At 29.0% G+C, this 288358-nt stretch overlaps 1 protein-coding gene across 1 annotated transcript; it reads left to right on the top strand.

Moving 5' to 3' along the window:
- The first annotated feature begins 74184 nt into the window (after positions 1–74184).
- On the top strand, positions 74185–208582 carry LOC123301199 (inaD-like protein). The gene is made up of 21 exons (XM_044883935.1): positions 74185–74331; positions 78504–78638; positions 102229–102387; positions 110332–110508; positions 110573–110801; positions 111390–111691; positions 113390–113692; positions 123563–123895; positions 125250–125492; positions 125552–125791; positions 133176–133374; positions 133534–133930; positions 135302–135901; positions 177434–177614; positions 181321–181410; positions 184207–184332; positions 184398–184559; positions 184923–185174; positions 188686–188715; positions 194255–194345; positions 208560–208582. Exons 1-21 carry the CDS (start codon positions 74185–74187, stop codon positions 208580–208582), a joined length of 4419 nt encoding a protein of 1472 aa, XP_044739870.1.
- Positions 208583–288358: the final 79776 nt, after the last annotated feature.

Raw genomic sequence — 288358 nt, 5'->3', positions numbered from 1 at the left:
CTACATTTTCTATCTTAGACTTGTAGGCACTGACATCAAATTTCCGTTTCATTGGGTACAAAATGACCCGTTAATGAATCGAATTCCTTATTTGAAGTATGGTATCTTTGCAGCAGTATGTCGGTTCTTGGGTACCGTTGGAAAAATATGACATAATGCTTTTCCGGATTGGCGGAAGTGATTAGTTGAAAGAAAGTTAGCCTGTTGCAAATAAAGTTACCATCATTTACATTTCCATTTATTGACGGATTCCCGTATGGTAGCAAATAGTCCGGAAACTTTTTTATATGAGTATCCAAGTCTATTTCTTTTTATTTTCATATAACAAAATATAGATAAAATTGAAGGAGATTCTTAAATGTATTTTCATTTAAACTGTGTAAATCTTCTGAAAAATTTGGGTAATTTGGGTTATATCTTCACTAGATTAGAAATAAACATCTAAAAATTTGCAAGTCAAAAGCTTCGTTTTTGCTTCAAATTTTACCCTATTGTTTTGAATTTTTAGAATATTGCATAAAAAGGCGCTATTTTATCTTCACTAGATAAAACGAAAAAAAATTTGCAAGTCAAAAGCTTCATTTTTGCTTTAAATATTACCCTATTGCTTTGAGTTTTTAGAATATTTCATAAAATTTTTATAACAAATTTGGATCATTTTTTTCGTCTAGTGAAACGTAATTTTTTTTCACAAAATGAAATTCTTATTTTCATTCTAGCGTTGTTTATCACTCGTAAAAAATTATCTAAACTTAATGTTAGAACATTTTCCTTATAAATAAGAAAGTAAGCTCCTTTTCGGGAAAATCACAATATACCCAGTATACTGTAATTATGTTAATATATACTATGTATGAAATATCAGGTTATGTTAAGTTTAGTCCCAAATTTGTAGCGCTTAGAAATGTTTATGCTACAATCAAAATTTGGCATAGGTCTGTTTATTCCTGAAAATGATAACTCAAGAACGAAAATAATTATTGAGCTGAAATTAGAGCGTGTTCAGCACATAAACATTTACTTTAAGTTTATAAACAAGCTATACACTATGCCAATTAGGTTAATGGACCTTAGAATTTATCTCTTAAACAGTAACAAATAGAAAAAAAAATACAATTTCAAAATATATTTCTTATCTAAAAATTAACAACTTTTGTTTGAAACATTTTTACGTAAATATCTTTGTTTTCTTATGTAGGTAGCTGGAAATAGAGAGTCTATTTATTTCAATTTTATATTAAAGCTATCCGATAATATTGAGGGCGTCGTTTAAATATTCATTTCAAGTATATGGACACCAGAAAACGAAAGAAAGAAAAATTCTAGAAAAATTTTCGGCATGTTCGCGAAAAAATAATTGCCAGTATATTTTACATATATCTTTTTGGTTTTTTAAACTTATTTATAAAAATATCTAATACAAGCACTGATATTAAACACTGCCCACTGATTTACAATTAACTCAGTCAATTGCTTCTAATTTTTACTTGTTTATTTAAAAGCCTAGGTTATTATCTGCATCCAATCATTTTGTGGATTTATATACAGATCTAAATGGTATTTTCACATAAAAAAAATGTAAATTACATAATATGACAGTAAAGTATGCAAATTAAATACTCGACAAATGTGCGAATTTACAATACCTTTATTAAATGATTTACCTACCAATGAACGTACCCATAAAAAACTGAATATGTCATCAAATAATGTAATGACATCATTAAAATATACGACAGACAATATCCTCGACACCTGGAAACAAACCTTATTCTCAAACAATCTAAATCATTTAGATTTATTCGAGAAACAGATGCTGCGCATACTTTATACACATTGATTGCCTTTTATGGTGGTGTTTTAAAATTGCCTACACATTTTTCATCGATTGTCACATATAGAAGATGATACGTGCTGTGTTTAGGTTGCCATTTCATAATGTATGAAATTTACATGCCAGAGCAATGCCATTCAAATTGTGTAAATTTATTTTCATAACTCTGAGCCTTTAATTATCGCGCGCACGTAGCGGGTAACTGGTTATTTGTCATACGGATAATTATACAGAACGAGAAAAGTAATCCGGCATTCGTAAAAAAGAAATGGTCGTAAAAATACGTGTGACTAGACCGTTTGATTCGGAAAATGTGCAAGAAGCGTTTTCAGTCCATAAAATTGCAAAAGTTATAAAACAAAAAGGTATTTCGTTTTTCGCCTTAAAATATTTATATTTAAGAAATTAAAAAAAAATATTCTTAAACAGAAGGAATTTCCAATGAAAGCTCCCACTCCCGAAAGTCTATCTCCACTCTATAATTTAAATTAACGCTGAAAATTTCTTTTTGCGGCATTTTTAGATTATTGTAATATGGTCAAAAACGAGTATCTCACACTAAATAATTTTTTAAGGTATTAAATATCAATTTAAAAATTTGAAGAAATTATGGTGGATTCTAAGCCCCCTAAATAATTTTTTAACATGGAAATTACTGGTGCAGTTATTGTTTATTACTTCTGTGAGCTGATATTTGCAATCATATCAAGCGCAAATGCTGAAATAGGGAATACTCATGAAATTTAAATTTGGTTCAAATATTTTTCTTCCGTAACTTTAATAACTGGACATTTCAACTAAACCTATATTTTAGTAATTAATATCTTTTTAATTACTTAAAATTAATTTATAAAAGAACAAATTTAGTAAGGGCATTTAAAAATTTCTAAAACGGAAATTCAAATTTTTATACGGACGTGACATCATAGTACGGGCTTGTCAAATTTGTTGACATACTGTATGTTATTAATTACTTACATTTTATATTGTATTTGATTAAATCATACTATTCTACGGCTTTTTATTAGAAAACTTTATAATAACGAGTGTATTTTCTAATTCTGTGTTGTAAATTCATTTTTTTAAAGTGTAAATTTTTGGTGAACTGTCACCAATTGACAGATCACGTACTTATACGTCATCAACAGAGAGCGCATTAAAAAAACTGCATTTAAATATCTCAAAATTATAATGAATTTTAAATATTTTTTTACACTTGAATACAGCATTTTTAAGCAGTATTTATATTTTTTACTTTATTATAACGGTGTAAACAATTAAAAATATAAAAATATAAAAAAAATACATGAATATTCCCTATTGAGGATTGTTCTGCACTGATTCTTTACTATACTTACTATATTGAAATTGAGTAGTAATTAGTAAAGTAGATCCTTCATACCATAAACGGCACAATATTATTAAAAATTCGTAAAAATTTTCCAGCGATAAGTAGTTTTAACTTTATAATTTATGCTACAGAACTTTATCGGTCTAGGAATGCTGCATGTTTAGTAGTGTTTACATTAAAAAAAAAATTTGGTTCATGTTTAAATCATACTAAAAATATGCATTTTTTCACACGAAAAATTATAGTCACAGTACTTGGACACGAATGCTTTTTAAAGAATTTTTACCATTAAAACAAAAAATTTCTTGACATTGACGTTCGCTCCGCGTAAAATATCACCCTCAGTTTAATGTAAAGAAGCCATAAGAGAATGAAAAGAAGCCGAATATTTGCAAGCTCTCACTTTTATAAAAATTTGAAATTTTTTACAAAAATATAATATATTATTTTATGCTTAAAGTTCAAATAAATAATTTTTTTCAAATGAAAAAAAAATCTTGGTATATAAAAAAAATTTATGCGGTTGTTTCATTATTTCATTTGTGTTTTTCTTTTCGAAAAAAATTATTCAATTTACTCAAAAAAAAAAAAAAAAAAACGGCGAACATAAAGCTTATAAATTGAATTATTAAAGTGAGTGAATTTAATTATTTTTATCGAGATTTGTTTTAAAATAATTTTTATTCTTTAACCTTTTCGTTTTCACGCGTTTAACACTATTCTCAAATGGCTTACCTTTTATTTTTGAAAATACATGATTGCTACAATGTTACCCTATGGTAGACAAAAATACATCCAGTGATACATACATCCAAAAATACACTTTAGATGGTATTTGAACGACTTTCTGTTATTCATGTGTTCCTTTACTAATTGCGGTACACATTTTTCACAAAGTTGAATTAAAGTATTTATATTTTATTAATAAGAGGAATCATTGCAATTCGAACCGTGTGTAAGTTTTATTGGTGAGGCGTTTGCATGGTAACGATACACCACTTTAATTATAGAATTGTATGGATGCATATATAATTGTATGGATTGCATTTATGACTCAAATAGAAAATTTAATATTACTGTCTCACAAATTTAAATTAATAATTATGATACTTTACATTTGAACAAGTGAAAACAAACAATTGATTGAGTTAACTGTTAAAATACCATGTATAGACAGTGTTTATTACTCTATCACATTACACATACATGCATGTCACACATATATAACTGATATAGCCATGACATAAATACTATACAATTGGCGCTCTCACGGGTAAACAATGATGTTTACGAAAAAATGTTTCAAGCAAAAGTTGTTTATTTTTTTATAAGGAATATTTTTTAAATTTAAACTTTTGTTCTATCTATAACGGTTTACAAGATGGGCCTCTTGGATCCAAGACCCAATTGACCTATGTTGCTTATTTACGAACTTGACCTCATTTTATACGTCCTCAGCACGCTATAAAAATTTCAGCTTGATATCTTTTTGCCTTTTTGAGCTATCGTGATGACAGACAGACGACAGACAGACGACAGACAGACAGACAGACAGACAACCGGAAATGGACTAAATAGGTGATTCTATGAACACCTATACCAAAATTTTTTTCTTAGCATCAATATTTTTAAGCGTTACAAACTTGGGACTAAACTTAGTATACCTTGGCATATTTCATCTACATGGTATAAAAATAATATTTGTGCAATTTGATTTCTTCACTTCACAATTTTTAATGCATTAAGTTTAATTAATTAGTGTTTTTCAATAATTTTAATTTGACATTTTAACATTAACATGTAAAGAATTGCAAATTAGCCATAACAGCCTCCTTTATAGCCAAAATTTTTCACTGGAAGCGTTGGCTTCGATTTTATTGTCCCTACCATGACTACGCACACAACGAATAAGTCAGATTTGGTCAATAACCTTTTTTTATAAAATAATAAATGATAGTCCATCTCTGTTCAATAATTTCTGTTATATAGATATTTTCAGCTGTTCTAGGAAAGCAATTCTAAAAACGAGTGGCTTATAATTTGCCTACTACTACGTCTAAAAATATTCTTATTCCAAAATTGTTTGAGTTGTTTTTGTTTTTACGCGTATTTACTCATCCACTGGTCTTCAAAAGGGAATAAAAGTCTTCAAGCTTTAAAATACCTCAGCGATTAAGTTGCAAATATATATATTTGGTTGGTTACATACTCAGGTCTTCAATTTGTATAAATTATTGTGGTGAGTCGATGACATTTATGGCTTTCCTGCTCATAAAATCTTAAATTTTTGATATCCGGGATGAAAACAATGGTTTACCTCCAGAAAGTTAAAAAATTAAAAATCTTTTTAAACTTTATACTATTGTTATTATATTATTGTATTTTAATTGTTTCAGTTGCTCCGGCTTGAAACAATGTCCTGAGGGAACACTTACCTAACATGGTGGTAAGTAAATTTCATTTAATGTAAGATAGGAATTGTATGAAATAAAATTATTTTAGTTATAACTACTAACATAAATTGTGTGATTTATGTTCCATGTTTCTGTCTTTGCTACATTTACTACGTTTTAAATTAAATTCAAGTTTAAACATTTAAAACATAGCTGTTTGATAATTTGGGCTTTATTTGATTAATTTTACTTTCACAATTTAGTTTTATTGTATATAGTTTAGTTGACAATGTGCCGTATACCTCGATTTGCGCTATCTGAATTTTTGCGAATTCAATGACACAATTTCTAAATCTGTAATGTATTTAGGGGAGGTGAGGAATAAACGTCATTGAAAATCAATGTGCATTATATATAATGCCAAAAACAAATTGAAAAGAACGGGATAAGTTGAAATACGTTCTCTGCTAGTATCAGATAATTTTAGTCACATATATGAAAATCGTTCTATTTATATTAAAGTATACGGAAGATAGTACCCACAAAATTAAGTAAAAAATGCTTCGTAATTTATTTTCGATTTCGTGATTCTTTCATAGTACCTGGTTATTATAGTATTCGATTCCAAAACTTGTAAATGGCTGCCATTTGGAAGTTTGTCTCGGTTTGAAAAAAACAATATTTGAGTTTAATTTTATGTTTAGAAATTTACACAATCTACAAGTACACAAGTGGCTTTCTAATTTTCATAATAATCAACTGAAGGATTTGACAAGTGAAATTTACAAAATTTAAAAAACCCTCGGCAAATTTTTCGGATACGAAATCCTAAACTCACATTTGAAAGACATCTAAGAACAATCTTCATTAAATTGCCTTTCAAACAAAACCCAAAAAATCAAAATTGGTTCATCCGTTTAGGTGCTACGATGCCACAGACAGACGGGCACACACACAGCGGTCAAACTTATAACACCATTTTTTTAGTTCGGGGGTTAAAAACTATAACGCTCATTCTAAAAAAAAAAAAAAAACAAAGAACACATTACGAGTAAACAAACCCGAAATCGATGAAAAATTCTAAATTTTTTGTTTATTTGAACAATTCTGTTCTGTAAAGATCACTACGTATTTAGATGAGTACAATTCTATTTTGCCTCGCTCGTTAAGTATTTTATATGTAACAGTCTGTATCAGCAACCCCTACGTATTCTTGTAACACCTTGTATTTTAGATGATTTTAACCAGATTGACAATTACATAATATCAATTTTCTATTTGATTGAAATTAATAACATTTCTGTTTGTTTAATTTATTGTATTGTATTTTGCATGTTGGTAAAACAGTTTTGTATGTTAGTAAAATAGTTAAATGGAGTGTTAGAAAAGCGGATGTAGTGGCAATATACGAAAAATTGGTAATACTATATGTAAATATAAGAATATGCAATTTAACATAAGTTATTTATTTTAAAGGGAATGTTATTATTTATTTAAAAAAATGCCATGCTACGTTCAAAGAACAAAAACGCTCCGATTGCGCTTTTTTTTGAAACATCATATGAATGCGCGGTGAAATTTTTGTGTGTGGTTATTATGGAATAGTAACATTAAAAATAGTTATGGTGGGCGAGTCTCAATGCAGTATGGGCGTCAGAACTACACAAATTCGCGATACGCACAATACTTCTGGTGAAAAGCCCTTTTTAATACTATAATATTACTCTATACCATACCAGCATTGTAGAAAACGCCATGCATTTCATACCGTGTAATTTGTCAAATACGAATTAAAAATAAGCACAAAGCATTAGAGGTTATCGTTTCAATCAAGGATTGTTTGGTTCTCATTTCTAGCATTTATACAAGATGTTAATACCAGACCTCCCTGAATTTTAGAAAGTAATGACTGAAAAAAAAATTCAGACAAAAGTAGTAAGATTTCGCTCCTAAATCTAATGGTGGCCTCGATTTGTTCTTAATCATTTTATTGATTGCTTTTAGTTCTTTATTATAAGAATTCTCACAAAATTTTGCATGGAATTCATTAAAATGCTCCACAACAAAAGTTCGATGTGAATTGCGACGTGGAAACGTCTGACTGTTAAATGTATTTAGATTTTTTGTGTGTGTTTTATTTTAGTTCTTTTATAGTGAATTCTTTATATCATTTAACAATCCCATTTAAGAAAATTGATTTGCCCTTTAGTGACCTTCATAGTTAAGCTCATGAGCGAAATCTTACAGCTTCTGTTTTGTTTATTTAGTAATTATTTCTAGAATTCAGTGGGAGTCGCACTTTTTGAACATGGTGTATATAACATAATCGAAAGATTTAGACTTTTCTTTACCATTCATAAATTTTTCATCAACTCAATCAAATTGAATTTTTTTTAGATACTACTTTAGATTTTTTTCATAAACTTTAATATTACACGATTCTTACTAGAAGTGTGCCATGAAACAACAGAAAAAGTAACGCACACAATAATTTCTAATGGGTTATTTATCTTTATTACGGACAACGTTACTTAAAAGAATAATTGGTTTATTACCGAAGGTCAGCTACCTTTGCGGTCGGAAATTATATCGAATTATTAAAAAGTTTGTTCAATTCACAACACGAAACTGAATGAAATTAATAACTTTTCACAGATAATGACAAGTTAATAATAAAGTTAAATTAAGTTATAGTTTTAGTTTAAATTAATTATACCGGGCGCTTCAATAAATACCTTTCATGTTAAGTGCATTTTTATGAGCTTGAAATATGTGTTCCATCATAAATATCAAAAAAATATGGTTGAAACAAAATATTTTTTTGGTAAAAGAGAGTGTAGAAAATTAATCACATCAACTTATGACCCGTCCAGTGTTCTAAGTTCTTGTTTAAAGGTTTTCTTTTTCAATAAAATTAAGTTTTTAAATTATAGAAATTCCACCCGAGCAACAATACATAGAGCGCACGTTAAATAAAAATTTTTAATAAAAAGCGTGAAACTGGAGATCTCTTTGGTCTTTGCAACTGGTCTCTTTCTTCCCAACTGGTCTTTCCAAAATTAGTTTATTACACATCTAGAGAGCAAAAGTAAAGAATGTCTCAGATCTCGTGTACACTGTCGCTCGAAGCGAAGTCGATGGTGATAAACATGAGATCTGAAACATCATTTACTTGCATCCGGGGTGTGTATAGTATTTTTAACTTCGTTTAGCACAACAGGACGAAAGTTTGGTATTTGTTGTAGATTAAATTAGATTGTCGTAAACGGAGATGTTTCTATCATTTCTTTCGACGCATTGGCATCATAAACATTTGTGAATAAAAACAATTTGAAGCGAATATAAAAAATATTTTTACGTGTGGATTCATTTTTTTATTGTGATAATGTAATGCTTTTGTGAAACCGTTTTTATTTTTTTTACAATGAAGTAGATATTTTACCGACTAACAATTTTTTAAGCGACTTCAAACCAAAAAGACAGAGGTTCTCAATTCGACTGTATTTTTTTTTATGTTTGTTACCTCAGAACTTTTGACTGGGTGAACCGATTTTGATATCTCTTTATTTATTTGAAAGCTCGTGCTTTCCGTGTGGTTCCATTTCAATTTATTTTAGTTGTGACAATGGTATGCATGTGAAAACCATATTAGTCTTAAATTTGCATTAAGTATGTGCGCGACAAATGGACGAATAACTAAGTATCATGCCAACCGATTTCGATGATTCTTTTTTTAGTGACAAATTAGTTAGTGTACTTCAGATTCACTAAAAATCATTTAATAAAAAAACTTTAAATAAAATAAAAACAAACTTCAAAAAATACAATTCAAATACAAATTAAAATGTAAATTATTTTTTACTAAAAGTAAAAAATAATGAAAATATAATGTAGTTACAATTATTGTTATTTTTGGAGTGGTTTTTCATTATTTTTTACTAAAAGTAAAAAATAATGAAAATATAATATAGTTACACTTGTTATTTTTGTAGTCGGTGTCAGCCAAGTTCATGTAGTAAACTGTTCTATCATAGTTGTTTCCTTGGCTGACACCGACTCCAAAAATAACAATAATTTTAAGTATATGTAAGTCTTTTTTTTTTTTTTGTCAAAAGTTTTTTTATTTAACCGCGTTTTTCTGAAAGTATAAAAAATGAATATAGTCTCTGCACATAAAAAGCAAATGGTTATACTATTCGATCAAACTATAATCAACTAGTAGCCAAATCATTAAATTGTTGAAACCTTTTATAGTTTATAGAACAACATACTCGTACAACAAAATAATTAGTTTTTGATATAACATAAAATGTTTATATCAGTAAACAAACAATATAAAATAACTTATAATGATTATAAAAAATTAAATAAATAAAATAAATTGCAGGAATCATCATTAACTTTTTGCGTTTTCATGTGTTTTTATGTTTTTACTCTATTTTATCTCCATATTCATTCGTATTTTTATGTTGTGTGGAAATTATTAGCTACTAGCTGTACCCTTTCACGCTTCGCTGTGGCACATTATGATTGCATGAAAATAGATGAGAAGTTTAACAGCTTGTAAATTTTATAAAATTTAACAACCTCCCGATAAAAGAGTTCAAATTGTTCATCCCCACTTCTATTCCACTCCCATATCCCCTTTTATCGGGGGTTATAGTTATGTAGGTAATGTACACGTCATGCTCTTTTATTCGATACCTTACTTGGGTATATTTGAAAATAATTGATTGTTCATCCCCATTTCCCCCTCCATAACCCACTTGCGCCGAGGGTAAAAATAGATAAAAACCATCCTCTAAGCGGGTTGTATGTCGTGTAAAAATTTGAACTCAATCGTTTCCATAACAATCGAAGCGTGCACAAACCAACATAACATTTATATATATATAGATATTTCTAAATGGTCCTCTGTAAAAAAATATCTTAAGGCATCTCAATTGTTAAATTGCTTTTCTAAGGAATTCAATAAAATTGAAATATTAAATAATTTAAAAGTCAGTATTTAATAAAAAACGTAGAACATTTTTCCATCGTTTGTAGAAAAGTGATATTGACAATCAAATTTAACATGTTGGAGGTATACCGAGTATCAAAAATGGTTCTTACTATTTTTTCCAAAACAACGCATTAAACAAACATGGAACACATTTCGGATTGTTTTACGTTATTATGAGAGCAAAATAAAAGTTGATATTATCTTTGTTTATAAATTTTCCAAGTACGTATAGAGGTCGTGTGGCGTCTAAAGTTGTTTTTTTTGTTCTATTTTTCTATAATTATTTATTGTTGTTCTTATAATATAATTAATATAGAATATAAATGGTTTTTGAAAGCAAACAAAAAAATATTATAATAGATGTATTTAAGTCTAGTTTTTTCTTCTTTTGTTTATATTTTTATTTATAAAAATAAGATCAATTAAAAATTGTATAGGATGATTGTACCGGATGTTTATAAAATTCTGATACATTAAGAACTTATTCATATAATTTAAAAATCATACTTAGAAAGTATAAGACCGTAGGATTAATGAAAGGTGATTCATTACCTGACCTACCTTGATAAAAACTGAGAAAGATATAATTTTTTACAATAATAAGAAAAAATTTGCTGAAAAAAATTAGGCATAAGAATTAGTATTTATGACAAAGATAGAATAAAGTGATGTTTTTCGAAGTAAACGTGGCAATTACTTTAGAAATGTTGCTGCAATAAAAGTATGAAAGTGGGTACCGTAAGGCACACAAATTAAGAGAAAATATTTGTCAATGATCAAGTGATATTAAGAATCTATAAAAGTGAAAACACCTTTTTGGATTTTTAATTCACGAGTCTTACGTTTTTCGAGAAATCTAATCCTTAATAGATTTTTTCAGTCAATGTTCAGTTTTGTTATTTATATTCGTCAGTGAGAAATCTATCACCGAAATGTGTGTTTTTAACACGCTTTTATTAGCTTCATACGTATGTTAGTATGCTTGTATGTTAGTACGATTATATGTTGGAATGTAACGGAAACTTTGAACATGATTTTGAACCCCTTAAAAACGTCAGACTAATCGGAAAGGTGGCATACTTATCACGGACCGATGACAATACAATAATTTAATAAGTTTATTCAATTATCCTGATTAGAATTTTCAGGAATAACGATTTCCATATCTGAAAATATATACATTTATTTGCGCTCCCACCATCTTTATACTTTTAGAACTAGCTTTATAACTAAAAGATAGAAAATGTCTTCTCTAAATTCAAAAAAATCATTTTATCGTAAAAAAGCGTGGGATGTTTTTTAAGATATTTTATACAATAATTGAAATTTAGCACCCCACGCTTTTTTAACGATAAAATGATTTTTTTGAATTTATAGAAACTATTTTCTACCTTTTAGTTCAGCTAGTCACAAAACTCTTAATTTTTCAGTATAGTAAAACTCATATTACTTTCACAAAGTAATAAAAAAGTAAATGACTATGGAAGCTTTAAGAGGATATAGTTACCGTTATATTTTTTATGAAATGAGAAAAATATTATAGAAATAACCTCATGCGACTTCTGTATACTAGAAAAAATGTCAGAGTAAAACACGGAAATTCAATTTCATACAAAGATTTTAATTTAATTGTTGAATACAATAAAACAAAGGCTAAACCAGCCAAGTGTAAACATGCGCTCAGCCAATGAAGAGATTGTAGATTACAAATTATATTTAGCGGGGTGCTTTATTTATTAGACTCTAAGTGGATTGACTTGTTGTACGGATAACACTGTTTTCTGCTGTTGCAAAACTAGCCAATTTTTGACCATCATCAAATAAGTATTTCTCTTTCACTGCGTTATAGAGTACGGCTTCAAAAATAAATAGTGATGAGGTTTAAAATATTCCACAATTACCTCCTCTATCACATCTTTGTTATGGGTTTGAGAGGCCTGTAACCCTTGAATCCGCGTTGTTGCGACGATCTCTCGAAATCAAATTTCTTCTAATGACGTCCAATTTCTTCTGCTTTTCTTGCTCATATCGAAATGGTGCAAAGAGTTACGCTCCTTGTAGGGATTCTTTTTTAGATATCCCAATATCTGTCTTATGACAGATAAACTTTACTTAGCCTTAACTCCTGTTATGTTACTCCAAGTCATTTTTGAGTATATAAAGATTTGTACTTTTGTAATTTCGACTTATTTGAAATCATTACCCATAGGTAGCCAACAAAATCAAAAACTCTTCACACAATCTCAAAAAAATTGCTAAAAAGTATCAAAAGCTGTAAAAAAGAAAGAATTTCAACTATATCAATAGTCGTTTTTAAAGAAAATACTTAGATATGTATTCTATGCATGGACGTAAATCTTATGTCTATGGTAGCGTAAATCCCACGCAAATAATTTTTATTTATAAAAGTCATTTTAGTGTACAAAACGCATTTGATAATAATAATAATCTTCATTTTATTTTCTCTTTTGCAAAGACAACAAAAGCATTTTGATCAACATGGTAGAGTAATAGTAAAAAATAATTAATTATTTTCCATTGTTCTATTCTACTTTTTTTTCCCAATATCGTTTTGTATTGGTGATTTTTTCTATATGTGCATTGAAATGATATTAAATTTAATATTTCTTCTGTTACACAAAAAATCAATTGTATTTATGTGAAATATTGATAATAAAAAAAGCCACACAGACTTCATATACGGGATGAACTAATTTAATTATAAACATAGAAATACGCACAAGTCTGTTGGCACAAAAGATTCTCTAAATAAATAAAGCTTCGAGAGCTTTATAAGCTTATAACAACATGCGATAGCATTACCCGCTCATTACGCTAGACGATTTCCAGCACTACTACTGCATGGATTTTAATGAAACTTTATCCTATAATTTAAGACACTAGCAGTTACCCACTCACTTCGCTGGACAATTTTGTAAACTACTGAATAGTAATTTTAATTAATATTAATGAACATTTACTTTATAAAGATAACAGTTACCCACCCGCTTCGCAGGACAAAAAGTAACATATATATCGAGTGTTATCCATGGGGAGAGAATACTCAAATGTATCATAGATCACGAATGCTATCAAAGACAACTTTCAGTGCTCTATCCAAACTAATTTCCTTCTTCCAGTTTTTAGTAATCCAGTTACTAAAAGCGAATAGCGATAAAAGCCAATTTTATCAGCTTTCGAAATATCTACGAATGAACATTAGTATTAATTATGCCACACTATCTTCCAGTATACGATCCATTTCTTGAATTGACCTTAGATAACAAGAGTAAGATTTGGTATTCAAAAACTTTGTGTTTTAAACTTTTGTTCCTAAATTAGGACCTAAAATGCAGTAAATGCAAAAAAGGTATAATATTCAACCAAACATAAAGCTTAAATAGAGGCAGGGCCCTATTTCTTGTTAATGGGGTATTATGTAACTTAAGTTTTCCAATTTTATACGACCAAATACATTTTAGAACTAGCCAAAAATATTGAATAAAAACAAAGGAGTGAATTTGAATAAGTTTGTGCGGAGATGCGTTTTAGAACCAACTAGAACTTGGTCCTTTTTTACAATTATGTAAAAGTTAATATTTAAGTTTTAAAGAGAGTTGTTAGTTTAGTTAGTGATTCATACCTAAACCATACGTTCTCTGTTAAATTATATTTGTTACTTTTAATAACATATTTTAATCAAAGTTTTCAAATCAAAACGAACCGGATAACCTTAAATGAACAAACCTTTATCTTCCTAGTCATTAATAATAGAAATAACCATGATATTTTTCGATATTGCTGAATATTCGGTAGTGTTTGTGAGAAATTTAGAATTGATGTTTTTGGTTCATCTAAATTCATATCCGTGTTTGTCATCAATATGATTTGTTTTAGTCAACAAAATTTTAGAAACTTGACAATTGTGAATTTTTTTAAATCGAGATTTATGAATAACTAAGAAGGGACTTTTGGAAAATCAACCTCTAAGGGGTTAAAATGAGAGTTGAAAGTTGTTGCTAAAGTTGGTCAATTTTGAAGTAAAGAAATGCAACTAAAAAATGATATGTTCAAAACAAAAGTTTACTGTATGATGACTGATTAAAAAAAATTCAATCAAGCCGTAAATAAGGATTAAAGGTTACATGAAACTTTGTCATTTTTGAAAATCGAAATGTAAAAATTGATATATGTACTCATGGTTTGAGATAAAAGTTTACTGTATCATTTTTTAATGGAAATTCAATCTTTAAGAGGGTTAATAAAGGATAAAAATTTTTTATGAAACTCCGTCATTTTTGAAGTTTAAAAACAGCGATGCAGTATACTATTAATTCAAACATTTTATTTTTATCCTATGCAGTCAAAAATGAAGAAGTTTCATACAAAGCATTCATCCCCCATTCTATTCATCCCCTATAAAGAATGAATTTTTATAAAAAAATGATGTAATAAACTATTTTCTCTAACCAAGTAAATAGAGATTAATTGGTTGTATTCTCTAGGATGTCTGACACCGCCTCCGTGAGGACGAAGTCGCAGACGGCCGTTTGTTAACAATAAGAGCATGGATACACAATGAATACTGGTTTGAGTCAACGATCTCCTAAGAAGGAGAAAGTTTTAAGAAAATAAGTATTTAACTGCTGAAAAATGTAATTATGGCAGCTAAATGTTTTCTCGAACCAACAAAATATTTTACAACTTAACGACTTGACTGAAACTTAAAGATCACTTAACGGCTTGGGTTAACGGAATTATTTTAAACAAAATGATGGTTTAAGCGGTGATTGCTGGAGCGTAATTGAGAAAACAATTAGAAGAATGTTTAGAAGACGTTATTTTATTTGTTTCATGTTGATTTTTTGTTAACTAACGGTCACAAACCAGCAGCGACCATCATTATCCTTTCTATAATTATATAATTCAATACTAAATAATTTTGCGTTAATGCCTCTATGTCTATTATAATGAATTAAATGATTTTTGTATTTGATATGTCAAAACAATGTATATTATGTCCAAAAGTAAATAACATATCCATCCAAGTGATATAAGAACTGTTGAACTTCTGTTATCTTTGATTGAAATTATTAGTTTTTGCTAGTTGGTAACGTAATTTTTAGAATCTAAAATATTTTCTGCACCTTTGCAGAACGTAAAATGCTATGATAGTAGAATGAATAGAGTAAATTACACCAATTGATATGCTTTAGATAAGAGCAACCACAGCATCATACATGGATACTATCAGAATAAAAAATGTTGATCTCTTGACAGTTTATACCAAGTTCACTGTGTAGTTTATGGTTAGAACAGTAGTAGTAATAGTACTAGAGAGGAGGCAGATGTTTCGTTAGTAAGTTTTTCTAGGTCCTTTTCCTTTTTTTTCAAATTAAGGTCCTTAACTTCATATACTTCTTACAATAGTTTAGATTAGGTTAGTGGCTGTCCACGAGAGACACACTAAGGTCATGGGTCCTCATTGTAATACCATATATATGTGTTTTACCACCTTTTCCACTAATAATTTCATTCATCAGCTCCTCAATTATTTTGAGAGGCTGAGTGCACCTCCTTCATGTATACACCATGCACTACCCCAGCCTATTACTACCATTAATTAAATTAATTTTATGGTGTGACGGCGGAAATCAAACCTGCAGTCCCAGGCATACGGCGTACGGAATTGGTTACGATTCAACCAACTGAGTTACTAGAGTTGGCTACTCCTTACCATACCTGATTCATTTTTTCTTACCCTATGACCACTGCTGGTTTATCATGATTAATTGTTTTATCCCTCCTTAATTCGCCTAGAATGAAAGATGCCTGTTGAGGCTGCCGAGCCCTTAATCCAGGACTTTTTTTTTTAAATTTGGCAATTAGCTTGACCTTCCGGCATTACATACAAGTACAGTTTGATGGGCTTGCCTGTGGTCCTGTTTTTAGAGTTTCTTCGTACAGCCGCTAAAGGTCTATCTTCTGGTAATTAATAGATGTGGTTCGAGTCGTTGACTCAGGTATACGACTTCTAAGTAAGCTTAGAATAAGAATTGTGCTGCAATTTTATTTAAAACTACTTTTGGCCCACGAAATTTGATAGGAACTGAGTACAATCAGCTTAAATCAATCGTTTGGAACAACATACACCATTTCTGATCGGGATAGTACGTGTATGAATATACTTTTAAAACAATACTTTTTTCTCCTATGTGAATATAAAAATATTATTTGAAACATAAATAACAAAATAACAAGCGTGATTTGAATTTAATATTTAATTAAAAAAGTTTTTTTTTATTTTTGTTTTTTAATATTTCGCACATGATTTCAAATATGATGGAATTTAAATATATATACCTATCCCACAACATATGAAAAAGTTCGAAAAAAAGTATCACTTCAAATTATCATAATCCAAGAATTTTTTATTCCGGCTGTGAAACGTGTTTTAAATTTGTATATGGAAATTATTTCCTATATTTGTTTCATTTTTTCTCTCATTCCTACGAATTAATGTATCTATAAAGAGAAAATTTATGCCTGCATTAATATATAAGGATAACACGCCTTTATTGGAATACGCACTGAAAAGTACAAAATAATTTTTAAATTTAATCTAAAGTTAAATATTTTTTTAAAATTATCAGTGTAAAATTTCAGATTACGGACACAGCAAAAATGTGTTTAGGCAAAACTTTTTTGCTTTAAATCATTTTTTTCAATCTTAAGGGGCTATATCCAGTTTTAAACTTTTCAAAGAATTGATTTTTTGCTTTTTCAGAATGTACATATATTTGAGTATATTCTCTGAATTTTAAGTTGACTTCATAAATATTTACGAAGATAAACGCATCAAAAAAATAAAAAAATAAAAAATTAATTGAGTGTAACTAAAAACTCATGAAACTTAAAACACGTTTTTCTCAAAACAACATTTTCAAAGTCGGTGAGCAAGATTTCTCTAAAACGGCTGGACCGATCGGTTTCGAGTTTTTTCACAATCTACTTAGATATTTCGAACAGGTATTGATCAAAGGAATAAGATTTCTGAAAATTATTTCGACATTTTAGACCTCTTTAAAGAATTATTTTTTAGAAGATGCCAACAATCATAATTTTGACAATTATTTCGATAAATACTTGTATTCGTCTATCGAATCAAGCAATTTTCTATGTATTTTTTAATTTGGATAATCCAAACCAGGGATATGATGCTCACCACCTGACACCTTTTTTGGAGAACCTCCAGGCGACCGCCTTCACGAGCAGTACCATATAATTTTTTGAAATTGGACAACAAGATCTTAAAATTAAAGAAAAGCTAAATAAATGGTCTTCCCAAAAAGAAAAAAATTCTGTGTTTTTGCGCTTGCTGGACATAACCTCTTAAGAATGATGTTCTTCTTGCTTGCCATATGAGCAAACATTTGTAAATATATAAATTTTGGCCAGGATATTCGTACATCGACAATTATCATTTTTCCCCCCTTGACCTAATTTCTTTTACATAATGTTGATCCAATCCATCCAGTTGCACACTGTAGATACATCCTGTGAAAAGATAGATAACCTGTCTTCATTTTCTGGTGTGTTAAAACTATTTGAACATTGAGAAAAACATATCAATAAAATCAGTTGTGTAAATAATAAAAAGAAAAATCCAATTGTACCCAATTGCATTGCTCTCAATTCTCGAAGTCTATAAACATATTTCTCACTTTACCTACATGTAATCATCGTCTATATATTTCCCAACAATCGTAGTAGTACTCGTATAGTATAGTAAACGAAAAGTAAATGATATTCACTAGAAAATAAGTCAACCATTTGCTTTCTACGTGCTACATATATGAAATTTCCCAAAAGACTAAAAACACTACTTACTTCTGTAACAATTTTTCGCAAAATATTTGTCAGTTGTATTCGTGCAAATCGATGTAAAATTTTAAGATACAGATACGTACCAATGATGGGTAAAAAGTGAATTTATTTTAAAAGGAAAAAAAATATTTTTTTTATTATTACTTTCACTTTTTGTTTACTTTTAATCATGTATACGATATTTATTTACATCATGGCCTCTCGATTATAATTGATGATTTTTTAATATGACACATACGCAGCGTAAATTAAATATTGACAAATATCTTGTCTAGTAATCTTAATTAAAGAGAATTGAAAAAACATTTTTATTACGATGATTCTGTTAACACAGTCGAATCTGAGTAAGCGAGAGATCAAGATATTTTTTTCGATTATGAGAACCATGTTTCTAGCAGGATGACAGAAACAAATTAACAAGAGTTACTGGTGTGAGGAGAGGATGACGATTTGTCTTAGTTCAAATCTCTAAATATTTTGAAACCACCAAAGATTTTAAAAGAGATTGGAAAAATATTTGTGGAAATTATAACATACAATTTTAATTGAAATCTGTATATTTGGAAATTCATCCCTGCTTCCAGATACCGTAAATTGATTGTTTTGAATATATTAATAACAAATCATAGTGTTATTTGCTAAATTCGATAACATATAATACCATAAAATAAATAATATACAAACATTCGCCATTTGTAAAATAATATACATATGTTATTTGATAGCGCCTTCTTTACATGGGAAGTTGTGCTTCTTTGTTCCGTATTCGAACCACATTGAAATTTAAAAAAAGTAGTACTTTTTACAAGCTATACTGTTGGAAAAGTGGATAATTTTCATATTTTTTTTAATATAATTTTCATATTTTTTTTAACACTGAATGAATTTAGTAATTTTTTACATAAATGAAAATTTTAGTAGCAAAATATTTTTCTAAAAATATTTATATTTATTTTAAAATTTATTCCCTTTTAAAACACAACCTACTTTTTAAAATATCAAAAAAACATAATTAGTTTTTGTATTTCACCATTTTTGTAGTTCAGTCATAATTCAAAGACAAGCATTATTTTATTTTCATGTTCCCAGCCATTTATTATATAATAAACTTTCCATGCAAATTGATATCGACATTTGATTTAAAAAGTTAAAAATATCCTGAAGTTAATGTCTTTCGGCCCTTGTAAAGCATGTAAATAGAATATTAAAATTGTACACGAAATGAGATTTTCTAAGTTAAATTAAGGACGTAAAATATATCCTGTCAAAACTCTGACCTTTTTAGGATATAGTTGCTATTTAATCTGGTTATTATAGTATTCAAACGAAAAACTTTCAAAAAGTAACATCATCAATTAAATGATCCTTCCATCTGATACATAGTGTATATATTATATGACCCAGTTAGTAATCCCCTTAACATGGTTCACGTTAAATCATGGCGTTTTTGAAAGTGTGAGACTTCATAAAAGGAATGTCAACAATTAAATGATCGTTCCATCTGATACACATTGTAGGTATTATGTGGCCCTGTTAGTATGTAACTCAAATGGAATAGACAGGTGACGTAAAATCTATATTGAATAAAATTTATTATAGTGCACCAAGTAAATAGCAATAGCAGCCAGCTACTATAATTTAGCTACATGTTATGAAACCTATAGATTACAATACAGTTGTTATAAATGAAATATAAATAATATTTGTCAAATGAAATGAATAGCCAGATAGATATATCTTCAAAAAATATATGTACAATGCGAATCTACAACAAAGTTATATCGAGGAAAACTTGGCAAAAAAAAATCTAAATTGGAGTACTTTTAAATATAATTTGCAAAATATACTATATTCATAACATTTAGTAAAACACAAAACCAAAAGGTTTCTGAGTCGTGGTTACAGAAAGTACGTTAAATCTTTATGATTCGCTTCCCAAAAAGAATAATTCAATAAATTAAAGACGCCACATTGAAATTCAATAATAAGACAGATATACAGGCAAGAGTATGCTAAGAAAATAAAACGCTTCCTCGATTCTTGTTAGGTAGTCATTAAGTGACGGCTAATTATAGCCTAGCGTTCAAAACAGCTCTTGATAAATTGTTTTCATGAAAAATGGTGATTTTTAAGGAAATTGTAAGATTTTGCCCCAATCCTTACAAAATTGGGAGCCAAAGAATTGACTCGAACTTTAAATAAATTTAATCAATATTTCATATGCAATATCTTGTAGATCTCATTTCATGGAAAATAAAACTTATAATTTATTATTTTTGGAGTGGAAAAATCCTCAATCCAAGCCTGGAGATAGAATCGTTTGACCTAAATTCTGCAATTTGGACTACTCTAAATAATTTTCTATAAAAGGTGATAAAAAATTTAAAAATATAAAGTGGTTTAAATTATATAAATTGGGATTTAGATTATTTTGCTTAGTATGAAACAAATGTTGGATATATTGTATCATATGTTAGTTATTTTAAAAATCATATGTGAGCAACCATTCATGACTTCCTTGTACCCTTATAAACTAGTCAAAATAAATTCCAAGATTTAATTAGACTAGTCAAAGACTAGTAGTTTTAGACTAGTTCGTGATTTCGTTACTTTATTTTGCAAACGGTATTTTTGAAAGGCAACACAATCAAGTTGACTGCCATGGTATTGGCATTGGTATTTTCGTTACAGTATACAGTATGGTGTTGACACTGATACTGATATGAGATCCACAAAAACTTTCTTACCGTGTAGATTACGCTGGCTAGTTAGCCAGCTAATATCACGAAAAACATAATTTGGTGTGTTTTAATTCATTAAAAAACAAGTGAGAACCAACAATTGACTGAGTTATTATTGAAATATCATGTATAGACAGTGTTGATGGCGCAATCGTTTGTTTTTTGACTACACGTAAGTTAAGAAAGATATTCACTTTTAGATAGCCATATTCATAACTGATATTTTCATATAAAACATACTTTAAAATTTGCATCTAATTTGCGCCCTCGTGGGTAAACAGTGATGTTAACAAAAAAATGTTTCAAACAAAAGTTGTTTATTTTTTTATAAGGAACATTTTTTACATTTAAAGTTTTGTTCTATCATTTACGAACATCAACCTCACTTTTCACGTCTTTTTTCGTTTTTGAGCTATCGTGATGACAGACAGATAGACAGACAACCAGAAATGGACTATACTTAGGTGATTTTATGAACACCTATACCAAAACTTTGTTGGTAGCAGCAATATTTTTTAGCGTTACAAACTTGGGACTAAACTTCGTATACCTTGATATATTTCATATACATGGTATAAAAACACATTTACAAGGAAGTGAAAATATGTGGTACCATGAATCATTTTAGGTAGAAAATACTACTTTTATTTTATATATATTTAATACATGTAGCTTTAGTTATGTATATAGATGGTGTTAGAGCAAAATGTGAGTCATTAATCAAATGTTGAGCTTCTTTTTATATATTTATGTCATATAAATTTCTTGTCGATGTATATGTATGTATACCTATTTGAAAAGGTATTCTTTGAAATAGGTTTTTTTTTTTTTTTATTTGGAGAAAATCACTTTTCTTTAAAAATTCAGTTTTAGTGAGCATTAAATAAATATTTATCGTAAAATATCTAGAGCAGGTGTATTTTTCATTAACTAGTGCATTCAATAAACTTCAAAAAATGTGTTACAATCTTTATGAGAAACGATCAATCTTCATTTGATTACTTGATCACTTGCTGTGAGAAATGTAATTTAGTGAACAGTAAACTTTTTAGGCAAAGTGTAAAGTAATCTATTTCTATGCAACTGTCGAATAATTTTTTGCCTAAGTATTCTTTAGTAAGCCATTATCCCGTATATTTTTTTACTAAATAATCTAACAACACTGATTCAGGACTATACCTATTTAGAGAGCTTCTTAATTTTTGAATCCGATAAATTTTTAACTGCCCCGCAAGTAAAAAATTGATGAGTATCTACTTTAGTTTATAGTTTATTAAGAGAGGTAATTGTCTCACCAATACTGAAAATTGGCTGACACAAAACAAAGCGGAATGTCCGTAGGAAATTTTAAATTTCATAGTATCGAAATACGAATATGCCCCTTCGTTGAGTAACGGATAAAAGTATGTAAAGTATGTAAAATATAAATATTCATCAATTTTGATTTGGCGGGGCAATTAAAAATTTGACAGGCACAGAAATAAGTTCAAAAAAATGTTCGGCATACTTTCCAAATAAGTCCAAAAAAATGTACAGCATTTTTATACTCATCAAGAAATTAAGGAAAATTTAAAACGAAGAGAAAATTGGTCATTCCTATACTCTATAAAATAATTTCATTGTTTATATATTTGCTTTATTTGAAGGTTATTTGAATTCCAGTAGATATATTTTTGTAGATCATCAGTCCTGTTGTCGAAAATTAATTGTAATTTATATACGACTCTTGGAGAATTTGGTTCAAATTTTCAAAATTTATTAAACTTTTTTTGATATGATATAATCATACTTCCGTATAAAAACTATGACAAAACAAGGTTGACCTTCTCGAAATACTTTCTCAACTTTAGCATTGGAAAACATTTTATGACATCATATTTATAAGCTGAATAAAGCTTTTTACAAAAGCTTTATGTGTAAAATAGGTATTACCATACAACAGAAAGTTTTTATTTGTAACATTTTTAAGCCCCATATGTATTACAATAATCCGAGTTTTCCCTGGAGAAGATATTGTTCGTCTCATTTTTTTTCTCTAAATAATTAATGTACAAAAAGTTTACAAAAGTATGTTTTTCTTTATTTATTATTTATTTTATATTTTATTCTTTTAAGCCTCTAGTATTATTCTTCAAGTATGTTACACACGATTTAAAAATTATACAGAACTGCTATAACGAAATTGAATGTGGATTGACCCTTCAAGGTTATTGCGAAGAGCCTGATGAAGAATTAAATAAATTTGAAACGTTGCGAATTAGTAAATAACTTGTTTTTATATTCTATGTTCTGCTACCAAGCCTAGGCGTTCAGCATGCCTGTCTTCCAACCAGTGTCCTGTAATAGCCGCAACAACTTTGCGAACAGAGGCCCTTCGAAGTGATATAAGATCTTCGGAACGCTTGCGATTGTACTCAGATCATATCTGTCTTGTAGTACCACAAGTACGTTCCTACCTTCATCTAAGATTGGCCCTTTTTAAGATATCCTCTTTGAGGAGCAACTTGCAGTCCGCAAATGTCCCTGTGTCCCGGTACCCATACCAGGTTTACATTCATTTGTTCCGCCAGCTCATTTAAGGACGTACGGCAGTCCTGTGATACCTTTGACTTTTCCTGATGAGAATATCAATCATTTTCGATCGTTGTGTAATTATATGAAAAAGTCAGCTGTAGCATAAAAACTATATTCACATGAGTGTCAGTGTAAGACATTGAATACATTCATGACAATATTATAATAAATATTTACACGTTAATAACTTAACAGATATTCATTTTAATGCAATATCGAATGTTTTTAACTACGTTTTCGCCTTCCATTTGGTTAAAATTGTGTAAATGTATAAGTATATGAATATTATCTTTCTCAGAACTTTTTTATGAAATATTCTTGAGTGTCATACATTTTAGAGTAGCTCTAGTTACAACAATTTACTTATATAAATTTAGAATAGATATGGAACTAGTTTACAGTTAGCATTAAATGATAAATGTTCGAAATGAAATTTTATACTACTATAAACTATTTTATTATTCGTCTAGAAACAGAAATTATTCAAATGGTAAAGTTGATGGTAACCATCAGCTCAGATTTGAATTTAATAAATTTTTCAACTTCAATTCACCCAAAATTTTGAGAATAATAAGATACAAACATGCAGTTATGCAATATTTTCAAATTTTATTGAAAATCATTTCATAAATTAGGTAATTTTGACCCAAACATTACGAAAATTGGATCACTTTAAGGTAATTTTCATTGGATTTGGCTTGCTCATTGGATTTTAAATATGTGTCATCTGAAATTGATTCTTAACTCAGAGATACATATTTTGAATTTAAAATGTAAATACTGCGAAGCTAATCTACCGAGAGCCATAATTTGAAATGTATTTTATCCGGTACTGTGGTTTTCACCAACATAATCGTACATTTCGCAATTATTTATGATGTACCTTGTTTAAAAAAATTTTCATAAGTTTTCTATAAGAACAAGCTTTTTTCAACTTTTTGAGAACGTTTAAAAAGCCATAATTCAGATTATACTCTAAAAAATATCACTTGTTGGCTTAAATTTTTATAATTCCTTTTTATTTTTATACAATTTTATACCAAAAAAAATACTTGTTTATTTTCCTTAAAATTCAATCAAATAAATACAAACATGATTTTAATTATAATATCTTTATCTTTTTCTTCTCTTTTTTAATTACGTAATAAAATGTATTGTGTGGTCTCACTCAATGTTTGATTACATTTTAATAATGTATTTTTGTTGTTTGTTTTGTATAATGCGAGAATGGGTTTTTCACAGAATCATCTTTAATTATTGCTGTTAATCAAATATTTACGTATCCACTCAAATTTTTCTCTTTTTTTTCATACGGTTACCTTATAAAAAAAAATCATTAATGTACGCAAGCATTCATGTACGTAAAGGGTTGGAAGAAAGTTATGAATTCCCAGAATTAGCTAAGCGAATTTCCCCGGAGATTGGAAAAATAACACATTCTTAAAATCAAATATTCGCATTTTTAGTTTTCCAAGAATTTCTATTTCGAAAACTAAGCATCTACTTTGTACTTTGCGAAAATAGCCTCCCCCTCTCCTGTTTATTTGTCGATTTTGCACATTTTGCTTATTTTTGACATCTATGAGGTAGGATTGATGAGCATTCAAAGAAATTTTTTCAAAATTTCATCATCAGTACAAGCAAAAGCTCCATTTTGTTTTAATTAAGAAAAATTAAGATTATGCTTTCAGCAGATCGTACAGGTTGGTCCTGATTTCTTAAGCTTTATCTACGTATCAAATAGGGAATATTCTAAAAAAAAAAATTTCGCATTTCTTAACAAAATATGAAAAGACTGTAGATGACAAAAAGTGAAATTGAAATTAGAATTAGTCAAGAAATACAGATGATATAAGCATTTTAAGCTACTAATTAGACAGATATTAGAAAAGTTTGTGAATAATCCATATTCCCGCCAATTGACAATCGAACGCCAATATTAGTTCCTACAAGAACCGAGTGTCACAAGTTGAAAGGCCGCACCGAGTCACCCTTAAAATAACTTCAATAGAGGAATATTAAGTTCAAAACAGAAACGAAAAAGTAAATTGTTTCAAACAGCAATTGTAGTCTATTCCGATAATTTTGAAAAAGTTGATATGAATGGCGTCCAAATCAGAGCTCCGATTATTAAGTTATTTTTTACCCCCAAACTAAAAAAAAAGGGTGTTATAAATTTGGCCGCTATGTGTGTGTGTCTGTGTGTTTGTCTGTCTGTGGCATCTTAGCACCTAAAAAGATGAACTGATCTTATTTTTTTTGGTTTCCTTTGAAAGGTAATTTAACGGCGAGTGTTATTAGCTATCTTTCATATGCGAGCGACAGTTCCATACGCGGAAAAACTAAAACATTGGTGATTATCTTCAAAATCGATTCAGTTTGGAAAAGCCATGACATATAATTTTAACATATAAGTAATTACTATGGAAATAAATGGTCAAATAAACATGGCTCAATTCATTTCGAAAAGTGAAATGGTAAAATAATTAGATAATTCAAAACAAAAATTCAAAAGAACAAAGTCAACTCAAATATTTCAATTTTAGTTAAAATATTTCCAAATATTGGTCCCAAAAAATGATAGCCCTCACTTTGATATTTATTTAAGAAAGAGTGCTATTGTTGTTATCTGTATTTCTATATATTTCTCAGTAGCATCGTAGCCTCTAAACGGTCGAACCGACTTGATTGAGAACATTTTATAGCTAAGTTTTCAAAAGTCAGTTTTCAAGAATTAAATCGCATTTTATCGGTGGTTTTTAAAATTTTGTAAATTTCACTTATTGTCCGTGCTACAGAGTTATTGAACCCAATTTTCCTAATAGATTCCATAACACTAACTATCCATTTTTTATTGTTTTCTGTAAACAACTAAGATATATATTTTAATTAAATGTTCAAAATTTTCCAATTTAAGTAAAATATTATGTCAAAAGTTTTTGTTTTTATTATTATAACGTTACATTCATGTGTGTAAATATTATAATAGGTTACTTTTTGAAACTATTTTAACAAATAATAATCAAAACTTATAAAAAACAAAGTTTCTACTTTTTATATATAGTATCAGATGGTAAATGCGTTATTTCGACTTCTATGTACAGTTTACGTTCATCGAATGTTTTAAATACGCGTCCATAAAAAAACAGCATCAAACCACTCGTTATTTCTATTAACATAAAAAATATATAACACAAATAGCTTCTAGGGTTTTGTTTTGTATCCGTAGCCAAAGGGTTTATAAATAAATTATGAAATTAATTCACCAAAATCTTTTAACAATGATTTAATGATCAATAAAGTTAGGGTTCTAATACGTTAATTGTTTAAATACTTTTTAATCTGATAAAGAGAGATTCCAACGCATCCTGGTAGATTTTGTTACTTTTCTCTCATCTATTCTGATAAAATAAAAAGAAAATATATCAGTAAAGAAGTCACCAATGATATTCCGTATGTTCGAACATCGTAAATTAAAAGTGGATCAATTGGATCTTGAGTCCGTAGGATCCATCTTGTAAAGCGTTAGAGATAGAACAAATGTTTACATATAAAAAGTGTTTCTTATAAAAAATAAACTTTTTTTGTTTGAATTATTTGTTCGTAGGTAAACGTCACTGTTTATCCGCAAGAGCGCAAATGAGGACAAAACTTAAGTGTCCATTTTCTCCAGAACTATAAGTGATAGAGAGTAAAGATTTGTAGGTGACTGCAACTAGTGGTCTTGTGAAATATTCTAGTAAATCAAAACAAAATTCTACAAAATACTTTCGAAAATTTTCGAAATTTTCGATAACCAAATAAATGGCAGCCGAAGGGCCTTCATAATTGTGTTGGTCTTTTAAACTCTTCTAAAAATAAAACAAAATGCATGTACTAATTTTCAACACTTTCTATACAAGGTATTTCAACCATTAACTCAATTGTTTTCACGCAAATTTTTGTTTAATTATACACCTTATTTTAAAAATGCGAATTATGTTAAAACTTCACTATCCAAAAGTAAGCAGAAAATAAAGCAATTTTTTTCGCCATGTAACTGTGTTTCATTTCAATTTCAATTCTCAATATTTCAAAACCTTATCAAATTTTAAAATTTCCTTTTCATTTAATTTTGTCGAAATGTATGGCCGCTAAAAAAAAATCTGCTCTCTGCATAGAAGATGTGTGGCATTCTTGTAAAATAGATTTGTTTGTGAGTGTGTGTAAAAATGGTGTTTTCATTAGTGTTCAAAACAACATGGTCGTTTATTTGTGTTTGTTTGTTTGAAAATATTTTATTTATGAGTTCAGTGTTGCTCCTTTTACAAGGGAATGGTTGTTCTATTGTTCTTTTACCTTCATTTTCTCGTTTTATGTATGAAACTTTTGTTCTTTCGTCCGATACTTAAATTGCGAAAAAAAAGAAAAAAAAATTGAAAAATTATTTTTCAAAGGTAAAACATTGTAACTTTCTTATGCATTTATTCATGCATTTTAAGGTAGGTTTTATAAAAAATAAATTTGGTCTTCTCTTCAAGAAGTTATAGCGTGAATAAAATAAACGTGATAAAAGTAAAAATACGAATTAAGGTAGTACGAGCGCCAAGGCAAGTTTAGACTAATGGTTGAAATAATTTGTACCTTATTTTCAACTTTGATGATGAATTTTGTGATAACTTCATGAATGTAGACAAAATATAAAAATAAAATTTCTCTGCCTTGGTTTTCGAAACATCGAAAGCTAAAAAATTAAACATAATTTGCAATTTTCGATTTTTTTCGTCTTATATTGTCAAGTTATAACATAAATTCACGATCAAAATTGAAAATACCTATACATTTTTTTAAATTTTTGACCCCACTACCGTGCTCATACAATCTTAATTAGTCTGAAATAACGGGTTTTTTGTTTTCAATAATTGATTAAGGTTTTAACTTTGATTTAAATAGTTTTTTTTTTTTTTTAATTTCCACGGACTAGTTTTGGAGAAATGTATGAAAACATATCATCCATCCAACGTTTACCCCTAAGACCAATGTTAAATATGCCTACTTTTGAAGTCATTTATTTATTTAAATAATCGGGCAACCGACCCTCCCCCTTAAATGTTTAGAATTGATTTAGAATTAGTTCAATTTCATTTAATTCAATTTGGTGCTCGTACATCCTTAAGATGTAAAAAATGATTTTAAGCAAATAATTTTCCTATCATAATTTTTGCTGCGTCCATAATTCTAAAATTCACATAAATAATTTAAAAATAAAGTATCTAGCTTTAGATTAAATTTAAAAATTATTTTGTGTTTTTCGTGTTATTCTTAAATTTTTATGCATGCATAAATTTTGTCCTTATAGATATAATAATTCGAAATTAGGTTTTCTTTTAATTTCCACCGACTAGTTTTGGAAAAATCTATGAAAACATATCATCCATCTTACGTTTTCTTAGAAGACCAATGTTAAATATGCCTACTTTTGAAGTCATCTATTTATTTAGATAATCAGATAACCGTAATTCATATCCAACTTTATATAAAAAAATCCAACTTCATATAAAAAAAAAAAAAATCAAGCCTTTTATCCAAAATAGACCTGCCGCTCGTACATCCAAAATAATTATAATCCAATAAACATTTTCTTTAATGCTTTACTGAAAGACATTTTTTGAGACAGTGACGATATGTATAGAATTCAAAATATTGTCAATCGACATTACGGATTATTCACACATGTTCTTGTAGCTGGAGACACTTTGAATTTCGTAAGGAAATATTTATGGCAAAATTTTTTTCGCAAAACAAATATATTTAACAGGAGCTAGTCTGAATTAAATAATTTTGTTCTTACATACGATTTCTACACATTTATTTTTCGACAAAATGTTTCAAATAAAAATTTTTAGTTATTTTATAAGGAAAAATTATCTTCTCTTTCTGTTCTTCTCTCTATCCCTCTCCAATTACGAGAACAAGTCTGAATCAGCTCATTCTGGGTGATATCGAGAGTTTTAAACAGGAGTTCAAGTGAGTGACTTAAAAGAGATTTCAAGTTCCACATTTAATGGAATATTTTGTATTTTAGACAAAGGGGGTGGCCTGAGAAACATGGCATATACATATAATTTATTAAATAAAATAATTATATAATACATATATCTGGGAAAAAAGCACAAAACAAAACAAGAAATAATTTCTGGAAAATAAATGAACATAATATAAATAATTAATATCCAGCTAATTTTCTATGATAATTATGTCTTGGCTCATTAATAACACACAGTTACACCACCTCTCTGGTATTGACAGCCTTCACAAACAAGAGGTCATATAATATTAATAATTCTTGTAATTTATACAGTTAATATATTATTTTGTATTAAATATATGAAATACATTTACGTAATTCTGAAATTAATGACGTAGGTGTTTATATATTAAACGAGGCAGAAAATTTATTGAAAATTACAATATGTCCTTTCTAATACGGTTCTCTTAGCCTGACCTGTAAGATGACAGTCACAAAATACAGGCACATCTCTATATATTATAAATGCGAAAGTAAGCAGATTGCATAACACTTTTACATTCCTGAAAATACAACGATTAATTATTCTACACTACGGCAGTAAATAGATTCTTTCCCCTCAAGCTTTCAAATAGTACAAGAGACGGTATAATGCTGAACTTCACCCATTTGATATCCAATTGAGGCATATTTTTTATGAAATTTTATTGATTTTTAAACATGTCTATCATATTTTTTCTATCGAAAACCATTATTTTCAGTATAATATTATCTTTCTTCTGATATGAATTTCAATTGGCTAACAGATCGGTGTAGTTACTTATATTGACTTATCTGTTCCTACTTGAGGAGGTAACTACACCAATCTGTTAGCTAAATGAAATGGATATCAGCAGAGAGATAATTTAATTACGAAATTAATGGTATATGCTTGCTTGAAAAAAAAAACCGTTCATGGGAAAAAATTATTAAATTAAAAATAGCCATGAACACTGATCGATAGAAAAACTTTGATAAAAATGTTTAAAAATCAATAAAATTTCATAAAAAATATGTCTTAACTGGTTATCAGAAAGCATATCTAGATTATAGCCTTTTGTATACATCAAATGCCAACGATCGCAGTAACCATTACTCACCTGATAGTGAACATTATTATACCACTATCCTAGAGATGATTGATTAGTTATTATATTCCATTTTAGTAATTACCAATATCCAATTTTGGATACAAACACACAATATTGTACCAATTGCTAATCATTTGATGTGTATACTCAGTCTCTGGAACAAAGTAACTGAATCAGGTAGGTAATATTAATTTATAGCATGTCAAGTTCAAGATTTAATCTACATGCAATACACTATCCACCTAGTCAGTAAGTAAACACTATGCAAACGAGACAAATACACAACGAGCTTTCATGAATATGACTATTAGGAGTCAGATAAATTACAGCAAATATTATAGGCTGCAGTTCAGAGAGGGATAATACTCTTACGAAACTTGGTGAATGGCTTCATTTCAGTGTAACCTACAACGTTAACATTTATGAAAACTTTGAAATTGGGGCGTTTTCATTGTGGTAGACGGGAAACATGTCAATTAAACGACCTACTGAAGAAATATGAACAACCATTTGCTTTTTTCTTGAATGCAAGATGCACTCCAAACATGTCGGAAAAACGAGGGTATCAATAGGTCGTTTAATTGACATGTTATCCGTCCTCCACATTGAAATTGCCCCAATTTCTAAGTTTTCGTAAATGTAAACGTTGTAGGTTACACTGAAATGAAGCCACTAAGTTTGATAAGAGTGTTATTCACGAAACCAAACCATTATGAGCACATATAGATTCACACAAGCATACATTAGTACTCCCACACGTGAAGATATACATAACGTTTTTGTTTTGATTTTTGGAACGAAAACAATAGCCTTCTTTCAGAATTTCATGTACCTTCCTATCAGTTGTGTTATTAATGTTGTAACAACATTGATAACATTTCAATCAAATGGACATTATATAGAGAGTGGAATCAAATTATGGAATGTTAATACAAAATATTTGAACTCATTCTTTGTTTGGCTAAACAAAATCTGAAAAGAACAGTTCTTTTGAGAATGTTACAATTCCAGCTCCGATTCAGAGTCTTGCATACATATAGCTTTGTTTTTGGCAATTGTTTTGTATCATGTTTATTAATTTTTAGCCCCGGATCTAAAAAAGGGGTGTTATAAGTTTGAACGCTTTGTGAGTGTGTCTGTCTGTCTGTGATTTTGATTTTTTCTGTTTCGTTTGAAAGATTATTAAATGGAGAATGTTCTTAGTTATGTTTCAAGTGCGAGTTTAGGCTTCCGTACCCGAAAAAAATTAAAACATTGTGCGATGATATTCAAAATCGGTAAGGTTTGGAAAGGCTTTAAGGAAAAAGGTAATTTAATAGAGAGTGTTCTTAGATATGTTTCAATTGCGAATTTAGGGTTCCGTACCCGAAAGATATTTTAGTAAATTTTGTAAATTTTACTTGTCTTATAATGTATACAAACACAGTTATTCTAAGTTATTCTAACCTGAGCTTGATTCCATTAGAATTCAATTCTTTTAACAACTAATAGTAATAAAATATCTTTCTGCTATTTCAGCTACAATTCTTCGAGATTTGAAATAATATCTTTAAAATTTTTGTATGATTTGATACCCAGATTTAATTTCTTTGTTTCTGTACATAGGTTCAAATCGTGAATGCCTGTATAATTTGATAAAATTTATTTCGAAGGTAAAATGATATTGAGGTAATGCATTTTCAAGTTTTGAATGATATTACATATTAAAATAATATTTGACGGGTGAAATTGGATTATTTGCCGCTTATATTACCTCACCCAAAACACAATTATCTAGTTTTTATTGCCTGTAAGAATATTTGGATTGTACTATTTCCTTCCTTATTTAGTAATATATAACAAACTTGTATAAACTCGTATTAAACATGTATCAAAGTGGTTTGGCTACATATATCTTTATTTCCAAGCAGAAAATTCAAAGTTAATTTTAAATTTCGAATACTATCTCTGTATTATATCTTCTATAAAGATATAATATCATGTATTTGTTTCGGAAAATCTTATATATTCAATTTCTAAGAGAAACTTGAGAAAATCGCAAAACAGCATACTAAGAGAATGTATCACTATTTTAAAAAATATGGATATGTGTTTTAGTGCAGCTTTTATATAAAATATACGATATTGTCACATAGATGCACGGTCGTATATTAGAAAAAGAGTTAGTAACAACTATATCTCTCTTGGAAAATTTTCTCGAAATGAGTTTCGAAATATTTTTTATCCAATTTTTTTTTATATTAAAAGAAGGATACAGTTATTTATATATTAGTTACTATATCTTCTCTGCTAAATCTAGTGTAGGATAAGTCATGCTGTATATTTAAAGAACTGAAACAAAGGAGGTTTAAATTTTTTAATATTGAGAAACTATTGTCCTCTATCTAAACGTGAGTAACGTGACACGCAAAGTTTTGTTAATAAAATTGAAGCTGTTCGAACTTTATTGGTTTCACTTGGCATTTTGAAAAAATGGAAGAACAACATCTTAGTCAACGTTTCGTGAAACCGGACATGACACACTCACACTCATTGATGAAAGCTCACATTTTTTAGTAGAAACTACGCTGACAACCAAGAGGTACGCTCCTGATCGTACGTAACATTCCCATAAAGTGAATATGTAGTGTATTATTATTGAATCAAAAGGTATTGTATATCTAATATACAACAGATAGAGGAAATTCATTCAATTGCAAAACTTTGTGAAAATTGAGATCAAAAAGTTTTTCTGTGAATAGTCAAATAATATCTACTACCCATTCACTACACCTACATAGACCAGGCGTTAGATAGAGTTGAGAGTGCAAAATTTGATAACAACATTTTGTCAATTGATTCTTGTTCACAAAAGCTTATAGATTAATATTCCGGATGTTGCCAGAGACCCTATTGGTCCAATTTTATATATCCCTCTCTCTCCCCAGAAGTGGTTACGTTTTGGGTAATTTTACGTCAAAAAGGTGCTTTGTGATTTTTTTCTAAAATTCGTCGTTTTTGAGTTATAAACAGTTTAATGTTTCGAAAAAATCCAGAAAGGTTATTTGAAAACTGAAAATTAATGCTAATATATTAAATTTTTGAGCTTTTCAAAATCTTAAAATTATCTTTTATTAATGATCTTTTATTCAAAATCTTAAAATCATCTTTTATCCTAAAATTATTATTTAGGTTTTTCAATAGGTTTTTTGGCAGAACCCGGAATGTTATACCCTAAGAGCTGAGTGGATTTTTTGAATACAAATTTGAAGCAGATTGAAAATATTAAAGTTGATAACTTGCAAATGTTTTGTAACTGACAACCTGCCTGGAAGATTGGGAGCCTCAAGAATAAAAAATGTTTTTGAGGCACTTCGAAACTTACAACATTTTAAACTCTTATTATTCAATTATTCGTGTATATTACAATATACATTTATATCACCTGCCAGGCTACTTAAGCCCCCTCCAAATCATGCTAAGAGAAGATAATTCGTATAATTGAATATAATACTTTAAAATGTTGTAAGTTTCAAAGTGCCTCAAGATATTTTTAGAATAGAAAAATTGCAAATTAAATAATGTATAGATCACAAATACCCCTTAATCTTACAGCCAGGTTACCAATTTCACCATTCATACATTTGCAAGTTATCAATTTTAATATTTTCAATCTGCTTCAAATATGTACTCAAAAAAGCCACTGAGCTCTCCGGCTATTAGTCTATAAGCTTTTATGAACAAGAATCAATTGACAAAATGCTGTCCTCGAATTTTGCACACCCAACTCTACTTAGCGCCTGCTTCAACATATGCATCTGTCTACATGATATATAATCTCCCAGCTAGTTAAAGTTTCGATGTTCATTAAATACAACGGTCTAGAATTGAATGCTATTCTAAATTATAATGACATAATAAATTTACATGCTTAAAATAATTCACAGGTCAAAAACTAACAAACTGCACGAGATTTTGAACTGCTTCTGGTAGATGTTTATTCACTGAACCTTGCATTATCTTGCAAAACTCATTTGAAATAGAATTTAGGATAATAGGAGAGATGCTGACTTCTCGTAGTCTTGGAAACTGTGAGTTGATCTTATACTTAAAAGATTAACTATATCTGATTGGTTTGTGATAAACCCATGCGAAAATGCAAAGCGAAAGCAAGCGTCAAGAAAAAAAAGAAAATGTTTCAAAAGGAAACAAATTAAACTTGTTTTCCAGACCAAATAGGTACAATTCAGGGGCAAGTATTGTCTCTTGTATCATCCAATTCAATTTCAGTGGCTAGCATTATCCCTACTAACTCCTTCAATTAATCTAATTTCCGATTTTTGACTTTATTATAGAGGTTTTGCAAGACAGCTCACGTGATAGAAGGAAATGAATATTTTTGGTTTCAACATTCTAATAAACGTATAATTTACCAAAAATATCCTATGAAGCTGAAAAAAAAATTGCCTGTAACATTTTTATTAATTTTACATTTTCGAATGTAAGATTAGTAAAACAAGAGAGAATGAAATTTAAGTTGTTTTCGATTTCAGTGTTTGGCCATTGTACTCAACTTCATAAAAACATGCTCAATACACATGGATTATTACTTGCGACACCAGTCATGTCACTGTACGTAATACTTAGACCTAGAGATACACGCACTACACATTTATAAGTTATTATTTTTATCTTTTATCAAATCAGAGAAAACATTTTTTCTTAATTTTCCTTATTCTATGTTTTATTTAATATAAGTTTTTTTACAGCATTCCTAACTTTATTAGCGCTTTAAATATCTCCTTTCAAAATCGCTTGAAAAATTTTTATTTCATCAAATTCTTAAGAAAAGTGAGCTCACGACCAAGGAACCTTAAAGGATAGTAAACTTCTTGAATAAGATATTTTTGTCTCTGTATTCGGTAATTGAATTAATTAAAATTTAAAAATAAAATATTTTTAAACTTTGCTTCAAGTAGTAACAAATTAAATACAAGTGGTGTTTAATATATGAAATCAATAAGATGGTATGAATATATTGAGTATGAATAATACATTACTTTAATTAATATATTGAAAACCTTCGTTTCAACCACCTCAAAGCAAGCGTTGTTGAATTGTATGTCAAAACTTTCCAATTATGATAAATGAAACTGTATTTAGCATTGATCATCTCCATAGTGGAAAATTGTCTTCATAACTTTGAAGTTAAACCTCGTAAGCCATACGTTTTCAATGTCTAAGAGTTGAGACAGTGAAAAGTTTTCCGAATATATTTCACAAAATTAATTTATTGGATCAATTTTCTCATGTTTCTATTTGACAGTGTCATCATGTGTTTTATCTATCGTATAGTAATCTTATATGATTTTGATGTTAGACCGAGAACACAATCAATTCTTGTATATTGTCATATTGTATATTTTAGAAATTACATGTTTTCGTTAGTAAAAGATTATTCTAGAAATATTACATGTTTCTTTTCAACTAGAATTAGAAGACATAATAATACATGGCCAGATTACAATTGGATAAACCAGCATATTTCTATGCAAGGAACAGAGGAACAGTCAACCAATCATACATAATCGATGAGGTATGAAATCAGATGCGGATTAAGAAATTTTACGTTAACACTCATATTATCTTTTAAAACCACTTGATAAAATGTGAATAAGTAAGGAAAACATATTTAGTTTTTCCAGTAAAAACAATTTGGTTCAAAAATCGTATTTATTTGAACTGATATGCGGTTCTCAGTTCATTTCAAATAGTCCGAAAATATTGCATGCAAACTAAGGAGGTATTGTGGGTTACCCGTTAGGAACTATATTTCTTTCGTATCTTGGTACATTAAAAATGTATCACTTATTTTTTTTATTTACAAGATATTTTTCTGAAAATTTATGGTATCATTTTAGAAGTCAATTACTCAAACAAGTATTGTTAAGTGCTTTAAAGAATTTAATTTTATAGCTACATTTATTTTTTAATATATGAATATTACTACTCTATGAATATTAGTTTAAAAAAGACACATTTCTGATTTCGTAGTCAACCCAATATGTGCGTTCATTACGTTTGGTTTGATCAGGATATTGATTTATTATGACATAACATAACAATTTACGTATACTTACTTTCTGATAACTTTCATAACTCAATTTTTTTAAATGATAAAACATGAATTTTTGGTAAAAAATACAAATTGACTAATTATAAAAATATTTTTAAATTAAATATTTTTAAAATTTTCTCAAAATTCATGGAAAGCTGAATCGATTGAAAAAATAAATTGCAAAAATAAATAATTTTAATAAATAATAGTTTATATAAATATAAACATTAGGTATATAGAAATTTATTTTACGAGAAATCAATGATAGAGAGGAGTCCTCTCAACCGTTATATCATAACTACTTTCCTCGAATTTCATGTAATCAATTTAAATAATCATACCGTGTGCTATACATTTCACAAAATGTGTTTCATTTTCATACAAATAAATGATACCCATCCGGAAAAATAAAAGGTCATAATTTAGATGTAAACAAAGTACTAAAATAGGTCATATTTTTGGAATGTTATATTTTATGTAATTGCTTGTGTGTGTTTTTGTGTGTAACACAAATTTATATACCTTTTTTGGCATATATGTGCCAAGCATAGTTAGCCCTCACTGACAGTTAATATTATAGTAATTTTTACACCATTTATATATAAAATTTATAAAGATATACTAAGTTTACTCCCAAGTTAATAACACTTAAAAATTTTGATGCTAGGAACTAAATTTTGGTATTCATAACAAAATCACCTAATTAGTTCATTTTCGGTTGTCTGTCTGACAACACGATAACTCAAAAACGAAAAAAGGTATAAAGCTGAAATAAGGACGTAAGAAGAGTTCGTAAACGAGCAACATAGGTCAATTGGATCCTGTGATAAATTGGGTAATATTGTAAGCCGTTAGGGATAGAACAATAGTTTAAATGCGAGCTTGCTGAGGACTCTCTGCTCCTCCTGCTTGACAGCAAGCCGAATACACGATTTGAGGAAAAAAGAGTAAACTGAAAAAAGAATCAAAGAGTTATCATGGAGTGATTACTATGATCAGTTTCCTAATAATATGAAAATATTGTGGATGAAATAATTGAAGTTACCTTGTTACTATATTGCCACCTTGAACATCTCTTCTACTGCAGTCACAATAACAACAACATCGTACAGCTAGTCCTCGTCATTTGACGTACAATTTATGAAGTTTAATACATTGTGTGCTATAATTTATGTTCATAACAATAAAATATGTTGTTTGTATCTATTTTAGAGGTAGAAAAAATACAACCTATTTTCTAAATTATATTTTCATGTTGGATCGTCGACATGATAGCAAATACTTTTTAGTCTGACAGCTATATGTGTCAGTTTAAAGATTGTCTTTTGGTATAGACTGTTTTGTTATCTCCTGAAAATTAAAACTGTGTGATTAATTACCTCTACCCTTTGTAGAATGTAGAAATTATGGAAAGTCTGGCGCTAAAGCAATTTAGGCTTAAACAGTGATTTGAGTGTTCAATATAAAGTCATTCATAACACAGTTCTCAGGAAGTACGCATGTATCGAAAGGTTTTGAACAGAAAAGGATTGAGTATGTTTGATTTGCGACCCTTTTGACACTTGCAAACTTTTTATCATGCTCTGTTATGCATTGTATTGTCAATGGAATTGTTTTTACAGATACGACAGACGTCGAAATATCCACAAAAGCTCTAAACAAGCATAAAGCCTCAATTTTCTTATACCAATATAACTACTCAATACCAATCTTACCAATATAACTTAATCCATGAAAAAAAGAATCACGTAATCACAGCGAAGAAAAACGAGTAAACATTCTTGGTACCTCCACCAAATATTAGCCCTAAATAGGGTGGGGGTACTCCCGTAGGGCAGGCGATCAGATAAGTAAAAAATAGATTGCGACAGTTGAATTAATTCGAGCGTCCACATTAAGATACATTTTATTAACTTGAAAAATTTTGATCGCGCTCAAGTTATTACCGGTAACGCTACTTTGCAAGCTTCTCATTTTCTTGCATCACGCTTTAAACATCAGATTATTGAAATACTAAATCAATTGAAAAATCAGTTGAAATACTATGAAAAGACCGTGTTGATCACGCAATCGTTTGTTTTTTTATTATTTTTATAATCGTTTGTCATATAATTAATGAAAGATAGCCAAACATACATACATATATACATAGTTAAATGACATTATCATATAATACAAACCATATAATTTGCGCCTAGTTTACACCCTCGTGGGTAAACAGAGGAACATTTTTACTCTATTTCTAACGGTTTACAAAATGGGTCCTACGGACCGAAGACCCAATTGACTTATGTTGCTCATTTACGAACTCGACCTCACTTTTCATGCCCTAAGCACGCTATAAAAATTTCAGCTTGATATCTTTTTTCGTTTTTGAGCTATCGTGTTGACAAATAAACGGACAGACGGACTGACAATTGAATACCAAAATTTTGTTCGTAAAGTCAATATTTTTAAGTGTTACAAACTTGGGACTAAACTTAGTACACCTAGATATCTTCATATACATGGTATAATAATTTCTGATTTTTTTTTTTTGCAGTATTTCCATCATTTTTTTATTTCAACTTTTAAACAGTTTTCCATTCAACTGTATGATTAGTACATTTCAACAAGAGTCTCTCAACCTCCTTGGCTATTTGTTAAAAAGGAACATCTGATAATAGTTTTGTTATGCGGTTTGTACATACATGGTACTACAGTTCTTGAATTATAATGAATTTTGTGTTTTTTTTTCTTCAACATCATAAAATAATTTTATAGTTATTTTGTGGTAGATTTGTAGACTCGTAGTATCTATGCTACGTTTCCATAAATGATCACCTTAGTAACGATCCCTTTAAAAAATACAGAACGTAGATTATATTTTATGTTTGTTTTTCTACGTGGATAAATAATTATTTGATTTCTTTCATACTTGATTTGTGGTCAGAAAAACAGTAAATAAAAAAATTTTTTGTTTTCAAAACAATGTATTTTATGAAGTAATCATATTGACGTGAAGGTAAACAAGTGAAAAGAAACAATTGACTGAGTTAATTGTTGAAATACCATTCATAGACAGTGTTGATGATTCTATCACATTACAAACACATACATAACTAATATTCCCATAGTTACATACTATACAATTTGTGCCCTCACGGGTAAAAGGTGATATTTACGAAAAAATGTTTCAAACAAAAGTTGGTTATTTTTTTATAAAAAATATTTTTTACATTTAAACTATTGATCTATCTCTAACGGTTCATAAGATGGGTCCTACGGACCCAAGATCCAATTGACCTACGTTGCTGATTTACGAACTCGACCTCACTTTTTACGTCCTAAACATGATACAAATTTCAGCTTGATATCTTTTTTCGTTTTTGGGTAATCGTGATGACAGACGGAGAGACAGACGAAAGACGAAAGACGACAGACGACAGACGACAGACAGACAACCGGAAGTGGACTAATTGCGGGATTTAATGAACACCTATACCAAAATTTTTTGCTTAGCATCAATATTTTTAAGCGCTACAAACTTGGGACTAAACTTAGTATACCTTGCATATTACATATATGCATGGTATAAAAAAATGTGTTGTTTGCAAAAAACTTTAATTTATCAATGACTTTTCTTATGTTCTTATGAAATTTCTATGTTCCTACGAAGGATGTAAAAATATTATTGTTTTCCTGCTGCTGATACTATAAATATTATGAAAATTTTTATCGCTTGATGTTTCGGTGATATAAAAAAAATTAATTTTATTTTTCTCGGGTAATTTTCTTGTAGTTATAGAAACCTTTGTTTGATAAGAAGAGCTACAGTATAAAAAGCGTTTCAAAATTAGCTAAAATAAATGCTTTGACTTCATTACAAATATTTCCTTTACTATTACACTTTGTTCAATTATTTTCTCTCAGAGATTCTGCCGTCTTCTTCGGATTCTCGTGATTTCCAAGCTACTGAATTTTGTTGTGAAGTGTAAGCCTCGAACAACAAAAACATAAGTTAGTAATTTGAATAATAGGTGTGTAAAGGTGTCAAATGGTTGACAGAAGGGGAATTTTAGTGACATATTTTAATCCGGCACTGCAAGGGGAATCGTCAATCAAAATTGAATTTGACTTAATAAGGTTAATATATATTGTAACTGTAAATAATCAGAGGAATACTTGAAATGAGAAAAATATTTTCATTTTCAGATAATAACAAGAGAAACAAATTTAAATTTAGACGAAGAAACGAAGGAATAATGACGAATTTCTTTTCTCCAGGAGGCGACGAGGATACCGTTGCATCAGGTACCTCTGAAACCAATTCTGAGATCAAAAACTTCCGTGTAATTAGTTTTGACTGATTATATGACGAATTTCTCGAAAACTCATGGAGGCGACTAGGCAACGAGGACACTGTTGCTCCAGGCACCTCTGAGACCAATTCTGTCACGATATTCGTTTCAGCGACCCGAAAACCCCCGTGTAACAAGTTTGAAATAATTTTCATCACTATTAACCGAATTGTGAATTTAATTTTAAGGGTCAATTTAAAATGCAATTATAATAATAATGCATATTAATTATATAATAATGCATATTAATTATGCTAATTGCATATTTTTAATATCTTATAAATCAAACTAGGTCTCACCAAATTTCCGTTCTAATTAATCGAATGCAGAAAAGCGCATTCAAATTCGACTTATTGGTTAAATTTTTCGAACTTTTTTGTGCTTTGTTTCTTCGTTTAATTGTTTTTAGCCCCCGCTTAAAAAGCGAGTGTTATTAGGTTAACGTGTCTGTGAATTTGTATATGATCCTGTGATATCGTAGCTCCTAAACGAATGAACCAATTTAGATTTGAAGGTACTTAATTTGATCGAGATTGTTCATAATTATGTTTCAAGTCTGAATTTGAATTTCCGTACCCGAAAAGAGGCAATGATCTCCAAACGGCTGAGTACATTTTTTTGAAACAAAGCAAAGAATAATCTCGGTCAAATAACTTTTCAACCAAAATAATCAAGATGGATTCATCCGTTTAGGAAATACGATACCAGAAAAATCGTTTAAAAGATTTTTTATCAAGGGTTTCTTTAAATTTTTAAATTAATATTATTATAAGAAAATTTACTTCAGAGATATTTTTATCGTAAACCGTCAAATACATGTACTGAAAATTTATTGCCTTGAAATTCTGTCGAATTTATACGGTTTTCGAAAATATGTTAAGCACAAAAATTATTTTCTTCTTCATATTAAAAACTTTCTAGTGTATCTTTATCTCTTATGCACATGAGTTGATTTTCAACGACAAAAACAAATAAAGGCCACCTTGAGAGGCTTATCTTTTATACCCATAAACTTTCACTGGTCATTTTGTCTACTTCTCATCAAGTGATAGGTTTGAGTGAGACATCTTTTTTAAAATAGTAAAAAGTATCTAGCATTATTTGCATAAGCAAGGGTCTAGGTATGTATGGAAAATTATCAACATATGAGATATGTAGAGATTGTATGTATTATACAACGTATGGTAGTAATAAATCAAAAGTAAATCGTAAAAAGTTTGTCTCGTCATATTATTTTTCTCATTAGAATAAAACTTACAATGGAATTGTAGAGTATATTTATTTAACCTAATTTTCAGTTTTTTTTTACATTTCCTACATAAAATGGTGATATTAATTTATTAAAAAGATGCATATTATACTGTGGAGGTAAGTAGGTTGAATACATTGGTCATTGATAATGTAATCGACATTGTACAATCCTTTTTTTTTTATAAAGTTTTATAATAGTTTAAAATAAAATTATAAAGAATGAAAAAAAGTATATGGATGGAAGACAGGCCAACGAAGCTACATTTTTTATTTGAAGAAATATTGAAAGTTAATAATAATTATAACCGTAACCTATTTAGCGCCAAGCACTAATATTTAAAAAAAAAAAATTGCTCCTGAAATTGGCGTTAACTCAGCTACGGTATAAATGTAGGAATGTTCAATTTGTTTTGTATAATATAATTTGTCCTTCATTCCAGGGTTTCAAAATCAGAAACGATCCTAGCAAGTTTTAAAAGTATTCCAAGTTTTAAAGCAGATAAATTATGACCTTGTTTCCTTATATGGAATGACTTATTAAATGATTAAAACAAAAAAAAATATAAGATGAATTTTTACAAATGATCTCTTGGCACAATTATTGGAATGAATTTTTCATTAGATATTAAGTTGTATAAAGGGTTTTATGTTTCATTAATGCCGAATATTAATGCTCGCTGTATATTTGAATAGCAACGAGTTTAGTAAAACTAAAAAGCATCTTGTGAACACTTTTAAATCTTGTGAAATCAAAATGTTGCATCTTTGATATTTCAATGAAAACTAACCGATGAAAGTTGCTTTATTATTTAAAAATTAAGCCAAAAATGCCCCTTCAAACATAAAATGTGTGTTAGGAGAATTATTTTAAAGTATAAAGTTACAAAAACGAAACTGTTTTTCAAAATAAAGAGGTATAGTGGAGTTCATAATATATTTTCTTATATAATCGATAAAATATAACAAAAAGGAAAAAAATGAACACATATATCATTTTTCAATGAGGATATATATTCATAAAAGGTAAAATGTAAATATTATTCAAATCTTTAGTTACATTTTTTGTATCGGATACATCTACCTTTTCTTGTAAAAATAAATAGTAATTTTATTGATATGAATTTAATGATTTTAATTGAGTGTTTTTATTTAACTTGTATAATGAAAAAAAAGTCCCGATCATCAGAGATCCATCACTAAAGTCATATTGATCCCTTATTATATACTTTTTATTAAAATAGGCTTTTCATTGAGTTTCAAGTTTTTGAAAATATGCCATATCTACCTAAAATAGCAGTAAGAAGAGCTGGAAAGTTGACAACTCCAGAATTACATATTTGACATTCCCACAGCTTAGGAGCATTCCGATTTTCTCAATATGTAGAGGCTGTACAGATGTACAAAGCCAATAAAAACCGAGAGAAAACTATAAATATACAGTTTTTCGATAATATTCCGACGCAAAAAAAGGAAAAAGGACTGAAAAGTTATTTTCTTGATAAAATCAATCCCGTGGAACAAGAAATTGTGTAAAACTGTTCTCACAATTGAAAGATTACAATAATTCGAAAAAAAAATTCTGATGATATATATGGTAATTGGTGTAGTATTAACTCTAGCAGAGGCCAGCAGAGGCTAGGAGTTATGACATCAGAATCGTCATAAGCGCCCTTAAAAGCCCTCGAGTATACTTGTCTGGTCCATTTCGTTGAATATTTACAGAAAATTGCTATTTTGGTTCAGTGGAGCGAATTACTCTAGAAGGGCTAAAGTATATCGAAATTCTGACTTCGGAATAGTGATCAGTGAACCCGAAAGCCCCCAAGTATACGTCTCTGGCTCATTTTGTTAAATATTTTTAAAGTTTTGAAATTTTCAAAAATCACCTCCAAAATGAATTCTAGCGGCATCAACTTAGGTATAGATTCTGGTGTATACACCTTCCTGAAAAAAAAAATTGGCTCTATTGGTAGCAGTACAAAAAAATTATCTTTGAAATACTAAAATGACGCGACTATATTAATGGCAGCTTTTTGTATAAAAAAAAGTATGGTGTTTTTGTGTCTGCATTTAAGAATGAATTTAAAAAGGAAAAAAAAAAACAATAGTAACATTGCATAGCAACGATAAATCACCTGAGAAGGAAAATATTTTCTTACCTTCCTATAATATTTTTTCTAATTTAACAAAAGGTCGGAACAAAATTTAAAGTGAAATGTTTCCGTTTCACATAACTTCTTTCCAGTTTATTTTTTTACGTTTTTTTTTTTTTTTTTCATTTCAATATTCACAGAATATTTTTCATCAAAAAAAGTTTTATCACCCAATATTGTGGAGCAAAATTGAATTTTAAATGACCTTCTAGAACCTAATGCAAAAAACCGCATCTCGATCCATCTTACTTTAGAAATTTTCGCGGAGATATGTTATATTTCCTCGTCTATATGTTTATGTTTAGAATAAGCTTAGAAATTATAATTTAATTTCTTTGCATTTGGTATGTACATTCCAACACATACATAAATGATATATTTTACGTTACATAAAGGACGTAAAAAATAATATTATTTAAACACTATCCGTTACCAGCAAGCATCGCTCCTTATCCGCCTTCAATTTCTAAAGCCCCCATAGAAACTCTTGTCTCTGTTTGTCCCATTAGCTTCATAGCTTGCATCGCTCGTACAAGTTTATTTTTCCTTTACATTCCTCGGATTATGGATGGCGTGATCTGCGGAGGGAAAGGCCCCTTATAACTTCATATTCCTAGAAAAATTTTTATTATAGAGGGTGCCTTTATTAACGTGGCATTTGCAAAGAATTTCGTGTTTAATAAAAACTTCTTCACTTTCTACGAATTTTTTTAAAAAACATCTGTTCTCGCATTAGAAATCAATAAAAATATCTGTTAGTTATTACTTTGAAAAATATGCATTAAAAAAATGTTTTTCAAATTATATGAAAAACATGAAAGTTATATGAAATAGGTCAAGGTATACTAAGTTTATTCCCAAGTTTGTAAAGCCTAAAACCATTTATGCGACAAACAAAATTTTTGTATAGGTGTTTTTCCGGTTGTCCATTGTAAACATGATAATTCAAGAACGAAAAGAAATATAAAGCTGAAAATAATAATAAATAATAATTAATAACGTCCTCGAAACGTAAAAAGTGACGTCTAATTTGAGGAGTGAAATGAGCGACATAAGTCAATTTTGAAGTGAACAAAATTTTAAAAATGTTTCTTTTAAGAAAGTAAACAACTTTTGTTTGAAACATTTTGTCGTAAACATCACTGTTTACCCGAGTGGTAGCAAATTAGGTGCAAATTATATAGAACGTGTTATATGGGAATATCACGCATGTGAGTGTAACATGTATGTATGTGTGGCTATGCAAGAGTAAATATCTTTCCCTACTTATATGACGTAAAAAAACAAACAATTGCGTAATCAACACTGGCTATAGATGGTATTTCACCAATTAACTCGGTCAATTGCTTTTTTTTACTTGTTTCCTCTCCTCCCCTCTTTTTTAGTTATTACAATTTTGAAGTTAAAAAATACACTCTGTATAGTACTTACACGATAAACTTATTTCTAATATCTTCAATGGCAAAGACAGCTTTCTCGCGGCCCCATTGTTTTTACCACTACTCACGGATATCATAGTCTATTGTTACCCGTGAGACTAAAACGAAATCTCATTCATCGGTCCATTTGTGCTAGAGATTACATCCCGCATACAAATACAAAAGTAAGCAAACAGCTTTCATCTGTTTATATTATTAGTGTACTGTTTATAATAATTTACGTTACATGAAAACATTTTAAGTACCTAAACAATTTGCATACAAGTCCCAAGTGGAAATGTTATTCAAAAGCGTTGGGAATACAATTTTGTGACAAAATAGTAATGTGTTCTTATATTTATATATATGTCGGTCATTCCACGTTAACTGTACATGTCAAAAACTAGACTAGACCGGAATATGGTAGAAATGTAGACCTTCATGAATTTGTTGAAGATTGGTGGGATATATTCTGACTTGAGGTAAACAAAATCCGGAATGCAATTATGAATAATATTTTAAAATTGAGAACTTTTTAAGCAAATAAAGTGAAATCCATACAGAAGGCTATCCCTGTTTAGGTTGTAATTTCTTTCTTATCAAGAGCGCATCATAAACAATTATTTAGGAAATTACTTGGGGCTCATAATTATGAATAAAGTTTCGAGAACAAAAAGTCTATGCTTCATGTAAGTAAAACTAAATTTTAATCGAAGATCGAAAGGAACAATTTTATTAAAAAACAAGTGAAACAAACAATTGACTGAGTTAATTGTTGAAATACCATGTAAAGACAGTGTTGATTACTCTATCACATTACACATACATACATGTCACACATCAATATTTTTAAGCGTTACAAACTTGGGACTAAACTTAGTATACTATGTATATTTCGTATATACATGGTATAATAAATTGTAGGTATGTTTATTTGAATCATTGAAAGGGTATCGTGGAATTTTAAGTTTTCTAGAATGCTTTAAATAATCTTTATTAATTTTTAAATAAAACACTCACTGCATGATAACTACTTAAACAGTGTGTTTCACAAAAATTGATATACAGAGTCAACCATTTTAATCTATACAAATAAATTAGTAAACTTAATAAGCCGGAAAATGTGGAAAAATGGTGTAACAGGTTTGATTTCAAAAATTATTGTTTGTACGCGTCGTTAGACCCTCAGGAACATTCAGCCTAAATATTGAAGATTTGTGAAATTTTAAATTTTACCTCAAAAAATGTCTCCTGGGGTTTTTTGAGACCGCTTATCACGAATACTAGGTCAAAAAGTAACTGAAGATGGTTGCAACACCATTGGAAATCATCTCTTGGAGGTTTTCGGAGTCCCTATTCATAAATTCTAGGTCAAAAGGCAACTAAAAGTGATTTGCAACACCTCTAGAAGTGACAAAAAATCCAGTTTTTTAACACGATAACTCAAAAACAAAAAGAGATTTCAAGATGAAATTTTTATAGCGTTCTCAGGACGTAAAAATTAAGGTCTAGTTCGTAAATGAGCAACATAGATCAAATGGGTCTTGGATCCGTTGGTATCTTGTAAACTGTTAGAGATAGAACAAAATTTTAAATGTAATGTAAATTTTAATGTAAATGTCAAAAATGTTCCTTATAACAAAATAAACAACTTTTGTTCGAAACAATTTTTTGTAAACATCACTGTTGTTTACCCACGAGGGCGCTAATTAGGTGCAAATTTTATAGTATGTATTAAAATGGAAATATCAGTTATATGTGAATGGCTATTTAAAAGTGGATATCTTTTTTTATTTACGTGACATAAAAAAGCAATCCATTGCGTCATCAACACTGTCTGTACATGGTATTTCAACAATTAACTCAGTCCATTGTTTTTTTTCACTCTCTTTAATTAAAGAATATTTGACAGGATTTTGCCTTTTATGTTTACGCCATTGTATCAAAAATAAACATAACTATAACCGAAAGGCTTTGGCGTTAAAAAAAAACCATTTTATAGGTACAAGTCGCCAGTAAACAAAACATAAATAATAAATAAAGCTTCATGTTTTTAATAGAATGGTGTTTTTTGCCCAATATGTTAGGAATTCAAGCAGTCAATATGGCCATCATAAGGGCTTAAATCTTAAAAACTACAACAGTAGTCTATGAAATTGAATGGAAGTGGTAATGTTGTAAATTACTAGAGTTTCAAGAGAGACATATTTATTTATTAACTCAACACATGTCAAGACCCAGCTTAATTCTGCTAGAAAAGTTCTATTTAAAGAAAACCGGTTGTCTCCTGGCAACCAGAACTTTTTTTATAATAAGTTTTTGATTTACTGTAAGTGGTATTTAAAATTTTATACGGTACATTCTGTGCAAAGAACATGATGTAGAATACATTTCTTCGTAAATTATCTTTCACAAACACCATTTTGTATGTACTGTGCAGTATATAAAGGACAACTTGACTGTTTGGGTTAAAAGCAGTATGATGCATTTTTTATTTGACCCCGATTAATGCAAAGGATAATTATTCAAGAAGAAAATGTTGTTGAACATTCTATTAAAGAATATTATTTCTTTAAAGTGCATTTTTTGGGGGATGTTCTTGTCTGGGTTTGCAAAAAACATATTTTAGGTTCATTTTCGGTTGTCCTTCTATCCGTCTATCCATTTGAATACTCAAAAACGAAAAGAGATATTAACCTGAAACGTGTTAGGTATGTAAAAAGTGAGGTCGAGTTGGTAAATGAGCAACATAAGTCAATTGGGTTTCGGGTCCGTAGGATCCAGCTTGTAAACCGTTAGAGATAGAACAAAAGTTTCTTATAAAAAAATAAACAACTTTTGTATGAAACATTTTTTCGTAAACATCCCTGTTTACCCGCGAGGGCACAAATACGTTTAGAACATTATACAGTATGTATTATATGGGAATATCAGTTATTTGTGTGTGACACCACATTTGTGTTTCGAATACACGACTGTGGCTATCTAAGATTGACTATATTTCTTTACTTAAATAGAGTATAAAAAATAAACTATTGCGTAATCAACAGTGTTCATACATGGTATTTCAACAGTTAACTCAGCCAATTGTTTGTTTTCACCTGGTTTTAATTTCATTTTAAGTTCCATAAATAATTTAAATCAAAATAAATTACAATTGCCAGAAACGGCAACGGCTGTTTTAATTATCATTCTGAAGAAAATTTTTAAAATAATTTTTGTGTGGCTGTTATTTTATTATGATTTAGATAATTTAAGGACGAAATTTTACTTTACTACAAACAGAAAATCGATTACTAGCGCGCGTTCCCCGTTAATTAACGCACTCGGGTGCAAGACGTAGTTCAACCACATCTTAGTTCCATCAATATAGAAATATTCGAAATTCAGTCGTCTAAACATAAGTTCTCGAAAACTTTGCTAGCTCTCATACCATACAGAAAAAGCATCGTTTATCGAAATTTTTGATTAAAATGTACCCAATCTTTTAATTCAATTAAATTTTGCAATAAATTAACTTAAATAATTCATTTACAATAGGAAGTTAATAATTATACTCATTCAAAAATAAGACTAATATTTTGTAAATTTATTATTAATTAAATTTTAACAAAATTCTCTTTCATTGTTTTATTTAAATTAAATAATTATAATTATAACATATTCATTTTGATTATATTTGTTAATTATAACGAAATTATTTAATGCATAAAGAATTAATTAATGTATAAATTATTTTATATTTGAGTACACAGCTTTGAAGATTTTTATTAAAAAATTAATGTGTAATACGTTCCTTGAAAACAAAATATAAAATAATTTTCTTTCTTTTCTTCAAAATTTTATTCAGTTTACTCATTTTAAAGCACTGTTTATTTTATAAAAGTATTTCGTAGGGGGGAATATGAATTGTTCATAAGTATTTTTGAGTGACAAATAATTTTATACTTCGTGTGACAAATAATTTTATATCGTGTCCATAATTTTATATTTTTAATATTATTTTCTTTTATGGTAAAATTGAACTGAATTCAATTATTAAGTCCAATTTAATAACAAATTTCAATTAGGACTGTTCAATAAAAAAAAAAAATTATATCAGTTAATCACCATTAACTTTGTGTTTCGAGCTCTTGTTGCCTTGTTACAATAGTAATTTTAAAATTAAAAAAAAAAAAAACTGGACAAATATTTCGGCATCCTAAAATCGTACTTGAAACATAGCTAAGAACATTCTCCTTTAAATTAGCCCTCTATAAACTGAATTTTGAAGATCATCGCCTCTTTTTTCGGGTACAAAACTTTAAACAAGCACTTAAAACATAACTTAAACTCTCCGTTAAATTACATTTAAACAAAAAATTAAAATTCATCCGTTTCGCAGCTACGATAACTCAGAAAGACACCCATAGCGCTCAAACTTATAACACCCCTCTTTTTGGTACGGGGATAAAAAAAGACATCAATCTGGTTCATTTTGCTATTGAAGGACAAGTTTTTGAACTATTGACTAAAATTTATCCTAAAAACGATTTAAAGGCGTCTACACAACCAATGTCAAAGAAGAGCCATTCTTGTTTTTTTTTTTTTTTTTTTTTTTTTTTTTTAAATCGGAGAAAAGAAAATTTTTGATTTGTTTGAAATTTTCTTAAGGGATTCGTTCGTTTATACCTGCTTACTCCTGAAAAATTAGCAAATCACAAACTAATTTTTATTTCCTTTGCGAAAGGGTTTTCTTTTGGTACGTTTCCTGAGTTATTTAAAATGTACTGATATAATACTTAAGTAAAGGTTGGTATTTATTTATTTAATGCTATGAAAATTGTAGAGATTTTGATGTAAACCAAAATCGCAAAGATTTCGTTGTTGCTATGAAAAGAAGAGTTTTCCGCTTAAGATAAACAACAAATTGTTATCTACAAAACCCTTTTAATGTATTAGTTTCAAGATAAATATTGTGTAGGGCATATTGGAGGATTCTATAAGATTCTTATCTATCGATTTATTCCATGTAAGTTTTTAGTAGAAAAAATTTTTAAATTAATAAAAAAAAACTTTTTTTAAATCTAAAAGTAGTTAAACTAAATTTTGTTATCTAGTTTTCCTACAATAAACGTTTTACTATTTATTTCTATGCTTCAAACTATTTATTTTTTTGGTTGTTTGTTTCATGAAAAAATAAAACACAGAAACAAAAATTAATAAAAAATTGGTATACATTTTTATGATAACTTTTTAGTAAATAAACCACAAAAGCCGTAAACATTTTTTACTATTAACTCTCTGTATAAAGTAGTGTTACAAACAAAATCATTTTGTTCAAACACTTTGTCAAAATAGAAAAATATTGTTTCATGATTTAAATATATATCTTATTATAATATCTGAGGCCTAGGGAACATATTGCATGAAGTGCCTACAGGCGACGTCCGAAATGAGAAAATGATGGAGCTAAATTGAAAAGATTTTTTTGTAGCGCTGTAAAATAAAAACCCATCAATTTTTCTCAATTACTTTTACTCTCTTAAAGTACATAACAGTTACTTTTTAAGTATATTTTTAACTAATAAATAAATAAAATAAATTAAGCATTTATTGCTGAATTTTACAAAAATTAATTTTTATAGTTGTGGCTAACGATCTACAACTATTTCTTGAGTTAATGATTTTTTAAACGACCACTAATGCTCTAATTAGATCAAATGTAGGTATTGTGTATTTGTTCGTTTAGATTATTTGTTTTACATTGAAAGTTCTTTTTTGGTGTAATTTGATAACCACTCCATGACAAACAGGTTATTTGAGTAACTTCTACCTTGTTTTTCGCCTGTTTTGTCAATCGAAACCAATTTGGTCTTACGGATGCATGTTATTATTGATGTCACCCTCGATTTACCTTTTTATTCAATTTATGTTTACTGTGTTTGTTAGTGCAATTGAGTAAATATTCATATTGGATATTGGAGACGAAAGTTTGTGCTTTATTTATAAGTATTTAATTTTAATGTTTCTATTAATATAATTAAGTTTTTGTGATTCATATTTGCTATTAAAAAATGCAAAGTTTAATTATTTAATATGTTTATCTTACGAGAACTTTAGCCTTTTATTTTAAGACTAAGATAAGGATAAATTAAGATAGCTTGAGGCAAAAGTAAAAAAAAAAAAAGAAGGAAGAAATTTTCCAGTAGAAATTTGTAACTTATAACAGAACCACGTTACGTGGAAACAAAAGCAAGCATAGATAAAACAAAAAGTGGCTCAGAAGCAAAAAAAAATCAAATAATTGGATTTGAAACAAATCTGAAGAAGACGTATATGGCAAAAAAATTATTGTAAAGTAAAAGGTATTTTCGCATCTGAATAGTCTTTTGAATCAATTTTAAGCATAAAAATTCCTTCATTATATTTTGACCAGAAATTTGATATAAATACTCCACTGTGCATAGTGTAGATCGAGCCTATTTATTCTGTTTACTATTAATTAACACAATATACTATGTAATCATTACAAAGTAATCATTTCATTCAACTAATTAATATGTCAAGTTGATAATGCTTACGGACTTTGACCATAAAGCATATGCTCCATATATAGAAATATAATATGTCTATAAACCTTTCAGCACTCACTCGAATATAAAGAAAAAGTAATTTCCCTATAGGCCATTTTCTCATTATTAACATGTAAACTGTATAATATATTCTTTGATCAAAAAACATTGGTGTGTGTCTGTGATGTAAATATAAAATGGGTCCTTTTTGAACCGACTTCAAATTCAAAAAAGGAGGAGGTTCTCAATTCGACTATATATATTTTTTTTGATGTTTGCTACCTCAGAACTTTTGACTGGGTAAACCGATTTTCATGATTCTGTTTCTACATGAAAGCTGATGCTTCCTCTGTAGCCCCATTTCATTTCGATCCAGTTCTGACATTGGCATTCATGAGAAAACCATATAAGTCTTAAATTTGCTAAAAGTATGTGCGCAACAAATGGAGGAATAACTCAATATCACTCCAACCGATTTCGATGATTATTTTTTAGTGCCAAATTAGTAAGTGTACTTCAGTGTCACTAAAAATCACAAAATAAAAAAAAACTTTTAACAAGAAGAAAACCGACTTCAAAAAAAAAAACTATTCCAAAACAAATGAATATGCACTAAAAGTAAAAAAATAATATAATGTAGTTACAATTATTGTTATTTTTGAAGTCGGTTTTCTTTTTTTGATAAAAGTTTTTTTATTAAATGTCTCTTCATGAAGAAGATTATTCCATATTACAAATAATATACATTTATTTGATGATATAAAATCGTACTGATATTGAAAATATTTTATTAAAAGTTTTTTCTGAACTCAAACTTATCTATCATTAAATTATATTATGGTGCTTATTTTAATAGCGAAGCCTGGAGGAAGTAAAGGATATCAAAGCGTAGATGCCTTTCACATCAGCCGACACGTAAACAACAAAGGTATCTTTATAGATATTGCCTATATATATCAGAACTTACTAGTGAAGTGAAAATTCTATGATTCTCTTTATCAGAACCTTTTGAGATTTATCAATTAAGGACAATTATAGGAAAAGACGTTTAAACAGAACATTAAAAATTCCGGTATTCACTAATCTGAATAAGCCATGTGTTGTTTTTTGACGATTTGAATAAAATTTGGTATCCAGAAGGGTTTTGGTATTTGAAAGGTCAAGTTCGTTAATGAGAAAAAGCGACAGGTAAACATGTGGGGAGCGGTTATGCGAAAAGTACAAAATTTTGAATTTTTTCAATATAAAAATATTTTTGTATTTTTTTAGCAAAAAAGTACACCTGTGATTTTTTCTCAACACTCTTTTTTTTCGAAATAAAAATTCTTGGAAAACTAAAAATGCAATATTTAATTATGCTATTTATAGAAGTCTTTTTTAGTTTTGAGTACATAAAATTGTTTTTAAGTTTTTTAAACTTTTATTTATTAATATCATGGAATAGAATGCGTCAGTTGTGAAGATTCTGATCAGTATAATCGTACAAACAGATAGTTTTTGTTCTTTCAAATATGGAATAAAAATTTAAGCACCGAAATTTGTCACTAAGCATACAGGAACATAATTCAGACCCCTTCTCTATAAAAAAATGCTTCAATTAAACCAACAGATTTAGTTACGTCAAATTTGAACTAGATTGATGATTCTTTAATAACTCTCTGATGGTTGTGATTTTTGAATTATACGATTATGATAGACATCTAACCAAGCCATTGTATATTTGAAAATTAAAATTATTCATGTCATCAACTTATAATTTGCATACGATACTACAAAATGAATATTCAATTGTAATTTATATGCATAATTTCTTGAGAAATAGACATATAGCCTATACCTTCCATAAAGAGTGATCCACATTTCGTTTCGTTTTTTATTTAATGGTTATTTCGCTAATTGAACCTCTTCGGACGTCTTTAAAGTGGTAGAAATTCAATATTAAATATTTCTGGTGAATAAATTAATAACTTGTTATTGAAACTGTTGAAATGTTCGACGCTAACACTAGATTTATCAAAATTTTTAATGCCGATAATTATTCTAGGATAACACGTTAAATAATCCATGAACCCCAACTTTCAGCAGCGTGGTGAATAAGATCCCGTTTACCAAATAAGCTCCCTAATGATCGCACAAACGTTATATGCTGCTAGCTGCCTTCCCTTACCGATTAATATCAATCAAACCATGTTACCTTTTATCGTGCGTTTGGGCTGCGAGAGAGGGAGGAAATGTCTGCCAGCAGTATGTAACGTTTGTGTAATTAGGATTATTTGGTAAGCGGCAGAAATTTTTCTTGATTCATGGATTTTTTACGTGCTATATCGTAGTAAAAATCAATCTGTTGAACTAACCATTTATTAATCTCCGAGGAAAAAATGTTATGCTGTAGAGACAGTTAAGACTTTTAAGGACGCAATTATTGCGGCTAAGTGAAATTGAGGCTAATATCAAGAAGTGAACTGAATAAGGTTGTTAGAATGGGTACTACAGTTAAAGCCGAAGTAGTTATTTAATAGAATAAAATTTCATTTGTACAAAGAAGGTTTTTTACTCTTGAAAATGAACAACTTGTCAAAATACATGTTGTTATTTAGTATACATATTAATAGCGAGTTAAAATGTGGCTCACCCTATATGTAGGGCGTTTACAACATATTTTTTGATAGGGTCAACAATATTTTAAGATTTTTTATTTTAATTGGAAATCGAACTGTAATTGTATTTGAAGAGGTTATTCAATATTTTCTGCTTTTTTTATGCAACAAATATTCATTGACAATTCAATCAGAGCTATGTTTTTATTCTATTATAATTCATAGGTAGTTTTATATTATTTTTTTATCATTATTAGAATATGGAAAAAAACTTTTATAAAAAGCCTTAAATAAAAAGAATTGATATTTGTAAATGGAAAATATTCAAGCTTTTCATAAAATCAGTATTATATTTGTTTTTACTTCCATTATTCCTATTATCTCTTACGAATAGCTTTGGGTCAAAGCTCTGTCTTCATAAATAAGGTAACCAAGCTTACCTTTCTCTTTATCTTTTTAGTTTATAAAGCAGTCTATAGATATAATAATTGATAAAATACAAAAATAAAATCGTGTCGTTCGGATTCTTTTGAATATTTCGGGCCCCTAAAACATAGAGCTCCACATCAATTTAAGATCTGATGAGTATTTTTAGTAATAATTACAGAAGCACTCCGAATTAAAAGCTTTCTGTATATTATTTAATTTTTTTTTTTAAATGGCTTCTTCAAATATTACAAAAGATCCGGAAAATTTGTTTCTTCTGTTGATGATCAAAAACTGGCTTCGTTTGACGGCTGTAAGAGTAGTTTCTGAGATATCGATTTCATTGTATAAGAAGAATGAAAAGATAATCCGGAGCCAAAAATTCAGTCGTTTCTCAGAAAATTTTTGTTCAATGGCCAAATCACACAGATCTTCTTGAATTATGATTATTTTTCATAATAAAGACCCCAAAATCGAGTTCGTTTAACGACTAGGTGAGTACTGTTTGGAACATTCCGAGAATTGTTTACAAATAAAAGGTTTCTGTGTAAGGTCTTAGGGAATTTCTCAAAAATCAACTTATCATGCAATGAACCTGATATTTATAATTTTTAGGTCAAGATTACATGTTATACCAAGCTTTATGAAATTAAGAATAAAAATTTTTATTTTTAGAAATACCTACCCCCTTAAGTAAAATACCAGACATGAAGAAAATATTTTTCCGTTCGATTTGGCTGATAATAATTTCTAAGGAAATTTTCACCTAAAATCAAACAAATTGAGACCTTCAACGATTGTAAGCGTAGGTTTTGAGATATCGACTAAAATTGAATACGAGGGGTGATATCCTCAGAATTACCCCGAAATATATGCTTTCTACACAGATTTTAAGCGATACCTCAAGAAAATTTTATCACATCAACCAATTTTTGTGAATTTTATTGATTTTTAAGAGATACACCTTAAGAAAATGACAAGAAATCAGGAAAAATTTGTAGTCTCCGCTTGACTTATAAAAATAATTATTTTCTTCTTTTTAATACTTGTACTTAAAAAAGTCTTTTACAGTACTTTATTTAGGTACTTTAAGTATTTTTGATTTGAATTTTTAATTGAAATTTATTCTGAAAAATGTTATGCATTTCAAATAAGGGGGACGCAATAGGAAAATCATGTCATGCTTATCATAAAAATGCATACGATTTACAAATATTATACGTTTTCTTCTCAGCAAACCCTTTTATTTGGTACATAAAAAATAACTGGTCTACCACCAAGGGTGATCCGCCATATTGGATTTATAATCACGTCATTTAGCTAACCATATATGTAAAATTTCAGCTCAATCGGTTGAAGATAAGTGCTTTAAAAATTAGTTGCAAGATTTAACCGAAAACACTTACACACATACATAGAAACATACATACGTATATCATGCTTATAATAAATAAAAGCTTTTAAAATAAAATTTGGTACCTTTTGTCATTTATGTGAAATTTGTCATACGGTGTTAATTTATATTATGAAATAAAGTTCCTAATTTGATTTTTCATTAAAAACTACAAAAGAATTTCTACAACTTTTCATTTTGTGTATTTTTGAACATTTTCTTTTTTCCATTTTTTTTTTTTTTTTGCAATGCTTGACACATTTATTAGAATTACATTAAAAATACATTAAGAACAACCCGTATACAATTCAGTAGAAAGCAGCTTGCAGATATCACATATATGTTCAAAAATACTGATAACCTTTTCAAAGTTAGTTAAATATACATGGTGATCCATATTTTGGTTCGTTTCTGATCTAGTGACTATTTAACCTCTCAAAGTAGTAGTATTGGGAAACACAGAAAACTTGTTATTGAATTGTTCAATATTTCCATCATAAAAGTTGTATTTTTAAAATGAAGTTCAAACACTAAAACCCCAGCGATTACAAAACCAAGCTCTTAAAAGTATACATTGCCTATTACCAGCGGACGATCAAGACGATTTTCAACGATACCTAATTTGTCAAATTATGATAAGTAGTTCAGAGGGAACAGATGAATGAGGAAACAGATGAACATACACATCGGTGAATACATAGTCCTCGCCGTCGTATTATCGGCGTAATAAAAAATTTGAAATATTGATATTGAAAATTAATTATCTGTTGGAAAATTAATTTTAAGTTATCCACCAAGAACAAATGTTAAGCTAATTATCTAAAGAAAATTATGAATATGAGAGACGCAATTAAAGTGACTTAAAATAGAAGCTTCAACCGATAAAAATGTCTGAAAATTGGGTTGTACTGCATATCTTGCCGAAGTAATCGAATGAAATAAAATATAAAATACATGCTACATTATTAATATTAACCTTATACCTTATATTAATTAATAAAACCTTAAAATGAATCGCCCAATATATCTACAGTTCTCTATAGTTTGTATGATATAAAAACCTTTTTAAGGTGGTTTGACCATAAACCTACTTTTCTTAAGAATTTGATGCAATGAAAATATAGTGTTTATCAAAGTGTATTTAATTTTTCAAGCACTAACACAAAATTAAGAAATTTTTCAGCCGATTATGAAGATATTTTTTATATCTAAGGTGTACATAATTCACAACGGGGATAAAGTATACATAAAAAGATATTGATTCGTGTATATCTTAAAAATTGTTTCTCGGAATGCTCTTAAAAGCTAATATTTAATAAAACAAAGCATTTGGAAAATTTAAAAAAACAAATATTTGGGAAATTAAAAATATTTTTTTTTGTTGAAAAAATATTTAAAAAATTTATAAATATAGAGTTGTGTGCGTGTAGTTAATGTATGCATATGCACTTTGTCTTCGTATTATATACAGTAACATGACTATTGTCACAAATAGTGCACGTTTATATGATTCTTTAAATTGATTTCTTCAAACTTGACTATAATGGCCAAACCATCTTCAGTTATATTTTGATTTTCTGTATGCTAGCCTTAAAAATAATGTTTTAATCAATAATTTATTGCCTTTCAATAATAAATTATCGTTTCGTGAATCTAAAGAACTTTTGTAGAATATTCTTTCGAAAGTGTTCCTTCATGTATTTATCGATATAATTACGAAAATTTATTTTTATAAAAATAAAATCTATTTACACAAAACCAAATAGTGAATTAATTTTTTGTCGTTGCATTTTATTTCGGATATTCATTGGTCGACTTTTTAGCTGGTATATTTGTTAAATTATTCATATAGGTCCACAAATGGTACACAAATTATTGTCGGTGTCATAGAACCTTTCATGTTACACGAAAATGTTTCTTTATTGATTTTCAATTATATCTTAACCTCTTATCATTCCTAGTATTTTGTCCCACAGCACATGTTATGTTAAAATGTAGAAACATCTCGGTTAATAGAATGTGCTTGTGCTTGAAAAGAACAAATAAACTATTTCACTTTAGGTGAAAATGAGAATAAATTTTCGAATGAATTTGCTATCGAAAATTGGGATAGAAAACTGCGTGAATAAATTATTTGACTATTCAAAAATCACTTTCAATTTGCAGAATATTTCAAAAACACTTCATTCAATAAAGTTCATTAATGATAAAACCTCGAATTTATCAGGCAGATTAAACAATATCGAACAATGTTTCGATATCAAGATAGAAAATGCATTTTTTAATAAATAAATTATGTGGAAACCCAAAAAATCTTTCGTCACACTATCTACAACTGAACTCGGATGCAATATGTTCTTGAAAATTCATTTTTTCTACCTTGCTTTTAAAAATTATAGGGAAAGTGGAGAAAGTTTACATTCAGATATTTCTGTGATGAAACGGAGATATACGAGGCTTGAAGAGATCCCTATAATGCAGGGACTCTCTTATGGCTACTTAGAAGAATAAAGCACAAAAATAGTGATCTTATGAGCCACCAGTTGATTTTTGGTTTATCCAACCACCTGATAAGTGTTTGGGAAATACTAGAGCCATTGAAAATTTTTCCTTGTTATATTCGTTTTTCTTACCAGAAAGATAGTCCAATTTTGTTTTTGTGGAACTGTGTTATACAAGTTATTTATAGTACAGGTAATATAGAAGCTAGTGACTCTTGTTCATAATGCACTAAATTACAGGAGTCATTTTATTATTTAAATAGGTTCAGTATCACGTACTGAATGTATATCGCCCGTCATATAGCCCATGAGCAAATCGTCATAGTCGTATGAGTCATAATCGGTTAGTGATACAAAAAAAAAAAAGAAGCGTTTACAAACAAGGTAGGTAATTTAATTATCTACAATTACGGTAATTACCACTTTTGGTCTCAAATGCGCGGTTATAAAGATATATTCTAAAATGGTTTTCTTAAAATGGAGGCACTTCCCGCGCCTATTTTTGTAAGGATTTTGTGCATTTTTATTCAGTACGCGACATTGAACCTATTTAAATAATAAAATAACTCCTGTAATTTGAATATTGTAGATATTTATATCATTTTTTTTTAAATTATTGTATTTATTTTATTCCTAAATTTATTGTATTTCTATATTTTATATTTTAATTATTTTTATTTATGTACATACTAATTATACTTGTAAAGGGTTAGCTGCCCGTTTATAATAAATAAATAAATTTAATGCAGAAAAAATTTTTCTGTAGTCTGAGGAATCATTATTTTTAACAGATGATAACTACTTAAAATAAGGGATGAAATGATGGAAGTAGAATGGTACTATTTCAAAACATTTTTATATGTTTTATAAAAGAAAAAAACATTGAAAATAATACGAGAGTTGAAAACGTCCTCCACCTCGGTTGAGAAAATAAAAACCCTTCAATATTTTTATTTATATAAAAGACATATTGAAATATTTCAAATAATTCATACGTTTTTTTTTTCTCTCGTGATAGTGTGTAGGAAATAATATTCGTATTGTTACGAAAAATATATATCACGATTTTTGTATTTGATGATATATTTTTCATTGTTTATTTAAAAAAAAAAATAGAGAAAAAAATTTTTCTCGCTAACAATTTAAAAAGAAAATAATACGAGATGAATTTACAAGATTGGTTGTCCTACTTTTACGTACTCGTATAAGCCATAAATTTCATTTGGCCATTTGAAATCCCGTTGTGAAATTAAACGTAAGTAAAAATTAATCCATAATAGACGGGTGAAAAAAGAATCAGTTTTTACATTGCATCAATTTCTAGGTCAAAATATTTTGTAGTAGTCCAGGGCATTTACGGAAATCGAAGAGGGGTGACGCAAAACTTTGTGACACCAGATTTTTTTTCCATAGGGGGTTGTTTGGAGAACTTAAATCAGATTTCGCGTTTTCGTGACCCTTATACCGTCATCTTGGAAAATGAATTTTTCTGCGTTTTGGTCTATATCTTGCGTTTTATTCATTACAATTTGATAATTTTGGTGTCTTTGAACTTGTATGCGTTTTATCTTCAAATATCAAAGGACACGTTACGATTGATAGAAAAAAGTTATTCGTGTTCAAAGTAAAAAATTTTTTCGTGAATTTTTTTTTGGTTTTTTTTTTTTTTTTTTGCAAATAGTTTTTTAATAGTGCACATCAGCACTATATAGATATTAAGCTGAAATTTTACTCACTGAAGTGTCTTATTCGTTGTGTGCGTGGCCATGGTAGGGACAATAAAAACGATACCAGCTCTTCCAGTGAAAAATTTGGACGATAAAGGAGGTTTTTATTACTAATTTGCAGTTCTTTACATGTCAATGTTATAGAAAATGTCAAATTAAAATTATTAAAAAACATTAATTAATTAAACTTAATGCATTAAAAATTGTGAAAATAAGAAATCAAATTGCACAAATATTAATTTTCAAATGTAAATTATCATAATTATTTATTTAAATTTGTGAGACAATAATATTAAATTTTCAATGTAATTGTGTGTACCATAATTAAAGTAGTGTAACGTTACCATGGAAACGTCCCCAATAAACTCACGCGCGGTGCGAATAGTGTGCTGTCTATCTAAAACGCAAACAATACCGTCTTCTTTTAAGTTCGAGACCAAATACAGATAGAACGCAAAAAGTCCTAAGAGTTCTTTTACACAGATTTCGTCAAACAAGTTTTCCTCAATGATGGCGATGCAGTTTTAGCTTGGGGGCTGGGAAAATGGTTAATGACGCCACAAATTTATAATTCATAAATCCTTTGCGGTCAATATTAAAATATGAGGATTGTTGAATATCAAACCTATAGTATCCTCTGCTGACACTCGTATTTTTTGGATGTCGGAATTGAACAAAGTGGTTCTTTCCGAAAAATGATATTTGCGATATTTCTTTTTAATATTATTCTCGTCGGATGTTTGTCACTTAAGCTTGTGCAGGCATTAAAGTTTTCAGGGCCACTTAAAAGATAAGTTATTTATTGTGTAATTTTTAGAAGGAGAAATTGTTACAAAATGAGTCCTTATTATTAGCCTCTCAAATTTCTGCCCTTGTCAAATTAAATTGTCAAAATGTTCCCAGGCCCTATTTATTCGACTAATATTATTTTTTGAAACACTTTAAATCCCATTGCAACTGTACTATATTTACAAGTTGAATGGATGTTATTTTCTTCCTATTTCGTTTTCATATTGATTCCAATTTTTCATATATAAAAAGCTTTTTTTTTATTAGACTCTACTTCCGAAATATCAATTTTCTATTTTCTATATTGGAATAGTTTTCTATAAATAATTTTAATGAAAAATCTGATCATTTTAAATTTATCTTTCAAATCAATTCGGTGTCAGGTTTAAAGAGCTAAGTCAAAAATTATCATTTTGATCGCCAAGAGTTGATTGGTTGAAATTTTGAAAAAAAAAAACACGAGTAAAATTGACTTCCCATTCTCGAAATTGCAGACTTAACGCCTTTATTAATTACAAATTATTGACGAGTGTCTAAAAAATATTATTTTTTGTGGATTGATTTTCTTTGCAAGATTAACAAAAACACAAATATCTTTCCAGTTGAAGTTTATTCGCTTAATTTTTTTGTGTGAAATAACTAAAGATAATTAAACCAAACAATAATTTCAAGAAAAAAATTTATCGATGGCATCAAATTATTATGGTTTTTCCTTGAAATTTTTCGCAAACTGAACCCATTTTCTTGAACATCGGTAAACGGTAATCGGAGACTAACTAAGAACAATCTCCATTAAATAATAATAATAATAATAATGCGGTTTATCCGCCGTTACTCAGACCACATCTATAACAAAGGGCACCCTCATCATTGTTTTTAATCTTTATTTATTTCTTTAAGCTACATCCGAATATAAAATTAATTTTATGATGTGAGTGGAGTCAGTTACTTAGTTCATATCCAAGCAACGACAGTGTGACCAATTCACCGCCCCATTAAAATTTTTGTTCCCAATGCCGCCTGAATTCGTACCCGCAACGTCCCAGCCAGTAGTCAAAGCAAGACGGATTAACAAGCTCGGCTACTAGCCGGTTAAATTACCTTTCAAACAAGAAAACAAAAATCAAAATCGGATCATCCGTTCAAGATTTACGATGACACAGACATAGAGACAGACACACATAGCGGTCAAACTTATAACATTCCTTTTTTGCACCGCGGGGGTTAAAAATAAAACCCCTTTTCTATCCAAATAGAATATAGAGACAGAGATAATGAAGTAAATTTTTATCTAAAAATTCACTAAAAAACCTAAAAACTTGAGTGAGGAAAAAAATAAACCATATCTTATTTTGAATGATAATTTTATTTAAAAATACAACAATTTTTCAAATATCTGTATCTGGGGATGTTATTTTAAAAATATGAAGGAGATTGAAAAGTACCAATATTACTGTAATTCCCATGGATACCATTGTTAAATAAGCAGATATCATTTGCCATCTTAAAGCAAACTTATGAGAAATTTGCAAATAAAAAAAAATACCCTCAGCTGAAGAATTGAATTTGAAGCATTCTTCACATTTATAATTTTGTAGAATACAGTTTATTCACTAATGATTTGTATCTACAGGTACAGATCATAAAGCTAAAAATTGATAGAAAGCTAAAAATTGATGTAAAATTACAAGAATATATCAAAAATATATCAGATGGTTAGAAAAAAATGAATGAAAAATTTGAAGAAGACAAAAAGTTTGCCATTTAGTATATTCGAAGTTTAAACTTAATCAATTTGTGGATACCATATTAAAAATTTTTTTTATTTATTTGAAAGATGATTTTATTGCAATATATGATTTAACAGCCAAATACCAATTGGAGTTCTGGGGATATCACGATGTAATTAATATTCGAAAAATAATCATGTAATAGTACATGCAACTTTGAACTACGGATACAAGTTTTGAATTTTAAAAGTAACAGCATACAATGTTATCGATGATATCGAACCGAATTTATGCGTTCGAATAATAGGAAATTTTATACATTGCATACCAAATATCGAAGCTACAAGTTTTTGATTGGTATCATATATCACACATTTATTTTCTAACAAATTAATAATGTATTTGTATGAGATATGGACATAAGGATGTACGAGCGCTAAGGCAACTTTGGATAAAAAGCTTGATATTTTGATGAGAAGGTTGCGTATACAGACACGAATGCCAATATGATATTTGGGTACTATAAATACTTCAGTATTTACAACAGCATCAGTACTACATGTTATTACGATATTATAACACAGAGCAGAGTGGCGAAGCTTAGGCGTGCTAAGCCCAAAACTCAGAAGCCCGTAGATCGAAGCTACGCTCCGCTAACAAAATTTTAAAAAAATTATTGAGGTGACTAATATTTATGATTCTTTTTTAACTTTGTCAGTAATGGGAGCTTTCTCCTCTATCTTATACTCTTTGGATTGAGCATCGAAAAACTTGGACACTCTTAATGGAAAACCATTTATAACATTTCGTTCAAGAATGTAGGTGAATTCTTTTTTTGTTTCTTATTCATGGTGATCATCATCAATCGCCACCAATATATTTTATCAATGTCGGTTGGTAGGTTGGTAGGTGCTCTTGTAAAAGTATTGTTAAACAATTTGTTGCCATGATATATGTTTTAAACATTTATTTCATCAAATGATCATTATCCTAGTGATTTAAGTACTTAATAAAATTGAAATTGTACAATTTGTAACTGTTTTTTCTCATTTAATCAAAAATGAAAATTAATGAGTTTTAGCTGTGTGTTTATATACATATAACAAATGTATGGAGTGTACCAAAAAAGAAGCTATTGAGAGGAAAATAGTAGTTTGTGTTTTTAGTAGGAAATACACAAATACATGAGTACGGGAGTGTGTTTTTCCTATGCAATGCACAAGATATTTTTTCTGATATCCTCTTAATAAGCTACACTCTTAGGTAACTTAACAAATTAATAATCAAATATGGTGAAACGGTACGGGAAAATACTTTTCTGGTTTAAGACGGGAAATTAAATTTCTCCATACTGTTATTGATTTCATTGCCCTTTATAACCATTTAAAATACCAGAAAAACAAGTTCAGGTCAAAACGCTGCCTGAAAATCGCTATGGTTTAACAATCTCAGAAAAAAGTCATTTTTAATTTTACAATTATAGGTATCGCCTGTACATGGTGTAAAACAAAGTCGTCATCCACGTGTATCTGTCTGTTTATGCGCAAGCTCCTTCTAATTCACCTAACGGATTTTGAAACGCATTTCACTTTTATCATTTAGATAACTTTTTTCCGGAAAGCTTATATGTATATCCTTATTAAAATTTGGCTCACTAGTTCTATTTAAAATCTTTCTTATAAAATTTAATGATGCCATAATCAGATTCACAAACAGACAATCACGCCTTCGCTCTTTTTAGTCAAATAACGCCTCTTTTTTACCGGATGTAATAAATTTGTTTAAACCCTACCTACTTGAATATGAATTAAAAACTATATTTTTGAAAGTCATAAACTATGAATATTTCTCTTCTCCCTTCTGAATGATTTTAAAGCCAGTTATTGACAAGAAATTTCAATAATATGTGTGGACATAAACTTTTTTCCCAGCTCAGAATGCAACCTTACCAGATACGTAGTGGAAAATAAACACCTCCTGTGAAGTAATAATATTTGAAGTAAATTTATTGTCACAGAGGAATTTTAACATCTGAAGAAGAAACATGATTTTGTTAAAGATTGAGTAAAGGATAAAAAAATATACCATAATAAATTTTCAAAAATTTCACTAGTGAGAACAATCTTCGGTTTTAGGAAATACCAGAGTGGTTCTAGATCCAGGTTATATTCTAATTTCCCCATTACCATGATTTAGATATTCCACTAACCATTTTACTAACAGATTTCAAAAGAAAAATGCCGGTTTTAAGAAATAACCTCTTGGTTATAGTTCATATGCAATACTTTTAGATTGTTTGAACCATTTCACTTCAGTTTGTTTGAAAAATTGTCGCTGTCGCCCATGTACATAATGGAATCTGTGAGTAGGGTGGTTCAAATTGTAATAGATAAGCAAAATATTTTCTAATTTATGTAAGTTGACCATAGAAAAAGTAAAATAAATAAATGTTGAATTGAAATGAATTTGTGGGAGTAATTTAATGAGAGCAGTTTACATTTTTTTTATTGTTGGTATAGCAGTCGTAAATTGATAAATATTTGTTTTGTTTTGATAATAAAAATGTCATTTTACATTAGAATTAATGATGTACAGTAATTCCAGAATACATAGCTCTATTTGTATTGTTCGAATGCAGCTCTCTTTTATTTTTCTGAAAGTTTCTATTGACCGAGTAGGTACGTAGTTGATGTATTATACGTTTTAACCCGAAACACTTTACACCAAATTATAATTTTGTGCAATTATCAATAATTATAATCATTAATAATATTTTTTGATTTATGTTTCATTGTTTTTTACCTGCCACAGCGAAAATAATGTAGAATTGATTAATCACTTGATGAATGCAGAACAGACCTAGCACTAGAGGTACCAAACTTACAAACTTTAACTGACTGACTTACTGACTGACATTTCGCAGAGCTCATCGGGCTAAGAACGTAAAAATTTGTTTGACACTGTAACAATAAGGAAGAATTTTTGGAAATTAAATTCCTATGGTGGAGAAAAATGGGATGCAAGTTTGTAAAAAAATTTGTCGTTTTTGAATTCATTATGCCTTAACTATTGTCATGGTAACCATTGCTATTGTTTAAAACTACATTATCAGTGGCAAGTTCTGTATTTTACTTTCAAAAAATTAGATTCAAAAGATTAAATTGAGATTGATGAGAACAAAGTGAGAAATCTTCCAAGATAGCAGGCGTGTAACTGCTGGTCGTTACGCAAATTATAAAATTATTTAGTGCAATGAAAGATGTAGCAAAAATCTGCTGATGAATGAAAATGAAATAATCCGTTCACTTTTCACTAAATCTGGTGGAATGTGTTTCTTAGGTATCAACCATCTTTAGTAAACTATGAGTTGTTTGCGCAAACGTTTCTATTTACAACAAAAACAATAAATTGTTAATGAAAAGAAACGCCCATATAGAATTAAAAAATTAATTAATAGGCAACTTATATTACGTATATGTTATACGTAACAAATACTTAATACAACGTTATATATAGGACAAAATTTTAAATGTAAAAATATTTCTTATAAAATAAACCACTTTGGTTTGAAACATTTTTTCGTAATCATCACTGTTTACCCTTGAGGGCGCAAATTAGGACATAGAAATAAAAAGATATGAGACCGATAATTTGTAAAAGTAGCTTTAACTCGTTGTCAGGAGAAAGATTCTCGAAAAACGAACATTATTGAAAACAGACGCCACCAAAGAATATTTGTTTCGAAGAATACGAAGATTATTTTAACTTTTCTGATTTATTAAAAATAATGCAAACACTGACATTCAACGCTTTCTATATAGAATATTTCATCAATTAACTCAGACAATCGTTCGCTTTCACTACATTCAAAGACTACATTCAAAAACTTGCCTTGCTGTTTTAAATTAATCTTAAATGAATAAGAGATATGTTAGTATATAAAGAGTTTCACATTCTGCAACGCTAATAACTACATAGAAAAGAACGAAAGAAAGAAAGTTGCTTGATAATCGTATCTTGAATTATCATAGAATTTAATAAAAATGTATAACTCATTCAATAGACGGATTAGTTCTTCAATCTTCTATTTTAAGTCGAACTATATAGGTAAAAATGTGTGGGATAAAGTTAATGCCTTTGTGACTTTTTATGATAGAACAGTAATGGGTAGCGGCGGGCGTGCTGATGTGTATTGAAAGAAGTATTTATTTCGAGTCTCTTTCTGCTACGTACATTGGATATTGATTGAATAAATAATAAATTCGTATAATGTCTAGGTCTGTTAAGCTGGCAAGCTGTTAAGCATATTTTGTATCTGTTTGTTGTTACGGATTAAATAATTGCGGCTATTGCGATTAAAAGTTCCTGAGGTACATCTTCCCTATGAAAGATAAAAAATTCAAAATTAAACTGCATTTTCCTGATTTGCAATGCTCTCGCATCTATTCTCTTTAAAGTAAATTGCAAAAAAAAATCTAGATTTTCGTTTCTTTCGGTTTCGGTTATTCAGGATTATCAGTGCCTTCGAATGTGAAATTTTTGAAATTTGCTATCATTGATTATTTCACCCATCTGATAACCAGATGAGACATAATTTTTAGGAAATATTATTGATTTTTAAATAATCGTATCAGAGTTTTTTTTAAATATTCCTATCGGAAAGTGTTCACACTTATTAAATTAATGTAATTTATTTTTTTCCATGAACGGTTCTTATCAGACAAGCTTACATCATTATTTTCGCAATTAAATGATCTTTCTTCTGATACCAATTCGATTGGTTTACAGATCGGTGTACGTCAATATAGATAACTACACAGATCTGTTAACCAATCGAAAATGTTATCAGAAGAAAGATAACTGAATTACGAAAAAAATGGGATATGCTTTCCTGCAAAAAACTGATCATGGAAAAAAAATGATTAAAATTAATTAAATTAAAAAAAGCCATAACATTTTTCGATAGAAAAACTATGATAAGCATGTTTAAAAATCTATAAAATTTCATAAAAAATATGTTTCATCTGGTTATCAAATGGGTGAAACCGACCTTATACCGTCTCATGTACTACTAAAAAGAGAACCAGAAAATAAGAAACTTTTTTGTATGTTCATGTCGAAAAACAAAAACGTTTAAAGTTACGCTTCAATTTTAGTTACTTGCACGAAATGAGAAATAAATTTGTTTAAGTAGTCCTTAATTAATTAAGTTTTAATAACAAAAGTATAAATTGAAAAGCTTCGTTAATTGAAAAAATTCAGATGATATTTGATAGTAATAAAATAATTAATGATCTTAAATAAAAGATCGGGTTATTTTAACAGAAAAAATTGAATGGTAGAAATTCGTAAAATACAGTCTGTCCCATGCGATTGTAGGTATCATCAAAAGAACGTTGTTTGGAAGGTATTTTATATAAAGAATAAAGTTGTTTTTTCCTTTTTATCTTCTTGTTTTTAGCATCCTGCGCTATGTTACACCTACAAGCGCATTAAATCTTGGGTAAAACATAAGGACTATTCCTCAATTTTGAGTATTCAGGAGTACGTCTTCTTATACTACCCGAGAAAATATAGTGCATTCCCTTGCCGATAGCCATAGCTTGCAAAGGATTTCGAAGTTTTAAGTTTAAATTAATAATAAACTAATAAACTAATAATGTTTCGTAATAGTTTAATGAAAGTGGTTGCCTGCATGCTAGGCCTATATGCTGACAGGATTATACAAACTCAAAAAAGAATACAATCTGATTTGTTTGTTATCGATATAATTTTTCAACATCGAGCTACATTCACCGAAACGTATGATTTACTGGCAACAGCCAGAGTATTTGGCTGTAGCACAGAGACTTTCGTTGGCTGTAGCACAGAGACTTAACCGTCCACAACGACTATCTATGTACCACCACCGAATGTTCAATTTGATCCTTTTAGCACACGAAAGAAAAGTACAATAGCTTTAAGCATTGAGCTACTGTTGAGAAAATTTTATCAGCAGAAAAACCAACGACTGCAGTTTTTCCAATTATCTTTTTGCGACAATCATTAAAATATGTTCAAAATCAAAGGTTACCCTGTCAAAGTTTTCTCATTTTTATGTATTACTTGTTCAACAACATTAAGAAACTCCTGTAAGTACGTACCCTGCCCTTTACCTACTCTAATTACTCAGCCTGGATACGACCTTGGCTGATTGTTTTCTGTCATTTCACTTTTTCTGTTAAATTTCCCTAATCTATAATCATGAATGAAAACTACAAAGCATCTTCTCATTATCTTACAGCGTTGTCTCACATCAATCATAAAATACAGTGAAAACATTTGCCTTTTATAGCTTAATAGATGGATGTATTTAGAAAATGGTAATAAAATTACATAATAAAACCATAAAAATTGATGCCACATTTTTCTCTATTATGTGGTGAAATAAAACTTTATGAAACATTGAATTTTATTCGGAGTATACTTAAGAGTTTTATGTATACAAGTTGAACAAAAATGCATAAATGTGGTAGCTTGATACTCAAAATTCAAGCAGTAAAATTATTGTAAGGTTAAGTATTTTTATCACACCATTAAAAATATTTTTCATTTAAATACATTTAAATACCGATTAGAATGATGCTTTATTATTAATGAAGCCCTTTAGAATAAGTCCACATGATGTAAACTTTGATTGAGACCCAAGTATGTACCTTTTGTAATAACTTCGCGCAGATAAATTATCTTCTTCCATTAGTTTTAACTTTCATTCGATTTACGTCATTTCTCAATAGCTATGATGGGCTGGTGTAGTGCATGTTATATGCATGAAGAAGGTTTTCTCGAAATAATTTAGGAGCTAGCATAAAAGGTGGTCAAACACATATAAAGTATCACAATGGGTCCCTATTGCCTAAGTGTATCCTTCGTAGGCAATCAATATAACCTAACCTATTTCATTTTTCTAAATCTGTATTAAAAATTGCAAAGCGAAAAACTTGACAAAAACTTACAACATTTTCCCTTAAAAACAAATAGTCCACTCTTTTATTGGTGTAACTATTCAATATACCACTGCGGTTTTTTTTTAAAGATTTATAGCCAGGCTTAGACTGTCGTATTTATTGTCTATTTGAGTGTGTTGTCGGGAGAAATAAAAATTACGAAATTGATGAGTGGCATAATGATGGGCCATTTTGCAGAATTCATATGACTTTTTATTACTTTGAAGTGGGTAAGATATTTTTTTCCATAGGCTAACCCATGCATTCTAAGCTATAATAAAGGACAATTTAATTATAAAATATATTCCCCACCCGTAATCATTGATCAGAAGTTCATTTCATTATTTTGATCCTATGTATACGACGATCCGTTTTTTCAAACTTTACCTCCTCAACATTTTATGTAATGTATAATACTGGAATATGGAATAAGTAAATAACATTCCATAAGCAGAAATTTAGATTGGATGTGATTTTAAACACAAAACTTAAGAATCAGCTCCTAAATAAATAAACAGTCAAACCAATTTTGCAATTTAATAATTGCATTTTACATGAAAACAAAATTCTATGGAAAAGTATTATCTCGTTTGTTGGCCTACTGGTAAGTTAACTTTCCTTACGTATAGGTTGCAATATCTTCCAAGGAAATGAACCATTCTCCAAGATGCAACATGCTATTCTATATGGAATATTGGCTTAAATTTTCGACTTACCAAAATTGACCTATCTCTGAGTAATTAAGAATTAGTTAAACTTATACTTAACTGAAAATTAGTTGACTTTCAGAAATTTATTCTATCAGAGAATTCAAGAATTCAGGAATCCTAGGGAATGATTTTTATTTGGATTAGATACCAAAATGGATCAAGAAAGTATTAACTTGCTTTACTTTAATTTTCAAATACTTACTTAAACAGTCAAATACTTATTTCTTGAGGTCCTTAACAGAAACAATATTTATTTGTTATAACGTAAACATCAAAGTAAAAACGTTTACTAAAATCTATTTATTTTTGTATTGTGTTTTTTATGTCATTTCAATCTTTGAATTAGCGTTTGATTTATTAAACAAGGATTTATCGAAAAATGTATTTAGAAGTTCGAAATGTTACAGCATTTGTACATAGAAATAGTATTTTTATATAAATTGAAAAAAATAACACATAAATTTCCATTCGTACCATCATTGTACATGTAACAAGATTAGTATACGTTGTCATTTATCTTTTTCGATGTCATTAGGTCAAAGATTTTATATGACCCTTTCATGCCTTGAAAAAGGTTTTATTTATGTCATTTCATATTAGAGTAATTTTGTTTTCTACAATAACTATCGTGAATACTGAAAGCTATATACCGAATGTAAAAGTTTAAGAGTTCAAAAGAGTTATACCAGGTATTCATCTTGACCATGACTTTAAATATTTTCTAGGTTAATTTATACCTAACTTGAGTATGGCTTAATTCCAACGTTAAATTGCAGGGATTCTGATAAATATTCCAGAAATCGACCCATTTGACTGAGAATTACACTATTTAGCACCAAAACGGCAAATTTAAGTTTTTATCGTCTACACTGTGCTCTGGGGGATATTTCCATATCAGATCAGATTAAAGAAACTAAAAAAAACTTTTCTGAACATAGTCTCTAGAAACTTCTAAGATCTGGATATTATTGTGTAAACGTAAAATGGTATTTCCAACGTCAATAGGTAATATTTTTTTGTTCTAAAAACCTATTGTGTGTGTATTTTGTTGAGACGTTTTTGTGCCAAAAAAGTGAAATTTTTGGGAAAAAATGGCACGATTTTCGGGAGAATCGAGACGTGGCAGAATCAGTGCTATTTGACATCGGATTCAGGGACCAAAAATACCTACTAAATGACAATTTTAAGCCAAAGGAAGCCTCTCTTAAATAGGCTAAGTTGGCTGAATGGCTGAGTCCTATAAACACGTTACAAAAAGTTTCATTAAAATTGATGCTGCTTTTCAAATTTTACACTATCGACACTTTTTTCCAGGTTATTTATTGTATTAAAAGGTATATTTCAATGTCATCAATTAGTATACAATAATTTTGATTTTAAGATAGTTTTGTATTTGTAAAGAATTGTACTATCTGATGATTTTGAAATACATCTCAAATTCGATTTTTGATGCCCTTGAAGTCGATTTTAAGACCTTTAAAATTAATGTTACATTCGGACATGTATACAAGTTTCAATGTTTCGATTCATTTTCGTTTTCAAAAACGGGTATTTTCATTTAATATTAAAGTGGAAATCGAAGGCTATCACCTAGTATAACTGTTTGAACTTCTCAACATTAGTATTCAACTTATTATTATATATCAACTTATCTAAACTTATTATTATATGATTAATTTTGAGGTACCGATGTTTTGTTACACCCTGTATAATTTTTCAGTATAGAAAGATCCTGTTTATTTGATGTTTTTCTAGAAAACATTCACATCTAATGATGTAAATAAGTGAAAGTATTTTACTTAAGATTCTATTGATCGATTGCCCGCATATAAAGATACAAATGTATTTTCGATAAAAAGCGGTGTTCGTTATTTTTTAAATGAAATCTCGCCGATATAAAGGAATGGTTTATGAGCCATGACTGAAAACTATTCAAGCATTAAATTCTTAGAGGCAATCAAATATTTCTTTGATTGTGTTTGTACAAATTTTTCATAGTAGCATAGCGATTTTTTTTCTGTGTCGCTGCTTAGTTCCATTTAAACCTAGTGTCGCCTCTTATTTTTTTTAAAATCTGAAAGACAAAAACTTTCTAGCAATGATGAAATGAAATATTTTAATGTAAATATTGGAAAAATCCGATAAAATATGATACATTCTAATTGGCGAATTAAGAAAATTCCATTATGCAAGTTTTAAACGAAATATTAACAACTTTGTGCTTTGATCCTCCCCTAAATCATCTAATTCGATTTGTACAAAATTTTGCTAAAAATTCAGGGTTCACTATATTCAAAATTTTTACATTCTACGGCTACGAAAATCTAAACGTACATGTGTACATGCAAACGTCGCTTCTGTAGGATCGTCAAACCGAAATTAGTCAAATATGAATCACAAGTGGTCAACAGAACAGAAATATTTCTTTTTAAATTTACCCTTTACTACTAGAAGAAATGCTACAAGACGTGTCAACGTTTTCGTGTGTTCATTTTTAGAAAGCTCAGTTTCGGATAGATATTTATTTAGGTATACGTGCATGAAAGTGGTAAAGTAACAGTAATGCAACCGAAACAGCTAGTAAAGCAATCAAATGTATGCCGAGGACTTGAAATTAAATTATTTAGCTATACAGGGTGTTGCATTTATGATGCACACAGCCCCATATTTTCGTTATTTAGAGGAATACCGACTTAAATGTTTGCACAGTCAAACAAGCTTATGGTTCACATTTTTTAAGGTACTTAACCGAAATCTCAACTAAAATTCATGTTTCGGTTAAGTATCTTTAAAAAAATTACGCATCTCACTGTAAAAGTGTGCAAACATTTAAATTTATATTCCTTTTAAAACGAAAATATCTTCATCTTCATCTTCATCTTCGTAAATGTGACATACTGTAAAACTAAATCATATCCAAATTTCAATTAACCGCTCTAAAATGATTCGAAAACACTTGTTTCAACTTATTACAATAGCATTGGCACAGTAAGAATTACTAGTGACAAAACTGTCTGGTAATTATAAATTTGTAAAAAGGAATGTCATTTCTATGCTAAGCCCGTGTTTTCAACCACTGTGTATTAAATATATAGCTGATCAAAATACAAAAAAAAATTTATTCAAATTTCAAAAAAATATATATAAATTTATTAAAAATAAATTTTCAAATATATTTGAATCAATTTATTTCTGTGAATAAACAAGTCATTAAAAAAGATTTACTTTTTACGACATTTTAAGTGTTGAATATATCAAATTTTCTGAGAGTTTCTCAAAACTTCGAATTATAATTAAACTGGAATATACAGTTTATCTCCCTTGCAAAAAGTTTTTCTCTCAATTTTATTAAAAAACTTTTCATAAAAATATGAAGAATATATAATAATATGTTTAAATATAAATCTGTTCATAAAATTGATAAAATGACATAATTTATTGGTTTCTTTCTCGAAGAAACTTTAGTTTCATTTTGAAGGTCAGCTTGGCTAGGAATCAATATATCTAGAAGTAATATTTTACAGGTCCATTCATCAGTTTAAGATTAAATATGATGTTTTACTCTTAGAGTATGTATAAATGAAAAGAACTTTGTGTATTTTTTGCAAATACACAAAGTTAACATAAAAATTCACTTATCCACCTAAGCAAATCGGTGGATATAAGTTTATAAAATAGCTACGTACATAAATAGAAAAGCATAATGTAACATTAGAATGCAAACTTGGGAATACAAACTGGCAGACTAAACTATTGCTTATCCTATGTATACAAATTGTAAAAACCCATGTTTTCATTCAGTAGATAATGTTTATATTTTCCGTAGTAAAAGTTACTATAGTTTGCTTTTGACAGTCAGGTCAAGATTTTAGTTTTTGTTAACTTATAAAATAAGTCAGAAACAGATGCAGTCCAGCTTTATAAGTGGTATATAAAACTCTATTATAATTATATCTAATATTTATTCAATTATTATTATACGGTAAAACCTCTACTTACTAAAACTTTATGAAAAAAAAGACCTTGAATGAATCAAAATTTTCTATAACTAATAGAGAACCCTCACTTCTTTCGTTAAAATCGTTAAAATCTAAGAATATACTTCACTTGAAGTTTGAATCCCACTTAAGCGATATATCCATTAAAGAATTTCAAAAAAAGTTGATTATTCACGACTTCAAGATCATTTGCCTTTAACTATAGTGAAAGTCACTGTCTTGGTGGTTCAAAAGGGTTAAATTGTATCTGGTACAAACAAACAAAAAAACGTAGAACATATAACCTTCTTTGTACCATTTACAACTGCAGTTCATAAGTCTATACCAGTAGAAATTCACTTTCATTTTATTAGTTTACTTGATGACCCAGTACTACCTCAATACTTATCAAATACCTGTTCACAATTCAAGATGAATTTGGTGGGAGCGCAAATAAATACATAAGCATATAGCAAGGCTACGTAATGTAATATTTATATGCGGTTCCACCATTTATTGCCTTTAAAATTTGTTCTTAAATTTTTTAATGTTCTGTCTAACTTTTTTAATTTTTTAAGAGGTAAGGTCAGTATTTTGGAGTCCTAAATATCCGGAAGAAATCACTGTAAGATTTTACCTCCTTTTAATTTTTGGATTTACCATATCGATGTTTGAAAACAAGAAATAAAAGAATAAGAAAATGGTGTTGGATGATGAATTAGCTGGTCTTATTATCAAATGACTTTGACCCTTATTTACCACTCGTTTTCGAAGTTTTAATCGATGGCAGGTGGCAGAGTCACCATTTACATTGGTAAAAGTTCTCACATTCTCCTTACTGCTTTTTACTAAATTTTAATTGGTGTATTTTATCTTATCTAGGTTTTTGTTGACAGAATTTTGGTGCGCCTAGTTCTCAATACTGCTAAGTTGAAGATAAAAATAACATTTTGAGTTCTGATGTCGTTTGCCTCTTGGAAATTCAGCCATATGTATAAGAAAATCTAAAGACTCATACAGCTTGCGAGCCTCAACTTGAGGAGATTCTACTGTATCAAATAGATTTTATGCGCATAGAAGTCATTTTAAAAATTTTTGTATAAAAATTCTTCTTTCATTTATGTTTTCTAAAGTCAGTTCTATTTTTCTCTTTTTGTGTCTCATGTAAAGTTACGTGTAACAACGTAAGCTTAATACATTAGTTCATGTCACAAGAAGTAAATGAATGTATAATGCGAAAAATAGCTATGAACAATACTGCGCCTTAAAAATGAAAACTATATTTAATTTTCATTACTCATATCTACTTTTATAATCATGTAACTCGGAAAAATACATACAATAAATATTATAGGATTAGTGTGAAATGAAAAAAGTTTTTTTTTTTTGTTCCTGGCTATTATCATCGATCGTAAATATTATTTTTAGTATGAATATTAAAACTTTTTGTATCATGGATGTGACACTCATATTTTATAAGCGAATGCAAAGTTATCTATGAATAATAATTTTTTTTGTACTTTTACTGAAGATATTTAATTATCATTTTCGATTTTTATTTTTTTTTTACAATAGAAAGAAAAATTATTAACATTGGATTATAATTTAATTTGGGTATGTCGATCTTAATAACTGCATTGGCCAAATCTAGACATTCATTTCTACCAAAAAATGCTGCGGAATTTAGCGTTTCGTGATATTCAGCATTGAAATACGATACTTGACATAAACGTACAAGTTTTCCTTCGGATCTGACCCATTCAAATATGATCTATTCGTAGCTAAAGTACTAAATTAAATACATAGCGCAGGAGCTGCGTTAGCTAAGCGAATTCCCTCGGAGATTGAAAACATAACACATTAAAAAAAATCGAATACTGCATTTTTGTTTTTCAAGAATTCTTATTTCGAAAACTAAGCGTTTAGAGAAAAAATAACAAGGGTATTTTTTTGCTTAAAACTGATACAATACAAACATATTTTATTTGGAAAAATTTCTAAATTTTGTATTTCTAAATTACTTTAATAATTTAAAACCTGAGAAGCTTTAAATTATTAAATAACCTATATTCTGAATTACTTAATTACTTATTTTATAAGTGTAATTTTTACATTGTTTTCATAATGCTATTGGCACATTCAATTTTACAGTCTACGAAATAATTTTTAGTGGCTGTAAAAAAACTTTTAGCTAAGAGATATGCCGGTTTTTCAACACAAGCTTAAATCGCACTCAAAAATTAACAAGGGAGTCTAACGAACTGTAAGGTGATTTCATAATAGGACTTTTCTAGGGTTATTGTCCTCCCAAAAAGTAATTGATGAAGAAATGCAAAAATGGAAGGGGGTTTAAAGTAGAAAAATTTAAAATTCAATTAACCGTTTGCCCGTTTGTGGGATATGGACCCCCTTTCATCAAATTTCCTTACCTTTTTTATATTTCTAACGTTTTAAATAAAGGATATTTCACTGCTGAACTCTTGATTGTCATAAAGAAAATAGGGGTCCCAATATGGTTTCCGTTCGGCTTTTTGGCCGATCGGTCAACATTTTAGAGGACCCATTCAATATTCGCTCATAACCGTAGTTGGAGAAATACCGCAGTACCATATTTGATTACTACCTCTGAATCAAAACTATAACTTAAGAAGATACCTGCGGTATAAAAATAAAATTTTCGTTTGTATTAGTAGTATAATGATTCAAAAATTTTCCTCACCGCATATACTTCATACTTAAAACTTCAAAACACGATGCTTAATTTGAGCAACTTTCTTTTGAACAATTAAAGACCTGGAATAATTTTTTGAATAATTGTATAATATCTGAAAATACTATCTGAACAGCTTTAATCAAATATTTAATAAATACTTTGTATTTTATTTTAAAATAGAAACAGTTTTTTAAATACATTTTATGTATATGTTTGTTTTAGCTTAATACAGAATGGGCACAAGTGGAAGTAATAGACTTGATCAACGATGGTTCTGGACTGGCATTTGGTATTATCGGGGGACGTAGCACCGGAGTCGTTGTTAAAACGATACTTCCCGGTGGTGTTGCTGACAGAGTGAGTTATATATTTCTTTATTTACATTGTAGATTGTTAGATATGTTACTGGCAATGTGGGTTATACAGGAATATTTTTTTATACTATTCTATAAAATACTTACTTAAATTTATTTAATCATAATTTTTTGAAAATCAATGCAATTCACAAACCAAAACAAATACCTAGACTACTTATTAATACAAAACTTACTTTATTTAGTTTAATAGAAAGTACGTGCTTAATCAACATTGTTTGTCAAGTTGGCCTTGTCTGATAACTCGCATTAAATGTAACATTTGCTCGGTCGTTATGGAAGTTATTTGGCACTCGGCAGAAATTTTTTTCAGTTTTCACTTACTTTTTACTGTTTTACAGCAGTTTTCGGGAATTCTCCCACGCTTGATTTCAAATTATCTTCATACTACTAGTCGGCGATGTTTGCCATCATTTTTCGATAAACAGGACACGTTAACAAGAAAATTTTGTCTACCAATATTTTTTCCCGGTTTATAAAAAGTGAATGCTTTAACTAACTGTTACTTCCAGACGGTTAGAGTTAACTTTCATTCCCAGATTTCTACATCCCCCTCTATCTCGAAAATAGTTGTTCTGACAAATATATTTCCTATAAGAGAAAACGCTCCACATCTACTCAGGAGCTCATTTACCACACGGCCGAAAAATAGGATTAATGGATTTTTTGACGCTCCATATTCTTTATTGAGTCAAGATTAACAAGTTTATATTTACTACTATTCAGTGTAGTATTTTGATTCCAGAATACCGGTTTGGTATTTTAAATGTTTACCGAACAAGAAAACAAATGGTTTCTCCAGATTTGATTATTAACTTGCTATATTTATCCGAAGTTGGTCATTAGAATATAATTTTTTCAGAAAAATATCGTACTTAGTCCAACTTCATATAAAAAAATTCAAGCCTGTTATCCAAAATTGCCCTGTTGCTCGTACATCCTTAAGCGTTTTTATAAAACATTCTAAGGATTCTATGGAATAGCAAGTTATATCCTTTGCCAAGAACAAATATATTAACGTACGTAAACGACAACGGATACAAGGGATATACTTTAATATACCTTTTCTTTCTGCTTTGCTTCAACTAACTACTCATTTTGTTAAATATTTTAGTATAGTGTATTCATGAAAAAGTGATTTTTAATAGGTCAAACACGCTTTTATGACTCTTAAAGGTATAATTTTTGTGTCCATCAGAGACATTATTCAGTTATTCAAGGTTAGTTGACTGTAGTTACATTTCACTGAAGGATTTTATGAAGATAAATAAAAAGATATTGTAGCCATAATTTAAGAGAGTGAACGATGCTGGTACGCGGCATTTATATTGTTCGTTGCTATATATCAAAAGAGATCATTACGGATATAGCCACGCTTAGTTCGTTTATTATCTCATACCTTCTTTAATAGTCATGAGTGTTCTACGGGCGGAATATATAAAATACCAATCCTACCTTAGCATATTTAATTTTTATGAGACTTGTTTCCATCAATTCGTTAACTGTTTTACTCGAAAAATTACATTTTTATGACTAGTTGAATCGAAAAATAATAGTAGGTAGTATCTGTTTTTATATCTTGTTACATATATATCAGGGTATATTAAGTTAAGTCCGTACGCGAGTTTAGTCCTTAAGTCCAATAGTAGTTTTATAACTATTAAAAATAATAATGCTATGAACAAAATTTTAGTATAGATGTTCATAAAATCACCTAACTAGTTCATTTCTGGTTGTTCGTCTGGGCTAACAAGTTGAAATTTTTATAGCGTGCTCAGGACGTAAAAAGGGAGATTATGTTCGTAAATAGGCCAACATAGGCCAACGTCTTGGATCCGTAAGATCCATCTTGTTAGAGTTTGCTTTTTGTTTGAAATACAAAAGTTTGATTTTTTAAACTCTTATAATTTATAAAAAAATAACTGAGTCAGTTGTTTTTTTTCTTCACTTGTTCATATCTATTTTTTTTTTAATTGGCATATATTCCTATTCTTGGATTGAAGCTTTCGTTTTACCAACGGTTTATACTATCTGATCACTAATTTCTTCAAATTATTGTAGAAAGAGTACACAAAATTATAAAAAAGAAAGAATAAATCGAAAATAACTAGTTTTAAATCGCCAAATGCTACTATGCACTTATAGTAGCATTTGGCGATATAGAATCGAAATTTATATTTCTATGTTATTATAGCCATTTTTAAGACTTAACAACGGAAATTATCTCAGTTTATAGCACTTTAATTCTTCAACACTTTGTATTTTTTAAGAAAATTATCGATAAAATTTGTAAACCATGGACACATGAAGTGCGTTGAAACGCACATTGATATTGATTCTCTACGTTGCTTGTCTTCTAGTAACTAAACATTATCTTCTAATAATTGATATCTCATAGACAGTGATAGCGGCCGAGAAAATAAGAGAGGGAACCGATGGTACTATATCTTACCCTACTTCTAAAACTTCCAATAATAATTTGTAGGAAACTTTTTTAGCGTTAATTTATTCATAACATTTAACGATAAATTTCTAATGAATTTTCACCACCATTTTTACTACTTTCAGGGAATAAAACTTCAATAATAATTCAATCATTTTGAAAACCACAGTCGTTTCCATTTGAGTTCTTCTTCATTGAACTTGAAACTCATTAAATGCGAATAATTTATATCCAATCACGATCATGATATGGTTTTTAACTTTTGTTTGCATATTTATGAAATATACAATGAAGAAAACTTTTTAAATTTCTGTTTTTACACTTCATTAAGTAAATTTTCTTTTTCACAAGGGATACAAATCAATCTATGGCATACCAATTGACATTTTGTTTTCTTAGTTTTTTCTTATGCTGAGACGAATATTTTTAATGGTTAAAAAAATATCATTGTACTGTAAATTTTCAAATAAAGTAAAAAATTCTAAGAAAATATCTGACGTTCTTTTCCAAACGTTGTATCCCAAAATGCATTTCAAGTATTGACTGTCGCCAAAAGTCTAGAAAATTTCTTCTATTAGATATTAATAGATTTACTACCGATAGGCTTGCTATAAGCTCGGCTAAGTAATTCCAATCATCTTAGGGTTTCACCTCGAAATCTAATGGAATAAGCTGGTTTTTTGTACAAACCTTTATTTTGATAGTACAAATGTTGATAGTATAAACTGATTTTCGATACCTTTGACCTTATGTGACTTTCGAGACAACATTTATACTTTTTGTTGGTTTGTACAAAAATTCAGCTTAATTCGTTAGATTCCGTTATATCGGGTTATCTGGATTATATTTTCTCAAATCGGAACCGCAATTCGTTTTAACATCCAGTTCAAACTTTCTACAATACTTCCGAATCTAAACAAATCCTGTTTTCAATCCTTTTGAGTTTTTAACTTACTCCGTACTCCGTTAATCTCAGTTCTGAGTCAAAAAATGAAATGTGTAAAACTATTATTTTAAAGAATAATCGAAAAGGGTATTTTTAATTAATCTCATTGGTATACTGCTTTCCCAGGAAAGAGTAAAATATATGAAAAATAAAATTTTTTTCGAATTGATGAATGTATTTTAGACATGCAAGTAACACATTAATATTATTTGAATTTTTTGAAAAATATACGAAACATATTTTTATCACCTTTGTCGAAAAAACTATACAATACCTTTTTTTTCAATTTTATAAGAATCAATAATATTAATGGTGTAAACGTGTCCTAGCAACACATGTGACCATATCGTCTGCTTAGTCAAGAAGATATAACCAAGTTACAGCATCACAAATACATTACACAATAGTGAGGTGACGAATATGCGCATTCGCAAATATTCGTATATTTTTTAACATCCGTATTTGTATACGAATATGTAATGAAAAAACAACAAAACCGGCTCAGTAGCCGAGTGAGTTAAGGCGTCTTTACTTTCTTTGACTACTAGCTAAAAGGTTGCACCCACATCATAAAATTGTATAATCGGATGTTATTTAACAAATAAATAAAGATTAAAATAATGATATGGGTGGCCTCTGTAATAGACGTGGTCTGAAAATAAATAATTAACAAATTCAAAAATACTAAATAATTAATGCTCTTTCTTAGATAATAACATTGTTTTTCAATCATAGTTAGATTTGAGCAATTATAGCAAAGTAACCTCGAATCAAAAAAAACTGAAGTTTGCCATTAATTTTGTTTTCTTCCTACAAAAATGTAAAATGTCCTTAAAGTCTCTTTCAAAGAATGGCCATAACTACAGTGTGTTCAATTAACAATGAACTCACTAAAGGAATGCAATTTTTTATAGAAATTACTAAATGGTATTTTTCAAAAATATCAAGAAAATAACATTACCATACAACAAACCTTGAGTACACCCACAAATACCTGTTTGTCGATAATATAACACTATTATATTTAACTTTTTTTTTAACCCAACGACAGCGAAGGTTATGTGTTTGAGCGGTATGTATGTTTGTTCATGTGTTTCCCTATACCTTTTTAACTAGTTATCACAATTAGACAATTTAGGTATCGTTGAAAGCGTCTTGATCGCTCGCTTATTGCCTACGTGCAAAAAGTTAAGTTGACCAAAGCAAGAAAATTTTTTCATCTGAAATTCTAATGACAAGTAAAAAAAATAATTTAGTTTTTGAACTTTATTTTATCTCATCCATTATTAATCTGAGTACCTTTTAAATGGTACGCAAAGGCTTAGATCAATATGATTGTTTCTATTAGATTTCATCTTTTGAACTGAAAAGTTATTTTTGAAGCCAATTGTATTTTTTTGAAGTAGGGGAGACCGGGTACAAAAGTAACATTTTGTACTTTCACCTTGGTTTCTGGTTAGATGTTAGTATTTTAACGAAATTATTATATATATATAAATTTCATGCATGCTCTTTACAATAGTATCTTCATTTTATATTTATATATTTTGTTTGAATAACAGAGTTTTAAAAAAAATCTTAAGTTGTTATTTTCGACCACGTTGGCAGTTCGAAAGTAACAGGACAAAGGGGTTTGAATTAAATATGCTTTGATAAATTAAATCCATAAATGACTTATTAGAAAAGTTTATATGAATAAGAAAAATAAACATTTTCATTCAAAAATTATATATTTAATGAAAAAAATTAATATTATTAACTCCTAGAAAGAAATTTTCTTAGTTTAAGTAATGAGATCTATTATATGATAATCATATATTCTAATCAGATTATTCTAATCAGTCTAAGTAACATTTTACTTGTGTGCTTTTGCACCCACTTGTATAAGTAACATGTTATTGGTGCACCCACAGAGCTATGTTACTTTTGTACCCTACCAAATTTTTGATAAAACAATAAAGATAACCTTAAAACGGGTGGTGGTAGGCAAAAACGAATTAAAACACTGTAAAATTAATCTAATCAAGAAATAATATGCAAACATTCAGATTAATAACAGTCTATTAATACGACGGAAATATGAAATAAGCAAACTTCAAAAATCTTACTTTTAATTTGTAAAATTATGTATTGTCTTCTCAGAATTGTTGAGAATAAAGAAGGATTCTATCCTTAAAATTCTAGACCAAATTTTTTATTTTCATTCACACTAGCAAGGTTCTGGAGGGATTTATAATCAATTATGTTTGAAATTTTGCCTATTATTTCCCGAAAAACTGTTTTTTAAGGACTTTCGATATGATTTCTGAGCAGTATATAAGCAAATTGAGGTTGTCTTTTGGAGGTGAAAGTTAAAATTTGTTTTCTTGCTCTTGACTCGATTACAATAATTTATTATTTGGTTTATTTGCAAAAAATGTATAATAAAGTAAAAACAATCTTTACCACATTATTTTTCCATGTAAATTTTTATAAAAGAATGAATATATATAACATCATAAAATTTTAATATTAAAAATGAAAATGAACTAAAAAAAACTCTATAATATGAAAAATGCAACAATATGTTTGTATTATATATGTCACCGGACTATTATAAGAATCGTTAGTTTATAATAAATCTAGTCAGATTGTGAACCGTCGATTGATTAAGTAATGTTTTTGTTTAAAGAAGTATAAACTAATAATAGCTAACGCTCAGTTTACAATATAACGATTTTGAGCCGTTTATAAACATGAATGGTATCCGTCCAATCACTGTTTAGCCGTATTTATACGTGACAAGCGTGTGAGTTTGTTAAATAAAAAGTCAAAATGAATAGTTTGACACTCTGTCAACGAAATGTACGAATTAATTAAAATAGAAACAGCATGTAAATTGGAAATAATTTTAAATTAATAGAAAATTGAAAATTTTATTGAAATCCTGTTAAAAGTTTATTAATTAATTAACTGGTAAAAAATTCAAGTATAGTTATCGATGTCGTTTTTAAGAATATATCTATTTTCCATTTAGTCCCATAATTATTTTAATATTTTTTAATTTCACTAAATATTTTTGTAGCTCTATGGTAAATTGTAGCTTTTCAAGGTAGCTATGGTTAATTATGACCCCTCGTCTCGCTGTAAACACAGGCTCCGTTTCTCTCATTGGCAAAAAATTTAACAAAAATTAAATCATAATAATTTGTAGTTTATAAATATTTATAATTTTGAAAATTATTTAAATACCAAAGCTACAGTAAAAAAACGTTCACAAACATGCATTTTGTCTTACGCTAAATTTCGACTTGATTGGCAAACATTGTTTGTTTATAAACTGGTGAAAATATAGGCGTTAAATTGTGAATCATATTATTTGTTCACAATCTATCAGTAAGTTTACAATTTTCCCAGATTTATTATAAAGTAACAATTCTTATAAATCCGGTGACATGTATAATATACATATAAATTTTATATATCATAAAGAATAAACTATACAGCACTATAATATTACATAAAGTATTTAACTATTTTAACATCAAACGAACAATTTATGAAAATTCTGTAAAATATTATATCACAGAGTGTAGGTACATTACATTTAAAAAAGACTGAACCAATTTTTGAATGGTTAGTTCCAAGTTGTAACCAAAATCCGGTTTATTGATGTCCAAAATCCAAATTTTACAAAGTTAAAGTTTTATAATATAAAGTTAATCGTAAATTTAATTATTTATTTGATTGAAGTTAATAAAAATTTACAAAAACTCTAAATAAGCATAATTTGTAGGTATGTTTTCAGCAACTTTGTACTGGTACGAATTCAGAAACTTGGCACAAGTTAAATAGAAATGAAGGCAACCTTTATTACTATTTTAAAATATTATATGAAATTGATATTATCAGAAACGTTAAATAAAAATAGCAAAATATTTTAACAAACTTGCCTATCTGATTCTCTAATCTCTTTATATTGCATTTTTGTTTTTTGTTTTTAACTGACGCAGATGTTGCACATACTTAATCGCCATAAAGGACTGCAATTTGTCAAAATTACATATTTGTCATTTAGTTTGTGTGAGAAAACTTTGGGGTATGACCTATATTTTATGCCTAAAATCCTTCATGTAGAAAAATGTCTGTGAAAGTATCAAATTCCCTAAGTTGTGCGCAAAAGTATTAAATTTTGGTATGAGCTTTTTAGGTAGAAAACAGAATTGGCAATATCGTAATTATAATTTTAGAGCCTTTTTATTACAATAATTTTATCCAAATTCTCTTATTTTGAGCTGTACTTCACGTGGCAACCTGATTTTTAAAGAAATTTTCAGAAACCCTTTCACAAATTTTTGCATTAGGATTTCTTTTTTTGAACAAGATGGTATTGGCATGAAAATTTAAACAAAACAAAGTTATTATTATAATGTCGACGAGAAGAATTTTAATTAAGAATATTAAAATGATAATTATTTATGTAATTATTTTAAAAATGATAATTTTCACAAATACCACACTCAAATGTATCTAGTTTTTGTATAGGTACGATAAAAATTTTTATTTAGTTTGAGACTTAAATTCAATTAAAGAGTATAGACACTGGAAAACTATGGCAAGAGTTTGAAAGCGATGTTTACATATATACTATACTATGCATGTATAAACATATTTTTTTATCAGAAATGACGGAAAAGAATAGCACATGCTTATTAAAGACGCTTGGCGCATGTGTTGGAAGTTCTTAAATTAGTAGTTCTCTAATTGTTCATGTTCATTTAACATCATTAAAAAAATATTATGAGCAGACTCGAGATTTGCTAGCTTTGGGAGCTTACTACTCCTTTCTTTTCAATTTTAATGGACCCTCTGAGATTCGGGGGCTCGGTGCACCATCTATCTCAATGATGGTTATTCCAATGGTTTTATCTTAACAAGTAACCAATGGGAAATTAAATTTAATAAAATATTATTTATTGATTTAACTACTCAATTATTTAGTTAGTTTAAAAACATAAATAAGAGTGGATAGGTATATGATTGAAAACACTTTTATTCAGATTTATATATTATACTTCAGTTTTATAGTTAACTAAGTGCTTTAAAATAAAATTAATGATAATTTACGCAATAAAATTGACTACTGTAAATAGACGCAGTGCGTCAGAGGCATCAATCTTATAAACTAATTGTTTGTCAAATATGAATTTTTCGATATTCAAATTCCATGATGTCTTCGTTTTTACTTTTGTATATACTTAGGATTATTCAATTGTAATATAATAAGTTTCCAGATTCCTTCATGCAATATGTATATATATATATATATATATATATATATATATATATATATATATATATATATATATACTAGCGGCCCCGACGGACGTTGTCCCGTAAAAACGTAACTCCAATTCATGAATACCTATACTACGTTTAGCCTGTCCGCTAAACCCATCCCTCTAAACCCCAATTTAACTCCTATTTATTGGATTGGCCTGACCTTCGACCTTTGGCCTGACCTTTGATAGTAGAGCTCGCTGCGCTCGCATATGGCTCTAATAAATGCCTATTGACAATACCTGAATACTATTAAAAATACATAGTACACATAGTATACATAATGTGATATGATTTATATGCGCTCCCACCATTTAATGAAATTTCATTTTTTTGGTACGGAGCCCTCAAAAACAGTTGTACTGGACCAAATTGTAAATCTAAACCATTCTCGAATCTCCACGAACACACACAAAAAATTTCATCAAAATCGGTCCAGCCGTCTAGGAGGAGTTCAATTACATACACACGCACACAAGAAATATATATATTAAGATATACATATTGCATCAGTCTTAGATAAAAGTTCCATCCATTTTTGGAGGCTTTATAAAACTCTCGTACATTCATATATTACAAGCTATCGTTATTTTCGAGCTGTCGCTGTTCGCTTTTGATTTCCAGGCAATATCTCAGAAATTGTCCATCCAATCACAAAATAGCCTGGATATATGTATGTTCTTTATATCAAAAGAGTTTATACAGTGAACTTTTTAGAAATGAACCCGGCACTTTTGTGATTTATCCAATTTTCGATTAAGAATTGTAAAAATTGTAAAAAAATTATTTATAATTTACGAAAATTAAACTGCTACTCGCTAAATGAACTAGGGTTTTATGTTTTTTGAGTCCTATAACCTATAAGAGTTCAAAAGCTGAGAGAAATGAAACAATAATATATTTATCCTCTTTTACATTTATTCGGTATCTGTTACAGAAAGATTTCGGATTGGACAAAGAAAGCTCGATATTCTTGTGTTGTTTTATACAGTTTCATTTGAAAATATTGTTATAGTTCGTAATTTTCTAAATGTTACTTAAATATTAAAAAAATTTCAGTGGTATAGTATGAATTTTTTATTATTTGAATACTGGTTTAATTTCTTTGTACGTAAAACCACGAGGGGTGGTATTTTGGTCTGACTCTCGCAGTACAAACTTTCTGGTTTTTATTTTATAAATATATTTTTCTGTTTAATATCCCAAACGCCAAGATACAGTATTTGTTTTTTAAATTTTGCTGCATACTTTTTTGCTTGTTCATATATGTATTTATATTATATTTTTCTACATTTTTATTAAAATAAGAGTCAATAAATTCTTGTGTATTTGCTAGGAAATAGCATAAAATAATATGTTTTGTAATAACTTATAATTTTACTGCTTCAGGGAAACCAATATTATTATTATTCGAACATCGGTTTAATCCCAAAATAATTTGTAATATTTATTTTATGAGTAAAAAATATTGTATTTGTTTCGTACAAGTTGTACGATGATCCGAAAACATATTTCTGCTCTAAAAATATATTTATATATGTTTTTGACATAGACTTCTTTTTTATTGGTTTTATCGTATAAATTTTATGAATTCAATAATAAAAGAAAGCTCATTTTGTCGACATTTTTGTTAAATTTATTTTTCATGCAAAATGAAATTTCTTACTATCTGTATAGGCCTATGTCTAGGCAAATCATGCAAATCAAATGACGTAAATAAACTATGAATTATTCACTTTCGGATGGATTACACATCAAGAATGTTTTGGATTTATCAGAAATTCCAAAATCGGATTAGGCTATTGATTATGTCTTGTAGAAAGCTACTAAGACGTTCGCGGGTTTTTGATGCAGAAATCGCATTTCATACCACGTTCGCCTTTTATTGTAAAAAGTATTTGTTTAATGAAAAAAGGTATTTTTAATTTAATATACTTTCTTTTATCTGCGATGTCTTTATCTATCTCTGCCAAAAAGCAGATTCAGGCGAAAAAGCAAAAAACCACAGAGAATCGATATTTTGTCTTATTTTTCTGTTTGTTTCAACTGTTTATGTATGAAATTTATTATTTCTATTTTTGAAAAAATATTAATCCGATGGAAATTTTGATTATCTTTTATTTTATTTAACAATAAAATTTCTCTTAACTTTGTTTAGTCTACGAGATATTTTAAAAAAACAGGAGGGGTGCTTTTTCACCAATAATTTAGTTTCCACTCTCTAAATTACTAGCACTCCGCGGTTTTATCTTCCTTATTAACCATTGAACGACTACTGCCATAAAAACCCTTGAATGCCTAATTTTTTTTTTACCTGTTTTTTAAGATAATCTATAGCAAACATAATCAATAGACATAATTAATACAGTAACCTTGTCGTTTTGAAAGTTCGAGGTAGTCTGCATCAAATCCAGTAGTTTCGATTTTTTGCAGATTGGTTTATGATGTTGGTTTAATAAGTAATCCAAGTTTGTGACCGCAAGCGCTGAACGCAAATTTGTCAAAAATCGAAAATTTTAGATTTTAGCGGTTATAATCCTTAAGGACTAGTTTTTTTGATAACGACTTTTCAGAACGTTTTAACGAACTAAATTTGCTACAATATGAGAATGGTCTATGTATACCCAATACTTTCCGAGATAAAGCCTTTCAAAATTTATCGACAATCTAGTAGTTCTGATTTTTAGCGACTTGTTTAAGATGTTGCTCCGATGAGTAAACCAAGTTTGTGATCTGGAGCGTCGAACACAACTTTGTCGAATCGAAAAAACCCATGAAAATTTCGTTTTTTTTTCTGATTTTAATGATTAAAACCTAAAACGGGTAGTTTTTGAAGTATTTTTTCAGAATCATCTCTATAGACCCAATAGTTTCCGAAATAAATCTTTTCAAAATATATCATTTTTTCTAACTTAATTTTTCGAAATATTATGTCGTTTTGAATGAATTTGACCCTGAACAACACTGGCACACTCTGCCGGAGGTAAGTGGAACTCTCGCTAGAGTAGTTCGAGTGACGTCTTGAACATTGCCAAATATTGCGAAGTTAAAAAAAATTATGAATTTTGAACAGCATTTCTCGGAAACTATTGGGTCGTATTGAGTACCTTTTTTGATTTTGAAATATTGGCATAAACCTAAATTTCGTAGCCTCTGTTATGGACTTTTTTTCATATCCATTAATGAATAAAATCGCAATGGAAAATTTTTTATTTCAAATTTTTTCAGAAGTAGGCTCATTTGTTGACTATTTTACTACTTTCATATGTGGTATAAATTACCAATAAATTATAAGTATATTAACTATCAGCCACCATATGTGTTTTGTATATTTGCATGTTTTAATATTGACCAAACATGTTATGTATACGTGTATTATATAATACAATATAGAAACTTTTAATGGAAATATATATTGTTTTCATTATATGAAGTGTTTTCAGGCTGCTGCTAATAGCATAAAACATGCTAATTTAAATAATTAACCAAACTTTTGTATATTAATTATTGTATCTATTAGGCTCCAAGACCGAAATCACCCAGTGAGCGTTCTGAAACAATCATTTCTTCTTTAAAACATGCTTGAGTTTTTTATTTCCCAAACAGTTTTTCAGTGTTTTCACAGCAATCTTTTAATGAAATACATTAAATGTATTTTATATAGTCCGTAATAGATATTGTGTTTATGTTCCAAAAGTATTTCAGGTAGAAGACAGTGGCCATTCAATTAAATTTCGATTTCTACAATTTCCTAGACCAATTGAGTATTATTTAAATATGTATTTCGACTATCATGTGATCATCATCAGTTTGAATTAGCTAATCCCTGTATATTATAAAGTAAGATTGTTTGTTTGTTTGCTTTTTGTGTTCGCAAAAGCATAAATGAAAGAATTATGTAAAAATGGTAAACTTTAGTGAAAAATATAATTCATGGCCATCTGTTCTGATATACTAAATGAATTATGACTGTTTTACATTTAAAAAAATTGAAAACTGTAAATATTCTTTACCTGTGTAAAACACTCTCTACCTTTATTTCAAGTGTTATGGAAGGGGGATAAGTGAGAACAAGGCATGCGGGCTATAACGGGCTGGTCTTTACGAGTATTTAATTTTAAACCCGTTGCCGATTTGGTGACGGAAAAATACACACTGGTACTTTGGTGTGTGCACAAGTTATACTTTTCAAGTTTCTAACAAATAGTGCTGTCGGTCAATCAACTTTAATTAGGTGATTCGTGATTGATCAATGAGCGTGGATCACATCATCGCTTTTAGGCCAATGATATTTAAGTATTTTATCACCTGATTTTGACACTAGAAGTAAAATTAAAATTACAAACCAAAAATAAATTACCAAACAAAATTATTTTTCAATATCAAAATCGATTTCTATTTATTATATAATTTCAATTTTTACTTCGAAATTTTTATTAAATAGGAATTTGTAAAAGGTCGTTTATCCAAGTTCATTGCTTCATGGCACAGTTTTTGAGTACTGAAATGAGACATTGAACGATTTATTTTTTCCCCCATTTTCCACAACATTTTCAGAATTATGCCCGTTTTGGAGAATTTTGTAACATAGTTCAATGATTTTATTTAAATAAATTTTTGTATACTTATATTAAATAAGTTAGTAATTTTTGTGTTAAAAATATATATTTCTAAAACATTTCAATAAAGTTATTTATCGATTAATTCAATACTATTATTTTTTAAATGAATATTCAAAACCAAACTTATAACATTCGAAACTATTCGAAATAGAATTTTGTATTATAAATATATGTGGTTACTAGTCAACATTTATCTATCTAGCATAGAGTTATATAAAATTTTCATCTATAGTGACACCATCTATAGTTTTAAGAGCTGATGGTCCAAGGTTTGTTCTGCCGAATTCATTTACGAGTTTCGCTTTGATCCCGAAGGAGCATGAGTCTCGTAACTTTCATATCTTCTGTAGCTACCTATCATACTTCTACGGAAGACCTACGGAAATATATGCCGTGTAAATTAAGCAGTGCTAATATATGTATAAAAGCAATATTTGTTTGGTCAACCTTTTAAGTATACATACCTTTTGAGCTATTCATGATTGAAAATAAAATTTTTCCCCACTAGCTTTTGAACGGTACCAGCAAATCTTTCAAGTTTTAAAATAAATTAAATTGACCTTTACGGAATCGTCAATTTTGTTTTTAATTTGATTCTAGTGATGAGGGGTAGACAAAAAAGGATGAATGTGAAAAACATGTGAAATGTCGTCAGGCCGAAATCTATCCACGTCTGTATATTTTTTGCAGTTTGCAAAGAACATAGCTTCTACCGGATGTTCCACGAGACTGCTTATGCTTTTTTATAAATATTATTTTTTTAATCAAATTATAATAGGTCTCAGGTCTGTATTTAGATAGAAGTAAGTCCATTTATGGACTTACGTCGTTCGTGCTATGGTTAGAATTTTATTTTGTTAAATAAAACTGTAACATGCGTTGAAATTGTCAACCGCCAGAGACACTCTAGTTGTTAATCCTAGTATGATCGAAGCCTTAACTTACCTCAAATCTAAAATTATGTGCCTAAAATATGTATATTTGAAATATTTCACTTTTGAGATTTCACTACCCATGCTAACTCAATATAAACGCCTACTTAGTGGAAAACCTTTGGTTTTACATATCATTAATTTTTCAACTGAATTCATTTAGTATGCATAACAATAAACATGTTAACCTTTCACATTCATACGAACATAAATAAATTAATAATTTACATTATTTATTTATTATGATCGTTGAGTTAGGCAAGAATACGGCTTGTATGTTGTTCTCTATATTATCTACAATATTATAAATCCGTTGCCTGTTAATCTGTTTGTATGTTTGTTCAATCATCTCACAACTCACCAATTTTAATTAAATTTATGCAAAAGTTGGTGATTGAACCTGGTATAATATATGCTGAGCTAATTTATATTTTATCTTGCTGCAACATCGGGACCTGAAAATGTAACGATAAAATATTATTTTGTAACGATTCATACTTATTCGAAACTAAGAATAAATTTCGACTTCTTCTGAAGTCAGGCGAGAGAGCGCATGGGAATGGAGGTAAAGCAGTTTTCAAGGTGAGGGTTCAATTGGTGAAGAATATTATGTGGTGGTACTTAAAAGCATTTTTAAAGCTGAATATACGCCCAATAAATGCACTGTGAAAGAAAAGCATGCTTTATTGTCCAAAAAAAGAAGATTGAGAGTCCAGAAGATGACTTAAAGGACTTAAATACGGATGAAGAAATTGTTTAAGCTTTTGTACAGCGCTTAAACTAGCAAATTTTACATTTTCTTTAAAAAAAGCGTTATTAAATCGATAAATTTAATCACGATAAGTATCGATATTCTAGGACCACCAGCTCAAAATTTCCTAAATTGTATTAAATACACCATTTTGTAGTTGTCATTTTTTCTTTTTCACTTCCCTGTATAACTTCCCTGTTCGAAATTTTCATCGTAACTTTACGTTTCATGGTCAGGAAAAGGTATTAACACCAATTTGGAGAAGAACCATGCATGTGTGTGTACGTACGTACGTACGTTCGTGGACATTTTTTTTCTAATCGATACCTTGCGTACAAAAAATCATATCGACTTCGTTGAGGTGTTAATCGAAGCGTATTAATGGCAATATGACCCGTAAAGAATTTCATAGCATTCGGTGGTTTAAGAACTATTTATGAAGCAGGGAAGTTATTCGTGTAGATCCTAAGTACCTACTTCACCAGAACCTACCCACGGCTTGCTAATTTTCTTTTAAGACTAAACCACACACATTCTTGGAACTACTATGATACCATGATTTTGTGATTACGGTGCTCACATGGTATATCATCAAAACGCTACTTGAAACTCACTATTGTTCAAAATTTCAGTAAAAATAATTTCCTAATTACTTTTAGTAATATTTATTATAAGGTAAAACTGTCTGGTAACGATAATTTTGTTATCAAATCAAAGAATAACACATCAAGCATTAGTAAGCGCGACCACTCTCAGGTGCAAGATGAACCTAATATTTAATAAGGAAACAAATGTCGAAATTTAGTTGTCTGAAAATAAACACTCGTAGACGTTGCCAGTTCACGAATATAAAAATAGAAAAAATTAGGTTAAAAACATTCGCCAATGTCTTCCGAGACTAATGGTCTTGCTCTTGATATTGTACTATAGAATTAGTCTTGGTCTCGCAAGCTTTGCGATTTCAAAAACCCTGATTTTTTATTAACCCCTGAACTAAAAAAAAAGAGGTGTTGTAAGTTTGACCGCTATGTGTGTATGTCTGTCTGTGTGTCGGTCTATCTGTCTGTCTGTGGTATCGCAAAATCCACTCTACTTGGAAAAGACTTTAAGGAAAAAGATAATTTAATGAAGAGTGTTCTTGGATATGTTTCAAGTGCAAGCTTCAAGCTGCAATAATTCCGTATTCGAAAAATTTGTCGGGGTTTTTTAAATTTTGGAAATTTCACTCGTGTATCTTTGTATTCGACCGAGACGGACGCGTACTAACTAGTGAAGGTATACAATGATATTAATAAACTATCAAATATCACAACTACATAATGCCTACTAACATATAACTGTCATCCTACTCATGTAGTGTAGAATTCTAACTTCCTATTTGTTCATTATGCAATACAACACTCGTAATATATTATATTTTATTAGTTTTATCACTAATATCATCATAGAGCGCCTTTGATATATTAATTAATTATTTGTATAGGTTTCTGTATTTACAGGGTGTAAAGGAAACACACTTCGTAAAATTCTAGGCCTGAAGAAAGGATTTCAAGTAAATTAGGTTTGACTAATTTTTTTGAATTTTAAATTCTGTTTGCTGTTGATGAATTGGAGAGTCTCTTCTGGCAGAAAGTGGACTTTTATAGATAAAGTGATAAAACGAGGTGTCTTATAATAACTCGTAAACGGATGAACCAATCTTTTTTTTTTCTTTTTTGAAAGGTTTTGTTCGCCGCTGTGTTTGCAGTTCGAGTTTAGATTTCCGTATCCGATAACAATTTATAAAGGGATGGTTATCTTCAAACGGCTGAGCAGTTGTTCTTAGAATATAGTTAAGAACACTATCGATCAAATTACCTAAATCCCAAGAATACATCGGTAGGTTGACCACTTCATTTGAATAAGATAATCGGGTTATTAGACATTGTATTATTACTGGAAGAAGTTTTTAAAAGAGTTTTCGAAATACCACCAATCATTAATCTTACAAAACTTATATCAAACTTTAATGTTTAACCTGAAAACAAATCTCCTGATTTTTATTTCTCTCATAAATTATATAGTTTTAAAAAATTCGTTCTGTTTATCAACTTGTTAAAAATTTTCGTTTAACATCAAAGCAAATAAATAACGCTAGAGAAATCAAACGTTAATGTATGTATGTATGTACATTCATTTTTGGAAATGTGACAATTTTGTATAATGGTTTATTCATCTATCATTCTATCGTACAATAATATTAAAAGTCGCACTTAGACACACTAATTACCGAAGCCATATGCAGTAGCTTTATATTTGAAATCACGTGCCATTATTTTTGTGCTACTAGACAATTCTTCAAAAGTAGAAATCCTACGTAATTCAAAAAGTAGAGAGCAAAACAGAGTTTGAAAAACATAGTTAAGTAAAGACGCTTGAGAATGATAATCCAGTGTAGAAAGACCCGTTAGGAAAAACGTTTATAAAGCTTTGTAGGATTGAGTTTTCAGGGCTTGTTAATATCTCAGATAAGCCCATTATTATTTGACATAAGAAAGTGTAAATGATTTGTATATGTCGCAACTAACTAGTTAAATTACCCGTTCATTCAACAGCCAAGCCTTTTTACTATACAGTGAGTGCTGTTCAACCAGCGATCTGAACGATATTCAGCCATTCAAACAGCTAGGCAAATGACTTGGATCGCTAACACTTAACTACTCACCTACGGTCAATATGACTTCGATAAGTATCGATATTGTTGGTGTTTCTAACGGTTTGATTGCGTTGACGCAAAAAAGTACAACGGAAGTGTATAATGACAAAAGTTGGAACCAAATATTGTAAAATTAAAAACTGGTTTTTACGACAAGAGTTCCAGTATTCAGATACAAACTATATATGACGATGAAATTTCTGAGAGTTTAATTTCTTTGAGAATATCTGTGGCAAGTCAGTCACCTTTTGGTGGCCAGGGATTCCAAAAATGTAATTTTAAGGCTATTGTTAATCAGCTTTGCGATATGAAATACATGTGCTTGTTATAAAAAAGGTCTTTGTGGATCTAAAGATTTTAACAACTTTGAATTTTAATAACTTATATGTATACTTGGTTATTGAGTTAAGTTATTTGATTCTATGATTACCAAATAACAATATGTTAGATAGTAGATATGTCGAATTTTTATCACCCTGTTGTATGAATTGACTCAGCCAATTCATTAAATATTGTATTAGACGTTATGGCTGAATATCACTTAGGCGGCTAGTGAACGGTGCTTTTATGTAAAAAGGTTAGACTGTTGACCGAACGACCATTTAAAACCGCTGGGTGGAATATATTTGTTTATTATGGTGATGAGCACTTTTTTCACATTATGTTGAGAATTCTATTAACCGATTTACTAAACAGATTTTGTTTAATTTATATTTGCTATTCTAATCTAGAATGATCTTGATGACAATAAAAATAAAATTGCCAAACGATTTTAAAATGCAGATTAAACTGTATAGACAGTGAACAATTTTCCAATATGGTCTGAATTACTTGGCCGTCGGTGTATGTATTAAATACAAACCAATAAAATTTAAATTTTATGATACCACATTTTAAAAATAAAAACATTGCTAATTGACTTTAATGTTAGGCTATTAAAAATAATACATATTTTATTCACTATAAAGGCTGTTCTATCCGGCACACCAGATCTAAATCATATGCTATTTTTATTAATGGGGAAAAAGATATATTTATATATTTTTATATTAGTTAGTTCCTTGTTAACGTCAAAACCTAACAAGTTATCCAAGAGAAGAGTCGGAAATACTTAACACTACCTAGGTACTGACTTAATTTTACCTCCTGAAAATTTATGCAGTCATAATTCCTTCGGAGAAATTTTCATTAAAGTATAAATCTGTTCGAGTACTATAAACAATGCAAGTATAGGATAGATTAATTACAGTTTATAAATCGTGATATAAACAAGTGAAAACAATTAATTGACTGAGTTAATTGTTGAAATACCATGTATTATGCAATCGTTTGTTTTTTTTCGTCACATAAGTAAAGGAAGATATATATCTTATTCTTTCTTAGATAGCCACACACACATCGTTGATATTTCTTAATATACTATAAAATTTCCTAAACCTCGCGGGAAATAGTAATGTTTACAAAAAAATGTCTCAAACAAAAGTTTATTTTTTTATAAAGAACATTTTTTACATTTAAACTGTTCTATCTTTAAGAGTTTACAAGATTCGGGCCCAAAATCCAATTGACCTATGTTACTCATTTACGAACTCGGCCTAATTTTCGTAAGTCCTAATATATTTCACGCTATATATATTTCAGCTTGATATCCCTTTTCGTTTTTGAGTTATCATGTCCACTGACAGATATTCAGACGGACGGACGGACAACCGAAAATGAACTAACTAGTTGATTTTATGAACATTTGTACCAAAATTTTGTTCGCACCATTAATATTTTTAAGCGTTGCAAACTTGGGACTAAACTTAATATACCTTGATACATTTCATAATTACATGGTACAATAATAACAGGAAAATTTTATAAACACACCAATTGTTAATTTCCATGCATTTAAATTTCAATTATTTTTTAAATAAAATGAACTATGTGATTAGTTTGATACTTCCAATTATTTCAATTATTGAAATTGCCTATTACAAATTCATTATTAAAAGTATTATTGATTACAAAAAAAATTAAATAAATATTTGTTTCAGTATCATTTTTGAATTCTGGCTTTTATTACGTTACCGAACTTCGAACTGTTTTCGTACATACCTACTTGTATTCATATTTTTATATTTATTTTATTTAAGTTAATAAATATTGGACAAAGAAATTAGGTATTTATCAAAAACGTTACAAAACATTACAAATAAGATTCATCATAAATATACAATCAATAAAAATTCAGATGAGATTATTTCACAAAAAACTGAAAATTAATACTAAAATAACAACAGAGAGATTTCTTGTTTTTTAATTTAATTTTTTTTATTTTGAAAGTTTCCTAAAAATTACTAAGAAAAAAAAAAAAAAAAACTTTTTTTTTAAAATTGATTTTTCAATTCAAAATGGCTTTTCTAAACTATAAATTCAAAAGTAAAGTCAACATATCGTTTTAGCAACGCCACCGCACGGAGAAATGATAAAATGACATGCAGAATGATAAAAAGTTTGTTTCTAAACCTGCTTTCATTATATTATAAGGTAATTTACCATAGACACAAGCTGAGAAATGTGAATTTAGAAAATATCAGTAGATCGACTTATTGGAAGAATCGGTCAAAATACTCAAATAATGATCGCAAAGATTAGAAAATTGCTATTTTTAAGAACACCCGATCCCGTTTTTATTGAATATTGGACAAAATAATTTTTCCACATATTATCCGATCTCTCTGTAAGAATAATAATAAGAAGTAAGAATAATGTGGGTGTGGGTGCCTGGATTTGAACCCGCACCCTACGTCTCTGTAGTTGAACAGGTAATGCTGACGGCGCCTTTACTAGCTCGGCCACTTAGCCGATCTGTTAGAATAATAAATATTGATTAGTCAATTTGAAAATTGGGTGCTTAATAATAAATTTTTCGTGTCCCATGAAAGACGACCACCCACTAGCAAGGACTTTCTTGAGTATAAAGGACAAAAAAATCATATACAACGTCTAATTGCTGATGTAATTATTAAGTTTTTTTGGCGTGCTCTAACCAGTGTTGTCAACTTAGTAGTTTTACCACTAAAACTAGTGGTTTTTTTCTACTATTTTTCTACCTTTAGTGGTAAAATAATTTAAATAATTTAATATTTTAATATCATTTCTGGCAATATTATTGCTCTCTTGTTGTTTTTTAGTGGTTTTCTATCGCCTGTTTAGTGGGACGTAGAGTTGAAAGTTGGCAACACTGGCTCTAACGGTCTCATATATGAGTTATCAAAACGAACTTTAATACCAAATTCCAGGATTGTTTTTTGTTTCATGAAATTCTCACGAATACAAACTTTTTATATTCTGGACATAATATATTCTGGACACAATCGGACTCCTTAACAAAGAAAATTCGAATTTCTTATCGATGTAAAGGAATCGAAGTAAAATGATTTGTCATTTTCGTTGATAAAAATGTAGGAGAATAAAGCAGCTACAATCGAAATAAAATTTTATACAAATAAAATCTATTACAGGAAACTTAAAATATAATATATTGGGAAAAATATTATCATTTGCAGAGGCAAAGAAAATTCGCTAGTCATATACTATTTAAATTATTGATTATTAATATAATTTGAAACCCACTTGCTTCCCACAATTATATTTATATCAAATAAAATAATATGTAAAAAAAAAGTGTTAAGCCATTTTACATTTATAATAGAAATACATTTACTTTTTTGCCTATTATTGCTAATGGAAAAATAATTGAGTAAGTTATTAAATTCATTCATTCGTCATTAAATATACATTGACATTATAATATTCTATGTATCAAATTAAACATACAGTGTGTTTACAAAAAAAAAAGGTAAATGTTAATATCGTAACACGATGACGGAACCACTAAAATCATTATTGGCAAAGTATAAGCCTTTAAAAAAACCTGCAAACCTAATCTAAATGTAAAGCATAATTTTTTGGAACAAAATTTCTTAACGTTGCTTGCCATGGTGAATAAATTGGCAGACACCGTCACGTAACAAAGTGAGATATGCTTTGTGAGTGTGTGTATGACATATTCATGGCAATCATTATTAATAATTATTATAGGATCCAAAGTAATATATACGATACCAAAGTAATATATACGATATGGTAACCATGGATTTCCTTGATCTTGCATACGATCAATAAGAAATAAGAATCACCAACTCGTTATAATATATCACACAAACTGTTGACTTTATTGTTCGGCCATTCTTATTGGAAAACCCATTATGCCCTCAGTTTTTCTTAGAGACCGTGGGCAAGGCATGAATAACGATTACTGTAATAATTTTAACTAACTTTTTCCCTACACCCGGTAATCTAATTTCAGATTTTTAAGTTGTAATTTTATGTTCACAACAAGCAGAATTTATTTTATAAAACTTAACTTCCAACCCTTAAAGCATTGCCTAGAATTGTTTTTAGATTTACGAATCTTCGAAAGTCGATTATTTATTGAGCATGTGTTAATTGTGCCTTATTTTAAAAATTAACATTTTCAGCGAAAGTACCTCTTTAATTTAATAAAATAAGTATTTGACTTCTTAAAAACTAAATAATATGTAGCAAGAAAATACTGTCTTAAATTAGAGTATTTATTCGCTGCCTTAAGAACAAATTTTCCTGCTATAGTACTTTTTTTTCTTTTTGTTATCTTGAAATTTTTTTCAAGATAACAACATGTATATTTTAATGGAAACAGAAATCTGAATATATGACTGAATATATATATATATATATATATATATATATATATATATATATATATATATATATATATATATAATACCAGTTACCGATTCGATGGAGTGAAAAAAAACTGAAAATTAGTTTTTCGAAATATTCAGATTTCTGTTTCCATTAAAATATACATGTTCTTATCTTGAAAAAAATTGTAAGAATAATGTTTTCACAAAAATTTACTAGTAAAGTATAATCGAAACTTCACTATACCATAGATAAAGACTTAAACTATTATAAAAAAATTATTTTTCCTTGTAATCTAATATTTTTTTATCATGTTTGCATAACTTTCAGAGAAAAAACTTCACACAAAGAATCCCATTAGAAATGATCTTGAAACTTTATATATCAATGTTTTTCCTTACACTCACAAGCTTTTCCATTTTATTTTACTAAAAATCAATTGAGCTCGATAAATATATTATAATGAATTCATAATTTTTATAGTAATCCTTTTAAATTACAGGAATTCATTCATTCAACTTATAATATGAAATAAACAAATTATTCAGTCAATGAAAGGTTAAATTATTTTTTCATCACAACAATAACGTAAAAATTACTTTTATATAATATAATAGATTTAATTATTTTTAAATTTATTATATAAATTGAAAAATTCTATCTACCTACATTGTATAAAAATAAAATACAAAAAGGGATTATCACCAGTATTTTTTTCTCTGTTCATTATAGGATGGCCGCTTACAAAGTGGTGATCATATCCTGCAAATTGGTGATGTAAACCTTCGTGGCTTAGGATCTGAACAGGTTGCATCCATTTTATTTTACTAAAAATCAATTGAGCTCGATAAATATATTATAATGAATTCATAATTTTTATAGTAATCCTTTTAAATTACAGGAATTCATTCATTCAACTTATAATATGAAATAAACAAATTATTCAGTCAATGAAAGGTTAAATTATTTTTTCATCACAACAATAACGTAAAAATTACTTTTATATAATATAATAGATTTAATTATTTTTAAATTTATTATATAAATTGAAAAATTCTATCTACCTACATTGTATAAAAATAAAATACAAAAAGGGATTATCACCAGTATTTTTTTCTCTGTTCATTATAGGATGGCCGCTTACAAAGTGGTGATCATATCCTGCAAATTGGTGATGTAAACCTTCGTGGCTTAGGATCTGAACAGGTTGCATCCGTTCTTCGTCAATGTGGTGTACATGTGAGAATGGTTGTAGCAAGGCCAGTCGAACCAACATCATCGGATTATCAGGTAATTCTCTTACGTTCGTGTTAGATGTTATTGTTTTTAATACAGTTTTAGTTTTTCTCCCTCTTTGTAGAGGAGAGTTGACTATATTGTACCACCATTTAAATCGTACCATTTCTAAAGTTTTTACAAAACAATTTATTTTTTCAACACTGATTATTTTATAAATAAAGTTCAAAAACTAAAACCCCTAAGATTAAAGAGTATACCACAGGACAGAGAAGAGGTCCCCCCGACTGTTATGACAATTTTACTTATCCTACAATTTCAAATGAAAATATTTTCTTGTTTTCATACTTTAAAGAGAACGATTTTGCCAGGGCGTCGGAGTTTTAGTTTTTGAACTTTATTTTAATTAAACTGTTTTGCGGTTATAGTTTTGTGATAAAGTATAACAAAATATATGTTTGAAAAGTGCTAATTACGCCCCTTCATTTGATACCTAACATGGTATCATTAAATTAAAATATGTTTTTGTTCATGTCTAAATGTCCTCTAGAGGGTGTCTTATGCAATTTAATGTGACGTCACATAGAAGTCAGCGGATGATCAAGTTGTTTTTAATGGTATCTCATTTGTCAAGTTATGGCAAGCAGTTTAGAAGCAAGGAGGGAACAAATGAAAATGCATATATTTTAAACTACTTTGTAGTTATTATTTCGTGATTAAGTATTACAATATGTATATTTTTGAAAATTCGTAATTACTCTTTGCATTTTACACCTAACACGCTGTCGTTAAATCGGAATTTGTTTTTCGATCATAACTTTATGTCCTCTAGTGGCACCATATTCAATTAAATGTGACGCCTATAACCAGTAAACGAACTTATAGCCTATAATCAGTGGACGATCAAAACGCTTTTAACGATATCTCATATGTCAAATTATGATAATTAGTTTAGAAGATACGAGGGAACAGACATACATACAAACTGGTTAACACGTAACCCATGCCATAGTATAGTCGAGGTAAAAAGATGCCATTTAAAAATTAAAGGTAGTCTAAAGTACTATTAGTGCATTATTTAGATTTTATAGAGTAGATTATTTAGAGGAAAATGGTAAGATTAGAATGGAAAGTGGTAAGATTAGAATGGCGATAATTTTCCCTTATATGCTTCTATTACCGTATGTATGTAATAAACGAAGTATGAATCTACGGAGCATGTTTGTTTTTCCTAGTACTAAAATGTACCATTTTAAGTTTATTAGAAAAACCAGTTCCGTATTTTCAATTATTTAAAATTTGTTAGTTTTCCCAGATCATTCGAAGTCATTTTTGTTTCTAGTCTAAGAAAGTAGTGCATTTTAAATATTCATTATTTCTATTATTTTGACTTTAGTTTTTAACATTAAAAGAACATTTTCTTTGATCGTTTTGCATTCACTTAATGACAAAAAGTTCGTATTTATGCAACGTCAATACAAAGGATGTATGTGTAATGAACCTTTTCCATTAACGGGATACAAAGGATTCTTACGTCATTCGCAGTATAACGTAAACCTGTAACTTCTTTCTTTAATTCTATATGTGTTAACTTATTTCATTGTTCAAACACAAAAATTATTTTTTATTTCATATGAAATGGTATATAAATGCTACGTAGAGGTATATATCGAGTTTTTTTTTGCGATATTCCCAGGGATTACCTATACTTCCTGTGTAATGTTGTAAATGATTTTTTATGTTTTTTATTAGGTAGATTTTTTTTGTTTAACTTGCAAATTGTAAGTAGTATAGACACAGGCTCAAAAAATTGTTTGTTATACCTGTTTACATAAAATATATCAAGGTATATTATATTTAGTCCCAAGTTTTTAAAGGTATTAAAGAAACGATCAAAATATTTAAGAGGTTAAGTTATGAAATTACTTTATGAGCCCATTTCCGTTTTTCCATCCATTTGTGAAAATGATAACTTCCGTGAAAACGAAAAATTAAATTAAGCTGAAATTTTTATAGCTTGTTCAGAACGTAAAAACTGACTTGATTTTGAGTTCGTAAACGAGCACTGCGGGTCAATTTGGTCATAGGTCATCTTCTAAACCGTAACAGAAAAAAAATGTTTCTTATGGAAAAAGTTAAAATTAAAAAAAAAAAACACTTTTGTTTGAAACATTTTTCGTAATCTTTAACTCTCCAAACTTTAGTTCCTCCAAACCTAAAGAATATATAAAGTTGAAAATTTGTGGGTAGCTTCAACTAGTGAGTCTATTGATACTAATGTCATATCAAACCCATCGGTTAATATTAAAAGAGGAAGAAAAATTTGCGAACACTGCCTGTGCAGGCTATTTCAACAATTAACTCAGTCAGTTGATTATTTTTTCTTTTTAAAAGTTTATTCTACATCCTCGATACAATTTTACATAAGTGCTTTTTACGTTCCAAACATAATAAAATGTTTATAAAAATATATAATTAACTATTTCTTTCTGAAAGCATAAAATTAAATTTTTGAAATTAATTGCATAAAGAGCGTTTTTAGCGGTTCACAACTTTAAATTAAAATTTTAAAAAATTTTCAATATCAATGAAACTGGAATTTTATTGGAAAGATAGTTTTACGCCATTACTGTTTGAAAATGATCCATTATTTTGATAAAATAATTTCAGCAATTTACAAGCGTTGTTGTGGCGTGGGTATGTTAAATATAAAATAAAAGTGAAATTTACAAAATACCGCCGAACAATTTTTTGGCTAACCCCTAACTTGCATTTGAAACATATCTAACAACACACTTCAGTAAATTGCCATTTTCCTTTTCCAAGCTGAACCAATTTTAATCGCCAATTTTTTTTTCGGGTACGGAACCCTAAATTCGCACTTGAAACATAGCTTAGACTACTCTCCATTAAATTATCTTTCTAAAAAATCAAAATCAGTTCATCCGTTTAGTCGTTGCGATGCCACAACGAGACAGACATACACACATAGCGGTCAAACTTATAACACACCTATTTTTTTTCGGGGGTAAATAAAACCAAACTAAACACAAACCAACTATCTACTGTCAAATCGGTTATCAAAAAAGCCGTGGGTAGAGTCTGATGCAACCCTTGATGTCAACACGAATAACTTCCCAACAAAATAAAAAATTTAAAAAAATAAAAACTTGACCGACTCGAAACGACTCGACCGAATGTTATGAAAGGCTTCATATTGCTGTTAATATCCTTCGATCGGTATGATTTCGACCCTTAAAGCAACAAAGAAATAACCATATTGTACGTCATTTTATCGACTTATTACAAATTTAGCATGTACAACCAGCTCGAATGCAAATTTCCACTGTATTACTATATTTGTTATAGAGAAAAAAAAAGAAAATTTTCAGTTTTGAAAGTAAATAAGCACAAGCTTTTCAGTCTTACTCTCAACTATAACATTTCATTAAAACATATAATATTAAAAAGATTGCATAAAGTTTCTTCCTTTCATGTTTATTTTTCATCTACATACAGACTAATTATTATTAAAAAAGTTTGTTTCAAGTTTTTTGTTAAATTTTTTTTCTGCATCTTCTTAGTTAACGCTAGAACATCCGAGGAAACATCAAATAGTATTTTGACTTTACTGATAGAAAGTTGTTTTTGATATTTTCACTATTATCACTCGATTCGTATATTTAACGAGCAATAATATCTTTGCGTTACTTGAAGGTTACAAAAGAAATTTTTATACCACGTATATATATGAAATATATCATAGTATATTAAGTTCAGTTCCAAGTTTGTAACGGTTAAAAATATTGATGCTACGAAAAACATTTTGGTATAGGTATCTATGAACACCTAATCATCTAAAATTTTTACAGCACACTAAGGACGTAAAAAATGAGATCGAGTTCGTAAATGAGCAACATAGGTCAATTGGGTCTTTGGTCCGTAGGGCCCATCTTGTAAACCGTTAGAGATAGGACAAAAAATAAATAACTTTTGTTTAAAACATTTTTTCGTAAACATCACTGTTTACCCAAGAGAGCGCAAATTATGCGCAAATTGTATAGTATGTATTATATGGGCATAACAGTTATACATGTGTGACATGTATAGGTATATGTATAATGTGATAGAGTAATCAACACTGTCTTTACATGGTATTTCAACAATTAACTCAGCCAATTGTTTGTTTTCACTTGTTTTAAAAATATTTCATGCAATATGTGTGTGAGTAATATATCTCATTAATTCAAAATTAAAACTAATGTAAGGACTTAATTTTAACTGGAATCCATTAAATTCGTAGTCTAATTGAAGCGTAGTAAATTAGAGCATAACATTAGAGCAAATGTAACATATAATTTATATGTATATGTATATATTATACATATGTATCTATACATTTATGTGTCTGTATCCTCTCTAGCGGTCACAATTTAAGTCCTCTGAATAAAATTTGGTATCAAGAAGGGTTTTGCTATTTGAGAGGACAAGTTTGTTAGCGAGAAAAATCAACAGATAAACAAGGTGCGGGGAGAAGAGTTTATGTGCAAAAGTTTTAACAAAAATGTACTTTTTCGGTTTTTTTACGCTTAGTTTTCGAAATAACAATTCTTGGAAAACCAAAAACGCAATATTCGTTTTTAAGAAAAATGTGTAATTTTGTCAATCCCTAAGGGGATTCGCTTAGCTAACGCAGAACTTTTGTTTTTGTTATCAATAATTTTTTTAAGGTTTTAGCTTTAATTTAAATGTTTTTTATTTTATTTCCACTGACAAGTTATGGAGAAATCTATGAAAACATATCATCCATCTACCGTCATCATCTACATTATTAAATGAATAAGCATAGTATATTTCTCATAAATATTATAAATTGAATTTAATCTACTTCAAAAGACAGGCCGAAAGTTTGTCAATCCCTAAGGGGATTCGCTTAGCTAACGCAGAACTTTTGTTTTTGTTATCAATAATTTTTTTAAGGTTTTAGCTTTAATTTAAATGTTTTTTATTTTATTTCCACTGACAAGTTATGGAGAAATCTATGAAAACATATCATCCATCTACCGTTTTCCCATAAGACCAATATTAATTATGCGTACTTTTGAAGTCATTTACTTATTTAAATAATCGGAACCAACCCCCCCCCCCAAATTTATTCCAACTTTATATAAAAAAAATCAAGCCTTTTATCTAAAATTACCCTGCCGATCGTACATCCTTAATCCAATGTATATAATTGGTATTAAGATATGGAACTAACTTTATTTCGTTTACTACGTGAGCTAATTATTAGATAGGAGATCTATACATATTTTGTATTTTGCTCTATGAATAGGAATAACATTTATTTTGTGCAAATTATCTGAAACTAAATTCTAACATTTATTATACATTATTAAATGAATAAGCATAGTATATTTCTCATAAATATTATAAATTGAATTTAGTCTACTTCAAAAGACAGGCCGAAAGTTTCAATAGTGTGGGAGTGTTAACGAAACCATTTTACATATTCGTTGGTTTTGTTATAAATATTATCGAAGATAATAAATGAGAACTCTCGGATATTTCGAAATAAATTTCGACTTTTGCCCCAATTTCCTAGATCAGTTTTTTGTATTTTATAAATACGTATTTCAACTTTCAAGTAGTCATCATCAGTAAGAATTAGCTAGTCGTGATTACTCTTATTATGAATGTTACTCTTTGCTCATTTGGTGGCGGACTGCACGTGCAATTCGAAAAATTCGATCAGACTAGATTCTTTAGCATCGTAACTCCTAAGCGGATGAACCGATTTTGATTTATTTTTTGTTTTTAAAGGTTATTAACTTCCCAGTGGGATAATTATTGTATTGGGTCCGATTTTGCAAATTGAAAATTTAGACATATCTCCACGTTTCAAGGCTTTAAGAGTTGAATAGTGTAGTTTTACATCAAAGTTTTGTCTTAATTTTCGCCCACGCGGACAAAAACTCATGATTTTGAGTTATCGTGTTCATAGACAGACAGGCAGGCAGAAAACCGGAAATGGACTCTTAAAGTGATTTTATGAACACCTTTACCAAATTTTTATTCGTAGCATCAATATTTTTAAGCGTTACACAAAAATTACAAACAAAAAAAGTTTAAATTACCTAAATTGGTATCTGTTAAAAAAAATCTAACAACATTAATTAAAATTTAAAAATTACCTAGACGATAATTTATCTTTTTTATGCTTTACTATCTATGTTGTTAAAATCATTATTAACTACATGTACCCATTTTATATTAATTAAATTTGATATATATATATTTTTTTTCATTTTACAGCTTTAAGGGTTCTGTATAGTAATACACTTTAAACAGTTTCTAAGGTAATTTTACAAAAAAAAGTATCGGAAGCTCTAACGCACAACCGAGAATAATATACAAGCCTAGTTTACGATTTTAGTAAATATTTGCGATGGGGCTTCCAATTTTTTGTCACATTTCTATAAAGATATTGTAATTTTCCTAATAAATTTTCTAAATCCAAAATGTATTTATCCATTTACAATTACTAATCGAATATTTAAAGAGTTGAGCGATTATTGAGTACCTTTTTTTGCTTAATATTTTATTTTATGTATCACTGTTGTATGAATGGCACTACCGGGTGCGATATATTAGTATTTCTTGCATTTGATAGTGCTTTTGGTGATTTACGATTGTAATATTTTAACTTCTGTCAACTATCATTTCTTCCACTCCTAACGTTAATAGAATCAATGATAGGTTAATGTTTAATTCAAAAGCACTTACTTATACTTTATCAAGGCAGGTGCTAGGCTTTCAATTTTTAATAGGATCCCTTTCTTGCTTTACCTATCTTGAATACCTATCTTTACCTATAGGAATCATTTTGAAATATAAAGTACGTGTTTATATTTCAAAATCGAAGATTTTTAAGCTGTTTAGAATCAGGCAAATAAAAAAATTAGAAAGAAACAAGAGCAATTTACCTAGGACAAAGATAAAAAAAGTTTTACGGTGTTGATTTTCTAAAAAATACTTTGTCGGAAACTTTTAAAAAATAAAATAAAATAAATAAATAAAGCGTTTTTGAACATATATTTTAAGTCGCGCTTTTGACGATTTTTTTAGGTACTTTTGACACAGGCAATTTAAAATATTTCATTTTGTTCAACACATAACGCAACACAAAATTGTTAGAAGAAAATGTGAAAAAAATTCTACTAGCTCTGTTACTATCTTTATTTGTAAAATTTTGCGTATTGTACAAAACAACACACACTTGTTCGAATTTTTTTATAAAATAATATTAATTAAAAATATAATATAAAATACTCACTCGTAAAGTTAGAAAATATAAAAGAGAAAATTAATCCATCATGATTTAATATCAATAATTTTTAATTTTCGTGTGAATTACAACGACATGTTTATGACATAGTACGTTTCAAGAAATTAATTAACTGAATTTAATTTATAAAAAATAAAAAAACATTATTATTATTCTTTTATCATCAAAGCATAATAAAGGATAATTTTTATAAAATTATGAATATCCCTAATTACTTAAATATTTTGGTCCAGAATTTTTTACCTGATATTTTCCCCAAGCACATTTACATCTTTCAACTTACATAATGTAGGGTTAGTATATTAGACATATGTTCAAACCGCTTTCAAGATTAAAAAGAAAACTATTTTTCAACCAATTGTATCCCGTGTTTTAATAATTGTCTCTCAAAAGTGATGGATGATTAGCAACCGATTGGAACATTCAATCTTAGTCAATTGGTCTGGTTTTGAAGATTTTACTACCTTAATATACTTCCAATTTCGTACTCAACCCAAGTTTGGTTGAATTTTGAATTTACTAATTTTTGGCTCTATATCTGATCCATAATTTTGTATCAGTTTATTATTTTTTTACTTTTGTTTAATTCGGATATAGTTTGTAACTAAAATTCTATTTTTTGAGTTAAGTAATGGTTAAATTTTTTTCAGGCCCTTGGGAGTCATGCACCTATTGTGCCAACAAAACTGTTAGGTGATCCAGAAGAACTTGATCGTCATTTAATTGAACATGGCTATACAGAAACCTTCTCACATGCACTTACCCAACCAAATTTTCCCGATGATACGTATATCTATTCCAGGACGTCATCTGAATTGGATATACATGTAAATATTCACATATTTTTTTGTTTCCGACGGAATATTTATTATAAATTATTTCCTATTTTAGCCTTTATCCGGCATTGTGGATGTGGTTAAAGATCCTTTACCAATTGGACCGATTCCTATAATCCCTACAGCACCAAGTCGTACACCGAGTGCTAGTACTGTGGAGTTGTTACCATTGGATATGGCGTTACGAGGCCAACCTTTACCTGAAACTGAAACTTTTGATGTACAATTGCATAAGGATGACTATGGTTTAGGTATAACTGTTGCTGGATATGTTTGTGAAAAAGGTATGTTTAAGAAATTTTTCCATTGCTCGGATAATATTTTGGAAGGTAATTCCGCACTTAATCGAAGATAATTAAATTTGCAACCATTCGATTTTTTAATAAATTTATCAGCCAGTCCTTACAAACAGTAATTCGAAAAGGGTGCTAGTAAATTTAAATTTAAGCAGTGATTATTGAGATAAAAAGTATTTAACTCACTTTGAGCGATGGAAATTTTAGTATTAATTTTCCTTTAAGGGATTTTCTTTTAAGAGTATTTAGTAGTAATTTTTATGAAAGTACAAAATAATAATTGCATATTAAAATTTTAAAAACGTGAATCGGGCTATATATCAGATGTATCTATTTGAAGAAAATCCGTACACAAGAGGAAAAACCACAAAGAATGTTTTCCGTAAAGTTGCGAGTAGCTTCAGTTAGACTTTAATTATGTCTTGCGTAATAGTAATAATATATAACAAAACGTTGAATTAACTTGTTGCAAATTTGTATTGTCAAATATTATACAGATTCTTAGGAGCTGATTTCAATGAGCTGCAATTGCTCGCGGAGTTTCCTTTTTGTTTACAAAAGCTTTTTTGTTTACAGAAGAGCTGTCAGGAATTTTCATTAAAAGTATTAGCGCTGGAAGTGCTGCAGCTTTATGTCGAAAAATTCAAGTGAACGATCGTATTGTACAAGTTGGTAATCAATCGTTACAAGGTTTCACAAATCACCAAGCAGTTGAATTGCTACGCCACACGGGTCCAATTGTTAAATTACGTTTAGAACGTTATTTACGTGGTCCAAAATATGAACAATTACAGCAGGCAATTCGTGCAAATCAATTAAAACCACCATCTCCACCTTCACCATCAGTTAGTTCATTACCCAAATTTAGTGTCATTACGGTAAGTTCGAACAAGTATTATATAATTTTTGACAAAAAATTGGATAAAATAATAAAAATTAATTCAGCAACATTTCGTAACAATCGCAGAAAATTGGTATAAAACTTATTTTAATCAGGGTGTCATGAATGCAATGTGTGACCATGGTTAAACTTATCCAGAAGTCAAATTTGAAGATGCTACGATGCAATTATCAATCGCGATGTTACATCGTGTGTTATTTCAGTGAATCCTAAGACGTAAAACTTTCTTTGCTATGTTATCTGATTTCTTCTATAACTCAGTATATTGCTTTACTGGAAAACCTGTTAACTTTTTTGGTCATTGTTATCATATTCATTTGAGCATAACACATCCAACTTTAGAAAAATATAATATACAATTGTTTTAAGAAAACTTTTTACGAAGAAAATAACATAATAATCGAGTTTTTAATTCTTTGAATCGTTTAATTCACGTACAATAAAATTGAAATAATTGCTTCTGGTTATTTCCTCTAAAGAGAGTTAAGAACCTTCCCCTACTTAAAAAAAAAAACGAAATACACTCGATAACATAAAATATGAAGAATTAAGAAAAGTTAAAATTTTCGAAAAAAAACGTTTCCATACAAGATTTCTATAAAAGTTTGAATATTGAAACCTGTAATTTTACGGAAGATTAAATTAAATTATTTATGCTTGAATTAAGAAAAAAAAAATTCGGCCAACCTTTATGAGGTACAACTAAAAGTTATATTCAACAGGCAATAGGTTTTAAGGAAATTTGTACATTTTACTGACAATCAAACTAGCAATTAATTTTAACTTATTACAAACTTCGAATATTTAGTGTTTTATTTGTTTGAGCGTGGACAGTCTTTTGGATTTAATAGCTTCTATTTCCTCTAAGGCTATGGTTTATAGAATAAATGAATACAAATAATCCAAGGGCCATCTTTCATTTCAAAATTTTCGAAATACATTCGATGGCATAAAACGAACGTCAGGTGTTGTGGGGCACAAGGTAAAAAATATGTTCCTTTCGTTATAAGTTAAATTACCAAAGATGAGAATAATTTTGTTTCAATTACTATTCATTGTAATCAAAACAAAATATCCTTTTCAAATTTGAATAGTCATCTATGATCTGTAATCTGAAGTTACCAAAAATCAGAATTAGATGTTATTAAACAAAATAGAGTTAAAAAAGTATATATTCAAGTGAATGAGTTTCAACTTGACAACTTTCCTCATGGGAAGCGAGCAACGTAGTAACTACAAGAACAATGCCTTATCGAGAATTCTGTAAATATTAAAGATTAATAAATTATAAAAAACTGTCGGCTGGACACCTTTTTTTTTTGTCTAACCTTTTGTCTCAAAATATAAGTTTAAAATCTATAATTTCCCAAAAAAAAAAAGAAAGGAAAGAAAACGAAAATCACTTATTATTGCTTGATTTAAAAGAAAATGAGTGCTTTCTTTGGGCCAACCTATACAAGTGATACTCTTTGCACTAGCAGTATTTTGTGAAAATCCATTTATCTTACCGACAATCCAACAAGCTAAGTAATCTAATGTGACTACAAATTTCTTCTTGAATAGAATTAATTGAGTTTATTCCGATGCTTTTCAATTTGATAATATTGTACTCTAAATGATTATTGAAAATAATTGAATATAGCCAATATAAGTATTGCTGCTTTATATATTACAGGATGGTTATTCAGTAACTGAAATTGAATTAGAAGGTGAATCACATACAACAATTACATCGAGTGTATTTATTGATAACAACCAACAACAACAATATAATAATTCAACAATATTAGCAACACAATTACATCAACGACAACATACAAATCTTATTGACGATGAGAATATTGAAATAGTTTTAGATGAACCATCAAATCATTTTCATACAAATAATACTGTGATAAAACCTATAAATATATCACCTATGGATAAGAAATTACAAGAGAAATGGCGTGAAATACTTGGTAGAGATATGGATATTATTGTAAGTATACTTTTTATTAACTTAATACATATCTAATATTGATCTTTATTTACTAAATTTTGTATATACAATTTTAAAAGTCCATGTCTTTCAATTATAATTAACGTTTTTATATCATGCAATAGCGTAAACTATAAAGATAAATTGCTTGCACACATACTGAGATCTGAATCCGGCTCTCTTGGATTGATTCATTCAAATTATGCATTAATATAGAGCACATATGGCCTAGTTGATTAAGGCACTTGGCATGAATCCAGGTTGATCTTATTATTTATTTGATAAAATTGCATAAAAACTGAATTAAGACTCAAAATAAACGTAATTTTTATGTTTAGCATAGTCTAAAATTATTTATCAGTAGCTGCGCTTCGCAATGTCACCCGCGACTAAAAGAGAGTGGTATCATCCTCGATTAAAAATATTTTGAGAGTTTATATCGTTACTGTGTTAATAAGACCTTTTTGAGAAAAATGCGTTAAAAATCTAATTCGCGAACTTTTAAAAAAAAAACTAACTTTAAAAAACATGGTTCCTGTATGCTATCCCATAGGAACCGTGCATTTTTTCGGGATAAAATTAGCCAAAGTCATTTTCTTTCTCTTAAACAACCACTACTTATGCAAAAAGTCATGTCGATCCTTTGATCTATGAAAAATTAACACAAGCCTATCCCACGGGAGGCATACATTTTACCGGGATAAATATTAGCCTATGTGCTATTCCAGACTATAAGTTATCTCTGTGCCAAATTTCATTGAAATCCATTCGGTAGATTTGAGTGAAAGAGTAGCAAATCTATCCATCCAATCATTCAAGATTATAATATATATCAGATTTATTTTTTAATCAGTATAGTTTTCCTAACAGCAATATAAAAATGTCATTATATTATAAATATTTTATTTGATTGATTAACGCCTTTATTTTTTACATGACTGCCATATAAAGCTGCAACTTTTCGTCTATAGATAGCCGATTTATCAGTTAAATTGATCGTTGGATTTTGCATAAAAACCACCCATTATGAGAAAACCGTCTGGAACTAATTAAACACCAGTATACAGCAGGCTACTCTCCTCTGGTACTAAACTTGATAAGATGACTTCGTTAGTAAAAATTTTTTCTTTTCGTAACAAAACTGTCGGATTCCTATCGGATAGCAAATTTTTACTTTTTTCTATAAAGGAATCCGTACAAATCTGGATTGGGTTTCGGTCAAATTTGCTCATATGGCTAAATTTTGAATGTGCACTGCATACATACACACAGTTAAGAAATACTCACCCTAACACTCCAACACAAAATTTGTTTTTAAAATTACCTATTATTGACATTTACAGTTATGGGCGTTCCCATAACTCAGATCGTTTGCATTTGGATGGTCGTGGCTATTGAAAATTTTGCTAAGGATGCTCAAGAGTTTTCGATTAGGATGGTGTACAAAATTTCGTAATATGAGTAAATTTTACCGAAATCCAAGCCTCATAATATATGTGCGGGATCCTTAATCCTCTATATTTCATTGCTCTTTTAGCATAGTAGTTTCAACATACAGCGTGTAATATAGGCTAGTTTTTTAATATAATACAAACTTGTGTAATAATATATTTATATAATTAAATTTTAAAACTGTTTTAAAAAAGTTTAATATTGTTTTCATAGAGCAGTAACTTTTCTATTAAATGCAAGCACAAACTAAACAGCATAGTAATTCACAATAAAATTATGACCCATATTTTAAACTTTACACAATACTTATCTTATTATACAGAGCAACGGTATTTAAACATACTTATGCCATTAAAATTGAAGACGATAAATGTAAGGGAGAAGTGGAATGAAAGAGCCAGTTTTAAAAAAGTGGGTAAAAAAACACAATAGGGAATAAGTAAAAAATAAAAATAGTATCATAAGTAGTGGTTAATTCCTTTATCTAAATAATGTCGTGAAAATTTTTGAAAAATAAGGAATATTCTTGGACTTCTAACCATTTCAAAAAACACATAGGCATTAAAAGAGCCGACCAAAGTTTTAAGAGCCAAGTTCTTATAACAGGACTAGAATCGTTAATATACAAAAATATTTATTATTATATTAGAAATCAATTTGACGACGTGAGTTTCACTTGAACTTTCAGAGACCTTCCATCTATTGGAATAAACAGAATTCGCTTCTGCATAATCAAATGCAAGTTTTTTGGTTTACTGCCTTGTAAGTCCGTGGCACATTTTTTATGCAGTTTTAAAATAATCTGCTAGCATACCCTCTTGTTCCACAGTAAAAACCCGCCTATTACCTATATTAGTATTATGATTGTAGGATGGGTCATCAGAAGATTTTACCTTTCTGTTTATCCTAGCTAAGGTAGCACTGGAAATATTAAATGAAAGGGCAGTTTTATTTAGAGACAATTCTGTCTCTATTATAGATGCTAAAGGTTTTTTCTTTTCTTTGATTTTTCTGTTTCAGTTTCCATGTTTATCTTATGTAAGAAAACGGTCTGGTTTAATGAAATATCGAATTCTAGTAGTTTTTTTCTCTACTTTCAATGCTAAGATATGGATTTTTTCTTGAAACTTATAAAATATCTATACAAAAAAAATTATAAAATTCACTTGTATTGAGAATCTACTTAGTTTGAAGTCGGTTGAAAAAAATAATTTAAATGTCTTATTTAATATAATAAAAAATAAGTTTTGAAAAAGCTGGCTCTTTCATCACACCGAAGCCTAGCTCATTCAAAACATATTCTCCTAAGTAACATTACTTCGAAAATTAGTCCAATATCGAAGCTTTTACTGCAATATGTATATGGTATTGTAAGGTCTAATATATCCATAAACTTATAGTATAGTCATATTTCTGTTAGCTTTGTACGTATAGACGTCAGAAAAGAAATAAAACGACCATAAAACTTACTTTGAAACGATAAAATCTTTAATACGCTGCCGAAGCGCTGTATGTTTTTGGTGAACAGTCAAAAGTTTCTGATTGAAAGTTAAGCAATGTTGCTAACTAAAAATTATAATTCCTTCAACATTCGTTAAAAAACAACCACATAAATCAAAATGGCTCTTTCAAAGTTTGGCTCTGTTATGACACTTTCCCCCTATATAATATGTGTAATGCATGTAATAAAGTGTATCAAATAATTGATGTTAATTTTTTATGTTAAAAAGTGGCACTTTATTCACTTGGCTTGAATAATAATCACTCTAAAATGTATTTATAGCATATTTTATAGGTTCGGGAAATTATCGAAAATTGCGAACATTTTCATTGTAACAAAACAAAAATTGTAAGAGATTGGATATTAACTCAATTTGTTCGTTCCATGATGCAAATCAAATAATAATAAGTTCGTTTATTCTATTATCTTTCGTCTATTCTATTCTTTATACACCGGTAATCAAACATGATATTTATAATTGTAATTATTGACAATTTCCGTGTGGATCTTTTATCCCCGGAATATGAAATTTCATTATTTATAAATTTTTTATAAAATAACGTTTACATTGAAGATTTTTATACCTGGGTTATAAAATATCCAAATAAATCAGATTTTTTAATCAAGATTACCGTAATTATTTTTATTATAATTGAAGATTTCCATTCATGTGATAAATTCATATTAAAAAGATAAAATCTAGTAAATTTCGTATTACCGCGAAATTATTAAGCACTAAATGAGAGTTTTAGATAAAGACCGTTAGACCCCACCAGAATATCTTAAAAATTTCCAAAACATCTCCAGCATTATATGAAACTTTTAAATAAAGACACCACGTTTTTTTAAAAGATGAATACATACTTGAAACTTCGTGGACGGCTTTCTTTTGACGAGTCTACCAAACTTTCCTCAAATATTTTTTTCAAAAATGCTGCATTTCAAATGAGCATGGTGACGTTATATTTGAGTTACCTGTCTTAAAAAAACGCAGCAGGAAATTTGTCTGACACTATGACCACTTGATAATACTAATAATTATTAAAGGATAAAATATTCTTTCCGACAATAATACTACAGTGATGAGCTTATCTACCACCTCAAACGTGCCGTACTAAAGTATTTTTGTTTTCCAATATATACATAATTCATTTTTGCTGAATTTTTTAATAAATATTAATGTTCGCAAGTGGTTATAGAGCCCGACAAATTCCCTGCTGCGTTTCTTCAGAATGATGACTCAAATATGGCATCATCATGATCATTTGAAAACGCAGCATTATCGAAAAAAATCGTAGAGGAAAGTTTGGTAAGCTCGTCAAAAGAAAATCACTCACGAAGTTTCAAGTATATATTTATCATTTAAAAAAACATGTTGACTATATTTAAAAGTTTCATTTAATTCTTATTCTCCAGATTCCATGAAAACTATCTGGTCTTATCTTTGAAATTAGTCCAAATACGATTTCGATCAATTGTTGTGATATTAGCTTCACAGGGCTCAAATTGAAATTCCAATGTGCGTCACATCTTCAAATAGAAGGCAAATTGGATCTGTAACATTGTATCTTAAAAAAGACAAAAAGTACAACGTAGATTCAGTTCGTAAGATGTCGTGTGGGCAAAAGGTTTTCTTTATTCACCACCGATACTTTACGTCAGTCTTTGGTTGATATTCACTGTCTTCATTTTTCATATACAGTTGAAAAATTTAAACGATTCGAAAATTATTATTCTCTTTTGTCAAATGTCTTGAAAACTCTGATATAATAATACTTTCTAAGAGCAATCTCATTATTTTTTAATGTCTAACAATAATATATTCCATTGAATTGTAAAGTACCAATAATATGTATGTCGCAGATGGATTGCCAAATCAATTGTTTTTCAAAACGGTTCCGTTATGCATATCTGTTGAATAACGTTCAGCTTGATTGCTATTGTATTACTTTTAATAAAACCGCTACTCCAGTGTAGGCGTAGTACAGAATGGTGTAAGATGACCGCGATGAAATAAAAAAAACTATTTACTGTTACATCCCTCAAAAAGAACATGAAAAATCAGATTTTTAATATGTATAAAATCTTTATTTGTAGAGTATAGCTTGCACAAACAACATTCCACAAAAATTTTTGGCATAATTGAATTTTAAGTTCTTGATTGTTAATTGAGAGCGCGCGAAAAATCATTCAACAATAACGATTTTCTGTTCTATACATGTCAGAACGATGGGATTTTCATTAATCGACTCAAAATAAAGTCAAGTTAACAGAAAATTTCGACAGATTTCATTTTCAACAACCCTCCGGAAAATGAAATGTTTCAAACTTTTCTGTTAATTTGTCTTTATTTCGAGTTGATTGCTGTAAATCTCATCCTTCTAGCATATATAGAAAATAAAATAGTTATTTTTGGGTAACTTTCGCATTTTCTTTTAACGATTAACAATCAAGCACTTAAAATGTAACTTGGCCGAAAATTTTTTCGGGGTGTTGTATGTTAAAAATTTTTCCGAAGCAATTCAGTCAATATTACTTATTTGTTACAAAAAAAAATATTTAAACAATATCCTACAGGGTTACCCACAGGCAAGCTGCACTTTTACGTTCAGGAGAATGTTTTGTACAGGATTCTGCAAAAATTTTCCATTCGAAAAAAATCATGCTCAACAATGAGGGAAGTCCAAACGATTATGTAAACCGGTTGAATTGGCAATCCTTCTACGACATGTATATAAGAATTATTTTTTAGATTGTTTTTATATACTTACTTATAAACTTTATTTGGTTGGCACTTTTCCAAAATAGATAAAAGAAAATGCTCAGTTTAAGTTTTTAGTGAATGCATTCAAATTTAGTATGGTGATGAAATTACACTATCTTCAATTTCTTCTATATAATTATTTTTCAATAATGAAAAGGTCATGATCACCAGATTAAAGTTTATAATGTTTTAACCCTTGCTATTTATATGGTACGGCTTAACGTTTGTCTTCTTTTTTCCTGTTTTTAAGATGGTTCAGTTATGAAACCAAAGAGAAAGGATTTATCAGAACGAAAATAAATAGTAGAATTGCTATAACTTAGGTACTATCGCGTTGCGGTAAAGCATAACAAGAAATGAAATAATCAAGTTATTTTTAGCCTGAATAGATTTTATACCTTTTTTAGAGCGAACGGTTTAGACCATCGTCTTTTATTCTAAAAATAGAAGAATAATTAAAAATTTACTATCACGTCGTGGCAAAGCACACCATAAAATGAATTTGCCATGTAATTTTTGTCCTTCATATATTGGGTTGTCGAGTTGGTTTATTTTTTATTTATAGAGACTATGTACACTTTATAGTGTCCATCTAAAAGGCTTTAATATATACAGATATTGCCCAACGGGCACTTCAAATCGGACATTACATTAAGTCCAAAAACGGAAAAAGCTATTTCAAAATTTAGAACAATGCTGAATTCAAAGCGTAGATACTACTTCCATCTTGTAAGCGATGGAACTGGTGCTGTGGAACTTTTTGTTCCTTAGATGTTATTCTAGAACTTCGAATAAAAAAAAAAAAACAAATTTTTGATTGCAAATTTTTGCGAAAAAATGCGAAAAAAATGCCGAGATAAATTTGATTGGTTTTTTTATTCATTCGAAGTTCTAGAAAAACATCTAAGGAACAAAAAGTTTTCAGTAACATTATCCTAAAGTGCACCATTTATGAGTTACATCGCTTTCAAGAAAGCAAAAAAATTTATTTTTCCGAATTTGTTTAATAACTTTAGTCCCCTGGTTCCGGACGAACGGGCTCGGCAGATCCATTATGTGAGTACCCCCTTCCATAGATTAAAACCACTTCAAAACACTATAGCTCGGAAATGAATACTTTCCAATTTTGATAAATTTAAACTTATTGCAGACGATTCATATTAATTTTCAAATGAAAATCTTGGAAAGTAATGAGGACTACAGACCGTATTTTATAATTAAGGTTTCTTGAAAGGAGGCTTCATTAATTCCTCCCATTGAAACAATTTATCTAAATTCTAATTATAAAAACTCATCATGTTTAAAAATTACTTTAAACTTTTCAGTCGGTTATTACAATGACAGCTTAATCCTGAAAGCTTCACTTTTTTCTACGTAAAAGTCAAACAATCCTGACTTTACAGCAGTAAAATTTGGTGTTATGTAAGTGACTTTTATATAATACACTTTGTATACCTGCATAATGCATATCTCAGCGAAAAAGCATTTCTAGTTGTACATAATTATTACCCATGTATGTACATTAAATTTATAAATTTTTTCATTTTAATTTTTATAAATTGTTATTCTATTTTATTTACCTGTGAATTGAAATAATAAAATTTCATTTAGAATGTTTATGTTTTTATAAAAAAATTTTCTTTTATTCAAAATGTAAAACGTTTTGACTGTCTCTTCTATTCTCTATATAATTTATTTTATTATACAAGAGCGTATTCAGAGCTTTTCTTACAAAATTTAGGCGATGTCTTCAAAACTGCTCACGCAATGGTTGCATGATGCTGATTTTGTTTTTTTTTTTTTTGGGTATTAACGAACGTGGGAAGATTTTCGTCAAATTTCGAAACAAATAATATTTGTTAATTTTTCGAAGAAAATGGCAAAAATTAGGGAAAATATAAATACCATCTTTTAAAGTAAATTTGAACCAAAAATACCAAATTCAGATTCCTTTCTCCATTAAACGGGTAGAGTCTGAGATATTCACTTAAAACGTAAATGAGCAGTGTTATAAATTAACAATTTACCTTGCCGATACCTGAGGAACTTGTCATTTAAGTGCAAAGCTAATCCAGATTTTAATATCTAAAAGTATCATAAGCACAGAAATATTTTTGAAGATGAAATGAGTTTTATTACCGATCACTCCAAAATAAAAACTTCGTAAACGGTTTAAGGCAATATCTCAAAAACCATTCACACAAAAGTTAAACAATTTTCGTATACTTCCAAAAGTAGCCCATAAACTAGATTTCATGCAAATCTAAAGCAAATAATTTTTTATAATTTTCTCAATTTTTTCAAACGGGTCAAAATTTTTGTCTCTAGCTTGGATAATTATCATCTTCTATATTGTGTCCCCTTATCAATTGGAATAGTATTCTGAGATATCGACTAAAATATTAAACGAAGGTTGGTATCTTCCAAAAGGAATACAAGTCCAGCTCATTTAACGAGTGGATAAGCATTTTTCGAATAATACAGAATTTCTCCAAAATAAAAGGTTTTCTATCAGGATCTCAGGCAATCTTGAAATCTGCTTTAAAAAGGGCTTAAATTTTCATTAAAAGACAGTTTTGTACAGATAAGTCTGGATCCGCGCTTGTATTCTAATTTTGTTTTGTTCTTGTCTTATTTCAATAAGAAAAAAATATATAAAAGTAGTTTCAATTTACCTAAATGTTTTTAAATTAGGTTAATTTATTTTTCTTTTATTTCTTTTATGTGTGTTTATCTTTTACATTCGTTCTGTACAAAACGACAAAGTGACTGACTCTCTGATATAATTAAATTTAAAAAAGAAATGTACCTTTAAGATACGAACTAGAAACTATACGAATTTACACCAAGTGATCTTATACATTATCCATGTGAAATATTCCATGCAATTAAATTAATGTATAATGGAGAGAAAGAAACATTACACATTTTTTTATTTCTCTTAGTATAAAGCAAGCAATGTCAAGTTAGTTTCAAGACGGCTAGATTTTGAATATTCTTATTTAAATTAGATAGGAATGAACTAAGTCTGTCACTAGATTGCGTTTACTAGCGCATTCTCCACAATCGCTGCGAGAATTTTTAATCGTTTTAAGACCTTTTTTGAAATAATTTTTCCATGTCCTTTATGCAAAATAAATTGTAATTGCCAGGCAGTTTTGCCGTTGCTAATATTATGCTAATACCGCACCAGATATTAAGTGAATTTGAAGTAATTTTAGTATGGCTGCAATTAAATGTGAGTTAATTTTTTGATAAAAGAATGTAATTTTAATTTGCAATGCGTACTATCAAATCCATGCAAATCCAGTGTTAGATAATGTAACAGTTCTGAGGGCCAAGCGTACTTCATCCCTACGTTAGTTCCATAAGAAAAGAAGTAAGCGAAATTTAGTCCTCTTAAAATATACTCTCTAAAATGTTAGCAGTTCTCCAACCACAAAAGTTCACCAACGACGCGGAACGTAACGTTAATTAAAAGAATTTTGAACATAACTAGCTGTGAATTGCCTACTGCGCTGAGCAACTTCAATTTTAAATACAAAAATTATTGTGTTATAACCTTCACTTCATATGCCGTCGCTTATCCTCCTTTTATTCACAACTTCATCGATTTTATTGTTTTGGTGCGGAGCCCTAATTTTTTTGAAAACAGCCCATACAACTCGCTGATAATGAAGCTTTTCAAACGTGAAATAATTTTTCTAATCGGTTAAGTACCTAGAACCTACGTCTATAAATGCATATTTCTTGAAAGATGTGGCCTAGTTCATAGCCTCTCTTGCTTTCACCTATCTAAATGAACACCTATTTTGCGTTATTGCGTTAATTTCAGTTTCAGATTTTGTAATGACTACGTATTTTTGTCATCACACAAAAACTTCCTTCCCTATTTTTATTTCCTGTTATTTATATCTAATCAAAAACCTAAATAAATTACTTTTATGTTTTTAGCTTTAAAAATGACGTAACTTATATAAAAAGGGTTCTATGTTTTTTCTAACAATGTTCTTTCTCAGGCTCTAGAATATCCAAGTTTCATTTAAATTGGTTTTATAGTTTAGGCTTGATGGCGTAACATACAGACAGAGAAGCAGAGTTATTTTCGCATTTATAATATTAAGTTGGGCTAATAAAATTCCTTTATTTACAGGTAGCACATTTAACAAAAGATAGTAAAGGTGGCCTTGGGATTAGCTTAGAGGGGACAGTGGATGTTGAAGATGGTCGAGAAGTGCGTCCACATCATTATATACGTTCAATATTGCCAGATGGTCCTGTTGGAATGAATGGTTTACTGGAATCTGGTGATGAATTGCTAGAAGTGAATGGTACACTTCTATTAGGCTTAAATCATTTAGAAGTTGTAAGATGTTTAAAAAATTTACCACAAAATGTAATATTAGTATGTGCTCGACATTCTGAACACTCGGCACCACATCGAATTATTAATACATCACAAGATAGGGCGGCTTTTGCAACAAGGGTAAGATTTGATTATTTACGTTAAATTTTCAATGATTTTTTATGTTGTGGATGCAAACGATACGCTGATCTCTATATAAGCGCATTTGTCATAATTTTCACCGATAAATCCCTATCTCTTATTTCTTGAAGAATTTAAACCCACGACTTAGTATTGCTGTTATAGGTTTCACGTGCCTGTGTATTTGTGTGTCTGTCTGTGGTAACGTAAGTTCTTAACAGATAAATAACTTTCAAACACACAAAATAAAATAAAAATCGGCTCATCCGTTTAGAAGCTGCGAAGCTACAAGCGAATCGGTCAGACCTGTTTACAGATTGTTTTTGCATTTTTCCAGCAATGGTTATTTTTTGAAATAGAAACGCATTTTCGTTATTTTCTCAATTTTACGATATACATACTTGCCAAACATCTGCATACATCTGTAATATTTTTTTATAGTAATTTTATCTATTCAATGAAACAAAAATATTGGCTTTTATGTATTTTAGTAATAAACAAAATCCCATTGATATAAAAGTCAGTGTTTGAAACCGAACCTGTGATAACAAATCGAAAACAGCAATTGCTTAATGGAAAATCAGAAAGCTAACAGTAGGCTCTGATAACATTATTGCTGAAAATGAGCTAGCGGCAACTTGCAACATGGCTACGTGAGCTCAAAAGGGTCAGAATAAGCCGGCTATAAATATTTATTTATTTTAATACGGCTGCTTTTTAAACCAATTAAAATTGCTTATTGTTATTAAAATTAAAGTCGATTTCATTTAAAATTCAATTCTGATGAATATAAAAAAAAAAATTTTTTTTTAATAGAAAACTTTTTGAAAGAGAAACGAAAACACCCTTTTGTATTTTAACATTTCTACATCAGGAATATGGCACATTATGCCTAAATAACGTTTGTAATCGGTGAATTATTTGGTATATTTTATTCATTTTTAAAAAAGCTTTCTTGTCGAAGTTCAATATTATTATTGCTAAAGAATTGAAATAAAATACAAAAATTGATTGGTACTTTTTTATTCAACAACCCAAGTTAGTTAAAGTAAATTAAAATACAATGGACAGCTAATTTGTTCAAGAATATGAAAGAAATTATCCAAAGTAATATTATTTAATATATTTTTACAAGAGAATTAAAAATAATTTTAATGAAAATTGCTACAATTATGTATTTTTAAACAAATAATTCTTTCAGTTAACGATTTATCAATCTGTGTTCATCTGAATTCATTCAAAATGTACAATTCTCAGATTACTTTTATCGTAAAATAATTTTTGATAATAGATAAATAAATTTAGTAGTTAAGTAATCAATAAATCAATCTAATGATAACATATTTTGTTACAGAGTATATTAGGTGGAAGTTTACAAAATTTAATTGCATCAACAGAAATATCACGATTAGTAAAAGCAAAATCGGATAGTTCACTTACATCCTCAGTTACAGCTGGTGAATTAAGTGGAAGCCGTAGCAAAAGTCGATCATTAGAACCTGTAACTGGATTGGCAGCATGGTCGGATGAACCCCATGTAATTGAATTACAGAAAGGCGAACGTGGTGGTCTTGGATTCTCCATACTAGATTATCAAGTATTTATATCGTTAAAAATGTTTGTGATTTATATTAATAATGATAAAATTTTATTTAGGATCCAGTAAATCCTGCTGAAACTGTAATTGTGATACGTTCATTAGTTCCTGGTGGCGTTGCTCAAACTGATGGGCGTTTAATTCCTGGTGATAGATTGTTAGCTGTAAATAATACACCATTGGCTCGTGCATCCTTAGATAAAGCTGTTCAAGTATTAAAGTGTGCACCTAAAGGGCCTGTACAAATTGCAATTGCTAAACCCTTACCATGTCATGATACTGTTTCCCAAAGTAGTCAGGTTAGTATCATTTTGCGTAGTTGACCGTTGTTGAATCAAAATTAAGATTACCTATTTATTACAATTAATGTGAATCCTGTTCTTCAATTCTTACAGAAAATAAAAGTAAAAAGCATACGCCATCTTTTTACAATGAACATACATAGTTACACTATAGAAGTCATTCTCGTTAGCAAAATGTCTATATTGAACCATTTTCATACTCGATACGTTTATTTTCGAATGGTTATTATTACCTACTACATCATCAGTTTCCTTGATAATATTTCGAATGATCTTCTAAATATATAACATTCAAGCCCTTATGGTATGAAAATTGATCTACCTCGATCCAAAAATTTGAGTTTTTTTATATTATTGAAAAATTTCCCAATTTTAATTTGATCTTTAAAAAAAAATTGGTATTTAGTAAACTTAATTGTATGATTAATAATTTATTTTAACTTGTTGTCATATATAAATGGTTTTTTCTCCTGATGTAATTTAAAATTGGTTCTTTTTAGCGATCGCTTTCAGGTGATATTTTGACTGACCTAATTTAATAAATATCTTGTAAACAGTTGATTTTATAGCAATGATTTACAAGAATTTCTTCAATTAAAACATAAATTTTTTGTTCAAAGTCAATAGTTGTGATAAACAAGCGCTTTTATTTTCAGTTTTTGTGATAACATTCATTTTTTTCAAAAAATTAAAAAAATGAGTTATTTAATAAAATAAAAAATGTTAAATCCGATATCTTACTACAATAAAGAACCGAGGTATTTTGTTTATGGATAAAAATTGAGATGACTAACTTCTGAAATTTTAGGATTATTTAATGTCATCATAATGTTACCTTGTTTATATACAATTTTTCCAGATGAGTTAAAAAACATTTTACGAGTTTCCCAACTTTAAACAATTTAACCGAAAATCATAATCTTTCAAAACTTGCTTAGTAATTTACACTCGATCTATACTATTCTGCTTCTGAATTTGGCAAAATATTCTTCGATCCTACACATTAAAGAAATTTGTATTTATCGATATTTATCCGTATAAAGATGCACTGGCTTAGTATATTAGTTTCTTTTTGATACAAAATCGAACCATAAGAAAATTTAACCGTTCTTAGAAAAAATATATAATCATTCATCTATTAAATCCTTTATGCATAGACAAGAGTATTAAATAATCGGGTGGCAAATTAAATTTCAACAGACGTTGATTGAATATAACGTCGCGTCAGCTGAAATCATTACTGTATTTCACGTTCCCGTGTGCTCAACTTTAATCGACTATAATTAAACACGAGAGCAATTAATTTTTAAAAAACGTGTACACATTGGTGGAATATAATTAAAGATGAATATTTATTTAAATATTTTGTTAAAAATCTCACAGAAGGACATTTTGTGCGCAGACAAAAAATTTGAAACCGGTAAGCATTTTAGTTTGTTTTAATATTGATATATACAATATATTATAAATATATCTAAAAAGTTTACCGGGGAATAAATTATTATATTTCATTGAAAAACTTTAGAAAACTTAAAAAATTATTTAAAAAATTTATTTTTGAATTTAAAATTTAAATGAATATTCTTTTTAATTTATTCCCCGAGTGTACAGAAATATAAATAATATATATTAGTTTTTATTATGAAAAATTAATTTTTATAAACTATTTTTTTTCAGATTTAAACGAAGAAAAATCACTCCTATCGATGTTATCGGATTTCTTAAAGATAATTGTATACTTTCTCTACTAACACAATAATAAACAAAAATAAAAATATTAATCGCCGAATTTATTACCTATAAATGTTGAAACTAAAATTACTAAAAAAAATTGCACTGTATTTATGATTTTGTTATAATAGTCCGGACAAATTAACATTTTGGTTCGTTAAATTCTGAAACGAGCAATTTCTCAACGTAAAGCTTTATGTTTTTAATTTTTAAAAAGGATATTATGAGCCCGTTCTCTCACGCCATATGAAATTATGGAATTTGATATAAATATTTAGTTATAAGATATATTAAAAGATTCTTCAACTTTTAGAAACATTAGTCATAAGGTGAAATAAGGATTTCATTAAAATCTTATTTATGGTTAAAATAATACTGGGACTACCTTTTTGTATTCGATATTTTAGTTACAAACATCAAAATAATAAAAAATCAGCGAAAGTCAAATATAGTATTTATAAAAAATTTTAGTAAAATCATCTATAGTATAGTTTTGAAGTCGTTATTACAGCTTTTGTAGGTTTCTAGAAATTTGAGAGACTTTTAACATTTTCTTGAACTACATATTTTGCATCACATTTACGTTGAAATACTCCTCGTTTCTGGATTTAACGAAAATCAATTAATAATAAATAATTTGCCCGGTCTATAAGAAATTCAATTAATTTTGTTTACTAAATCAATGGCACATAAAAGTGAAATTTTTTTGGTATGGAAACGAAGTAATTATTTTAGTTTTGTTTTCGTAATCGGATTTTTTCAAATATGTAATATTTTACCAATAAAAAATAAAATTTTGTTTCAAAAGGTGTGAAATTCCATTGGAGTAGTTTTTTGAAACAGAACTTAGATAATAACGAATAAAACTAATATGAGAATTGTTTCACGAATGGGTTCCGTCTTTAGAAATAGCATTCGTAAAGGATAAGTAACATCTCTCAGTAATTCTGATATGCATCTCTAAAAAGGTTTTGTTTTTCTCTGTTATACAGTAGACTCTCTACTATAGAGTCAAAAGTATAATAAAAACCTATTTGGAATTACACCCTTTCAAATGTAAAAAGTACCCTGGGCTCTTGTTCGCCCTTGTCACTGCTGTGAGTTTTTTCATTTAAATACTGGACTATTAATTATTTGAAAAAATTTCCTTCCTACCTAGAGAGTAGTGAATTACCATATAATGTCCAGACTTATGATGGTCTGGTAGTATCAATTAAGTAATAGTTCCTTATTAAAAAATGGAAGTTTTTCCCAAAAACACGGTTGTTACAAAAAAAAAAAAAGATCCGAAGAACGGTTTTTCCTGAAGAAATTTCGCTTTTATCATATAATAGATATTAGAACACAAGCAGATTTCGAAATCTTAGTCATATTATTTTGTTTTAATTAAGTGTAATCAAAATTTTGATTTGAAATTTCCAGCTTCCACCTGAAGAATAAGCATTATATGTTAATTTATATTTACAATGAGCCTGTTCATAAATTTTTTTACCATTTTCGTTTAGAAATATGTAAATAGTTCGAAAAACCTTCCAGAAATCCTAAAAATAAAGTTTTGTTGACAGGCTCATTCCTATAACGGTTAGAGATGTGTGAATTTGTTCCTAAGAAAAAATATGGGTAATTCTTCTAACAATTTGGTTTTCCACTAAACGGGCAGACAAAAACAAAACTGAAACTCGTGTCGAAAAAACAAAACTGCAACTTTTTACAAACTTTTTGAAGACTGGCAATGTAATGGCCATTACAGTTTCTGTTTTGTTTTTGGTTTTCAACAAAAACTCAACTGTTCAGTGGAAAACCGGCATAATAAGTCAATACCAGGCACGAATACTTTAATATCTTATACTAGAATATTTCACTCTAATATCTACGTGTGTCTTTAGAATTTAAAAAAATAGGATTAAATATTAATTTAAAAATAATTTATTTTAGGTATAGGCGAAAAACGATCGGAGACAATTTTTCCTCATTTCCTGAACGAGTATTCCCATTGTAAATGATGAAAGTCTTATGTGTAAGCATTCTAGATTTATTTTCTATGCCAAACACTGTAGCTATTTGAAGTATTAAATTTGGCTCTGATCGTTTTTCTGTACCTTCAAATGCAAAAACAAATACCGTCCTCATCGTGGACATGCAGGGTTTTTTAAACGTGTATATATTTATATTTATACTGGCTGGTTTTGACTAAACAATTTTTTTTATCGCATAATTTCACAAAATTCTACATACAATTTTGTGCCATATTTGTTATACTTTTAAAACATTTAATTATATAATATAACATCGAATGTAGCAAACCATATGTCATAATTTAATATATTCTTTGATATTTGATTTACTATCCAATTTAGAATGACTAAAATCGTATGATTGATGAATAAAATATACCAAAAAGCATCAACTAAAACAGCAATCAATTAATTACATTGAGTTTTACAAATAAAATTAGCTCAGTTTAAGAATGACTAAAATATACGTCTACATTTACGGGCGGAAAAGATAGGTATTTTTATTATCGCGATACCTACTAATCAGGTACCAAAGCAGATTTTTCAAACATTTAAAATCCATTGTATTTTCTGCCAAGGATTGAAAATCTTGAAAAAACTTCTAAATAGTCTGTATGAAATATAAATAATTAAAAAAAAAATTTTAAGAAATCTCCGACACAAAATCTGTTATTATATAAATATGTATTTTAATAATTTCATAATAATAACCTTTTAATATAGTCCATATACCACTTCCACAGTTCTGATTGATTCTCCTGTGACGAAGGAACCAGTTTTGATATCTTTTTGTCTGAAAAGTAATTTGATAGAGATTGTTCTTAGCTATGTTTCAAGAAAAGTTGCACAAAAAATCATCACGTCTTTTCTCAGTAGAAATTGTTTACAGTTCTTCAGTAACAACTAAAAAATAAGTAATGATCTCTAAACACCTGAAACATAGCTAAGAACACTCTCGATCGAATTACCTTTCAAACAAAACAAAAAGCAACGTATCAAAGACAGACACACAGATAAACAAAGACGTAAAACTTCTAACAACCCTCTCTGTTGGTCGAGGGTTAAAAAAATTTTACTAAATGCTCCATGCAAAAGAATTCCTAGAAAAAAAAAATTACGTTCTTCTTCATTTTCAAAAAAACCTTAAATGTTACAGGAAGGAGTGACTTGTATAGAGATAGAAACAAATACATATCTGCTTTCAAATTGTAGAAATTTATGAAGAGTGTTTTCAAAATATGGGATCTTTCAATGAGATTGATAATTTTTGAAATTTGAATACAAATGCAGTTTGACGGTTTAAAGTAAATTATGCTTTATTTTATAGCTTAGTGCACAAAATATCATTCAAATAATCAAAACATCTTTTTTGCCGGGCTGATTATGAATGAAGTTTTTCAATTATACCAATTTGATAACTTGAATTATACGTTGAATGTTGGTTTTTAGCTCTTCATTGGTTTGTAAATTATTCGCAATATATTCCTTTTTCAGATAAATTCAAAAAAAAAATCCATTGCAAAGAAAATAAAATAAAATTCAAAGAAAAAAAGTCAAATTAGTTCAATTTTTGCTTTCATTTTGAAGATATAGTATTCACAGCAAAACTTTAATGCCCAAGATTCAAAATAAAACGTAATTTATTTTGGTTAATTGAGATGCTTTTTTAATATGATTTAAATAATTGTTCATATTACCCGTTACGGTGATATTTTTTCTTTAAATTAAGAAAGGTTGTTTTACAAATTTGCCCCTGAAATTGTTAATCCGGCCTTGAAGAACATTCATTTTGGTATTTTATAGACTCTATAGTAATACAATAACACATCTTAAGAGCAAATAATACTTTTTTTAATAAATACAAGAATTGCTACATTCGATGCGGGAGCTACTATCGTACAATATACAAATAATACCTAATACTTTGCTCAAATTAGGGAAATACTATTTTTAAATTATTATGAAATTTTCTATGCAATTATTTTAATTATAGTGGATCATATACTTTTTGAACAATAGATGAGTGATTAATCATTTCTTTAGCAAGACTAATTCTTTTTTTTAAATTAATCTTCTCTACAAAAAAACCTAATCAAATGTCATAAATATATTTTTGTAATTCGATGTTTTTGTCATGAGATACGAAATGTTGTGTATATGATTCCTATGGTTATTAATATAGTTTTAATTCTCTTAAACAATGTAACTTCTTGCACTCAATATGTTGTCAATTATAAGCTTCGATGTGATAAATGTGATCTCAAATAAGTAAAAAAACTACAAATGTTTTATTTAATATCATATTGTTTGAAAACAGATGTATTTAAATTTTAAATAAATAATAAAATTATAAAAAATGATGCATTTTTATTCAAAATTTCTTAATGGCCATCCACATAACTTCTTCGACTAATTTAACCCAATAATTTAAGTAACCGTTATGCCTTAAGATTGAATTTAACTATAAAATTTATTATTTGTCATTATTTTTGTTTTATTTGAAATAAGTCCAATATTATTGTTCGTATCTTAATTACAGTAGGAGTCGTGATAATCGTAAACGTCTAAAAATTATATTGTTTGTTTGTATAATCTAATATGAGCCATTGTTATGATTCTAAAAACATAATAGCATCAAAATAAAGCGTGTTTAATGTTGTGTGTACAGTCTCGTTTAAGTGCATACGTTCCAATATTGTTTTTGAAATGCTTTATTTTATAGTAAATTTTTCCACACAATCCCATTAATTGGAACAACTCTGAATTTTATTTAGTTCCGATTCTGGAGAATCTACTGTATTTTTATGGGATATAACTATAGGTGATACCCGATATTACGAAAAGTGTATTTAAACGAAGAGTATTTATACTCTTTTTCGTTAATACTAAGCACTATAAAATATATATACTCTCAGTAGATTCAAGGTAAAAAAGAATATAATATACAAACCTTGAAATATTGCGGCCTTCAATCGCTAAATGAACATTTTTTTATATTATTTGGATTAAAATTTCTCTGGAAAATGAATTTTCCTTATAGGATTTAAAAAATATTTCTAATTTTCTGTAGGGGTTTGTACAGTAATTAAAATCCCCTATAATAAGCTTCTATTTTAAAGTTAGCCTGGAGATAGCTCGAAAAGTCTTCATCCAATGGTCAAATGAACTGCTTTTATAGATTTAGATTTTAATTATTATGAATAGTCCAAAGGTTTATTTAGAATAAACAATTTGGTTTATTTCGTGATTGAACGATAAGTTTCTGAAAGATTTAGTGAAGAGGTTGCTCCGGCATATAACCACCCATGTGCAATTTTAGTTGTCATCCTAGAAACTTATCGGCAAAGGGACTCTTTTTATATTTTCTTTGGAAGTGTTGAAATAGTACCTTTGAAAAAGTAACAAAAAGTTTTTTGGCTCGGAATTTTGTAAAGCTTGGCAAATATATAATTTCATGAATTTTCTCAACATTTTCTCTTTTTAGTTAAATTTGAGGCATAAACCACTGCCTATATTGTCTCTTGGATTGTAGTTAGCTTTTGAACAGACCAGATTTTGTACAAATCGTAAAAAATTAGCACATTTTGATGTCAAAAAATGCACTAATTCCTACTTTTCTTTCATATAATTTTTAGATTTCATCATTATCTTTTCAAGAATGTATAGAAGCTGATGATACAGAAGATCATACATGCTTGGATGATTATCAAGAATGTTTAGAAGAATATCAAGAAGGTCTAGAAGTCGTTCAAATATGTGTGGATGAAAAAAACGGAGAAAACTCATTAGCAACACCACATAGTACATCAATCAATTCACTAATATCATCCACCAGTTCGGAGCATCGAATTCATAATAAAATTACATCACCATCGTCAACATCATCCACAAAACAAATTTCATCAAATAACAGTTCCAAAAAAATGGTAAAAAATAATAAAAATCATGTGGAACCAATCTCTTCACCCACAACAACAACAACTACTGCAACAGATCTTGAAACAAAGTACAAAATAGAATTAAGTCAATGTTTACGTGTTCGTGAATCCTCGGATGAGAAAGATGGATATGAAACATGTTTAGAGGATATCGATTCATCGGATATTAGTATTACAAATGATGTTTCTAACGAACCAAATCAAATTAGTAATAATAATAATAATAATAAAAGTAATAGTGATTTAAAATTGGATTTATTAAGTAATAGTAACGAACATTTAAGTGAAACGAAATTATATTCAAAAAAAGATCATGTGTGTTTAAATTTAAATTCACCAAAATCTGATAGTGATTACGGTGATCAATTAAAATCATATGATGAGCAAAGTGATTCATTTGGGAGTGATCAATTTTTTTTAGTACAATATATTGATGATGAAGAACCAGATAGGTAAGTCGTATAGCTGAAGAGATAATAGTTGTAATATTATTTAGAAACTAGAGCCATTATTATTATAACATTCAAATTAGTTTTCGCTTTTCTAACTAGCTGAACAAAAAAGTGGAAAATAATAAGTTATGACAAAAGATTCAGAATGATTCAGAAAAAAAAAAACATAAAAAAGCGTGGCGTACTTTTTAAGATATTTTTAATGACTTTAATTTTACCAATATGTGTCGATACAATATTTGCAATAATAGTACCCCACGTATTTTTACGATAAAATAATTTTTAGCATAATCACTAAATTTTTATACCCTCTATATATGAAATATATTATCAAGGTATAATAATTTCAGTCCCAAGTTTGTAGCGCTTAAAAATATTGATGATATGAACAAAATTTTGCTATAGGTGTGCATAAAATCACTGTCCTTCCGTCATCACGATAACTCAAAAACGAAAAGAGATATAGAACAAAAGTTGAAATGTAAAAAAATGTTCCTTATAACTTTTGTTTGAAACATTTTTTCGTAAATAACACTGTTTATCCGTGAGGGCGCAATTTAGGACACAATTTTGGTGTCCATTATCTCCAAATAAATAAAATATTAAGCAGTTGAAAATTTGCAGGTAACTTTCACTAGCCATCTTATGAAAAACGAAAAATACTTTCAAAAATTTTCGAAAATAAAAACAAATGAAGTTCGAAAGGCCGCCAATGTTATGTTGGTTTTAAAACTTTTCTAATTTATAATTCAACACTTTCTTACTCAATACAGGCTATTTCAATAATGAACTGACTCAATTCTTATATTCGCTTTTTTTTGAACATATAGAAGTTCAGCTAGTTACGAAACCGTGTTTTTCAGTTTTTAAACTATATTATATCTATTTAATCTATAATACAGAAATATCTTTTGAGCTGTATGAAGTTATGATCAAGTTATATAGCTGTTTCATTCATTAGAACATTTTTATGTCCTTGTGCAAAAGATTTACTTTCAAATTAAAATGCACTGGATCTATAAAATTGGTATAGCATAGCTACATTATCCAACCAGAAAAAGCGCTCTTGCCTTTGTTCCAATAGTATATGACTTAAGCAGGAGCGTAAATCTGGTACTATAATTAAAATAACATTCTCTCCAAGGACATTCGGTTAACTCCAGGAGTGGCTTTTTGGATGCAAAATATTCACTTTATACCAGTTTTAAAGGCGATAATATTTTACAAGATTACCTGGACCTTCTTGCTCGGATGTGTAGAAAGCAAGATAAAAATTCTCTAGTCAAATAAGATATTCAAACATGTGTCATGTCTCGCTGCTACAAGGTCAGGAGTTGATAATCATATTAAGACAAATAATAAATTTTTCAGATCACTTGGAACAGAACGCTTAGAGCAAATTGAAGAAGAAGAGACAACTCTAACAAACAGACATCATCAGAGTTCAACAATCGGCGAACAACCCCATAATACAAAAAAGCAACCAGCCTCAACAGACATCGCTGAAGTACAACCTCGAGCAACTCCACGTCGCTACGTACGCTGTTTATCCGAATACTATAATGATTATGAAGAAGTATTAGAAGAATGTCGAGCCTTACAACAAAACAATGAACAAATAACCGACAATCAACAAACAACTAACGAACAACCAGAACAATCAACACCACTAAAAGAAGAAGAATCACAGCAACCAGATGAAGTAGTTTATTTCATAAGTGATGATATTGATGATACGGTTGTATGTTCAAGAGATTACTCAACAGATGATTTTAGTGAAAGTGTAAATTTAAATTCATTATCACAGCCACCACGTTCGATTTCAGCACCCGATTTATTAAATTTAACATCGATTAAATATTTAAATACACGTGATGTAAATAGTGCTTGTGGTGATTGGTGTAGTGATTCAAAATATCGACGTAAATCAGCAGTTCCAACAACAACCGCAACAAATTATTGTTATGAAATGTAAGTGGTTTTTCTTTTGTTTTTTCTTGATTGCCATTGCCATCTAACGAACATGTGCATGTATTAGGAAAATGGTTTGTTACCATGTTAATTTTCTATTTATACCGTGTCTTTGTTGTTTTTCATATTTTAATTCTCATACTTCACGTAAATTCTATAAATATATAATTGATTCTTTTGCACGAAAATAAAATAATTCTTTCCTAGTCTTTGAAAAATAATTCATAAAATAGAATTTCGAGGGTTAAAAGAAGAAAGACTTTATTTGAACTAATCGAAAGAAACGAAAAAATTACACAGAGCCTGGAACTCGAACCCAGGTCCGGAGTCCTGAATGTCTGAGTATATACAGAACACAAAAACGTTTCGCACTACTAAAGTACAAAAACAATTGGAAATAATTGTAAAAGTTTAGTTTTATAATAAAAATATGTAATTTGTATCACTTTTATGGTTGTGATTGTGATTGTGGTTGTTGTTTATACAAATAGAATAAAGACACAACGAGGCTACATTTAATTTGAGTCACTCACATAGAACAGGAGAGACGGAGTTCCTCGAGTCCCGGCTTCTGTACACATGCATAATTAACCGACTTAGCACAAAAATAATATATTTATTTCCTATTTCTGAAAAATAATCCCAAAAAAAGGAATTTTGGTTGGGGAGCATGATGGGTGTATAAAAAAAACAGGGCAAAATAATGATTGATTGATTTAAAAAACCTTTCGACGGTTTAAAAAGCAAAATCTTTTTTTCTTTTTTGAACATTTTCTGCTTTGATGATGAATTTTTATTTAGAACATACTTTTAGCCAACTATTCCCATTTATTTGTTTATTCACAAGGATAATCATAATACATGCTTATACAATATTTAGACCACCAAAATTTTCTGGGAATATAATCCTCGATTGAAGGAGGAGATGGGTGTTGGTAGGAATGTCGTGAGACTGACATAGAATTTGTTATATCTAATCCAAATTTCTGAAAATTATCTTGCTTAAATTTTGAATCTTTACTCTCTTGCTTCAATTTTATCATCTAAATTTTTCCTTGCACCTGAATATATAATATATATCTTCATCCAAATCTTGCCTTTTCACTGGTCGCATACTTTAAAATTTTGAAGAAAGATTAATTTGAATTCTTATTGTTTCACACAGTTTTTTCAGTAGCAGCTCCATTTTAGCTTTTTAGCTTCGATTTTTTTATCATTTTTTGTATTAAATTTTGCAGATAATAATTTTTCAGTCAAAATTGAGTCGGCCAGTTTACGTATACTACAGTTTGTATGTTTCTCCCGCTTTGCCTGATCCCCTCAATCAATATTTTCCAGACCCTTACCCGTTTTTCATTCGTCTACAGTATAATATACCATTCGCCCACTATAGCGCCTACACTAATCGAGAGGGTAGACAGAGAAATGAGCGATTTTCAAAACGCTGTAAAAATAAATTCCATTTTTCAAATTATCTTTTTACCGCCTTAAACCTCTGAAAAAAGCATTTAATAATTTGAGTACTAAAGGAAATTAATTGTGTTTTTAAGCTAATTATATTGTGTTTTTAAATTAATTCAGTGAATTATGTAAATTATATTGAAAATCAGTAGGATATGTTTTCCTCTGTCACACTTTTCTAGCCATTCAATCAGTCACAGTGGTGCAGTGGATACACTAGTATTTCGCAATGAAAGTGTTTTATCCGATATTAAAGTAATATTAAAACACTGAAAGAGCCAATTCGAAAAGAAGTGATTCATGTCCCACTGGTATGTATCTATGTGATGCAGAACATTATATTTTCATACCATGTATATGAAGTATATCATGGTATACTAAGCTTGGTCCCAAGTTTGTAACGCTTAAAAATATTGATGCTATGAACAAAATTTTGGTATAGGTAAAATCTCCTAATTAGTCCATTTCCGATTATTCGCCTGTCTATCTGCCTGTCCGTCAAATGGGTCTTGTAGGATCCATCTCCTTCCGTAGAACCCATCTTGTAAGCCGTTAGAGATAGAACAAAAGTTTAAGCGAAAGAAATGTTCCTTATAAAAAAAATAAACATCTTTTGTTTGAAACATTTTTCGAAAACATCACTATTTACCTGCGAGGGCACAAATTAGGTTCGAATATTTTATAGTATGTACTATATGGGAATATCAGTCATGTGTGAATGACATGTATGTATGGCTGGCTATCTCTATTTTCTCACATGACCGGAAAAAGCAAACGATTCCGTAATCAACACTGTCCTCACATGGTGTCTCAACAACGAACTTAATCAATTGTTCGTTTTCACTTGTTTGAATGAAGTTTTAGGTTGTAAACAAATAATTTGTACAAATTCATGGGTTTTCTTTTTATAGCATTTTCAAAATCGCAAACTTCTCTGCCCCATCCTTTATTTATATACATATTTAAATCAAGGTAATTTTTCTTAGTAATTCGCTAATACATAAATAAATATTTATGTAAAAAAAAAAAACACATTAAAAATAATTGAATACAGGTATTTCTTTCTTAAATAAATAATAATAAATGCAGAAACCATATAAATATTTGTTTATTGAACACAACAAAATATTTGTATTCCTGTATTTAATCTTATTAGATACGTATACAATGATAACAATTACATGAAAAGGTGGTGGCCTAGCTGACTGGCTGTTCTGTATGGTAGAACTGAAGAATAGAGTTTACCTTATACCTAATAATAAAATAGTCCGGACAAATTAGGAAAATTTGGTTCGTTAAATTCTGAAACCGAGACTGTTTACCCGAACTCTAACAGTACTGGGAAAATTATATATGTAATTATATTTATTTTCGCTGATTTTTCATGATTTTGATATTTATAAGTTACATATGGAAGATAAATAAAATTTCAAATTTTTTGGATCATTTTAATTTTTTTGTTATCGAAATGCCTTAAAAAAATATTTGATCTGCATATTTTCCATAAATTTATTTTTGTACTTGATATAAATTTAAGATATAAACATTACAATTACAAGCTGTGAAAATTTGACAATCCATTAAAAAATTTGAAAACCTACAGATTAACGTTGTGAAACTACTTGTTTCAGATCTATTTAACGAATATCAACTGATAACTAATTCTTAATTAGCTCGGACTATAAATAAAGTAGGTAATATTTACTTCATATCATATTCCGTACGCGGTTAGCGGTTTTTCTCCTAGGGTAGCGGTTTCGATTCCCACGTCACAAAGAAATTAACGGTTGTAATGGGCTGGTGTAATGCATGGTAAATGCATGAAGGAGGTGTACTCAGCCTCAAGGGTGATGATACACATATATGGGATCACAATGTGTGCTATGGCTTAAGTGTGTCTCTCGTGAACAGCTAATATAACCTAACCAAACCTATCTTATTATGGAGAGTTATTCTAAAGTAATTTCATATTTGAGGTGCTTTCAACAAAAAACGGTTTTCCGGAACCTGAGTGATTCGATGGCTACGTACTCTTTTCATTGTTCATATAGGGTGGTTTACTATAGCGATTCACTCTGGCTAAAACGGATGAGTAAATTTTATTTTCTTTTCAATACTCCCTGTTCTTCCCAAATCGAAATCTAAACATTCAAAATATGTTAAAAATCGAATTTCAAGACTCTCACATCACTCTATATGAAATTCAATGACTTTCTCATATTTAATAGTATTTTCTAGTAGACAAAAGGAAGTCAAATCCTATTTACGATTATCTTCTTGAACAGAGCATTTAAAAAATTTACAGTTTTAATACTCTTTTCTTTTTTAATTTTTTTTTTAAAGTAATAAACTATATGCAGCAAAAGATCTTTTGATTAGGAATTCACAGGTGGTGATTTTTGTCTAATAAATCTGGTCATAACGATTTATTCTCGATCTAATATAAATTTTTTCTTGAAAAATAAGTTTCAATCTCATTTTTTATACAAAATGTTTTGGTATCGATATTTTCTTGTATTCGAAACCGATAATCAAGAATGTCAGACTTAGAATAAGCCCTCCAAGAAACTTTAATAACTGTTTGTAAAAAATTTAGAGATATAATGTGGGTCTCAAAAATATATGATAGATCGATTAAATTTTTTATGAAAAGCAAACTAATGAAGCTACTTCAGGCAAAAATTAAAGTAGCCCAAAAATTAGTTTTTATTAAACTAAAATATTATAGATTGGTTGTATATATCGAATTGAAAGAAATAAATAGACGAATCGAATAAGCGTTGTTTAAAAATTATAGGTTTCACTAAAAAGAATATCTACAGGAAGAAACTTTTGGATCATCTCTTAAATAGTTGTATCTCAAGTTGGGTGTTTTTATATTTGTATTGTCCACAGGTAAAAATATAATAACCAAATCATAAATAATAATTTTTTCTGTAAAGACAGATTAATGATTCACATTACTCGTCTTTATATTCGTACGAAATTATAACTAAAACACTAAAATGAAACACAAACATTAGATTATAACGGTATAGTGATTTGTTCTCATTATTATTCCTTTTAAGGTATTTCCAGCATATGTATCTTATTAGTAAATTTTTTTTTCGACAGACTTTTACGAGAAATTAAATTTAAGAACTTAATAGGACTTATTATTAAATTCCACAGTTTAAGCAATTTTGACCGTTTAAAATACGAGATAATTATGCCTACGTTCCCAATTTTGAACAATTTACGACAAAATTAATAGCTCGAAAACAAAACGGCGTGGTGCTTTTTTTTTTTAATTTTATTCTAAAAACATTCATTTCAACTCTCTTGTTTTTTCAATCCTTTCGAGATAATTTTTTAGTAACTTGAATGAGGAAATCGCGATCTTAACAGCTGATTATCTCGCGACCTAAACGACCAAAAATTTTCGGGAACTTCGGGATCTCACAGGTAACATTATTCTGAGTCTGTGACAACTAAAAAGCCAAATCTATCGAGAAGTCCAATCATGCTGGAAATAACTTTATCCGAAACAAAGAGTAAGCAATGTCATTCAAAGCATCAGTCCTTTAGGTTTGTAGAATTTGAAGCTGGTGGAAGCATTGAGCAAAATGAAAGTTTTAAATCTTTACGCCAAATGTTGCTGGTTTTTACGTGGGAAGGAAGGAATAATAACAGAGCTACTCTTTTTTTATATCTATGTCTTCACAAAAGCAAACCAAGGGACTCTTGATAGAATTTGCTACGAACTCTGCGCTGGCTTTATACGACAATCAAGGCGGGAAGGTTATATTAACACATGCCAACAAATACAACTCTTTAATTGTGCTTTGAGAAATACACAAATTTGTTCAATTTGCGTATTTCGCAAAAAACTTTTCTGTTATTTGAGTTTATGAAAACTGAACGTCGAGTTGAAACTTAATGATTTGTGTAATTAAAACTCCAATTATACAGTTGCTTTGTTCGTGTTACTTCAATTACTACTATGGAATAAAATTCCTCAAAAAAACTTTCTTTCAATACATGAATTGAAATAAAATACTATTGACGAATGAATTTACCTACATAGACATTATTAATTATTACTAATTAATGGAAGGAAGGAATATGAAATATACATATCATATTCAGATATCAAATACGTTACCCTGAATAGCGTTTGGAAATATATATACACATGTATATGTTGCAGTTCGATTTCCGAACCAGTTATTTTTCAAAACAGTTCTGTTATCCTTAACCGCTTAACCTACTACTCAAGCTAAGACGTAATACAGAATGGCTTAGCTGCAATCGCAAAAAGCGTTTGGTGTGGGATGACGAAAAAATTAAAAAAGAGTAAATAATAACTGCTAGAAACAAATATATTTAACTATAAAAAAATATATTAAACGCTAATATTATGATAATAAAAAACAGGATTATAAATTATAAATAAATTATAAATTAAGGTTTTTCGATACCGAAAAAATGAAAATAATCCAAAAAGTTTGAAATTTTATTTATCAATTATACGTCATATATCTTTTGTGAAAAATTCATATCGATTCTCTAAAGAGTTTATGAGAAATTGACTATCAATTCAGTGTTTTTACTAAAAAAAGGGCACATTTCTCATAAACTGTACACTTAATCGATATCAATTTTTCACTTATACAAGGGGAAAACCTATACAAAGGTGATTAATTGATAAATAAATAAAACTAGATTTTTGTTATCATTTTCATTTCAACTCTTTAAGATATTCCGATAACGTTAATTGAAAATGTTACCAAACATTTGAAATTCTATTTATCAATTAATCATCTTTGCATATACGTCTTTTGTGAAAATTTCATATCGATTCTCTGAACGGTTTAGCAGAAATTTACTATCAAGGTCAGTGTTTTTACCAAAAAAAGTTTTTCACTTTTATGCACAGTTCTTAATTTTGGTATGATTTTAAAGTTTAAAACTTGAGGACTATATTTACAGGAGTTTTTTTTTATGTAAATGGTAACATTTTTAAAAGAACTGATTGACTAAAAAACTAACATATGGCGGCTTCTTCATATACCACAATGTTAAAAGCGCTGTTTTTTTAATAATTAATTTATCATCATTCATACGAGGAATCGATTTGAAATTTAAACAGAAGGTGTTTTCAATACAGTTTCATTTTGGTATCGAATCGCCTCAAAATAAAACTCGTTGCTTGGACTTTTAAAGTGGCTTTTAAAGTTTCCGCACTATCTGAAAACTTTGATCACTTTTTATGAAAAGTTTTTATTTAATTTAATTTTGAGAAGCTTTTTTTGACATTCCATTTCACGTTCTTTTGCAAAACGTTTAGTTTATGCAATTTTGCGTCTTATATTTCAGTAACTATGAAAAATAGCTGATTCGGAAATCCATCTACGACACATATACTGGTAAATACTGACATAATGAAATCAGATAATACTTTATAAAGGTTTTAACCAAGCACGTATCAACCAAATATACAGGTATTCCGGTTATAACGAGTTTTCTTTGCTGTTGATGATCTTATAAGAAGGGCATATTTCTTGAGTCAACGATCTAAATACTTAAATCAAAAGTCTTTGCCTACTTGAAAATAAAAGTGCAGTAAGAAAACATTTACTTGTTTTATACATGTTAAGAACATATTTTCTTTCCTAACATGTATTTTTTCATACAAAGCAAGCTTTTTATCTAAAAAGTACACTAAAAAAAATTTAAAATAAAAACAACCCCATTCCGAAGATGGCCGTCTCATATGGAAATAATGTAAAAATACTTTCAAAAAATTTCGTAATTATTGGAACAAGAACAACTTAATATTTGTATTTACAATAGAATTTAATTGAATATAAAAAATGAGTTCATTGATACAAAATCACTGAAGTTAAATAAACAAAATCATTTCTTCTATGAAACAGATTGAGTTTATTTTAAGGTCATGCATTTTATTAATGGAAAATAAAATTGTACTTGTTGGAATGTCTATCATGTCTAGTCCATATGTGATTGTGTCAACTACATGAATATTGTAGTTACTTACTTACAGAAAGCGGTAGACTTAGAACACTAAAAACAATTGTAAATTAAATATATTTTGAATGCATCTTTTCACAGAAAATGAAAATACATTTCCGTAACTGTCTGAGACATTAACAATCATTTAACTATAGCAAAATATGTGTAGCTTAGTTCTGTACATGAGTCAAATATTTCGAGCATTAAATATTATTTAGCTTTATAAATCATAAACTCTACATAGCCTTATATAAATTTTTAATGCAGTAGAGCTGATTAATAATGGTTTGATTACGTGAAAATTGAATGATGTTTAAGAGTGAAAATATTAGAGCAGGTAAATAATCTAAATAAATTAATTCATTTTAAATAATTTCACCATATTTCTATCACATTTTTGATTTACTGAGTACGACTCATATTTAACAAAGTCCAGGTACAGGCCCGAAAATTTCCGTTAAGGTAACACTTTTTTGCTTCCAATTTTACTCTCATGAAGAGAGAAATTCTCACAATTACTGAAGGCCTTGAAGATAAAATTATATGAAGATAGAAAAAGATTTATTTAACCACATTTATCGTCTGAAAAATAAAAGTAATTTATGTTTTAAATTCAGCGTGAGCAAAATGCTCATAACGCGAGTGCTGACGGGTTAAAAGAATAATTTTAAGTTTAATCTCCCCAATTTTTTTTGTATTTCAAATCCAAGATAATTAATTATCATGTGTCATTCACGAAAAATCGAGAACGAAATAGCGTTTAAGAACGAATAAATACCTTTTGGATTATCGAACCAATTAAAATAATGTCCTTATGCTGGAAATTAACAAAATTGAACTTTAGTTTTCTCAGGGAGGCTTCTTCATAATAATTTCTCCTACTTTTAGGAGGAGAGCCAATCTGTTGAAATGAATCACTATTTCCAGTGCCTTGTGAAAATTGTTCACGTTCAATATAAGACTAAAATATTTTCATTCAAATCATAAATTTAGAAAAATAAAAATGAAATTATAAAGAATTACATTGTTTATTACCCTCCATAAAGAAATTGTAACTACGTGTCTGCAAGAGCTACTAGTATCTACCTATAGAGTAATATTATTTGATTACGTGAGTGAATGTTTGTTAGATATGTTTATTGTATGTGTTATGATGGTCCACCAAAGGAAAAGCACCTGTCACAGTTGACCTGGAATAATCAGATTATACTTTCATTCAATGCTATATGAATGCATATAGAATAGAAACAAACTGTAAACATAGATTTCCTACTATTCGCTCCGAGCGTGAATTTCGTTTCCATGACAACGATACACTACTTTAATTATAGAATTAATGGATGCATATATAATTGTGTGGATTGCATTGAAAACTTACATTTAAAATTTAATATTCTTGTTTCACAAATTTAAATAAATAATTACGATAATTAACATTTGAAAAATAATATTTGTACAATTTGATTTCTTATTTTCACAATTTTTAATGCATTAAGTTTAATTAATTAGTGTTTTTCAATCATTTTAATTTGACAGTTTCTATATCATTAACATGTAAATAATTGCAAATTAGTCATAACAGCCCACTTTATCTCCAAAATTTTTCACTTAAAGCGCTGGCATCGATTTTATTATCCCTACCATGACTACGCACACAACGAATACTTATATATTATATATATATACATGTATAGGCATTATATTATAAAGCTCTAATCGGTAATATGTTATTGGAAGTCAGGACCTCATTCAGATTATTATTTCAATTTGTTATTCGGTGCCTATCCTGAAAAAAGATCAGTACACTGATCTGCTGGATACTAATTGCATCAACAGGCTTTTGTCCACTAACAATTAATTGGTTGGATAAAACTTTGCAATGATTAATCATGATATGTAGATAATAAAACACAAAATTAATTTTTATAAAATATAAGGATTATTATTATATTTTTAAATAAATTCTTAAAACAGTCAAATGTACTTTGAAGGTACTACGTCACGCCATATTAAAGGCTGTGTAAGCTTACAAATACAAAAACATGAACGAATTTTTTTAACACGGCTTGTCATGGTGAGAAAACTGACTGAATGCATCACGTAACAGTGTGAGATATGCTTTGTGTGTGTGCCATATCCATGGCAATCACGATATATTCACCTACTTTATATTATTTTTATTTTATTATAGTACACAAATTTTGCAATTTTTGCACTATTTACATCCAAAACTAGTTATGTGACTATACATATGCATATCCATAACTAGTTTTGGATCTTAATATTACAAAACAGCAAAATTCGTGCACTATAATTATGTGCGTCTCGGAATACTGCCTATTTACTAACCAAATTCATAACTTTTCTGTTAGATGTCAAACGAACATAAATTTCTAAATTTTAATTATTTGATAAATTATTATAACTAATTAGTTTATGTCTTTATTTAGGTGAGCAATCAAAAATGTTATTTAAATAATACAGATTTACAAAAGTAAGTTACTAAAATACCATATAAGTATTTATTTAGCGTTTACATTTATTTTTGAACAGGTTTCGTAAAGAAATTTGTTCCTAACGGAGGTTCTACTTACGCAATCTTTTTTTATGGACACTTTCTAAGGATACTAAGGTTTTTAAGACGAATTCAACGATACCTTATCTGTCGAAATCTATCCAGCCGTTTGGAAGATACGAAGTAATAAAGAAATTACCAAATAAGTATACCTACATACAAACAAGATACGCGCGAAAACATAACTACCCTTTGACAGTCGGGTGAAAAACAGTAAATGAAGTTAATAAAAAATTATATAAAATATTAATTAAAGCACCAGTACTTTTTCCTTAAAGAGGAAATTCGTTGAACTTAAAAGCAAGTACTTGCTATAATTTATACGCAAGTTAAAGAACTGCAAAAATTAATAAATTACAGTGAAACAAGTTTCATAAAACTAGCCGATATTTATATGTTTAACATTGTATAAATATTTCAAACTTATACTAATTTATAATAAAAACTTTTTTAATAAAAACGTTCAAGTAATACTTTATTAATGTATGTTATCGAATATGATTTATGGAAAACGAAAAACAGTTAAGTATGAATCAAAATGCTGACGATACTTAAAACAATTCGTACAAATTGTAAGTTCATGACGACATATTCAACTATAGGTACTTTTTGGAAGTGTTGACATGAGGAGTTGTTATTTGATATCGACTAAAATAGTAAACGCGGTTTTATACCGGAAAATTGTAATTGATTACTTTAAAACTTGTCGTTCAAATTAAAAATTATTCAGAAATATTTCCGAAATGACGCCGAAATAAAAGCATTTCATACAGGGTTGTTGGAAACAAAAACGGATCTTTTAATGAAGGTTGGGCGAGGAGTTCCGGAGATATGGAATAAAATATTTGTATATAAAAAGTCATTTCCAGGAGCAAGTACTTCTATTGCCTTATACTTTTATTTTATCGTTTAACTATTCCTAATTTTTTTCGGTAAAAGCTTCAATTATAATTAAATTTAGAATTAGTCCGTTTAATAAAACACGAAAATACTATTTAAGAATATTATTCTTCCCATAAACTTTTAGACAGATGCTAGATTTATTGACAATAAAGTAATTTGCTGCTGAAATTCCCTTTTCTTATATTAAATAAAATATGTAACGGGCTTCAAAATGGTACATATATATTTTCAACCGACAAAAAAAGAGGAGGTTCAGAGTATTTTGATTTCGAGAACTGTTTTTTTTTTTTTGTTGGATAGAGTATATTTCTAAGTTGCTACCAAATAAATTTGAAATAGAAATCTCCCCTAACGTTTGAAAAATAGGAAATGATTGATTGTTCACCCACGCTAACCTATTTCTCTGACAATTGTGGACCTTTGAAAACTATATTCTCTTCAAATGGCCCCGTAAATGTTTCATCAAAATCATGACAGTAGTTTCTAAGAGAAAGAATAATACGTTTGACTGACTTTGTTTAGGACGTACGATCGAAGAAGATTCATCCAAGCTCACTATAAAGTACTAAAAAAAATGTTTTTACAACAAAAGTAAGCAATAATTTTAAAGTACCGACTAATGCTAATTACTCACAAGAAAATTATTGATTGGGACTTAAAAATAATTTTCGTCTTTTTTGAGTATTTTTCGTCGGTTCTATTTTTTTACAAAAAAAGTTTTATTATGTACGTTTTTTGGCAACAGGCCAAACTTGAAACTACCAACAATGTTGAAGCACATATTTCTGAGAGTTAAATCTTTAAATGAAAATAAATAATATTTGCAAGAGGTATATCGATTTTATTTTAGTTTATGGCACTTTTATATACAATTTTTATTATAAGTGCTTCTGTTTCGTTTTTTTTACTTGATTATAAGTATTTAGTAGGTATACAGGCTGAACATAATATGAGTGAACATTAAAAAATTTCTGCAAGTTAATTTTTGTGTGCAAGTTCGTTAAAAACTCATTTATTTAATATCTGCCAAAAAGTTTTAGTAGGAAAAATTTGTGGCTGTAACCAATCTCCTGTTTATGTATCTATCTGTGGCGGGTTTAGGCGATCTAATGTGTAGCATGGTTACACGGAAACGGTGCAGCCTATAATTCAATTTGGTAAGCAAAATAATTTGCTGTTTTCGAATGAACCTCGAATAAAAGTTTAAATAATACTTCTGTTTCTGGTTTGGAATGAAAGGTAAATGATAGCTGATATATATTTAAACGGAATTTAAAAATTTTATTTTCAAAACAATTTAATTTTTTCCTCCCAGCTCCCTACAGATCCCTGGAAGCAAGACTCATAAAAATATCCTGTAAAAAATAAAAATATCTTGGCATTTACCTCTGAAAAAAATATATAGATTTGTTGGACCATCACGGGTTCATTTTTTTTGATACCTTGCATTTAAAATTCAATTAACTGAATTTACGATTGGAAAACATTATTTTTCGCAGAAAACCGAAAATGAATACGTTATAGTTAGCCTTAAGGGTTCCCAAACTGCAAAACTATAATGTTGATCTAATTCCAAAGTGTATTTACTTATTTTTATAAGAGAGCAAGTTTATTATTGTTAAGTCTGTTACGGGGTTACAAAAAAGAACCCTGATAAAAAAAACTTCGGCATCCCAGTGCAAAAACCTACACTAATAGTGAGGTTATTATATTTTTATTTTGTTGTTACTGAATATATGTATTCGATTTTATTGTTTTATACATGTATACGGAAGTAATGTGGCCATCACACCAAATTTTTATACCATGTATATATGTAATAAATCAAAGTATACTAAGTGTAGTCACAAGTTTGTAACGCTTAAAAATATTGATGCTACCAACAAAATTTTGGTATAGGTGTTCATAAATTCATCTAAATAGTCCATTTCCGGTTGCCCATCTGTGATCACGATAACTCAAAGACGAAAAGAGATATCGAGTTGAAATAGCGTGCTTAGATCGAAAAAAGTGGAGTCGAGTATGTAAATGAGCAACATCTAGGTCTTGGGTCCGTGTAAACCGTTAGAGATAGAACAAAACTTTAAATACAATGTTCCTTATAAAAAAATAAACAACTTTTGTTTGAAATATTTTTCGTAAACATCACTGTTTACACGTCAGGGTGCAAATTAGGCGCAAATTGTATAGTACGTATTATATGGGAATATCAGTTAGGTATGTGTGAAATGTTTGTATGTGTTATGTGACAGTGTAAGCAACACTGTCTATACATGGTATTTCAGCAATTAACTCAGTCAATTGTTTGTTTTAACTTATTTAATTTACATTGTAAACGATGTATTTTTTATTGTAAAATCAATACCACTTTTTATTGTTGCTGTTACGTTTGTATCTTCCGGTGTTTAAGATTAAAATTTATAGAACATGCGTGAATTGTAAATGAAAAAAAAATTTCTCTAGTAAATAAACTTTATTTTTACAAACATTTAATGGCTATAAATTTCTAGAATGTCAGTTACAGAATAATTTTATTGAAACTAGACAATGATTACACGAATATGGCTAAGCAGTTGTATATTTGAAAAGTTCTGCCGTTATAATATTTTCTAAATATTCGAATTACTAAGATGTATTGGGGTGGTGAATGAACTCTGCTCACTGCTTAAACAATTTATTTTGCATATTTTAGAAATACTGTATTTCCGTTTCACTTCTAAAATGTTTAAAATAAATGGAGGGTAGAATAACAGGTTTAAAAGAAATTGAGGGTAGAATAACATAACATGTTGTATGTTAATACTCTAACTGCGAAAATATGTCTATTTATATATGACAAATATAATATCCTTTTTAAATTAATTTTCCTGAAGATCAGATGTGACCTTTCTATCTTCAATAAATTCAATTAAAATTTTGCATGTCTTAACGAAGCTTTCAATAGAATGATTCAATTTCTATTAATTTTTTTCAAGTCTTGTAATCAGAATGGATCTCAAAAATGCAATGAAATTGAAATACATACAGATACTTAAAGATAGTCTAGTCAGCCTTTCGTTTGCAAAAACATGGACTACTGAGAATGAGTGCAGGTCAGGGCATTTAACGTAATGTATTTATAAGAAATCTCAAATCCCATTAATTATTTGTTTCAAAACTGAGGGACTGATTTTAATGTGCCGTTTTTATTTGAAAGATAGCATAAGAGGATTGGTTCATACCTGATATGATGATTGATCAGCCGATTAACGAATATACACTTAGCATTGAAATCTCACTCATTCAAAGAATATTTCCTTGTATCATAAGTCTAAAAGTAGCACAGGACTATGGCACGTCCTTAAATGAGCTGGTGGAACAAATGAATGTAAACTTAGTATGGGTGCCTGGGCACAGGAACATTCCAGGACATTGTGAAACCGGCGAGATTGCTAGAAATGGCACAATTCTGCCGGACACAAGCATCAATAAATATCCGGGAGTTCCATTTGCGAACTGCAAGTTGGTACTGAAAGAGAATATCTTAAAAAAGGCCAATCCTAGACGGAGAGAAGAACGTACTTATGGTACTGCAAGAAAGATATGGTTTAAGTACAATCGTAGGCGTTCCGAAGTCTTATATCACTTCCAAGGACCTCTCTTAGCAAAGTTGTTGCGGCTATTACAGGACACTGGTTGGGCGGCAAGTATACTGAACGCTTGGGCCTGGCAGTGTTTCATAACTACTGCAGTAGCTGTCACAGTGGTGAGGACGAAGAGACAATGTCTCATCTTCTCTGTCACTGTCCAGCTCTCTTGCAATGAGGAGATGGACTTACATGAGCCAACCTCTCTTTGATAACCTCTCCGACCCAAAGTCCGTCGACGTCAAAGCACTCCTCATGTTCTTAAACAACTCCAAATGGTTCATGGAGTAGTGGCCACGAATGGGCCAACCCATTTTCGGTATCACTTCGGACCCTATAGTGTAAGTGTGTCCCACCCCAGGACAGCCACTCTAACCTTGCCGAACCCATCACAAGTACATTCGACGTCAGGACGTCATTACCAATGTCATTAACGAGGACGTCATTACCAAGTAAACAGTTCCATTGATTCTTCAACAGGCATTTTTTCTCATAAACATATTATACTGTAATTATACATTTATATATGTTTTGTTTTATTTAAAACAGACTTTTTTTTATAATTGGCTTGATTTGTAAGGCAGCCAAATGAATGCAAAGTAATATGTGTTTTATCTATATAACAAAATTAACTTTAATTTTTATAATGTTATTAACAACATTTTTTTAAATACACTGGTAGTATATTCTTGTTATTAAATGTATTTATGTACTTCAACGTGGCTATGAAATGTATATGTTATCGGTAAAGTATGTAATGCAAGCATTTTATAGCATTCCTGATCATACTATACCTATATCTTTTGCGGTGTTCTACTGGGTAAAATAGTTTTAAAAGTTCATTTTTCATTCTGTTCATTCTGTTCATTTTTACTTTTTCATTATCGTTTGATTTTTTCAAGAAAAAACAAAAGCTCTGAGAAAAAATATCGGACCACATAAATAACTGTATTTAAATGATAACTAATATAGTTTATCCGAATACTAGACAATTTATAGAAACTTTTACTTATACAGGATGATCTTTAATGGATAGTAGAGATTTACGCTACACAATTAAACTTATCAAGATGAACAAAAAAGGGTTTTACTAAATTTTAATTTCATCTTTACTTTCCGAGATGATTTTAAAAATCAGTAATTCTATCCAATTACAGAGCACTTGGATATAGGGAATACATCGTATATAACATACAAAGTAGAGGGAGGAATGACTTTAACTCAACTCAAATTTACTGCCAAAAAATTGTAAAATAAATTAATTGTTTGCTTAAAACAGTTTGCTGTCCTTATCGATGCATTTAATTATTAAATTATTTCACTGTCTTGAATTAATTGTTAATGTAAATTGTCACAATTTGGAGAATCCAGAGACTAGCTTTTACTATAAATAAACCATCACCTTTAATAGAGCAGGAGCTGAAGGTTTTTCAGGTAAAATGTGAAGATCGCATTTTGTCAATTGATTCTTGTTCAGAAAAGCCTGTAGATTAATATCTCGGATGTTGGCAGAAACTGTATTGCTCCAATTTTTTTATACCTCGCCACTCCACAGAAACAAATAAAATGATAATCTTTTGAATCAAGTAAAACCAATCTAACTTTGGGCTATTGCTCCAATTTTTTTATACCTCGCCACTCCACAGAAACAAATAAAATGCCAATCTTTTGAATCAAGTAAAACCAATCTAGCTTAATTTAATTAATTCTAAAGTCTCCATTTTTAATTCTTCAAAAGATGTTATAAATTCCGGGAATAAATAACGGGAAATTTAAAAAAGAATATTAATACTTTTGTGAATATTGACAAAATACTAGATTAAAAAAATAGAAATGTTGGGACATTGTGTACCAAATTTATAATTTTTTAGGCAGTCATTTTAAAAATATTCAAAATAATATCCTCTTTGCAAAAATTTCAATACTGAGTGTCTCTCTACTGGCTTTGTTTTGAGCAATCTTCAGTATGTTAATGTTTTCTACCATTTGATGGAATCCTGCTTTTAAATTTGAACTGCCAGAAAAAATATCTTATTGATACCCTTTGGTTTTAATGAAAATCATTTAATAAGGTACGTATGATCCAAAAATTTAAAAAAACGAATTAATTTTGAGTGTATTATTCGTATAATTTCAAGGCAATTAAATACTAAAATCAACTCCTGTAAAGGGAACTTCGAGGGGCTTTCATTTGTTGAAATTTTATTTAGCAGACACCTTATAAATATTATATTTAAGAGACTATTTATAATTCCATCGAAAAAACACACATATGTTCATTACATGAATCTACGACAAAGGAAAGTGTATCAAGTGCAACTTATGAATAAACTTAAAGCTTTTAAAAATATGATTGAACACGTCCTTTTTTCTTATATATAATTAACCTTGAATATTCTTACAATAAAAAGGGTTTGACCGTTTTATAGGGCATTTTGGTTCGAAAGGAATCTCTAATGTTATAAATTATACAGGATATTTCACCATAGCTAGTTTAAGGTGTTTTTTCAAGGAGGAGTCTTTAGATTACATAGAACTAAATTTTTAATAATATATTTACATTGGAATGTGTAAAAAACAAATTTTGTAATTACAAGCTCATTATTTTTGTCAATAAAATCATTGTATTGATATTATGCCCATAAAAGATATTATCTATCCCCTCTCTAATCTTTTTGTTCGGTAGTAAATTTATAAAATGAATTAAAGAGAATTGAAAAAAATACACTCGAACCAGGACTCGAACCCGGACTTCTTGGATTCATGATGGATCCTGGTTCGAGTGTATTTTTTTCAATTCTCTTTAATTAAGATTACTAGACAATTATTTGTCAAATTAGTTTACGATTGAATGTAACATATTATATATCAAAATTAGTCAAACAGACCATGATGTAAATATTGTGTGCATAATTAAATGTGAACAACAATAATAAGTAATTTATAAAATGATTTTATTAACAACAAAATAATGAGCTTGTATAAATATGAAATTTGTTTTGTACACATCCCAATGTAAACATATATAAAAAAAATCGCCTTAGACTTGCTATGCTGAAAAACCCTGTATAACTTATCCATTAGGTTTCATTGTCTGTTTAATCTGAATTGACTTTGATACTGTGAAATTGTCATAAATTCAGCACATTTATTACGTTTGCCGAACCATTTTTTACGCAAAATGTCTTGTATTTTGTATTTTTCTATATAGCCCATAAAAAAGTGATATGGTGGTTATTAACCACTAAAAAGTATGACATAATACTGTTTGTGACTGACTGTTCTAAAATGTTTTATTAAAAAAAATCTGTTAAAAAGCCTGCTCTTTGTAAAAAGTCTGTAAAACATGATTTTAATAAAAAAAGAATATTAACGTATTCTAAATATGGCAGACTATAAATCCCAGTGTGAAAGAGACTATAAATCTCTTAGAAAATAAAAGTTGTTTAGGTTAATTCGATTAATAGACGATTCCGTTAATCGTTGAACTATAACAATTTACATATTTATTGGGGAAACCCTGTATAGAAGTAAAACTAAATTCAGTTTAAACTTTGTGTAACAAATTGATTGACAATATAATTAATTATTACTAATTTTTTCATTAATTTTTTTAAATTAGTATTAAGATTTCAACAACATAATTTTTAATGCTGTCAATCACTATAATTATTATTATTATAGGTCTAGAATCGTTTGTAGAAATTTACAGTCTTTGCAGAAGGCTACTAATAAATTTGTTTCTAGCCACTTTTCCTTTACGAAAAAAAATTCTAAAGGACGATATATCCAAATAAAACATAATGAATAAAAAATACAACAATTGTTTTGTCTTTCACTTAAGAAAACTGGCGGCTAAACGATCGAAACCTTGAAAATTACAATTTTACCGTAAACGGATATCTCGACTTTTGCGTTTTGGGCCAATCAAACTATCTTCTAGTTGAATATTGCTCACAGTGGATATTCATCAATTTTAAGATTCGTTTTTCTATGAGAACTTTTGTATAGAAAATAATTTTTAGACTCGACCTAGAAACCCCTCTCTCAAATTACCAGTTGTTCTCAAATACTTCAATGGCCCTATTATAATTTTATAATTACATAAATATAATTCTTTAAGTTAACCGATACAATTTTGTCTAAATCATAACAGAATTATTATGTAAACGATTGAGATGACCTCGAAATAAACGCACTATCATTCAATTAGTTACAATTATTTATTACTCGTGCTCAGCTTCGCTCCATTTATTATATTCTCTCAGCTATTCAATTATGTTTTATTGGTTTATTACTCTCTATTCTAATAATAAACTTTTGTTAGTGCATTAGACAAAAAATAAGTTACGTAAAACCTGCGTGGTCTGAGTTAGGACTAAATGAATTCTATGAACGATAATCGTTTGTTTTTAATAATGCAAATTGAATCGCAAATTATAAAAAAATATGAAAATTAAATTATCTTTTGTCTTCATGCTTTAATAATAGTTTTTATTGGAAAAATCAAAGTTTATTGTATTATATTAATCAGGTTTAAATGTATTCTTTCGCGAAATATGATTTTTTCGTTATTTGTTAGCAATTGCGTATGTTGGCATGTAAGAAACACTATTTGTCCAGCTTTTTCATTCCATAGCACACTTGTTATAAAAGTTAATTTTTTTAATTTATAACTAGTGTGCTATGGAATGTAAAAACTGGAAAAATTGATAATTTATTAGTGTTATATATTCAAATATTTCAATAAACTTGTAATAATTATGAATGTGGACCAAAATAATGATAATATTAAAAATGCGAATTTTGTCATGATCGAAGCAACTTTTTCTAATAACTTTTTTCGATTTCTCCTACCATCTCTGACGCTAGAAAATATTAAGAAGCCCCCATCACCCTGCATGACTGTGCAAAATTTCAAATCGATATTGCTATAAATAACGAAAGTATGAGGATGTCTTCACCTAAAATGCTACCCACTGAATATTTTGAAAATATTTAAGAAGAACCTTTTTCGCAGGCTTCTTTAAACTATGTTTATATAAAAACAAAATTTACGTGACCCCTATTGACTATGTTTCATCCCACACTTGACTTTTTATCAATATTTTAATTATTACCTATATCCATATTGGAAAAAAAAATACATCGAATCGTGATTGATCGGCTAACAAAAATAGTTTTCGTGTATATGTATAATAAAATATTAACAAAAAAATCTAATAATATATAATCTTTTACTAAAATTTTTAGTTAGAAAAATTCTTGTTATCAGTTAAGAGTGCAACTATTACAACAGAGTACTAGTGAATGTGCATAGATACTGAAATAGTAAAGAATAGGTCTATTTAGTTTATTTAGCCAGTGGAAGAAATAGTTACTAGTGCCGTGCATTTACTAAATGTATGAGACCGTGAGTCCATAACAAAGCCAAATTTCTATGTTTCTTTTTGTCTGCCCGTGGAGGAAAAAATTAAGTTTGTGATAAAATTGAACTTCTAACCGTGGCTCAATTATCGTTTTAATACAGTTCGAGATTTTCGATTTTCTACGATTAGTTTTTATATGTTAAAAGATTGTTATTGACAAAAAAATGGTAGGCTTTTATCAAATGTTTTGATTTTACAATGAATCATTTTCCTGAAGTTTGAAACTAAATGTGTGATAAAAATAATTAAATTGTACATATTTGTACAGATATTGAAAGTGATAACACCTAGCTTGCCAACATTAACACCAAATCGAGTTATTCAATTTATGTTGGGAAATGGTGTGGAGATTTGAATTAAACAATTAATTCTTATTTAATTGAAATTATTCTTAATTTCACTTTAAAATATATTATTTAATTTTAATTTAATTCAAAACGGGATATCAAGGTTTATAAATAGGCCGTGGAACACCGCGAGTTTTTGTAAATGATAAATAACAACTTGAAACTTGGTGAGTGGCTTCTTTTTGACGACCAAATTTTTTTTATGATATTTTTCGAAAAGGTTGCATTTTCAAATGAGCATGATGACGACATATTTGAGTTATCATTCTGTAAAAACTCAGCAGGTATAAGGCAGTACGAGCGCCAAGGCAAGTTTAGACTAGTGGTTGAAATTATTTGTACCTTATTTTCAACTTCGATGATGAATTTTCTTATAACTTCATGAATGTAGACGAAAAATAATAATAAATTTTTTCGAAACCTGCCTTGGTTTTCGAAATATCAAAAGCTAAATAATTAAACAAAATTTTTTTGAATTTGTGCCCCCACTACCGTGCTCATACATCCTCACAACGGTTTTTGAATATTTAAAATTTAACTTATCTTCAACTCAATCCTTCAAATGACATGAAAAAAAAAGAATCATAGAAACATCTTCATTATGAGCTCACGATCTTTATGTTTCGAGTTTTAGTTAGTGAGTAGGGATACTTTTTTCTTTCTACAAATTAAATCAATCAATTGTGTATGTACTATGTGTATACAGTAACTAAACTTCGACCAATTATTTATTATTATAACACATATGTTATAGTCTCATCATTTCTCTCCCCGAACAAAACAAACATTCTAAAGTTTTATTTATTTTTTTTATTGTTGGTTTTTTCAATTGTTGCATTCATTTAAAAAAAAAAAATGTTCTTATTATTATTCTATTGTTATCTAACAATACCTATAAATTTGATTGTTGTTTAATGATAAAATAGTGTTTTAAATTGAAAAATAATTTTTATCTCACTCTTTCTCTCTCGTATTTGAAAATAAACAAAACAAGACAGTGTTTGTTTTTGTTGTTTATTATTTATTATTTATAATAAGTCTATTGTTGTGTTATTATTATTATTATTATTTATAAATAAACTGTTTATGGTTTTGTTATTGTTGATTTAAATTATTAATATTTATTATAATAATTTATTCTGTTCTGTTGTTATTGTTATTTGTTTATTAATACAAAACGTGGAAATGCCATTTTAATTCTGTAAGTTTTGTGTTTCACTTAATTCTTCTTATTTCAATTAAAGTAGTATGTTTTAGTTATTTGTGTAGGTAGATTTTTAATATACAGAATGTTTCAAAGTTAACGAACGAATAGTTGTAGAATTTTGTATACATAGAGTCGATCGTGATGATAAACTAAAATGAACAACCATCCAAGGGTAGTTTTGTTTACTTTTAATTGAACTGAAGATATAAAAATATATGGTGCGAGAAAACATTGTGATCGGGTTGCTCGTAAAAAATGGTTAAAAATCTTTACGACATAGACCCTAGTATCTTTATTGACATTAATAAGATTGTGTTACAAAATGTTAAAATTCAGAGATATAGAAAAGATATTGATATAGAAAATTTATATTTTACAATGTTCTAAATTCTGAGAAACCACATTGCCTGGAAAAACAACTAAATTGAAATTTTAAAGGTCTTTATTAATTTTAATATTTATATACTAACTTGTAGCCTTAAATGTTAGATAACGGCGTATATTTTAAAGGATTAGCTCCTCACATGTTTTTTTTTAAAGTGCAGCCAGTATCTTCTAGCCAATAATATTTTAAATACACCCCACCACTCTAAATTATAAACATAAAGCTTGGGTTTAAGATAGGGTAGTATCCGTATAGTGAAAATTTATGACAAACAAGTGAAAAGAAACAATTAGCTGAGTTAATTGTTGAAATATCCTGTAAATAAAGTGTTGAATATCAGTGTTTGAATTTTGTTTTATAAATTAGAAAAGTTTTAAAAACCAACATTGATTAAGAAAATTTTCAAAAGTATTTACTAGAATTTTTTTTTCGATTTTCGAGAATGTTATAATATATAAGTTAAGAGAGAAAGAACCTGCAAACTTTCAACTCCCTGAATATTATCGGATGGGCTACTCTTTTCCAAGTTTTGCTTCAATTTGGACCTTTACGGGGAAATAAAGATATTTATGAAAAAATGTTTCAAAGAACTTTACTTTTTAAAAGAAACAGTTTTTACATTTAAAGTTTCACTCTATCTCTTACTGTTGGCAAGAATGATCCTACGGATGCAAGATCCAATAGACTTAAGTTACTTATTTATGAACTAAATCTCATTTTTTGGATCCTGGGTACGCTATTAAAATTTCAGCTTGATATGTCTTTTCGTTTTTTAGCTATAGTAATAATATAGCTAATAGTAACAGCCGGGCGAACATACAAACAGAAATGGTCTAATTAGAATATTTTATGAACACTCTAAACTTGTTTGTAGCATAAATATTTCTAAGCGTTACAAACTTGGGACTTAATACTAATCGTTCAGTTTACACCTAGGCATAGACGTACCACGAGGATGATCGAGTACATGCGTTAAGCAATGCATCTTAGTAAGGGGTATTATAAATGTTATATGAAATTACAAAAGTATGTCCTACAACTCCAAGCATCTTACAACTAAACGCGTCATCAACGCGTTTCGAAGCTTCAACATATGTCTATAACACCTCTTTCTTAGATGCTTAACGCAAGTATTCTGTCATACTCGTGGTAGGCTTATGTCTAAATGTGAACTGAACACTAGGTATACTCTGATATATGTCAAGTATAGGATATCAAAATGATGGTTAATTTTTTTGACAATGATGGGGAGGGGGGCTGTTAAAACACAGAAAAGTATGCAGTTATCAGATTTTTCAGACAATTTTCACTTTTTTCCAAAGTAGTTTTCCATGTCAATTTTTACTTATTCTGGAGTAGATAATTATCCTTTAGTTTATTTAAAATTACTTTTAAATACTGAATATGTCAGTAGGGCTAAAAGTCGATTCTGTTTTGTACTCCTCGGCAGCTTTTTTTAATGGCTAGTAAAATGAATTATTGTTGGAAAATCAAATGGCTTTAATAGACATTTTTCACCTTATTATGATTACAACAGATTACAAAATTTAATCACCCATCACATTTAATTCTTAATGAGAGACCATAAAAAGATTTTCATTGCTACTAAAATAAATTTATTTAAATAGTTATAATATTTGCAAATTATGAATAATTAAGTTTAGAACTCCGGCGCTGCTATATTGAAATTATTTAATAATTGTTCATGTACGTGTTTACGCTTTTTAACGTTTAATATACCAATAAAATTATATGATTAATTACAAACAATTTATACAGCATGGCTGTACCACATGATTTAAACAGTGGCATGTTACGAACAAATTATTTACATTCAAAACTAGCTATAACAACATCGGTTTTATCATATCGGTTAAAACGACAAAATGTCCCGATGAAATCCCTATATAAACATATATGTGAACATATTGGCTGTATCAACATAGGTTAAATGACATATAGGTATTCGTTGTGTGCGTAGTCATGATAGGGACAATAAAATCGATGCCAGCGCTTCCAGTGAAAAATTTTGGCAATAAAGGAGGTTGTTATGACTAATTTGCCATTCTTTACATGTTAATGTTATAGAAAATGTCAATTTAAAATTATTGAAACACACTAATTAAATAAACTTTATGGATAAAAAATTGTGAAAATAAGAAATCAAATTGCACAAATATTATTTTTCAAATGTAAATTATCATAATTATTTATTTAAATTTGTGAGACAATAATATTAAATTTTCAATGTAAGTCATAAATGCAATCCATACAATTATATATGCACACATACAATTCTATAATGAAAGTATTGTATCGTTACCATGGAAACGCCTCCAATAAAACTCACGCACGGTGCGAATAGCGCCCAGTATGCATTGGGATTATAATCCGATGTATCGACTATAATGACCAACGAATGAACAAATACACTTTTGTTTCAAGCACATACTTTCAAGCACATACGGAGTGATAAAAGATTTTCCCACGTAGATAAATAGATATAAAATGTACATGTCGCTTATTACGAGTATCGGTTACAACGATCAAAATTTCATTATTTCTTTATATAATTTGAGTTTGCCAGGCGGAAATTGAAATGAACTATTTTTCCCACGCATGCTGAGTGAGAAAAATAATTTTTTCCCACGTAGATAAATATAAAATGTACATATCGCTTATAACGGGTATCGCTTAAACCAAAATTGTTGGTCTCCTTCATTTCTTTATAACAACCGATTTCGAATGTACCTATATTGATATAATAAAAAGTTAAAAAAATTACGACTCTTCGCTTTGTTTGCGATGGTATCATTCTCTAAATGCTTTTATAAAGCACAGGCAACTTATACAGCTAAAAATTACTTATTTTGTATTACTGTTTGTATTACTTTTTCCGGCGCTTACACATTTTCATAAAAAATTAACTAAAAATGGTTATTGTAAAAGATGGATCAAGACTCCTGGCGCTGCTCATGCAAGTCCCAAAAAATCAAAGCGGAAAATTGTCAAATAAAACTGACTTACAGTCTAAAACAAATACTATTATTTACTATTAGTTCATAGTTTTCAATTAGGAAAAAGTCTTGTAATATAAGTAAATTATGATTTGTGTAATTGAAAACAAATTGAATGGACCTAGAATGTTCATTTTAAGCACATTTGCTAATTGTGTACAAAATGCAAATAGAAATCTAATTTAAAAAAAATTATCTAATTCTACTTTATGTTGTATACGCCACTGTTCAATTGCAAAATAGCTATTTCCATTTTTTTTATTACGTATTTCATATAATACTTAAAATGCTGTTAAATGATTTTATGAGCAAGAAATATGCAAATAAACGTTATTTAAAAATTTGACTTTGAAGTTTAAATTTTTATGCATAGTATATAAATTCTTATTTTGTCTTATTCCGCATATACCTACAGTATTTTTTTGTTATAGACACACGTTGTATGTAGTATTGGCGTAGAAAGCTTCACAATGTCGTGAAAAGCTCACAAAGATTTTTAAAATGTATTTTAATCTCCGGAACGTGAATTGTTTAGTTAAACTTTGCAAATATCCACGAAATTTGTGATGATCGACCAGACTCAGTTATACCGGCATGTTCCGGTTCAAATAATTTATAAATCATTAGATTGCTTTTTAAATTAAGTTTCTACAATTTCAATCAAATATGACCCTACTTTTGTCTTATATCATCGCAAATTGATGGGCTTCGATAAGAGACTTAAACTGTTTTTCTGTAGACGTTGAATGAACAGATGAATACAAAAAACCATAGTAATTTACAATAATACAATGTACTGAAAAATATCTCACACTTTAATGAGCGGGTTATAGCTGCTGTTTCCTTTAAAGTTTCAACTTGCTTATATCTTCCATATTGACTGCTTGGTATCCTAAGTGATTTTTCAGTGAAAACGAGCTGACCTTTGATGAAAATCAACATTGCGTTCAATCACAGCATTCTTATTATAGTTACTCTTAAAGCATATACTTTTACATAACGCCCTCTTTACCAATAATTACAATGATATTTCTATATATTTCTGTTTCACTTATATTTTGTTTAACATTTTAATCTATTATGGAAATAGTTCGTCTTGAAGTTAACGAATAGAAAAATAATTTGAACAAAAATTGCAGAGTTTGATGGGGGACAAATCACGTTATGCCATCAGATTGTATTGAAAGTCAATTCAGATCCTAAAAGTGAGAGATGAAATAACACTTTAAATTAAAAATCTGATCCTCATAAAGAAACTAACATTTTTCGAAAACCGTTAGCTTTCGGAGGAACTACAGAAAAATGTTTTAGTCAAGAATTGTCAAGGACAATAGAAGACATTCACCAGTGTGAATGACTTGGAACTAAAGTTCTAGTTTCAAGGTCATTTGATCTTCAAATGATCTTGATAATTTCCCTGAACTTAATAGTTAGTAAAACAGACGCATGGACTTTATTGTCCTTCATAACTTTATCTAAAATTTTTTTTCTGAAGCGTGTTTTCTTTCGATTAAATGCAATAATGACATATTTTTATGTCGCATTACCTCCGAAAACTAACAATTTTTGAAAAATTGTTTTAATAAAAAGTGTTTGGTTTTTTTAGGATATCAACTAAAAGATTATCAATATTCTAAATATCTCTTACCATTTAGGATATAAATTGACTATGAAAGCAACCCTCATGTCAGAACATGATGACCAATATCAAACTCTGCAACTTTTGTTTAAGTTATTTTTTGATTTGTTAACTACAAAACAGGCTTTTAATCATAATAGATCAAAATAATCCTAAACTATTCCCTAAATTTGTATGCACATGATTGCAAAAGTCACGTATTTCTGAATCTTTCCAAAGTGTAATTGCACGAAACTATTTGCTATCACTAAGAACAATAATGAAATAAACAAGCACAACGTTTATCTAGACACCGTTCTTCAATTGGCAAGAGAATCGGTAATGTTTTCGATTTGTAGGCAGCTAAATTTTGGATATTTGTTTCCTAATATTGAAATATGGTAGGAATAAAGTACTTGCACTAGAGGCGAACAAATAAAGCAATCTGTGTCTGGCAAATTCAAGTTACTTTCTTTAATTATAAAAAAATGATTTAAAAAAAATGTCTTCAAATGATTTTAAATCGACAATTTTCGCCGTTTCTTCCCAGTAAAGCAGTAAACCAACAAATCTCAGGTGCAAACGTACCTACTTTATGTCTACCTAATTTCAAAAAGAAAATATATTTTCAATATCTAGTCGTTTTGAAATCAACTTTTAACACCTAGTTGCTCTTATACTCTTATAAATAGTCAATTTTTGAAGTTTATTTGTTCTACTTTAATTATGTACTTCCGTATTCAAATTTTACCCAAGAGACAAAAATAAAAGCTTTAACACAAGCAGTTTTCACTTTCAATAACTGAGACAAAAAAACTTTTCCTTTTCCCGTTTCTAGTTAAAAATATGCACTATTGTTTGAAAAGAATAAGACTAGTATCTTTCGTGACTTATTTTATAAAACATATAATATAAAACTAGGTCAAACTATTCGAGATCTAGAACGTTGGAAGACAATTAAAGGGGTGAGAGACTGTATTAAATAAGAATTTTATAAGTGAACAATATAACGTATTCATTGTCTACAAAATTTTCGAGTACGTATCTCATTATAATCAATATTTAACCAATTTCATCAAAAACTTTTCTATACATAATGTCAATATTAGTTGGAAAATGAGAATCGAACTAAAAATGGTAAACATGATGTATTGAATTACATAAACAATAGGGAGATCGCTTGTAAAGTAATATTTCTATACATAGAAAAATTACTTTGTTCATAATATAAAGTGATTGATTCTATATACTTTGGGGGAGTGCTTTTTCAACTAATTTTATAACGATTTGCATTTTGTTTCAGTCAATAGTGAATTTTGCTTTTAGCTTTTATCTGCTACAGTCTCCAAACAATCCACAAAATTAGAATAAACAAGTGAAAACAAACAATTGACTGAGTTAATTGTTGAAATACCATGCATAGACATTGTTGATTACTCTATCACATTACACACACATACATAACTGATTCCCATATTATACATACTATACAATTTACGCCCGATTTGCACCTTCACGGGTAAACGATGTTTACGAAAAAATGTTTCAAACAAAAGTTGGTTATTTTTTTTATAAAGAATATTTTTTATTTTTAAACTTTTGTTCTACCTCTAACGGTTTACAAGATGGGTCCTACGGACCCAAGACCCAATTGACTTATGTTGCTCATTTACGAACTCGACCTCTCTTTTTACGTCCTGAGTACGCTGTAAAAATTTCAGCTTGATATCTTTTTGCGTTTTTTAGTTATCGTGTTCAGACAGACGGCCAGGCGGAAGTGGACTAATTAGGTGATTTTATAAGCACCTATACCAAAATTTTGTTCATAGCATCAATATTTTTAAGCGTTACAAATTTGAGACTAAACTTAGTATACCTTGCATATTACATATATGCAGGGTATACAAATCTAAAACTATTAAAAACGGAAACTATCCTAATAAATCTGGAAATGTGAGTAATATGTTGGTGATGTTTTAAAAACAGAAAAAACATACAAATCCTTCAAAAAATTCAAAATTTTTTGTAAGAAAATCCATCTGATGAAAGTATTTCTAACGATATGCGAATGAATTTCATCTTCATTTTTGAGTTATCGTGATGGACTAATTAGGTGATTTTATGAACACCTATGCCAAAATTTTGTTCAAAGCATCAATATTTTCATGAAATATACCAACGTATACTAATTTTAGTCCCAAGTTTGTAACGCTCAAAAATATTGATTTTATGAACAAAATTTTGGTATAGATGTTCATACAATCAAATAATTAGTCCATTTCCGGTTGTGTGTTTGTCTGTCGTCTGCCCGTCTGTCATCACGATTACTCAAAAACGAAAAAAGATATCAAGCTGAAATAACAGCGTGGTTAGGACGTAAAAAGTGAGGTGGAGTTCGTAAATGCAACAAAGGTCAATTGGGTCTTGGGTCCGTAAGATCCATTTTGTAAACCGTTAGAGATAGAACAAAAGTTTAAATTTAAAAAATATTAATTACAAAAAAATAAACAACTTTCATTTTTTCGTAAACATCACTATTAACCCGTGAGAGCGCAAATTATGCGAAAATAATGTAGTATGTATTATATGGGAATATCAGTTATTTATGTGTGACATATATGTATGTATAATGTGACAGAGTAATCAACACTGTCTATACATGGTATTTCAACAATTAACTCAGTCAATTGTTTGTTTTCACTTGTTTTAAGCAAAATGAAAAAGAATTATTTAATTCTTGGATGATTATTTAAAACCAAATTTAATTCATCAAATCCAATTAATTATTGCTATAATTTTTGATACTTAACAATTTTCGGACAATGCAGTCTCTATTCCCCAGAAACAGAATATCCTTGAACAAATAGAGATTCTGGTATCCTTTAAATGAGTATATCCTTTTACAATATTTGTTCTCCTTTATTCAAAAAAACACGAAACTGGCAGTTCATTATACTTATTACAACTTACAAAAACTTCTTACAAAAACATTCTTACAATAATTCTTTTTGTTGTAAAATATCTTAGGTAAGGGAATGTTTTTTATTGAACCAACCCACGCACTGTTTTGATTATAGTGTTATTAGAAAAGAAATCAAACTAATCAACATCGAATCATGTATCTTTACAAAACGAAGTTCTTTTAATGTCATCAGTTCGCAATCTCCAAGTAGATAATTCAGACGAAAGAAAATGTTTTCTTTAAAATGAAAAAGAAAAAACACTTTTATGTTTTGATTTAGAAGAAAAAAATAAATTTTTAACATTTAAAAAATATTATCTATTTTTATTGAAGTTATTGAAAAAATATAAAGTTAAACATTGGATGACATATGTAGAGAAAAATAAAATACTTCTTTTTCCTATCTACAGTAGGTATCCATATATTTATAAACACCATTTACTAAATATTTACATTTTCTTTTGCGACGCAAAACATGATTAGTTAAAGGAGAATGTACATACTGTGATTTGCATATAAGCATATATGCAGGTATGATCAGACATCGTGCCTGATGTCTGATTCAATGACCCCAAAACCCCCGAGTAACAAGTTTGAAATCATTTATATTAACCAAATTGTGAATTTAGTTTATTTACGGCAAATTTAAAATCTATATATATAAAAAGAGAGTGTTTGTTTGTATGTCCCCGATTTTCCCTAAAACTAACCATTGACCTTCGGTAGGGGATTATGTCATTGGGTAGCCCTTAGGCTCCCATTGTGAATAAGGGAGTTTGGTGGGGGTGCATTGTGAATAAGGGAGTTTGGTGGGGGTGGAATTAAAAATGATCTAGGAATTCATAGAAAATAGATTAAAAAAATAGTTCTAATAATAATGGCGCCACTGTCAATAGTACAATTTTCACTAGATGGCGCTACTGGCGCAAATGTCTTTCGATTTTTAGTTCTAATAATTTTCAATAGATGGCGCCTCTGTCAATAGTACAATTTTCACTAGATGGCGCTACTGGCGCAAATGTCTATCGAATTTTCTAGAACTTTCTCGAATATTCTCGAATGTTGTATGGATTTTTATTGAATTTTATCAAACTTTCTCGAACAATCTGGAATGTTCCATGGGTTTCTGTCGAATTTTCTAGAATTTTCTCGAACATTCTGGAATGTTCTATGGATTTCTATCGAATTTTCTAGAATTTTCTCGAACATTCTGGAATGTTCTATGGATTTCTATCGAATTTTCTAAAACTTTCTCGAATATTCTGGAATGTTCCATGGGTTTCTATCGATCTTTCCCTTACTTTTCCGTACACACAGAGAGTGTAGACATAATATTGGGATCGGCCAAAAAAATCTTACTGTTCCGTACACACAGAGAGAATTAAAAAAAAAGTCTTTCATTTAACAATTTTGATATTTAAATGTGCAAAAATAACCCAGCGAAGCGGGTTTAACAGCTAGTTCAATTATAAAATGCAGATTGTTTATACAAATTGCATATTTTTAATTTCTTAAAAATCAATTTAAGTCACCAAATTTCCTTAAGCTCCATCGAATCGATTGCGAAAACCCCATTCAAATTCGTCTTACTGTTCAAATTTTAGAACTTCAATACTTCGTTTCTGAGCTTACAAATAAAATGAATTTTCTGCAGTAGATACTTATCTATTTTAATTGTTGCCCTAATAGCTCAGTTAGTTAAGGCGTAACAAATTCTATCCGCGGTATGCATCGGTAGCGGGTTCGATTCCCGCCGTCGCAACAAAATTAATTTAATTAATAGTTGTGATGGGCTGGTGTAGTGCATGGTATATGCCTGAAGGAGGTGAACTCAGCCTCTGAAATTGAGGAGATAATAAATGAAATTATCAACGGAAATGTGCTAAATCACATATATGGTATGACAATGGGCTCTATAACCTATGGCTGTCCTTCGTGGACAGCCAATATAGCTTAACCTATCTATTTTAATTACCTTTTACGTAGGTTAACGTAGTAAAAAAAGAATTTGAAAAAATAAGCGGGAATAATTTTCACAATCCCAACCTATATATGTTTTACCTTTACTGTACAATGTATATATGTTATTGAATTTATTTTTTCATTTTCATGTAATGTCTTCTTTTGACCTCTATTTACTTTATTTGAATATAAATGGCTTACTTAAAGTATATAAATATTGGATTCTGTATAAGTATCACAGTGCTTTAGTTGATAGTTTTTCAATAAAAATGTCTGCACATTCATTCAGTTAATCTCTTATCATATTCATATTGCTGCAGTATCTAGTTGATTTATATCCTTAAATCACTTTATTATGATTGTAGTGATCATTCGCTTTTATAAAAAAAAAAAAAAAAAAAAAAAAGTGAAAACAAACAATTTACTCAGTTAATTGTTGAAATACCATGTCTAGACAGTGCTGATTAATTAAGCTATCGTTTGTTTTTTTACGTCATGTAAGTAAAGACAGATGGCTATCTCTTACAGACCAATTAATAAAAACTTCCTCAGTGGATAGAGTAATAAACAAACAAACACATGGGCAAACGTGGCTTAAAAAAGTCCCTCATACTTCTGTATCTAAAATACGAGTAAGAGAGTGACAACCTAATCAGTGACAACCAAAAATACGAATAAGACAGAGAGAGAGAGCATTTTTTTCTACCTATCTTATTACTATAAGAGAAACTGAGATAGGTAGAAGAGTCGTATTCCCGTCTCGCTTCCACCTCTATGAGCAATGCGCTTGGATAAAGAGTCACACAATAAAGTTTATGGCACACAATAAAGTTATAACAATGGTGACTTCGCCTTAAAATAATTCGCCCATGCCTGATATATATAGAGTATAAATTAAAATATATACAATAGGTACCTGTATATACACTGTGTGTAGCTAAGGGTGTCCACAAATTGAAAAAGTTCGATAAGAATGTTAATGGTCGTTTAGAAATGTATACCATTTTGAACAGATAATAAGAGAAAAGGTTCAAGAAGTCACTCCCGAGATATGTAAGAGTATATTTAAATGATTTTGCAAAAGAACAATTACATGTATAGAACACGAAGGTGGATCCGTTGAGGCAAAAACTAACATTATAAAATCCTTAGCGAGATAATCGTAGTCTTTTCAAATAAATGTCCTTGTGTTTAGAGGATGAAGTGAACGAAATGGATAGCTCGTAAAACTATTTCTGTGAATTTACAGCATGAATTCGAAATAAGCTCTTAATCCAAGAATAAATTTTGGTATATTAAGAATTTACATTAATATTTTCTCGATCAAAGCCTCTCTTTTCTACCTTCATCAAGAATATTGAAAGCAATGAGGATTACGCCAAATATTCGCTCGTATATATACAATTGAAGAATATTAAATTTAGGATGAGAATTGCCTTAAATTTTTTTTAACTCTTTAATAGAAATATATTTTAGGTAAATTACAGAGATAATTTTCTAAATTCAGTGCTTCGTTTCTGCTACTAAATATAATTTTGTTTGTTTTTTTCATTGTCTCTCACAATACTGTTTGCATATTTGTGTATTGGCAATTCTGAAAATTTAAATTATTAATTTAAGAAGTCAACTACTTGTTTTGTTGATAAAAGAATTAAATATTATAGCTACTTTAATTCTATACTTCATGAATTAACTGTAATGTTGGTTTCAAAAAGACATACTTCTGATTTAATGTCAATCCAATATGTGCGTACATTACCTTCATTTGATCAAGATATTTCTTATGACGTAACATAGAATTTCTTTGTATTGACTTTCAATTATCTTCATTATCTTTAACTTCTGATAACTCACAACTAATTTTTTTTGAATGAAAAAACATAAATTTCGGACAAAAAGTACAAATTGATAGATTGTAAAATATTTTTACATATTCTCAAAATTCATTTTTAACTGAATCGATTAAAAAAGTTTTCTATCTGAATCGATTAAAAAAGTAACCTTCATTGGAGTCGTTTTTCTTTGTTGCACTTTTTTTTGGTTTTACCTCCCAACCAGCAAACAAATTAAAACGTGCGATAAGGAACTGAGTTCCAAAACAACGAGAATAAAATACATTGTATGCAATCAATTCCTGGAGGTATACTAGAAGTATACTGTTCTTGGATAGTTTATTAAAACTATAGAGCATGATGTAATTATAAAATCTAATCTAATTTTTTTTTCTTCAATTTGATGGAAATTATTAATTAATTGAATTATTATATATAACTAACATATTCTAATTTCTCACTTAATTTAAACATCTTATGACATGGAAGTATCAGATGCATTTTTTACATATATAGAAGGCATAAGCGTGTTTTCATCATACTTCGTTTTATGCATGGTAGGAAAATTAGGGTATGGTTTTGTACCAAATGTATCGATGATTAAAATACGCAATTATATCAGGGACTCTCAAAACGTGTATTTCCGTTGAAACCCCGATATCGATTTTTTTGAATGATCATATTAAGGGGGCCTTTTAGCCTCCTTTGTAAATTTTTGTGAAAAATATGTTAAAAAATGTTAACATTTGTTAAGAGTCTTATGAGAAAGTAACACAATTTTTTTAAGCAACTTATCTTGAATTATACTACTAGTTATTAATTAGATGGAGTGAAAAATAGTTTTTCAGAATATCCAGTACCAGTTTTTGCCCTAAAACAAATAGGTATGGAATCAACAGGAAAATTTTTTCTTAAGGCAGGAAGTAAATATTTTCATTTAAGACTATATTTTCTTGCTATACTTTAATTTTTGAGAAATCAAGTACTTATTTTATTGAAGTTCTTTCTTCGCCAATGTTAATTTTTTTTTTAAATGAATAATTTTTTTCCAGCCATTGCACAATTAATTTCCCTCAAGTGAAAGAACCTCGAGGTCCTTTCGAAAGGAAGATGCGCAACTTCAATTTACTCTCAGATTCAAGTATTATATAGGCAATCGAAAATTTAAGACCATTAGTAAAAGGAAAAAAGGTTCAATTTTTTACCTTATTCATGACAGACTCTTATTATCATAGAAGAGTCCTGCTCTTCCTCTCCAATTTTATGTGCGTGCAGCTCAAGTTCACTTCTTGGCCAATTAGAATGAGTCCTGGTAGAGTCCATATAACAAAGTAATATACCTCCGAATATTGTTCTACTTCATCCCAAAATATTCGATATGAATGTATAAAAAGGTGATAGGTATAGTTGTTAGGAACATCGATAAATTCGAAGTCATTAAGTGGTAGGAAATAGGTATACGTTAAATGATCTACTCAATTTATAGGGTGATGATACTATTGTATACATAGATTACCCTTACATTACATTAAATCTTTATTTTAGAGATTTCCTACATTTATTTGTCATACTTTGTACATAATTATCCACGCTGTCTCTCTTTTACTCGTTGCACTGTTTATTATTTAAGCTGAAGGTGTTTTCGCCTTGGCTTAAACAAAATTCTAAGGACAATCTAAGAGTATCCAAAAGTGTATTTCTACTTTTGATCAATTTTAAATGGTCTTGAGCATGTACAGCCCGATTTTTAACCCGATATGAAAGAGAGAAGTGTTATAAGTTTTACATTATTGTGTATGTGTCTGCCTGTGGCATCGCAGCTCCTAAACAGATGAACCGATATTGATTTTTTTGAATGTGACCTAATCGAGAGTGTTATACCATGTATTTATGAAATATATCAAGGTATAGGAAGTGTAGCCCCAAGTTGGTAGCGCTTAAAAATATCGATGCTAGGAACAAAATTTTTATATAGGTGTTCATAAAATCATCTAAAGAGTCCATTTCCGTTGTTCAGTCTGTTTGTCTGTCTGTCTGCCTGGAAGCACGATAAAGAGGGCGTAAATAAGGATAAAACTTTGGTGTCCATTTTCTCTAAAAGTATAAAAGATAGAGAGTTGAAAATTTGCAGATAGCTTCAACTAGTAGTTCTATTTCTTAGCACCCGATTCGGTAATAGATACTCTTAAAATAGTTTTTTTTTCCAAAATTCCAACATGCTGTATCTAGAAAATATGGTTCAACTATATGTGCACTGTCAGTTGTCACTAATTTAACTTTACCTACCATTTTAAGTCTGGAACAGCAAATGGTATGGATAATTTGGAACATCCTCTATCTTGGACCTGTTTGATCACAAAATTCATTATATTGGATCCATCTATTTAACATAAAACTAAATACGCGTTATACGAGACTTATTTGTATATAACTCAACTAACACGTATGCAATATAAATTGCACTAGTTGTCACACAGAGTATGAGAATATAATTAGACATAAATCTTCTGTTGATTTGGTTTCATTTGATATGAAAATCTTCGGAACAATCTTCAGTTTATTATAAATGGTCGTTCAATAGCTTATTTGAGCTCGAACGTATGTGTATGTTAAAATTAATGATGTAACATACAAACATTGTATTTTAATCCATAATCACACCAAATTTAGTTTGAGTTACGGGTGACTTTAAATGCACCGGTGAAATTGGAAGAATTACTGATAATTGGAAGTGTTCATTGGCTCTAACAAAACTTGAATCTTTTACAGTTTTAACATCATATTTCACTGTTTATTAACCCGTCAGCACTCACTCAGCGTCAATTGTTCGGTAATCTTAAGTCGCGTGATAGGAAATTTGTTCACGCGTTCTGCACATTCGTCAAATCTTTCTGCGTTAAATATTATTTAACTTTGCAAATCATAACCTCTACCTATAATTTTATATAAATTTATTTTTTAATGGCTAATTAAAAATAGTTTGATTAAGTAATTATTGAATGATGTTTTAGTGTAAAAAATATAGTAGGGCTGAGAAATTAAATAAATAATTAAATTCTTTTTAACTAATTTCTATCTATATAAGTTTTTTTAAATTTGTTGAGTATTACTTATATTAAACTAACGAACCGACACGAACAGATCTGAAAATTTCCAAAGTTAATATTTTTTTGATTACACCTTTACTCTTTTAATTTAATAGAATATAAAAAAAAATAACAAGTAAGTATACCAGAAATTAAACCCGAGTCTCTGGGATACATGCCAAGTGCCTTGCCATCAGGGCCATATATGCTTATAGCGTACAATCAACACATCGAATTTATATTTTTGTTTATTAGTGAACTCTAACTTATTTATTTATTATTTTTGTTCTTTACTAAACTTTGTTTTTCTTCAAAAAATCAAAAAAAAATAATAAACTTTACTGTAAATAAACTTAAACTGTATTTCGTATTCGGTATGTATATAACTTGCGCAAAACGCCAATCCACTCGAACGGTAAAAGCTTTCTTCATTAACTTTTAAGGTTGCTTTCATAGAAAATTGACAATTTTTCGCACATGATGTTGTAAATTACAATTATTTATAAAAGACACAGCCATGTGTTTTGACCCTTATAGTACCTACATAAAGATGGTCTTTCATATGAAATTACTTAGATTAGATTATCCTAGTTTGTGTAGGATATAATTACAAAATGAACAATCCATGATAGATTGTCGCAAGCTATACCAATGGTTTTCTGGTTAAATTGGATAATTTCTAGAAAACTTGATTAACTAAGGAATATAACTTATATTTTAAAATAATAAATCCTATATATTTTGTACTTTGTTCTTTCCAATCCAGCATCAATCAAAACAAAGAACCGCAATATTTTTCCGAGTTATCAGAGGTCAAATATTTAATCACTGACTGACATCACAAAGAGTGTTAATCATTGGCAACATCTTAACACACCAAAAAACTATTATACAGGCTGTCCTTTTAAAGCAGATTGACATACGCTTTATGCTCGATAAATTAATGTAATCGAGGAAAAAGCTTCAAACGAAAAATACTAGTTTCAAAGGCAAACATCTTATACCGACATCGAATTCGTTTTCAGGGTCAATTAAAACCTCACTCTGATTCATAACTGACAAACATTAGATGAACACTTTAAATTGCAAAGTTGTTCTTTTTAAAAACGCAAACATTTTTTGTTTGGAAGTTAGTTAGTTCATTCAATTTGGTCTTTATAGAAAATCAAATCACTTTGATGGCTTTTATTGGAATAATTTTTTCACAGGCCGTCTACATTTCGCAAAAATAACAATGATCATACAAAAAAAAATTTTGGGTCAAAATTTTCAGTCCGTTTTTGCATAAACTGTACGGTTTGCGGAAAAATGTTTCGAGCAAAAAATGTAAATTTTTAATCAATAACAACTTTCTAATTTAAAGTGCTCATCGATTATCAGTTATGGAGAAGAGCTGTTTAGTAAGCTTGCAACTTCAAGTTTAATGTCAAGATGTGCGCCTGCGCACCCAAAAAATTTTGCTTGAAGTATTTTTGTCAATAAAATTTATTCTTCAAGTTTCGAGCTTATGTCAACTTAAAGTTTATTTATATAACAAATTATTCAAGCTTATTTATATAACAAAAATTAAGAATAGAGCTCTTATGGCAAACATAGTGTGCTGCCAAATGCTATATCCGATCCCTCGGTGTAATATCTGTCTCATAAGTAGTTTAAAAATTGTATATTGTACGCATTTCTTGGCCAATTTGAATTTTAGTTTCACTTTTAGTTATTTTTTTTTTACGATTTTTCATATTTTGTAATCATATTTTGCGAAAAACAAATTATCGATATTTCCTATTAAATGATATGCAATTGACGGTAGTTTTCAATTGAATAGTACTCTTCCTATGTTCTGCAAGAAACTCACTGTACCGTTTTCCATGAGTTAAAAGCTAAAAAAAATTAAGTAGAATTTTAATAAAATTATAAAAGGTTCATGTTATATCAAAATATTACCTATAGGTACCTATTACATAATACAATTTGTTAAATTAAGAAGGACAGACAGAAAAACTATTCAATACCCTTTCATGTTGTAAAATTAATGAAAAAAAAAATATTATGCAAGCAATCTTGGTGTATCAATCAATGTTTTGTTGTACATTAGGGAATTTTATATCTATTTTAATAATGAAGCACAATCATATACAAACAGAGGCGTAGTAATCTATAAGCTACTGTACGCCCAGCCATATTATTAGCAAAAATTGGATATACTGGAAAGAACTATTTTTATTGAAGAACTTCGTTTAGCTCAATATGAACCTTTTTAAAAATAAACCATCCGATCTGATTTATGGTTCTCGCGATGTCAGCAACGTAAGAGCCTTAATATATAATTTTCCTGAAATTAGAAATAAGAATTTACTTCAGTTTTCCTAAATAGTTTTATTTTATAAGATTACTCTTAATAAAAGCGTAAAAATTGGCAGTACATAGTCGGTGTGGTACTGAAATCGTGTGAATGCGACCCCTATAGTCCACAGGACTAAGTTCCCAGAGGGGGAAAAACATTAAAGAAATGACTTGTTAGCCTTCATAGATTATTCTTCGAACATGTACTGCAGCTTATGCTGGAACGATCATTATCTCCATAGATAAATTATGTGTTTTATCCACTTTTCAGATTCTGTTTATTCTTTTTTTAAGTTTTATTGCCATTAAAAAACGGCTCAACTAATTCTGCTGAAAATTCTTTCGAGGCGAAAAAATCCGAACGAACATACGCACATACGTACACACACAGGCATCACATTGAAAAGGCTTGATTCGGATATTGCAGCCATGAAACCGTGGAAATATGTAAAACTGGAGATTTTCAAAATCGTCCCCATTACATTAACTTCCTTTGGGAAGTTTAAAAAATGTTCACCCATTTTCACGAAAGCTTTAAACTTCCACATAATGAGAAGAATCAGAAATTTTGATTTCCCAAATCATTTAGAAAAATACATGTTCTACTCTGTTCCATTACTTCTAGGTTATATTGGTTGTCCACGAGAGATAGTCTTAGGTCACAGGGCCCATTGTGATACCATGTATGTGTTTTACCACCTTTTCCGCTAATAATTTCATTCAGCTACTCGATTATTTTGAAAGGCTGAGTGCACCTCCTCCATGTCTATGCTATAAACTGCACCAGCACATCAAAGCCATTTATTAAATTAATTTTTTGTTCTGATGGAAAAAATTTTTTTTGTCAAATATACAGAAAAATTTTTACAATTATTGCTTTCATCAAAATTTGACTGTAAATGAGTTATTCGCTCCTGTAATTTACTATTGCTTTGCTTTTCATCTCCACTTTGCTCTTAAGACATTATATACCTTAATTATTTATAAAAATTCATTTGACCACTCTTTACGAACAAAATTGATAAATTTTAGTTAAAGTATATTTAATGAATATGCTCATTATAATCTTTTTCCTAAAGCAAACAATTCTATAATAAATATTGTTAAAGAATTTATTATAAATAAAATATATTCTATTATATTCTTATAGTCCCTGAATAATCTTAAAGATAGTCGTTAATATTCTATGTTGACATCACTCGAATTTAAACTCTTGAAAGTTGTAATTACTATTTAAATTTGTATAATCAAATCCAAACTGTAGAGAAGCATTATTTAAAATAATACTTTGTAAACTAAAAAGTTTTCCTTTTTTTAGAATTATAACTTCAAACATAAAAAGTTCACGATAGTGCAAAATCAACGTTGTAATTTTATTTCCTATATTATTTCGAAAGTTTTTTTACTGAGAATTTGTACCTACCTAAAAACACATAAAAAGTCTTCAATTTTATATCTTCGTACGAAAATTATTTCTTAACTACTTTCTTTATGTGAAATAAACAAAAAGGTTTTTGATTTTGTTTAATACTTTCATTAAAAGTTTATATCTCGGTTAGTAATGCCGCAAGGAACGAAAAAAAACGGCCATGAATTTGGAGATAGACGGTACACTTAATCTCTATAGATTTTCCCCTCCCTCCTTCTTAAAATGGAATGCTTCTTTTACAATACCAAATCTTTCCGGTGGTAAAGATTTTATTCAATGGTGAAGTCTGAAAAATATTTATTGATTGTATTTTTTCGAATTTAAACGTAAAACGGTATAAAAAACTTAACATGACATAAAAAACGTAACATGCTACTCTCGTCTTGCGGCATCACTAGTTTTGATAGCTAAAATACTAGTATAAATGGAGTAGTTTTTAAATATAGAAGAGCACTTTATTTATATAAATGCGAGGAATATGTTTTACGTTAAGCTTGTTAATATTTGTGCCCTTGACATAAAAAAGAAGCCTTATACTGTACTTTTTAAAGCTGTTGTAAAAAATCAAGCATCCTTAATATTCAAATAGGTCTACTATTCTACGTCCATCACAATTAAATTTGCGTAAAGCAAATTTAAAAAAGTGATTTTAGTAAACAAACCTTATCTTTATTGCATTTACAACAATAATTAATTATTTCCCGTGAGTCACTGATGGGTGACTAGATTGATATTTAAACTGCTAATATTTAGATTCATGGATGCAAACATTATATTCTTCCTTTCATTTTCTTCCAAATGAACATTTTCATAGTTTTCTCCACATTATTTTTGGAAGATAGTGAGGAGTTCAGGACGAATCCAAGGTACTTTATTCCATTTGAAGTACCTTCCTCTTCAACCATAAAACATACTTTCTGGTTCCTTTTTATGAGATTTGTTTGACCAGCGCAAAAATCACAATTTTACCAAATAATGACAAAACTTTGCTTTAAATGAGAATTACTACATCATACCATCATCATTTTTTTAAGTGTATTTATCTAGGGAGTAGGTAGGTTACTCCCTAAAAGGCTAGGGAATAACTCCCATATGTAATAGAATTTGGAGTAACCTGAAGTTAATGTTCAGGGAAGTCATTCTTATTTTTACTCCCTTTCTTTTAACTCGTAGTGTCGGCCCTTCTTGTCTAACGAAGAAACTTGATTGATTTTAAACCAACTTTGATACTACCCTAATTGAAAATGAATGAAATTATTTAATAAATTTTGAAAGCCAATTATTTAATAAATTTTTTATTTTGTCTTTTTGCTAATTTAATATTTTCTTCTATTCCAGAGATGACTCCTCATTATCCATGACTGTCACACGTAGTGTTATTGATACGGGTGGAGGACATACAACAGGTGATACTGCTACAGAAATCATGGCAGATAGTCACTGGGGTCCACAACGGCTTGTACAAGTTATTCGACCTCCTACTGGTGGAAGCTTAGGCATCAGTATAGTCGGAGGAAAAGTAAGTCATTTTTAATTGTTATGGTTCTGTTCATCTGTTCTATGAAAATTGAAGATACATTAGAGTAATGTTAAAGTAAAATCTCATTTCCTTAGCAAATAAAGAATGTTCAAAATATATTTCGAAATACCTACTACGATAGACTTATCTACCTACTACTTATTTAATTTGATCAGTAATTTTCCTGGCATTGGTAACTCATTTATTATCAACTATTATCAAAGATGATAAATGAGATCTATATGATATTTCAAAATCAATTTCGATTTTTCCTAGATCAATTTTTGTATTATATAAGTATTTCGACTTCCAAGTAGACATCATCAGTATGAATTTTCTAATCGTAATTACTCTTATTGTGTAAGTTATTCGTTGCTAATTTGGTGACGGTCTGCACATTGATCGTTTCATGTGTCAACCAACAATTTATACTGTTCTATCAAGTTGTGACTTCAGCCAATCAGTTTCAAACAGATGACTAGTGCTTCTCTAATGAGCATGTTCTTATGGGCAAAAAATATTCGAGTATTTTATTATCTGATTTTGACATATAAAATAAAAATTACAAATCAAAACTAAATCATGAAAGTAAATGATTTTTCACTTTCCAAATTTATTAATAAACCTAGAAATTTAACCTTGACTTTGCAATTTTTTTAAATCCGAATTTGGAATAGGTCCTTTATCCAAGTTCATGGTTTCATTACCCAGTTTTTTGAATGTAAATGCTTTCATAAGCATTTAATTCGCTATGGGTAGATACAATTTTAAAAGTTTGGAATTCGATTTGTCGATTTTATGATTGGTTTTTGATAACGGTGAGTAGCTACATGATATTTCGATTCTACCATATTCTAAGTGTTCTTTAAGTATATTATATATTCTAAGTTCTTTAAATTTTATAAAATTGGTTTTCTGCATTGGCCCAAATATTTCTTCGAACAATTTTGGTATCCAATGCAATATATTCCCGACTGTTATTCGTTGTTGACTTTATCTTTTGGATTCCAATGAAATTGGTTGTCGAAATACGTATTTATATAATCCAAAAATTGAACAATGCGGACACTTAAGGAGTAAAAAGGCTGATGTAACGAAATTTTATCCCGCCTACAATTTTTTACAGCTTTTTTAAATCTTTGGTTACTTGAATCAATCATAACCGCGTAAGAAGAAAAATTCATGATATGTCTTTGCTTTTTATGAATTGTACAGAATTTGGAATTTAAAGCGAATATATCGAAAAGAAATAACGAATTAAAATTTTTCTCAGATGTCTCGTTCATTTCAATTATTTTTAATAATCTCCATTTGATTAGGTCTTTGTAGCACGTACACATTTTTACATCACTCTGATCTTGACCATAAATAAAAATTTTAATTGATTTTAGGAATTAAAAATTATTATTAAAATAACTTCGTTCCCATTTACAAACATTTTTTAATAACATAGATAACTATTTAATTGCTAGAAAAAATGTTTAACAATAAATTTTTAGACACAGACAATGCCAGACGACATATTATTTTTGATCTATATCATATAGGTATTATTATTTATTTACCTGTATACAGGGTTGAACAATATAGGATCCAAAAATTGGGATAGTCGGGAATTGTAATGGAAATATAAGAAGATTCAGAAATTTTTCGAAATGATCCTCCAATGAAATAAATATGATGATAATATGCTTTATTTTTATGGGTTTTAATTATCATAGTCAATAAGTTTTATCCAAACCACAAACATTCTTCTTCTGTTTTTCGATTGTACCGTTATCTGATTGTACCGTTAAATTTTGTCGGTACATTTAAACTTGATACCAAAAAACTCGACCAATCGTTCCAAATTTGACCAATTTGTTATTTTTTCAAAGGGATACTTACCCTCAAGTCTTGGATCGATTTAAGATAATTTCTTAGAAAATACTTACCTAATCATGTCAACTGATTTAATAATGATATTCAAGAAAAAAATAAAGTTTACCTGATATGTTTAGCTCAAATTTTCTTATTTGTAAAAGCATACAAATTTTTAGAAGCACATGAGACTACGAAAATAAAGAACTGGAGATGGATATTTTTTATCCAGCCCTGTACTTTGTACACCATGAATGACACGCGATAGCCATTGGCTAAAAAAAAAGAAAAGTGGATTGAATAGAATGATACCTTACGTGGTAAAGCGTTGTTACTTATTTTTTGTTTAGATATAAATTCTTTTCGTACAAAAAAAGAGTTATTATGATAATTAAATATAAATAAAAATTATTGATGATTATTTAATAATACGTAATTAAAAATGTTTATATTTACAATTATAAGGAAACTAAATGAAATAAAAGCAACGGATAGGTGAATAAAAGTTATCTTATATCACCAAACAATGAATGTTTTATGTGAACAAAAAAAAAAATACAGAATGTATCAGTTGTAGTGCTGCTATTCTCAAACAAGGTTTCTTATATGAAATGATAAAACTTAAATTAAATGGCTATAAGGGCTGCATAGCAATGAAGAGGACCCAATATTGAAGTTAAGGCAAAGATTGAAAGACTCGTAGAATTTCTATCATTATTAAACCCAAATTCAACGCAAAGACCAAAAATCCTCTAGGTCCGTGCTAGCCCAATCCTATTAAAAGCATGATCAAGCCGTAGAGCACCAATTTAGTTTTTCCATCAAAGCATTAACACAAGGACCATAATATATAGAATATATTTTTGGTGATTGGTAGACAGCGTTGCGGAAACTGCAGGCGGTTGAAAAGTGTCCCGATTTCTTTGCTTTTTCGATTAACGATTGTTCCGACTATCGAGACTCTACTTTACATACGCCCTATCAAAAATTTCTCTTTTCCCTAATAATTCTACAAATATACCTTAACGATACACTGACGAGAAAAAATGTCCATTTTCTATGTGGATGATTTTTTCGTGTAAATAAATAATATCAACAAAAAGAATAATTTATGTTACATAATTTTAAAATATACCTCTTCAGGGCACACCATTAAACACTTCTAATATCATAACTAATTGACTATTATACTACGTAGACCGTAAGATGATGTCAAGTCAAAGTATACCATCTATACTTAAGAAAATATGGTAGAAATTTTTTTGAAGTCGAAAGTATAAATGTGAGACTCAAATATTGTTACAATCTCTTAAAATGAAATCTTAATTTTTCGATAGAGTAACTTCGAAATTTTCTCGGAAAGTACCCTTCAGAATCCTTATAGGAAAAAAAAACGCTTAATTTTCTGAGCGTTTTCGAAACGAAATATTAGTCCTTGCAACGGCCACAAAGCTCAGAACTTCTTAATATGCGAAATATTTTACATAGAAAATTTCTCGTAGGAATAAACTTAAAAACTTTTGAGTTTGGATTTTGCGAGGAGGTTTCCTCTTCTAATTTTAGTGAACATTGAAATACTTGCCATCTTCGGGTATATATCCTACGGTCTAATACATCCACTCATAAAATGATTAATTACAAATGATAATTTACATAAAACACCATATACTTTATAAACTTTTATAAAAATGATATATATAATATTTTTGTCCATTAAGTTAGTTGTTTGACGAGTTTAATGCATAAGACCTTGATAATAAAGCAACAAATATACTTTAATATAATAATACTACAAAAATAATAATAAAAAAAATGTATAATTTTTTATTTTTTATTTTCATATCAGGTGGACCTCTATAATGCTGAATCAGTACTTGGAATATTTGTTAAGAACGTTGTACCACAAAGTCCTGCTGGATTAACTGGCGAACTTAAGGTATGTCTCCTATAAAATAAATTGATTTATTTAAGGTGTTGATGTAAAACAGTAACCGTGAAGTGTAATTAGGTGGGTTTTTTTCATAATTAAGTTCTAAATTCCATTCTGCTTTCAAGAAAGTATTAATCACTTAAAATACTATTTAAAAATTTACACTTTAAAATTTATAATATGATTAATTAAAAAATTCGTCACTTGTAAAATTTTAGATGCCTATTTGGCAAGCTTTACCAAATGCAATTTTGATTTTTGGAAATATAAACACGATTATTTCGATTAAAATGTTTTAATCACTGTGACAATCTGTGATTTTTTTAACGCAGAAAGATAATTAACTAATTAATCAAACTATGCCAGAATTTGGTTTAGTATTTAAATATTATACTAATTAATTTTGGAAAAATCTTCTCTTTCCAACAACCTTAAAAAGTGTTTTTTTTTTTTGCGAGTGTATTTTTTATTTAAAATACTTTAAAAGTAAGTGAAGTAAAATTTTGAGTGTTTCTTTATGTAAATAAAAACGGTGTTAATATATGGAATAAGTATTGTGTTTAGGGTCAAAGTTTAAATTAAATGTGTTTCAAAAACTGAATTATTTAAACAATAAATACAAATTGTGTTTAAAATATTATGTGAATATAATTTTTTCGATAATGTTAAATAAAAAAAATTTAACGTCGGTTCCAAAATTGGTTATTATTAATTTTGTTACATTTGAAAAAATTCAGGTTTGTGATTTCATTGTATTGCGGCTACAAAAAAAAAAAAAAAAAATAACTTGAAGCTTATTAACTTGCAAATAATTAAAATTAACATTAAACAATATTAATAATCCGGGGAATCCGATTTGGTTAATTTCGCGATAAACGCGTAATTATTTAAATTCCACACAGCAAAATAGAAATTGCTTTAGAGCATAAGAAGCTTTATTTTCGAAATAGAACTTAATATAGTGACTAAAAAACAATTGTCACGCATAATAAATAGTAGCGTACTAACTATTTCCCGTTAGGAAGTGATATGGAAATTATATGTCTTTAGTTTTACAATGTTTTATAGTATTATTTATTACCTCTAGTTTGCTTCTAAGTAGATTGTAATACATATTTGGAAAATCTCAACATATTCAGGATTCAGAGAATTATTTTCTGCATTAAATTAGAGGATTTATTTTTTTATTTAAGTAGGTTCAGCCGGTGGAAATTTAAAAAAAAAAAAGTTATTTAAATTAAAGTTAAAACCTTCATGAATTATTGACAAAAAAACCGTTGTGCTCGACTAATTAAGGATGTCAGAGCACGGTAGTTGGGACACAAATTAAAAAAAAAAAATATTTTAAATTATGTTATAACTTGACAATATGAGACAAAAAGTAAGAATACAATTTTTCGGTATCTGGAGTAATTTTCCATTGAAATTTGACTTGAAACTTTTGTTTAATCATTTTGCTTCGATATTTCGAAAACCAATGCGGATATTGAAAAATTAACTGCCTATTTTCGCCTACATTTATGAAGCTATAAGAAAACTCATCATCAAAGTTGAAAATAAGGTACAAATAATTTCAGCCACAATTCTAAACTTGCCTTCACGCTCGTACTACCTTAATGAAAAAAAATTAATCTTCTATATGTAAAAATTCACCGGAAATAAATTTATGATGGACAAAGGCATACACAAAAAATATTCATGGTATAATTTGTTTCAATTATCAAAAAAACACAAACAATAGAAGTTTGAGAATACTTATAGTCATTAGGCTGGCCTTCAAGGCGCGACAATAATTTTTTCAAAAAAATAATTTAATTAAAATATATTTTTAACTTCTTACCATTTATTTATTAATATATTAATAATTGAACTCTTTCCTGAAATTAGTTATAAAAGTACTGGTGTAACTTTTATAATTTCTTTTTGAATTTGAATCAATATAGTTATAAAGCTAGCGTATGTTTTCTAGACTAATTTGGGTCAAAAATTTTGTGAATGTAGTCTTTAGGTAGTCTAGCCACACTGAGCGATATTGAGAGAGACGATATTGAGAGACGATATTTATATTCTGGGCCAGGTAAATTTTCAATACAGAAAATTAAAATTTTTAGTTTCAAATTGAAGGAGAACAGATGTCAAAGTCAACAGTGTCGGAGAGTGGAAAATCTTTTTAAAATTTAAAACCCTCGGCAAATTTTTGGGGTTTCGGAACCGTAAACTAGCACTTGAAACATCTCTCCATTAAAACACTTTTTCCTTAGAGGTTTCTCCAAACTGAACCGTTTTTGCCTATTTGTTAGTTGTTCCGGGAACGGAACCCTAAATTCGCACTTGAAACGTAGCAAAACACCTTCCATTAAATTACCTTTCAACAGAAACAAAACAAACCAAAATCGGTTCATCCGTTTAGGCAGACGAAGAGGCAGACACACACACGTAGCGGTCAAACTTATAACACTCATTTTTTGGTTCGGGGGTTAAAAACAAATAAGTAAACGTGGCCATTAAAAATCTGTACAGCCCTACACTTAACTGTTCCCTAGTCCTCTCAACATAACTTTTACTTTGTTTTGTTAGACTACCCAAGAACTAATCCTATGAAAGTTTTTGAATTGTTGCAAATACGAAAAATATATGCCACATTTATTCCTAATACTTTAATAAAGTTTTTACTGTACTGAAAAGTAAAAAATAATAAAAGTATTCTCTCATCGAGAGTTTCTAAGAAAATAAGGAGACAATTAAGATTTATGGGATATTAAGGATATAAAATAAAATTTCTATTATTTTTCTACTTTATAGACGGGCGACCGGATACTAGAAGTTGACGGTGTCAATTTGAGAAATGCCAGTCACGAAAAAGCTGTAGAAGCCATACGTTCTGCAGGAAATCCTGTGAGCTTCTTAGTACAGTCCTTAGTTCCATGGGTAAATAATTTGATTAAAATTTAATATTTTGAATACCATTGTAAGTTCAATTATTTTAATTGCAGGGTGAGACAGATTCACAAAGCTTACCAAATAATATAGAAAATGATCTAATAGGCTTACCAACATCACCAACACCAAGTATTGCCTCAAGAAAATTAGATTATTCTCGAACGCCTACACCTCATATTAATGTATCTAAAACACCAGATCCAGGAAAAACACAGGTTTCTTCATTTGTTAATTAGGCTTGCATGATTTTCAATTTTTTTGATCAACAGCTACAAGAGTCGTTGAATGTACACGTTGGTGCCACCTGTATTACATTCAGGGGGGTGCATATGCATCTTGGGTGGGTAAAAACAATTGACTATTTTTCTTTACTTTCGAAACCGAAAAAAAGGTTGCTATACATCTATTGAAAATCGGATTTTTCTTGCCTAACTCCCGTCCGCAGAATGCCCGAAAAGGAACATAATTCCATAATATTTTTTTCTTGTTAGTATAAGAAAATCATGCAATTTAAATGGAACTTTTGCACAAATATTGTATATTTTAGCACTTATAAAATAGATATTTCTTTTTAATAGGATGGAACAGTACCTGAAATAAGATGTTCATCAGCTGCAGCGGAATTACCAACTGAACCGGTACCTGACAGTCCAATATCTAGGCCAAATTCAGCACGTAGTATGCGCCCAGAAGATCCAGAAGTTATTGATGATCAGCCAGCGACTACGAGCAAGCCTAAATCAAAATACTCAGATAGTGAAGAAGAAAGTAGTGATGAAGAAGATACACGCGATCAAGAAGGTAGAATGTATACTGCAAAAGGTCAAGAAGTAAGTGGTTTCTTTTATCGTTTTAAATTTATTTATATTTACATAATTATTTACAAATTTAAGTTTGTTCTATCAAGGAGAAGTTTTATATCATATTTAAATTCATATGAAACACTTTTTGCTGAAATATATTATGAATTTCATTCAATATTTTTGTCGTCTTCAGATCTGATGTTAAAAAATAAATTTATTGAAAGGGCTTTCCATAAACACGTTGAGGCGGTCTTGACAGAATTTAAAATTTATAAAATTTTAGAATTTTAACCTACTGTTAACTATTTTTATGCACAGAATTTCAAGAACAGCATAAGAATTGAGAAATGTATATTTTCAATAGTTAATTAAACTGAATATCATAGTTTTTTTCAAAAAATTTTATTCTACAAGCAAATTTGTAAAATATCAATACTCGTTGTAATGGTGGATTTTTGGTCCAATTCCGCGTTGTCATCACGTTACAAACTTCGAGTGTGGCTTCGTTTTGATGAGTCAGCCATATTTTATAATGTGACGATTCTCTGCAATGCTTTGTAATCGAGCTTGACACCTCTAAACAAGTCAATTTGACCGTTTATTGATTATTTACGAGCACATACTCCTTATAATACTTATTGTAAATGAATGATTATGTGGTCTAAATATTATGATAAATTTTGTCCGACAAAGGTAATGCAGTGATTTTTGACTGACATTACCCTGTTAAACTTACGTGTACTGATAAAACAGATACTACGTTACATTCGTGAGACTTATATTTACAATAATTAAGTAGTAGGTGGCAAGCGAATCTGCATTTCTGAGAATCTTCACAATGGAAATCACGGTCGACTCGTTAAAACGAAACTTTAAGATTAGAACGTATGACAATAATTAAATAATAGTTTTAAAAAACTAAAAAAACACCCTTCTGTAACTAGCTGAAATAAAAAGTAGAAAGTAATTTCTATAAGTTCAAGCAAAAATTAGAATGATTAAGAAAAAAATCAGTTTATCGTAGAAAAGTGTGTTAGATTTCAAATATTGTTAAGACAGATATTGACACATATATTGACAGATATTGATATTAAAAGTCATTGGAAAATATCTTAAAAAGCTTACCATGCTTGTTTACGATAAAATAAATTTTTCCTTAATAGATCTATTTTTTTTTAAACTTAAACAGGGTGTCTAGAGCTAAGTTGGCTACATATGGAAAAAATTTTTAATTTAAGGTTTGCGAAAAAAAATTATTCTTTATGAAAAGCTCTGGTTTCAAAAATATTAACATTCTGCTATTCACTTTTGACATTGAATAAACAGGGTGTCACAAATTGAGAAAGTTCGGTAGGAATGTTAATGGTCGTTTAGAAATGTAGACCATTTTAATTCAGCTTGCGTGGTTTTTTAGTTTTTTAAACTAATGTTAAGTTTTTTTTTATTTTATATGAATTATTTCTATAATAAAATGGTTAATACTGAAGATCCTGATCAGAATAATATGACAAACTATTAAATTTTGTATTGCCTTCGGTCCTTGATAAGTGTGCAAAATTTCAATTCAATACAACGTTTTGAAGTGGGTGAAAATCACCTTCAAGGATTCCGTTACCTAGATACATACAAAGCTAATACAAGCGTGTTTAAAAATTATATGTTGTACTGGGGACCATTGATTTTGTATGAGATCTCTAATTTTTCAACATGATCAACTGATTGGTATGATCATTTAATACCGTTAGCAACTTGTACGCCTAAGCTCTCACTATGTATTCACATTCAAATAGAGAAGGTCGTACAAAGTCTTATCAATGCCTGGAATCTCTTTTGAAAATTACGAAATCCCGTACGTAGAATTTTCTTGGTCTACTTGTATAAAATAGAACAAAGTTTAATATTTGGAAATTAATGTTTAATATTATGCATAATACCTTTTTTTTCGCTCGGAAAAATAACATAATATGGTAATAAAATATGAACAAATTTTAAAGTAAAATAAAATTTTTTAATTAAAAATTTAAATTTTCAGATATTATACATAAATTTTTATATATGTTTGTATTTTTAAGTACTTTTAAATAATATTTATCGTCTGACTTTTTATTACTTTTTCTCTTGTTGTTTTTATAATTCTGTTTTTCTCTCTTGACTGTTCGTTCTCATTTTTATATAATGTCAAACTTGATTTATTAATCTATTAAATGGATAAACATTATCAAACATCATTGTGTATTGTTATCTTTAATATTGATTGGTGACTTTTTGGATAATAATATTATATTATTTGAAATAGAAACTGAGGATAAAAAATCACATTAGCTCTTTGGATTACATTTCGTATCATTTTAAAAATAATCGTTATCTGATTTGATTAATCTGAATTAAGAAGGTAAATATCTCTAATAACATGCCAAAATGATTTATTTTATATACAGTGATCGCTTCAAGTATCGCATTCGTTTGATTACGGCGATGAAATCTGTAATAACCCAAAAAGATTTTATGCATTAATTTTTGGCATTTTTTGACGCTTCTTCTTATTTATTCCGCTTTAAAATTTACTTAGAAGAAACTCTGTTTCCGATCAGATACGTCTTGATATAATTTACATTAAAAAATCATTTAACCTAGTGAAAGCTTGCCAAAAACCCAAATCTTATATATATTTTAACAAAGAATTCTTATAAGCAATCATCGATCTCGGAAAAGACTTCAACGATTTTCAAGAAAATTCATATGCACAGTTTTTTTTTTGGTTGAAAAATCGATCTAGATAGGTTTCATTTTTAGAAAATGTTGTTTTATCTGAGTTTTCAGGATAAACTGAAACAAAATGAACTGCCATCTATTGGCGAGTTGTAATACTATTATTATTTTTAATTGGGAGGAACTAGCTGCCTTACCGACACTGAACTACTAAAGCTAGGATTCGGTAGATGGCGCTACTAAGTTACACACGTTTAATATGCAGGAGTTTCAGAAACGGGTCCAGCGATTTTCATGGAACTTAGTGTGCGGGGAGTTTCGGGTGCGCAAAATCGATCTTACTAGATTTTATTTAAAATAAAAATAAAAATAAAATTTTAAATGTCTTAAAATACACAGATATTAGCCACAAATCAATTCAATATTCGTTATTTTAGAGAAATTTTTCTGTTTTTTCAAACGGTTCCCATTAAGAAAATTGTAAAAATGCGATGCAATACTGTCTCAAATTTGCATAAAAACATATTTGCATTTTTTTTTTTTTAGCTAAATTTGAACCGGGTGAAAATAAAATGGATTCTAAAATTATGAATTCGTAATTTTTATGAGAAGAATGTGCAAATGATTGTTTCTTGGATTAAACCTTTTTTTATAATAATTTCTATAATCAAATCAGATAGTGTTTATTATTATTATCCTTAATATTTCCCTCAAATATATATTTAGATAAAACACAAAATATAAATAAAATCCTTATCATAATATAACTTAGAATTAAGATAAAAGAAAAGTCACACAAAATAGTAAAATACACCGATTTTTTTGTTAGGTTGCAAAAGTGCATAGCAAACGTCTTTTGGTAACTATTTTGAGTTCACTATTATAAATATTTGTATTTATTACTCAAATATGTCTTTTTGCATGACTTATTAGTTTTTATTTGATTTTTTTTTAAATAATTTTTCTCCCCAATAAAAGATTTGTGTGTACCATTCATCATGTAAAAATGTTTAAATATCTTCCAAGTTTTATAAAGCATGGCAAAACCTAGTGGTAATATAAACTAAAATAAACTATATTAAAAGAGTATTTGATTATTTTATTGGGGTACTGGACAAAAGACCTGATTCAAAATGGGAAAGCAATTATACCCAAGTGCAAAAACTCAATAATTATTACCTTTTTTATAAACTGCACAATTCACTAATGTTAAATTAAAATTTAAAAAAAAATTTACTTTAATAATAATAATAATGCCAAATCTTTAAGATTTGTTTAATTATCAACTCTTCGTTTTGCATTCCTATTTGAAAATTCGTAATTATTGATTATAGGTGGAAAATGTAAAGTATTACAGCCAAAAGCTTCAAATAATTTTCCCGTTATCGTATATACTATTTCCAAGGTACTCTCAATTATATTTTTTAATCAATTTTTTCAAATTCTGTTTAATTTTTAACCAAATTTAATAAATGTTAATCAAATACTCTGTTAATTTTGATAGAAATTTTAAAATATGTTAAACATACTATAATATTAAATTACAGGTATACAAAAATTAAAATAGTCGAAAATTTAAATTTGAGAGTTAAATTTAAAAAAAGTTTATCTAAATAACAAAACAAATATAAAATCACTTAGACAAAAAAAAAATTTTTAAAAGCATATCTGATATGTATTTTAAATCATCAGTTCCAGTTTATGTTGCATCAAAATGCTTAGGTTTCTCTTAATTGAGAAATTATAGACTGAAACAGAAATGTTTGACAAATGTGTTATTTTTGCTTTTTACGCAGGTAGCTTTTTTATAATACTACATTCTTATTCTTCTAAAATTCTTATATAAATTAATACAAACAATTAAACATATTAATAATTAGTTATTGCATTACCTTGAATTTCAAATTATCTTCATACATAATTCATACATAATCGACATAATATACCTACATCAAAAGCTTACATTATTAAAGTTTTATTCATATTTCATCATTTTCTCACGAATCTAAAATTGTATATATTGATCAAAATCACGAAAACTATTTATCCAATGACCTCAATGATTTCTAAATAAGATCTACATAGGCAAAAAAAGCACCTCAACTGGATAAGCGATCCGTTTTCAATATTTTAATAATAATAAAAGGCGTCCGCTAAGGCATAAAAATTCTAGAAAATTGTCATATAAATGTTTTTTTATTCGATATAAAATCTTAAGGCTTGTGGTTACTATGCATGCTGCTCAAAGCGAAATATTGTCAGGTCGAAACTGAACCAGGTCAATAGATTAATATTATTTTAAAAATTATTTATAAAATTAAAATACATAAGTTATAGCGAAAATAACATAGTTCCTACCGAGTGTCCCACAACACTATTAATATTTATTTTTAAATTAGTTTTTCTCGGATAGTTATAAATTAATTTAAAATATTATCCACTAAGAGACGTAATAAATATACACACAATAAAATAATTTTTGTAAATAAAATTAATTGATAAACTAAATAAAATATAATTTAACTAACTACGATATGAATTATCTAAGATAACTTAATTTAGAAATGGCATGACAAAAACATTTTTTTTATTTTAAAAATTTTGTAAAATATTTTCTTTTTTGTGATCCTAAACTTCGTGAATATAAGTTTTTGCTTTTTGATTTTTTGGCCTAGTTCAGCCTCCTCATCTTAATAAAAATACTTCACAAAATCTATAAAACTAATAAATTGGATAATGGCTTTTGAACATTTTACTTTTGGCCAAATGCCTGTGTGCTATGCAAAATAGTTTTTTCAATTTTTCTTTTCATTTATTGGAATTATAGTCGAAAGCGGTTAAAACAACATCGGTTATAATGACAAACCGGTTATAACGACAAAGTGAAATGGTCCTGGCTAATTCCCTATATACACACGCACTTGAATGTATCGGATATAACAACACATAGGCTATAGTCACCAACGTTCTTTGAATGTTCGAATATTATATACATCATTTAGTACTATTTAGAACCATATTAATGTATTTAAAGCCTTATTAACTTGATTTTGGACTTTATTAACCCGTTATAGCGACCCATTGTTATTGGTATTAACAGTTATAAAGTATAAAGACTAACATGTGTGTATATAAATATAAATCTCTTATAACGACTATCGGTCATTATGATCATAATCTTTTGTTATAACCGACTTTGTTATAACGACTGCGTTTGCAACGAGTCAAAAATTTATATGACCCTTCTCCATAGGTATTGCAACAACACCGGCCAAGTGTGTTATTAAGTCAGAGCCTTTTAAGTTGTGTGATCTTTAATTGCGGATCTTTTGTACACTGTACATCGCGAAATATTCGTAGTTCGATATATGAAGTGATTGATATTATATGAATGACAGCATATATTTGTTCAGCAAATTGAACTTGATTTATATTCTTATTAGAATCAGAAAAGAGGTGCTCATGATTTAAAGCAGAACGACGCAATTAACGTTTTAACGGGCAACGAATTAATAAATCGGCTCTTCCTGAATAACACCTTTGCTTAGTGTTATTGGCTTGATACTACCCAAATAAATTTTTGATTTGTTGCAAACGATTCCAAAAAATTTATGCTAGGATTATACCGACGAAATACCAAAATAATTGATTCAGCTAATAGAAGAAGTGTAGTTGTGTCAATAGGACGTATGAATAGATGTGTAGATTGTAGTGTGATTTTGCTTAGCGCAAAGCCGAAAATTTTGAATATTGTATATTTTGAAAATTTTGAAACAATATATTTATCCAATTTATTAAAATGTGTATGGATTTTTGTATGTAACAAATTTATTCCCATGCATGTTTTTTAGTTATAAAATTTAATTCTATTATTAATTAAATTATAAACTCTATTGATTTTATTTTGTACATGTAATTGAAAAATTAGGGAAAATTTTATGAGATGAAACATTTGAGAAGTAAAACTCCATTTTATGAAATGTGAGCATTCGGCGATGTAAACGTACAGATAAAGGTTTTTCATGGGAGTAAAAATTTGCAATTTTCATACCTAGTTAAAGCTTTGGTTTGGATGGATGCACAATATAACCTTTCATAAACAAATTTTGATTAATTAAAAATTTTATACTTTCCCTGCTCTTATTTTTTTCGTGTTATTTACTTGAGGAAATCTTCATCATTTTGCAATTAACGAGAAGTTAATTGAAATGTAAAATGGAAAAACCAACTTTTGAATTTCTTGGGCTCAAATTACTTTAGAAAAATTTTTTTTTCCAAATCAGGGACAAAAAAATTAGCTCGATCTTTTGAAATTTTTTTTAAAGGCCACTTTAAAAAATCGCAACAACATAAAATATAATTGTAACTTCTTGAAACTTGGCAAATAAGGTTATTTCAACCAAAAAAATACAAAAATTGTGTTCATTAAATGACTGTACACAAAGCCTTATTTTCGAAGCGCTCCGTATCTCCCCAAGACTATCAAAATTCTCCCAACAGTATTTTAAAATATTTCGAAAGTTTTGCTCTATATACTTTAAATTTAGGAATAATCTGTCGTCTTAAAAAGGTTGTAAATCCATTCTACCAACTACTGGATCGTTGAATCGCTGAGGTATAACCAATCTCGACTCAAAAATTTGGAATAAACTAACATATACTCTCAAATGTTTTAATAATTTAATCAAATTAAATTAATACCTTTTATACCTATTTATTTACTCGTTAAATCAACGCAAATATTTTATAATCTAGATCATTAATATTTTAATAACAACAAATTATTTACTTAATCTATCCCTCCCCTCTCTCCACCAAACCTTTTTATTACCTATACATAATGGTCAATTATTATTCAATATTTTATTTTGCTAAATAACTACTATTATTGTTTTATTTTATTGTATGCAATACACTGTGGTTCATATAATTAACATTTAAGTGAAGTTATTGGTAAATGTACATAAATATTTATTCTTATTTTATTTTCGAGATCAAATAACCGGGTATGCTAATGCCTGGTTTTCCGGCCCAATCCCCTAAAAAAAATGTTCGTAAAATGGGTAACGAACTAGTGAATCTTTTTTTAAAATTATTAGCAAACATCTAAAAATTTGTAGAAGATAGTTCCTTAGGCAGACCAATATGGCGGCTCAAGGACACGGACGGATTAAGTACGGAACGCAAATTTTTCACTTCAATCTTCAGCTTAAAATTTTATTTCTAACTAGCTGACCCGGTGAACTTCGTTTCACTTACAATTAATTTGATTATAACTTTTAATTAGCGATTATTAATGTAAATTTATCTGCAGCTCCAATCCATTAATAGCTAGCTATACAATGCTTCGTATAGCTAAATTTATAGTCCCAACAATAAAATACGAAACACTTCTTTCATAAATTCTATTGTAGAATGTTTATCCAAAATTTGAAGAAGATTGGACAAGGCATACACGTTGTCCCATACAAACATTGCCATCGTTTTTCATCTCTTTAGGGGTATAAAGTTTCGGAAAATCCTTTGTTATCAGATGCCCACGTAACGCAATGAATACACACTCCAAGTTTCGGGTCTCAATGATCAGCAGTTCAGGCTGTGTGTTGATTCGTCAGTCATTCAGGACAAAGCATTTTATAGATACGAATTACAAAGAAAAATTAAAGGAATCAAGTACTAGAAGAAATCATTACCCGCAAAAATAACTTGCGCCTTGTGCGTCAACGTGATTTATTCTTAAAAAAGAGGCTTTGTTCATATACCAATCCAAGTTATTAGCAATTTCATTTCCTTTTTTAAGGAAATGCTGCCACTTTTTAAAGGAGAATTTAAATATTTGAATATTTACAGGCAGGTTTATGTTCAATTTCTAGCGGATCTTTTTAGCTTACGAAAAAAACACTCCAATCCATGATAACTCTTTAAACGAAGAAAGAAAGGGATAAAAAAGAACTTAAAGTTGCTTTGAACAAATTATTTTCGTGTCATTTGTTTTTGCTAAGTTAAAAGAATTATCTTCAACTGCAAGTGCTTCTTTCGATGCTGTTTCCTAAAGAAAAACGAATTAGTCGTTGTGTATTTTCTTTTTCACGATTTTTTGAAATATTGAATACACTTTTAGTACTTTCCAGTATTTTTTGACTTTATCATCCTGTCACAACCTCGCCTTCGAAACTTGAAATCTTGAAGCAAATTTTTTTAAGGTAAAATTGTCTCGCGATTAAAAAGTAATCAGTTTAAAAAAATTGCATCAAAAATTTTAAAAATATTTTCCTCAGGATGTATTTTATATGAACCACACTGAATAGCTACAGTTTTATTAACAATCTGAATGGTAAACAATATTGAATAAATGTTCAGTATTTATCAACTCTATAATAATAATGTTATTGCTACAGATTGACAGAGCAAGTGCCGGAAATGTAAAGCGGTCAAAAGAGGAAATTGCGGCTGATCCAGAAGAGGAAGATGATTTTGGTTACACAACAAGTAAGTCAATCATTTATTTTCTAAAATAATGTTTTTAATTGAAAATATTATTAATTATTCATATTTTACGATTTGTGAACATTTAGCTTTTTTTAATTATTATTATATGTAATTAACAATTAACAATTTTGATGTTTTCCAAATTCTACCATAAGCGCAAACAAATTTACTTTATAATAATAACATTAAGAGGGTGGTTGATTTCGATCGCCTTGATCTATGGTTCCATTGTGCGCCTATTTTACGCAGAACATTTCTTAGCAACAAAGTTTTAATTAACCATTAGTTTCTATAGAAGAAAATAACATGAAAAGAAATTCCATAGTTATAAATTTCTTGAAAACAAATACTTCAAACGATAAAGAACAGGTAATTCTTATTGATCAATTAATGTCCGAAATTTGGTTGGTATAGCTGTGATTAAGACCACATACTACAGTGAAGGGTACGTTTGATACCAGCACAGCGAGTGTCAGCATATATGCTGCATAACTCCTGCTCTCACTATTATTCAATTGATATCTTAAAGCATCAACAGCGCAATGAGCGACAAGGTTACCACATAAGACAAATATTGATATGTACATGTTGTAATTTTTCGTGTACAAGCTCCTGCAAAAGTCCATACATTTGCGCCAAAAAATCCGCCGCAAGCTGAATCAAGAAAATTTGAAAAGTAACCTCCTTTATTTGAGGTTCATAAACCCATCTCCTCAGATTGATTTGTGGTACTTAAATCAGCTACTTAGACTCAGATCTTAAATTCTCGAGTAATCAATGCATAATATCAAACCAAGTCGCTTCCCACTGTCTGTCTCTATTACCCAATGTATGCTTAGACCTTTAAAACTACGAAGTGAATTTTGATGCGATTTTTCTAATAGATAGAGTGATACAAGAGGAAGGTTTTTATGTATAATACATGCATAATATAATAGAGGAACACTGATAATTTTAGATGTTAAAGAAATTGTGAACAAAAGGAGGGTAAGTGACAGCATTTAAAGTGAAGCCTATAACATAATAATCTTAGTTACAAAGTTTTCGAGAAATCAAGTTTTACTTTTATTGCGTTCATATCAACATTTATATGACTTTTTTAAAGTAAATAAATTTCAATTACGATTTCCGTTAATATTTTTAACCGACTTCAAATAAAAAAGGAAGAGGCTAAGAGAATACAATTTACTTAATTTAGTTAAAATTACAATTTTTGTAAAATAACTACAATCTTTGTTTACTTTTAAATTAAATTCTTACTAGAATAATTTGGAAAAATTGATGAATTTCTGTACTCCAGCCTGTATTTATACAAAAATAAACAATAGAAACTTTTATTAAATAAAACACCGAAATAAAATAAGGAATATAGGTATTGACTTTATCTGCATTATTTCCAATTTTATATAAATAATAACCAAAGTTTATGGTAAAAACTTTTAATGATTCATTATAAAACTTCTTTAAAACAGTAGCGTATCCGATTGGCATATCTTTAGGGCTTTAAATGGTCATTAATAAATAGAAAAAGTATTATATAACAAATTATACTATTATTAACATTAGATAAACCATGAAATAGTTCTAAAACTTTCTTAACGATGTATGTTAGCTGCAAGGATAATATTTAAAAATATCGTAGCGCAGGAGCTGCGTTAGCTAAGGGAATTCTCTCCCAAGACTCTTTACAAACACCATTAGCAGAATTTTTGATTTTTTTTTCGAAAAATTAGTGTTTAGAGAAAAAATCACAAGAGTACTTTTTTGCTTTAAACTGGTTACAAAACCCCTCACAATGAAAGAAAAGCTCCATTTCCTTCGAAGGAAATGCGCTTATTAATGATAAAAATCATTTTCTAAGGTAGGTTAGATCCAGAAAAAATATAAAAATCTAGCTCATTATTGGCAATTAGAATAATTTTCGAGAGTTCCAGTGTTGTTCTGGAAATGATATATTTTTTTACATAACTTTACGTCGTAATTCAAAAACTACTGTTCCATATTCCGCGTATCCAAACACGTAATTGTAATTTACGTATTTTTTTACATCCCTTCAGAAAATTGCAATAAATGTGCAAAATTATTTTCTCTCGATAAAAATAATTATCCAGAGTAATTTTGACCCATATAACCCAAAATTCTCTTTGACGAGAGTTCGTCAGTCCTTACCTTAGAACATTTCATTCAATTTCATATTTATCCAAATTTATGTGTTCTTTGATTATTAAACGTAATTATGGCCCAAAAATAAAAAATAAATCCAGTTTTTTTGACGATTAGATGAATATTTTTCGAGATATCTCTGGAATTGCTCCAAAATAAAAGCTTTATGTACAGGTTTTTAGTTGATATATCAAAAACTAAAGAATGCAATCCTTAAATGAACCCAATTTATACATTTTTAGGATTAAAATTCCTCTAAACTCTTTTCATAAAATTCCGAAACAATAATAATATAATTTTTTTAAATTTGTATGTGTATATTTCTCTAGTGCCGGAGTACTAGTTCTAGAACATCAAAAAGACAATTTTTTATCGAACCATAGAAAACCCATTCTTTACTTTACTAATTGTGCTCCTTGCTTTACTAATTTTGGTTGTATCGATCCAATTATTACTTATATATTTCACCGCCCCCATATCATAGGAATGAATCTATATTTATTACATATGAATAAAGTTAGAATAACATAAATTGGTTTATAAATTTCGTGAATACGGATGTATTCATTAATTAATACAGTTTTGTAGTTTTAACGCATTGTAATTCCAACACTTGAGTAATTTGTTACTCATTTATGTTATTACATTCTTCAACACAGAGTGTTTCAAGAAAAATTATAAATATATATAAAAATTGGTAAGAAATCCTTTCTTACTGAGCTGAAAGTATCAGAAAAAAATTAAACAATGAAAAAATTAAAAATCAAGTTTTAAAAATTTTTTTTGATAAATAATTTAGAGTCTTTATATTTCACTCATGAGAGAACTCTGTTTCTTGTATTTAAACATTCTATTCCTAAACAAAGCGATTATTTGTTTTAGGGATATATTATTTAAGTACTCATGTTCATAGAAAGTATTATACTAAAAATTGATTATGCGACCAGAGGCGGATTTACTTTTTTGACATCCACGATTGACTACCGCCCCTGTATGGAAAATTAATAAATAGAAAATTTTATTAAATATCACAAATTTAAGTTTCTGAAATGGGCTACTCCTAATTATATTATGCATAATGTTTGTAATAAAAAAATATTTTACCACCCCTACGCCATGGCGTTGTTGGCGTAGACCATAGGCTGCCCCTGATTATGGTTTCAAAATAGAGCTTCCTTGTAGTAAATCGAAGCGAATGAAATGTTTTCACTATCCCGATTGGATTTTTAAATAGATCTTTAAAAATATAATACCTTCCTAGTCTTCAGGAAACTTATTTTCTTCAAGCCAACATATCGCCAAATATACGCTCCCAAGTACATGTATTTTTTTCTATGTCTGAACGTTAACTCTCCCCCAAAGTCGTAAAAACCCAAAAATTTAATATTTTATGTTTGCGAAGATATAAAATAATAATATTTTGTATATCAAACTTTCTCAAGTATAAAAGGTCATTATATTCAACCTCTCAAGATATTAATGTAAGAATTTTTGAATTAATAGGGAAACTAAGTACATTTTTGGGACTTGTTTGGGAGTTTCGCTTAACGTTGATTTTGATCGGACTATTATGGTAATAACTGTACATAAATTCATATAAATAATATTTTCCGATAAAATCTACACACTACAACAAATTTATCTACCTAGAACTCAGCAAGCAATCTTGTAGAGAGCACATGTAGACAGGCATACATCAATAAAATTTATTTATCGATATTATTATAAAATTATAGAAGGTTTTCTTATGTGCGCTCGTCATAGGAAAAAGGCTAAAGCTACAAAGGTGAGTTTTTTTCCATTAAAATTATTCCCAGATTTGAGATATTTAATAAAGAAAGAGTTCAGGAAAGTTACTGAAAATTAAATTTTAGAAAATTTCAATGAATTGATGATAGAGTCATTTAAAAGGCTTTTGCCCACAAAGAATAAATCGATTCGATAAATGTTTAATGATTAATCGTGATATGTAGATAACAAAACACAAAATTATTTTTCATAAAAAATAACAATTACTATTATTTTGAGAAAATAAAATCAGTAAAATTTTGCATCCGGTCACGTGACAACAAACACCAATCAGATGTATTTTGAAAATATTACGTCATGATTGTTTGGTACATCGTGATGTCATTCAAGATGCCATGACACTTTACACTGTTTTCGAAGTAAAGTAAAGTTTTTTTTTTTTAAATAATACTTTTTGGTGTAAATCAGGTACTAATGTAACGTATAAAGCAATTTTTCTAATTTAAAACAAAAGCCAATCATATGGACATAAGCTGGAGTATGTTGTTTGAGCTCTCATTTGTGTTTATTGTAGTGGAAGAAACAGGCAGGCTAGCCAATCAATCAGTAAAGATAATTGTTTACTGTGACTTATATGCATATTGCAAGAATTCTTTTACATGTAAGAGCATGTTACGTAATCTTACAATAAGTAGATATTACATGCGTGACTGTGTTTTGTTGCTTTCAACATAATTTTATTTAAATATATTTGCGGCTGATTTTTTTTTCAATTTGAGCTTAAATTTTCTTCTTAAAAAATAGAATTCTTTTCCTATGTGCATTCATCGCTGAAAACGATTAAAGGTATCGAGATGGAGTTTTTGTATTTGAATTGTATAACTCATTGATTAAGAATTCAACTTTTATTAAAATAGGATCTCGAATAATCAATGAAATTCAAATTTATAAAGTTTATCTGCTAAACAGAGAGCTTGACAAAGGTACTTTAAGGTGCTTTACAAAAGTAAACAATTATGACCTCTACACAGAACTGCTATTTTGGAATTTTCGTACGGGATGCGGGCATCGCCTACCTATATATAATATAATATATACTAAAGTATACGTCTAAATGGATACACTTCATTACTTCATTAAGCATTGAATGAGTGGATAAATGATCAAGTAAGCATAAAATCTATTTATCAATACAATAAATAATATCAAATTGAATTTATGTTGAAGTTCACACAAATATTTATTTATTTCTGTTTTGAAAAAAGAACGATAAGAAATGTTTGATAAATTTATTAATTAACGCAGAAAAAATATTTCGAATAAAAATTAGTTGTGTTAAAAATATACGGTTTTGTGCTTTTTATATAACCTTCGATTCCAAAATTTGTAACATTTAATTATTGCTCCAATATTTAATGTTATCAAGTATGGTCATAGTGCTCGACAAAATCGCTGCTGCATTTTTTCAAAACAATAACTCAAATAAGACGTCATCATACTCATTTTAAAACGCAGCCTTTTCGAAAAAAATCTTTTGGGAAAGTTTGGTAGATTTGTAAAAAGGAAGCCACTCTATAGCCAGTCTAGTTTAGCTTCTCTGCTAATTTTAATAATATGCCTGATTTATTTTTAAGACCATGATATTGCATGAACTTAATTCGCCTTAGACAGGCTAGAAACTAATGATTTTCTGTAATTAATCTAATAGCAATAATCTTTAAAATTTATGCTTAAGATGTCAGAATAAAGATGCATTTAATTAATTTGACCCTCATGGTTTTTCAAAAGTCAATTCAAATTCTCTTATATCACACATAAGAGACGTCAAACATTCTAACACTTTAAGTTGTACTGCTATGTGTAATAGTATAACAACTTTTGATCAAAACTTTTTTCCAGCAGATTCTGTAAAAAATCCCCAAATTAAGCTACAAAAGCTTTTTCATTCAAGCGAATTTTGAGTTATCTAATCGTTTTTCGAAAAATTTGTTTTGAACCAGTCCTGTCAGTTTTTATAAGAATTATTTTATAAGTTTGTTCAATCTCTTACTACTGAATTTTCGCTTGGTTCTTACTTGGTGGTATAATAAATTGTACGATTATTGCCTCCTTGAATTTTGATTCAATAAAATATGGAAAATTCATACTATTATCGTACAAAATATATAGAATTGAAAATTCGGTTAAGTAAATATTTTATTTATTGTCAATAATAAGAAAATTTGTTTGTATAACATAATTTTGAATAGATGCCAAAAATAAAAAAGATACAAGTTTGTTCTATGATAATATTCTAGATAAATGTGTACAAGTAGTTTATTTGATAAATGGCTCTAGACAGTGATGAACTAGAAACAAAAATTGACCTTGACATTACAAAATATTGTTTAAAAAAACTGAATGACAGACACGTTTAGTATGTAGTACGCCCATTTAAAACAGAGCTTAAAGATAAATTACTTCTATACGGTTTTTGACATTTTTTAACATAACATGTTTAGTAAAATAGTACACCAAACTAAATAATCTTATATTTTATTTTGTAGCCTGTTTTTTCGATCTAGACAAGATCTTCCTTGTTCCGTTATCAAATTCCATGATTTACCCTCCATTTTTAAGCTTACCATGCTGGCTCATCATCATCAATAGAGCCATGTCTGCAAGACAGACGTTGGCAATCATGATCAAACATCGTTTTGATTCACATTCTTCGGTCATCGGATAAACGAAGGATTGCCACATTATTTAAACTAATATTTAAACTCTATATGAGATTCGTCTCCTTCTTGTAGCTTTTGAACCCACCTGCCTAAATCTTACTGTTTTTATTGAGGTGTACTGAGTTCAAGATATTCAGTAGAAAAATAGACTCCCGGTCTAAAAATTTATCCCTCGGGATAAAAACAGGCCAGACAAATAATATTAAGACTTACTTTTGTTCATTGTGCAATTTGTATATCATAGCTGCAATAAAATTGCCTATAAATAAAAACAAAAGTAAATTTCTTCAGCCTTTTTTTAGCCTAGGGTACCGTCCTGCGGAATTCTGCAAAGGTCCAGCTAGTGTAAGTTATTCTAAATATTTTTATACAGACTATGTCTGGACTTCATGCCCAGGCCATTGATTTTTGTGAATGTTATGAATGAATTATGAAAAAAAAAAAAGTGGTGTAAAACATATCCACCAACCATTGTTCATGCAAGGCACTTAAACTACCCTTTTTGCTAAATTTTAATACCTATGTCTGGTTCTAGGTCAGATAATGCTGAGAATAGCAGGAAAAGAAATTTATTTACATTTTAAGGTAAAAAAACTAGGGTGCAAAATTTTCGATTTACGAAACTATCATGAAATGATACCAATTTTAACCACCAATTGCAATGCGTATTATTTACGATCTTATTTAAAGTGTACTAAAAGTCAAATTTTTACATTTTGTTAAAAAACAAAAATTGACAATTTATCGAACAGGTTTTTCCATTTCAAAACTCATCTTATTCTACTCCAAATGCATTTTAGAATACACAGAATCTATAGGTATAAAGCTACCGCACATTTTTTGGTCTTATTTGCAACAAGTCCAAAATTTTTGTAGAATTATAGACGTAGTACTCAGGTAGTCTAAAAACACCAACAATGAAGGATTTCTAGTAAACTGCATTTTTCGAGTTCTGGGCCCGGTAAATTTGCATTGCTCTGCCAGCTTAAAATTGATGAATACGTACTTTTTTTTCATTCTCTAATTACAAGACTCATTGTTCCAAAACTCAGCAAAGTAACATATATTTAGGCCGAAGCCTAAAAAATTGAAAATTTACAAAATTCGGATCATGGACATTCCACCTGTTCAGTGAAAGACAAAATTTGACAGTCTTAGACAGTTGATTAACTGCTTGTTCATCAATTTTGAGCTGAAGGTTCAATTAAAATTTGTCGGACCCTGAGCTGAAAAATATGCTCCTTGCATATCTCTCTTTAGGAATGTACTCTACCTATGGACTACATCCACACTTTTTTCTTCTTACAAATAAATACAGTGCAACCTTAATATAACGAACCTCAATATAACGAATTCCTCGATTTAACAAATTTTTCGCAATCCCCTTGAATTGTCCATAAGAGTCTATTTAAAATATACCTCTACATTTCGAATATTTTTTGCGAACAGTCTCTCTATAACGAATTTTCAACTATAATAAAAAATTTAAATACCTCTAAATAACGAAATTCGTCAATTCAAAAGCTTTATATAACGTATAAAGTCCCACCAATATATGACAGTTAGTATGCTCCATAGTATGTAATTCATGTCGCGAGAGGTTCCGACACTTTTTTCCTCTTTATAACGAATTTTAGACCAACTTAACCTCAATATAACAAACCTCAGTTTAATGAATTACTTGATATAACGAATATTTACTGGTTCCCTTCAGATTTGTTATATCGAGGTTGCACTGTAGTTACAAAGTAGAAAATACAATACGTCTTAAAATCGATAGTGCCTAGCCTAAACTTTACCTATAATACACCATTTTATTAAATAAGTACATCGAAATATAGGGTAAGCATTTTACATCGTTTCTTAAACGGAAAAATCTTTAAAAAAACCACTGTTATCAAATCTTAACCTTAGTTGAGCGTATAAGCCGTCCCTAATACTTAACCTTAAATAATAATATTTAGAATTTAGATTACACCAAAAATATAAGGCAGCTTTATACCTACATGCTTAGGTATACAAACAACACATGTTTGTATCTTTTTCATTTTCTACATTTATCTTACTCGCACGCTCATATTTTATCAATGACTTGATGTTAACGTATCTATCTACCTTATGAGTTACGCAATATTTATATAATAAATTTATCGAGTATATTTCATACATAAATGCAATTACTTTTCACTCTAGTACCTTAAAAGAAGGGTAATGATTTTCGTATGTAAGTATTATCAAGAGCTGGTACAGAGAAGGCGCAGAATCGAGCATTTTCCCTTCAAAAAAGAGAAACTATTTTGAATAATTAAGTTTAAGCTGGCAGCCCCGTTGCCATATTACAATATACAATACGATAGCGTATAGCTAAATCGAAATATAAAAAAGTTGTAAATGGAATATAAAAAAAAAAAACAGTTTATATATAATACTTCAGAAATTTTGTTTTGCTTAATTGCAAAACTAAACATTCAACTTCATAGATGTTTTCATGAATTTTTTCGGCATACCTCCGTACAGGATTTAACATGATATCTCAAGTCAAGTAAAAGTACTCTAAATAACAAGTTTCAACAAATCAAAAAATCAAATTTTTTTAATGTTTTTTTCATATTCAATATTTTCAAATAATTTTTAAAGTACTCTTTTAAAGTTTCGGTAAATACCTGTAAACTAAATACATGCTTTGTAGTCAAATAATGTGTTATTTTTAGCGTTACAATACCACGCAACTACAAAAATATATAATATATTGTGTGCAAGTGCTGCTTATAAATTTGATAATATAGATATCTCTCTTCAATCATCAATACTCTAACTATAGTCGTCTCTGTTCGATGAACTCATAATTAAATTAAAATTTTGTGTTCATATCATCGACAACTTTATATTTTTATGGTTTTATTATAAACTACAAAATTGTATAAATATTTTAGATAGTTTTTTATCGCACCCTCTATGAATCATCATTTCTCAGCCAACTTTGAACGATAAAATAATAATAAAAAGTCCGATGACATAGGAATTTTTTGTGATTTTTGGAAACTTTATTAATCAAAAAATGTATTTATAAAGTTTTACTGAAATCCTTAGTATTATTCAATCCTTGCATATCTCCTTAATCTCAAAATTAACCAGTTTCTCTTGCTTTTGGACCCATAGAAATTAATCTTTCAAAATATACTTCGAAGACATAAGCGAGAAAGGGTCCAGATCATACAATGCATCACCGTCCACCAAAAATGAAACAATTAATTTTCATGTAAGTGATTATTTCTTCGTAAGCATTCTCACCTTAAGGCAATAAAACCGAACGTAAAAAAATCTCTAGATATGTGCAAGGTACCATGAACAGATTTTTATATTTGTAAGTAAATATCCCTAAAACAAAGTGTAATACTGAACGACAATTATTAAATTTTTTTTTAAAATTTGAATGGTTGTTATAACAGTAATAATAATCACAATAATTATAACAATAATAATCATAATAATCATAATACGATGTATTCATGAAATTATCTAGACAAAATACTATTCATTTATACATGTGCGGGAGTAAGATAGTATTATTGATTTCCTACTACTCTATATACGGGCATGATGGTGAGTATTATATTGTAAAAGCTCATGTTCTTGTTATGCTTGTGCTGTGCTTATCACTGGAGAGCTGGAGCACACACAACAAAACGATCCGAAAGAGCTGGTTGCTGTAACTCTCTGCTGCCTCATCACCACCATCGTTATAGTACGGCAGATAACCCTTCAAATTCGTTTGTTGGCTCTCTGCTCGGTAATATTAACAAAACTGTACACATACCAACCGTGTTTATCGATCAAATTCCTATTTTCCATGACTTTTAAAAATTCACTTTTCTAGTTCTGTGACTACCGATCTTGTAAATGAAACCTTGAAGTTTGGAACAGTACATAGCGAAAAAAAGGAAAATAATTGATCATATTAAAAATTTTGAACTAATGGAGACGTGCACCATGAATTTATAAAGGCTAGAAATAGTGTAGATAGTGCAGAACATTAGTTTGGAAGATAAAATTAGCCATTGACCATAAATTGATAAAACCTATAAAATTTTATTTGTTTTTAATGAATAAAAGGTATAATTTTCATTTGTTCCATGAGTTTATAAATCTATGAAAATACAATTGGCTATCTTCGACTTCGTTTGAGAGCTAAAATTTGCAATCTACCAAAAATGGATAAAGCGTAGACAAATATTGTGCTTACAATGAGCGCTCTACAAATCTGCCCTCTTATATTAGAAGTTGACTAGCTACTTCCAAATTGATTCTTGTTCCAAATTTTGATTTAACTCTTTATTAAGACAATTTTATATAATTAATTCTCCATAAATATGTCGTTTTACATAAGAAATTGACTTGTTACTTCCAAGTTGTTGGAAATGAACTGTGTTCTAGCGCGAGGTGACGTTTTTGTAATATTATCTCGTTCCAACTTTTAATTTAAATACCTCTTTATTAATTAAACAACTAATTTTTATGTAAAAAATTTCTACTTAAATGAATTATTACTGATATATCACTACATAGTATAAAACAAAGTCGCTTTCCGCTGTGTGTCTGGTCCTATGTATGCTTTGATCTTTAAAACTACATAACACCATTTGATGCGTTTTTTTAGTAAATAGAGTGATTCCAGAGGATTTTTAATAATCTAGTAAAGAAACACTGATAATTTTAGAGGTTTCTAATTTGATGTCGTAAATAAACACATTTTTGTGTATTAAGACACTCTCTAGTATTTTTTGTATCAGCACTACACCCGTGCAAAGCCGGGGTGGGTCGCTAGTCACATCACCTTTGAGAGCGTTTCCAAGTTATTGACATTAAATTGAAATTATGGATTCCCACTCGTCGGTCACATACTGACAGAGGTACAGGCTAACTACACAATTTTGTACGAGAATCTTACGGGGTTCAGCTTTTCTGTTTATGTTGACAAGTAGTCTTCCTCTTTTCACCACGAAATTTTCAACAGTGTGTTTGTACCTACAAATTTCGCGGTACAAACATTCCATTTACATGGTTGGTGGACAAAGATAGACACAAGGATAAATGACCTGCATTCTCATTGAAACTTTGCTGGAATGGTTGTTTGGTGTATTTTGCACCAGTTAATATTGGCGGACAAAAACGCATCAATCCACAGCAGGGTCAGATTTTTAAGGTCACCTGCCGTACTATTAGAGTGCCGACCCGACCGACGAATACACACCGCATTAAAACGAACGGTAGTCGTCGTCTAACGTCGCATTGTATACCAGAGAGAGTTACTATTATACCACGAAACGAATGTGGTATAGTGTTGGATAGAGTTATTGTAATAATCATAATCATTGAGAAGAGAGCGTCGACTATGTTGCTGCTGACTATGACAGCAACAACAACGATCCAAACGAATATTATAAACAGAAAAGGATGCCTGGTTCATTTGATGATGCTGCCGCTGCCTAGGCTACACAATGTACACATACTATTGCCGCGTTGGTCGTAGCCTATTCATAGATTTGTGAAATACTATTATTACCCATTCACACAGATTTATGCTACGTACCAATAAATTAATTGAAGTTTTCACACATTTTCGTAGTAAATTGCTTGACGATTATAACGATGATGTTTTCTCCCTTGGTGGTCTTATTATAATATATCATGTTCTTCAATTACATTTTTATTAGTCTATGACCTATATATCCTAGACTCAATAGTCATTTCGAATTCATGCACTTTATTGTGGTTAAAGAAACAAAAAATTTTATTTAAGTCGTGCAAAAAGTCCATAAAGAAATATTTCACTATGGTCTGCTTACTTCACTATAGAGTTATCATTTTCATTATCAAGAATTAATGACCGACAAATACTTCTCAATGCAAAGTGGGGAAAACTGTTATTGAGTCTATTAAATATCACTGTCCAGTGTCTAGCTACTGTAGACCCTAATAGCTCTTCAGTTGGTTAAGAAGTAACCAATTCTTGTTGCAGTATGCCTAGAGTAGCGGGTTCGATTCTCGCCGTAAAAAAATTAATTTAATTAATGGTTGTGATGGGCTGGTATAGTGCATGGTATATGTATGAAGGAGGTGTACGCAGCCTCTCGATATAATTGAAAATCTGATATTATCAGTGGAAAGGTGGTAAAACACATATATGGTATCACAATGGGCCCTATGGCCTAAGTGTATCTCTCGTGGGCACTCAATATAACCTAACCTAATCTGACCACTGCTTTGAGAAGATTGGCGTATGGGAATTTTTCAACGACATCTCGGAATTAAAAATTGTATGGATGCCAAATCTCCTCCGCTGTTTTTGGGCAGTTGAAAATGGTCCAAGATGTAGTGGATGCGTTGAAACTTCTCTTCTTTAGTTTTCACTCAATGATTTAATAAAGTTTGAGCTTCTTAACTAAGAAACGCCTAGTTACTCAAAAAGTGAGTGTATGATAATACTTTTGACTTCCGTTTCGAATTTTGCCATGCATTCTTTTTTTGACGATGCATTCTTATCAAATTAGAGGAAAATTAAAGTAAAGTCAAGATTAAAATATTTCTATCTACCATAGTTTTCGAAATATCAAAGCCTGAAGACTTAGAAGCAGAACAATATCTACTTCGCACACATTTGGCTACAATTTGGGAGTAACAGCCTTGAAAATCCCGACTTTATAAAATAGATAAATAGAAAATATGAAAATGTGTTTAATGGGTAAATGGGTTCTGTTTGCCATAATTTGTTTATAAGAAACTATTGATCAAGTTTTCAGCTAATGAATATTAATCCTTATGAATTTCATTTCTGAATTTAGACATTTTATTTTTGATTTAAATTCCACTTTTCATTAGTTATTTATTGAATCTATGAAGAATTGATAAATAGCTCCAACCCCAGCCCAAAGTAGTGTCTAAACGAGTTGAATTGTACTTTTTGTAACTGCTTCTTAAAAAAAGTGCGATTTTCCATAAAATTACACAATACAAAAAAGTACATTGAAATTTTTCGTTTGATTCGATCTTTCAAGCGATACTTTTTCCTGAGAATTGGGCATATCTTGAATGTAACATAAAATGCTGTTTTACTATACAATAAAATAAAAAATGAGCTATAATTTTCTGAGAGAGAGTTGACTACGATGAGCTCTCCTACTAAGAGTTGCGTATTCATAAAATATTAGACTGGGTTAACCATTTCCATATTTCTGGTTGTCATTTGTCTCTTTTTATTCAATATCGCTATACATTCTATACATGTATAATATGCCATTGACAACTGTTATACGCTAAAGAGGTTTTTTGGTGCCAAAAAAATTATTCTGCATTATTCATAGAGGAGACACCAAACAACCATTATCATATAACATCTATTATTATATTATTTAGTAAAGAATACATTAATCTAATTTCAAATTATTGTTGTTAGTTAAATTACCCAATTGACATCAACGATTATTATAGCCTTTAATTCTTTTTGTGTGTCAGTTAATTGAATGTTTATGGTTATTTAATAAGCTTAATGATATTAATAAATTTAATTTAATTATGTTTTTAGAATACCTTACCAAAGATTATTAAATAGAACTCTATATTTTATTTTTAATGGGTTTTGTTTGAGAATATTTGTGATGAGACTTTGTTAAAAAATATTAACAAAACTCAGTTTTCTTAAAACACTGTTCCATTTCATTGGGTAACTGTAAAACGTTTTGTATTTAAGAAAATCCTGGAATATGTTGTGGTTCTTTTACGAGTTACTCTAATAAAAAGAGTTTTAGTGCATATTTCATTATAAGCTTCTTCACTGGCTTTGGTAAACTAGAAAAATGTTCCTAATTTTCATCAAATGTATATACTTTATTCGTTGCTTGCTTGCCTAGAAGAAAACATTTAGAACCGAGGAAAAAAAAATCTGAAAATATTAATAGTATTCTCAATAAGGCTGTGGTCTTGTAGACCGTGATCAAACTCATGCATATACATAAGTCATTTTTAAAAATTTTTAATAAATAACATAAAAAAAGAATACAGAATATACATTAAGTTTTTTTTTCGCGTTTCTTAACAAAATATGAAAAATCCGTAAAAGAGAAAAAAAAAGTGAAATTAAAATTAAAATCGGCCAAGAAATACGCATAATATATATAAATATTTTAAACTACTAATAAGACAGATATTAGGCTGAGTTACCCGACAGATATTGTGACGTTAGAAGTTACTTCGACCAATGCCACCATTGTTACCATAGCTTCTCCATGCTAAATTCAGTTTTGGTAGAAATAGGTACAAACTGTTTGTTACATGCATGAACAAAAAAACACATATCCTCTTTTATGAAAAGAACAGAGTTCCTACTGGTTATCTTATTTACTACCTTATCTTTTTGATGTTTTAAAATCTGAATCGGTCTTTAAATTGAGATTCAGTTCTCAGTTCTTGAAAGACAATGGTCGTAAATCGTATGATAACATGTAAGATATTCTTATCAGTATTTCAAAGGGGGAAAAGTATCAAAGCTGTAATTAAATTTAGATATGAATTTGGATAATCGATGCATGGTATTAGTTTTATTGGTCCTCTGCTTGATCAAATGAAGCGTAACTTAGATATCCAATTTCCGATCAATTTATGAACAATGTGAGGAATAATGCAATCTCGAATTAATCCAACGTCTATAGCTTAGGAGCGTAGATTAGTGACTTCATATAACACGAACCTAAAACAAACATACAATTCGAGAATCCCTCGGTGGCCATCCTACAAAGTCCACGTAAACGGATAAGAAAACCGCCTCTTTTTACTTAATGACTTGACTGTTTATCAAAACAATTCAGAACAGCGTTTTGTTTTTTAAATATACGCCCCGTTTAAAAAGCCTTAATCTACAACTTTAAGTTGACTCTATAGACTTAAGACTTTATAGTAGACTCTTTGCAAAAACATGCTTTAGTCTAAAGCTTAGAACATTCTTTTGTTTTAAAATACACGCCATCTAAAAAGCCTTAATCTACAACAATTAAAATAAAAGTGTATTATATAGTAGACTATTACAAAATATATAACAATTACATGGTTGAAATTAAATACTTGTCACAATACACCACCACTGACTGAATATAGTAGGTACTTACAGCTTTAGGACGTAAAATATAAATAAAAAAAAGCAGAGTATACACTTACAAGAATGAACTTCATTTTTAAAAAGAAAATTAATTTACTGAGAAAAAACTAGATCCTTTAAACGGGTTTATCATATAAATGGTTCGTATACAATTCTATACCACTAATTAAAACGTTTCAATTTTAACAACTAAATAAAAAATAGAAAAAAAAATGAGACATGTTGTTGTTCTAATCTGCAATACGAGTACTATCACTGTCAAAAATGATATGTTAATTGTAATCCAATTCAGAATCATACATTTTTAAACTGAAATAAAGGTATAAGATACCAATATGATTTTGATTTATGTTTTGACATTGGAAATACAATCCAATTACTTCAATCACAAACTTCATATCAAAAATTACACCAAATTGTTTATTTTTTAACCTTCGAACTAAAAAAAGGGGTGTTATAAGTTTGACCGCTATGTATGTGTGTCTGTGTGTGTGTTTCAAGACGGCTATATTTTGAATATTTCTTCTCTTATTACAATTAGGCATAGGAATTTATCTCCATCGTTCAGTAAATCTTTGAGATGATATAACATTTAAAAAAAAGTTTTATTGATATTTTATACCATTTTGCTTTTATTTCAAAGTAAGAATGTATAATTTCAATTAGATCATTCGTTATGTTACAGCCAAAGAAATTGTTTTTTTAAATTATTTTGATAAAAAAAGCTTTAAAATTCTAGCAGATTGGAAATAAACGAAAACCAAAAAAATGTGTTTATTTCAACTTGTTGGAGTAATGTATCTAGTAAACTGAGATATTTTGTGTTTTGTAGCCATCAATTAACATTTTCATAGTTGTCATTCGATTGATATTTTCGTAAAGATTCTTCCCCACTTGGAACCGTGGATAAAAAACTTTGATGAATATTTCCATGTTGTCATTTAGATACGTCTTTTTTAGCTGAATTCCATTCCAAAAATCCGTTTTTCTTAATTTTATCAAAAACTACCTCTGGAGATTTTCTGAGATCTTTCAATCTGGCAATATAGCCTTTCATACCATAATCATTCATCTAAACTAAACAACTCCAAAAAATTGAAGAACGCAATTTTTGTTACTCAAAACTTAATGATTTCAAATTGAACAATTGAAGCTAATGTTTAATATCGAAATTGTTAACAAAATTCAAGCAGTGTCCACCAGTTTTGATTGCGATAGTATTTACAACCAGCTATACATAAGAGTAAATTTTTATTTGTCATACATAACAATAGAACAAAATAAAAGACGAAAAACTAAACTGAAATTGAAAAATTTAGTAGAAAAATACAAAAGCGGAAAAAAAATATCACTGCATTTATTTTATGTTATAGACTCTTTAAAAAAACAGAAACACATTAAAAACAAAAAATACTTTTCGAAAAATATAACAAGCAGGGGCAGGAACTTTTTTATTAGCAAGTTCTTGATAGGTTAAATAATTTGATATAGTGTGACTCACAATAATTAAGCTTTTTAAGTTACAAAGGTCACACTAAAATTATACTTTTTTTAATTATTGGCACGATGAAAGCAACGACATAACTGTCGGGCAGTAATAATTTATAATTTCTAAAATGATATGAACATTTTTTTTTTTTTTTTTTAATGGTCTTAAAATGATTTTAAAATCAGTAATTTTCGCAATTTCTCCTGGAATAAACGTCGCAAGCACAAATGGAGATAAATTCCTATGCCTAATTGTAATAAGAGAAGAAATATATTCCAAATATAGCCGTCTTGAAACCAACAATTTTGTGACGATGATTATAATATAAGGACACGATACAAAAAAAGTTTTCCTGTGTTACGTTTCACTTTAATTTCTTTTTAATTTTTATCATTTTTACTTTTTTATTTAACATCATTTATATTTTACACAGTTGTAGATTTTTTCTTATTGATTATCAGCGTTCATTTTCCAAACGAGCACGGATAAAAGCAACCCAATTATAATGATGTTTTTAAGAAAAAAAAAAGAGAAATTCAAGTTATATGAAGAAAAAATGTTGATTGAGCAAAAATATTTCATATCAATATTTCCTTTTTTACCCCAAATAAGCATTTCGAATCCACATTGCGTGTATGAAACTAAAAACATATAGCTTATAATATTAGATAGTATGTACAACAATCGTACTGGCTTAAAATAGCCCTGATTAAAGTGTGAGTTAGGGTGTAGTATTTAAAGAGATATGCAAGGATTGAATAACACTAGAGATTTCAATAAAACTTTATAAATACATTTTTTTATTACAAAGTTTCCAAAAATCACAAAAATTCCTAGGTCATCGGGCTTTTTATTATTATTTTATCGTTCAAAGTTAGCTGAAAAAATAATGAATCATATAGGTTATCCTTTTCAATTGGATATTTCTATATCAAAAGTTTCTAGAGTGTGATAAAAAACTATCTTAAATACTTAGACAATCTTGTAGTTTATAATAATACCGTAAAAATATAAAGTTATCGATGATATAACAACAACATTTTAATTTAATTAGGTGTTCATCGAAATCCATCAGTTGATGAACAGAGACGACTATAGTTAGAGTATTGATGATTGAAGAGCGATATCTATATTATCAATAATGTGTTTTTCTACCTTTTTCGCTGATTTTTTCAGCTTTTCGATTATTTCGAGAGGCCGAGTAGACCTTTTCCATGCATATATCATGCACTACATCAGCTCATCACAACTAAAAATTAATTAATTTTAATAATTTTTCAAATGAAAATTACTTTTTATACTGGACATAAAAGATAAATTATAAACTTTTCCCCTTTTCGAAAGTAAAATATAGCAAAAACATTAAAAAATAATCTTTTTCGTACAAAATCCAACACATCTACAGGTTTCAACTCTACTCATATTACTCCAACTACCATCTTATTTGTCTTTTTTTGAGTAATTTGTTGAATCAACTATTTGAAAAGACTGAGGTAATAGTAGCAACATTTGTACCACTTATTATATTAGTTAATAATAGCATCAAGAGATATAGTTAGTTATACTTACTCATATGTTTAAAGAAGAATACGAGACATGAAAACACAAATTTTCAATAAGTTTTCTGCTAGATATAGATACCAAAAACAAAAGTATACTATTTGAGAAAAAGGGTTTGAAGAAGATACATTATCCATACATGTAGCTTTCTACCTATTTGTTATGAAAATATGTATGTTTATGTCATAGACTAACAAAATATAATAATTTTCATTAACAGTAAGAAAATAGATCACCAACCTATAATTTTCAAATGATAACTGGGAGTTGCAACTCGTCAACTGGTGATAATAATTCGTACTATTGAAATCTGAAGAAGACCCGAACTCATGTGTTACAATTTCGACTACCAGATGGCAATATTTGTACTTATCATGTTTAAAGGCCAATAAAAATATTCAAATTCAAATCAGATAAATCCCGCCTACTGGCGATAAAAATGTGTATTATTAAACAGGAAGGAGACATATTCCCTTCAATATGAGGGAATTTATTTATCAATAGAAACAGTTTATTTTGGTATTAAAAAATGCATTCGATCGAACTACTTCTGAGATTTGCCTTCATCATGCTGAGGGGAACTGCCTTTTTGGCGAACTTTTTCAATAGTAAAATCCTATGTGAAAGACTCTTTTTACTATAAACAATAATTTCTTGATGAGGTTAAAACTCACCAATTTATACACTGGTGCTTCTTTAGGTCGTTTAACTCCCATGAATAGTAGCTCTTGAAGGGTAGAACAAAAACGTCAATGGCAAAACATCGGGAGTTTTTAATATATTTTATCCAGAAATTGAGAAAAATATATGATATTCATGAATATTATAAAAATAAGTAGTAATTTTACCAACTACTTACAAAAAAAGTAAAGGAATATTACAAACCAAGATTACTATGTTCAAAATGCATACAATTTAGTAATATCAAAGCAAATTGATGGAATGATTCTATAAATTTTGGTCGGCATTTAAAAAAAATCCCAAACTTGGATTGAGATTGATAAAAATGTTCAAAAACTGCAATTGTGTTTTTCTAAACCGTTATGCGTTACAACTTTTCACATAAAATATACAAGGACTTTAAAACCTTGATTTTACTCTTCAGAAAATAAAAAAGAACAAGAGGTGTCGTGGGACATCCGGTAGAAATTATGTTCCTATCATACATTATAAATGTAGCGCTTCCTTTTTTATTTAGATTTGCTTTGATTTTTTTGCTGGCTCGAATGATTGATTATGCACACGTTCAATTTTTTAAGATCATTTTGCACTTTTTCTTCTGTCTATATTTTTTTAAATATTCAGCGCGATATGTAGTCGATTTGCTACCAAAAAAACACACAATTCAAAACAAATGAAAATATACAACAACATGAAACTTATTTGAAAGTACAAATAACTGTATTAGTAATTAATTATAAAAATTATTTTTACGCTACCTTGCAGGGATAGTGTAATTAGTTTCATCTAATTTTTTTTTCTCTCTCACGATACTTTTTGCATTTGTTGTTTTCATATCTGTGCATTCTGATAATTTAATGTATTAATTTAAGGACTCAAATACTTGTTTATTGTTTAAAGAATTAAATATTATAACTTCTTTAACTCTATACTTTATGAAATCATTGGAATATTAGTTTAAACAAGTGAAAACAAACAATTGACTGAGTTAATTGTTGAAATACCATGTATAGGCAGTGTTGATAACTCTGTCACATTTCACATACATACATATCTGACATATTTAACTGATATTCTCATATAATGCGCAAGTGTTGATGCGCAGTCGTTTGTTTTTTTTGACGTCATGTAAATAACAAAAGATATTCACTTTGATATTCCTATATTAATTACATACTATAAAATTTGTACCTAATTAACGCCCTCGTGGGTAAACAGTGATGTTTACAAAAAAATGTTTCAAACAAAAGTTATTTATTTTTTTGTAAGGAACATTTTTTACATTTAAACTTTTATTCTATCTCTAACGGTTTACAAGATGGGTACTACGGACCCATGACCCAATTGACCCATGTTGCTCATTTACGAACTTGACCTCACTTTTTACGTCCTAAGCACGCTGTAAAAATTTCAGCTTGATATCTCTTTTCGTTTTTGAGTAATCGTGACCACAGACGGACGGACGGACGGACGGACGGCCGGACAGCCGGACGGACGGACGGACGGACGGACAACCGGAAATGGATTAATTAGGTGATTTTATGAACACCTATACCAATTTTTTTTTTGTAGCATCAATATTTTTAGGCGTTACAAACTTGGGACTAAACTTATAATACTATGTATATTTCATATATACATGGTATAAAAACTTATAATACTATGTATATTTCATATATACATGGTATAAAAAGGCATACTTCTGATTTACTAGTCAACACAATATGTGCGTTCATTACCCATGCATATTCTCAAAATTCATGGCAAGCTGAATCATTTAATAAGTTTTAGTTTCCTAGATAGCCTACATGTCGGATTTTGGGGTAGTTTTTATTTTTTGCACATTTTTTGTTTTTAGCTCCCAACTAGCAAGCAAATCACAACGTGCGTAAATGAACATGGTTTCTTAAATTTTTAGGAAGTTTGTATACGGCATTCAAAACATACATTTGTTTTGTATTGAAATACTATGGATATCTATAGAATTGAACATACATAAATCGTATATATGTATAGGATATTGTGATAGTATAGGGTACAATATATCAAAGAGCTCATTCCCGTGTAAAGAAAATATGAGAAGAAAAACGAAGCAGAAACAATTCACGAATATATAATATTATTTTGTCATAAATACATACATAACAAATAAATAATATTAGTGCCTGTATTCTATATTCACAATACACATACTATACAGTATGTTCTAAAAGTCCTCAGCCACTGTTTTATGGGAAATGTCTTGTTAGTTAAGTTAGATAGTCGCCATATTAGCTCAGTTGGTTAAAGCGTAACCAATTCGGTCCGCGGTATGCTAAGGATAGCAGGTTCGATTTCTGCCGTCGCAACAAAATTAATTTAATTAATAGTTGTGATGGGCTGGTGTAGTGCATGGTATCTGCATGAAGGAGGTGCACTCAGCCTCTGAAATTGAGGATCTGATAAATGAAATTATCAGTGGAAAGGTGGTAAAACACATATATGGTATCACAATGGGCTCTATAGCCTAAGTGTGTCCTTCGTGGACAGCCAATATAACCTAACCTAACCTAAGTTAGATAACAGCGAACCAAAATTACTGGATCGAAGAAAACACGTTCACTTTGCTGTTAATGTTCTAAAACAAGTAAATGAATCAACGATCTCAATACTTTATAAGTATTTGACTGCTAATAAAATTCACAAAAATAATTACTTACTACAAGAAAATATTTATTTGCTACAATGTTAAGTACATATTTTCGTGCAGCAAGTACTTTTTATTTCAGTATGTACAAGAAAATGTTTCCATACATTAAACTGAAATCATCCATGTAAATGTAAACTAGAGCCCGTAACTTTAAGAAGTAGAATACAGTAGTCTCGATACTTGGAAGATTTTCCCGAATTTCGCAATTCTACTGTACCACTTTTAGTTGTACAATACAGTCAAACCTGCTTAAGAGAGAGTTGAAAGGGCCGGTAATTTTTTTCGCTTAAAGGGGTTTCTCACTAATTCGTTTCTACCTTATAGAGGTACAGAAGAGGCCTGTCTTACTTAGAGAGGTCTATTAATAATATTCAAAATATTTCGTTATAAACATAGCAAAGCATAATTTATTGTCATAAATAGCAAATGTTGAATTTCCGCTTATAAAGGTACAGGCAAGATAGACTGTCGGTAATAGAGGTAGGTTAGGAAAAACGACTGTCACTTATACAGGTTTTTCTTTACCACTTATAGAGGTTTTTGAGAGGTCCAGGCCCTGAGAAATAGTCTCACTTATAGAGTTTTCTCGGTTACCCAGGTTTGACTGTATAACTGGCTAACTTTTTAGAAATATGTTATCCTAATTTTTAGAAATATGTTTTCCTAAAAAAAATAGATTTAGAAATTGATCATAAACCGTCGAAACTTTGAACTTTAATTCCATTCATTCTGTTCATATTTCGAAAGTCGTTTCAAAGGAAAAATTATAGTTATTTTATGCAAGTTTTAAACTTAAACTGGTTTTCTACTTTTTTAAATGACTGAAGAAGTGAATTCAAGTTCTGTTTAAAATGGCCTAATTTAAGCCCAGCAATTATTGTAACTCAAGAAATCAATGTAATAGAAAGTGACTTAGGACTTCCAGAATATGCTGTATACTTAATGTATATTGTATAATGTATATACATATAGAATGAGAAAAGTCTCTCTCACAAATAGCACATTACCGTACTCTATAGCATACAGCATCATTGTTTTGCATTTGGTATTATTTATAATTTCATTTCACTTGCGCTCCAATTTTGCACATTATTATACGTATATGTATATGTTTTTTTTGTATGTATAGGATGTTTAGAAAATATTTGAATCGATGATCAACATCCGGATCCGTAATTAGAAATACTAATTTCTGATTTTGTCAAGTTAAACTGTTATTAAGAAATTGAATATAAAAAAAGAAAGATCTAGTAAAAATAGTAAAAGAAAGTATTGCCGTAAATGAGAAACAACACAGCTTAAAGTATATAGAAAAGGTTTTATATGGAGAACCAATAAATTTTACAAACGCATTAAAACAGAAAAGGATCGTACAATTTAATTATTCCAGTTAATTTTTCTGATACTTTTATGTAACAGCTCTTAGCTTGCGAGAAAACAGTCTTCGCAAGCCCAAAATTCGATTGATCAAAACTTTTGAACATCTTAAGTTCAATGGATTCTAGATACTTGCCTTTTTCTTCTCATATTAAAAAAATTTTAATTAAAAATAAAAATATTTTAAGGACAAGCGTTTATTGTACTAAAAAATAGAAAATATATTTTTTGGAGTCACTCATATATGACAATTAGAAAAAGCTTGAATATAAAAATTGAGTTGCAAGATTCCACCTGAAGAAACATAGTTAGATACATACATTGAGATGCTCCGAATCATTCCAGATATTTTATATTGAGCGCCTCAATCTTTTACAAATAGTCATTTAAGATTGACTCCTAGAAAATTATATTTTCTACTTTTTAGTACGATAAAAGCTTGTACTTTAAAAATATTTTTTATGAAAATTTTTAAGTGAAAACAAACAATTGACTGAGTTAATTGTTGAAATACCATGCAAAGACAGTGTGGATTACTCTATCACATTACACATACATATATGTCACACATACATAACTGTTATTCCCATATAACACATACTATACAATTTACGCCTAACTTTCGCCCTGACGAGTAAACAGTGATGTTTACGAAAAAATGTTTCAAACAAAAGTTGTTGATAAAGAACATTTTTTACATTTAATTTGTTCTACTTTTGTTCTACCTCCAACCGTTTACAAGATGGGTCCTACGGAACCAAAGCCCAATTGATCTTTGTTGTTCATTTACGAACTAATATCTTTTTTCGTTTTTGAGTTATTGTGCTCACAGACGGACGGATGGACAACCAGCAATGGACTAATTAGGTGATGATATGAACACCTATACCAAAATTTTGTTCGTAGCATCAATATTTTTAAGCGTTACAAACTTGGGACTAAACTTAGCATACCTTGCATATTACATATATGCATGGTATAAAAAGGCATGTATGTAAAATATGGTGGAAGCGATGGGAAAATCAGTCCTTTAAAAGTATTTTCTATAAAATTTTTAATCTAAGACTAAACAAGTGAAATTTACAAAATTAAAAAAACTCTCGACAAATTTTCGGCTACGGAACCCTAAACTCGCACTTGAAACATATCTAATAACACTCTCCATTAAATTATCTTTTCCCTTAAGCCTTTTCCAAGCTGAGCCGATTTTGAAAATCATCGCCAATTTTTTAGTTTTTTCGAGTACAAAACCCTAAACTCGTACTTGAAACATAGCTAAGAACACTCTTTATTAAATAACCTTCCAGGCGCAACCAAAAAAAAAAGTCGGTTCATCCGTTAAGGTGGTACGATGCCACAGACAAACAGACAGACAGACACACACACAGCGCAATCAAACTCATAACACCCCTTTTTTTAGGCCGGGGGTTAAAAAGGCATGTAAAATATGGTGGAAGCGATGGGAAAATCAGGACACCAAGACTAAAAGAAATAGCTACAAACGATGGTAATAAAATAGAATGTAGCTCATGCAAAATACTAAAATTTGGAAAAATTCCCAAAAATTTTTTTTTCTAATTTTGATTGTGGTCCAGATGTGATATTTTCCAATCTCACTATATACAAATATCATTGTGTATATGTATATTCCACCAGTATACCAGTATAGTTACTACTTTACTTTTTGAATGTATGTATGGTATGTTATAATATACTATGACTATAGTCACACAGTGTGTAGATAGAATTGACAGAAGTATAGTAGAGAAAATACTCTTACTGACACATCAATCGAATCAGTTTACACGCAGTTCTCGAACATATAACAACATATACCACCTATCTGCATTATCTACCAGAAAAACAAAAATGAAAAATGTGTAATAATTATTAGTTTTTTATCTAAATAAATTTATATGTGAAATTTTTTATTTATTTAAAAAAAAAACGTAAAATCTTTATTTTTCTGTGGTTTATGTTTTTTTTTTTTGTTGGGAAAATTCATGTGTACACAGTTTTCGCTGTTTAAAATTTAGGGGTGATAAATATTGTGATTAATTAGAGTGTATTTTTGAATAATTAATCAGTGTGGTTTTTTGTTCTTGTATAATATTAAAGTCATTTATTTATAAATAAATATTAAATTGATTTTTGACTTGAGGTATAAATATTTATGATAATTTTCTAATTCTGTATGTTTATTTATCGTTTGTGCTTTTGAATAAGATTAAATAATGCCACTTTTCGAAATATTTTTGATGTAAAATTTACTAAATTCTATTAATATTATGACAAATCATTTTTTAGAATATTTTTTATTTATATTTATCATGTTTTAATACTCCTGTTGTAAAATAAAGTGGACGAAAAATTGATTTTAAATATTTTTTTTATTTAACTACTCAGGTTTCAATTTTGCAAAATTGTCACATTTTTTGTAGATATATGCAATAAATGTAGCTAGAAATAATAATTGTATAATATATTTATCGTTATTTTTTAATAAATTTTATTTTTTTCTTATTATTAAAGAAATTTGAATTTTTTATCAATAAAATTTAATTTTTGATATAGAGATCTGATTTACTACATTAAATATTTAACTTGTAATCACGACAGGAAATCTCGTATAAAATGCGAAACTGTTTCAAATTAAAAATCATCAGTGTTATAGATATAAATTTTAGAAACTGACTTTTCCGTTTTAAAGTAAATAGTAAATGAATATTTCTATATTTAAAACGCAAAAAATTAAATATTTACCAATTTTTTACAATAAAAAAAATTGAACTTTACAACAAAAAAAACTAAGTGATTGTCTATTATTTAAGCTCATTTTCAAAAAAAAAAAATTAGATTCGAATGTAAAAAAAATGTAGATGATAAAATTTTGGTCAAAACTGAAAAACTTCAAAGTCTTACTGCCAATTTTTAGTGGGAGTTATCAAGGAATGAAATATATGTCTAACGCATTGACGTATTCTATTTCATTGTTGACTAATATCTTTAGTGGACCAACATTATGACATATTTTCTTTTCAAGGTCATATATCCAATGAAATAATTCAATTAAAAAAATTTTGAGAATAAATTTTCTAGCATTATTTTTAATAAATAATATTTTATTAAATTCAATAAATGCTTTTGTAAGTAATAAAGGTTTTTTTACTTACTTGTAAATTTCTTCATTAATTATACCAGAAACGTTTTTAATTTTTCTAAATAACTACTCGTTAACTAATTGCTAACTGCTATACGATCATAACAGTAGTTTTTGGCTACAAAATCTGCTTAAACGTTTCAATTTGTTAGTCATTTTTCTTTGCAAACAACCGAACATGATACTGATTTTTGTAATTAACTGTTAAAAATTGTCATGAGAAAGATAACGTAGAGACAATTCAAAATCTCCAGAAATTGTGTGTTATATATCGAAAAGCATTTTAAGTACCTATCCAAAGCCTATCCATGATAAAATCGTTCGAATATGTCGAAAAAGCATTGATTGCTTTAAAAATGTATCAATGAAAGGTTATTTGTTTTGATTAAATAAACATTTTTGTCTTTGACGGTTTTCTATTTCCGTCATTCAAAAGTTTGCCGTTTTGAGTCTGCTGTGTCTTCCCCTCACCTGATTTGATTAATGAACAATAGGAATCTCCTCCGGTTTATGCAATCGATACACAAATATAACATATCCACTCCCTGCCAAGATCGCTGCTTACTATCAAAAATTTCCTGAGCCAAATGCTTCGTTTCCTACATTATAATACCTATATGTAAGCTTATTTAAATGAATGAGAAAAATTGTTCAGTATGTCATACCCTTTTTCAAATTATGAACTCAATTTAGACTTGACATATACAAAATCGTGATTATTTATTTTAAAAAAAAAATTTAAGTGATAAAAAAAATTTTTTTTTAAATTTGTTTCATAATTTATGACTAACATTTTATGAGGTTAGAAATTATGTTTATGCTACATAAATCATATGAGAAATATGCAAAAAAAATATCTACATAAAAGAGATCTCAGTGTCAAGACAGTGATGAATTTCGTTATTTACTTCATAAAAAAGTATAAGGTGCTCTAAAAAGAAACGAAAAGAAAACCGAAGTTTATAGTATTCCAAACTAAAAATTTAAAGTATTTTCTTGAGTTAAAATTTTACGAATACAATGTGTCTGTACTACTTTTATAAATAAGTACCTGATAAGATATGAAGCTGATTAATCGCAACTTCGTATATCATAAACTAGAAAAAAACAAGTGAAAACAAGCAATTGACTGAGTTAATTGTTCAAATACCATGTACAGACAGTATTAATTATACTGGGACATTACACGTACATACATGTCACACATACATAAGTGATATTCCCACATAATACATACTATACATTTTGCGCCTAATTTGCATCCTCAAATGACCCTTGACTTTTACGAAAAAATGTTTCAAACAAAAGTTGTTTATTTTTTTATAAGGAACATTTTTGTTTTATCTATAACGGTTTACAAGATGGGTCCCACGGACCCAAGACCCAATTGACCTAAGTTGCTCATTTACGAGCTCGGATTAAGAGTTATCATGTACACAGACGGGCAAACGGACAGACAGAAAACCGGAAATGGACTTATTAGGTGATTTTATGAACTCCTATGCCAAAATTTTGTTCGAAGCATCAATATTTTTAAGCGTTACAAACATGGGACTAAACTTAGTATACCTTGATATTATATTACGTATATATATGGTATAGAAAGATGTCGAATGAGCTATATATATGATTCATATTCGATAACTTATCTTATAAATACAGTTGTTTTAACTTTCGGAAAATAAACAAATAAAGAAAGGGTGTTATTTTTATTATTTTTACCGGCAATTTTAGTTCTAATTAAAAATAAAATTCAGAAAAATTGAAGAAAATGTTGAAGCCAGCATGCAATTTATTAAAGGGATGTTGCAATTTTTAGGGAAGAACTAATATCAACAGGCGAGTTTGAAGATTAAAAAAAAGTCAATAATATATTTTATTTTTCTCCAACTTCTCTAATTAACTGTCTTGTTGTATATTACACAAGTTAATTAATGGTTAATATTAATAAAGATAAAATAACTTGTATAACTCGTGTGTAAACTCATTTTGTTATTTTATTGTCATTAAAAGTCTGTGTCCATGAATAAAATCCAATCAAGCACGGAAAAAAACATGTCTACAAACAAATATTCTTAATGATAGTAAAAAAGAATATTAACACAGCAAATAATCCGAAAAATACCATCACATGTGGAAAAGTTGTGGAACAACTCCGATTGCAAAAAATTTTTATGAATGTGCCCCTAGACCTTCAGGAACATTCAGCCACACTAACCTCGGCATTACAAAGAAAACAGAGAAAATTAGGGTTTTCACAACCCCAAAATCCTTCAAATATAAACAGTGGAAAAAAAGTTTAAAAAAATCAAAATTTCACCTCGAAAGTCGTCTTCCGAGGGTTTCGAGATTACTGATCATGAATTCATGGTTAAAAAGTAACTGAATACGGTTTCAACCCCAATAAAACTACTCCTGGAAGTGACAGAGATAAGATATTTATTTAATTCAAAATTTAACTTCAGAAATCATCTCCTAAGGGGCTTTTGGGATCGCTGTTAACGAATCCGAGATCAAAAAGGAACTGAGGATGGTTGTAACAACGAAAGTTTTTACAAAGGAATAAAATGTGACGTGAAGCATATTTAAGCCACTTAGAAATTTCTATAGGTTTATTTTACAATGACATATTCTGATAGGCACCTAGTCTGTAAGTAGCATATGCGAAAAAACTAAATTAGTATACGAGATTTTCATGTTCTCGTTGACTTTGTTTTATGTAATGTCGAAAATCACCCGATTGTTATAAGGAAACGTAACTCTAGTGTTTGGTCTTATGTTACCACTCTCGATCTACTTATTAACTTCCCAGAGGGAGTTAATATAATGAGGCCGATTTTGAATATCTCCAGTTTTACATATTTCCTCGGTTTCAAGGCCGCAATATCCGAATCAAACCTTTTCAATGTGTGTGTTTGTGTACGTATGTGCGTATGTGCGTATGTTCGTTCGGATTCTTTCGCCGCGATTATCTCGCGAACCAGTTTTTACATTAACACGTGACTGGGCTGATAAGACGCGTAATCGCGTATTTAAGAACTGAAAGAATTGTCAGCAGAATTTTTTTTAATGGTGATAAAGGAAATGGAAAAAACGGAATCTGAAAAGCCGATAAAACACTTCATTTATCTATGGAGATAAAGATCGTTCCAGCATAAGCTGCAGTATATGTTCGAATAATAATCTATGAAGGCTAACAAGACCTTTTTTTTAATGTTTTCTCCCCTCTGGGAAGAAATCTCACTCATACTACGTCAGTATCACACCGACTATGTACTGCCAATTTATTTTTTTTTTTTTGTTTTACACATTGTATATAAATGTAAACATTGGGGTAAAAAATTTCTGCTTATTTTTTCGTTTAAATATTAAATAGTTTACGAAAAATCTTAATGAAAAAGAAACATGTAGTTATAACACGGTATAGTTAAAAGTTTTTTTTCATAACATATTTATTTATAAAAAAAATATTTACTTTAAAAATCAATATAAAATAATTCTTTTTTTAAAAATTTTGCTGCGAATTTTTTGATTACATTTATTATTATTTAAATAAAACAAACACGACAGAGAAATTTAAATTATTCAATGCAATTTCTAATCAAACATTCATTAAACTCTGACTCTTATGTGAATATTATTCTATTTAAATCAGATTTGTATTGAAACAATTCATTTGTGCACATCTACAAAGTGGAAATTCAATTTTTCAGATTAATTTCGTATTATAAGAGACCAGGGAAAAGATTGCATTCTATATGGAGCCCCTCCCTGAACTCTTCAAAAACAAAAACAAAAATGACTGTCTATCTTACAGATATAAGGATATTAAAATTTAATTATGCATTTAACAAGTATTTATATCTAGACTGAGTATTTTGGAAAATTATGCGCCAAGTTTTCTTGATCACTTTTAGTTTTTAAACTGACATAAGTAAGTTTCCCTTAAGAATTTTATAAATTTTACGACTTGCCAGAAAACAAATTGACCATACGAAACGATTGCATCGCAATGTCTCGTTGCGCCAACTTACACATAACAGCGAGCTAACGGCTTATGTGTTTAGTATCAATAACTTTACATCAGAATGTGTCGTTGAACGCTGCTGTGAAAATAGTCCCATATAATACATACTATATAATTTGTGCCTAATTTACGCCCTCACGGGTAACTTGCGATGTTAGCGAAAAAATGCAATAAAGTTGTTCATTTTTTTATAAGGCACATTTTTTGCATTTGAACTGTTGTTTTATCTCTAAAGTTGTACAAGATCGGTCCTACGGACCATGATAAAATTGACCTCTGTTGCTCATTTACGAACTTGACCTCACTTTTTACGTCCTGAGCAAGCTGTGAAAATTTCAGCTTGATATCTTTTTTCGGTTTTAAGTTATTGTGTTGTCAGACAGACAGACAACCCAAAATGGACTTATTAGGTGATTTTATGAACACCTATACCAAAATTTTGTTAATAGCATCAATATTTTTAAGCGTTACAAACTTGGGACTGAACTTAATAAACCTTGATATATTTTACATATATACATGGTATGAAAAAATTCACGCGTTTCAAAAATTGTACGAATAACAATGATGTGTAATCAATGCTAACGAATAAGATAATTTTTTAAAAGCTGCTTCTTCCGATGTGTATGTGCAGTACTTGTGCCGTTGTAATAAAAGTTTAAACATGTAGAAAGAGGGTGGATAAAAAAGGGATGTTAAGTTTAAAATAAAAACAACAATCAATAAAATTCAAGAACAACGTATTATTTTTCTTCCTAGAAAATCACATTACCTGCTTGTGTGTCTACTAACTTCTTGTTTACCGTGCGTCCCTAATGATTTTTTTATTTTATAAATGGTTTAGTATTTTTAAAACGTTTTTTTTTTCTCTTACTTATTTAGTGTAAACTAGTTCATGAATATTACAATATATTCAATAAAATGAGTTGCAACTAGTAAATGCACCATTACATTTTCATTCCAGAAAAATCGAACACTGGAAATAATACCGTGAATATTCCACTTACTATAAAATGTACCAATAAAAAATACAATGATACATTTTTACCTAGTTAAATTTCATGAAATCGTTTTAAATAAAAAGCCATTATCCGAATTTGGAGCACATATTTGTAACGGGAAATTACTTACATCCTTGGTTTTACTTCTCGGAGGTAGCAACACCTTGAAATTGAATATCCTTGATACTCTTGAACGATTGGATTCTGATTTGATTCTTGTAATCAACTTAATTCATATTTTAATAAAATAACTTATTAAAGCAAGACTGTCCTTTTAGACTCAAGCCCATCAAGCCTGTCTTTCAAATCTTTTTAAATGACAAAACTATATTTTTATTGACACGTTATGCCAGCTTTGAAATTGTATGCAAACAATTTGAAAGAGTACTTAAAATAAGTTTAAATTTGTGCATTTTTTATCTTTTTTTTTTTCGTAACGTAGCCTCACTGTTTTCGATATGTAAGCGTTTGAAAAAAAAAAACGAATTTTGGTCTCAATTTCAGCTAGGTAAAAAATCAAAAAAACTCTTAGAATAGGACAAGCCATTGACACAAATTTGTAGAACAAATATGTGTATGGCAATATAATCATGAAAAAATTGCATAACATTGGGTCGAGTCGGTCGAGTTTTGATTTATTTTTTATAATGCTGGGAAGTTATTCGTGTGGACCATAATATTCACACCAGACTCTACCCAAGGCTTGTCTTTTTATGCATCTGAAACGCTTATATATCGAAAACGGTTTGGTTCGATAAAAAAAAATGCCAAAAACTAAATTTCTAATCAATAGGGAAGTATTTTTCTTTTTACCCAACGTTTGGACAATAAATATATAGGAGGATGATTTTAGAAAAATTCTGAACACGATGGACACACTACAAAACCGGAGACTTTAAAAAAAATCGTTCATAGAATTTCTGTCCAATTAAGGAAGTTCCAGCGTGGTAAAACCCTGTAAAACCTACATTTCTGAAAATTTGAGATTTAATAGTAAGCCAAATTCTTAGTCTGTGAAAAAAAAAATTAGTAAAATTCTGTCGAAAATTAAGTATACAATTAATAGATTATTGAATAACAGTAGTCAAACAGAATGCATAGTTTTACTAACTAATGAAATTATGCGATAAATTTCCACCTGTTTTTTTATACAGTTAAAATATTATATGACGTCAATAACTTGTTATTCTAATGTTTCTTTAATGTTGTATGGATATTTTTCTTTTCAACAATTTTGTTGTGTAAATATCTCATATTATATACCTCTGTATTCCCCGTTCTCATGTTCATTTCATTCATTTTCTGATATAGAAAAGTTATTTTTTAACGTTTAACGTCTATAGTACTTGGAGAATAAGTTTAAACCAGTATGTATACCTATATAGAAAGAAAACAGCTAACTGATGATTTTAAATACTTGCGTTAAAAGAGTTATAAATTATTCAATGTAGAAAAACATTTTTTGTGTTCAGTAGTAAATGTTGAGTAAATAAAACATTATTATAAAATGTTGGTTGGTGGGTTTAGTATATGTTATCAAGCGTGGAATATAGTAAGGCTAATATACCATTATTATATGGTTTTATACTATTTTACTATTCTTGTACTATGTTACCGGATGAAACATGGCTTTTAAGTATAGACAATTCCAAAAAAATATTTTTCCCCAGTCTTAAAAGTTCAAAAAATGTCATCTAAGCTAATATAAACATTTTTTATAAATGATTTTGAATCCAAAGAGTTTAAGAGTTCTCCTGTATCCCTGTCGTAGTCATATGTCATAATCATATGATGCATAGAGATTTTGTGTCTGCTATTTGTTATTATATTTGTTTTGTATAAAGAGGTTATACACAGTTTTGTATTATTTTTTAAATAGTGTTTAATCACAATTTAAAAAATCACAACCATTCTTTTGATGAAACAAACTTTTTTTAAAACCTCAGTCTTTTTATCGATAGGTTGACTCTTGGTCCAATAGTAAAAATACCTATTAAGTCAATACCTATTTCCAACGAATCTACCTAGTGTTTACTAACTTTTTAAGTTTCATATTTGAACAATTTTGAAATATTTGACATGAATTTTTCACCCACGGCTAAGAAGAAAGGTGTTAGAAATTTAACATATTGTGTGCCTGTCTGTGGCATCGAGATCTTGAACGGATGAACTGATTTTGATTTATTTTTCTTCGAAATTTAATTTAATCGCGAGTGTTCTTTGCTATATTTTAAGTGCAGTTGAGTTGGATCCTGAAACGAATCGATCAGATCTGATTTTATGTCGAGAGTTTCTTGAAATTTTTTATTTTATTTTATTAATGTTGTAGCTTTGTAGGAAAAAAATAACAATGGATTAATAGATGCTTGCTAAAAAAAATTAATTTAATGTGTAATTCGACTCCGAACCTGAGCTAGAAGAAGTTCACAATTCTTAACTTAATTCATCCTGTAGTATATGTAATAGTTATTCTAAATGTTTAATGATGCAATTTTAAATTTATCCTTTAGTATGCATATTTTCATTTTAATGCCATATTTATGTTATAGACGAATACCTAGTCTCGTATAACACGATTCCAATACAATTCAGATTATGGCTATACACAAAGGAAGAATTACTGGAAAAAATTACGATAGTAAAATCGATTACGATTGCAAAAACACATCAAATTTTTTTTAATAACAGTATTTTAAGCTTTATCACTGGTGGCGGGATTGAGTGTGCGTCCATCGGAATATTAAGTGCTATATTTATATTTTTAAACCCCAAATCCAAAAAAGTGGTGTTATAAGTTTGACCGCTATGTATGTCTTTCTATCTATCTATCTGTCTGGCTGTCTGTATGTTTATCGGTGTGTCTGTCTGTGGTATCAATCATGACTTTCTTACGATATAATAAAACGAAAAGTGCTTAACGTGATAAGAGAAAAGTGAAAAATAGCCAACTGATTTTTAATACAATTTACCTACTTGATAAACATTAAACAATATTGACTTAAACAATATTAAACACAATACAATTTGTTTAAAAATGCCATTATTTTCTTTAGTAATTAACTTTAAATGATTTTGTATGCAGTTTAAAGTAGAAATGAAACGGATAGTGATTTGGCCGGATACCGGATATTCGGCAAGGTAAAAAGCCGGAAAAGCTACCGGATATTCGGCCCGATATTTCTTTTGTTTCACTTGTTGTCATGATTTTGTGTTCGATTTAAGTTTGACTTATTGACAAGAAATGTCATCATTAAAAAAACGTTCGGAAATTTGGCAATATTTTGATTTAAACAGTGACGATAACAAGAACGCGGCATGTTTATTGTGTCAGACTATTTAGGAGTTCTTGAAACTGAAAAAGCCCGACAAAAAATCATGGTAGAGTATATAAAGACTCTTGCGACGAATCTTCTTCTGACAGTAACACATCATCGCCGTCTTCATCACTTGCTTAACGAATGAAAGAAGATGAAAGTGAATCCAGCTTCACACGTGAAACTCATGACAGTTTTTGAGACTGTTTCAATGAAGTGGCAAAGAATAATAGTAGTGATTGTCGCGGTCAAGAAAAACAAAATTCAATTTCTAACGAGATTGATTTTTTCTTAAAGACATCTCGAATCGATCTTAATCACAACCCATTATATCTAGTGGTCAGTTATTTGAATCAGTACCCGTAGTTGTCAAGAATTTATCTTTCTGCAACTGGCAGTAGCGTTAGCGCAGTATCTGGTCTGGTAAACGATTCCAAGCGGAGTCGCCTCTTACCAACAAATTTGGAAAATTTGATATTAACTCACTACAATTTGCCACTTGTTAATTTTGATTACCAAAATAATTAAAAAAACAAATAGTTTTGACGGGTAATTATTAAAATAAACTTATATAAATAATGAGAACTTTTTGAATTTTATTACCCGGAATTCGATCGAGTACTAAATTACTATCCGGTATCCGGACAGATATAATTTGGAAAATTATGAATGGGATTGTTGGAGCTTTAAAAACCGTGCTCTTCTCTGCCCCACCTGTATAAATTGTAACATGTAAGCACACATGAAAGTTTTGGTAACATTAATATATTATGATTAAATATATGTAGTAACCTCTACAACATCATATTACTCCACACAGATATATATTAATATTTATTAAATAGGTACGTACGTAGTACGTGTACCTGTGTGTATGTACGTGGCTATAAAAGCTACCAGCTTAACAAGTTTAATCATGAATGTTTAGGTTATTCCGTTAAATAATATAAAATTATTTCAACAAAAATGGGTCCCATGGTCTCTAATAGTGTTGTAATTTTTAATTTGTTTGTATTATCTACACGTTATGTTCGTTACTATTTTATTTACTTCTATTCATTTTTAACTTGTGTTTATTTTTATTACTTCATTGTACACAGTAAAGGAAGTAATTGTAATCACGAAAAAATTTGTTGTAACCCCTAACGTAGAGTATAGTGCTATTGCTTTTGTACTGATGGTGGAGTTTTGGGAAAATTTCTTCAAATATTCAACGATCCTACCTACCAGTTGTCAAAAATGACCATCGTTTATTTTATACAAATTTATATATACAAATGTATGAATGTAATACATATGTATCTATACGTTTGTGTCTGTAAACTCTATAGCGGTCGAAATTTAAGTCCGATTTGAATATTTGGTATCAAGAAGGGTTTTTGTATTTTAAAGGTCAATTTTGTTTTCGTTCAAGAAATGCCGACCAGTAAACAAGGAGTGGAGGGCTGCGCAAAGTGAAAAATTATTGAAAAATTAAAAATGCAATATTCGATTTTAAGCAAAATATGTTATTTTTTTAATCTCTGAGCGAATTTGCTTAGCTGACACAGCTCTAGCGTTACGAATTTTTTATGTGTAAGAATTGAGAGGTTAATATTTTTATTCTTCCCATCACTTCTGAACGACACTAGCCTTACACATATTGAAATAAAGCTTGCTGATTTCATGAAAAACTGTACCATGAATGGAAAAAGTGTCACCCTAAGTACCTAAATTATGTTTTTATTCGTAAATGTTAAGTTTTTATTCATAATTTCGCCGTTCTCATGTTCATAATTTCGCCGATTTATGTTCATAAGAACGTTACATTTTCAATTATTTATTTCTGTGGCCTGCAATATTAATTTCTAAGGTTTCTTTTAAAATGCAATTCAAAATACAACAATTTTGCAATCGAAAGTGACGGTTGTTTCAGTCACATTTTGTTCTGTAGTATCATTCACGATTTATTTTATCATATATGGAAAAATTCAGTCATATTTTTTTGGTGTCGGCTTCACAGTTTCTCATATCTTATTTCTTTAGGTCTAAAAACACGGCCTTTCCGGCATAATTTTCCGACATAGACTGTATCACTGAATTTATTTAGTATCATAGCCGAACAGACAAAATTGTCACTGTTTCAAAAACTTAGTTTTCAGCCATCTTCAAGGCAGAATCGTGAAAACCGCAACTTCACCAGCCATTACTTTACAGGCTGCAAACTCTTTACCAAAAACATAAAATATTCATAGTCATTGGAAAACTTATTTTCCATAAACTCATGAACCAGTATAATTATAATTAAAGTAAATTTCTATGATATTCTAAAACATATGCAACTATATCACCATCGAGTTTAACAGCGTTAGTAATTACACAATGGATTCCATTATTACCTATGCATAAAAGAAAGTTGTATAGGGCGACTCTTTCCTTAGGTTGGCCCATCACAATAAACTAGCTTTTCGATCACCTATGGTTAGTTTTTCGATAACCAATTTTGTTTGTTTATGTATTAGCCCTGGAACCCGTGATAGTGAAACTGCACTAACATTGATTTCGAAATTTCGCATATGAATGCATACTATTTAACCATAGACACAATGTGGACTAGGTGTGCCATGGTTTATCCACTCAGCAGAGATAAGGATAAAATTTTATGGGCTTTATATATTCAAAATCATCATATTAGCATTATAGAAGTAAAGTGAGGCTCATATATACCTCGCGAATAATTCACTCCCAAAACTTGTTTGGTTGTAGTGAGCGGTTATAAGCAATAGCTATTTTGGTCAAAATTGAACTATTTTACAGATAAAGACTTGCCCATCTCTTTCTGAAGTTTAAAAAAGTGAGTCCTTCTTGGAACTTTTTCCCAGCATCTTTTTAATGAAAATTAATTAGGAATGCCCTTGAAACCAAATAATTTTGAAACACGAAATCAGTTTGTTCTAAAGAAGGTTAGGTTAGGTTAGAGTGGCTGCCCTGGGATGGGACACACTTACACCATAGGGTCCGTTAACGAAAAAGAGTTGACCCATCCCCGGCCATTACTTCATGAACCATCTGGAGCTGTTTAGAACAACAGGAGTGCTACGACAGCGACGGACTTTAGGTCGTAAATGTTGTCAAAGAGAGGCTGGCTCAAGAAATTCCATCTTCTCATGAAGATGAGACCGTGACAGCTCCATGGCTTCCGCCCAACCAGTGACCTGTAATACTCGCAACAACTTTGCTAAAGAAACACTAAGTTTTTGCATATTAGGTTACAAATCATAGACAATTTTCGATGTCACTGACATACTGTCAAACACGCCAAAGATGGCGATTTTCTTCCTTTATGAAGTATCACTTTATCTGTGAGACAAACCGAACATAAGCGCGAAATTTAAACTTATTTGAAGAAGTGTCAGATTTTGATTTATACCATTTTGACTTTGATAGTGGAGCATCTTAGGTATAGGGCGATGTTAGACACAGATACCTTAGTGGTAAGAAAATATGTTTCTAACATGATGGCAAGTAATTAGTTTATGAATTAAATTTGTTTATTTTCTTGAATTAAGTAGTGAGAGCGTTGGTTCATGAAACATTCACTTGGTCTATAGTACTCTTTTCCCACGCGACCTTTGTAGCAGTGTGATTGGACTTCCTTAATTAAAATTATGGACATTGGCCAAAAATATGGTTGACCTTCTCAACATTCTCATACACATATTAATATATCGTGCATTAGTGAGTGTGAGCTAGCTAAAGCCAAATGTATATATAATACATTATTTAGAGTATTATAAAATTCTTTGGTAAACCAAATATTTATTTATACTGTAAAATTCTGAATAGGATCCAGAATATTATTATTCAAGTTTTAGGTTATATTAATGTGGTTAAATGTATGTTTTATAAACTATTCGTTTTGGTTTCTACATAGAATATTTTAGAAACTTCTATGATAACTAACTGCATTTTCTCATTATTATTAACATTCCGTTAGTCACGTCAATAAAATAGTATGGCCTAGCATTCTATATTAAATAATTTCAAACATTTAAAAAAACTCTATACGTAAATCTATCAAAGTTTGCAAAAAACAACTTTCCAATTAAAGTGTTTCGATATTAAAAAAATTGTTTCAAATAATTGATGCAAACAAAAAAATAATTGTTTATAAAATAACTGTCTAGTTTCAAATGTTTCCCAAGCTTTTATCAGTATTGATCTTGAATTGACCATTCAATAATTAAGGTCAATACAAGTTCATAATTTGGTTTCTCTATTTGAATCAGGCAACTTACATGATTTTAATGGTTATTTTCAGAATATTGTCCATTCAATACAAAATGCAACATTCATGTGTTTATCTATTGACAAATCAGAAATTTTTAATAAATTTAACATCATTGTGTTCTGTAACGTTTTCTAGTCAGAAGAAAAGTTCGAAGTCACATTACACATACATACATGTCACACATATATAACTGATATATGCATATAATACAATACTATACAATTTGCGCATAGTTTGCACTCTCACGGGTAAACAGTGATGTTTACCAAAAAATGATTCAAACAAAAGTTGTTTATTTTTTTATATAAACTTTTGTTCTATCTCTAACAGTTTACGAGATGGGTTCTACGGACTTATGTTGCTCAAGACCCAATTGACCTATGTTGCTCATTTACAAACTCGACCTAACTGTTTACGTCCTAAGAACGTTATAAAATTTCAGTTTCATATCTCTTTTCATTTTTGAGTAATCGTGATGACAGACGGACAGACGACAGACAGACAACCGGAAATGGACTAATGAGGTAATTTCATAAACACATATACCAAAATTTTGTTCATAGCATCAATATATTAAGCGTTACAAACTTGGGACTAAACTTAGTATACGTTGATATATTTCATATCCATGTTATAATTAGTATAACTTGGTATATTTCATATACATGGTAGTTGGCTGATAAGTCCCCGGTCTGACACATAGATGGCGTCGCTAGTATTAAATGCATATTATTTTTATATAGTACCAACCTTCAAATGATTCGTGTCAAAATTTGACGTCTGTAAGTCAATTAGTTTGTGAGATAGAGCGTCTTTTGTGAAGCAACTTTTGTTATTGTGAAAAAAATGGAAAAAAAGGGATTTCGTGTTTTGATAAAATACTGTTTTCTGAAGGGAAAAAATACAGAGTCCGGAAACTCATTATCAAGCCAAGTTTTTGCTTCCACTGTATTTTTTCCCTTCAGAAAACAGTATTTTATCAAAACACGAAATCCCTTTTTTTCCATTTTTTTCACAATAACAAAAGTTGCTTCACAAAAGACGCTCTATCTCACAAACTAATTGACTTACAGACGTCAAATTTTGACACGAATCATTTGAAGGTTGGTACTATATAAAAATAATATGCATTTAATACTAGCGACGCCATCTATGTGTCAGACCGGGGACTTATCAGCCAACCTATTATAACAAGTCAGTTTAAAGGAAATGGTGGGAGCGCATATAAATGTAAAGTCCTTATATGGTTTCATATATTTAACAATTTCTTTGCGTTTCCACCAAATAGTTATTGCATCTAAAACTTTTTGGCTAAGATATTTTTCCAATTAGAATGAATTTTCTCGGCTGGAATTAGGATTGAAAAATGAATGAAGATGGACGAATTATTGTTCATTAATTCATAATAATTTTTCGGATCTTTTAGCTGTTCTACAGATCATAAATCTCATTCCGTGTATTTAAAAACTCGATCGATTTTTTTTTTAAAGTTTCGCATAATAACTCCTCTCGTCTTCAAGACTTTCCTGTCCACTTGTATAATTATTGCATGTAGAATACCGCCTTCTAATACTTGTCCACAAGTTATATCAGCTGCACTGACCTAAAACATTTTCCAGTGTGAATAATCAGTCAACCTTTCTATGTATAACAATTAACTTATGTGACTACATGAATAGTTGAGTATACTAACTAATTGGAAACTCGTAACCACTCCATTTTCTATGATAATTAACGCTTAAGGGTGTATGAGCATGACAACAACGTTTGGTATAAAGGTGCAAATGTTTTTATAGAAGACTTACTCAAAGAATATGTGGTTAAAATTTCAGCTAGGTATTCAAGCAAATTTTTAAGAAAAAAATCATGGAAAATAGATATAAAATGTATTACTTTTATGGAGAAATCTCAAAAAATCACATATTTTGAAAGTTTTTGATCATTTTCATTTGGGAGTTTTCGATAATTTTCACTTAATAGAAAGTAAACACAAAAAACTAAGTGTCTCGATCTATAGAAGGGATGTACCAGCAGGGTAGATTAAACGTTGATATTATTTTTATGTTATTTTAAACTTTGATGATGAATTTTATTATAACTTCATGAATGAAGGCGAATAATAAGAATAAAATTTTAGCTGCATAAATTAAAAAAAATTCCTATTTTCAATATTGAAAATTACGCCGGATATCGAAAAATTTTATTCTTACTTTTCGACTTATTTCGTCAAGCTCTAACATGATTTACTATTAAAATTTAAAATATTTTTTTAAAATCTGTTTACCTGGAATTACTTGATCATACACGCTTATATATCCTTAGAAATTAATGAATAGAATAAATTTACATATCCCAAAGTTTATGTTATTAGATTTAATTATTGGGAATAGTATAAAATGTTATATGCAGCTGCACGACATGAACCAATTATTAATTTCTATTTATTAATTATTTCTCACAATTTTTTCTGAATAAATTCACTAATTAATATCCAGTAGTGCTCATTTGACATTTTTAATTATTATTATATAATTATAAAAATCGCCTTCAGGTCGTATTGAATCGATCTCATTGGTAGTGAAATTTATATTTGTGAAATAATCATAAAAAAGTTTAATTTAATTTATTATTGAACGCGAGCCGGTACAGAAATTGTATGATTATTTTTTCAACCTTTTTGAAGACTTAACAAAAGTTAGTTTGGGAATACAGGCCATTGAAGTTTGGAGGTGGCTCGAGTGTTGCATTTATGAACATCTTGGTTCACTTTTTGCGTATTTTGCCATTCGATTATCGTGTTATAGAAGAAGCAAGTTTGCAACTTTCATTGACGGTTGCAAACTTTTTACCATGGAAATTTGTATTCTTTCTGCCTATTATACCGTAGGCCATAAGCAAATTTTGAGTATCCTTTTCTTTTTTAAATGGCCACTTTTCCATTTCCTGCCACATGATTTGGTAAAAAAAAATTTTTTTTTAGAAAGAGCATTAATAATTAAATTATAAAATAAATATTATCAGAGAGGGCTTACTATGATCAAATCTCCTACATACGAAGCTTTATATTTCACAATTTACAACAAATCAAATTTATCAAGATCTGAACAGATATGTAATACATTATCAAATAAAACTTACAAGACAAGAGAAATGAGTTTCTAGGAGATAATAATCTAATTATTTTAACACAAACTGGTGATATCCTGAAGAATAATCCTTTTTTAAAAAGATTTTCTTCTATATATATTATTTACAAAATATAGTAATCATAAAAATGAGAAAACGGAATAAAAAAAACAACGTATGATGAATTAGTTGAAGGAACATGGAGCATCGAGGCAAAAAATGTGTCTACTAAATACAGAAAGTTTTCTAAAATATTGAATAAGTATAAAATTAAAGACTTTGGTATTACAAAAAAAAAATTCTCGTCTTCTCCCTGAGTCAGGAAATTTACGAATAATTTGTAGGGTAATATTTTTTTATAAGCCTCATGATATCCATCATTGTAGTTTTGATTGAAAGAGACTTCTAAAACTCAAGAAAATAAGATACTCGCAAGTTATGGTTTCCCATTTCTTTTTCCAACTTTTGAGCTAGAGGGGGATGAAAAGCACATTTCAACTTTAAAGGAGGAATCTTCATGAGTTCTGCAAGGGCTTCATATTATATCGATAAATTCGATATTAATTTTTTGAAACTCTTCGATTTTTCTGCAAATTTCTGATACTTTTTGACAAAATTTAGCATAAAGAACAGTTAGCATAAGACTGAGAGTGACAAAATAATTAGAGATGGCCTAATAAGAAAACATGCCTCATAGTCAGATAATCATGGGACTCGTGCAACTCATTAATCCATAGTTATCAAACAATTGAGTAAAAATTTTCTACCGTCTCCGAAGTAGATAACCGTAATGTGTCACTTTCTGCTTCGATCTAATAATGTTATATTTAATTCTAGTTAAATTCTTAAAAAATATTGATTATTCCAACAAAGTTATAACAAGTTAATTATACTTAATACATATTTGTTGCGTGCGTACTCATGGTAGGGATAATAAAATCGATGCTAGCGCTTCCAGTGAAAAATTTTGGCGATCAAGGAGGCTGTTATGACTAATTTGCAGTTCTTTACATGTTAATTTTATAGAAAATGTCAAATTAAAATTATTGAAAAACACTAATTAATTAAACTTAAGGTATTAAAAATTGTGCAAATAAGAAATCACAAATATTATTTTTCCAATGTAAATTATCATAAGTATTTATTTAAATTTGTGAGACAATAATATTAAATTTTCAATGTAAGTCATAAATGCAATCCATACAATTATATACGCATCCATACAATTCTATAATTAAAGTAGTACATCGTTACCATGGAAACGCCTACAATAAAACTCACGCACGGTGCGAATACATTTACATTATTGGAGTGAAGTTTACTATTCCACTTTCAATATAAACAAAACTTTCTGTACACATGTAATGTTTTATTAAGATTTAAGTAATATTCTGTAATTTTTTCTTGTTTATGTTATTTAGTTTATTTTCCACATATATGCGAAACAAACGTTCTTTATTACCACCTTAATTCATATAAAAAACTTTATGATTTTAATCATAAAACATATAACATTGAAACGAATTTTGGTAAAAATTGTATATGATCTTGCGAGAAAAAAAAAGACAGAAAATTAACTATGAAAGTAATGAAATAAAAATTTAATAGTCCACAATGGAGTCAGAAAACTTGAATGATATTTTTAATGAAAACGTGTAAAATTTTCATACATTAAGATTATTGTTGGTGCTCGTCAGCATATTATATCATTGATAATAAATGCTTCTCTTGAAATTATTGTGTAATATTTTAGGCGTAACAACTTTTCCCTTGCAAAAATTTCTAAAAGTGGACCACTCTCTGTCATGACGCCTAGAAAACTTTTGGTTAAAATAAACGAGCGTCCGCGTTTTAATTGAAATCATTTTTGCATAAATGTTAACCAAAGTCATTTTAAATGAAAACAATTTACTTACATACAGATTAGTGATGTGACGAATATTCGTATACGCATATTTTTTAACATTTGCATTCGTAAGAAACTATACGAATATTTTACGAAGGTTTTTGACCAAAAAAATAAAAAGAAAGAAGCTAATTAAAGAAAAAAGAAGATATAGGTTAGTGACATCATTGTCCGATATCACCAAAGAGATACTAATAAACTCATAAAATACATATAAAACTTTGTTTTGCTAAAAGGAGATGGGTAACAATCTTTGAATGCTTATAACTTCTTCGTTTTTTAATCAATTTTAATTTTACTATCAAATTTTGTTATGATATCAAGTCTAGTTTTACATTTTTATGAGTAATATGGCAAATTTGGCATCAGACATACCATACTATCACAGTTGATCACAGGAATTATTAATATTGCTCTAATTAAATGTTTAGTGATTCACACATGTTGGTGGTTTACCAAAAGTAATTTTCTCCCATTATTTTAATAATTGACTCCAAGATTGTATCATTTTTCGCAGAAATACAGATATCTGAAATTACGACAAATTTTTTCTATTAGAAGGAAATTCTGTGTTTTTGGGTCTATTTACTGGTCAGTATATCACAAAAAATTTTTCGCAATAAAATCTGAAATTAAGATTAAGATTTTAAAAAATTTTTCGATATAATCATTTTCATGAATAGTTTAGTATCTCTTTTTTAGTACCATTTTTTCATACTGAGAATTTGGATGAATATATTTTCAAGGATTTTCAAGAAAAATTTTCTAAATATATCTATTCTAAAAGCAACCCACATAAATCAGTATAAAGTTTTAATAAATGTCATTTATTATTTCTACCTAAATTAGAAAACAAATTTATCATTCATAGAATTTCGTTCGAATATTATAAATGAGAAATACTGAGGATGATTTTATATATTGAAACAGGGTATACCATTTCATCACTACACCGCTAGAATTCTTTGTGAGCATCAAACAGTACATAAAATGAATAATTTTATTACATTGTCGTCTAATTACATCTGGTGTGACACCGCTCTTCCTTTACATGAGGTTATTACAACATTCTTCTTTTAAAAAAACGTTCGAAATCTTAAACGAAAAATGCTTAATTTTTTTTTTAAATTCAATAAATTTGGTGACAAATGTGTCGCACAAAAGTTGTTTATTATTTATAAAGAATTCTTACACAAAGTTTCCTATGCCTCTCAGAAATTGCCAACATGAGCAAGTTTTTAGCCCCCTACAACTTGTATATATGGGGAGAATGGGAAAGTGCCAATCATTATCTTTTACAATAATTAAGTTCATGTATCTATGCAGGCGTTAATTTACAAGAGCGCGTAGAAATTAAGGCGATGAGTGTTAAAGTGTTGGCTCCCTACAATATTGCAAAAGTGTTTTGGACTACATGCACGCATGGTAAGACTATACAAGCTTATCGTTAAATAATGTGTAATTTTTAAATCGAATGTACCACTCAACTATTTCTTACACAATATACAGGATGTTCTATAATTGCCTGCAGAACTTTCGCTTACTGAATAAGCTGAGAGAAAAAAAGAAGAAAATGTTATTTTTGAAATTTGAATCTGAGGAAAAACTTAGGAGATAAATAACCTACTCTTATATTAATCAATATAAGATTTGGTTAATTATCTCGTAAATAAGATCTCAGATCCAAATTTGGAAAAGAACATTTTCTTCTATTTTTTCTCGCCTTATTCAGGAAGCGAAAGTTCTGCATACAATTATAGAACATCCTGATAGTGTATAGTTGTTTAAATTCTGTTATATAGTTATTTCTCTTCAACTACAATACTCTTAATGTAGTCGTATTTGTTCAATAATAAAATTGATTACCTTTGAGTTGATCCGTCAATGAATTTTTATGGTGATTGTGTATTATATTCTTAATAAGTAGATTTAGAATAGAGACAATAGCCTTAAATTCATTCTTTTTGTCGATTTTTGATCCCAGGAGTTTTTGTATATATGGCGCGTGTTTAACCTGATACTAATATTTATTATAGCAAAATAATTAATATTGCGGTGTTTAGGACAGTTAAAGAAAGTTATTTTCATCATCTGTTGATAGTATAAACTATAAGGGTCGCACTTATGAACAACTAATTAATGTAGTGTTTGCATTGTGGACACACAAATTTTACGACACCTTGTACAACAGTTTTGAATATCATTGTGAATTATATGTAGTTTGATATTAACAATATTATATACACATAGAATATAAATTATGACTTCCTTCGTGTGTAGGTACACATAACTAACTACTCTACTATATCTAACCTTTGAGGTTTCAAATCATCAAACTTAAACTTTTGATATGTTATTAGTAGGTTATAAATTTATATATCGTTATATTGTACTTCGTGCTATATGTAGTCGTATGTTGTATCCCGTGTCTCAAAATTTATTCTTGAAAATTGTATTGCTAATTTGAAATATAACGCTTCTATATTCTAAATTTGACCTATATATAAATAAATTTAATAATTTTAAATAAATTTGACCTATATTAACCCATTGGGGATTATTTTCAAAGACGAATAGGATCGACGATATCGAAAATAATAATGGAGGGGTTTTGGAGAATAGTCAGCAGTGTACGGTATCGAAAATATAAATAGAGATTCAATGAGAATGACCCATAAACAAGAACAGGCAGGAGGGTACATTCTTGTTTATTTAAAAAAAATGGTCTACTGATACGATCTGTTACGGTGTCCAATGGTCTATGAAACAAAAAACGTTTGGGAATCAGTACACCTTTCAATTTTCACCACAGTGTACCTTTGATTTTTCTTAGTAATTGTACTTTCAAAAATGAATGTGTTGATTTTTCTTTATTTATTTAACCTCATTTTGGTATAGCTCCTAAAAAAATCCCAATTTAAGAATGTCGAGAAAGAGAATTGGAAGACTCAATCATCCAGTATTTTGACCTTCTTGCTCTACGAAGACTGTTGCAGTTTTTGTTTTATACACACTACCTTTGAAGAGAAATAATGTTATCTTGAGAAAGATTGTAAACTGACCATATATGTCTTAGTTAAGTACTGTCTTACTTTTTTATTTTTTGTATGTACTATAACTATTATTTGTAAAATGTCGAAGTCTTAAATTTAAGACTGTTTGATGAAACTTCCATATGATGAAATCCTGCTGTTATAACATGAACCAACTTGATACATTGCAGTGATTCAGTCAATATAGACGAAAAAAAGGCCGGACCTGGAAAAAATTACAATACTGACTCTGAGGTTATAGATCGTTAGGGGGGCATGTAAATAACTTTAAAAAAAAATTAAGAGAATTTTTCGTTCCGCTGTTTTTGAGAAAATCAAAAAAAATGGTGAAAAAAAATTTGGAATGCGTTTTTCTCGGAATCTATTGGTTTAAGGGAAATAAAAAATGTAGAAGACATTGTCAGCTACATTTTATGTCATTGGAGCAACGTCATACGAGTTAAATTACAAAAAGCAGGTGGCGTTAAAGTATCAAAAAAGGGTTTTTCACGATTTTCATTAAGAAAAAATGATGTTTTTGTAAAAGTGTAAATGAGAAAGTTGTTTGACTCAAAATTAGCTTCAACTTTTATTTAAACAATTTTTATGAAAAACTTACCGTTTCCGAGCTATAGTAAAACAATGTATGTTTAAAATAAACCAAGAAAATAAAAAGGAAATCAAGTACTCCTTTTCAAAATTTTAAAAAACTTAACTTTCAGATTTTTTAGCAAGCTGTATTTCAAAAACGGTTAGTTTTACAAAAAAATTGTTTAAATAAAAGTTGAAGCTATTTTTGAGTCAAACAACTTTTTCATTTACACTTTTACAAAAAAATCATTTTTTCTTAATGAAAACCGTGGAAAACCCTTTTTTTGATACTTTAACGCCACCTACTTTTTGTAATTTAACTCGTATGACGTTGCTCCAATGACATAAAATGTAGCTGACAGTGTCTTCTACATTTTTTATTTGAAAAACTTTTCCCTTAAATCAATAGATTCCGAGAAAAGCGCATTCCAAATTTTTTTTTCCCATTTTTTTGGATTTTCTCAAAAACAGCGGAACGAAAAATTCTCTTAATTTTTTTTAAAGTTATTTACATGCCCCCCTAACGATCTATAACCTCAGAGTCACTATTGTAATTTTTTCCAGTCAAAATGCCAGATTTACTGTACCATAGGGACTCAATTGAAATAGTAAAATTATGCCTGGGTGTTAAGAATAAACCCAATTTTTGGCCTATAGCTTTCAATTTAAAATGGCACGCCTTCCGATATAACCGTGTTTGTGCTACATTGCATGTTCCTGCTACTTGACGTTATAATATTTGAATAGTATTATCCACATCGTTGTCAAATAATAATGTATATAAATAATATTTGATGAAAATAAATGAATACATATGAAGTGAAAAGCTTGGGTTGTTAATCTTTCACATTAAACAAATAATCCTTTACAAAATTCAATTCATATCTCATATAACATTTAATGTGTATAGACAAACCATATAACTTCGAGTATCTTTTCTTTAGTTTAGTTTTAGTTATATAAAGAGTTTTCCATTAGAAGTGCACCTCAAACTTTAAATTTAAATTGGAAAACTAGTATATGAGATGTTAGCTAGAATCCTCGAGGTAAATTTTAGGATATGGTACGTAAAAAAATCCATGACCCCTAACTTTCTGCCGCGTTATAAATCAGTGTCGATGTGGTAAAAGTGGGGTAGGGGAAAATAAAATTTCTGCCCCTTACCAAATAAGCTCGTTAATGATTACACAAACGTTACATACTGCTGGCAGCATTTTCTCTCAATGCCTGAAAAAGAGTAACATGTTCTGATTGATATTAGTCGGGAAGAGAAGAAGGGATATCTCTGCTAACATTACAAAACATTTATGCAGGCGTTAGGGAACTCTTTTTGGAAAGGAGCAGAAACTTTTTCAATTCTTATTCATTTTACTTCCCCTTTCCCCTTTATCTCCGAAATGATCGCTCTGCTATACATATCCTATGAGAGATATATATATCATTTGAGAGAAAATGCTCCACATCGACTCAGGAGCTTAGTTACCACGCGGCAGAAATTTAGGGTCATGGATTTTTTTTCGTAGCAAATCCTAGAATAGTATTGCTCTACATGATTTTTATTGAGTCATATCATCAATATTATTAAACTGTTTATAGCTCATCGTTTTACAAGAGATTTTTAATCAATTAGTTCTATAAAAATTTAAGTAATGAAACAACCGAAAGTCATTGAAACATGAGATTTGTTCAAGTTCCCTTAAATGTTATCATAAACAGTGCCACCTATGATATTGAATCGAATATATACCAACAGGAAGCTGAGTGTAACATGTATATCTCATAAACGAGTTGTTAGCTTAACGATCACTCTTAATGGAAAACCCTTTTGATAAATTGGTTGCAATTCTCTGTATATATATTATAACACAATGTTTTAAAGTACATGCGACAAATTAAGATTGATTCTGCTATTCAATTTGATTTAATAAATAAATACTGTATGGACGGCTTCAATTTTATTATAGAATCTTATAAGCGGAATATAATTTATATCTTTGTTCAATCAAAAAGCAATCTTGAGCCCTTTGCAGTTCGGAATAGATAAAGCGGTGTGTCTCATTCTTAGAGAGCCTCTTCTTCAGCAAATAACGTCAAGTCTGAACAAAGGTTTGCATGTTTGTGGACATCGATAATTCGACTCAATGTAGTTCCTGCAAACAGAAAAGGATGCATACATTTGCAGGATATATGGATTACTTAGTGACACGTCAGCATTATGTGTGTGTTACTGACCAAGTTCATGACTTTAAATATTATAGAAAAGTGTTCTACTCTTGTAGAAAAGTGCTTGCAAGAAATAGTGCCCATGTAGTGTCCATATATGAGGCCTAATATGATTATAAAAAATAAATTTTATAGGAAATACAATTTTATTGTTTCCATACACGAAACCTCTTATGTTCATCTTATTATTCGTGAAACGGATATAACTCGAAAAACTAATATGTCGTAATATGTTTCCTTTATTGTTGTCTTTTGCAGGCGAAAAAAATAACTAATAAAAATAAATAAAGCCATTAAATCATCAAAAATTTTATTATTCTTTGAAGTTTGTCGTATGTATTTAGACTAGAGACAACCTATGCAATATAAATACTATTTCTCTTGTATTAGTTTCGCATCTTTCTCTTGGCCATTCATATAAAATTGGTAAATACAATTATATTTACTTTGAAAATTACTTACTTGATTTTGATCAAAATGAAATGTCATTTATTAAACGTTGTTTTCTTTTTTTATCAATTAACCTCTGAAATGAATAATGGTTTTTATTACAAACTTTATTTAACTTAAACTTGCATTGCAGTGGCTTTGAACATTTAATCAGAGAGCTAAGCACTGAACAAATCGTTATGCTTTTATAATATTTTAAAATGTTATTGCTTCCACTATCAAATCGAACTAAAACAACTATATCACCCGACTGTCGAGGAGTGGTTCTGTTTTTCGTGCGTATCTTGCATGTATGTATATTTGTAAATTTCTTTGTTACCTCGGATCTCCTCAACGGCTTGATGGATTTCGACAATTAAGATATTGTTATATTCACTTTAGAAGCCCAAGAGTTCTTAGATAGATGAAAGAAAAGCGGCCGATTTTTGAAGCGACATAATAATACGATAATTAAAAAAAATTACTCAAACCTTTCGAGTATGGTATCAAAATTAAAAATTCATTCAAAGGCGAATTCTATAGATTTTCGAATTTCTTTTGATTTCAAATATGTTTAATTTATGAATTATATTTACTCGATTAGAAAGCTCCCAGGTACATGTGGCAAACAAATAATTAGGAGCTTAGGTGGGAAAAATGATGGAAAGCATGACCTTGCCAATGTGATCCCACAACAAAATATAACAATCAAAGTCTCCCTAATCCAATTCGTACTAAAGATTCGTCTAAAATTTCTTATGCTTGATATTTTGAGTTTCACTATAATCCCTGTATTATAGATATATTATTGTACTAATATTTACTGTAAAAGTATTACAGCTTACATAAATTATGTATTTTATTACAATATATTTTTTATTTATTTAAAAATTTACAAAAGTAAAAAAAAAACTCATATTATATTAAATTTATTAACATTTATATTATAAAATATTGTTGTGATATGAAACTACAAATTGAATTTTTTTGTGAATAAAAAATCATAGAAAAATTTAACCGAAAACAAAATTCATTATTACATTGATTTACAGACAACAAATTTCTGTAAAAATAGTCAATATAAAATATTTCATGGCCATCTTTTCTAATATACTTAATGAATAATTACGACTATTATACATTTTTAAAAAAATAGAAAACCATACATATTTACCTGTGTAAAACAATTCTTACCGTTATTTCGAGTGTTGTAGAAAGGGGTCAATCTTTACTTTTAAACCCAGCGAAGCTGGGGGAGGGATGTATCACTCTAGTTAACTAATAAAAACATACAAAATTTTCATAAAACTTTTATTTTTACTTAATGGGGGATGATATCATATTATATTGTACTTTATCGAACTACTATTTTATGATTTTATTGGAATATTCTATATGATTTGTTATTCAACAAATTTTTTTTATTTATTTTACAACGGATAAAAGAAACTTTTTTGATTTTAATGTGCATACACGTATATATTTATTATGGAATATAATGTTTCCAAGATAAAAATTATGAACTGTATTTTATTGCAAAATGCAATTATAATATTCTGATAAAAATAATGAAAATTTTCCATAAAAATTATATTTACGGCTTTATTGTAATATATTTTATATAGGTCAAATGAAATAGTTCACGGTTGTGTAATAGATGATGTATATGAACCGTTCTCAACATCAATTCTTGAAGTTTATTGCAGAACTTTGAAGCAAATTTCTTTCTTGAATTAAGTGTCCTCTTTATTTCCGAATAAATAGGTGATTCTATGAACACCTATACCAAAATTTTGTTCGTAGCATCAATATTTTTAAGCGTTACATACTTAGGACTAAACTTAGTATACCTTGAATATTACATATATGCATGGTATAAAAACTTTGTATACCTTGCATATTACATATACGCATGGTATAAAAATATTAAACATTCCGCCAATAATTGCATACATACCTTTTGGGTGATTGCAAGCCAAGTAGTGAAGTCGTACTCATATCCAATTTAAAAATCCACCTGTAAAATAAATAAATAAAGTTTGTTTGGGAGGTTTATATACGAGATAAACACGGCAAGCGCACATGATAATTTAAAAATAATTTTAGATCATATTTAAAATTTCAAATGTGCGTTCTGTTATAAATTATGTGAGATCATTATAATATCATAATTATGTTGTTCATTCTCGTCCGATGTAGTACCCTGAGTGAAACTAGACAAAGATAGTATTATTACAGTGTTATGATACTGTCCTATTCTATTCACACTCAGTGCACATAGTGTATAATGTATACACTATTGTATAGAAAGAACAAACTAATAGAATGTTTATAACATATATTGAAATATTTTGTGATTAGTCAAAAAAGATAAAAGAAAAAAAACATGACAGGAGTATAAACATATAATGTATGTATGAGAGGAGATACCAGACCAAGTGAAAAAAAAAAATATATATATATATATATATTATAAATCTAAATGCTGTCAATAACACGAGTCGGCGTTCACACATTTCAATCAATCTGAACAACAACGAGAATAGCTCCGTGAAAATAGCACCTTCAAACGCCAATTTCCATAAAATATTGATTGGATTCGTTAGTCCATCATTTTTCCATATTTGTCCACCCAAAATTTTCTTTTGTCCAACCTCCATTTGAAAGTTATGATACAATCGAATATAGCCCAAAAACGGATTTTTCCTTTGTTGAGGTAGAAATATTTCGAAAATCTGTATGTTATTAGAGAAATTCTGAATGCGATTTCGATTTCAGCAACCAAACAATTATAAGACATGTTCTATCACATCAAAGTGACAAAAAAAAACCAAATTTTTGTAAACAATGTTATTTAGCTTTCAATATTTCGAAAACCAAGGCGGATATCGAAAAATTTTATTCATGTTTTTCGTCTGCATTCATGAAGTTATAACAAGATTCATCATCAAAGTTGAAAATAAGGTTCAGGCGTTCATATTACCTTAACAACAATATGTTCTCGTTTTTCCACGCTTCAATTTTAATCGAATCGACAAACTGAAGGACAATAAGACGAACATAACTTTCAATTAGATAGTGGAGAGAAGAAATAATGGACAAACGAATCCATTGAGCAGTTTATGAGCAGTTCACATTTGGGGGTGCTATTTTCACAGAGCTAACAGCAACGCGTAAACACACTCAGTAGAGTAGTGTTCTGGTGGTGCACCCACGCATATATTTATTTATTGGACTGAAAATATATATCTTTTATATATATAGGTAGATAGGTCTCATCTCGTTTGTATACAGAGAGGTTTGCTGAAAATAGCACATTTTTATGTTTTTCATATTCAGAAATTTCATTATTTTTCCCGATCCCGAAATTGTATGATTGTTTTGCGCGTAACATATTATTTGATAAGTGAATACCTCCATTTTTTTGCAAATCTTCACTATTCAATTACAATGCGTTTAATATATTTTCTTCCCAAAAAAACGACCATGACTTGCAGCAACTGTATTATTTCGTCTGTACTGAGATAGGTTCCACAATCTTTTGAAAGGAATATGTTTTCCAAGGCCTTGTCGTTACTTAAACTTGTAATAGGGAATCGAAAATATTTTTTTATCACTACAGATGATGAATTTTCACTTCAGGAATATAAAAGTAAAGTTTTTAAAAATCTTTACTAGTATACGAGATATGAACGTTTAAAATACTTAATTAAACAAAGAGGAAGATACCCACTATTAACGTCATACGTGGGTATCGTTTGTTTTGCTAAAAAGAGATGGGAAACCTTTGAATGCATTCTTTGATTGCTTATAGTTTTACATTTGTATGGGTAATATGGCCAATTCGACACCAGAATTATCCTCTATTCTCGATTACTTGGTGAAATATTGTACTTAAAGTCGTAATTTTCCATTACTTATACAAAAAATATGCTTTCCAAGACCTGGACTTTATAGTAAGAAAATTAATTAAGTCCCTTACTCTCACCAATATTAGTCTTAATTTACTGTATATAAAACCAAAATTTCTTGCCATTTTTGAATCCAGTTCTGTGCGTCATCTGTGGTCGCCCAATATTTAGCTGATATATTGAAATTGGGCCCAATGATCATGGAGTAAAAACAATATTAATGTTTTTTGGGCCAGATAATAATTTAATACTCTTACTTTTAATACTCTTACTTTAATACTCTTACTTTAATACTCTTACTTACTTTTGGTCAAATCAAAATCGGCTTTGAAGTTTTATTTCGATTTTGGTTGACCAATCTGTAATTTAAGGGAGTTTGTAGAAATAACTCCAGGTAGGCATGACGATATTACTGTTGTTTGTGAGTGAATCTGTGTTCACAGGAAACATACACCGAATAAATTAGTCCTCAGTACATCACGTACTTTTTCATTATTTACCACACGTTCCAAGCTTTGTGAGTTGCTGCATTTTCGACGAGTCTACAATACTTTACATTTGTCGGACAACACGATGAACAAATTAGACATATTTTTATTAAACGCTCCCGCAAAAACCTGACATATGATTATTATTAATCAATTTTGTTCATCAGTTAGGTTATAAAGTCAATAAAAACAAGATAACTCTCCTTTCGAGCAAAAGAACATTTTATTACGTCAAAATGTGATATTCAGTCACTATTTTTCAATAAATTAATTCGGTGAAGAAAAAAACTTTTCCAATACTTTGTGCGTGTACTAAATCGTTTTGCTTACCTTCAAATATTGCGGATATAAAGTTTGGTTTTGAGACGACGCAAAGTTGAAAAAAGCGTTCATCCTTCGTTTTTGTCACCCGCAAAATTTTCGGAACGCGTCACAATGGTATAGTATGGTAGACTCGTCAAAACTAAGCCACTTACAAAGTTTGGAACGTGTGATAATAACTAAAAAAAAATTGCGTTATGTACCGGGGACTATATACTTACATTTGATTACACAATCAGAATATATTAAAAAAGTTTTTCAAAAATATTGAGGGAAAAAAACATGTTTTTCTTCTACCAAGAAATATTGTTTTCAATGTGGAAAATTGGTTTTAAATTTTATACTAAATTTATTAAGGGAAACTTAAACAAACATATGTTATGAACTTATTTTAAAAATCGAGGCCTTAATTGAAAACAGGTTTTACTTTCTTTAAGAACGAATCGAAACCATAACTGCTACTCATACAAAATTTATTTATCTTAAAATCTTCCATACCACAATTGAGTGCGTTTCCTTTTTGCAGCACGAACTTTGCAAACCACTTGCATGCGACAAATTAATTTCTTCCATGCAATGAGTAATAAGCTGTTTGTCGCACAGAAAATTATATGGCAAGATGCTTATTCTGAATGAAAAATATTTTTTCTGTTCACTTTTTTATTGTAAGATCAAATTAACTGCCTTTGAAGTAAGCCATTCGAACCATCAATTCCCATCGAAAGTTTCAACTTTTGAATTGGTTCAATACATGTTTCCTTAGATTATTCTATGAAAAAAAATTAAAGCTTTTGTAAATCGATTTTACTTACAACATAATTCAAGATTAAGTTTGAAAAATGGTCAGAATTAATGTTAAAATCTCTGCGGTCGTTAATAACCTAGTTGTTAAAAGCGACCGTAAAAATTAAAAATAAGAAAGTATAAAATGGAAATCATAGTGTACTTCACTAATCACTAAGAGATTAAAAACTGCATGTCTAATTAGAACAAGATAAGACTCCTTATTCTAATTTAATACTTTTTTTTTCCAAGAAATTTAAATCGTTTAGTCAATCAATTTGAAGTCATTAAAATAATTCTATCACGAGGTTGGTTATTTCAAGTGGATATTTTTTTTGAAGCAACCTACATACCGAAAAACTTATTTTATTATTGGAGATTATCGTTTTAAAATAAATCACTAAAGTTATTTTTAATGAAAAATGTTACGATATATCAGTGAATGAAGTTCCGTACCAAAGTTTTATAAAATATTAAGACACAAAGTTTTGTAAATTTATAAGACACATATTAGATTATGAATTTAAGATTGAATAAGCCTTAAAATGGAAAAAAATAGTTCGAAATCCGAATTGCATAACAAGGGAATAAACATATTTTCTTTTTTTAATCCGTCAAAACTAGCGTCAAAGGTTTGGTAATCTTTAGTCGCATGATGACAGATTTGCTCATGCTCACGCGTTCTGCAATATTTTGCGCGTTAAATATTTTTTAACTTTGTAAATCATATAACCTCTACATATTATAAATATATTTTTTTATGCACTAGCTAATTAAAAATTTGTTCATTACGTGATTCCTGAACGATGTTTGAGAGGGAATTTATTAGAGCAGAGAAATAATTTAAATTTCACCATATTTCTATCACAGTTTTTCATAATTTACTGAGAACGTCTTATATTAAATTAACGACAGAACACAAACAGGTCCGAAAATTTTCGATAGTATTTTTTTTACTTACATCTTTACTCTCGTGATGAAAGTTTTCGTTCTCAAAAACTACCAAATTATTGACAAATGAAAGTTTTAAAACTCTTGTTTTTGAACTTCAATAAATAAAATAAAGTAGTTTTTTCAGCCAAAAGTTTTTAAGTCGATTTTCAAATTTTGTAAATTTAACTTATTTTTTTAATTTTTATCACATTTTTTCTGGTTTAATGTACAATTATTTTTTTGTATCCATGAATTATTATACAATCGAAACAAAAGCCAGTGTAAATATGCAAATATACAAGCAGAATTGATCGTTCACGAACAATAGAAACTCATAAATCCTTTTTAACATTGACCAAAATTTATGTCTATGTGTGTGTGATGTCAAAATGGTTTTTAATGTCATTATAGTTAGAGTACATATAATTTTCGAAACGAAATACAACAATTTATTTACATAAATAACGAATATATTTATGTAAGACTAATGTGTTAAATACAACGATTTACTATTTTGTGAAACATTTTACTCATATATGTAGAAGGTACTCTATTCACGATATAATTTATAACGTTTATTCGAAAAGCTCGTTAATTCATGGTATTATGGAAAGCCATGAATGTAAATAAATAATAATAAAGTTTAATTAAAAATTGTTTCAAATAGAGTACCCAAAAGCCGAGAACGTCCACTGTATCCTGTCTTTATGCCAATACAAATAATCTTACTCTTTCATACCAGAGATAAAGAGAAAAAACTCGTGTGCCCATGAGCTCCAATATTTACCACTCATTAGATGAATTTTATTGATATGACACAAGGAGTATTGGAGAGTCAACACTACCAAAAATCACTTCTTTAACATTAAATTTTTAGCCGAATAGCTCAAATTTGAGATGCCATGGAAATGCACAAAGCCCTAAAAAGCGCTAAAATAAATAATATTGTAACATAAAGAGGGAAATAGGGCTGAGAAATTGACATCTCTAAAAGTGGTATACTCCTACATATCTACGGATGTCCAAGATTCTTGCTTAATTTGGAGGGGGCTGTACAGTGTACAGGTTCCCAAAAATAGAAAAGAATATTGTGCTTAGTTAATACACTCTCACTCCGCGATGCTAACATTCGATGGGCAACTGGCTATAATTATTCGTACTAATAAAAATCAGAAGTAGACCCGAATTCAGTAGTTTACAATTTCGACTACCAGATTGCAATACTTACCGTACTTACCATTTTTTAAGGCCAATAAAAATATTCAAATTCAAATCACATAAAGCTCGCCAACTGGCGATAAAAATTTGTACTATTAAACAGGAAGTGGACCACTTTTTCAGTAGTTCCAATTTAGACCACCTGATTACTTACCATTTATCAATGCCTAAAGCAAATCTCACACCACCATTTGCCTATTGTTGTCATGCAAACTTAATTTTGTTCGTTTGTCTAATCCTTGCCAAAGTATATTGTAGTCTTCGGTTACAAACATACAATATCAAGACTAAAATGAAAGACAAAGATGCAAAACTATTGGCTAGTTAAACTACATGTGCAAAAGTGTTTTGCTTTTGCTCATTATATCTCAATTCAAAACTATTTCCAATTTCTCAATAAAATAATAATAACAGAATTTTCTTACAAATTATTTCAATAACTAAGCAATAATTAAATTCTTATTGGCTAGGTTTTATGCAATTCATTTTTTCAGTTTAAGAAGAAAGTACCTCTTAAAAATGAAAATAAAAAATTTTCAGAAAACCCCACATTATATCGTTTCAGTAAAATATATAATTTTGACTTTTCGAAGCGTTTTCTTTTTATTGGATTCATGTTTTTATACCTACCCTCTCATGAAATTTTTTTGATACATTTTAACTTTAGGCTTTTAGAACAAGAAAATCAGGAATTTTAGATAAACAGATAATATAATTCATAATAGAATAGTTTTTTTCCATTAACGTACTTCACAGCATGAGTGCTTAAGAATGAAGTAGCAATGAAGTTTACAAACATTTACTTTTTAAACCCTCTATTTACGAATTTACGGTGTACGGTACAATTTCTTAGACTTTGAACAGTTACAAATATAATGTAGCTATGCTCATTTTTAACCCCCGAACTAAAAATAAGAGGTGTTATAAGATTGACCGCTATAAATGTGTGTGTGTGTCTATCTGTGGCATCGTTTCGCCTAAATGGATGAACCGATTTTAAATTTTTTGGCTTCGTTTGAAAGGTAATATTTTAACGGAGTGTGTTCTTAGCTATGTTTCAAGTGCGAGTTTAGGATTCCGTACCTGAAAAAAACAAAAAAAATTGGTGACGATCTTCAAAATGCTTTAAGGGAAAAGGTAATTTAATGGAGAGTGTTCTTATATATGTTTCAAGTGCGAGTTTAGGGTTCTGTTCCCGGAAAATTTGTCTTGAGTTTCTTAAATTTTGTAAATTTCACTCGTTCCAAAAGTTTTTAATGAGTTCGTACAGTGTTGTGTCTTTTCCAAAAGAGGTGACTAGCGTTTACTCTTTTTAATATTATGTCATTGGTCTGACCATTATATAATTTCAATTTTCGACACGATGATGGATAAGAAACAACTTACATCTAAGCGGAGAACAACTCACAATCACTTGCTTTCTGAAACAGAACTTTAACTGAACTATCGAAGTGTACAACTATTTTTGACATTGGGTATAAACAAAGGTATCAGCTTCAACATTACTTTTAGGATGAAGTGAAGAATACTGAACTATTAAAAGGTTTTCAATTTTTTGGTATGAGCTCTTAATCTACAGGTTACTGTAAATTTTTGTAGCCTACGCTTAGAAATCACGATAGAAATCTATAGACACCGATAATTAAACGGATATAATAAAGACCAACTACCTCGATATTTTTATTTTTTTTCTTTATGCTTTTTCATGACCTTACAATTCATGGCGGGGGTGGAGGAATTCTAATTTTATTATTATCTTGTAAATTGAGAGTTAAATTCTATATTATAAATTATAATTACTTGGCAGATGTTTTTAGTTTTAAGTACATGTTATAAGTATAAATGTTTATAGAGTATACTTTAAAAAAAAAAAAAAAGTATAATAATTTAGTATATGAAAACATTTTGTTTTTACAAATTATAATATTAATAATAATTGATAGTAACAATTTATGTACACTAACTTCATAAATAATAGGTTTTCCATGAAGAATGGCCGAGATACAGTTGATTAAACATTTTTAACCAAACGATAAATAGTCCAAAATCATGTGGTACAATCAAAGAGGTTATATAACATAGAGGCTTAAAAGCATAAGAAACGCAATAAGTGAATTATTGACCGCTTAAAAAGAGACCGAAAAAGGGACTGTCTTCCTTTTTTGTCTCGCAGCCAGACAAAACACGAAAAGTAATACTTTGAATTATTGTATCAACACGTGCATGCTTGTGTATTTCATAGAGATAATATTAGACAGGCGAAGACAGATACGCGTACTTTTTTTAGGTCTCTCTCTATAACGATCAATCGTTTGCATGGCTACATTACGGTTCTGCTATTACTTTTGGGTACAATGTAAGTAGCTCGAACTGGATTGCCATTTTGAAGAAAAAAAAGTTTAATTATTCCCATGCCCTATTCAACATTACACGTAATGTTAAATGCTGATTTAGGCAATATTAATTACAAAACGATCCCTAACGAATATCATAAAAACTTCCATAAAATAAAAGGAAAACAAATTGCATACAAAAGTTAGAAGTTCGGTCATTTTTAATGGAAAACCCTTTGCATATATTAATTTTGTTATTGAATTTCATAAAATTGAGTCATCGTTTATTTATAAAGTAATTTTTGTGTATCAATAAGTGTCAAAATTTATGATTATTGATTGTTACTAATACTCTGGAGAGAAAACCAATACACTTTGTCGTTCGACATCTTTTGGATAGATCTAAGGCCAGGGTACATTTTGGCAACACATTATAACCTACAGATAGTTGAAAGGCTGTTGTTGTGTTCACATCCAATTTGTTTCTCTAGGATAATTTCATAGTCGGAGAAAATATTAGAATAATAAGTAAATGAATTAAAAAATATGAAAACTCACCATGTCTGTTACGTTACTCAATTCAACTGGTATTCATCGCCCGACGCCTTAAAATTTGTAAAGTTTCGAGCAACGAACTGGATGAACCTTTTTTATGCGAAATTTTTGATAAAACATTTACTTGTTTCAACATAAACGAATTAATATCGGAGAAAAACCTTGAAATTTATGACAAAAATGATAGAAGCAGTTTAATTCAACTCATACTGGAAACAAAGCCTTCTCCATTTGAATTTTGTGATAAAGCATTTACTGCAAGTAAAATTTTGGGTAATTACAGGGATATTTTCACGTTTCTAAGCTCCTCTGCACAAAAATACTTGTTTCTCGCAAAGAAACTTGCAACCATCAAAGAATCAATCGTAGGCAAGTTACAATTTACTTACTTTGATGACTCCAGCCTCCATTGTGATAAAAATTGCAAAATATTATTATTATTTTTTATAAAATTGTAAATATTGTTCTATGCTTTTAACAGATATCTCAGCTTGTTTATCGGTCAGTAATCATACTCAAAGGACAGTTATGAGCGTTTTAGTGGGAATCTGAAAAATGATTTATATTTTCATAAATTTTTATACGACATATTTTTCCAAAAAATTATTATTTTTGTGTTTATATAGAGTCTATCTATAAAATAAAAGCAATACCAAAAATTATTTAAAATGCCTATAATCTTCTTATTTGAAAATCATCCTCAATGAATCTAGTCTAGTCTTCCAGCCACCCAGAAAGACAAGTCTACGGCTACAATGGTTTTGGAAGATGAAAAACATGTTAGACGTGACCTTGACCAAAACCCCCTAAAACTTCTCTTTCTAAAAACGAATTGCTAAAATGTACTCTAGTACTAGGCGATTATACTCCTCAATAATTATTTCTACAAAATTTCCTTGAATAGCATTCAATAGTTTTCATTTAATTGTATAAAATCGTTTATTTGCAAAAGCGCACTGAAAGTAATGCAATTCGTCACTGCCTAATGTACATTCAAATATTCGGTAAATTATGTTGACATTTAGAAATATTTTCGAAGGTCATTTTATCATAACAACTACATGTTCATATTTACTACAACAAATTTTAAATCACCACGTTATTCTAATTTTAATAAAAAATTTAATAGCATCGTTTACTAAATCGACTCTATCACAGAATTTATAAATATAATATAAAATTATATATAAAATTATAAATAAACAAAATATGTTTGAAATTTATTCAAAAATGTCTAATTAATTTATGAGACAAGATAAAATTTTGATTTGGTGTGACGAAATTTATTTACGTTTGGCATACAAGTTCCCGATGATCAGGAAGTTGCTGAATAAAATATTTATTTTTGGGATAGATAATCTAAGTAGCTTAATTGCAAAAAAATAATTCAAAAAATTATCTCTGATTTTAACTAATTATGGTTTCTTGTCTGAGAATTCTGTGCAACCGAACTCAGCAACAACTTATTCATTATTCAAATGAACCCAATTTAATAGCTTTTGAATCTCAATCAGTACGATCAATTTTCCTAGAATATATTGATTCTGTAGAAAAAATTGTTTGCTGAGATTTTGATTGACTTGCAGTTTCATTGCGTTGACTTCAGAAAATTGTCTTAAAAAGGTCTATATGGATTAAAATGGAACTTTTAAGTTTGAACCCCCGCGCGAAATCAGCGTCTTTATAGACGGGGTAAGTAAAGAGGGGTGGTGAAAATTGAATGAATTTGATCATAACTTATGTGGGCTAAAAGAGGGAGTAAGTAACAAATTTAACATTATGACTGAAAATTTGCAATTAGCAACTCTGAAAACCCGTTTATATGCCATTGCAAGTCTTAATTTACAAAAAAAAATATATTATTCATTTTGAGAGTCTTCCAGTTTCCGGGAGGGAGGGTGCATCAAGGATTTTATTACTAAAAATATCTTAAATTTTGGGTTACTTGAGCATTTTAAACTGTTTTGAACTTTTCGAAGTCTTTTAAAAGCTATTTTATTCTTTAAACCCCCTTCCTCATAATTACTAGAGGGTTAAAACTAGAAATTTCCTTTTTAAACAACATAAACTTTTTTAGCATAATTTTCTGAAGCCAATGCAAAAAACTGCAATTCAATACACCCAGCAAACAAATTTTTCTATAGAAATAGTTTCGTTTATTGTACTTAAAAGCCTTTTACAAAAGCATTACTAGATTCTCTGTAAATGTCCTAAATTTTTATTGTATTGTATTTTATCCCATTAAATTCAAAAGTTGAATTCATTTGATGATTGGAAATTATTTTTAAGGTAGTGTCATGCTTTTGTTTAATAGACATTAAATTATTCTTCATTAAAAGGAAAACAATTTAAAAAAAAAACTATAACCTGTCGAGTTTTCATTTTTAAATTCACCACACGCCTCAGTTTTGTTTCTGGCAAAAAATAAAATTTAAAAAAACCTTTTTTATTTTTTGAATGTTAGTGTATGTAATAGGTATCACAATCAAAATATTATACCCATTAACATTTTGAAATTTAAATCTATAAATAACTAGCTGGAATGGATGGTTTATTATTATATTTGGTTTAATATACTCAATTACAAAATATTGTTCAATTTTACATTGATTCATTTCACATCAACATTACACATATATTTCGTGTTCGATAATATTCAAACAATGGCTCTGCCAACACAAACATAGTGATGATGATATTTACCTATATATCATATTCATCATTAATATATAGCATGTAACTTAGTGATGCCGCGGGAAACAGAGAAACGATATGATGTGAGAGTAAACCAACGGGAGACCAAACGATAAAAAATAAATTATAGTTGAATATCACGATTAATCAACCCATAATACGAGTAAGACAGAGAGACATCATTTTTTTCTACCTATCTCATTATTATTAGAGAAACTGAGATAGGTAGAAGAGTTGTATACCCGTTTCGCTTCCTCCTCTATGAGCAATACGGACGTGGAATAAGAGCCACATAATAAAGTTTATGGCACACAACAAAGTTATAACAATGAAGAATTCGACTTAAAATAATTCGCCCATGCCTGCTTCATTGCACTAAAAAGTGGATTATAATTATAATTGTAATATAAAATTCAAAGCGTGGGTAGTCTCTAAACCATTCTTTAAATAAGCTAATTTGACAGATACCGACCACCTCAAGCCTTGAATTTTACATTACAATTGAAATTATTATCTACTTTTAGTGCAATAAAGTTTTTTTTTTAATTTTAGATCTATAATAATATGTAGGCAAAAAATGTTGGGAACATCTTACACAGACAATAAACTTGCCTCTGGTTTTCAGGCTTAATGAAAAGCTCACTCTATTCATACCTAGTAATAGATAGACGAAAACTTTAAATAATTAGAAAATTTATTATCGATTAAAAGAGTTACATTATTTCTTCGAAACATTTTTCCGCAAACCTTACAGCTTAGGCAGAACCGGAAAACTTAAATTCGATACCCGTATATGATGTGCATCCTTGAAATTTTTTGTATGAAGCATTTTCCTCGACTAAACTTATTTTTCGAGTTTCACGCATATTTCAAATTAAAAAAGCACCCTGTATTGAAGTAAAAAAGTCTCTTTCTTCTTCAGGTGGAACTATTATGGTCTCAATATAAATCCTAACAAGTCAAGTAAAATATCAATTCACAAAAGTATAAACCTAATTAGAAATTTTTTAATTAAAAAAAAATTTAATTTTATATTTTCAAGCTAATTTTTTACGATAGGAACAGGATAATACTAGAGATAGGTAACGTTTAGAGACAATACAAGAGACATTTTACATCTATTCCTGCGGCAAAACTAATGAAACTAAATATGTTTACGTTGGTATTATATTTTATATATAACAAAAATAACTACTAACTACACAATTCAAAAAATTTAATTAAAATATTTAGTTAAAACAACAATCTGAATCTAAATGTTTAAAAAAAAATTATTTATAGCACAAAAAACACCTCGTGTGAATGCCACACAATTTCTATATGCTCGAAGTTAATATTCAACCAACGAAATATATTAGCATCCAGCATGTTTTATTGAGATTACGAAATATTTTTCAAAAAAAGGATTTTTTGTTTAAAAAACAATTTGCAAATTTTCTCTTTTTGAGAAATTCTACAATTCTCTCTTAAACTCTACAACATTTGAATTCGCTATCGCTTTTTTAGTTTCTAGTTATTATGCTGACGAATGGACTCAAATTTTCTTTTCTATGTTACAAACTTTGGAGCATACTTAAATTATCTTTATCTTTGATATTGAGAGAGAATCCAGAAAATTTAACTGTCTAATATGTTGGATGGAGTAAGTCAGGCATACAATTGGGTGTTGATTTTGTAATATTTGGGTTCAAAATAACCTTAGATAATGGTTTTTATCAAAATAGGAAACAAATTTTTAACGAATTTCTTAAATGAAAACTAAAAAAAAAAGGCTTACCATACAAATCGATATGTAGGAAAGGTGCATTTAAATTAAAGGTTAAAAGTTGTTAATAAATTCAAATTTCCAATAAAGTTCATCTTCGGTCAGTAAAACAACGCTTGGAATTACCTAAAAAGTTTTAATACCTGTAGGTTAGGTTAGGTTAGGTTAGGTTATATTGGCTGTCCACGAAGGACACACTTAGGCTATAGAGCCCATTGTGATACCATATATTTGTTTTACCACCTTTCGCTGAAAATTTCATTTATCAGCTCCTCAATTTCAGAGGCTTAGTGCACCTATTTCATGTATTTACCATGAACACCAGTCCATCACAACTATTAATTAAATTAATTTTGTTGCGACGGCGAGAATCGAACCCGCTATCCTAAGCATACGGACGGAATTGGTTACGCCTTAACCAACTAAGTTAATTGGGCGACTTTAATACCTGTAACAGCACAAAAAATAAAATTAAGTGGATGCAATGCAAAGAACCTGTTGTTTCTGAAACTTATTTTTAACTTCGCAAACTTATTGTTATTAAACTTACTGAAATGAAGTTAATTGATATTTGTATAAATTAGATAATCGGCTATAATGTATAAATTTAGATCAATATATTATGTCAAGGCGGAGTTTTATTTATATTGAATACCTATATCATATCATCTATTGGATAATATATAAAATATAATTATTATAATAGCAAATTGTTTACGCAAAAGAAGTGAAATAACAAAATTTTGATTTAAAAACAATTATGACATTGAAACGATTTTCTTTAAATAATAAAATGAAATAGGATTATTATAAATATTTTGTTATGCTAATTCACCATTAAAAGTTTTTTTTCCGAGGTTGTTTCTATTTTTGTAAAGCATGGTTATCTGTTTTCAAAAATTATCAAGTTATATGTGAAAATTCTTACGACGATTCCTCAAAAATTTCGCTCAATCTTCTAGGAAACTGGATTTTTTTACACTCAAATTACCTTAAAAAATTCATTCAAGTTGTTGTAGAAAATCAAAACTCATTCTTGTCTTTCTTTTGTCTTTTATACTCTCAAAACGATATCCTTTCAAGGCAGTCGACTCCCATCTATTCAAGATTTACATTTTCTTTATCAGCAGTATATTGAGGTTAGCACCTTCTAGCTGAAATTTGGTTTTGCCTTCGTTCAGGAAGATTTTGTCGAATTCTACCATGCCTTTTCTGGACTCTTTGATTTTTTCCATCTAGCAGTTTTATAATTTAGGATTGTGGTTAAGATAGTCATGGAATAATCTGCCTTTTAAATTCGGAACAAAAAAAGGGATGTTATAAGTTTGACCGCTATGTGTGTGTATCTGTCTGTCTGTGGCATCGTAGCGCCTAAACAGGTGAACCGATTTTGATTTTTTTGGTTTTGTTGAAAGATTTAATGGAGAGTGTTGTTAGCTATTTTAGAGTTTAGGGTTCGTTAACCAAAAAAACTAAAAAATTAGATATGATCTTCAAAATCGGTTCAGTTTGGAATAACGAACGAGAGGATTCTTCGACATGTTCCCAGTGCGACTTTAGGATTCCGTACCCGAAAAATTGATCGGGAGTTTTTTTTTAATTTTGTAAATTTCACTTGTCTTCTGAACTAATCATTTTGAATAGTTTACATCGGCTTCAATGTTGGTAAAGTAAAATCGGTTGTAGAATATCCGGTTTGACACTCCGAACTTGATCATCGCGCATCTGGCAGTATCAAGTAAAAACGTACTAAATAATGTTTTTGGTATAATGATTACTACAATTATAACCCTAAAGCTGGGAACAAATTGTAAGAAATTCTTACAGTAAATTTTTATGAAAACACAATGTGTATTGAGTATCATTATCTCTTAAAACAATTTCTTGTAAGAATATCGGATAAGAAATTATAATGCGCCGTAAACACTGCGTCTCCATAAGATTTCTTGTAAGAATTCTTATATTGTATTATCAGACGAAATATTTTACGAGCTCCATAAATGCAAATTATTTAAAAATCATGTTTAACAAGAATAAAAATAATATTTGATTTCGGAGAAACATGAAAAACAAAACAAAACGACCTAAATTTAAACTTAATTAACTATTATTTACTTATACGAATATTTTAATTTAATTTAATGATATGTTGATAATATCCATATGACTGCCGTATGTTTATCAGCTGCAACAAATTTCTTTGATTGATAGATTGACATTTATGTGACTTTAAAATATCCATAAACACCTCCATAAAAAACTAAATTAAACTGTACGTTATGTATACACTTACCACCTTAATCATGTATAGTGTATACAGGGATTCGCAAAATTAGCTTTTGGAAAAATATCTGAATACATTTGCCTTTTTTAAAGCCTGGATAATATTGTGCATGTAATTGAATTATATACAGCAAGAATCATATGATAAAAATCGAATTTTCTCTTGTATACAGTATTGGTTAATTTTTTGAAAACAAATATCAAAAAGCGGTCTAGGTGCGACCCGAAAGGTCCACACGACTACATTCCCAGTGGAAAGGATAAAAAAAACATCATATATTTTAATATTTATAATTTTTTTTTTTCAATTTTCCGAGTATCCCTCAGCGGGGGCTTCGCCCCCTGCATCCCCCCATAACTATAGAAATGATAAGTGATAGTAGTGACAATTATTCAATTTTTCATTCGGTACAAAAAACGGCTTGACCGATTTTGCTGAAAACCTAATCAGGTCTAAGTTACATAATTATGCGTTAAATGAAACTGGTCCCATGTCAATATCATCATTTTTTCTCAAGATATGCGAGCAGAAAATTGAATCCGAACATACATACATACATTCATACATGTGCACACACGGATATCCTTTTAAAAATCATACTAGTCGACTCTAAAGGCCTTGGAACGTGGAGATATGTCTAAATTTTCAATTTACAAAATCGGATCCATTACAATAACTATCCCACAGGGAAGTAAAAAACTAAATATTTGGCAATTTCTTAAAATAGAAGAATTTATTGTCAAAATTTCCATCATAATTTACAAACCAAATTGAAAACAAAAACTCAATGCCTCTGTTATAAAATTTAACATTTTTAAGTGTATACTTATTCAAACTGGCTAAATAGTGGAAATATATGTAACAAACTTCGATAAAATCTAATAAAACTCATGTAGCAAGTATGAAAGTAAAAAAGTCAATTTCATTTACATAACAGCATATAAATTTACAGAATTTAAATGAATTTATTGTCTTTGGTACCATATTTACTAAAAAGAACTACTTGTATATCAGAATGGGAAAAAAAAATTCGATCAAGTAAGCAAATTTTATATAAAACAATGAATAGGGAATATCGATTTTTTTTTTATTTAATTTTTATAAAGCTCATTTATGTAAAAACAGCAGAGAAAATTGAATAGCTCTAAAAACAACCAAGGTAAAAGCCATCAAAGATTTGTTTGTATTTTTTTCTAGCAAAACAGAATTATGGAGTTCTTATGGCAAATAGTACATGACGTCAAATATTGTGCCCAATCTCTTTGTCTAATTAGTAGTTTCAAATTCTTACATCATTTATATTTTTTGGGCGATTTTAATTTTAGTTTCACTTTTTATCATCGCTTGTACGGTATTTTCATATTTTGATAAGAAATGCGAAAAAATTTACAAACATTACGTATTTTCATCTGATAAAATAGAAAGAATCGGGATTCGAGACCAAATTCTCTAGATATTCGGTCTAGAGTTTCAACCAACTCCGTCACTCCTGTTCTATGTGAGTCACTCAAATTGTAAACCTCTAACCTCTGTAACCTCTTCATGTCTTATTCAATTTGTGTTTGTGTATACAGGACACACAAACGATTCGCACTACTATATAAGCCATACGTATATTACATACAAGTTTTTGTGTACTTCATAATTCAATGTTTTTAGAATATTTATCTATATAAAACAATATTTTGACCTTTAAGTAGCGAGTTCATCAAAATGGGATGGTTGGGGAGTGTGCAGTATGATATTCAAATGATTTCTTACCAGTTTGGTTTCAATTACCAAATGTTTCAGAATAATTCAGACTAGATTCATTATCTTAAAAGCGATTAGATTCCCTGTAACGATGGGAAAGTTGAATAGATTCGCTGTACCGGCGGGGAGAATATTTCAAGAAACTTTTTCAATTTTCGCATTCCGAGCATTTTAAAGCGAACCATATCTAAAAGTCTAAAGGGATTAAATTGAAATCATTTTTAAAAACTTTATTCTTAAAAAATTATAGAACTTTCCTAGAATACGTCGAACCTAGTATATAATAACATAGTAAACATAGTAAAGATTGTATATGTACAATATATGAACTACTAAAGGAAAAAAATTCTGAACTTCTTTCCCGCCAGAATTTTAAGCGTTAAGTAAAGATGAAGAACGATATAAATTAAAACGAGTTAACTTGAGGGCCTAAATTTAAAATCTCGTGCTTCCCATGATTCCGTGATTTTTTACTTTCAAATTTTTTATTTTTATTTTGCTTTGTTTTTATTTGCTGCAATTTAATAAAAATTTTCACAGAAATTGGCTTTTTAACGCTAGGGCAAGTAATTATTTGTTTCCAAATAAATAATGTCCAATGCAATAAAAAGTGAACAAGAATGTTATTTCTGTGGTTTGTGAAAATATGGTGCTATATGTTGGTTTTCCTGCCAGACAATATAAATAATTTTGATACGGAATGCTATAATTTAATAAACTATAAATGTCATCGAATGGTCTATCTATATGTATGTATGTAAATGCATTATAACAACGTATTTAAACATAAAATTAATTTGTATTAAATATACTATTATAGTGATATGGGTGTGAAACTGGTCACAAATTTGGTCATCATTTATAATACTATAAGTGTTACAATAAACATTTATCTTGTTACTAACTCACATTTTAAGTGACAAAATAATCATATATTATGTACAAGAATTTAATGAAATAAATTTTAAATATTCTTTAAATGTTATTAATGGTTTCATTTTCCGACTTTTGGTATAATAAAGGAATACATAAAATAGCCATTCTTAGGTGGTCCTCAATAACAGCTCCGATTATAATTTTTTTTTTCAAAATGATTCTTTTTGTTTATTATTTAAAATCATTTCATTTCGGAAGGGGGAAATAATCTAGAGGGGGGATAGGTAATGTCGCGACTGATATATGGACGCCCAGCCTAAATCGCTAATGATAGAAGTTTGAAATTTCGAGAGGATATTGGTTTTATACTGTAGTTGTCATTTAAGAACGGAATTTTTTTTCGAAATTCACTTCCCTAAAAGGGTGAAATAAGGGAAGAAAGTTTTTAGGAAAAAATATACAAATCATTTTTCACTAAAAAATACATACTTAATGCAAGTTTAAGACATATGGTTTTCTCATTGATGCCATTGTCAGAACTAGACCAAATGGGACCACATGGGAAGCACCAGCTTTCAAATAATAAAAGATACAATTCGACAAAATACAGTCGAATTGAGAACCTTGTCCTTTTTTTGAAGTCAGTTAAAAAAGTAGTAAGAGATAGAGGAATTTTGAATTTAAACATAGCACACTACACAACGATCTGTAAATGATTTATAATCTTTAAATTGATTATCAGATTTTGATTATTCTTAAAAAAAACAGTATCTCGTTTTCACTATTCGTTCTCTCTTCTTCACTATTCCTTTTATCTTAATTGGACTACTATAATGTCGTGCAATATAATATATCTCTAAAACCATCTGGTCAATATTTCAATAAAATATTATATTGAAACATTCAGACAATATTGATTATTAGATTTATTAACATAGTTTAGAGTATAAATTTGTCCGTTTCCTACAAAATTATAATTGTAATTTTCAACTCACATATAATGAATAAAATTATTGACGTTATTATCGTATGAAATGTATTTTGTGGTTGATTAAAAGCATATTATATAATATAAAGTACAGAATGTAACAATATCCTGTTCTAAAAACATTAACTCATCTACGAATTCCAACTTGGACAAATCTGAGTTGATCACATATCAGATTTTGATTCAGATTTATCCACCGACAAATCAAACAGATTAAACATACACAAATATACACGGATTTTTTTTGTGTTCCTATATGAATCGGTAACATTACTTACCTGCAATACCATCAAATGAACGTTTAAATCATAGTATGTGTGGTAAAGGCTTAAGGACGTTTCCAAAAAAATGAGTGTATGAAAATATTTGAGACTTACGTTTCAAATCTTGAGAGTGGATACTGTTAGAACTTGAGAAAATTAGACGAAAATTTAGAGTTAATTATTTCGATATATATCATTGTTTTTGAAATATTGATGCCTAAAGATTTAGAGAAAATCATTTATAGAAGAAATCCTTATTTTCTTAACAAAAATACCATTCATTTTATCACTTTAAATGTAATTTATGGAAAAACGAGAGACACTTGTTAATTTTCTTTATAGGGTAAAATTTGTCATGCTTTAAAAACAAATGCGAATACTAGTTTTGTTGTGTCCTTTCCATATTAAAAACGCAAGCTTTTACAGCTTCTATCCAAAAATAGAACACCGTAAGGGGTATTAAAAAATTTACCTTCTTATAAAAGGCATTAATGAGAAAGCATGTACACGATTTAAAGATGATAGGTACTAAGAAAAGTGATTTTTTGCGAATGTCCTTAAGAGCTCAGGAAATATATCGAAAGATTGCAAAAATTTATTTGTTTTATACAATAATTGTCATGATAGCATGATTGAATTGAATACTTGGGTCAATTTTTTCTGGCTAGATTTTTACTACCAAATGATTTTGGAGAACTTTTTAAGACCATCAAAATAATTTTTGGTCATGTAACGCAAATACAATTTCGCTCATTGACGAAGCAAATGAAATTAGATATAATGAAAAAAATTTTTGGGGGGATTTCACCCCTTTCACACTTTTGATAGGCTGAAACTTTCAAAACTCGGAATATTGTTTCCTTAATGGAGGCAAAAAAAGCATGGTATGATTTTAACATTACCGTTATATCAAGTAAGGGATAAAGCAACAAAATCGTACCTACTCCGAAAAATGGAAAACGCAGTTTCTAATATGCTAGGCACGAGTAATTCTTTCATATATTATTCAGTCATACTTGAGGCGCAGGAGTAAGAAAACTTCATTCTCTATAGAGTGTTGGTTAAGGTTAGGCCACATTTTGACTAACAATTTGATTAGATAAAAAATGGAAAAGGCATAATATATTTTTTTTTAAATTTTGTTAAAATTGTTCTTTCTTGTAAAGATTGGTCTATGATTGAAAATAAAAGGCATAACTCGCCGTCTTATTCCTCATACATCGACGAAACGGTAAATTCTACGATTTGTTCATGTCTTTCTAAAAATACTCTACATGCAAAAAACAACAAAAAAGTTAAATTCGATGCAATTTCGCATAACAGTGCCACAAAGAATTATGTCAGGAATTTTTAAAAATAACTGAAAACATTAATTAATAACTTGTCCTCTTAAATTCGTTAGTGAAAAATGTATTTTTTTTTAAATTTTGTTAAAATCAACTCTCTCGAAACAATATTCGAAAAAAATAAAGCTAATTCCAGAAATATATTACCTTAATTATTGTTAGAGAATATCATTCTTAGAAATAGTATTTTTCCATAGAAATATAAGAGTGTATTCACCGGATGCAGCTTTTTATGTCGAATTTTCTGCCATTATTATAATATATTGCAACATTTTGTGTTTACATTCGCAGTACACATTCAATGATACCTATTAGGTATAGATAGATATAGATATATATTCCTGGTCATGTACATTCGAGGTAGAATATACAACATGTATTATGTATCCCAACTGCACAATGTATATTATTCAACTTTAACCTATGACCTTAACAGAACCATAGAATGACCTACTTTCTTCCTGCAAGTAATAATACATATTATACATTTCCTTTAATGCCCTACATATTAAAATTAAAAAAAACTGTGTATTTCAAAATGAAATTTTTCTGATTCATTGTATGATCTAATCCGATCTGGTGTAATTTCAACTTAAAATTTTTTAAATATTCTTTTTAAGTATCTTTAGAGAGCATTTAAAAAAATAATTAGTAGGTAATTTAACTATTCAAAAATGGAAAAGACAGTTCTTAAAGCGAATTGCAAAAAAATTATGCGATTGTAGGTGTTATCTAACATAGAGGGCTTCAAAAACGCTTATGTTCGTAGGTGGAAAAAGAAGTTTTTAATGTTTGCTGGGTAACAGATTTATTGAATACTCAATTACATCTGTACTATTTTACCAAGGCCAACCTTGAAAAAACAAGGTGTGTTTTAAGGCACACAGTTTAATTTAAGTAGTTAGATCTTTCAATTCTGCTTTAAAATAACTTATTTAGCAAAAAAATAAATTTGAATCAAGATTATACTATTAGGCTCGAAAAAACACTTTGATATTTCCAAGATTGGTCTCGGTAAGAGAACTCAAATATACTAAGGGGACAGCAAAAAATCCATTTTAACCCCTTCCAGTAGCCCAATTTTCATTAACGCTTTCTTATCACGAGTTCTCAACTTTTAAGTCATCAGACGATTAGAATTTTTACGTATAAATATGTATGGCAGTTCTTAGACGAGGGCTGACAACGTTGTCAAGAGTTTATTTTAAGGATTCTGAATTTCAAATAATTATTTCCTTATTAAACTAAGATGATTTTGATTACTTTCTTTTTACCCGACTGAGCAACGCAAAGGAGTGGTAATGTGTTTATCAGTCTATGTCTGTTCCTATGCCTTATTGATTTGCCTTAACTTTGCGAGTGCTACTGAAGATATTGCAGTAATGAAAATTTAATATGGCGACCTTCAGGCGCCATTTTGTGAAAAAAGATTGTTTGTATGTTTCTATGTGGCACACTAGAGACCAAACGCGTGAACCAATTTTGATGATTCTGACATCAATCGACTTTTCTTAACCTTGCAAATGCTACTGAAGATATGGCAATCATGAAAATTCAAAAACACGAATTTAGGCGAACTATGTCAACTAAGAGGTATCATTGAATCGTTATTAAATAGACAAATCGATTAACGTTATAATCATTAAAAAATCAAAAAACCCCACTGGAGTTAAATATAAACTGGAAATAAAAAACAATTACAGCAGTTTACAAAGTGACTTTAACAGTCGGGGCCCATTATTGTGAAAATTCGAGGCGGTTTAGATTCTAATATTAATTTGGTCCTGATTGTTTAAGTCGCTATGTAAACTGCTGTACTTGTTTCTTTCTTTCCAGTTTATATTTAACTCGGATTTTTTTATTTTTTAAATAATTTTTTTATCTTTAATATAATTGGAATAATACCAATCGCAAGATTGCCTGGCAATAATAATTCATATTAAAAGAACCGCTTTTTTACAGATGTTTAGGGAATGCGCACTAAAAGTAAATGCAATAAATTGTCAGATGTACTTCATGCCTTCTTTATTTCTATGAAAGAAGAAAAAAATCATTTTTGAAAATTATTGTAAACTTACCTTTATTGAAAACTTTATTTATTATACCTGCTATCTGCTTCTATCAAAGCGAAAGAACGAAGTAAAAATAAACGAATAAAATATTTAGTAGAAAAAAAATCTCATCATTCGTTCCAATATAATTTTCTACCTACAACATTAAATTACTTTCACTATCTTATGTATTTTTTCACCTATATATCTTTTTTACCCGTACAGTGTAAAATTTTAAATAACATCGTGGTTTTCTATTTAAAGTTTAATTTTGTTGCATGATTCGTTTTGTATCTATTAAGTATTTTTTTTATTTGTTACGAATCCGTAGAGCATCCCTTAACATCTTCTAAGCAAGTAACTTATCAGAACAATTTTTAAATTAAGTTGCTTTATTTTTCGAAAATTTTGAAAAATTTTAATGTATACTGTTTTTTCACCTTCGATATCGATATATCCCCAATGATTCGATACTTGAGCACAAAATTCTCATGTCTCCTTCCTTGCATTTTAACATAAAAATTCACTTCGTTTTAGTAATAAGAAAAGTTTATATGATTAATAATACTCGGAAAATGTTACTTTTCACGAATAGCAAATGAGTTGTCTCTACTTTCAATTTTCTCGTGATTCGAATAAAGCTCGAACGCTGGCCATTTTGTCGAAGTCCACTAGGCCACTGTACCTCTGTTTACTACCTCAAATTTTATTCAAATCGGACTTATATTACGGCCACTGTGAAAGGGTTATTTTATATAACCCTTTTATATATACACCGAGTGTTCTAGACCACCCGAAGAGTTTCAAAAAAAATTGAAAAAACACGTATCCAATATTTATGGAAACTCTATCCAACCAAAACACCAACCACCCCTCAACCCCTGTTACCGGTAGCCTGGGCGGGTAGTCTAGAACATATAATTATATATAATTCTATAACCCTCTCCAGTGGTCGCAATTTAAGCCCGATTTGAATAAAATTTGGTATCAAGAAGGGTTTTGGTATTAAAAAGGACAAGTTCGTTAATCAGACAAATCGACGTATAAAAAAAGGGGTGGGGGATGAGCAAAGTAAAAAATATTTAATTTTTTCAAAATAAATAATATTTTTGTGTTTTTATATCAGTTTTAAGCAAAAAAATACTTCTCTGATTTTTCCGCGAGGCGCTTAGTATTCGAAATAAAAGTTCTTGAAAAAAAAAATTCCATTTTTTTTAAATGTGTTATTTTTTTAATCTCTGAGGAAATTCGCTTAGCTAACGTAGCTCCTGCGCTACGAATTTTTTTATGGAAAATTTGTTTCAACAATAAAGCATTAACCCAATTACAATTTAGCCTGGTCCCAGAGCAGGGTTCAGGGTTGGGAGTTTTCATTTTATATATCTACAAAAACTTTTTTCGTTTTTCAAAACAAAGTCATTTTAGAGTCATTCGACTCTCTTTTCAGAGTTTATGGCCACAATTTTTAAAATATCAAATCTCATCCAGAATATGCATTCGATTAGGCCATGAACTCAATAAATTATTTACTCAACGAAAGCTTTTATTATTATTTTCCCTCAGAAAATATGGACGAGTTTCTAGATTATTTTTTAAATTTTTCAGTTGAACGATTATATTATTCATATCTCAGCTAAAAACTTATTCTTATTTATGCATACGTATACGTATTTTTCGTTGCAGATAAGAATCATAAATTGAATAGCATTATTCTCCTGACATCCACACCAAACGATATGTTTTTAGTCCTTTTTTATTAAAACCTAAAGTGAAAATCGTTTACAGTGACATTGCTTTATGCTGTAGATTGAATATAACGATAAAATATATGAAAATCCTAGTGGGATTCCATATGTTAATAACATATATAATATCGTACGTACGATGTACTGCATTGTTTATTACGATGTATTGTTATAGTAAGGCATTTTTGATCCAGTAATTTTGTAAATATTTATTGGACTTGGAGCTCGTGGCATGTTCAAAATTGATCTTAAGGTTACGCTATAAAAAATAATTAATATAATTAGGTTAAAGGGATAAATAAAATTTTTCTATCAGAAACTGGGTTTTTCGATTCATCCCAGTTAAATTTCATACGAAATTTTGAATCGAAATGAATAAGAATTAAGAAGAATATCTTACTTTAAGCAATGAATTCCCAATTAAGGATGTCGAGGCACTACAGAAAAAAGAAACCAAAAACCTAAAATTTTGAGAAGTTGTTCTTAAGCATGTTAAGAAATCACAATTAAAAGATTGTCTGAAAATTATATACTATTTGGACTTATCAGGAAATAAGCTAACGTAAATTAACGTTAGTTCTTATAGTGCAAGGGACGGTATAAGGTCGATCTTCACCCAACTGATAATCAGACGAGACATTTTTTATTAATTTTATTGATTTTGAAATACTCGTATCATAGTTTTTCTATCGATAATTGTTTGTTCATGACTATTTTTAATTAAATTAATTCTAATCAATTTTTTCAACCCTCATGAAGGGTTTTTTTTTTTCAGGCAAGCCTTTACCATTATTTACGTAAATAAACTATCCTTCTTCTGATACCAATTTCGATTGGTTAACTGATTTATGTAGATCTGTTGATACTATATGAACGTCAATAAAGATAACTATACATCGATCTGTTAACCAATCGAAATTAATATCAAAAGAAAGATACTTTAATAACAAAAATAATGGTATAGACTTGTCCGAAAAAAACCGCTTATTTAAAAAAATTTACTAAAACTTAATTAAAAATAGCCATGAAAACTTTTCGATATAAAAACTATGACAGGCATGTTTATATATAAGATCAATAAAATTGCATAGGAAATATGTCTCGTCTGGTTATCAAATGGGTGAAGATCGACCTGTGATACCTTCTCTGAAACCATTATGGGAATTAATAAAATTAAAATTTTTTCCTAAAGCAATTTTTCCTAAATATTAATTGTAATATTATCAGTAAGAACTAATGTTAATTTGCGATAAGTATTTTCTAAAATAAATCTGACAATCTATTTACAAATTTAATCTAGTCTTCTCTGAGTCCCGCTTTGAAAAACAACGATATGTTTTTGTTACATGAATTGGATTTTGAAGCCGTTTACACAATTGTTAAAACCCGTCCCATCCAATATTTCGAGCTAATTACCAATCTAATACCATACAATTTTGTGGCCGTTTACTGTCCTATTCGTATAGTTGTGTGTTGAATAATCTGCCTCCACCAATACATTACCTAAATTTCAATTCTAAAGTGATCCAGTTCCCTTATTTAATTCTGACATAATGTCTTATTTTTTTCAATGTCACTGTAAATGATTTTGACTGAACCCTTTTTGTATCTAGCGTATGCATTAATGTAATCTAGATACTAAGTACAACAAAAAATAAGAAACAAAATCTTATTAAAACCAAGCCAATAAAAACTCTAAAATATATTTTCAGGCAGTATTTTATCAACCCACTTTTTAGCGAATTTTCTTTTGAAGAAAAATGAGCTCTTGATTTTGGTATCGAAGATGAAACTTTGCAAATATTTTTTCAAATATCCATCGTTTCTTCCTAGTAGAAGCCAAAAATTATTGGTAAAATTACTACCTTCAACGGTAAGAATATAATTTACGGACAAAATCGGTGTTAGGATTGTTGTCATCCTATAATATTATATAAGTTTGTACACGGTAAGAAATGCAATCCACAAAAAATTTCTTACCCTGTAGTCGTTTCTGTTAAAATTTGGTTTTTTTTTTTATTCCCAGAACAAGCACAGTTTAACATCGATAACTCGAACATCGCTAAGTCGTAAGCCTCTGTAAGTCGAAAAAAAATGCCATTATCTTCCGCTGAACCCTTAAATACGCGGTATCTCAAATCATTTAGACTATGTAACTCTGTAACTCGAATTTCAAGAAGCAGACTCCGTAAGTCGTAGTTAGTAAAATATAATGACGTCTTACTTACTTGTTCAAATCTCTCGCATTTTCTTAGCATAAATTTTAGCAATTAAATTCTCTGAACTACTTGATAAGTCGAAAACCACTGAACATCTATGAATTGTTAGTTATGGAAAATCATTGACAGTTAGTTTTTTTTTAACTAGAATTAAGAATTAAAATCACAAACTCTCAGCTGTTAATGATCCGATATTTAATTAAGTTTATCTCGAGTTAGAGACGGACAATCGACTTTAAATTTTAATTGTATATTTGTATTATAATATACTTCATAAGGATAAAATTTACTTTTTATTTACTTTTTATTATTTATTTTACTTTTTTTATTTACTGATACTATGATAGCGAGATAAAAAAAACTTTAAGAAGGACCTGATACTAATTTTTTTTTTTTTAATAAAATGATCCTTAACAGTTCATTAAAATGTTTAATAGTATTCTATTGAAAATTGAAATCGGAATTAAACATTATTAGAAGATTTTTAGAAAGCCCGAAAAAAAATAGTCGAAGTAACCGATCATATATTTTATGATATCATTTTTTTTCAATTATTGCTTAACCTACGCAGCTCCTGTGTGACATTTTATTTTTATTTAACTTCTTCAACCGTATAAAATGGCATTAAGTAAGAAAATCTTGCAAAGCTGTTATCGACACCTAATATTTTTTTCTGTTGTTTTTCAATGAGAATGTAATAAAAAAAAACTCTAGTCGAATAATTCACCATAAATTTGATTTACTTTTGAATGGCTTTGTATTTTGTACGATGGATGGATGAATGCGTCGTTCACTCTAAAACATTGTTCATTTCTTGTCTGATTCCCTAAAGACGTTTCTATTACAATCCCTAAACATATAAACAAATTCGTATAAGATACATCTACATATTGTTCTAGAAAAGTTATATAGCCAACACAATTTGTGGGGAAAAAACTTTAATAAAGTTTAATATATAACCAATTCTTATTTGTGTTTCTTATATTGTTTGTTTTAGTTGCTTATAAGTTGATGAAGGTTTTTTAGTTCTTAGAATAATGACACCGAAAGAAAAAAAAGTGTCAAGTCATGTTTATGATACAAAATTTCGACTTTACGGTAATATATAAGTCAATTAGTTGGTATAATAGCTCGTTATATTCTTAGTTGGTATGTCCATAATGAAACAAAGTTTATATGATCCTCTATGTCTGCGATTTGAAGAATCGATAAAGATTAGTGGAATTAATGGAAATGTATTTGCTCTGTTTTTGCGATTCTATTTTAGTACGCGTTTGCCTATGCTTGGAAATGGCTCTAAGGAAAAAGGTAATTTAATGGAGAGTGTTCTTAGATATGTTTCAAGTGCGCGTTTAGGGTTTCGTACCCGAAAAGTTTGTCGGGGATTTTTTAAATTTTGTAAAGTTTACTTCTTAAAAACTTCTTTCATTTTATCATCAAAAATCTAACGATGCTTTTATGTAGTAATCGATTAAAAATCACACAGAACAAAGTGCTAATCATCTAAGGAGGGTATAATTTAAACACACTGTAAAATGGTATCACAGTTTTACTATGTACGTAGTTTACAAGTTTACTACAGATGTATTATAATGGTCTAAAATAGTTGTGTTGTAATTTTAACAATTCTCTATAAAATCCTGAAGGAATAAATTGTGACAATTGAACGTTTTTCCATCAGTTGCTCTTATTCAACAAGACATTCATTTATTCTTATTTTTTCATCCATATATAATATACGCCTAACTTGTTTTCTTTTGTTTAAAATAGTGCAGAAACTTTCATTTGAACAGTTTCATTTTCTTTTAATAAAAAAAATGTGTATCCATTCTATTTTGCATAAATATTCGTTTTTTAGTTTGTTTTTCTCATTCAAGGACACTTTTTAACTCTAGTATTTAAAGTCTTATTTGTTAGAAATAAAAAAATTGATTTTTTCTACCCCTTAGGGAAATTAAACAAAAAAAATTATATCCGATTTGTTTAAAAGAGCTTTTCTAGAATAATGAAGACCCAAAAAATACAAAACTCAATCCCATATTTTTGTTGGACAAATTTGTATGAAGAGCCTATTAAATGATCAAATTAATAGGAGACAAAATAATTGTTCGTGAATTTTTCTTAGGCTCTCTTATTACTCTTGGCACGATGATCAAAATTGATCCAAAAGACTATTTAGATGCAGAAGTACCTTTTATTTGCCAATAACATCATTTTCTACTCCAAATTTTTTACTCTACTCCTAGTTTTTCTGCTTCTAAGCCACTTTTTGTCTTATCTTTGCTTGCTTTTGTTAACGTGACGTGATTTTGAAAATTACTTAAACTATGTCTTGTTAGAAAAAATTTTGCCCGACAAAGCCTGACACATAAATAAACAGCTTTGTGTATGATAAATTTAACGAAAAAAATTACTTTTTGACCGAAAATATGAACCACAAATATTTAATTATATTAATAGAAACATTAACATTAAACACTAATAAATATAGCACAACCTTTCATCTTCAATATAAATAAAAAATCCTTACTTAATTGCACTAACAAACACAGTAAACGTAAATTGAATGGCACGGTAATTCGAGAGCGACAACAATAAAACATGGATCCGTAAGATCAAGTAGATTTCTGCTTACAAAATGCGCGGGGGGTGTAGTAGATGTAACTCAAGTGACATGTTTGAGATGGAGTGGTTATCTAACATCTTTCAATGAAAAACAAAAGAATTGAGTTTTCTGACTTTTGTCCAGAAATTTGATGTTATTACTCCACTGTGCATTGCATTGATCGTCAGACCATTAAATAATAAATCGAGGACACTATAAGCAAAAGCTCCTTCATCAAGATTTTTCTTATACGGAATCCTTATAAATGTTAAGTTCTGTCTATCATCACACATTTATAAAATCCTCTTCGCATGAATAACTTACACGATTCTAATGTTCTATTTTTTTTTATACTCAGTAAATGAAAAAAAATAAAAAAAGATTTCAAATTTAATTAAAATTATTCACAATTCATTTAATTTCAATTCCCAGTTATTTTTTTCCTCCCATATTCACATTATTACGTTATGAGGTTGACGATGAAACTTCAACTCGAAAACATTTACAATATTGTCGATATGTTAAAAATGGTCTACATAGTCGTTTCCCCGAATATAGACCGAAATTTCTTCACCATCAAAAAAAGATTCTTTCAAAAGTTTCAAATTTATTTATCAATTTCTGTTTATTAAAATGCAAAAATTGTATGTTCGCCTTCAATTTGTGCGGAAAATTTTCAGCTTACTAACAAAATGTATTCAAGGTATTGATAAAAAGAACAATTCCTCTTTTTCTGTTGGTTTTGAAAAATGTATTCCTCTTTCAGAATCTTTTAACATTTTAATTTTTTTCTAGCTTATCTTTTTCAAGTTGCAATCGCATATTAAATAATCGATTATACTGCTCATCTTTGCTTCCAATGTTAAGTCGATAAAACAATATACGTGTACAAAAGTCTCCAAAAACTCTTGGCCCTTTTTAATGTGAAATGAAGATAAAATTAAAATTGGTCTTTTTGAGATGTACCATTTTAAGTCCAATAACTTTTATTTGAAACTTTTTTCGATACCTCATTTGTCAAATTATGATAAGTAGTTTAGAAGGTAGGTAGGAACAGATGAACATATACATATTTACCCGTCAAACACATAACCTTCACCATAGTATCTTCGGAGTAAAAATAAATATCCTAATCAGTTTATTTGTCAAAATGTTTGCCTGATTAAAAGCTATACTCTGCAAATGTGTACGCTTAAATTATCTGGCTATATTTCTCTATGAGCTAATCTCGGCAACAAAAATGATTTTTCGAATAGAGGGTTTTGATTGCACATCATTCATTCTCTGGTCACTACAATAATATAAATAGCTATATATACCTATAATAATAAATTCAATCGTCCATTCTTCTTTTTGAATAATTGTGATGACAAATGGAAAAAATTATTGAAGTAGTGTTATACATTAATTTTTTCGGTTTTATTTAAAACTTTTGCAACCGAGAGTTGACGCAAGATCATGGGTAATATTTACTTAAAGTATAACGAATGTTTCACCGAGTTGAAGTTAATTCGTCTTAGTTTGAATATTACAGACATAAAGGATTTGTAAAAAAAACTCGCTTTGGTATCGACAATAGATGACGGCGATACTGGAAAATGCAGTAATTATAAATATAGAAAATGCTTCATCCGACAGTAGTTGGTCACTCGTCAGATTTCAGTACCAACATGAAACAGAATTTTTCAAAACCATTAGTGAAGATAATTTTCGGCCAAACTGGCAGGGATCAAGAAATTCAAACCAAATAACTCAAAATATGTTTTTTTTGAGTTATAAAAAATTTAAATCCTCTTGACCCGATGGGACATTTGATTAGTTTGTTAAAAACTATCTACTACCAAATTTGTTATCATTGAAAGAAAGTCATTTTCCTTTAGAGTCTCTCACACAAGTTATTTTTATTTTGTGCGCCACTTTTTAATAGTCAGAATGCCCGTTGGCATAAATTTTACTGACAAATACTATCCCCAAACTTTGTATATGGCTTCACTAGACCTAGCCTGGCACCTATTTCCTCTATGATCTTTTTTGATTTTGGGGCGTTTTCCCTCTAAATTTTCCGAAACATGCCGCTTTAATGTAAAAAATTTATACACACTGTTTGTTTTTTTAATATGATTGCTTAAAAATTTCATAAAAATTTTAGAGGGAAAACGTCTCAAAATCAAAAACGCCATAGAAGAAATAGGTGTCAGGCTAGGCCTAATGCAGCCATATAGAAAGTTTGGGAGAGTATTTGTCAGTAAAATTTATGTCAACTATTGCCCGTCTGTTCAAATTTAATAACATGTTAAAAGATCAATTTGTCTGTTGTAGTAAAATTTATTCAGTAACAAAGTTTTTTTTTTTAACATATCAAATCAAATAAAAATTATTAATATCGTTTCTTTTTCTTATATTTATTTTCCAATCAAAGAATTTTATAACCTTTTCCATTCAGTTGAGCATATATTTAAACTATAACCATTTTCTTTACCCTGAGAAAAATCTAATTTTAAGTAAAATTCTGCGATTAAGGGAGTATTTACATAATGATTGAATGCTAACGATTTTTGAAAAATATTTTAAATAAAAATCTTAGTTTTATTATGAGGATCAACTCATTTAAAGTGCAATTCTATCTCCTATCTTTTAAGATCCAGACTGGCTATTAAAATAACCCGGAGAACTAGGTCCAGTCTGATGCCAGTTATTTTTTGATTGGTTAACTACAAAATTTGTTTTTTTAAATTCACGTGTAAACAAAACAAAAACAAGAAAACCAAGCCGGCTTTTTATTTCACGCTGTATAAAAATACTTATAGGATTTACTTGAAATTAAAACATTGTACGAATAACGTTATCTTATGCTCGTGTTCATTAAAAATTAAAGTTATGAATGCTTGCCGACTATTCCTATTTAAAATAAATAGTAGGTACATTTAATATTCAACCGATATATCTTAATGATTTTTTACCTAATCTGATATATACAATATATTATTTATAAACAGGACATAACGTAGTAGACGAATTCGGCTCTTGATTTCGGTTTTTGTTTCTTTAATCAGTTGTGAGTGCTCTAATGCGTTATGAGCACAAAATTTAAGAAATACTTAGAACGTGAAAATTTTCTAGATTTAAAGACTCGAGAAAAATGTTATCTATAAATATATAGGAGACTTTCTATAGATATAGATAGTCACTCATCACGATATCTCTGGAACTATAAGACCTAGAGACTTGAAATTTGGCAGGAATATTCCTTTTGCCAAGTAGAGGTCAGCTAAGAACGGATTTTACGAAATTCCACCCACAAGGGGGGTTGCGGGGGTGTTCATGAATAAAAAATTCATATTTTTCAATTATGGCTTTTAATAGTTCAAAACTTGGTCAGAATGTTTTAAATTACATTTAGAAATTTTTTTAACCTTCGGAGGGTAGAAAGGTGTAGCGAGAAAGTCGGAAGGAAATATCGAATATTTACAAATATACCTAAGTGGGGTATCAAATAAAAGAAAAGAGCATGACGTGTACATTACAAAACTGTTATCCAACGAAAGAAAATGTGGAGGGAGGGGTGCAAGTGGGGATGTTGCCCAGCAAAGCGGGTAGTTCCCAGCTAGTTTATGTATAAAATGGTAAACCAATTACACAGGAAGTGGCTTTTGAGTTATTATTGTGAAGAATAAATTTTTACTTATTAAATTTAAATTTACTTTGAATTACCTTAAAGACTTTGACTTTTAAAAACTGTATGCAAGCTAGTAAACAAAAAAATAAATAAAGATTGTAATGCCTGAAGAAATATGTAAATAACAAATATAATCGACATTTTTAAGTTTAAATATCGAAATAGGATTTTCATAAGTATGATTATTCTTCCAATGCGGGGAAGTACGAAAATATATATATTCGTGAAAAACTATATTGTGAAAACATTTCGTGATTTGAAAATTTGTGTTTCAAAGATTCAAAAATTAATAAATTGGCAGTGCATAGTCGGTGTGGTACTGAAGTCGTGTGAGTGGGACCCCCTGTAGTCCACACGACTAACATCCCAAAGGGGATAAACATTAAAAAAAAGATCTTGCCAGCCTTCATAGATTATTCCTCGAACATGTACTGCAGTTTTTGCTGAAACGATAATTATCTCCATAAATAAATGATGTGTTTTATCCACTTTTCAGATTCTGTTTATTCAGTTTTCCAGTTTTTTTATTACAATTAAAAAACGGCTCAAATAATTCTGCTGAAAAAAGTAATTGCTTATTCTTAAATACGCAATTATGCGTCGAATAAACCCAGTCACGTGCTAATGTCATAACTGGTTCGTGAGATAATCGAGGCGAAAAAATCCGAAAGAACATATGCACATACATACATACACACACACACACACAGACATCACATTGAAAAGGTTTGATTCGGATATTGCGTCCCTGAAACCGCGGAAATATGTAAAACTGGAGATTATCAAAATCGGCCCCATTACATTAACTTCCTCTGGGAAGTTAAACATATTTATAAAAGAGTTTTGAGTGCAATTTACATTCGCAAAATTTTATGTTTGACTCACGTTTTAGTTATTTTTGAGATCGAAATTTGTAAATATTAATTTTAGAATGTTACTGTGATTTAAGACGCTAAACATTTCCGCATGCTACGGGTAAAAAAACTCAAGGTTTAGCCGATTTCGTTGTTGTGAATTAATTTGCAATATAGGTAACGTGTACACCTACACGTTATAATACATTATATATTACAGGTGTATTAATAAATGGTTTTAATTATATAAAATATATTTCGCATTAGAAATTCGCAAGTTTTGTAACTGTGGTGTATAAAGTTACATAAATTACTTTTCAAGCAATTAAAACATTAAATTAAAGTTTACAATTTAAATGTACAAAATCTACTAATATACAGGATGAGTCAGTAATAAAAATAAAACTTCTTTTCCTGACACTCATAAACACTGTTTCTTCAAAAATAATATAATGTTTTTTCTGAATATTTGCGTATCGTTAAAACGATCGTTATGAAATACCTCATATATAAAAAATATTGTTTTTAATGTTCGATGTAACTATACTATATTTGGATTGGAAAAATCTCTAGTGACGTCAAATTAGCAAATTGACAGTCGGAATCACGCTTAAATCTGGAAAAAGCAATGGACTATGAACCCCAATTAAGACTGTTTCCGTAGTTCTATCTATAGGCAACAAAATAATTTCCCTAATAGTGTGGTAAGAATTATCTTGATACCCGCCATCTTCGATGAGTTAACAAGTATAGATTGGTAAAGACCACCGAGATAAAGCCTTCCATAACACTCGGAATATGATAGGGATTGTTTTATACAGGTGAAATATATGTACAGTTTTCAATTTTTTTATGAAATGTAAAATAGTCATTATTCATAGAGCATATTAGAAAAGATGGCCATTAATTGTTTTACATTTACTATTTTTACAGAAATCTTTAATTTTTTAATTTTTTTTATATATATCTTTATAAATTATAGCTTATATGCTATTCTGATGAATGAGCTGCAAGTGTTATGGAGTTTCATTCAAATCCATTCGGTAGTTTTTGCGTGAACAAAACACACAAACAACAAACATTCTTACTTTCACATAAGATATAGACTTAAGCTGTTTGGCTTCTCAATCATTGCTCAGACTCACAAATAAACAAAATATAACATATTATGCTTACAAATTAAACAGCTTTTTATGGTAAGGCAGATGCGGGAAGTGAGGCTCACTGACCTATAACCATCTTTCGGTTCAAAAAACAATAGTAAAATTCACTGCCACTAATATTTTATCCATTGTAATAATATTTTTTGTTTTATATGCGATAAAAATATTATTTTTTCAATAATATCATTTAATATTTGTTTTTATACTATGAAAATATAAAAATAGACACAATATCATAGAATTCAATAATAAATATTGATTTCAAATAAATTTATTCATCACTTGTCAATTTTTTTTATTCATTTTGACACTTTCATTATTCATTATAACACTGTAATATTATAAGCGAAAACAATATATAAGTACTACGAATTTCTAAAATATCGAAAGTGGAATGATTCCTCATTACGTTATCACCATACAGTACAATTAGTGACGCCAGGAGAGACAATAGAAACAAGCCAATACGAGATTACGTCAACGAGAGATGAGACGATACTAAGAATCGTGATTTCCGATAATTATCTGATAAGTAAGCATTGGATATTCGGCAGATAGACGATAAATATTCTGGCAGGCAATAAATTTTCTAATCAATCGTTCTTAACTTATAAAAACCGAATTTCTTGATTCGAATTCTCTTTTCACGTATAAATCAAACATATATTAATAAACGGGGTGCCAAGTAACTAGTATTTTCGATTTAACCGATGTCCGCGATTTTCAGTATTCACCAATTAATAATCATAGGCGTTTTATTTGATGTATATCGCCTTTACCCTCTCGGCTATTTATTCTCTACTAGGTAAAAGCTGACCAATCAAGACTTGATCTATAACATTTACCCGAAGTTTGAGTAAAAATTCAGCAAAAGCTTGGCATACAAAGGGTTAATTTTTTAGGTTAACTGAGAAGGAAATAGTGTATGATAAACCAAAATTTGATTTATTATACTTAGTTGAGTTTTGAGATTCTTACCATGTAGATAAGTACACCTTCAATTCCACACAAATCATCATTATTGAACTTAAAACTAAGAATAAAATATTATTATTTGTGTAGTAAACATTATATTTATTATCAAGCAGCAGCAAATACAGATTATATTAGTTTTACTACTAATTGAATTTGTTTCAAAAAGGATCAACATTTCATTTTATTGACTTTATTATTTACAGTGTTGCTACTTTATTATTCTACATAACAAATAACTATATATAACGTAAGCCTATAACAAAGCTAATTTTTATGATTCTTTTCTATGCCTTTTTAAGAATGATTATAGTATGACTAGCGTGATACACCGCCCGCTTAACTGGACTTAAGAGTAGAAACCACCGCTTAATACCCTCTACCTCCTGTTTTACACAGCTAAAATATTTGCACAGTATATCAGAAAAGATGGCCATGATTTAGGTATTTGACATTTCCTATTTAAAATTTTAACAGAAATCTTTAATTTGTGATTCAAAGTGATAATCATAGATGGAGTAATAAAATATCAGATTAAATTTAATTTTTTTTTTTTAATTAATCTTTATAAATTATAGCTCAAGTGTTATTATGATGTATGAGCTATATTATTGTACAGTTTCAATCAAATCCATTCGATAGTTTTTGCGTGAAAACGTAACAAACATACAAACAAACATGCTTACTTAGTTGTTTTCAAAGCAACTTGATTTTGGACACTTGGAATTTGAAGAAATGATTCTAGCAATTTTAGTGAAATATATAGAAAATCGTCAAAAAACTAAATTTCTAGAAGTTCGACACTCCACGCCACGGTTAACACCAAATTACCAAACTTATCTTGAGAATCCTCAAATAGACTTGAAAAATCATGGAAATTTCGTTTCAATATAGGCTGACGGTCTTGGCTAACTATAATGTAGTTAGTTACTTTCTTTTTCAAGCTTGATGATGATTACTTTTAAAACAATATATCTCTCCTAACTCAACTCAAGTAGTAACTGTATATTTTATATTGTTTGAAATAATGTTTTTCTTTAAATTACTTGTTATCTACTCTAGCTTGGAATTTTTAAAATATAGATAGATATCACTTGCTTTCATCGTGTGTATAGTTTTAGAACTATTTATTTATAGAGTGCTCAAATTAAGTTTAGACATTTTAACTTTGAAAAAGAAATAAAATGGTATGGTATATCAATATGATTTCTTGTTCATTTTAGACATTGGAACATGACATTTTTATTTAAACATAATTTCATACAGATGAACGACGCCTCTAAGAGATAGTAACAATGCAATTTTCTTTTGCAAAAAATATAGTCTATCACACTTCCATACCACAAAACCAAACTGGAAACAAACTGTATGAAAGTGAACATCCACTCCAAATCATCAATTTTGTTTGTTAACAAATCCTTTTAACCAAAAATTAACTTCATAGATTTTTCCATGAAGTAATATGGTTCTGTTTGATCACCGAAACTGTCGCGTTTAAAGTTAAAAGACTCTACGAAAAACCTCTCTACCCGTTGTGTGTTTGCCTATAGTATGGAGGTGTTGCAATTGAATGCTGTATTTGAAAAAGAACGAATCTCAAAAACTAGTCATACTTTCGTTAAATAAATCCAATATTTAAATTGTTTGGGTCAAAGTTACCATGAACCGATTTGCATCAAATTTCGCAACATAAACTATTTTGTGATTTTCTAAAAAACATACCTTTTTCTATTTTTTTTTTTTTAAACATACCTTTTTAAGAAAATAGTAAAAAGTCAGGAAAACTTGTTTTCCTCCAATTTAGATAAGATTTTTTTCTTGAACAATTTTGATCTGATAAAATCGGGTTCATTAAACAATTAGACTTACAGACAGGTCTCTCAAAATCGTATAGAAGAGCAGTATTTCGAAGTAATTTCAGTCGATATCTCATAAACTTGTTGTTCAATCTTAGAATAAATTAAATTTTCCAGATCCTATCTATTATTAAAAATTTTTAGCATCTTTTTAAAATTACATTTCATAAATTACAAACAGTATTTTGCCGATTGTTATTCTTAATTCATATCTACGCCTGTATAAAATGTTTTCAATAATTAAATTAAAAAAATTTATTGTGCACAAAGTGGACAATTTAATATATATGGCTTTTTTAAGTTATACAATACAAAAATAACTTAAACAAAAGTTGTAGAGTTTGATGGGGTTCATTATGTCCTAAAATCAGATTGGACTTAGTTGTCCGGATTGCTTTAATAGTAAGTTTAGATCCTAAAAAGTCATTTATTTTAAACGTTTTTTTCAAAAATCTTTAGCTTTCAAAGGAAATGTGATTTAAAAACATGTACTAATTGCATTTAATCGAAAAAAAACATGGTAGCTACAGAAAAATGATTTATCCAAAACTTGTCAAAGGATATTTTTTGAGAACATAGCTTTTAATTAAAATTCTAGTTTCAAGGTCATTTGACTTTGATCTTCAAAATTTACCTGGACAAGTTATTAACAAAAGTGAATGACCTTTGTTGTCCTTGATACCTTTGTCTAAAACATTGTTCTAAAGTTAGCATATTTTCTTTCGATTAAATGACCTATTTTTAAGATGCGTTTCCTCCGAAAACTAACGATTTTACAGAAAATGTTAAAAAAAAAAGAATATTAGTTGAAAGTGTTATTCTATCTCTCAACTTTTAGAAGTCTGAGTTGACTATTAAAGCAACTCGGGGAACTACGTCCAATCTGATGTTAGAACATGATGTCTCCCATCAATGATGTTATTAAATGATCTCCAATAATTAATTCCATTAATTGTAAGTCAATTTTTTTGGCCATACTCATCCTGACTTCAAATTTACTATCTTATCTTTTTGAAAGTTTATCTTCTTTATACCCAGTATATTAAAATTTATATACTTAAATGTACCAAAGTGGCATTATTTAAACTATTCGATTCGGGAAATGAAATCTGTAGTTAATTTAAAAAGGTTAATTTCAGTGCCTAGTTCAATGTTTAAATAAATCAACATAAAATATTAATTGAATTGAAAGATGAAAAGACAATAATATATAATAAAAAATTATTAAAATAATTCCAAATATTGTTAATACAATTTCTTGTTAAAAAAAAAATTATGGAATCCTATTACGTGTTGATAATAGAAAATTTTAATACAAACTCATAATAAATTTAATAAAGACTGTTATAACGGCAATATTCTTCAATTTTTTATTATGTAAAATAAAATTAAGTAAAAAAATATGCGGTTACCACGATTGTTCGTGACACAACAACATTTTCTAATATAGAAATGTGCAGATAAGATATTATGCTGCACAATCTATGTAATATTTGGACCTGTTGGATGTTCCCATGTATCGTACTTATATATTCAAAGGTGGTGGATATCTGCCCCATCGACGACAGAGGCTATGGAGACTATAGCAGAAGATTTAGAAACAGAATATGAATTAGGTATGAATTTTATTAATATTTTTATGTTTTTTGTTGGTGTTATGTAATGTATTTTATAATAATTGCATTTAATATAGGGTGAGTCCTCTATTATGGAATTTTAAAACAAAATTAATTTATTTTTAAGAAAGAAAATCGGAAATCATTAGCGAAGATGGACGACGTTTACCTTTATATATGAAAACTAATGACTTTTTTATAGAAACTATTTCTAATTCACCCTTAAATAATCTTTGGATCATTCTGATTAAAAACACTCTCGGCCACAAAAATTTATAACAAGTAGTTTTCGAGCTACTGGCTACGAATTACATAGTTCTAGTTTATGACTATGAAAATGGCTTTCTGTGAAACTTTTTCAAACCGTCCCCAAAATGTTCTTCAGATCGTTCTAATCCAACATGACAGACTGTCACGGCTACACAATCTTTTAAAGAATCATATAGGTACTATTTTGAACTTATAGAAATTCATTTCTTCTTTTTAGCTCATGGTGGGAGCGCAAATAAATGTACACATTTTCTGTTATGGAATTCGTTAATCCTGAAGATTCCGATCTGGATAATCGGGCAAACTTATTTTATTATTGTATTGTCATCGATTCGTGATGCGAGTGTGCGATTTATCAATTCAATCCCACGGTTTGAAATGAGTGAAGATGAAAACTTAACACTTTAGTGAAACAAATTTCTTTGGGTACCCTTTTTGTGTCCAATTCATAAAAAACACACTAAACTATATATATTTTATTTAGAAATATTTCAAAAAATGAAGTTAAAACTATGATTTTATGAGTAAAACTTTTTATATCATGTATATGATGAAATATACCAAGGTATACTAAGTTTAGTCTCAAGTTTGTAACGCTTAAAAATATTGATGCTATGAACAAAATTTTGGTATCGGTGTTCATAAATTCACCTAATTAGTCCATTTTCGGTTGTCTGTCTGTCTGCCGTCTGTCGTCTGCCCGCCTGTCATCATGCTTACTCAAAAACGAAAAAAGATATCAAGCTGAAATTTATATTGCCCTGAGGATGTAAAATGTGAGGTCGAATTCGTAAATGAGCAACAAGGTCTATTGGATCTTGTAAACCGTTAGATATAGAACAAAAGTTTAAATGTAAAAAATTTTCCTTATAAAAAAATAAACAACTTTTGGCTGAAACACTTTTTCGTAATCATCACTGTTTACCCGTGAGAGCGCATATTATGCGCAAATTGTAGTATTATATGGGTATATCAGTTATATGTGTGTGACATGTATCTATGAGTAATATGACAAAGTAATCAACACTGCCTGTACATGGTATTTCAACAATTAGCGCAGACAATTGTTTGTTTTCACTTGTTTGTTCATTAAATTTAAAAAATAATACAAATATCTACTCTTTTATATACATATAAAAATCTCACAAATTACAACACACAATAATATTATTTATTTTGAGATGAAAAATGGAAATAATAAAATTTAGATAACTTTTTTAAACATTCAACTTTCAAGCTTACTTATTTGAAACACAGTAATCTTAATTTATGTTTTGTTATATTATTTTTACCGAGTTACCACTGTAAGAAAAATAAACTATTGGTTTTGTACCAACGATAGAATTTTGTAATTTCTTCCTGAGCTGCTTTTGGTACTGTAAATATTATTTATTTTGAAAGGAAAAATAAAAATAACAAGTGAAAACAAACAATTGACTGAGTTCATTGTTGAAATACCATGCATAGACAGTATTGATTACTCACATTACATATGCATACATGTCACACATACATAACTGGTATTCTCATATACTACATACTATAAATTTTTACGTCTAATTTATGTCATCACGGATAAACAGTGATGTTAACGAAAAAATGTATGAAACAAAAGTTGTTTTGTTTTTTATAAAGAACATTTTTTACATTAAAACTTTTGTTCTATCTGTAATGGTTTACAAGATGGGCCCTACGGACCCAGGACCCAATTGACCTCATTTACGAACTTGATCTTGATCACTTTTTACGTCGTGAGTACGCTATAAAAATTTGATATTGATATCTCTTTTTGTTTTTGAGTTAACGTGTTGGCAGACAGAC

The sequence above is a fragment of the Chrysoperla carnea genome, chromosome 5 (genome assembly GCF_905475395.1).
Source record: "Chrysoperla carnea chromosome 5, inChrCarn1.1, whole genome shotgun sequence".
Lineage (NCBI taxonomy): Eukaryota > Metazoa > Arthropoda > Insecta > Neuroptera > Chrysopidae > Chrysoperla > Chrysoperla carnea.
The sequence above is the reverse complement of the archived record's forward strand: the minus strand, read 5'-3'. Positions and strand labels throughout refer to the sequence as shown.

What these genes read in the sequence shown, in the direction of transcription:
- LOC123301199 (XM_044883935.1), top strand. Translation starts at nt 74,185, where the DNA reads ATGTATGCCGAGGACTTGAAATTAAATTATTTAGCTATACAGGGTGTT. An exon ending in CCGGTGGTGTTGCTGACAGA is followed by an intron (nt 78,639 to 102,228) that starts GTGAGTTATATA and finishes TGTTCATTATAG; the next exon opens with GATGGCCGCTTACAAAGTGG. An exon ending in TACAGTCCTTAGTTCCATGG is followed by an intron (nt 184,333 to 184,397) that starts GTAAATAATTTG and finishes TTTTAATTGCAG; the next exon opens with GGTGAGACAGATTCACAAAG.